This window comes from Carcharhinus amblyrhynchos, chromosome 3 (assembly GCF_965287045.1).
Source record: "Carcharhinus amblyrhynchos chromosome 3, sCarAmb.v2.hapA, whole genome shotgun sequence".
In the NCBI taxonomy this organism is placed as follows: domain Eukaryota; kingdom Metazoa; phylum Chordata; class Chondrichthyes; order Carcharhiniformes; family Carcharhinidae; genus Carcharhinus; species Carcharhinus amblyrhynchos.
This window is the reverse complement of record NC_137326.1, coordinates 69,730,795-70,019,152: the sequence shown is the minus strand read 5'-3', so window position 1 is coordinate 70,019,152 and position 288,358 is coordinate 69,730,795.

Here is a 288,358-nt window from a genome sequence, read left to right as displayed (position 1 = left end):
AGTAGGCACTTTGTTCCTAGGTTTGATTCCAACCATTGTCTTTAGAGTCTAACACATGTCTGATTAATGTCAGTGCTACATCATACATTGACATATCTTATTTATTAACCCTTTATACACAACAAAATTCATCTTGGCTGTTATAGCAAAATGGGTAATAGTAAATCTGTAGCCCGCTTTCCAATCTGTCCATTGAAAACTATTTAACTTCCATTATCTTGTTAGACCAAGACTTCTGCTCCAAAACTCACTAGGAAGGATAAGGACTGTTAAATCTGTTATCCCTCCATTTCTCCCTTCCCCATCAAATTAAGAGACCTTCATCAAATATCTCTCCCTCTCAACTTACCTCAGCCCAGGGCTCCTTTCTTTCTGTCCACTGGCGGTATCTACCCAGAACTCTGACCCGCTGGCTGGCTGCGGCTTCCAGGTATCTGAGTGGCGAGCCCAGATAATACCCAGCCTCCTGCTCGAGTGATTCCTGCACCACCCCTCAACCCCCATCAGTTAATATCAAAGCTGCAGATCCCAACTTCTGACCCAGAGAGGAGAAAGTTCCCACTGAGCCAATCTAACAATAAGATGCTTTCCCCTTTCTTATTTGGTGTTTGATTTTCAGATTGGTGAGTTTTGTTCAGTCACTATGACCTGTTTGCTTTTGGACACCAAAGTGCCTGAAATTAGAGCATATATTACACTCAAAGGCAATTTAACGTGGCCTGGAAGAGAAAGCATTGAAGGATCACACATGAAGAATTATGTACAGAGAGAAATTCGCTGCATTAAATGTTACATAACCCAGAGTCTCTCCAAACAGCACTCTCCTGCATAATGGTCCTTGCTTAAGTTCTTTGCATTACAAACAATTTGGTTCCATCGATACATGTACCATAAATAATTTGCAGGTGTTTTTTTCTTAAACTGGAGTTTTGTGGTTTCCCATTGCTGCGACATTAGCAGGTGGCTCTTCAGCAGTACTTTGCACCATGATAAATGTTGAGTGGTGAAAGGTTGGTAGTCGAGTCGTGTTCGAGTATTCTGATTGTTAATTGAAGCAGTCACAGGTGTCTTCCTGAAACTGCATCTAGTTTGTCAGGAAACCAAGCAGTTGAAACAGGAACACGAGATACAACTGGGCAAATACTTTTCTTTAAATTTTTGTGACCTATTTATTTCATTGGGTTTAGTTAATTAACTTACACTAATCAAAACATTTAAACAAATCCAGTTTATGCACAAGTGATTAGAATTTGGCAGCATGTTACTGTTTCCGTGTGTATTGTAGAAGTGGGTTGATGCTGCGCTAAGACAAAGAGGAGTTTAAGCCTCGTTAAGCATTGGCTGGGAATTTCAACAGGAGGAAAAGTAATGAGGTGCCATGCTCATGGGTTACAGTCAACATAATGCAGGTTTATTTAGGAGATATTGCTTGCCCAAGATGGAATTGCCCCAAAAGCCTTTGAACCCCTCTACTTACGTCACAACAGGTTATCTGACACTTTAGTAGGAGATGCAATTTCTTTAAATACATAACAAGCCTGAACCAGGATGTCTGCACAATGGAAATAAAGAAAAGTGATCCCACTTGTATTGATTCTATAATCATAGCAGAATTTTGTTTGGGACAGATATGCATTGGTCCAAGCAAAATGGACTAATAGCTGGATAGTGTCTGACAGATTAGTTTTACCATAGAATACCTTCAGTGCAGAGTGAGTTTGGGAGTTTGCGCATTCTCCCCGTGCTTGCGTGGGTTTTCTCCGGGTGCTCCGGTTTCCTCCCACACCCCTAAGATGTGCTCTTAGGCTGATTGGTGTAACAAATTGTCCCTAAATTAGTCTCCCCTCAATCTGGTTTCCAATGTGGAATGCCATAAGCAAAGACAAGGGTCATGGGTGGAGAGGGGACTCACAGTGTTGAAATGGCAGCGCAGGCTCGTTGGGCCAAAGGGCCTGTTTCCTGTGCTGTGTTGTTCTCTGTTCTTTGAGGCCATTCAGCTCATTAAGTCTACACTGGGCCAAATTTGAGACCAAACATATAACTGAAGACCTACCTCAGGAGCCTGTGGAAGACCTGAGGTGCTGACCTTCATGGGAATTTCCCAGGATGTTTCAGCCTCTGATAAGCAATTCCTCTGCTCCTTAGGACCCTCTGCAAAAGTCTTTGATGAAGTTAGATTCATTGGACAGTTCCACAGGACAGTTAAAAGCTAATACCTGTGTAACTATACAGTTGAGCCCTGCACCCCCATCAACTCTCACCCATTCAGCCACACACCCTGACAGACTTATTCCCAAACAACATCCGAATCCTCCCCACCCATCTACCCAGGCAGGCCCGACCAGTCCCTGACCTAACCTGAGTCAGACTAGACCTGAGCACCATTCCAAACAGTTGACCAGCCCTCTAACCTGACCTGAAATAACTACCTGTGATCAACATGACTCCCCCTACCCAACCAACCGTTACTTGACTACCCTGCCATATTGATGACCCCTGACCTGACCATACCTTGACCCACATACCACCTAATTATGCTCACCAGCCTCTTACCCACCTCACCCACCAACAACCTTCTCCACGTACTTACCTCCCCATCTCACCCATTATACCCACCTGCAGACTATGCACTTATCTAACTTACACACTTACCTCCTTACCAATCTACTGACCTCACCCACCTACCAACTCACCCACTTCCCATCATACTCACCTGCCTCCTCACTCGCTCACCCGCTCATCCATTCACCAACATTCAGACTGAACATTTAAATTTAGTGCTGTAAAAGATTCAGTGCGCCCTGTCTTCCTCCAACTCCATTCCTGATGGGGGCTCCGCTGCAAAATTCTGTGGAAGGTCCCGGCATAAATGCATAGCAGCAGCAAGCCAGGGAATAATTGAGTGAAGCACTAATCTGAAGACCATTGCCGCTACTCAGAATATCTGGGCCATCATCTCCAACAATGCAGTATCTCCTCAGTATTACTGGAGTGTCAGCTTTGATCTTTGCCCTCAAATCCAGGAGTGAGACTTGAGTTGTTTAAGGGATACTTAGATAGGCACATGAGCAGGATGGAGATGGAGGGATATAGGAGACTGTTTTAAATAAGGATCAAGAGCCTTGGGACATCCCTGGGAATCAATTGATTCCTATGGAGCTTCCAACATATTTTCTGGCTCACTTGTTTTACTTTTGAGCTTCTGGGGATTTCCTTGAATGTTTGCATAAGATGTGCATTTTATTGATGTTTTTCTCTTTTAATCCACAGGTGCTTTGGTCCACCTTGTCTAACAAGGGGCATACATGTGGTGGGTCGTACGAGGGCTGCTCTTGGATGTTTCGAGAGTAGCCTAGTGCTTCACGTCGTTTGTGTACGCTTAAACTGGACCAGATGCTGGGCAACACAACAGCTCAGTGACTATCACTGTTTGCTGTGCAGATACATGGATTTGGGCCAGTGTCTTTGGGAGTTTGCACATTCTCCCCATGCTTGCGTGGGTTTTCTCCGGGTGCTCCAGTTTCCTCCCACACCCCTAAGATGTGCTCTTAGGCTGATTGGTGTAACAAATTGTCCCTAAATTAGCCTCCCGTCAATCTGGTTTCCAATGTGGAGTGCCATAACCGTAGACAAGGGCCATGGGTGGAAGAAGGGACTCACAATGTTGAAATAGCAGTGCAGGCTCTTTGGGACGAAGGACCTGTTTCCCGCGCTGTGTTGTTGTTCTTTGTAACCCAGAACCGCGAGATTTAGAAGGAAGTGTGCTGCTCATTGAGCTGAAGCTGAGGAAATGAATATCTTCTTTTGTTAATAAAGAACCCAACTGATATGTTTATTCTGGATATAAAGATCAAGTTCAGTCCGCTTTATAACACCATTTCCAATAGTTTTGGAAAACATGCCTGACCTATCAAAAGAGGACTCTTGACATATGAATGTACAAATATGCAAATTAGGAGCAGGAATAGTCCATTCAGCACCTCGGGTCTGCTCTGCTATTCAATAAGGTCATAGCTGATCTGATTGTGGCCTCAACTCCACGTTCCACCCATCCTAACAGCCTTGTTAGTCAAGAAGCTGTCTAGCACTGCCTTAAAAAAAATTCAATGACCCTGCCTCCACTGCTGTCTGGGGAAGAGAATTACAAAAACTCACTACCGTCTAAATGAAAAAAATCCTTCTCATCTTCCTCTTAAATCAGAGACTCCTTATTTTTACACTGTGTCCCCTAATTCTAATCTCTCCCACAAGGGGAATCATCCTCTCAGTATCCACCCTGTCAGATCACCTCAGAATCTTATATGCTTCAATAAGATCATCCCTCATTCTTCTAAACTCCATGGAAACAGGCCCAGCGTGTCCAACCTTTCCTCATAAGCCAACCATACCCCCTCTCCCAACCATCCCAGGTGTCAGTCATGTGGAACTCATTCAGCTGCTTCTGACACATTTACATTCTTTCTTAAGTAAGGAGAACAAAGCTGGGCAGTTTCTGAGAGCTTCAATTAGCTGCCCAACCTCATTAAAATCTCACATCAGAAGGTGTGGACTTTGGATGTCCTAAAAAATACTGTCATTGATAAAATCTATAGTTGCCAGGAGCCAGATTGATAAAACTCCATTTAGCTTGACTGAAGTGTTCAAATTTACAAAACTTGCCACTGGTTACAACACACATAAGTGGCCGTCTGAACCATAAACAGATTCATGTTAAAGCTATGAACCAAATTCTTGGTGTATCATATCCATTGAGTTTTACCTGGCTGAGACATGCTGCCATTTCTCAGCTGGAGCACCAGGTCAAGTGTTCCATGGATGCTGCCTGAATCACTGTGGCTTTTGTGTATAAAGGTTAGAGTTAGTAAGGGTTAATATTGCACTGGGGAAACAGCAGTGCCCACAATATGACATAGAGAGTCATATAATGGTAGACTGTGTGTAAAGAGAGTCTTAGAGAAACCAGAATGAAGATAATATCTACTTAGGGCCTTATCTTGGTGACATGAACATTGCTGTATCTTAATATTAAATGGTTTATGTTCAAACACACCAGCCTGTAGAATGCTTTGTGACACACCAAACAACTGTATAACATGATAGCAGCAAGTGAAATATCTCCAAATCCCAAGAAATGAGAAAACAAAGCAGCTGCAGTCTAACATGGAAAATAACATTCCAAAATCAAAGGCACAGCTACAGAGACCACATTGCAGGTGTAGAGATTAAAGGGCAGAAAAAAAATGCACAGCTGTAAAAGAATTCCATCAGGGTGTAATGACTTCAACAAGGCCCATGAGGTGGGCCTCTGGAGTATGAGCTCCCTGATTGAGATGATTCTTGTCTGCCACCTGGTGTGGAGGGGGGTGGGGAAGGTGGAGGACCTGCTCATGAACCTGCTCCTGGGCCTGGCAAAGCTTGCCATCTACAAGTCCAAGCAGTGGGCGACTGAGGGGGTTGCCTGACCTGACTGTCTGCCCCTCTAACATGGCTATATTCGCAGCTGGATGTCCCCGGAGAGGGAACCTCCAGTGTCCGAGGCTACTGTAGATGCCTTCCATGCTTGCTAGAGAACACAGGGACTGGGTATATTATTGACCCCTTCAATGCCCATTTTGATTTGATGTTTTAAGTTTCCTTTCCACTTTGATCTTTGTTTCAGGCAGTTCCCCTTCTTTTTGGGAACTGTCTCTTTTAATTTGTCCCCTCATTAATTTGATTTAGTTTATTTGGTTGGCCAAAAAGATTAGTAATGATTGACTGCCACCAGTGCGGAGGGGGCCGGGGAAGGCGGACCTGCTTCTGGGCCTGGTAAAACTTGCCATAAACAGGTCCAGGAAATGGGCGACCGAAGAGGGTTATCCGACCTAACAGTCTGCCCCTCTCCCGCAGCTATATTCGAGGTTGGGTGCACTGGAGAGGGAACATGCTGTGTCTGAGGGCTCCGTTAATGCCTTCTGTGCATGCTGGACACTGCAGAGACTGGGACGCATTATCAATCCCTTTAGTCACATTTTGATTTGATGTTTTAAGTTTCCTTTCTATCTTGTCCTTTGTTTTGGGTGGTTTCCCTCCTTTTGGAAACTGCCCATTTTAATTTGCCCCTTTGTTGATTTGATTTAGTTTATTTGGTTGACCAAAAAGAACGGTAATGATAGCCTGCCCAATCAGGGAGTCTCACCTGTGTATATAATGGGGAGTGTTAGATCTACGGGCACTCTGGATTCTGACTTTCTTCCTGAAGCACTCCTAGGAGTGGAGTTAAGTTTGTAAATGAAGGGAATCTGGTGAAGGGACACCAGCCCCTGAGGAGTTACTTCAGCGGCAAAAAGGGAAAAAAACAACACTAAGAAACTCCCTCGTTAACAGCTAGCTTTGCTTGGGGTAAGTATCTCTGTTTGGGAAACTGGGTTCTTTTGACCCTACTGTGGAGAACTCGGCTCAATATGTGGAATGCATGCGTTACATTTTTTGGGCTAATGACATTGTGACAGATGAAAAGCAATGGACCATTCTTCTGACTGCTTGTGGGCTGTTGGCATTTGCTGCTTTTGGCAGTTTAACTTTCCTGGAGGCACCAGATACCAAAACCTTCCAAGAATTGATGGACCCAGTGAAGGAATGTTACGATCCTAAGCCACCTCTGATCCTGAGAAGGTATGGGTTTTACTTCGTACTCCGGGAGATGGAGAGACTGTTACGGGTATCCTAACAAGGTTGAAACAATTGGTGGAAGCATGTGGATTTGTGTTGACATTTAATGAGATGCTTAGAGACTGTTTGGTATGCGGGATAAATAATGGCACTATCCAAAAATAATTGTTGGTGGAAGCCCAACTAGAATTCAAATAGGCCCTACAGCTGGCCTTTTTGTTGGAAAATGCTAAGAATGGTGTAAAAGTTGCAAAGTATCCTAATGGAAGTCGACACCAAGCTCTTCCACTGGTTGTTTGATTATAGGACAATCCCAACATGCCACTCTGGGATTAGCACCCACTGAGTTACTCATGGACAGACAAGAAACCCAATGGGAAAGGCATGACAACAGCAGCTGGGAAAGACAATTGGAGGCTGGTGAAAAAGTACTGGCAAAGAATTATGCCAAGGGTCCCACGTGGTTACAAAGATCAGTTGACTCTTGGACAGAGACAATATCCTACAACGTACGTGCGGGTGAGGCCATCCAGAGAAAATATCTGGATCAGGTGTGGGTCTTGAAATCACAGTTCATCCAGGAGTCAACACTGCCCAGTGGGCCGAGAGCCAAAGGAGAACCGCCCCATCTCACCATCGCTTAAAGTTAGGACTCCAGAGTCTGTAATGGACACTGTGGATGAAGCCGCGACTACTCCTTTGCTTCCTGAGGAATGGAGTGATCCAGAACTCTGGCCCTCACATTGTAAGAAACTAGCGCCATTTTATACACCTTGCCCATGCTGGACACTGAGTTGGAGGAACCAGATCTAGCACTAAAATGTCACAAAATGTGCATAAGGGACGTGACCACCAAGGTTCCTTACACCTAAGGGAGGAGGGGTGTAATGACCTCTGAGGCATATGAGGTGGACCTCCTGGAGCACGAGCTCCCTGATTGAGATAATAATTATCTATCCAATCAAGGAGTTTCACCAATGTATATAATGAGGAGTGTCAGGTCTACTGGCACTCCAGATTCCAACTTTGTACCTGCAGCACTCCTAGGAGTGGAGATATTTTTATAAATAAAAGGGAATCTGGTAAAGGGTAACTGGCTTCTGAGGAGTTATTTTGCCGAGTACATGGAAGTCCGTTGCCAAACCTATTCAAATGCAGAGTCAAAGGACCTAGCCAGATCATAAAAATGGTGAGCAAAATTTCAATAAAAGGCCGAAGAGCACAAATCAAGCAGAACATACTTATTGTTTAAGCAGCAGAGCAGAAAGCGTGTTGCAGCCATGTCTGGAGCTAGCACCATGCTGCTTGGCAACCAAACTTGAATGAATGAAAAACAGGAGGCGTTGAATGGAAAAGATATAGATCTTTTCACATTGTGGCTGGATACTGAAGCCATGAGTAGCACAATTACAAAACTGAAACAAGTTCAGACTTCACTGGAGACAACACCTAGTTAGGGGTATACAGGTGTGTGTTAATAATTGACATTTTATGTTCCATCATATACAAGCTTCAGAACTCTTAGTGAGACTCCAATTAATCTTACAACAGTTTTCTTTGAGGCAGTAGAATGTTTGAAGTCATTTCTGTCTAACCTCCTTCTGTAGTCTGATGTATAGAAACCTGACAAGTGGAGTAATGACTGTTCTAGTGTGAGAGAAAACAAACTTCAAGAGGTTTTTCTTCTTTTTTATGAAGTTGACACACAGCCTCTGTTCAATAGACAATGAGGCTCCTGTACATAACTAATAGGCAGTTCATTTCATTAGTAAATTCATCACTTCAAGGTTAACATCTGTTGCTGCTATAACTCAAAACACCTAAACCCAAGCAAAGGTTCCCACCCTGTGACAATCTATTTCACAAAAAATAGTCATTGGAAAAGTAGCCAATGATTTATTTCTGTTATGCACAAGTATCAGCTTGGCTTCATACCCCTCGGTAGATACCTTAATGCAGCTGAGGCAGTGAAAAGTAATGAGATAGCTGTTTATGTATAATACACTGTGCATGCTTCAGGCCAGAATTCTCAAGACTGGGTCTGAGGTATTAATCTTCCAGATTCTGTTTTTTTTTTATCAAAAGGAATTTGCCCACAGCAGCAGTTGCATCAGGCAAAGCATTGTGGCCTAGCAAGGATTGTGTAAATGTTCAAATAACACACCCAAGAATGTGATACTCCCTGTGATTTACACCAATTCATGTAGTACCAGGTGTGCAAACACAACTTGCAACACACAGCCTAAAACCCATGGAACTGGTTTCACATCCAATGCAAGAAATAAACCATGAATTATGAGGTATTATTAAAAAGTCAGATTGAACACTGTTTTCTTGGTACATCCTGATTTTCCTTGTTCTTTGATATATGTGCCTTCAGCTTGCTAAACCGTAAACTCCTTCCTTCCTTCTGTCACTCCGCCTGTCTTAAGTATTAAAACCTATGGGTGGGATTTTCTGCCCCTCACTACCACCCCCCCCCCCCCCCCACCACCATGACCCCACCATGTGGGATGTTTTCCTGTAACAGAGGCAGCTCGCTATTGGCCACCAGCGGGATCTTCCATTCCCATCAATGTTTATGGTTTGTTAACAGGAAGGGATGGAAAATCCCATCTTATGTCTTTGACTTTGGTCACCTGCTAATTTTTTTTACATGCCTTGGTGTCAAGTCTGATCTGATAACCCAAATGTGAAGTGCCTTAGGATGTTTCAACATGTTAAACATGCCATATAAATGCAAGTTGCCATCGTTGCTGTAAGTACTAACAATAAGTGACTTTTTCCATATTTATATTAGTACCTGTGAATCTATATGGTGGATTTTCACTATCTGGGTGAATCAGGCAGAATGGCTTGTACACTCTTTACAGAACTCACCCAATACTTGTCCCATTGAAATCAATCACCCTCAGTGCTAGAGGAAGTTTGTAATGAAGTTCCCCAAGGGTCAGTGGTGGAAAATTTGCTTTTCCTGATATATGTTAATGACATGGGTACAGTTTCAAAGTTTGTGGATGATATGATACCACACTTGAAAGCAGTGTGAACTGTGAGCAGGTTAGTGCAGAACTTCAAAAGGACATAGACAAGTTGTTGGGCAGATAGTGGCAGATGTAGTGAGGGAAATGCATTTTGGAAGGAGAACATGGAGAGGCAAAATAAAATAAGGAGTACAATGCTAACAGGGGTGCAGAATCAGAAGGAGCTGAGTGTATATGTGTATAGAGATTGAAGGTGCCAGGACAGGTTGAGAGCACAGTTAATAAAGCTTACAGTATCCTGGGTTTTAAGAATAAGGTCCTAGGTTACAAGAGCAAGGAGGTTATGTTGCATTTGTATAAGACACTAGTTCGGCCTCAGCTGGAGTATTGCATCCAGTTCTGCATGCCTCACTTTAGGAAGGATGTGAAGGCCTTAAAGAGGATGCTGAAAAGATTCATGTGAGTAGCTACAGTGTTGAGGGACATCAGCTATGAAGATAGATTAGAGAAATTAGGACTGTTTCTTTGGAGAAAAGAAGGCTGAGAGGAGATAGTCAAAGTTATGAAGGATCTGAACAGGCTGGATAGGGAGAAATTGTTTCCACTTGTAAAAGGATTGACAATGAGAGGGCACAGATTTAAAGTAATTGGCAAAAGAAACAAAAGTGATATGAGGACAAAGCTTTTTGGCGCAGCAGTACATTCGGGTTTAGAATATTTTGCCTGAGGGGGTGGAGGTAATTTCAATCGCGGCATTGGAAAGGGAATTGGTCTCTTATCTGACAAAGAAGAATGTGCAGAGTTACAGGGAGAAAGGGGGGATTAGCATTGGGTGGGATGCTCAGTCGGAAAGTTGGTGCAGACATACTGGGCCTTTGGCATTGTAACAATTCTGTGTGATAGCATTAAGCTAATGAAAGTAAGCATCGACCACACTGATAAAATACTGCAAACGCTGGAATCTGAAACAAAAATAGAAAATGCTAGAAAATCTGTGGGCCTGACAGCATCTGTGGAGAGAGAACAGAGCCAACGTTTTGAGTCTGGATGACTCTGTCAGAGCTCTGGATAGTGTCTTCACCCTGTCTGTGATAATACCAAATGTACGGGTTATCCTTTCAAGTTTTCTTTTTGTGCCTTGCTTGCTCGTGATTTTCTAAGGTGATGTTAGTTTTGAGTTTATGCTGCAAAGTTTTCTTGAGACAGCAATGGGGAGACTTACCACACTCAGTCAAATGCTACACTGATGTCAAGGGCAGTCGCTGTCATCTCACCTCTCAGTGGACACCCCCACAGCCTTGTTCCTGAGTGCCTTTTTAATGAGAGAATCCAATCCTCTGGGGACCCCTGAGGTTTGCTTGCTTGTTGTGATCACACATGGGTTAACGCCAGCAGCAATGGGATGAGGTCCTTAAGTATTTAATTGCCCACTTAAGGGCTGCAGTGGGTTGTGGGCACACATGCATCCTCTGACCTGATACAATGCCCCCACGCCATCAAACTTGCCACTTGGAGAACAATTAAGTTTCACTCACTGTGGGGGATCGGACTAGATAGAGAGATGAGAAAGAAAGAACTGAGAAACCCAGCAAGGGACAGAACTACAATGTGACTACTTTCTCTCAGCTGATGGATCAATACCCCACCATATTGAATACGTATGAAATAAGCACTGACAGTAGCAATGGCACACGATGTACCATGGATGAAAGACTTCACAATCCATTGTCATAAATGCTCAATAGTTAGCTGAGTGCATAAACGTCACTCCCTGGTATGAGCTAGAGTTCAGTTGCAATTTCCTTCCGAGCAGAAATGCTGGCTTCTTATCAATGTGCGCCATACTGCCTATCCAAATAAAAACCTATTGTTATAAAGTCAAAATATTGTGGATGGTGGAAATCTGAAATAAAATACAGAAAAAGCTGGAAAAACTCAGCAGATCTGCTAGCATCTGTGGAGAGAGAAACAGTTAATGTTTTGAGTTTGCATGATTCTTCTTCAGAGTTAGAGAGGGAGGCATGAGATGGATTATATTGTACAAAAGGGGGTTGGAGTAACTGGAGCAGAGTAGCTGGTCAGTGACTGGTTTGAGTTTGGAGAGATTGGAACAAAGATGTGAAGGGCACGAGACAAAGAGGGAATGTTAATGGCAATGTGAAGGACTAAAGAAGATGCTGATAGTGGCATAACAGAATATGTTAATAGCAGAACAAAGGTCAGTACTCAGTGGAAGCAAAATAAAGATGAAGCAATAGGTGGCTCAATGGGGGGAGGGGCGGAGGAGGAGAGTTTTGCTCTGGGACAAAAATGTTTTGGATTTAAAAAGAACAGTGAAGATGAAGGAGAAAAGTCATGGTCTAAGGCTGTTGGACTCAATGTTGAGTCTTGACGGCTGTAACATACCTAATCAGAAGATAAGATACTGTTCCTCCAGCTTGGGTTGGGTCTCACTGGAGCATTGCAGCAGGCCAAGGATGGACATGTGGACTTGAGAACAAGGTGCTGAGTTAAAAGAGCAAGTGACAGGAAGGTGGGGGTCATGCTTGCAGACTGAGTGAAGGCATCCTGCAAAGAGGCCACCAGTCTGTATTTAGTCTCCACAATGCAAAGGAGACCACATTGGGAGCAGTGTAGACCAGACTAAATGAGGTGCAAGTGAAATGTTGCTTTGCCTGAAAGGAGTGTTTTACCTTGGGTGGTAAGGAAGTAAAGGGGCAGATATTGCAACCTCTGCAATTGAATGGGAAGGGAATGAGGGATTGGTGGTGATGGAGGAGTAGAACAGGGTGCCACAGAAGGAGCTGTCCCTTGGAATGCTGACCGGACAGGTGAGGGGGAGATGTGTTTAGCAGTGACATCATGCTGGGGTTGGCAGAAATGGCAGAGGATGGTCCTTTGAGTGTGGTGTCTGGTGGGGTGAAAAGTGAGGACAAGGGGGAACCCTGTCACGGTTTTGGGAGGGAAGGGAAGGGGTGACGGCAGAAGTATGGGGAATGGATCAGACATGAGTGTGCCCTGTCAATTACAGTAGGGTGGTAACCATGATTAGAGATAAATAGGTTCTTGATTAATAAGAGGATCAGGGATTATGGGGAAAAGATAGGAGAATGGGGATGAAAAAAATAGCAGCCATGATTGTATGTCAGAGCAGATTCAATGGGCCGAGTGGCCTTATTCTACTCCTATGTCTTATGATTAAGGAAAAATTAGAAATGTTGTTTTCAAAGGTGGCATCTTTGATAAGACGATCAAGGAAGGAAAGGGAAATGTTGGAGATGGACCATGTGAGCGAGAGGACAAGGTGGAAATTGTAAGCAATATCCATAATATTTTCCAGGTCCAGACAAGAGCATGAAGCAACACTGATAACATCATCGATGTAATGAAAAAAATAGTTGTGATAGAGAGTCCTAATACACCACAAAGGAAAGGTAAAGGATGGGACTAAAAAGTCCAGAGAACTCTGGATGTCAAGGGATAACACCTGATCCTCTTACTAATCAAGAAACTATCTCTAATCGAGGTTATCATCCTACAGGGCACACGATTATGTTTGACCCATTCCCCATACCTCTGCCGTCACCCCTTCCCCTCCCTCCCAAAACCGTGACAGGGTCCCCCTTGTCCTCACATTTCACCCCACCAGACAATAAGATCCCTCTTCATGCTTCTAAACTCCAACGAGTACAGACCCAGAGTCCTCAACCGTTCTTCGTACAACAAGCACTTCATTCCAGGGATCATTCTTGTGAGCCTCCTCTGGACCCTTTCCAAGGCCAGCACATCCTTTCTGAAGGCATCAGGACAGATAGATAAGGTGGTTAATAAGGCAAATGCAATATTTGCCTTTATTAACTGAGTCATAGAATTTAAGAGCAGGAAGGTTATGGTGAAACTGCATAAAATGTTCTTTGGGTAACCGTTGGAATACCATGTGCAGTTCTGGTCACCGCACTGTAGGAAGGATGTGATTGACCTGGAAAGGGTGCAGAGGATGGAGCATTTCAGCTTTCAAGAGAGGCTGGTTAGGCTGGGGTCGTTCTCCTTAGATTTAAGGTAAGGAGCAGATTTAGAAGTGATTTGAGGAAAACATGTTTCACCCAGAGGATGATGGGAACCTTGAACTCACTGCCTGCAAGAGGGGTTGGAAAGGGAACCTCACAGCATTTAAGAATTTAGATGAGCTTGAAACAACATAGATAAAACATACAAGGTTATAGACCAGGAAAATGGGATTAGTATAGATGGTTGTTTGATGGCTGATACAGGTGTGATGGGCTGAAGAGTCTTTTTCTGTGCTGAGAAGCTCAAAAACTCCAGAATGCAAAGTCCTCAGGGACTTTGAGGGCGGAACCATCCAGCCTCCAGAGAAAGTGTTGACCATTTCTATACTGATGGTGAGGTCAGCGACGATTTCGGCCCCAGCCGTACACTAATGACCTCTTCTTTCTGTTGCCGGGGCATTTGGGAAGTAGGCCACAGAATCCACAAGCCGGGCCTTCAATTCCTGCCCTGAAATCAGCACAGAGGAGGGATCCACAGAGCCCAATACTGGAGAACCTTCACAGTGCTCACCTGTACCCTCCATCAGAGCAGTGGGACCTGGCTCTCGAGTAGTCTCTGGGTCACAATCTTGTGAGCATCTCACTTCTCCAATCGACATCAGGCAGAAGCAAATTCATCCCAGGGTGCCAGCACTTGGAAGATTGTTGGAGGCCAGGAATCTGTGAACTCCCAGTCAAATGACAATCCTCTAGATTCTGGCATGTTTCAGTTGTAGGAGCTCCAAAGGCTAACTTGGGAAAAATCAGGAAATGATGTTTCATATATTCCTTGCATGGAGGAGTCTCTCTGCCTTAAGCCTGAGGTGATTGTGTCAATACTCCAATGAAACCAGAGTGAAGGCCTTGGTGTAAGACTTTTTGTCCTTCATAGCAAAGGATGATGTAATTTCTGGAGGGGCGAAACTTTCCCACTGCATCAAATTGTCACAAAGTGTACACTAACATTAGTCAGGTAGGAGTACAATGCTCATAGAAGTCATGTATAGATCATGGGATGTCCTCATAGGATCACCTCATCACTATCCATGAATCTAGCAGCAAAGAACACGTCTCGAGATCGCCTGCCTCATCTGGATATTGCCATTGCTTCATGGCTAACATTCTCTTCCTCAAGGACTTCATCCACTTCAATGTCCTCCTCATTGGATGAAATGTGTCACTCTTGCTTCCTGGCTTGCCTGATCCTTGTCAAAATGGATGAAGTGGAGTGCCATCGTGAAGATTGTGTCTGTCACCTCCTGAGTCATAGAACTTTACAGTGCAAAAAGAGGTCATTCAGTCCATTGTGTCTGTACCAGTCATCAAACACCTGTCTATATTAATCTCATTTTCCAGCACTTGGTCTGCAGCCTGGTACACCATTGTTTCAAGTGCTCATCTAAATTCTTAAATGTTGTGAGGGTTCCCATCTCTACCACCCTTTCAAGCAGAATTCCAGATTCCCACCACCCTCTAGGTGAAAATATTTATCCTCAAATCCACTCTTAATCTCCTCCCCCTAGTTTTTCACCCCTCTACTAAGGGGAAAGGTTTTTTCCTATCTACCCTATTTATAGCTCTCTTACTATTATACAGCTCAACGAGGACCCCTTCAGCCTTCTCTGTTCTAAGGAAAACAACCTCAGCCTATACAGCCTCCCTTCATAGGTGAAACACTCCATCCCAGGCAATATCCTGATGAATCCCCTCTGCACCTTCTCGAGTGCAATCACTTCCTTCCTATAGTATGGTGACCAGAACTGCATGGGGGACGTGGGGGTGGGGGAAGTTCAGGCTGCAGTCAGGGCAGCTGACCAAGGAACAATATGATGGTAACACCAGGCTGCTGGGTACAGAGGAGAAAAACACAGTTAATATTTTGGTTCCATATGACACTTCTACAGATCTACAAACATTAACCGTGTTTCTCTCTCCAAAGATGCTGCCAAACCTGTTGAGTCTATCCACAGTTTCTGTATTTATTATAGATAATCTATACAGTGTACAGGAGAGTGTAAATTATCCAGAGTATATATCAGTGCACAGATTGTCTATGCAGTGTACAGGAGAGTACATGTTATCCACACAGTGAACAGGAGAATACAGATTATCCACAGTGCCTGGAGGATATCAATGGTACAAATGGAATAGACACTGACGTTAAAAACAGAAGAACAAAGAACACTACAGCACCGGAACAGCCCCTTTGGCTCACCAAGCCTGTGCCAATATATGGTATCTTTCTAAAGATCTTTTTGCCTCTCCAAGGTCCATATCCCTCTATTTCCTGCCTATTAAATATATGTCAAGGTGCCTCTTAAACATTGCTGTTATATCTGCTCCTACCACCTCCTCTAGCAACACATTCCAGGCACTTGCCACCTTCTGTGTATAAAAAAAAAAGCCTCTTACATCTCCTTTAAACTTTCCCGCTTTTACCTTAAACATGTGTCCCCTTGGAATTGACATTTCTACCCTGGGAAAAAGATTCTGACCTACCCATTCTATCCACGCCTCACATAATTTTGTAAACTTCAGTTTTCTATTCAGCCTCCGAAAATAAATCAAGTTTGTCCAATCTCTCCTCATAGCTAATACCCACCAAACTAGGTAACTTTTTTTGGTGTCCAGATCACCAAAAACCTGTCCTGGTCCCCCCATGCCAACACTACAGTTAAGAAAGTCCACCAATGGCTTTACTTTCTCAGAAGACGAAGGAAATTTGGCATGTCAGCTACGACTCTCTCCAACTTTTACGGATGAACCATAGAAAGCATTCTTTCTGGTTGTATCATGGCTTGGTATGGCTCCTGCTCTGCCAAAGACTGCAAGAAACTATGAAAGGTTGTGAATGTAGCCTAATCCATCACGGAAACCAGCCTCCCATCCATTGACTCTGTCTACACTTCTCGCTGCCTCACATAAGGGGAGGCAATGGCCTAGTGGTATTATCACTGCATTATTAATCCAGAAACTCAGCTAATGTTCTGGGGACCTGGGTTTGAATCCCACCATGGCAGATGGTGGAATTTGAATTCAATAAAAATATCTGGAATTAAGAATCTACTGATGACCATGAAACCATTGCCGATTGTCGGAAAAACCCATCTGGTTCACTAATCTCCTTTAGGGAAGAAAATTTGCTTCCTTACTTGATCTGGTTGACATGGGATTCCAGAGCCACAACAATGTAGTTCACTCACAACTGCAATTCAGGCAATTAGGGATGGGCAATAAATGCTGGCCCAGCCAGCGACGTCCATGTCCCACAAATGAATAAAACAATAAAACAAAATCAGCCAGCATAAACTAAGGACTCACCCGGATATACTCCCTTCCACCTTCTTCCATCAGGAAAAAGAGGTCATGTACCAACTGACCCAAGAACCTGCTGTCATCAGACTTTTGAACGGACCTACCTCTCACTAAGTTGATCTTTCTCTACAACTTGGCTATAAGTGTAACACTACATTCCCTATTCTCTCCTTTCATTCTCTATGAATGGTATGCTTTGTCTGTACAGCATGCAAGAAACAATACTTTTCATCTTTTTACTAATACATGTGATAATAATAAATCAAATCAAATCCTGGTAAACCTTTACCCTCTTCAAAGTCTCCACATCATTCTGGTAGTGAGGCCTCACATAATTTGTCAGATGTGTTGCAAAGATTAGAATCAAATTTGAACACACGGTAGAGATTTTAGTTATCATTTTTACCGGCAATTTAGCTCAAGCCATTTCGAATGTGTTAGTCCCTTTAAGCCTCAGGGCCCCCTTTGGATTAGGCCCAGCAAACTGGAAACTTCTTCCAATTTAAATTGACACATCATTGGTGTAAATTTTTCTCACCCTCATTGAACTGTTTTGATGAACGAAAGGTCGGAATTTAACTGCAACCCTGGCAGATAATTCAGATAATTTAAATAAATGAGTATGTCAGTGTGCTAATGAAGCATCAGCTTGAGCTGTCATATCTCAGCTGATATCTCCAAACACTATGTCATAGAGCAGAAGAGAATGCCGAAATATAATTATATCTGAGCTGGACATATGCATCATTGCTTTTGGTACATTCATAAGATTGTGCTAAAGATAGGCATTACTGCATGGAATACCGGGTTGTACTGTGATGGATATTCTCTTGCATTCATGATCCCATTGCGATCTCCTTTTCAAAAATGTTTTCCTTCAGTGAAATGTCCTTATCCCGTTAAGCTGTGCCTTAATAGAAAATCAAAATGAAAAACTAAAACTAACATCGGCATTTGTTGAGAGCCAAGAAGAGCGTCCTCCAGGTTTGGTCACCAGTTAAGCCATGCAAACAAGGAAATTCTCCAGGCCATCCACAGGATTTGTGGACAACAAACATCCTGCACTAGAGGCTGAGGAATTTTAATCAAGGGCTCGATCTTGCAACCTTGTCTTGCCTGACTTCCGGCGAGGCAAGATGAAAAGATTGGGCAAAAGGCGAAAAACAAGAAATGTGCCTGGTTTCTCGGCTCCCCCAGTTGTACCGGCACTGTTTAGCCAGAGAAATAGGCTTCACGCCCATTCTGGGTATGAAGCCAATTTTAATATTAATAACATTTTTAAATATCATTAATGAGACCCGGATGTTATTGTCTGTGTTCACTTATCTTAACCACTTCGCCAGTCGAAAAATCAGCGGGACATCTGATGTGATGGCCTCACTAGGGGATTGGAGGTATTGAAGCCTCCCCCGAGTGTTGGGGGCAGGACTGAGCAGTGCCCATGAGACAGTGCCAACTTGGCAGTGCCCACCTGGTACCCTGGCATTGCCCATTAGTCACCATAACTGTGCCAGGAGCAGTGTAAAGGGGGTGGGGCCTGAGTGTAGGCAGAACCTGTGGGAGTGGAGGTATGCCAGGGGTAAAAATGGAAGATTCACAAGGTTGGTGATCAGGGAGGGAGGGAAGGGACTCTGCAGGGTGGCAAATGGGGTGTGTGGGAGGGAACTCTACTCTGTCGGGATGGCGATTAATGTGGGAGGGAGCAAAGGAACTCTGCAGGGGTGGTGATTGGAGTAGAAGGAGGCAACTCTATGGATGGGAGCAATCAGTGGGGGGAACTCTTGCAGATCGGGTTGGGGTAGATCCTGATCTCCTAGTATACTAGTAGATTGGTTACCTGCGCAATGGTGTCCCGAGACCTCAGCAGCCAGCTTCCCAGTGAGCTCAGACTCCATCCCCTCCTGTAGATGCGAATTGCATCCAGACACTCTTTTGCACCAAGAGCCATAAGATTGTGACTCACAGCTTGTCCAAACAACCGGCACAATTCTCTCCTGTTTAGCACTAAGTCAGCGAGAGCATGCCCTCCAGCCTAGAAGCCCTGAATGAACCAGTGTTGGATCACCATTACACATGTCAGAGCAGCTTTCTTAAAGGTCAACCCACGGAAAACAATTGGCCTGGATGGGTTATCTGGACGTGCACTCTGATCCTGCGTGCATCAGTTGACAGAGGTATTCACAGACATCTTCAACCTCTCTTTCCAACAATCTGAGGTCCCTATCTGCTTCAAGAAGATGACCACCATACTGGTACCTGTGTTAACAAATTGTCCCTAAATTAGACCTCCCTCAATCTGGCACACATATAATTCTCTAACTTTGCACACTTCTATTGTGGAGTCCAAGAGGCGTAGGCAAAAGTCATAGGTAGAAGAAGGATTGAAAGAAGGTACTCACTGAATGTTAAAATGGCACGAGCTTGTTGGGCCGAAGGGCCTGTTTTCTGTGCTGTGTTGTTCTTTGCTTCAAAAAATTAGTCATGGCACGAATCAATTCCAGTCTCCCGGACTACCTGGATCCACTACAGTTTGCCTACCGCTGCAACAGGTCCATAGCAGATGCCATTTCCCTGCTCTGCACTCAACCCTGGAACACCTAGATAACAAGGACAGCTTTGTGAGACTTCTATTTATTGACTACAGCTCAGCCTTCAACACTATTATTCCCACAAAACTCATCTTCAAACCCCATGGCCTGGGCCGTGGCACCTCTCTCTGCGACTGGATCCTGAACTTCCAAACTCACATATCACAATCAGTAAGGATAGGCAGCAACACCTCCTTCACAGCCATCCTCAACACCGGTGCCCCACAAGGCTGTGTTCTCAGCCCTCTACTATCGTCATTATATACCGATGGCCGTGTGGTCAAATTCCCTCCAATTCAATTTTCAAGTTTGCTGACGACACCACCATAGTGGGTCAGATCTCAGACAATGACAAGTCAGAGTGCAGGAATGAAATAGAGAATCTGGTGAACTGGTGCGGCACCAATAATCTCTCCCTCAATGTCAACAAAACAAAGGGGATTGTCATTGGCTTCTGGAAGCATAAAGGAGAACATGCCCCTGTCTTCATCAATGGGATGAAGTAGACAGGGTCGAGAGCTTCAAGTTTTTAGGTATACAGATCACCAATAACCTGTCTGGGTCCCCCCATGCCAACACTATAGTTAAGAACCAATGTCCCTACTTTCTTAGAAGACTAACGTAATTTAGCATGTCACATATGACTCTCTCCAACTTTTACAGATCATAGGATCATAGAATCGCTACAGTACAGAAGGAAGCCATTTGGCCCATCAAATTTGTACTGATCACAACCAACCCAGGCTCTAGTCCCATTACCCCAAGCATTGACCCTGCTAATCCCCCTGACATGGGTCAATTTAGCATGGTCAATCAACATAACCCGCACATCTTTGGACTGTGGGAGTAAACCTGAGCATCCGGAGGAAACCCACATAAACACAGGGAGTGTGTGTAAACCCCACACTGACAGTGACCTGAGGCCGGAAGTGAACCTGGGACCCTGGCGCTGTGAGGCAGCAGTGCTAACCAATGCACCACCATGCTGCCACTTAGGATGCTTTCTATGGTGCATCTTTCTTGTTATATCACAGCTTGCTATGGCTCCTGCTCTGCCCAAGACCACAAGGAACTACAAAAGGTCATGAATGTAGCCCAATCCATCATGCAAACCACCCTCCCATTCATTGACTCTGTCTACACTCCCTGCTGCCTCAGCAAAGCAGCCAGCATAATTAAGGACCCCACACACCCTGGACATTCTCTCTTCCACCTTCTTCTTTTGTGAAAAAGATACAAAACTCTGAGGTCACGTACCAACTAACTCAAGAAGTTTCTTCCCTGCTGCTGTCAGACTTTTGAATGGACTTAGCTTGCATTAAGTTGATCTTTCTCTAAACACTAGCTATTACTATAAGACTACCTTCTGATCTACCTACTCTCTCGTTTCCTTCTCTTTGAACATTTTTTTTTCTGTGTAACATTCAAGAAACAATACTTTTCACTGTATGTGAATACATGGGACAATAATAAATCAAATCAAACTTCAAATTTTTTCCGTTAAATCACGCTTTCAGAATTTTTTCCATAAGATTGCATCCTGGGGCTCTTGCCTGTGATCACCAAGCAGTGACTGCAAACAGGAACTGTGTAGCCATTGGGTTAGGATTGGATAGGGTAGACTGCGTTGCCCCTTAGTGACTGTCTTGGATCACATACGAAGGGTGGTAACTTGGATGAGGTCTGGACGAACAGGTCTCATTCTGAGAGACATAAGGAAAAAGCATGGGTGCGGATCCTTGAATTGTGTCATTGGCATCCCTTGCAAGCCAACAAGCAAGTCAAGTAAGTAAATTGAAGTAGGGAGAGAATTTTTGGTTGGAACCAGGCTACATGTTCACTATTTCAATTCTTTTTTTTCAAATATCAAACACTTTCCTTTCACTGTAATGCCTACCTTCACCACGTGTAAAAATGAGCCCTGACTATCCCCTAAAAAGCCGCCAGACAAACAGCATGTCATTGGCAAACACCCCAAAACTGGCATGCCATCAGTGATGGTGGGAGGAGACCCTTAAATCAGTATTAATTTGCCACTTAAGGGCCTTAATTGGCCCATGATCAATTGGGCATCCGGCACCCATCCCACCACTGGTAAAATACCTGTGGAAACAGGTAGACAATGGGCACCTTTGCCATGGCAGCTGATTTTACCCACGCCTCCCACCTTCCAGCTTACTCCACCCACTCTGAAATGTCCCACCTGCTGGAAAGTGAGGCCTCTGGTTGGGCTTCTTCATTTCTTGAGAGGGAATTAAAGAGTTTATTTTGTGAATTGCTGTTCTGTGCAAGAATATAGGCTGGAGAATTATAACGGCTGTGTGAGTGCTGTTGCTTCAATACTGGGTACAAATGCTAATGTGGTAACCTCTGAAACTGAATTGAATAAATGTGATTATTTATGGACTGGTGCCAGCAAACCCATTAAGGAAACTGCTGGATAAAATCACAACAGGTTCACCACCAAGTGAATCCGGTCAAAATATTGGAGCTGACTTTTAATGCCCTCTGAAGCACTCTAACAAGTGGCCCACGTGTACAAAACAATTGTGACAAAGATGATTCACCAATACCTTCTCAAGTTAACTAGAAATGGGCAAAAAGTACAACAAGAAACGACCTCAGCAAGAAATAATAAGAATATACTAGCATCATTGGCTGATCATTATTGTGATGATGTGATAGCACTGGAAAGTGTGCAAAGGAGATTTATCAGGGCGTTACCTGGACTAGAGAGTTTTAGTTACGAGGAAAGATTGGATAGACCGGGGTTGTTTTTCTTGCAGCAGAGGAGAAGGATGGGGGACAGATTGAGATGTATAAAATGATGAGGCACACAGAGTAGACAGAAATAAAAGTTTCCCCTTGGTGGAGGGATCAAAGACTAGGGGACATAGATTTAAGATAAGGGCAGAAGATTTAAAAGGGGCTGTGAGGAAAAGGTTTTTCACCCAGGGAGTGGTGGGTGTTTGAAATTCACTGCCTAAAAAAGTGGTGGAGGCAGAGACCCCCATAGGATTTAAGAAGTATTCAGATATGCACTTGCAATGGCAAAATTATGGGCTAAGTGCTGGAAAATGGGTTGATTTGTTTTTCAATTGTGAAAACATGATGTGCTAAAAGGTCTTTACTAGGCTATATATCTCTATCTATGTAGGGTTAAATTCCCTTTGTACACCTGAAGTTGAATCTTCCAGGCTGGTCTATGGACAGGGAAGAGAAGCAAAAGTAAACCTCACCAGTGTGTACTATCCCTTTATCATACCATCCAACCATATTTCTGTTATTGTAAGGTGATGAAGATGATGCCCTTGTACTTGTAGGGGGAGAGGAAGAGAGTAAGGTAAAAAAAATGTCTACAACCAGCTCCACAAGCATCACTGTAACATTCATAGCTCATCACTCCATGTACCTTTCATTTGTTTTCTTGCCACATGCCATGTGTCGGTCAGAATATTCCCTTTTGCTGATAACAAATTGGCTTCTAATCCAAGCAACCCAAGGCATCCTCATTAAAGTCTTTTTAAGATGTGCATAATGTGCTTCAAAAAGAGGAAACCAATAGGCTTTGTCCACATGCACAATTAGTCACAAGTTTTTAATTAACAGAATGCAAATTGGGACCTTCCACAATGTATTTATGTGCTGTACGTAACCTCAAACTGTCACTGTTTTATTGTATAAGAATCAGGGACAAGTGACAAAATGAAAGGTACTGCTGTAGCTCAACATTTGTATTCCACTTTAACTGTAAAGCTACACTTTAGAATAAAGGTAGCAGCTCAGCAGCATTAGGAGACATTGACTATAGCTGAATGCTGATGGTTATTTAATAATGAAATATTCAAATAGCTCATTTAGATAAACAATTACATTTGCATTTTCAAAGCTTAGGATGGCAGCATTAATCTGACTTTTATTATTTTTGAATGAGGGTCTAATAGACCTTCATCCCTCCAGAGGTTACTGGCTTTCAAAGATTTTCCTTAATGCTTTTGGTCAAACACCTCACCTAATGGAGCTCAGCCGAGCTGATTCCAAAGCAGGCAGTGAATCTAATGGAGCAATTGAGATTCTTTATCGACTCTCATTCCATGCCATTCTGCCCAAGTAACAAGGCTCAGACTGTGTGGGACAGTTATGTATATGGAGCTCTACATTATTCTCTGCTTTTAATTGTTATAGAAAACACAAAAACAGGCTTCAAACTCGAGATACATCAAGTACAGATGATCTAAAAAAAACACAACAGCTGTGTTCACAGAAAAAATTACAGCATGCCATCATCCAAACTGTTCATTGAAAAATTGAACATCAACTTTCAAAGCTAGTGTCAATCAGAATATTTGTTTGTTTCTTCATTCTAAATTGCAATCCACAAGAGAGGGATAATTAGGAAGAATATTTATTCAATATCTACAACACGTTTATGGGTATTTTAATATTGAGGAATGCTCACAAAATATAACCTACATTCTGCTGCTTTATACCATAATGGAGACTTGTTCACACAATGAGTTTTTGTGATCTGGAATGCACCATTTGCAAAGGTGGTGGAAGAGGAAAAGGGAAAGCAAGATTTGCATTTATATACCGCCTTTCACAAACTTATTACAGCTAATGAGTTTGTGAAAGCTAATGAAATAATATATTTGAAAGAAATATATTTCAAAAGGCGGTTGAAATATTTCACCGTCATCAGCAGCACTAACTCATTTGGAAAGATGCAGCTTAATACAGGATAATCAGCACGGATTCGTGAGGGGTAAATCTTGCCTCACAAATTTGATTGAATTCTTTGAGGAGGTAACTAAGTGTGTGGATGAAGGTAGAGCAGTTACTGTTGTATACATAGATTTTGGTAAGGCGTCTGATAACGTTCCCCATGGTCAGCTCATGAAGAAGGTAAGGAGGTATGGGATAGAGGGAAATTTGGCCGGTTGGATCAGTAACTGGCTATCTCATAGAAGACAGAGGGTGGTGGTGGAGGGAAAATTTTCAGATTGAAAACCAGTTACCAGCAGTGTACCACAGGGATCAGTGCTGGGTCCTCTGCTATTTGTGATTTTTATCAATGACTTGGAGGAGGGGGCTGAAGAATGGGTCAGTAAATTTGTGATGACACCAAGATTGGTGGAGTAGTGGATGAGATGGAGGGCTGTTGTAGGCTGCTAAGAGACACTGATAGGATGCAGAGCAGGGCTGAAAAGTGGCAGGTGGAATTTAACCCTGATAAGTGCAAGGTGATTCATTTTGGTAGGACAAATTTGATTATAGGGTCAATGGCAGGGTTCTGAGGAGTGTGGAGGAACAGAGATCTTGGAGTTCGTATCCACAAATCTCTGAAGGTTGCCATTCAAGTGGATAGAGCCGTGAAGAAGGCTTATAGTGTGTCAGGGTTTATTAACAGGGGATTTGAGTTTAAGTTATGGGGTTGTGCTGCAACTATACCGGATGTTGGTGAGACCACTTTTGGAATATTGTGTGCAGCTCTGGTTACCTCACTATAAGAAGGATGTGGAAGCATTGAAGGGAGTGCAGAGGAGATTTACCAGGATGCTGCCTGGTTTGGAGGGTAGGTCTTATGAGGAAAGGTTGAGGGAGCTGGTGCTTTTCTCTTTAGAGCGGAGGAGGATGAGAGACAACTTCACAGAGGTTTATAAGATGATGAGGGGGATAGATAGAGTGGACGTGTAGAGACTATTTCCTCGGGTGGATGTAGCTGTTACTAGGGGACATAACTGTAAGGTTCATGGTGGGAGATATAGGAGGGATGTCCAATGTAGGTTCTTTACTCAGAGTGGTTGGAGTGTGGAATGGACTGCCTGCTGTGATAGTGGAGTCGGACACTTTAGGAACTCTCAAGCAGTTATTGGATAGGCACATGGAGCACACCAGAATGATAGGGAGTGAGATAGTTTGATCTTGGTTTCAGACAAATCTTGGCACAACATCGAGGGCCGAAGGGCCTGTACTGTGTTGTACTGTTCTATGTTCTATGATCTTTATGGTTGTTCTATATATTATGATCACTGAATCTCCTATTATGAACATCTGAAGATTACTATTGACCAGAAACTGAACTGGACTAACCATTTAAATACTGTGGCTACAAGAGCAGGTCAGAGGCTGTGAATTTGGTGGAGAATAAATCATTTCCTGGCTCCCCAAAGCATGATCACCATCTATGAAGCACAAATCAGGAGTGTGATGGAATATTGTTCCTATGTTTCACTTGCACGCTCAAAATCCTGGAACTCCCTGTCTAACAACACTGAGTGTACCTACATCACATGGACTATAATAACAGTGCAAGAAGACAACCTGCCACCATATTTTAAGGGCAATTAGGGATGAGCAATGAATGCTAGCCTAGCCAGCAATGCCTGTATTCTGTTAAAGATTTTTTTAACAATTTACAAGGGCCTCAGGCAAAACACAGGTGAGTGAGACTAATGTGGATCTTTCAAAGAACTAGCAGTGGGCTGAATATGCTCCTTCTATGCTGTATAATCTTAATTCCACAATCATTCTGTAACCTGTATACTAAAACAATACTGCTTATGTATGAATTTGAAGTGATTCTCTTATGTATAGTTGTGTTCACAGGGCATCAATGGGATGACGGTTCTGAGTATAGAATGTGTCCAAACTTGCAATTATTTCTATATTTCCTACTTGTTCCCTGTATTAACTTGGGTCACCAAAGAAACAATTCTTGTGTTGAGTCCTTCTTAAAAATTCGCTTATTAAAAATTCAGCATCTTCAGAAGCAACCATTGTTCCTCGCTGATCATCCGCAATGTTTAAACTGCAATTTCAACATTGTTTATTCAACTTGGCTCAGTCAGCCGTCACATTGTAGTTACAGGTTTACCCTTGGGTGTCAATTTACATGCAGTATCTGGAGGGCAGATTTCTCCATTTTTAGACTGTATGCAGTGACAGGCAGCTCAAGTTGCAATTGTCCCACTGGCAAAAATGGCGAGATTCCGCAGCAGATTCTGTGCTTGGAAGTTCCCCTCAGAATTACCTGTGGGCCAGCCTCTGATTCTTCTGCCCACTGTCAGCTTCGAGGTTTGAAAATCCCAGCACCATACTTAAACGCCAGTCCAGCACACTCGTATCAGTCTCCAGCTCACCTGTCTTCAAGAGACGCTCCAACACATCAGGAAGCAAAAGGTGAGTAGCCTCAAGGGGGAAGGCAGCACCTGCTTCACTGCCAGGCCCTGCAAGTCCTTATTCAAGAAGTCCAGGTCCATAGCATGTGCTCTACCCCAGAGATGGCCCAAAGAAGCAAATCAACCTCACTTCACCAGCTGTTGCTCAGGAGGTCAGCATGGCTGGAACTCGCCCACAAAGTGCCACACAGAGCAGGAAACAGATGAATGATATTATCCACTCCACCAAGGTAAGTCCTCTCTTAACTCAAACCCTCAACACAGCAACTTGTACTCAGACACTCTTCATGGATCTCACACATCCATTCACAAAAGACACATCAACACTTACTCTCTCAACAAGGCTTTCACAATATCACATCTATCTTATTGTTCTTGCTGAATGCCAGCCTCACATAGCCATCATCCATCACCACCACACAGGCTCCCTCCTCCCTTCCCCACTCCTTATATAACGTGTTCCTTATCTACAGGCTGCAGATGCCTCCTGTGCCCATCATCATACCTTCTGTAACCCAGTACAGAGCCTGCCATATCCCGGGACATTGACTGTAAGACAGGCCTGCACAACAAGCTGTGCATTTTAATGGTGAAGCATACAATCCTTGCCCCTCCCTGAAGCTGGGGTACATCATGCTGCAATGATTACTTCTGCTGCTCTTCTACACCGTCTCCTTTCTCTGATTTCTGACTGTGAGGTCCACATAGCCCCTGGAATGGTTGTTGTCTGTGATTCCTATCCATTTCACAGAAGGACTGTCTGTATCCTCTAACTCCTGTCTGCCAGTCCCAGAACCTAAATGGGAGCCTTAACAGAGTTTTCATTTCAGAAGAGGATTATGAAAAACAATGACCTTCACAAAGCACTGCAGCTCCGACCTGTTTAGTGTTTGTACGAACCATCCTTAATGTGACACACTAACACTCACCCACCCCATAATCTGCAGTCAGCTTGCATTCCCTTCCAGTGAACAATGCGCTATTGTTTGAGACGCTCTGCTTCTCATACAGCCTTGTCAGGGTCCGGCATCCCTCCCCTCGGATTTCCCTCTGCCTCCAGTGCCCATCTTCTTTATCCACATCCTTGCCCCTTTGCCCTGCTATCATGAGCCCTCCTCCTCCCTCCTTGGATACCCCTCCTTTTATTACTTTGTCTTCGTCAGTCCACTCCAACCCGCAGCCTCACCTCGCACCTCACCCCCGTTGAACTTCAGATCTTTGTTGTGTGTCTGCGTGAGTCCTTCAGCACAGTGCTGTCCAGAGAAACACTGATGTGTGGCACTGCTGAGTTTGAGGGGGAGAGAGTGAGGGAGGTGGAAAGGGGGGGGGGGGGGGGGGCAGAAAGGGGGGAGAGGCCTCTGTGCTCCCCAATCCCCGGCACACTACTGATCTGAGTCAGTGACACAAGAGGATCCATCGGTCCAGCAGCATGGTGCCATCCATGAAGACCAGCTCAGCGTGAAGATGGAGGCAGGAGGTAGGAACTGGTTTTCCTCAGCAGAGCAATATACAGCCCATCAGGAGCAGCACAGCATAATGGCGGACAAGCTTAATATGTTGCAGTCAACATGTGGGAGAATTCCACCTGTGTAATCTCTGCCAGTTCCAAAAATGAAGTATACTGACGAGAAGACTACAGCACACCAAGTAATCTCACAACACCAGGTTAAAGTCCAACAGGTTTATTTGATAACACAAGCTTTCAGAGCGCCGCTCCTTCATCAGGTGAGTGCAGGATTGGTTTCACAAACAGGGCATATATGGACACAAACTCAATTACAAAATAATGGTTGGAATGCGAGTCTTTACAGGTAATCAAATCTTTACAGGGGCAGACAATGTGAACGGAGAGAGGGTTAAGCACAGTTTAAAGAGATGTGTATTGTCTCCAGCCAGAATAGTTAGTGAGATTTTGCAAGTCCAAGTAAGTCGTGGGGGTTACAGATAGTGTGACATGAACCCAAGACCCTGGCTGAGGCCATCATGGTGTGTGCGGAACTTGGCTATCAGTTTCTGCTCAGTGATTCTGCGTTGTGTGTCGTGAAGGCCACCTTGGAGAAAGCTTACCAGAAGATCAGAAGCTGAATGCCCGTGACCACTGAAGTGTTCCCCGGCAGGAAGTGAACACTATTACCTGATCATTGTTGAGCAGTATCCATTCATCCGTTGTCGTAGCATCCGCATGGTCTCCCCAATGTACCATACCTCGGGACATCCTTTCTTGCAATGTATGTACCACCTACCTGGTGGATGGTGTTGTCATGTGAGATGATGGCATCTTGTGTTGATGAACTGGCATGTCTTGCAGAGGTTGCTGTGGCAGGGCTGTGCAGTGTTGTGGCCACTGTTCTCCTGAAGGCTGGGTAGTTTGCTGCATAAGCTGGTCTGTTTGAGGTTGAGCAATTGTTTTTTGGCAAATAGTGGGGCTGTGGGGATAGCAGGAGGAGGGCTTATGATGACATGTTGAAGGCTCCAGAGAAGATGTCATAGCTTCTCCATTCCGAGCAAATACTCCACAATGAAGGGTACTCTGTACGCTGTGTTCCATATTTGTCCCTCCTTTGTCTGCTGGTTTGATGACGATGTTGTGGTTGGTCTTGAGAGCATGGATGGCATTGCGTTGTGCTTGGGTGGCTTTCGGGGATGTCTTGTGAGTGCGGCTGATGAATCTGACATTGATGCACCTCCTGACAACTTGGGCATATATGTCAAGTGGAGGGGAGCGGCCTTCTGGAGGAGTCCAATTCAACTCTTTCCTCTTCGGCTACTGCACTGTGGATCTTTCTGTCGGTTGTTCTGCTTCATTGGCTGTCTCATCGGATTCACTGTTGGCCTCTTGGAGTTTGTGGAAAAACTCCTGGAGCCTCATTTGCCTAATGAATTCCTCTGTGTCCGCGATGAGACAGATGGGGTCCATCTTGCTGGTGGGACAAAAATTGAGACCTCGGCTGGGAACTTTGATTTTGTTTGGTTCAAGTGTGTAATCTGACAAGTCGACAATGGACTTCCCTGCGGTGGTACTGTTTCCTACTGCGGAACTGGGGGAGGATTGGTTGCTGCTGGTGGTGATGCCGAGTTTCTCAAGTTTCCTGTTCTTGGTGTGCGTGTAGATGGTGTAGATCTGTTGTCTCATCTGTTTGGCAGAGTTTCACAGCTGGTTTGCATCCTGAGCACAAGTTGAGAACATGGACTCTGTCTTGGTTTCCAGGTTGCAGCATTTATTGTAGAGCTGGTGTATGAAGTGGTTAAGGAGTGTGAGAGAGGTGTGACAGCGAAGTATCTCAGCATAGTCTGTGTTGTAGGTTGACCTGAGTGGATTCGAGATCTGTAGTCCTTTCCGTACCTGTCTGCTTTCTTGCATCTTTGTAGAAACTCAATGACTGTGTCGATATCTGTGATCTGCTTGGAGATCATCTCCACTTTGTGCTGGCAGTTTGCGGTGTCGGTGGTAACCATGGTAGTGCAGGGTTTGCTTGACAGACGGGCAAATATAGACACAAACTCCAATTACAAGAAAATGGTTAGAGTGTGAGTCTTAACAGGTAATCAAGTCTACAGGTGAAACAAATCCTGCACTGAGCTGATGAAGCATCTGAAAGCTTGTGCTACCAAATAAACCTCTTGGACTTTAACCTGGCATTGTGAGACTACTTACTGTGCCTACCCCAGTCCAACACTGGCAACTCCACATCATGGCTACCACCAACACCACAAACTGCCGGCACAAAGTACAAAGGATCTCCAAGCAGATCACGCATATTGACACAGACATCAGGTTTCAAAAAGAAAGCAGTTAGAGGGATTAGTGGGTATAATGTGTCAGAATATGGGGGTAGGGCCTGGGTGGGATTGTGTTCGGAGCAGACTCGATGGGCCGAAGGGCCTCTTTCTGCACTGTAGGGTTCTATGGTTCTATGATTCAGACAGGTACCGAAAGGACTACAGATCGCCAATCCACTCAGGTCAAACTACAACACAGACTAAGCTGAGAGACTTTGCCATCGCACCTCTCTTTTATGCTCCTTAACCATCTCATACACCAACTCTACAGCAAACTCCGCATCCTGGAAACCAAGATAGAGTCCATATTCTCGACTTGCGCTCAGAATGCAGGCCAGCTGTGAAACTCTGCTAAGCAGATGAGACAATGAAACTACACCATCTATATGCACACCAAGAACAGGAAACTTCAGAAACTCGGCATTATCACCAGCAGTAACCAAGCCTCTTCTGGTACCACAGTAGAAAACAGCACCACCGCAGGGAAGTCCATTGTCAATATGTCGGACTATACACTTGAACCAGACAGAATCAAAGTTCTGTCGAGGGCTCAATTTTTGCCCCAGCAACAAAATGGACCCTATCAGCGGACACAGAGGAATTCATTAGGCCAGTGAGGTTCTGGGAGTTTTTCCACAAACCCCAAGAGGCCAACAGTGAACCCGATCAGACGGCCAATGAACCAGAATAGCTGACAGAGATCTGCAGTGCAGCGACCAAAGAGGAAAGAGTTGAACTGGACTCCTCCGGAAGGCCGCTGCCCTCGACTTGGCATATATGCCAATTGATAGAGGCCAAATGGGCAGGCAGTCTTTGCAAGAGGGTGGAGGATGAGGGGGAATGATGGCAGTCCGTGGGGAGACTGACGGGTGGGGATATGGATCCAAACAAGGTTTACTGAAACACTGACAAATAAGGAGGGTGAATAGGATATCATATAAATGTATGGGAGGGGATGTAAGCTGACACTGGAGTAGGAAAAGAGGGGAGGTGGAATTAATGTACACAAGAGGAAAGGATTACATGGGGAAAGATAAACAGGATGCTGGGAAAGGAGAAAGTGTCATAAGGGCAATGGGGAATTTGGTGAATGTCAACATCTGAGGTGTGAAGCTTATAGTCAAGACTCAGAGTGGAGATGCTACTGGGGCTTAGAGTCAGGAGTCAGAGTTGAGACAGTCATGAGCTGCATGGGCCATGTGGGCTATCCATGGTGCCCACATTGTCCTCTCACTCCAGGGAGTGGCAGGGATAGTGTGCTCAATTAAAATCCTTCACAGCTTGGTAGGCAGAGTGCATTTACAGCTGCTGCCCTTGTCTCTGTCTGTATTTGTACAAAGCAATAGATTTGCTCTCCACCGTTGCACTTACTCTCGAAAGCAGGGAATTCTGCTCTATGGGCCTATACCTTATAGACAGTAGATGAGATCTTGAATGCCAACAGGTTTGAGAGTTTGGTTTGATCACAGATTTTTCAGCTGGTGAATTCCCAAAGCAAAATCCCTTCAGTAATTGCTTCTGATGTCATGAAATATATGTCCAGCTGCTTGGAAGACAAAATAATGAATAACCTGCTAACTTGTGAACAGCACTTCCCAATATCTTTCCTTCTGTTTGTCCTCTTCTTCCACAAGTTTACGTACTATATTCCATTTTTGGTTGACAAAATTGATCTGAGCCTGAGCCTGGAATTCGGCTGAGCCTGATCCTGATTCTGAGTATTGGCTTTAGCTTGAGCCTGAATATAGGCGTGGGCATGGGTTTGTGCCTGAGTATGAGTGTGGGCACGGACCTGAGCCTGTTTCTGAGCATGGGCCTACGACTGAGGCTGAATGTGACTGTAGGTCTGAATCTGAACATGGACCCAAGTCTTGGCCTGATTTTGAGTGTGAGCCTGGGTCTGAATCTGAGTGTAGAACAGAGCCATGGCTTGAATCTGAGCATCGGCCTGAATCTGAACCTGAAACACAGCATGGGCTTGAGCCTGAATCTGAGTGTGGGCCTGAGCCTGGGCTAGAATCTGAGCCTGAATCTGAGTGTGGGCCTGAGCCTGGGCTAGAATCTGAGCCTGAATCTGAGTGTGGGCCTCAGCCTGGGCTAGAATCTGAGCCTGAATCTGAGTGTGGGCCTGAACCCGAATCTGAATCTGGGTGTGGGCCTGAACCCGAATCTGGGTGTGGGCCTGAACCCGAATCTGGGTGTGGGCCTGAACCCGGGCTAGAATCTGGGTGTGGGCCTGAGCCCGGGCTAGAATCTGGAATTAGGCTTGGGCCTAGGACTTGATCTGAGTGTAGGTCTGAATCTGATCCTGGATCTAGATCTAGACTTAGAACATAGAACATAGACAATATTTTTAAATATTTTTAAAAGTTCCCTCATCATTAATCTGAATAGCTCAATAATTGACAAAGGGTAAGTACTCAATTTTGTAACTGGCCGTTCAGCTGCAGAATGAAACTTAACTTGATAATCAATGACTATTCGTCTGCCCTACAAACCACAATTGGCTTCAGTAAATAGGGAATGGACTTGTTCTTTGCTTTTGAAAGGCTTTTTTTTATTGAAGAGAACCATTTTCAAAGAAAATAGGTCTGTTCAAAACAGATATTGAACATTAAACAAAAATGCCTTTTGCACTTCTGAAAGTAACATAGCAAACAGGGATCATGAATTTCTGAACACAGAAATGGGCTTTCTTAACAGATTCAGGCCCAGGCCCAGGTCCACAATCAGGTTCTTTAACAGCAAGCTGAAAAAAATTCTTCCATTTCCTGCTACGTTGTGTAATGACTCAATAACTGAGTAACAACACAATAAGGAAAGTTTGCAACTTATTCAAAATATTTAGGGGACCGAATTTATTTTAAGAACGTTTAAAAAGGATATTGGGTGTGATATTACCTGCCGTTCAAACCACACTCCTGCTGCAATGAGGTCAGAGAATTTGACGGCCAACCAAATTTCCGTTCACTGCAACGCGATGGGAGAATCCCGCCAGCATGAATGGTGGTAAGATTCCAGCCTTTGTGTTTGCACCCAATGTAAAGGGATCAACTTGGATAATAAGAAATATTCGTCCATGTTATATGGTGTCCTTGATCTGGAAGCAGGATCAACAGATAAGAAGTTAAAGAAGTCATACAAAGCAAAGCTGCAGCCACAGAAGTGAGTGACAAACAGAAGAGCTGGAGGGTGAAGATGATAAGCATTCAGATGAAAACACACAGACACCACAAGGAATACACTAAATTTGTGTGAGAGGAAGAAGTAATTCATTCATGGGAAGAGATTAGTTTGTCTTTGGTAGGAGATGAGACAGGAGTCCTGGAGGTACTATATAAGCTGATAAAAAAGGTCCATTCAGAGTGTCCAGAGAGAGTTTATACAGAGTGACACTGATCCATTCAGAGATTGTCTAGAAGGGGGGGTTTATGCAGAGTGACACTGGACCATTCTGAGAGTGTCCAGAGAGCTGGATACAGAATGACACCAGTTCATTCACAGCGTCTAGAGAGAGTTTATACAGAGTAAACTGGTCCATTCTGAGAGTACAACAAAGAAATCTCGCAACACCAGCTTAAAGTCCAACAAGTTTATTTGTAGCAAACACCAATAGCTTTCGGAGTGCTGCTCCTTCGTCAGATGAGTCAGCTGAGCAGCGCTCTGAAAGTTAGTGGCGTTTGCTACCGAATAAACCTGTTGGACTTTAACCTGGTGTTGTGAGGCTTCTTACTGTGTTTACCCCAGTCCAACGCCGGCATCTCCACACCATTCAGAGTATCCAGAGGGAGTCTATACAGAGTGACTCTGGTTCATTCTGAGGTTGTCCAGAAGGGAGTCTATACAGAGTGACTCTGGTTCATTCTGAGTGTGTCCAAAGGGAGTTTACAGAGATTGACTCTGACTCTGATCCATACTGAGAGTCCAGAGAGAGTTTATACAGAGTGACACTGGGACGGTCCATCCTGAGAGTGTGCAGAGGGGGTTGATACAAAGACACTGGTCCATCTGAGATTGTCTAGAGGGAGTTTATACAGAGTGACACTGATCCATTCTTAGAGTGTCCAGAGGGACACTTGCCCATACTGAGATTGTCCAATGAGTTTATACAGAGTAACACTTATCATTCCGAGATTGTCCAAAGAGTTTATACAGTGACACTGCTCCATTCTGAGACTGTCCAGTGAGTTTACAGAGAATGAGACTTCTCCATACTGAGATTGTCCAGAGAGAATTTATATTGAGTGACACTAATCCATTCTGAGATTGTCCAGAGAGAGTTTATACAGAGTGACACTGGTCCATCCTGGGCACTTTCAAACTCAGGCCCTGCCAAAAAGAGGCCTGACAAATTTTACTGAGATTCACAAATTTCACATGATACTTACACCTGTCACCTCATTAAATGCTTTACCTTTTCACCCTTTGGGTTGAATACAATTGTTGCAGCAATGACAAACCTCGATACCCTAAAGGGACAGGGCAATGTGTAATCATTATCACGGATATTAACAGGATCAGTATTGAAGATATGGAAGGTAAGGAAAGTGAATATTATTAAAGTTGATGTGAATGAGTTACAGATTTGCAATTTTGACTCTGTTGAATAGACAGTTGTGTGGTTAAATTTTCCTGACTGGCAGAGTAAACACAGCCCCAGGAAATCCAACTTCACCAGCAATGGCCATCTGATAATCTCACACTCATCATAGCCTCACCTTTATGTCAATGTTCATATTTATCACAATACTAATGCAAGTCAGTTAATTCAGTCATTTCCCATTTTTCACTTAAAGCAGTGTTACAGACAAACTACTCCAGACCAGAGCCTAACATTGGCTTTGCTTGTTGCAACCAGTTAACGTGCTGATGCTTTTAATTAGCGGCAGTTTGTTCATTAATTTTCAGTCACACAGCAGGAACATCAGGACAGTAAAATTTGTCATGCTGCAAGTCAAAAATATGACCATTTAGAATTGGAGATGACTTTGGAAAATCCAGGATGCCTGAACTGAATATAACATTAAGTTGAGACTGATTGACTGAAGGGGGCAATGGAGGTGTGGGAGATGGATATTTAATATCAGATTATTTTCTGTGCTGGTGCTGAATTCCAAATTCAGCTGGGACAGGGGGCGGGGCAGGAAGGGGTTGGAGGGGAGGAGCGATCGTGCCGTGCCAGCCAATGGGTGGGGCGAACTGGTAAGATTGGTAGAGAGAGCTGAGAAATCAGGTCCGTGTCCAATTTCTCACCTCTCATAATCTTATTGGCATCAGATACCCGGCAAGGTCAACCTCATACCTATTTCTGGCGTGAGGCTGAATAAGTTAGTTAAATTTAATTTTAATGTAATTTACATGGCATTAGCGAGCCCGGAATCTGGTCTCACTTGCCTTTGTGACCTTACCATGGAAGGGTCTCTCCAGTGAGAATCACAGCTGGTGCCCACCAACACGGACCAGACATACTGGCCTCATTGGTAGACCCAGAGGTTACTGAGGCCTCCTAGGAGCTCAAGGGCAATGGAGGTATCCCTTGGGCAGTGCCAGCCTGGCACTCTAACATTGGACACCCTGGACCTGCCCACTGGGCAACACCACGGGTGCAAGGCCTGAACAAAAGGGTACAGCCTACTGGAGGCGAGGCCAGATTGGGGGCAGGCTGACCCTGGGGGAGGTGGGGGGTTTAATCTTTCGGGATGGGGAGGCAGGGGTATATCTTTCCGGGGGGGCGGTTGTGATAGACCGCAGGCCTCCAAGGTAGCGGGGGGAAGGTGGTGGGTGAGGGATATCTGCTTTAGGCTACAGAAGCCAGCTGAAACTAACAGAGGCTGTGTGACAAATCTCTCTCCTGCTCAAAGCATAGAGACCTGTGCATGTGCAATGGTGCCCTCTGCTTCAATCAGCTGGCTGTCTGGTAATTTAAGCCCCGCCCCTCCTCCCTACAGGCGGGAAACGGTTTTCAACATTTTTTTATGCACTAAGTGCTTAAGATATCAGATTTGGACTCGCCGAGAAAATGGATTTGATACACTCATGCTCATTTTGGATTTAGGATATTTTTTATAAGACTACCCTTAGGAAGTTCTGCAGTAAATGTGCAACACTGTGTTGGATTTTATTCCAAATACTTCCCCTACCAGGCATGGTGTGGGGCAGGAAGGTATGTAAATATGTCACGGAACTGGTGCACTGCTTTCCCACTTATCCAAACCGATCTCCACAATACAGTGGGCAGAAGGTAAGGCATCCTTCAGGCCACCTATCCTTAGGTCCTCCAGTGGTCAATTATTGCTCATTTGAAGGCCTCGATCCACCTTCATTGCCATAAAACACTCGGCAGGGGCAGGCTGGTCTGAGTCAGGAGGCCGTTTCTGTTAAGCAAATTTATTTGAATATTGGGGGAGACATGAATTGAGGAGTGCCTCTGTGCATCAGGATCCTCTTCCCTGCAAAGATTTACCACCGCCCTCCCCAATCTGTGCCTCGAAGCCTTGCGACTACTGAAATCAGCTTGAGCTGTAGGCCCGTCAGATTGGCTGGTAGCTCCTGAATGCGTGCTCCCCCCCCCCCTCTTTTTTTTTAATGTCAGTCCATTGGAGGCTGGGGGGGGGCTGATCTTTCTCCCGGTGGGGGTGCGGAGGCAGGTGGGGGGTGGGTGGGGGGGGGGGGGGGTAGAGGTTGTGAGACAGGGTGGGGAGAGATTGTGAAGAGGGGTGAGCAGTATGCCTCTCCCCTAAAATGTCGCCCACAGTACATTACATTGCCAGATCTCAGATCGTGGTGCTAGAGAACAAGGAAAGCAGTTAAAAGAACAAAAACATGAAGAAGTGATGCTAAATAGCAAAGCTCAGCAAGCCAGTTTGATTGATGCCTGCCCTATCCTGTGTTTCTTTGCAATGTGTCCGACCCTGGCAATAGTACTCTCTACAGTGCAATACATATTCTAATGGCAACAGCAAAAATGTAAATGAACACTAAGAACAGTCAGAGATATAATTAATCAGAAGCCTTTAGAATATATGTAGTTAAGCCTTTCCTTCGTGTTGGTTTGCACAGCCGCCAATGCTAATATTCTGCATTACCCTCCATGGACACTAGAGGTCATGTTGCACCATTGTCCATGTCTTTCACTCAATTCAGCTTTGATTTCAATGAAGTCACAGCTAAAAACGTGAAAGGTATGTTTTCTAATTAAGTTAAAAATTACCTTTAAAGGATTTAACATTTATTTGAAGTAATTTGGGTTGGTTTACTCACCATGAATAAGAATTGAGGAATATCCATCCAGGCCTCAGCTGAACTGTTGTTGAAAGCCCCAATCTTGGTTTGTGACTCTGGACGCGACAATTCCAACGCTCCCCTGACTGTCCACCAATCTTTCCGTAAAATTCAGCTCTTCGAAAACATTGCTGCCAGCATCTTAACTTGCATCATGCCTGAAGTCTATCAATCAGAGATAGCAATGGTGGATGAAGCGCCTTTGCAGAATAGAAGAGGATCACTTACCCAAAGATGTTGTCTATGATGAGGTATTCAGAGTAAGAAGTCTCACAACACCAGGTTAAAGTCCAACAGGTTTATTTGAAAGTAAACGCCACAAGGTTTCGGAACGCTGTTCCTTCGTCAGGTGAGTGAGGTATTCAGAGCCAGATAACCTGTGCGGCCCTAATAAGACTCCGGTTCGACAGTCCTTACAAGCCTGATATGAACACTCTAAACATCAACTATCACATCGAGGGGTCACTGGCTGGCGGAAGAGGGACATGGCATCACCTTCTGTGGCTGGCTTGTTTCACCATGACAACCAGTGGCAACAGTAGCTTGGTACCGGCATCAACAACATCCAGTAATGACACTTCATGTGCCACACCCGTGTCAGCAACTCTCAAGGATTAGCCTTCACAGCCAGCAGCTCCAAGTATCGGGCAGCACGGTGGCACAGCGGTTAGCACAGATCCTAAATGAATATTTCTCATCAGTATCTCCTGTTGAGAAAAGCATGGATGTTTGGGGAAATAAATAGTGATATCTTGAGTGTACGTATTACAGAGAAGGAAGTGCTGGAACTCTTAAAACACATCAAGATAAATAAATCCTCGGGACCTGATGAAGTGTATCTTCCCAGGACATTGTGTGAGGAGAGGGATGAAATTGCAGGTCCCCGTCAAAGATATTTGGATAGGCACAGGTGAGGTGCCTGAAGATTGGAGTGTGGCAAATGTTTTGCTTTTGTTTAGAAAGGGCTGCAGGGAAAAGACTGGGAACTACAGGCCAGTGAGCCTCACATCTGTGGTGGGTAAATTGTTGGAAAGTATTTTGAGAGACAGGATCTCTCAAAGACACAAGGACAGATCAGGGACAGTCAGCATGGCTTTGTGAGTGGAAAATCATGTCTCATGAATTTGATTGAGTTTTTTTGAAGGGGTAACCAAGAAGGTAGTTGAGAGCAGTGCAGTTGATGTTTTCTACATGGGCTTTAGCAAGACCTTTGACAAGGTAGGGTAGGTTGTTGTATAAGGTTAATCTCACGGGATCCAGGGTGAGGTAGCCAAATGGATACAAAATTGGCTTGATGACAGAAGCTAGAACATGGTTGTAGAGGGTGCCTCAGGGATTGGTGCTGGGGCCACTGTTACTTGTCATTTATATTAATGATTTGGATGAGAATATAGGAGGCATGGTTAGTAAGTTTTCAGATGACACCAAGATTGTTGGCATAGTAGATAGTGAAGAATTTATCTTGGATTGTGATGGTATCTTGATCAATTGGGCCAGTGAGCTGACAAATGGCAGATGGAGTTTAATTTAAATAAATGCGAGGTGATGCATTTTGTTAAATTGAACCAGAGCAGGACTTATTCAGTTAATGATAGGGCATCGGGGAGAGTTCAAGAACAAAGAGATCTAGGAGTACAGGTTCATAGTCTCTTGAAAGTGGAGTCACAGGTGGACAGTAGTGAAGAAGGCATTCAACACGTTTGGTTTCATTGGTCAGAACATTGAATACAGTAGTTGGGACATCTTGTTGAAGTTGTACAAGGCATTGATCACCCTATTAGAGAAAGGATATTATTAAACTGGAAAGAGTGCAGAAGAGATTTATTAGGATGCTACTGGGACTTGATGGTTTGAGTTATAAGGAGAGGTTGGATAGACTGGGACTTCTTTCTCTGGAGCGTGGGAGTCTGAGGGGTGATCTTATAGAAGTCTATAAAATAATGAGATCAGCTAGATAGTCAATATCTTTCCCCAAAGGTAGGGGAGTCTAAAACTAGAAGGCATTGGTTTAAGGTGAGAGGGAGCAATATAAAAGGGTCCAGAGGACAGTTTTTTCACCCAGGGAGTGGTGAGTGTCTGGAACAAGCTGCCAGAGTTCATAGTAGAAGCAGGTACAAGTTTTGTCTTTTAAAAAACATTTTGGCAGTTACATGGATATGATGGATATAGAGGGATATGGGCCATGTGCAGGCAATTGAGGTTAACTTAGGGGTTTAAAAAAAAGCAGCATGGACAAGTTGGGCTGAAGGGCCTGTTTCCATGCTGTAAACCTCAATGACTCGATGACTCAATGCTGCCTCACAGTTCTAGAGGCCTGGGTTCGATTCCCGGCTTGGGTCACTGTCTATGTAGAGTTTGCACATTCTCCCCATGTCTACGTGGGTTTCCTCAGGGTGCTCCAGTTTGCTCCTATAGTCCAAAGATGTGCAGGTTAGGTCGATTGGCCATGCTAAATTGCCCTAAATTGTCACAGGATGTGTAGATTAGAAGGATTAGTGGGGTAAATACATATGGTTACGCAGAAAGGGCCTGGATAGAAATGTTGATGCAGACTCGATGGGCCGAATGGCCTCCTTCTGCTCTGTAGAGATTCTATGATTCTACAGACCTCCCTCAGCCATCTCAAAGGATTGTTTGCTGTATGTCCATCATCTCAAGAGATGGAAGGATGTTAACCCACACACCACCTCTTGATTCCCTTCTGTTCACTGACATACACAGGCATCAAATTTACTCAGTACCTCCAGTTTAACATTCTCATCATTTGTAGTTAAATCCCTTCATGGCATCACTCCTCCCTATCTCAGTAACATTCCTCAGTCTCTTCCCCTCAACTCTCTGTCATTCTGGACTGACCAACCCTCTCCCTTCAGTACAACATTGACACTTGTGCCTTTATTTAGTCATTTAAGTCTCACATTGAAGGACTATATTATCCTGAGAGGTATTGCAGTTGTAATGGCTGTGGTAATTGTTTTAGCATGAGTATGAACACTGGTTTGGTCTCGTTGTAACTGAGTCCAGCTAACTCTCAATCTAATTAAATGCTGGAACTCAACCTTAAGCACAAAGCTCTGATCTCTATTCAGTTCCATTGTTTTGATTCACGTGAAATGGGCCGATGCAATGCAAAAGGTTGAGGAACTTAAGTATCATTTACATCCAATGAAAATGGAGTTTCCTCCCCCTACTGTGCTTGTCAAGTGCACAGAAGTCACAGTCACAAGACTGCTCACACCCCACAGCAGATTCAATGCCAGGTGAGTTTAAACTAATTGCATCTTCTAAGAGGCACTTTATAATGCTATTTTTATACACATAGACCCTAAAATTTTAAATAATTAATTGACTAAGAAAATTAATTTTTCCATCAACGAAATCAGCAACTATATCCATATAGTTTTTTTTAAGTCATTTTTAGTTAAATAAAATTGAATTACTTTTGGATGAGTGCCTGGTTAAAAATGCTTATCGTTGCTGATAAATCTATTTTCAGATACATTAATAAAACTTGTACCAGATTGCCATCATATCAAAACACTGCAAAGGATATTACATCAACAAATGATGCCTAATTGTGCTGGTTCATGGCATATTTTGTGTACATCAATATGCAAATAAGTTTGCGTGAAGCATAACAAAATACTTCTGTCAGACTATTGCAATTTTGAGCACAGTTTGGGCCCAGGATGCTGATTAAGGCCAAGACGCATGCTTCACCCATAGTAAATTTATCTGCAGCACCAATTCAATTCCCGTCCCTTATATCCATCTGACAGGACCAGAGAACAAATCATTACCTTCAACTCCACAATAACATTTAAATAGAGCATTTCACATCACAGGAAATCTCAAATTGTTTTATTAAGCTCCTTTGAACTGGTAGTCACTGTTGTATTAAGTTGTTAAGGGATAGCAGCTTGGTATTAGTCGACAGAAAGAACAGTGTTCTGTGATCCAGTCTCAGTTTCACTGTGGCCTGTGAGCAGAGTACAGTACACACAGCTCAGCTGCTGATCTCTTCAAGCTCTGAATCCACGTATATCTGTTCTCATGTGTCTAGCTTAAATAACTGAACCCACAATGTATTTACACAGTCCGTTATGAGTGTTTGATGCTTTTGTATATGACAAAAATACGCCAGTCATTATTATCATGCGGGATTCGCAAATGCCACTTTATACACGGCAAGCTCCTACAAACAACAATGTGATAATGGCCAAAAAACCTCTGTTTTTGTCATGCTGATTGAGGAATAAATATTGGACAGGATAGTGGGAAGAGCTCCCTTCCTGTTCACAGTACTATGGGATCTTTTATGAACACCTAAAAGAGCAAGTGGGGCCACAGTTTAATATCTCATCTGAAACACAGCACCTCTGACAGTGCAGCAGCCCCTCAGTGCAGCACTGGGAGGTCGGCCTGGATTTCTTTGTGCTCATTCTTTGGTGTGAGACTTGAACCCAACTCCTTCTGACTTGGAAACAAGAGTGCTATCACTAAACCAAGGCTGAGACTTAATTAAGTTTTAATTAAAGAACTGTATCGCCGGATATACATTTGCAATAGCTTGCAGTATCCACTTTGTGTGTCAATAAGGAAGCATGCATCATGAAACTGAAATGAAATGCTGCTGTAATGAGGCCCATTACGTTGGACATTTGGAGTGTAAGCTTTTGATTGAAGCCATAATTGCCTGGCCAATTAGGGAGCCTCACATGTATATAAAAGTTGGAGTATCAGGATTCATACTATCTACCTGAAGCACTCTTGGAGTGAAATTGAGTTTGTAAATAAAGGGAATCAGGCAAAAGGACACTGGACTTTGAGGAGCTATTTCAATCGCCACAGTCCCAGATGACCATAGGCTGCCATCTCCTTTGAGACACAACAATGCAGAGTTGCTGAGAGACTTATAGCCAAGTTCCATATCTTTGACACTGAGGGACAATTTACCATTGCCTATCCACCTAATGAGCACATCTTTAGACTGTGGTAGGAAACCAGAGCACCCAGAGGTGCACAGGGAGAACGTGCGAACTCCGTACAGTCACCCAAGGCTGGAATTGAACCCAGGTCCCTGGAACTGAGGCAGCAGTGCTAACCACTGTGCCACCATGCATGTACTTCTAACATTCTGTTTTTGATGCTTTACTTCATTTATCTTTTCCAATTTCAGTCTTGTGCTCGGCTTTGCCACTTGAGACACTATTTTGTTTTCTCGCTATGGAGCATGCCTTCTTCTCACTCGTTGCCCTAGCTGCTGATTTGATTTCATGGTAGACACTGTGAAGCATTGAGAGAAAAAGATAACAGATGGATTAAATGTATTGGAATTTACAATGAGAGAGCTCACTGCTCACAATGTTTATACACTAGTCAAATCACCACACAATGATTGAAAAGAAAGCTTCATTTTTTTTGTAAAATGTATACAGTCACCTTTGGGATTACAAATACCAAGTATATTGAATAAATAACAGAATGATCATCTTGTGTGTTTATCACATGTAGTCCAGTGCTGATTTTGGTCAGTCCATCAGTTAACATTCAGTACACTGAGATGCTGTAAGATTTTAGAATCCTGACCATTGAGTGGCACAATGGTTAGAACTACTGCCTCACAGCACCACAGACCCAGGTTCAATTCCAGCCTCGGGTGACTGTCTGTGTGGAGTTTGCACGTTCTCTCTGTGTCTGCGTGCGTTTCCCCTGGGTGCTCTGGTTTTCAAAGTTGTGCAAATCCTTTCTGGTGAATGTAAAAGATCCCAGGGTACCATCTTAAAGAAGAGCATGGAAATTCTCCCTTGGATCCTGTCCAATATTCAACCCTCAATCAACATCACTAAACAGCCTATCTGGTTATTATCACATTGCTCAGTGTGTGTTTCCCACATTACAACAGTGACTACATTAAATTGGCTGGGAAGTGTTCTGGGGGGTTCTGAGATTATATCAATGCAGGTTCTTCCATTCTTTTTCTCTTTGTTTCTTCAAAAGTTGCAAGCAATTATCCCTCACTGAACACTTTCCTAGTTTTTAATTCTCACTATACAGCAGACATGTGGCGATGGTCTTGTGCAACCCTGAGAATGTAATGAATTGCCCCATGTTCAAGGGCACAGATTTGAATCCAGGTTGACTATTGGCAGTGCAGTTAACCAAGAAATAAGAATAAATTCAATGTGTGTAAGAGTGGTATGAGTGAACTGCTCTCTCTTGCCATTGCTTAACTGATATATTTAATTAACCAATTATGATGTTCATAGCCTAAAACACAATCTATGTACTCTTCTACCATGTCAGAGATCATGTGAGAACAAGTTAGCTAAATAACTTTATCATCTGTTGTTGCTGGTAAATGCTTTATTGGGTGAGGTGGTCTAATAGGTTATACTTTGGTATTATACATATTTGGTCAAACCTTATTAGTACAAGAATGCTTCTTGAGCACTTTTATGCATATGGGAGATATCTGGTAAAGCCTTGGAAATGTAACAGGAACATTTCTGCCCAACCTGATTTAGTTTCTGCCTAATCCCCTCACGGCATGTATTTCAGACTAGAAATCATTGGATAATGATGCAGAGCAGGAACATTGGCTAATTATATTGTCTCAGCTGGTGCCCTGACTCAACTTAGCAAATTCAGCATTGCTCAGGGCTTGGATCTTCGACCTTAGACCTGGGACGCCATGGTTCTGTTTCACGCTGGATATACTGGATGGCATGGTGGCACAGAGGTTAACACTGCTGCTTCACAGAGCTAGAGACTCGTGTTCAATTCCCAGTTTGTGTCACTGTCTGTGTGGAGTCTGCATGTTCTCCTCATGTCTCCATGGGTTTCTTCAGGTGCTCCAGTTTCCTCCCAAATTCCGTCCTAAAAACACGCTGATTAGGTGCATTGGCCTTGCTAAATTCTCCCTCAGTGTACCCAAACAGGTGTCAGAGTGTGGTGACTAGGGGGTTTTCACAGCAGTGTTCAGCCTGTGTGACACTAATAAATAAACTTAAACTTAAAAATAACTAGGCAATTAGGACACTCAAAGTTTAAATCTAATGCTGGATGAGGAACAATATTGAATATGCTACCAGAAAATGAAATGTGAGCATATCCACATCCCAAATGTTCTACTGAAGTAGCAGATTAGGTGTTGACACCCAACAACCACAGCACTAAATATAGAGCAAGTCAGTCAGCACCTGACAATGTTTGATTAATTCTCAGCTGAGACTTTGTGGTGGACACCGATAGTATATTTCTGGTATTTTATTTTAATTCAGATGTCCAGGATTCCCAATTTTGTCTCTTCATTCAATTATCTCAGACCCTGCAGGAAATAGCACATGTTAAGCTAACAGGGGAAGTGGGCCAGTGGTTTAGATAGAAATTATTGCCACCTTAAATGTTATGCAAATAAGTAATATCTGTTCAAACCTGACTGCAGCCAAAGTTTAATGTATAAAATGTTATTCAATGGCACTCTCCTTTAGTCCTGTGTTAATAGTGTAATATGAAGCACTTATGAAATTGTAAAGCAGCAATTCTAACTGGCAGTGTGTGGACCTTTAGAAACCCCTGAATTTTAAATTCTCAATTCTAGACCCAATAATTCCCATTTTCCCCTCTCAGATGGTCGGTAGATTGCAGTTCTTTTCCCCAGAGAGTAGTGGGGGCCTGGTCGTTGAATTGAACGCAGAGTTAGACAGGTTATGCGCATTAAGTGTTGTGGGGGACAGGTAGGAAAGTGGATTTGAGGCCACAACATGATCAGCCATAATCTTATGCAGTGCCGGAGGAATTAGAGGCGCTAAATGGCCTACACCAGCTCCTAATTCTTATGATCTACTGTTTGTTCCTTTCTTGTTGAAAATTTGTGCAGTTCAGTTGCATTCTCCATAGATTTGTACTTCAAATATGCATATTTGACTCAGCATGATTGTAATGATCTGGATTTTCAGGTATAACAGCAGTTTCAATATTCAATGGAATTCTAGCTGCGACTCAATTCCTGGCGACACTTACCTCTTGTGTTAGGAGTCAGCTCTCAGATAGAGTCAAGGAGCCATTACAGCGTAGGAACTCATTAAGCTCATTGAGTCTAAGCTGGTTCCCAGCAGCAATCCGTTCAGTCCCACTCCTCGGCTCAATTCTACAATTTTACTTTCTTCCATACAATTTCCTTCCAAAATCATTTGTCATCTCTGCTCCACCCCCATCATGGGCAGCGAGTTGTAAGTCATTACCATTCACTGTATAAAAAAAATTTTCCTTATATTCCCCCTGGATTCTTTACGAAAATCTTACCCTTGAGCACAAAATCTAGGTTGCTACATCAGTGCAGTGTTTAGGGAGTGCTTCAATATCATGGGCGCTGACTTTTGCATAAGGCAATAAACTGAGGCCCCATCTGCCCTCTCAGTTGGATATAAATGATCCATTGGCACTATTTGAAGAATAGGGGAGTTCTCCAGTATCCAAGTTGACATTTACCCCATAACTACAACAACTTGTATTCATAAAGTGCCTTTAAGCATAGCAAAATGTCTCCACAGGAGTTCAATAGACAAGGCAATCACTGGAACCCAGATAAATACATCCCATTCTGTGGTCTGATTGCATCACATTCACTAAGGCATGCCATCATACCTACATCGTTACTTAAATCATTTAATTTCACCTCTTAGCTTTCTGGAATGCACAACGCGGCCAGTTTCCAAGAATTGTCCATACACAAACTACTTTTGCACTGCGGTTATCTGACCTTTAAAGATCATTCAAGTTAAATTTATTTTTTGCTGCAGGATTAGTAATAAAATTCTCAATTTTCTTTGGACTTGGAAATGTTTCTACAACATAGCAAGGACCTATAACATCATTCACCAAAATCTTTGTGCAGCTCCTCTTTACCACATCAACATTCATGTTTATTATTCTCAGCTAAACTTATCTTTGCATAACGTGCCATTAAGACACCTTTTTTGTTGATAGCGCAAATAATTTGAAAAGCGATGAGAGTTTAACAGATGTGGGACTGAATTTTACCTTGGGAGTGGGAGAGAAAGGTGACATTAAAGACACCAGCAACAATGACAGTTTTCTCTGCTGTCTGGTTAGGGACATAGAGAAAGCCAGCAAGGAGCGGATCTCACATTGACATCATGCTTCCACCAGAAACCTAGGGGGCGATTCTCCCATTGCGACCTGGGAGATGCGCATGCCAGCCATTTCATGGGATTTGTGCATGTATTCCCGATGCACGCGCATCTCCCAGCGGCAGAAAGCAGTTGCAGCCGGGACCACATTGGAAACCGGCAGGAAGAGAGATAAGGATTTAATTCTTTTTTAAGTGTATTTCAAATTGATTTTACATGTGATTATCAGGCCCAGTACGAAACTTGCCAGGCCTGATAGCATCTTCCACGCCGCCAGGAGTATTTCACTCCACCGGGGTTTAGATAGCTCCCCACATTCAGGGAAGTAGTGAGAGACCCTGCTGGAGCAATCAGGGGCAATCAGGGCCCTCCAAGAGGTCGGGCAACAGGGGGTGGTGCCACCCGGACATGGGCACCCTGGCAGTGCCAGCAAAGTGCCCATGCCCAGGGGCGCCTTGGCACTGTCCACCAGGCATGCCAAGGGTGCAGGGTCTATTGTGGCCAGTAGCCAGTCTGGGCTGGAGAGAGGGCAGCGATCGGGCTGAGCTGGGGAGGTGGTGGTCTGCTGGGGACTCCTGGCCCCTGGGGCGGGGGTGGGTGGGTGCGAGGTGTCACCTCCCATTGGGGCCTGTGGGGGAGGAAAGTCTGCCAGGGTAAGGGGGGAGAATCGCCACTGTTGGTGTCGGGGTGCTAGATATCGGGGGGCTCTGGGATGGAGGGGATTCGGGCCTGGCCTAGGAATTGTTAGGAGGGCTGGGATTGGGCCACTGGGGCGCGGCTGGAGTGGCAGCACTGTGAGGGTCCTGTGTTGGCTAGCGATCGAACTGACCAGCAAACGGGGAGACTTACAGTTCGGGGTTACTACGTATGTGCAGAGTTCCGGAACTGTCAGATTCTGGCATGAATAGGTCCAGTCCTCCCAGGTCTTTAATGATATTCACAATTGTGACCTCTGCATTGTACAGTGTGGGAGATTCGGATCTGAAGTTGCACTGAAAAAGACAGTAGTGATCGAGACCAGTTTTCTCGCCAATGCAGCACTTTTGGGAGAATCGCCCCCCTCACCCCCTAGTTTTTTAAAAATTGGGGCGCACTTGTTAAAGGCTACCCCAGTTCCCAAAATTCATTTCGCCACCGCCACCGCCCCCCCCCCCCCCCCAGGCAATACCTAGGGCAGTGTCCAGGCATTATCCTCTTATGCCCTGAGAAATATACTCACCTGAGCTCTGCTGGGAGGTCCTCCTGCCAGATGTATGCTGTTGGAGACCAATTGTAACTCACATCAGTCTGCCCTCTCATCAACGTGAATGGGTTACCTATCAGGGGTGGGGTCTATTGGGTTGTGGTGATGATGATCAGGTATTGAGGCCTGATAATGATAATCAAATTTATTACAATGGGATTCCCCATGTTGAACAGCAGGATTCCCATTATGTCACTGGAGGGGAGGCGAAGGGCGCAGGAGCGATGTGACACACAATAATCACAGCGAAACTTCCCACTGACATAAAACTTGATTTGGGTCTCTTGTGAGATTTTCCCATCACTAAACCTACCCAAGAAGGACAGAAGTGGGATATCCCAGCCTTATGAAATTTATACAAGGATCATCATTAATCCACTTCAATCTGGGAATATTCCTTCTCCGAGTGCTAACGTTCTCTCTTTGGAATCAGAAAGTGTATCAATTCAATTCCTTGTTCTAGGTAGTCTCAGTGGGTGGAGACGATCTACACATCAGGATGTCACACCCAGTGGGTGTGGGTGTCCCCCATTCCATTCCCTCCCCCTCTCCACTCCAGGACCCTCTCCCCACATCACAGCAACAACCCTAGGAGTTGAAGGAAGTATTTGAAGTGAATTCCATAACCCTTTAAGGGAGCAATCTCAGATCACAAGCACTCCATCAATCTGAGCAAGTGATCTACCTTTCCCTGAAGGAACTATAATACCTTCTTCCAGATAATCTGTTAAATAATGTGGAGATTGCCTCCTCCCTTTCTCTTTATCCCGCTCTCTTCCAAATCTTCCTCTTTCTCCTGATCCTCAATTACTTGCCATATATCCGATGGCAAGATCTGTGTTCTCATGATGGAGAAATCCTGGCAGCATACAGGAAACCACCATGAATCTTGCTTCTCACAATGGTGAATATTGCAGGGACCTGCAGAGTAGTTCAGGCAGAACCATTGTTTAATCACACAAATGATTTACTCTGCCACATTTCCTGTAACAACATGACTTTATTATATTGCTGAACACATGTGCTTGACCTGCACACCAAAGCCACTAGCCGCGTCATCAGCAGCTAACCCTGTGTTGCTCAGTGGCCACCCTTCCATTTGCCATGGTGGCTTAGTGCAGCTGGTTCAGACTACTACAGAATGAGGGTGTTAGAGGGGCTGCCAGGATATTGGGCAAGGACCTGCCGAGCTGGTCACACAACAGCTGAATGTTGGGACTGTGCAATCCCTCTTGGTTGCATTATACGGCAGAGTTGCTATGTGGCACCCACAAAGCCAAGATTTTTGATAGATTCGTAGGCGGAGCCTAGCTTTCAGAGCCACTGCTCCTGTCTGTGGCAACAATTAGAGAAATTCTCTCTGAAAACCCGATATCTCCGCTTACTGAGTGCCTCTTCCTCCTCCCTCTGCAAACAGCTTCTCCTCTCTGCTACCCCCAATCTATCTCTCTCTGATGCTGCAGCCTGGGGTGTCTGTAGTGTAATAGGTTCCTGGAATAGTTATGGTGATGATTAATGTGGAACCATCAGCAGCAGTAAGAGGAATTTACAGAAATAAAATGTAAATAGTTTAAAATATAGTTTAATGGTATTGTTACAAATCTGGTTAAATACTTGAGGGAGGTTTAAGTGCCATGGTATAATAGAACAGTTATGGTAATGAGTGATGAAGACAATGATGCAGCTTGAGCAGTCATGTGGGAAAAGTGACTCTTGGGAAAGAGGATGGAACATTCTGGACACTCTGTAACCTATTTTATATCTGGTGTAAAGTGGGAGATTTGGAATAGATGGTTAGAGCGTGATGCGCAGTGATGCCAATGGTATGGGGTAAATCACTGGCTGTGATATTTGATGGAGGCCCTGTACTTATCGAGTGGCACTTCTCAAGCTTCAAATTACCAAAATTGTCACTCTCTAAAGGAGTGAGATGCCCAAGATCTTTGGGAACTATGGCTAGATGATAACATAATCTTAATAAACTCGTTTAAATTTACTACCAGAGTCTCTCTAGATAATGTGGAACACACATTGAAGAACCAACAGCAATGCATCAGGAAATAAGAAAGGGATTTTCAACTGTAGCCCTCTAGATTCAGAATAGGTGAACACTTGGAGGGAGGGGAGCCCACAATCTAACACCAATCTCTACTAGTTTAACTAACTTTTAGCAATTCCTTCAATAACTCAATATTTCCAACGACTCTGCAACAGCAAGTAGGTCAACAATTAACCTGCATGTTGAGTGATGATACCTTTAAATTGTGCTGCTATATGTTGGAGGCAGGGGGAGTAGGGTGCCTGGTACTGTTGAACGCACGTTCAGTTATGTGTGTTTAAGAGAGGATGTTAATTGGAGTGCAGTGTTAAAAATCTTCAAAGGGAAAATAAATACTGATTTGTTCAAATTGGGAAGACATACAAGGGAGTAAAAAGTTATACCGAGGAGCTTTCAAATCATACACATCAATAATAAGAATCTCTCATGGAATTTATTGCCCATTGGTAATATATTTTTAGAATACTCATTTGTTCATTCCATATTTCTTATGACTGTTATCTTTATCTCTGCACACATATGGAAAGATGACAACAAGTCTTTGCTTCAGGGACAGCCTTTTATTAGGTATCATCATTTTTTGTCTTTGCCTGCTAACCTAATCAACAAAGTAGCCAGTCATCAAATTGTGAACCTCAATTATTTTGAAAGTTGAGTATGTACTGTTTGCCCTTTGGCTGCTAAATGGATCTTTAAAGATTTAAAATGATTGCTAGTTACTCCTTTACCTGGCCTAGAAACATTCATAGGAATCCTTGGTTCCTGCAAAGGAATGCTTTCTGTGCCCATGGTACAAAAGTTATTGTTGTGCACGTGATGATTGAGACACTGTAATTAAATAGTAGATGTCCTCACTTTTGAAATTGTGATAACCTCACTGAGGCCAGTTTTCCATCACTTACACCCTTTATGCACATAGTGATAAAGCACCGTTTCTGTGGATACAGTTCACAGGTCAAGCCCCAGGGTCCTCTGACTGCCAGCCAAAGTAGTAACAGCTAATTTTAAGTTCCCACCGCTGCCACTCTACCGGGCCATGGGAGATTCTTTGACGATCCTCTACGGCTGCGATAATATCCCTCCCGTCACCACAGGTCCATCTCTTCCCCAGCACCCTGTCACCGGAGGGCCTTTTCTGCTGCTTGGCGATTTACCTGGATTTGATTCAAGGCAGGACTGGATTACGGGATGTGAAGCGGTTTGGAGACCTTCATTTCTGAAGGGAGCACCATAAAGCCACTGCCATTGGTTCTTCCTGGGGCCCTACTTCAGTTGTGGAATTGGTCTCTTCCACTTTCATCATGAAATCCATCACCCAGAGGGGCAATAGTAGGGTTAACATCTAGTCATGGCTCAACACTGGCAGTGGCAGTCTCCATGGCAGGTAATGAGGCCTGCACTGCATGGGTTGTCTACTCCAGAGATGGTCCAGGTTTTTCCTGACAACTTGGTCCTGCACTTTTACTTTATATGACACGTGCCCTGTTTCTCCGTTATGATCCCAGCAACCCAACTGAGACCATCCCCAAAGTTCCTTACGTGGACTGTGTGGCATATTTTGAATGTTTTTTCTGATCTTTCAGAATCATGGTACTTCTTCTGGTTCACTTGCTGGGAGTTCTCCCCCCCCCCAAGTTTGGGAACAGTAAGCTTAGTCTTGTCTGAAACCTGCATCCTATTAACAATTCCATTTGGGTGATTCCTGTTGTTGTGTGAGGGGTAGTCCTATGGTCAAATAAAATCACACCAGTTTGGTGTCTAGGGACACTGTGCTGCTTCTTTATGCCAAGCTTAAATATCTGCACTGCCCATTCAACTAACCCATTCAATGGTGAGTGATAGGATGTTAATGTGCTTGATTCCACTAGAAAGCATGAAGGTCTGATACTTATGAAGGCAGTGCCACTGTCAGAAAGAGGGGCCTCCGGTATCCCGAGCTTTCAGAAACTTTGTTGTTCTTTTTAATGGTAGCTTGTTAAGTGTTAGAGCCCATGTGATGTATCTCTGACCATTTGGAGCGTGCATCTATCATAATTAAGAACACGGAACCCATAAAAGGCCAGCAAAGTCTGCATGCATTCACACCCAGGGCCCCCAGGCCATTCCTATGGATGTAGGGAGGCTGAAGTGCAGAGATTCTGATTCTCTTGTCATGACTCACACTATCTAACTAAGTCAGTAATGTCCGCATCAAGGTCAGACCACCATACATAGCTCATGGCTTGTATTTCTATCTTCAGAATCCCAAGGTGGCCACAGTATAATTCCATAAGTATTGGACATCATCCTGGGCGGGCAACAACAACACGAGAAACTCAGAGAATGATGCAATCCTCAACACTGAGCTTGTCTTTCTTCATCAGATAGGGTTTCATTTCCTCTGAGCGCTGTCCTTTGAACCCTCCGTGCAATATTATGTTTAGACAGGACTGGATTGTGTCCAGACCTTGGTTTGCCTTGCAGGTTATCCAAAAGGGTATTAGTAAGCCACAAGTAACAAGGCCCAATACTGTATCCAAGCAGAGGCAATGGGGGGTACTGCCTTGTCTTCTTTAAGAAGTCCCAGCAATCATTTATGATCAGTCACTATGATCATTAACTGTCTGAGTACTGACAGCTGATTTTAAACTCCCGCTGCACCTTTCCTATTGGGCAAGCCTCCACTCACTTAATAGGGGAGCTTACACTCTATAAGGCCCACAGGAGATCTATTGATGATTGCTATAAAGGGAAGGTTGATCCCCTCTGTGTGAATTAATACCTAAATCAAAATAACTACCTGAGATTGTCTCTGTAAAATCAACAAATAACACTTCATTTATGTTACTAACAGTTAACAGGGTAACCAAACTATTTACAAACTGAATAAAACACTATTCTAATAGAATACTGTTTAGATAAATAAAATTCCTATTTATTAACAAAAAAGATATATTCTTTTTTAGTCACTCTCAAAATACAACCAGGTTTTATCTTCCAGAATCTTCTGTCTCCTTGTTTCTATCTGGATTTGCTGTTGGTACACTTTCTATTCAGATGAGGCTTTGAGATAAAAGCTATTAGTTGTGGCAGAGAGAGGACAGTTGCTGTGTCTCTCTGGATCTGAGAGTGGTTTCTTATGTCTCTGATGACATACCAACATCCTCACATTAGGATTGGTTCTCAGGTTACCTAAAACATCAAATTTAAATCTAATTGGCTGCTGTTAGCTAAGTGCCTAGTTTAAATTGATTGGTAAAAATTCAAAAACAGCCTGTTGTCTGGCCTCTTGGTATAATGGCCACGATTCTCCCATCCACGCCCGCCACTTTTTTGGCGGGTCCAGCCAGGAGACGTGCGTCTGCGGCCTTGAATGGGGATTTACTGGAAACCAGCAGGAAGGAGGTAAGTAATTTAAATTTTTAAAAAATCTATTTTAACTATGTAGATTAGTTAATTATCGGGACCTTTCCGGTCCCCATCAAATCTCCCACCCCACCAGGAGTACTTCATTCTGGCGGAGTTCAGACTAGCTCCTCATGAATGGGACACCCTGTTGGAATGAAGGAGGGGGCAATTGGGGACCCTCAGGGCATCGGTTAGTGGGGGGTGGTGCCCCCTAGGCATGGGCACCCTGGCACTGCCCAATGAGTAAACTGCCCATGCCCAGGGGGCACCTTGGCACAGCCAATTGGGCACCAGGCAGTGCCAAGGGGGGGTGGGGCCTATTGTGGGTGGGGCCTGGGTGGGGGGGGGTTCCACTGCTGCTCTGCATTGTGATCGGTCTGGGGTGGAGGGAGAGCAGCGATTGAGGTGGCTGGTCTGCCAGAGGGGCTGACTCCGGGGGGTGGCTGCCTTCAGTGGGGTCTGACCCCGGGTGTGTGTCTGCTGGAGTGAGGGGAGTGGGGGAGCACCACTCCTGAAGGGTGGGGCCTGGGCATCGGGGTACTCCAGGATGAGATGTCAGGACTGGCCTGGGAATTGTTGTGGGGGCTGCAATCAGGGGCTGGAGAGGCAGCTGTGGGGGTCCCAGGCTGGCCAGCGATTGGGCTGGCCAGCGAATGAGAGTTTGACAGTTAGGGGCCGCTGTGCATGCACAGAGCTCCAGAACTATCAAACTCTGGTGCAAATAGGCCCCACCCCCCTGGGTTTTCAATGAGATTCAAGACTGCAATACACAGAGTGCATAGATTCAGGTAAGAATCTGACCTGTCAGAATTGATGCAATCTAGAATAGTTTCCCCACCAATTCAGCACTTTTGGGAGAATCACCCTTAATGTCTCAGTCTGTGTACTGCATATACATATGCAATATTTTTTTAAAAACTCTAACTACAGAAAAAAAACTCTTTAACAGACTATTTTACAAACACTAATTTTGCAACAATGATCCCTCTGTGGCCGTCAAAAACAAAAACTCATTTAAAATGCTAACAAAGCACTTTTGGATTCATTTCTGGAGATACAGTTCTGAAAAAATGCAAAGGCTGAATTTTCCCTTTCCGACAGCGAACCTGTGTCAGGAATGCCACATTTTATATTTACCAGGCAAATCCTGATGGAGACCATCTTTGCCAAGGTGGGAAATACAGTTGGTCATAACCCAATGTGCACATAAAGTGATTAGGGGTGTCGCCATCTAAATGCCTGCTACAAATCCAATTTTCTCCAACATCAGTATTTTCAATGAAGCAGTGGGTTTTTGAAGGTGATAGGAGCCAGGCTAGGTAAGTCAATTCATGCACCCCAGGTTAAATCTCTGTGGAGTCAGGATCCTTCCAATTGGTATGTTTAAAAGGTCTTACCAACTTCAAGTGTCATATTGTAATGGCACATAATGATTTATATACATTTTAACACAGTGAATGATCATCAGACACTGTCTTTGAAGGGTAGATGTGAAGGAAATGTTTCCTCTTGTGCAACAGTCTAGGATCAGAGGCCATAATCTTAGAGTAAAGGGTCACAGAGATGAAGAGGAATTTCTTCTTTCAGAAGATAGTGAATCTGTGAAATTCTTTATCATGGAGGGCTATAGAGGTTGGGTCATTCAGTATGTCCAAGGCTGAGATAGACAGATTTCTAATCAGTAAGGGAATCACGGATTATTGGGATAGTGGAGTTGAGGATTATTGTATCAGATCTGTCATGATCGCATCGAATGGTGGTACAGACTTGATGGGCCGAATGGCCTACTTCTACTCCTATGTCTTATGGTCCAATGGTTAAATGACCCTTAAATTGATCAGCGTTATGTAAGAGTTCACATGCATCAAAATATTTTGTCCGGTATATAAGTCCTTTTTTGCATGCAATAGCATTGAAAATCTGATTTAAAAAGGTCATCAGGACACTATTGTTTGAATTTGACAAAGGTTTAAGGTCTGGTGATCTTTTAGGTTGAAAATAATTGAATTATTGCTAGATGTCCTTTATTGAAGCTCTATTGAACCCTTGTGAAAAATGTAGCCCAATTGGTCAGGCACTTTCAAACATTCAATTATACTGAGTTGTCTGCTTATTCAGCTGTGTGATCTAATGTTATTACAAATGCATAGCTGAGTTCCAAGTCCCACTATTGATTCTAGTTCAGTGATGTTTGATTGACAGCTTTATGAGTTGATATAATACTAAATGTTTTACAGAGGTTTTTAAATGGCTGTTTGCTTTTTTAACAGATTAATGAGAACTTGAGTAAGAGCATTTTTTTCAAAGGGAATTACAATGGTGTGGTGTTTGATTAGCACTTTTATGAGCTTCCAAAAGAGGCATTTTTATCAAGAGGAATTTCAATGGCTGACTATTTTTCCTAATTTTCAGAACATTTCAAAAATTTCCTAGAATTATTATAGGTTCAGTACGGAGTGGGTACTGGGTGAGTGGACATGGAGGGATATGGGGGTATGAAGGGTTTATGGAAGATATGAGGGGGTATGGAGAGGACAGTGAGAGATGGCAGGAGCATGGTGGGCATGGAAGAGTCTTGGTGACTTGGTGAAGTGTTGAGGTGCATCAAGGGGTTAAGGCTAGGTGGCTTAATAACCATGTAGAAGATTGGACCAGTGTTCCAGTGAATAGAGCTGGCTCTTCTAACCTGTGTGACTTGATACCCACCCATCCCTGTTACCATCTCTGGAATGCATTAGGAGAACTTCAGTCCATCCTGATTTTTGGAGACAATAATTCCAGTTGAATTAACTGACTTTCAGAAGTCAGGAAGCAATGTTGGGAAATGGCCTGAATTCCACTTCCCAGCTCGAAGGGAAAAATCCAGCCCAAGATGTAAAGCTTGTAAACGATTTGGTTCAAGCACACTTGGAGTACCAAGAACTGTTCTGGTCCCCATGTTATAATATGGATATATAGGAACTAGGGAAGGTACAAGAAAGAATTGCAAAAACTGAGAGGACACAGCATTTTATAAAGAGTAGACTCATACTCTTTCTATTAGGAAAAAGAAGACTGAAGGGTGAGAACATCGAAACTAGAAGCTGGAATAGGTCACTCAGCCATTCAAGCTTGCTCTGCCATTCATTTTGATCATGGCTGATCCTCAAATTCAATTTCCTGATTCCTCTTCCCCCCCCCCATATCCCTTGATCCCTTTAGCCCTTAGAGCTGTATCTAATTTCTTCTTGAAATCACACAACGTTTTGGCCTCAACTATTTTCTGTGGTAGTGAATTCCATACATTCAGCACCCTCTGGGTGAAGAAATTTCTCTTCACCTCAGTTGTAAAAGGTTTACTGCTTATCCTCAAACTATGACCCCTAGTTCTGGACTTCCCCACCATCGGGAATATTCTTTCTACCCTGTCTAACCCTGTTAGAATTTTATAAGTTTCTATGAGATCTGCTCTCACTCTTCTAAACTCTGGTGAATATAATGTTAACCATTTTAGTCTCTCCGCACATGACAAACCTGCGATCCCAGGAATCAGCTTGGTAAACCTTTTTAAATCATGCAAGATTTTGATAGGGTAGATATAGAGTAGATGTAAAGGTTGTGTGGGAGTTTAAAATGATGGATCATAAATATTAGTTACTGATAAATCACTTAAGGAATTCAGGAAATGCTGATAAATCGAGGCTCTCTAGTTAGAATGTGCAACTTGCTATCAAGTTGAAGTAGTTGAGGCAAATTGCATTGATTATTTAAGGGGAAGCTGTAGGTGTATGAGGGATAAAGATATGGATGGGTATGTTGATAGGATAAGATGAATTTGGGTGGGAGGGGTCTCGTATAAATACCAGCAAAATTATATTGGACTGTTTGTTTCTAGAAATTTTTGAAAATCAAGGTTTGGTTTATAGTAAAATATTCATCCAGCCAAGCACATCAATAACATTAACAAGCCCTTAAAAAACAAAGGAGCTGATTTGTTATTTATTTAAGGCAATATTTTGAGAGTGAAGTATCCTTATAGTTGCAGTTACCACAGGTTGGTTGGTGCTTTCTGCTAAGTTTAAACCAATATTTACTTGAGTGTAGGTTTTGCTAAAATTAGAAAAGCCAAAACATATATAGCACATAGTATTTAGCGGCAGCAATTTTCCCTCTACCTTCCTATCAGATCAGTCACCTTCATATCGTCTCCTCTCCTGCTGCCAGGAAAAATAGGTCAACTATTTCTCAGTCCGTGGCTTGATCTATTCCATTCAGTGTTCCGGCTGCATTACTCAGACAAACCAGTTCACAGTGACGTTGGAGAGATGGAACAGATTTACTCCTGGGCTGTCAGCCTGACCTAGCTCCAAATTTGTGACAGGTTCACTGCTATCATTTTGCCAAATGATTCCTCTGGGAATTTATTTTTGTGCCTGGATATGCATCAGAGCACAAGCAGAATGCAGAACTGTGAAGAAAGGATTCTAGTCCAAAGTCCCTGCAATCTCATATAGTTTATGAGAGTAGATTAAACAATCATCATTGGAAATCTGCTCAAAGGCCCTTAACAGCTCCAGTCAGTTAGTATCAAGTGTCATTTCCCAATCGCTGAGAGTGCACTGGCATACAACAATAACAATTTGTATTTACATAGCACCTTTCACGTAATAATATTGTAAACATCATGAGAGTCTTATCAAACTAAATATGACACCAAACCATAGAGAGAGATTAGGACAGCTAACTAAGAGCTTGGTTCCACAAACTATCTTAAAGGAGTAGAGCAATACAGAGAGATGGAGAGTTTTAGGGAAAATCTGCCAGGCTTTCGGGCCACAGGCTGTGCAAGAATGGCTACCAAGGTTGGAACAAAGGAAATCAGGAATTGGGAAGAGGGAAGAATTGAAGGAGAACAGAGATCTTAAAATATTGTGGGGATGGACTCGGTTATAGCGATGAAAGATATTAAACACCTACCTCAGAGACATGATGTTCAATGAAATGTCAATCTGGAGGCAGGATTGTTGGAGTTTGCGGGATGGCTGCTCAAAATTGCATCCATTTGAAAGTGACCTGCAGGGTAGCTCATTAATGGTAAAAATATGGAGATTCACTGAAAGAATCCTGTTATGTTTAGGTGATTGTATTCAAACCATTTCTGAAATGTTATTCCTTGTGTATTATTCTCCAGCATCTCCCGACATATAGCATCTAGCCTAAAGGCCAATTGTTATTCTACTTCATTGTTGGCGCCAGTAAATCTTCCAATTATTTAAGGGCTTTAGCAGAGGGAGAGAACAATGGATATATCTCAGTTAAATGGCTCAGGTTGCAGGAATTGTGCTCTCTGTGTTTCCAGATAAGATACATGCACACTCACATCTCCCAACTGAAGCAGGACACCTCACTTGGCTGATGATTAATAAATGCAAAGGCTCCTGTTAACCATTAAGTGATACCATTAAGATATGTAAATACGTGACTGGTTGATACTTCTTTTAGAAGCCCATGCCTCACACCGGATCCTGCTGGAAGTGGGAATGGAGGCCAAGCTGATCAGCTACGCCTAACTCCTCCCTCCCCCCTGCTAAGTTACCACTTATTATACCTGAAGATGCTGATGCAACTGTAGAGTATCTTGGGGAAGAGTGTATATGCAAATGCACCACACTGCATGCCTGTCTGAATCTCAAATTGATTCTCAGTGTAATTCTTAACACAATGAAATTTTTTTTTAGTGAATGTTGTTCAATCGCATCTAATGTTGGACACTTAGGGGCCTGATTTTACCATCAAATTGTGCCCATTTTTGGGTATGAAAACTTGGTAAAGTCAGGCGTGAGGTGATGAGCGCAATCCACGCCTGCCTCAGTGCCGGTTGCCCCTTTACCAAGGCCTGAAAATGGCCGTGATCACAACTGCGCCCAAACAGGCCCAACAGTCATTTAAATGCAGTTGTATGCTTTCAAATTGACTTAATGGGCTGCATGCCCAACTTTACTGACATGTCCTTCTTCATCACCGCGTTCGTCAATCCAGAATCGGCACGAAACAGACATGCTTCACAAAAGTCTGATTTGGCACTCCAGTTAGTGAGGAGGTAAGTGCCCAGTGTCCGATGGCTCTCTGCTTGAGATTGGTGGGGCAGGGGAGGTGGGCCCAACAGCTTTCTACTTGAAAGCGGTGGCGGGGGCGAAGGTGGGTCTGAAGGCTTTCTGTTTTAGATTGGTGGGTGGGTGCTGCCACTCTGCCTGTGATCAGTGACGGGGAAGGGGAAATCCACTACCACTCAGCCTGTGATTAGTGAGGAGGAAGTGGGGTCGCTGCCACTCTGCCTGAGATCGGTGAGGGAGAAGAGGTGTTCAGCTGCCACTCCATCTGTGATCAGTGAGAGGAAAGGGGGGGGCTGCTGCCACTCTCCCTGAGATCGGTGAGAGGAATGGGAGAGGGGCCCACAATCGGTCTGGGTGGGCGGGGGGATAAGGGGGCGCCAGAAATGTTGTGGGGGTGGGGCAATACCTGTGGGGTCCGGGGGTGGGGGGGGAACATTTTCCAACCCAGCAGAGCTGCATTCTATCACTTTTTTTTCTGTGCATGCTCGATGGAGACGCTGATCGGAGCTGCAGGATTTTGGGTGTGTTAAGCTCCGCCCACAAGCTTGTGCAGCGCGATTTGGAATTGCTGACATTATTTTCAGTGAGAGTGCATATGGGGCGTCTGGGAATGGGTCTATAGTTTGGATCTGAAATACTCCCAGTTTCAAGTCTGCCCAGCACTTAGAATCAAAATGGTAAAATAGGGCCCTGTGTTTTAATTTTTACCAACATGTGTTACTTGGTTATGATCTGTACTTTGCCCATTGCAAATAATGGCTGGGATGTCCTGTTTGATACAATCTGCCAGTCTTTGGACATACACCAGCCTTTACTGCCCTCCCTTAACTGATGAATCAATATTCCTCTCTATTGAATCCCACCTGGAGGAAGCACTGAGGGTGGCAAGGGTGTAAAATATAATGTGGGTAGGAACTTTAATGTCCATCACCAAAACTGTCTTTGTAACACCATCACAGACCGAGCTGTCCAAGTCCTAAAGAACAAAGCTGCTAGACCGGATCTGTGGCCGGTGGTGAGGGAATCAATAAGAGGGAAAAACATACTCATCCTCACTGACTTGCCAGTTGTAGATGCACTTGTCCATGACAGTATCAACAAAAGTGATCACCAGACATTACTTATGCAGGGAAAGGCCCATCATCACATTGATTATACCCTCTACTGGGTTGTTTGGAACTACAACACAGGACTACATGTATGCTCTTTTAAAAGGTCAGGATGACATGATGGGCTGAAGGCCTCACTTTAGACTAGAAGACTGTATGATTCTACATTCTGAAGCGATCGCACCACTTTTTGTTCTCTTTACTTCTCAGTGCATTGATACATCATTACACCATTGGTATTTCCAGCTTGTGAAAGGGTATTGGTGAGTATTAGGATATATACTTGTCGTCTTGCCCATTCAAGTAGAGAGACATTGCTGAGTTGCTAGGATGTGATCCGATTTGATTTATTATTGTCACATGTACTGGTATACAGTTAAAAGTATTGGCCGCAATTCTCCCATCCCACAGCGCTGATTTTTTAGTGTAGCAGGCCGGGAGATTTAGGCAGCGCCTGATCCGTGGGATCGTGCTGAGCATCTGACCCCTTGCACATCTCCCAGCGCCGGATTTCCGGCACCATTAGCTCTGCGCTGGAAATCAGTGTGGAACTGCATAATATATGGTAATTCTAAATTTAATATAATTTAAATATATTTAGCAGAGCCAGGACGGAGGTCTCCAGGTCCACTAGTCTCTCCCACCCTGCAATGTCCTGGGGGCATCTTGGCCCTGCCCACTGGGCATCAGGCAGTTCCAAGGGGGTGGGCTGAATGGGAGTCGGGACTTGATGGGGAGATCGGTAGGGGTGCAGAGGTCCCACTGCCACTCTGCAGCCAGAATCTTTGGGGGAGGAAGGGGGGGTCCAGCAATCGGGGCAGGCCATCAGGATTTGGGTGGGGGGGGTCAACCTGCCAGGGGGTTGGGAGGGGGGGTTGCAGGGGATCGAGTCTGGGCCCGGATAATGTCTGGGAGACCAGCGATCAGGCCGTTAGGGAGTCAGAGGGCCAGCATTATCGGGGCTGTGGGGCTGGCCAGCAATCGGGAGGCTGGCAGGTAGGAGCCACTGTGCACGCACCGATCTCGGCGCTGACAGATAGTACATGTGTAATGACCTGCTCAGCACTATGTTGCTGGCCTCTCCAGTGGGAATAGACCCCGCCCCCTGATTTTTTATGTGATTTACATTGGGGCATTCTGCAATGCACAGAATGTGGGAGATTCTTCTCTGAACTCCCACTGAAAACCCCAACGTGATTTACTGCAGTTTGCACACAAATTCGACATTTAGAATTTTTTTGGGAGAATTGTCCCCATTGTTTTTTGCACGTTATATAGACAAAGCATACCATTTCAAGAAGACGGTGGGGAGAAGGAAAGGAGGGAGTGCAGAATCTAGCATTATAGTCATAGCTAGGTGTAAAGAAAGTTCATAATATACGGTAGGCCCATTCAAAAGTCTGATGGTAGCATTAAAGAAACTGTTCTTGAGTCAGTTGGTACGTGGCCTCAGGCTTCTGTATCTTTTTCCTGATGGAAAAAGATGGATGAAAGTATGTGCAGCTGTGTGGGGTCCTTGACTATTCTGGCTGCTTTTTTTTGAGGCAGCAGAAAGTATAGATGGAGTCAATAGATGGGAGGCTGGTTTGCATGATGGACTGGGCTTCGTTCACGAGCTTCTGTAGTTTCTTGTGGTCTTGGACAGAACAGGAGCCATACCAAGCTGTGATACAATTAAATGCTTTCTATGGTGCATCTGTAAAAACTGATGAGCGACCTGCCAAATTTCCTTAGCCTCCTGAAAAAGTAGAGGGGTTGGTGGACTTTACTAACTATAGCGTCAGCGTGGAGAGACCAAGATAGGTTGTTGGTGATCTGGACACCTAGGAACTTGAAGTTCTGAAGAATTTCCACTTCATGAGGTAGACAGTGGCATATCCTTCACTGCCTGAAGTTGATGACTATCTCTTTCATTTTACTGACATTGAGGGAGAGATTATTGTCATTGCATCAGTTCACCTGATTCCCTCTTTCCTGTATTCCGTTTCATCATTGTTTGAAATCGGATCCACTACGGTGGTGTCATCGGCAATCTTGAACATCAAGTTGGAGGGGAATTTGGTCATATAGTCATGGGTGTATAAGAAGATTTGTGGGGCACCAGTGTTGGGGATAATCTTGGATTATGACCAAAACAGCAACTTTCCAGAAGTTGATGCTTAAGAATAATCTCATCACTTAAGTTTATTTATTAGTGCCACAAGTAAGCTGACATTAACACCGCAATGAAGTTACTATGAAAATTGAACAAGCATAATGGAACAAAACTGCCACAACAGCAAACACAATCAATGGCATTTATACAGCACCATTAATGTAATAAACCATCGCAAGGTGCTTAACCAGAGCTTATCAGGCAAGAATTGACAAGGAGTTACATAAGTAGACATTAGAATGGGTGATCAAAATCTTTGCTAAAGAGATGGATTTTTAAGGAACTTCTTAAAAGAGGAAAGCAATTTAGAGAGGCAGAGGGGCTTAGAGGTTAATATTCTTCATTCCTAGTGTAACTGAAGGCATGGTCACCAATGGAGGAACAAAGGAATTGGGGGATGGACTGGAGACCAGGTTTGAAGGAATGAAGAGATCTCAGTGGATTGTCAGGCTAGAGAAACCATGACAGATCTGAATGCAAAGATGCAAATTTTGAAACTGATGCAGCACTTCCTCTATTATTCAAAATGCTTGCACTGAGCAATCTTGCCTGACAATCTCCCTCCCACGGTGGACCTTTCCCTCAGATCCAGCTGCCAATTGAAACTCAGTCCTGTAGAAAACTCCCCGGAGCTGGCAGATCATCACATCGTTCACATTGCTGTAGAACATGAAGGGCCTGTCAAATCATCCATACTGCAGCACAAACATTTTACATCTTCTGAACAGCCTTTACAAGCTAAAGCCAGTTTCACTAATCATGTCTTGCATTCAGCTTGCCAAACTATCCCAATGTACACAAAGGCATGGATAAACAGATGCCAAATCAAATAAGAGAGAGAAGGAGTAGGTGACCAAAATCTTGATTGAATCAATAGGGCAATGGAGAGAAAGAAAAATTGATCCCAAAACATATTACACTCAATGAAGTATTTCTGATTTGTCTTCAGTGTTGCACAGTTGGAAGCGTAGTGGTTAAATCACACTCAGTTTTAAACTCGGGATGTACCAGAGATGTAAGCAGCCAAAATGTGAAGAAAATGGGCGAGGAGAACAAATGGAAAGAAGAAAGGAAGGGAAGACATTAATGACAAGGGAATAAGTAGATTTATAAAAAGGTAGTCCAAACAGATGGTTAAATATAAAATGAGAGGAATTTCTATTAAAGATTATTCAAGTGCACAGAGTCTGTAATGAATCAAAACAACAAGAGCCACTATAGTATGCATGCCAATGCAGACAATGACATATACCTTTAAAAAGCTGCATAACAACATGAAATCTACTTTGGAAAGAAGGAACAACCTTGCTGAGTCATAGGGTCAAAGAGGTTTACAGCATGGAAACAGGCCCTTTGGCCCAATTTGTCCGTGCCGCCCTTTCTTTCCCAATTTCTAATCACAATTGCCCGGATTTGGCCCATATCCCTCTATACCCATTGTACCCATGTAACTATCTAAATGCTTTTTAAAAGATAAAATTGTACCTGCCTCTACTACTACCTCTGGCAGCTTGTTCCAGACACTCACCACCTTCTGTGTGAAGAAATTGCTGCTCTGGACACTTTTGTATCCCTCTCCTCTCACTTTAAACCTATGCCCTCTAGTTTTAGACTCCCCTAACTTTGGGAAAAAGTATTGACTATCTATCTTGTCTATGTCCCTCATTATTTTATAGACCTCTAAGGTCACCCCGCAGCCTCCTACACTCCAGAGATAAAGGTCCCAGTCTATTCAGCCTCTCCTTATAAATCAATCTATCAAGTCCTGGTAGCATCCTAGTAAATCTTTTCTGCACTCTTTCTAGTTTAATAATATCCTTTCTATAATAGGATAATCAGAATTATACATACTATTCCAAGAGTGGCCTTACGAATGTCTTGTACAACTTCAACAAGATATCCCAACTCCTGTATTCAGTGTTCTGACTGATGAAACCAAGCATGCTAAATGCCTTCTTCACCACTTTGTTCACCTGTGACTCTACTTTCAAGGAGCTATGAACATGTACCCTTAGATCTCTTTGTTCTGTAACTCTCCCCGATGCCCTACCATTAAGTCCTGCCCTGGTTCAATCTACCAAATTGCATCACCTCGCATTTGTCTAAATTAAACTCCATCTGCCATTCGTCAGCCCATTGGCCTAATTGATCAAGATCCCATTGCAATTGAAGATAGCTTTCTTCACTGTCCGCTATGCCACCAATCTTGGTGTTGTCTGCAAACTTACTGCCCCCTATATCCTCATCCAAATCATTAATATAAATAACAAATAACAGTGGGCCCAGCACTGATCCCTGAGGCACACCGCTGATCACAAGCCTCCGGTTTGAGAAACAACTCTCTACAACCACCCTCTGGCTTCTGTCAAGAAACCAATTTTGTATCCATTTAGCTACCTCACCCTGGATCCGGTGAGATTTAACCTTATGCAACAATCTACCATGTGGTACCTTGTCAAAGGCCTTGCTAAAGTCCATGTAGACAACATCAACTACACTGCCCTCATCTACCTTCTTGGTTACTCCTTCAAAAAACTCTATGAATTTTGTGAGACCTGATTTTCCACTCACAAAGCCTTGCTGACTGTCCCTAATCAGTCCTTGCATCTCTAAATGCTTGTAGATCTTGTCTCTCAAAATACCTTCCAACAATTTACCCACCACAAATACGAGGCTCACTGGCCTCTAATTCCCAGGCTTTTCCCTGCAGCCCTTCTTAAACAAAGGCACAACATTTGCCACGCTCCAATCTTCAGGCACTTCCCCCGTGACTATCAATGCTTCAAATATCTTGGCAAGGTGACCTGCAATTTCCTCCCTAGCCTCCCGCAACACCCTGGAATATACCTCATCAGGTCCCGCAGTTGATGTTAGATGTTCATTATTCCTTGTGATCCCCATTGCAGACATTTGTTACTGTCTGTGACATTGTATCAGTAGGACTTCATGTACGCTTTATGAGTAAGTTTCATAGTCAAGTAATTAATTTCTGAGAGTTTATATTCAGTAAAAGGAATCTGAAAAAGTTATGACCTTCAGAAAGTTCAGAAGCTTATTCTAACACCTGGGCCACTTTTGCCAATGCTGAAGAGGTGAAGGACACATAAGTGGTTGGTAAAAAATGAAAGGATACTCAGAGAGATAACATGAGCCAACACCCCATTTTTTATCTGATAATTTCTAAAGTGAAGTTGATGTTGCATCATGCCTTGTATGTACAGTGACCTGTTCTGTCGTTCTGGCAGTAACTGCTTGGCAGTTATCTGTCAGTCACCATTCACTGGTGCATTCTATAGGGCAATGCCTCTAACAATCAGAGTCCACTTGTCAACCAATCAGCGTTCGCTTCTCGTGTAATATAAAGTCTTTGTTTTCTCCTTATATTGGTATTCTTGTGAAATGTCCTGATAAATGTAAGATCAAAAGCTTCAACGTCATTTTTTTCAGCAATACTCACATCAGGTTTTGTTGGAAGAATGACTGTGGGTGCATCTGTAATATGACGACGCATGTTACATAGTTGAATTGTAAATTATTTACATTGTTCTACATTGGTATGGAGTCTACGTGCAACAGATTATATGGGAGCATTTTGTAGCATACATATTTTACCGATCAATTCCCTCTGACATGCTGTTTGGCACTTCTACCTTAGGGCGATAAAGTCTGTTTGCATTTGTTCCCACATCTCCTCATATCAGAATTAGCACTGACAGTTTATCTTTTCACCCCATCTCTACTGTCAACTGTGAGATGAGTGCTCTCAAATGACAATATGATAATCCTATCAGTTTGGCAGCTGCAGTTATGGACTGTTTTTCGCTGCTTATTAATTTATTCATCAGCTTTCCTTAGGTCTCTGTAAAGCACCATCAGACATTTTCACACATTAGTTGCTTGCCAGAAATTTCTTCCGAATTCTCCAAATAATCGATCGTAACTTCAGATGAGGATCAGTTTATGTCCTACTTACCCTACTTTCTGGAGGTTCTGCTGAGGTAGAGGCAGTAAATCAGGAGCACAAGTTAATTTCTAACAATTGTGTGAGCACCAGTTGTTGGTGTAAAAATGCTGAACACAACGACAGGAATTCTCCTGTTTCACATGTCCCACCATCACTGCCAGCGAGGACAAGGAATTTGGCACTCAGCCAAATCTCTGTTCCTAGCAGTGGGACCGGATAATCCCAGCCATGGGCAAAGTCAGAGAATTCCAACCAATGTTTCTAAGCTAAAGAAGACCTACATTTAACTGGTTGCCCTTTAAAGAACTGTAACATTGCTGGAAATTTCAGCCACATCTTCCAGCCATAGTCTGATAGAAGCTGCATAGACTCTGTAAAAGACCTAGTATAAGAATGGCCTTTGGGTGTTGACCTGATATGTCCTTTTCCCTCTGTGAAAGTCTGTACTTCGGACAATCCACCCTGGTTCTACTGGTTGTATTCTGTTGATGAATACTGATGCATTTTTTTTATTCAGTGGCAAGGAGTAATGGTGTGTGACATGGCTTGGTTCCAGCACTTGATGGAATGTTATGTGTTTAGTAATTTTCGGTCTTTCACATCTCCTCCCTGACTTGTGACTCTCTCTCTTTGGAGAGTATGGGGCTGAAGCAAAACCAGATTGGCACAGGTTCTAACTGGATGAGGTGCGGGTGACAGATTGAAGTGTTAGACAATGCAGATGTGTAAAGTTATGACCATGGAAATGAACTGTGAAGTGGGCAATTGAGCATCTCTGGCTGTCTTTCATACACAGGATGAAACAATGACTAGTTCTCCCTCTCTCCTCACCTGTCACACCCATTCTGTGAAGTACCCCACTCAGCAGATTGCCTGAGAATTAATGAATCCCATCACATCTGCAGCTAGCAATTTGAAGTGTCACACAGGCTTCAGATCTTAGCTTAAAGGGCTATGAGTGTCTTAGAAAGAGCTACTTTGCAGCAACCAGTTTTCATCACACCCCATGCAAAAGCTTCTTTCACCACTTGTCCTCTATATTTAGCCTGTCCCAGGTTCCATCCTCATTTCCCTCCTATTCCCTGTCTATTGCTTGTGTCTCGGTAACATTGATTATGCACATAGAGCCAACTTTTACACCTTCCTTTTTCACCTTCAACCACATAGGTGAAATGTGTAAGCGATTATTTATCACCTAATAAAGTTTTAAAGTTTATTTATTACTGTCACAAGTCGGCTTACATTAACATTGCGATGAAGTTACTGTGACAATTCCCTAGTCGCTACATTCCAGTACTTGTTTGGATACACTGTGGGAGAATTTTACCATGGCCAATGTACCTAACCAGCTTGTCTTGTAGACTGTGTTATGGACCCAGAGGAAACCGATGCAGACATGGGGGAACGTACAAACTCCATGTAGACAGTCATCCAAGCTGGTAATTGAACCGGGTCCCTGGTGCCGTGAGGCAGGGATCCAGTTAGTAAATTATTAATTAACTGTTAAAGATGCATTTCACCCTCAAAAGCTATAAAGCTGCTATTGTTACTCTCTCATCTTCCTTTCACCAAAAACTTCACTTGCCCAAAGCTCTGCCACTATGCCCTATTCACTCATTACCATCACTGACTCCATGTTCAACAACAGGTATAATTCAAAATCCTTACCCCACTCATGACCTATTTTTGTAAACTGCCCTAGCCTATATTCCCTTCTGAATACATCCCTAGAAAGGATAGAATCCATAGATTTATAGAATCCCTACACTGCAGAAGGAGGCCATTTGGCCCATTAAGTCTGCACTAACTCCCCAAAAGAACATCCCACCTTGGCTCTTCTCTCCACTTTATCCCTGTAGCCTTGTGCATTTACCATGGCGAATCCACCTAACCCACACACCTTTGGACTGTGTGAGGAAACCCACACAGACATGGGGAGAATGTGCAAACTCCACACAGTCACCAAGGTCAGAATTGAACTCAGGTCCCTGGCACCGAGAAGCTAACCACTGTGCCTTGGCTCGAACCTTCTTTGTATCTGCCCTTTCAGATGGTAGAGTATTCAGCTACATTGTTGCTGTGTTTGAAATTCTCTCATTGCTCCATCCCAATTTATTTTTAATCCTTGATCACGTCTCAGTCAGCTCTCCTCATCTCTTTGCTATATTTATATTTGCTTTCCTTAACCTAGTTATGAAACGTTTCAGTAAATTTCTCTCTGTTAAATGTGCTACATAAAAGTAAGCTGTAGCAATTTTGCTGATGTTTATTTCCTTTGCCATCCTGCTGTAAATTGTTGCAATGGGCTGTAAAAGATGTTCTTCTTGTCTTTTTGATGTCAGATGTTGATAATAATCAGACTTTAAGCTTATAGAGATCAGAAACTCTTCAGGGGCAATCTTACCAATAATATTCTAAGTATCAAACAAGTGTGAAAACAGGAGGAATTTACACCTTTTTTTTGGGTGACTTGAAAGTTGAATCATGCGACACTCTGACAAAAAAAAGCTGAGAAACTTGAAATTTGCCTGTAGGGGAGGGGGCAAGGCCTAAATCGCCTGAAAACTAGCTGATAGCAGCAGAATGCACAATTGCGCATGTGCAGGTCTATACTCTGAGAGCAGCAGAGATCTGTCACTGCCTCTGCAGCTTTCAGGCAAGCCTAAATCTGACCCCCGATATCCTGGGCCCCGAGGTCGACCGTGAGCCCCTTCACCTGGAAGGATTGCTCACCTCTTCTTCCTGCCCCCTCCCACCCGGCCAGGCCGATTGCACCTTGCCCCCTACACCCCCCCAACAGTCACTGTTCAGAGGCCACCATGTCTGATCCCCATTGATAAGGGACCATATGTGATTCTCACTGGAAAGAACCTTCCCTGGCCAGACCACACAGGCAAATGCGCCCAGACGATTCCATCTCAAGCTCACTAATTACATTTAAATTAGATTTGCAATAAATTTAAATAAATTATTTAGCTTCATGCCAGAATGGGCACAAGGTTGATTGTGCCAGATATCCGGTGCTGGTAAGATTGCAAGAGGTGAGAAATCGAGCACGAACCTGATTTTTTGGCTCTCTTGCAATCTTACCAGCTCATCCCACCCATCAGCCGGCAGAGAACAATAGTAAGATCACCCCTTTTATGTTTAATATTACCATGCTGTCTGATTCAGAAGGAAAAAAACAGATTGAACTGGATCTTAAATTTGTTCAGGAGATGAGGTCTTCACTGACCGTGCCAGCATTTATTGCCCATCCCTAAATTCCCTTGAACTGAATGGCTTGCTAGAGCATTTCAGAGGGAATTTCAGAGTCATTGCTGTGGATCACATTGGTCAGACCAGATAAGGATGGCAAATTTCCTCCCCAAAAGGACTCTAGTGAACCAGAAGGATTTTTATGACATGGACAATAGTTTCATAGTCATCTTTAGACATTTTATTGAATTCAAGTTTCCCTATCTGCCATGGTGGGATTTTTAACTCGGGTCCCCAGAACATTACTCTGGGTCTCTGTATTACTAGTCCAGTGACAATACCACTACACCACCACCTTCCCTAATACACATCATGTCAGTTTCTACTGCAGCTGTGAAATGTATCCTCCCCACCCTCCCCCAGAACACTAATACACGTTAATCCCTATCTAAGTGCTTCCTAGCTATTTACATATATTTACTGATAATATGGAAACATTTAGCAGAATTCTTGTAATATATTAAGCTGAGGATGAGCTGGGCACTTTTCCATTGTTGCAACAGCAAGGCTACAACAATCATGCTCTGATTCCACCAAAAACATTTCCCAGATTTCATTCTTCTCTTTGATATCCAACCCATTGATGGACAATTTTACAGTTTAGTTTCACCAGGACCACGCAGATACAAATTGCCAATTTTTCCCCAATTTTCAGAATATCTTTTGCAATGCCATCCTTATACCTTTCTTGACCACCATCTCTGCCCTTGTAGATCAACAATGTTCCAACTTCTCGGTCTTTGTCTTTTGTCTTCAATTCTCTCAAGGTCCTTGCCCTTTAGCTCTGCAATTCAGCTCAGTTTCTCAGCCATTTCCTTCTACTTTCCATAATTGGTCCACTGCGAATCCCTGTGCCCATCTGTTTGATCAGTGACCAAGCCTTGGGATATCTTGCTCCTTTACTCTGTACTTGTTGTCTAAACATCCTGCACTAACTCCAGCACTCTCCACTTTCAAAAGATTTCTCAAAAATGCTCTGTTAAACATCATCTGGAGGAGCCTCCCTTGGTCTCTTTCCTACTTGTCCTCACATCAGTTTTCAAATGGAAATGCTTTGTCAGGGTGCCATATTTCGTAGAAGTTTTGTAAAAGAATAGAATTTGAAAATATTTAAGTTAAAGTAAATCTTACTGAATAGTGCATTCATCCTAAATACAGTCAAAGCTGTCTCTGCTGTCACTGTGTGGGTATGCCGGCGTTGGACTGGCGTAAACACAGTAAAAAGTCTGACAACACCAGGTTTTAGTCCAACCGATTTATCGATTAAATCGGTTGGACTAAAACCAGGTGTTGTCAGACTTTTTACTGTGTCTGCTGTCACTGACATCCACCACTTGTATCCTGTTAAAGTATTTTATATTATAGCAATAACAGCCTGAAAGCTGGTAGTATATTGTATAAAAGACTCCCTTGTGTGACATTGCCATGTTCCATTTCAGTGATGTTAGAAACAATGAATTGAAGGCATTGTGACAGTGAGATTCAGTTCAAATCAGGAAAACTTTCCAAGAATCTTTCAATTCTGGTTTGAGAAAGATAGAAAAGTGTTGGTTAGTGCAAACATCTTGTACGCCTGATGGGAAGAACACACCTGACCTGATTTGGGAAAAAAATCACTTCAAGACAATAATTCTTCAGCAAATACATTTTGATTGCAGAGAAAATAGAAAATTACGCGCTGGAAGCATTTTATTTTATTTGGAATCAATCAATTTAAAGTAAAATTCTTGCCCGATGTGAGAGTGAAGTGGGATCTCTTGGCGGAGTGCAGGCAATCATTGTGTTACTTCGATAAACTTGGTTCGACTATGGGAGAATTCTTTCTTTTATTTTAACTTTCCACTTTAAAAGATATAAGGGGTACACCCCACCCAGCATGCTCCTGGGCTGACCGTTGCTCCTGTATCAGTGCACTGCCGCTCATGTGGAGATGCTGCTCCATCTTAAAAAAAACCCTTTACAATTTTTACAGTAAATGTACAAATCCAAGCTTAGCTATCATCAGTAGCTTCAAACCTGGCCTCTTTTATTACTTTATTACTTCTTTTGTTCCCAAGGAGGGAGTGTGATTTAGCAGTTCTGCAAAAACTGGACATGTTGCTTCCAACACTTGTTACGACTTATCTGTTGCACGGGGAACATACACGTACATTTATAGCTTAAACTGAAGCTTGATAGGATATTGGAAGAATAAATAGCCTAAGTGGAGGGAGATAATAAAATGCCTGATGATATATCCTCTGAGTTAAATACACCTACAATGGTTTGTGATTAGCCTCTAGCAGTGCAGAAGGAGGCCATGCGGCCCATCAAGTCTAACCTACTCTCTGAAATAGCATCATAACCAAGCCCTCCCCCACAACCGCACACCACTATGGGGCAACTTAGCATGGCCAATCCACCTGACCTGCACATCCTTGAATTGTGGGATGAAACCGGAGCAGCTGGAGGAAATCCATGCAGACTCAGGGAGAACATGCAGATTCTGCACAGACAGTCACCCAAGGCTGGAATCAAACCCGGGTCCCTGATGTTGTGAGGCAGCAGTGTTAACCATTGTGCCACTGTTCTGTGTGTGGAGGAACAGTCTTGGTTGATAAGAAGAGATTGCCAATTTTTTAAAAATCATCACTAATAAAGAACAAAGAACAAAGAACAACCCAGCACGGGAAACAGGCCCTTCGGCCCAACGAGCCCGCACTGCCGCATCACCCTACACCTATTCTACCCTGCATGTCTACGAATGGGACCCTACTCAGTCAGATTCAGGGAAGAAATAGTGTCAATTTGGTAGAAACCGATTAGCCTAAGAGCACATCTTTGGGGTGTGGGAGGAAACCGGAGCGCCCGGAGGAAACCCACGCAACCACAGGGAGAATGCGCAAACTCCCACAGACACAGGCCCAAATCCATGTATCTGCACAGCTAGCAGTGCTAGTCACTGAGCTGTTGTGGATTAACATCAGTGAGCTTTTTAGTAAAGGCCTAGAATCTGAAAGTTTTGTGCAGGATGTCAGCTCGAGAAAGCTCACTCTGGTAGCGAGGAATGCGCAATAATGCCAATAGATATAAATGGATAAGATTTCTGACATTGAGGCTTAGAGTGTAATACAAAATATAATTCTTTTCTAAAATAGAAATGGGGATGGGGAAGAGATGCACACAGGCTGATAGGAGAATAATAAGCATCTTCTACCAAAAGAAATACGTTCAAAAGAGAGGTGAACTCATGGATTGAAATTCTGCTCCTTACGAGAGGTGATGGGTTAAGAATATTCCATGGTTTGCATATTAATCTGCAGTTTCAATAGACTTGATGCAGAATATTCTCCCGCTTCATATGTTCATGTAACATTATCTTAAATGTCAGAATCTTTCTTGATGCAACAGTAGTTAAACTGAAGAGGAAGCTTCAGTCATTTACTGATAGTAATGAACCAGAGGTGATGGAAACAGGAAGCACTTGAGCACTTGAGTATCAAAATATCATTAGGCTAAGCATACGACTGGAGCAATGAAATAGTGATACAGGATAATGAACAGTCAACTGGATAAACAAAGACTGGGCGAACCACAGAGAAAATATTCAATTTTTTAAGATTGGGAATGGAATACTTACTAGAGAATACTCACAGAAACTTAAATGGACCTGAGGAGAGTTTAGATTAAAAAGTAACAGAAAATGTGATACAGGCGAAGGTTTTAAGGTTGAATTGACTGGTTCAGTGGGTCAAACTTAGTGCATTTCTCAATTGTACAGTGTGCAATGCTCTCAAAATATTTCCCCATCTATGCTGATACAACTGATGTTGTTTGAGTAAACAGTGGTAAGCTATTTCCTACATTAGAAACGCACAGTACGAGGGGCCACGGGCTTAGGGTGAGGGGGGAGAGGTATAACACGGATATTAGAGGGAGGTTTTTCACACAGAGGGTAGTGGGGGTACGGAATGCTCTGCCAAACACGGTGGTGGAGGCAGGCATTCTGGAGTTGTTTAAGAGTTACTCAGACAGGCACATGAGTGGGTTGGAGATGGGAGGATATAGGAGATTGTTTTAAATAAGGTTCATTAGCATTGGGACGACCCTGGTAATGTAAAAGGATGTGGAATGATACTAATGTTTTTCTCTTTTAATTCACAGGTTTTAAGTCGGTCCGCCTTGTTGTTCAACGAGGGGCATATATGCGATGGGTTGTACTAGGGCTGCTCTTGAATGTTCGAGAATAGCCTCGGACTTCACGTCGTTAGTGTGCGCTTAAAATGGACCAGATGCTGGGCAACACGACAGCTCAGTGACTATCACTGTTTGCTGTGCAGATACATGGATTTGGGCTAGTGTCTGTGGGAGTTTGCGCATTCTCCCCGTGCTTGTGTGGGTTTTCTCCGGGTGCTCCGATTTCCTCCCACACCCCAAAGATGTGCTATTAGGTTGATTGGAGGTAATAAATTGTCCCTAAATTAGTTTTCCCTTAATGTGGAATGCCATAAGCATAAATAAGGGTCATGGGTGGAGGGGGGACTGGTAATGTTAAAATGGCAGCATCGGCTCGTTGGGCCGAAGGGCCTGTTTCCTGGGCCGTTTTTGTTCTTTGTTCTTTGTATTAGGTAGCATTGTGCCTAAAAAGTTGGGAGCACCCATATTTGGTACCACTGATAATGGGCTTTGGGGGCCATTATGATAGAGATACTCCAATTGCTGTAGGCCATTGGTGGAAAGTAAGTGTAGAGAAATTAGGTCAATGTGCACATTGTTTCCAGTCCTCATTGGAGAAAGGATTGGAGAGTGAGAGAAGTGAGCTATGCAATCAATGTAATGCAGTTCTCAAATGATTTGTGCCTCAACAGCTATCAAAATTGTGTTTTCAAAAGGAGGAGATGGCACCTGATTTTACTAAGGAATGATCTTGAGTGATCTGGTCAATAAGGAGATGGGCTGCTTGATAGGCACCAAGTAAAATAGTGTCAAAACAAAAGAGGACTTATATTTATATAGCACCTTTCATGATCCCGAAGCATTGCATAGCTCAGATCAGATCAGCAAGGATCTTATTGAATGGCTGAGTAGGCTTAAGGGGCCAAGTGGCCTAATTTTGCTTCTGATTTGTTTGTTTATTCAAAGAGTTCTTTACAGCAAATGACGTGCATTTAAATTGTAGTCACCAGTGTAACATAGGAAATGAGACAGGCAAAGGCAGCATGGTGGCAGTGTTAGCACTGCTATCTCACAGTGCCAGTGACCAGGGTTCGATTCCAGGCTTGGGTCACTGTCTGTGTGGAGTTTGCATATTCTCTCCGTGTCTGCGTGGGTTTCCTCCAGGTGCTCCGGTTTCCTCCCACAGTCCAAAGATGTGCAGGTTAGAATGGTTTGGCCATGCTAAATTGGCCCTTAGTGTCAGGGTAACTAGCTAGGGTAAATGCATGTGGATAGGCTTGAATGGGATTGTGATTGGTGCAGACTTGATGGGCTGAATGGCCTCCTTGTGCACCGTAGAAGTTTATGACAATCTATGAATTTGCACACAGCAAGTAAAGGATAAATATTGTTTAGGACATGAGGAAGATGATCACAGCTCCTCTTTGAATAGTGCTTTGGAAACTTTTACATCTACCTGTGAGACACAGACTGGGTCTCTAACACCACATCTGAAAAATAATGCCTCTTACAGTGTAACTCTCTCTCAATACAGGACTGGAATGTCAACTGAGATTTTATGCTCAGTTCTTTGAATTTGGACTTGATCCCATAACCTTCTGACTCAAAGGTGATCAAGAACGCCAATCAAAACTGGTGGAGAAAAGATTGGGGCAAGTTTGCAAAAGTCAAAGGAAGGAAAGAGATCTCTAGAATACTTGGCAATATGCATGGTAAGCTATTCTAATAGCACATTTTCTAGGGTGGCATAATGGCATATTGGCTAGCACTGCTGCCTCACATGCCAAAGACCCAGGTTTAATTTCAGCTTCAGGCCACTGTGCGGAGTTTGCACATTCTCCCCGTGTCTGTGTGGATTTCCTCCGTGTGTTCCAGTTTCCCCTACAGTCCAAAGAGGTGCAGGTTATGTGGACTGGACATACTAAGTTGCCCTTTAGTGTCCCTAGAAGTGTAAGTGAGGGGGAATGAGTGGAGTAAATGCATAGGGTTTCAGGTATAGCGCCTGCTTGGTTGGAGAGTCAACACAGGTTCAATGGGTCAAATGGCCTCCTTCTGCACTGTCAGGATTATATGATTAACCAACAGATTTTTGGACAGCACGTTGGCACAGTGGTTAGCACTGCCTCACAGCACCAGGGACCCAGGTTCAATTCTGGCCTTGGTGACTGTCTATGTGGTGTTTGCATTTTCTCCCCGCATGTGGGTTTCCTTCAGGTGTTCTGGTTTCCTTCCACGGTCCAAAGATGTGCAGGTTAGGTGGAATGACCGTGCTAAATTGACCCTTGGTGTTAGGGAGACTTGTAGGGTAAATGCGTGGAGCTATGATGATAGGGTCTGGGTGAGATTGTTGTTGGTGCAGACTCAATGGGCTGAATAGCCTCCTCCTGCCCTGTAGGGATTCTATGAACACCAATACAAATAATGAAATTAAATTAATTAACATAGACAGAGAGAAGGTTCTGAATAGTCTGGCAGACTTAATCTGAATAAATCTCCAGGGCGAGAAGAAATGTACCCCTGACTGTTGAATGAGGCAAGGGAGGAAATAGCAGGGACACTTGCAATAATTTTCAATTCCTCTTTGGCCACAGGAGAACTGGAAGACAGCCAATGTGGTTGCATTATTCAAGAAGGGAGGAAGGAATGTACCAGGAAACTACAGCCCAGACAGTGTAACATCAGTGGTGGGGAAACTATTGGGAGCAAGTCTGAGAAACAGAATTATTCAGCATTTGGAAAGACAGTGCTTAAACAAGAACAGCCAGTTAAGGGGTGATCACATGTGACAAACATGGTTGAATTTTTCAAGGAGATGGCCAGATGAGTAGATGAAGGCAATGCATTTGACATAGTCTACTCGGACTTCAGCAAGGCTTTTGATAAAGTCCCACATGAGAGACTAACAGAAAGGGTAAGAGCCCATGGGAACAATGGAAATTTGGCAAATTGGATCCAGAATTGGCTGAGTGGTAGGAAACAGAGGGTGATGGTCAAGGGATGTTTTTCAGATTGGAAGCCAATGTCCAGTGGGGTCCCACAGGGATCAGTTTGGAGTGTTTTGGTTTATATAAGAAATTTTAGACTTGAATGTAGGAGGGTTGATTAGTAAATATGCAGATGAGTTGAAAATTGGTAATGTGGTAAGTCGTGAAGAGGAAAGCCTTAGATTACAGGAGAATATAGATGGTCTGGTCAGGCGGCTGATCAGTGGCAAATGGAATTCAATCTGGGTAAATGTAAGGTGATGCACTTGGGCAAGACAAACAAGGCAAGGCAATACATGATGACCAGCAGGATCCTGGGAAACATCAAGGATCAGAGGGACCCTGGTATGCATGTACACCGGTTCATTAATGTGGCAGGACAGGTGGACGAAGCAGTTAAGAAGGTATATAGGATTCTTGTCTTTATTAGCCAAGACATATATATGATGGGCCAAAGGGTCTTCTGTGCTGTATAACTATGATTCTATGACACCAACAGACTTGTTTAAACTGGAAGATCAGCTGGCTGCTCTGACTTGCAACATGTTGACTAAACAACACATATAATGAATAGAAGTTACAAATTGAATTCTCCATCCTCAGTTAGCTACATGGGCAAATTTTTAAAGAGCTTCATGCGTAACAGAATTAAAACCCAATTGATATATTGCAGTGCTATATTCAAGGCCGTCAGAAGAAAGGATACAATTATAATCACACTCCTAATGATAAATCCTTCCTCCCTGTGCATAATTATAAGTGAAAATTATTCCTGAGATGCATAAATCTATCAGCATTCATGTTCCTTAATGATTCATTTCTTGGTAATTAACAATAATTTATCACATCTGAATGCAAGAGGGTATGATGTTTACCACGGCTTAACTCTGTATAAGATTCCTGAGTAAAATTGCCTGTTATCTAATTGCTGTCGATTAAACAAATCAGTTTCTGGCTGTAAATACAACAGTGTTTTATTTTGGCAACAATGGGACAGATGTGTAAAGCTGACTGGATTTGAATGTCTGACAGAAACCCATTAATAATCAAATTCTGATTCTGCAGTTGTTGTCTGATCATTGCCAGTGATGGTTTGCCTGCCTCTCTTGTTTGTTTGGCTGCTTCTCTGAGTGAGGAATTGGTACACCTCCACACTTGGGTTCTGCAATAGTAAACCACTCCTCCACATATATCACTTCTTTCCACTGAAATTCTCTTTCAGAAAAATGTCATTCAGCGTTCCATTTTCAGTTCTCTGTATTCCGTGTAGTAACATTTTGGGGAGAAAATGACACAATGCATGTTTATTGACTTAAACTATTCTATTGCCAGTTGTATGGCATTGGCAGAAATTGCCTGTTAGCTCTTTGAGACAAACTTAACCAATCAGATAACATAAGAATTATTTTGTGTTTTTTTTCAAAGTGCTACAAAGCAAAACACCACGAAGCAAAATTTTGTGTTACACAGTAGTGGTTTGTGTCACTGCAATGTGGGCCTGTGATCTTTTTTAAGGAAAATATTTTTGTCCATTAATATAATTAACCCTGCAAGAGAAGCGTTTAGTCTTGATCGGTTTGCCTGAAGATCTAAGCTGGTTCACTAGGCAGTCTCTCTATATTTCAGGTGTCATGGCTCTCCTCAGGGAGTCAGGTTCATTATCCAACAAGCATTCCATCAGGTTTGCATTGGAGATTGTTGTAAACGTGCTATTTTTCCATCAGCAGAAACAAAGAAGGATCTTTAAACTGCACCTAGGAAAAATGCACCAGAAGGAACTGAAATCAGGAAAAGCTTAAATCAAGTACATTTCTCTGCTGTGTCATTTTAAACAAACTTTTATTCTTGCCACCGCCAGATCTTCTCTCTTTACTCTGAGCTACTTTTGCTTCAGATTTTGTTACCTCCAGCCAACTGTGCAACAGGTCCTCTACGTGCTTTACCTGTCCTCTGACCTATGGCAAGGGGGTTGCAAAAGCTAACCAGGCTCAGCCTGTGAACCATCAGCCTGAACACCAGGCCGATAGAGCTCTGTCATTTCTACAGTCACAAAATCTGAGCCAACGTTTATTTTGAATCTTCAATTTTTCCAGTCAGGTTAAGATTTCCCTCATATTCATCTCTCCATTGATCTAGCATTTGGATGTAGCTTACCAGCCTTTCTCTGCATCTTTCCAAAATCTACCCTTTGATATGTAATGTTTATAGGAAAATTCATCAGTATAGTTGGAGTATCTTACAGAAGTTTTGTTTCTTCTACATGGCCAGGATAAAGTGATGACTCATGATATAGTTTCTTGTGAGCACATCACCCTTTTTCACTGCGTCGGGTTGCACCATAGACTGCACTGCCCTTTCGATCAAAGAACTGGGTTTCGTGGTAACTCAGATTGATGAGATTTCTCTTGAATTGAAAAATATTGAGAGCAAGAGTCATGGCTCCATGAGACTAAACTACAAATCATCATTAACTGCCAGTAAATTGTCTCTCCAACTGATATAGCAGGATGAACTTTTCACAAAGGCATGTAAGAATGCAAATCTTTGGAGCTATTTTTCTGCATTAAAAAGATTAAGGCTCAGATAGTGGAAGACATCTACAAGGTTGAAAGAAGTAGCAGAGGACACAATGTAACAAGAAGTAATGATTCAGTGATACCACACATTGGTTCTAAGCATTTGTAGACTACAACAAGAAGGCTGATGAAGGATGATCCCTCTGTGGTTTGAAAATCTTCGAAAGCTTAAGGCTTATATTGAATAACATTTACTACAAAAGGTACCTTGCCTCTGTAGCTACTATTTTAGCCTCCGAGTCTGAAGGTTGTGAATTCAAGTCCCACCACCAAAGATTTGAGCATGGTATGTTCGGATAACATTTCAGTGCATTACCGAGGGAGTGTCGAATTGTTAGCGGTGCTGTCTTTTGGACAAGATACTAAACCAAAGCAATGCATGCTGTCTCAGGTGGATGTTAAAGATACCATGATCCCACAAATGTGATCGCAAACTATCGCAGTCCGCCTACTCACTCACGATCTTGGCCTTACTTTAATGTATTGACTTCCATTCCTGAAAATCTTTAGTATTGATATTCTCATTTTTTTCTATGTTTAAGTCAGTTCATGGCCTCATTACCTGTGTAACTTCAGCTGAGATATTAAATCAGGACACTAGTTATTTGCTCAAGATCCTACGTTTGTAACTGAAGACGAGCAGGGGGTCACAATTTATCTTCTAACACAGACCACCAAAATCAGATGAATGTATAATTCAATTTATTGCTCTTTGTAAGCTATTACAGTTAGAAACCAGCAGCTTTGTCACAACTGTGACTGCATTTCAAACATAATATTGTGTTATGTTATTCAAGATCAGCAGGACATGGTTGGACTTCTCCCTGTTAAAGTTGATTGGGCTGTGGAAGAAATATGAATGGAATAGAAGATTATTGAATGGATCAGAACAGTGAGGAAGCAGCTAAAGATGTTTGGATCAATGTTGTTGCCTTGAGGATCTACATCAACAATATCTGGGGCAATGAAGATTGGACTTTGAAAAGCACAGCAATCTTCCTTTGTGAAATATCACTTCAGCTGCTGGGAAGATTTTACCTGCAACACTAGTTGAACTCAGTTTTGCTACGATCACATATCTTGACATTGCTTGATGACATATATGGTTAAGTGTGGCCCTGAAGGGGCAGCCAGTCTCACCTCGCTTATGGCATGCGGCTCTTGTGGTCATACCTGGAACAAGGATCCAATGACCCAGAGCTAAGTCATTCTGACTAAACCCAAACTGAGTGCCAGTGAGCAGCCTATTGGCAAGCAGATGTGACTTGGTGACACTGTTGAGGATTTTTGTCATCAGTTTGTTGGTATTTGAGAGGAGAGAAAGAACATGTATTTATGTGGCACAACTTCAGGATAGTTGGTGACATGCATTTGAAATGTTATCATGTATAATGTAGAAAAATACTGCAACTAATGTGCACAAAGCAAGATCCCACAAAAATAATGAGGTGAATGACCAATTAAACTGTCTTTGTGATGTTAGTTGAGGGATTTTCACTTCTCTGAACAGTGTCATGAAGTATATCCCTCTAACTGAGAAGGCTGGTTAAATCCTCATGAATGTATGTTGAAGGCACAGTAGAAGACATTGAATTGCATTTCGATGAAGATGTTTATGCTCACATACTGGGGTCTATGATGGGTGAGGATGGGAGAATAATGGAGTCTTCTACACCCATTAGCTGCCTTGTTAACGTATACCATTCTCAATTGAAGTTGGTAGTGCTACAGAGCTCTCTCCTGATTCATTAGAAATGGGGTCATCTTTTTTCTGTCTCTTGTATGTTATGACCATTTGAACAAACAAATGAGGAGCAGGAGTAAGCTACTTGGCACCTCGATTTAAAAAGATCATGGTTGATCTGATTGTAACTTCAACCCAAATTTCTGCCTACCCTCAATAACCTTTCACCCACTTGTTAGTCGAGAATCTATCCAGTATTTCACAGATGGTTGTTCCTGTGTGATGTTTTAATTTTGTTAATGCCTCATTCTAAGGTATATAGCATCCTGTTTCTAAGATGTCTTTAATGTTCCTCATTTGGGCTCAGCTCTCTCCCTCATGGTGCTGGAGGATTGAGAGAAGTGCCAGGTTATGAGGTTACAGGTTGTGGCGCATTGCAAATCTGCTGCTGCTGATGTCCCACATTAGTTCATGATGTTCAGTTAGGGGTCACTGTTCTGTCCTTTGATTGTTCCACTCAGCGTGGTAGGTGTGCTATGCTATATGATGAACAGTGTCTTCACTATTAGGATGAAACTTTGTTTTCACAAGTACTGTTGATTAATGAGGGTTGAAAGGTTAGCAGGGTAGATAGGAATGTAGGGTTACAAGTAGATCAGCCATTATCTTATTGAATGGTGGAGCAGGCTCCAGGGGCTGAATGGCCTACTGCTGCTCCTAATTTGAATGTCTGTATGTTCATGTTCAATGAGCAATTACCCTCACTGTTGATTTTACCCTTAACAGTCTGCTAGGGAGTGAATCACATATTTGTTACAGATTTTTCACCCTTCTTCTCAGGGAGGGAAGAGCGTTTTGATGATAAGATAGTTCTGTCCTATCAGTTGGTGTGTTTGTGACCATGCGCATGGTCTTTCCTAAGATTTGGCGACAGTAGGTTGGTACATTTATGGTCAAGTAGCTAACTTCCACATTTTAGCTTTCTCATCATGGATAAAGATTCAGACATTTATTTAGGACTCAATCATTTTTGTTACTGGTGACACTACCAAAAACTTTGGGGGATGCTGTGTTTCCCACCCATGGTACATTGATTTCTTTTCATTATTTTAAAGTTTATTTACTAGTGTCACAAGTAGTCTTACATTAACACTGTAAGTAAGTTACTGTGAAAATCCCCAAGTAGCCACACTCCAGCGCCTATCCATGTACACTGAGGGAGAATTTCGCACGACCAATGCACCTAACCAGCACGTCTTCGAGACTGTGGGAGAAACCAGGAGCACAGCGAGAACATGCAGATTCTGCAAAGACAGTGACCCAAGGTGAGAATTGAACTGAGTCACAGCACCAGGTCCCCAAGTTCCCGGGAAATCACTGGTTAGGCCAGCATTAGGCCAAGAGTATGGGGGTGTAGGAGTAGAGTTAAGGGAGAAATCAGGAAGGCAAAATGGGCTCACAACATGAGGCAAAGGAGAATCCGAAGAATTTCAACAAATACATAAAAGGCAAAAGAGTAACAAGGGAGAGAGTAGGGCCTTTTAAGGATCAATGAGGTCATCTATATGCGGATCCACAAGAGATGGGTGAGATCCTAAATGAATATTTCTCATTAATATTTACTATTGAGAAAAGCATGGATGTTGGGGAACTTGGGGAAATAAATAGTGATGTCTTGAGGAGTGTACATATTGCAGAGAAGGAGGTGCTGGAAGTCTTAAAGCGCATCAAGGTAGCTAAATCCTCAGGACCTGATGAAGTGTATCCCAGGACATTGCGGGAGGCTAGGGAGGAAATTGTGGATCCCGTGGCTGAGATATTTGAATCATCGATAGTCACGGGCGAAGTGCCTGAAGACTGAAGAGTGGCAAATGTTGTGCCTTTGTTTAAAAAGGGTTGAAGAGGAAAGCCTGGAAACTACAGGCCAGTGAGCCTTACACCTGTGGAGGGTAAATTGTTGGAAGGTATTTTGAGACACAGGATCTACAGCATTGAGAGACGCAAGGGCTGATAGGGGCCTTCAGCATGGTTTTGTGAGTGGAAAATCATGTCTCACAAATTTGAGTTTTTTGAAGGGGTAACCAAGAAGGTAGATGAGAGCAGTGCAGTTGGTATTGTCTACATGGGCTTTAGCAAGACCTTTGACAAGGTATCGCGTGGTAGGTTGTTGCATAAGGTTAAATCTCATGGGATCCAGGGTGAGGTATCCAAATGGCTTCTTGACAGAGGGTGGTTGTTGAAAGTTGTTTTTCAAACTGGAGGTCTGTGACCAGCGGTGTGCCTCACGGAGTAGTGCTGGGCCCACTGTTACTTGTCACTTATATTAATGATTTGGATGAGAATATAGGAAGCATGGTTAGTAAATTTGCAGATGACACTAAGATTGGTGGCATAGTGGACAGTGAAGACAGTTATCTCCAATTGCAATGGGACCTTGATCAATTGGGCCAGAGAGCTGATGAATGGCAGTTGGGGTTTAATTTAGACAAATGCAAGGTGATACATTTTGGTAGATTGAACCAGGGTAGGACTTCCTCAGTTAATGGTAGGGCATTTGGGAGAGTTACAGAACAAAGAGACGTAGGCGTACAAGTTCATAGCTCCTTGAAAGTGGAGTCACATGTAGATAGAGTGATGAAGAAGGCATTTGCATACATGATTTCATCGGTTAGAACATTGAATACGGGAGTTGGGATGTCTTGTTGAAGTTGTACAAGACATTAGTAAGGCCACACTTGGAATACTGTGTGCCATTCTGGTCACCCTATTATAGAAAAAATACTATTAAACTAGAAAGAGTGCAGAAAAGATTTACTAGGATGCTACCGAGACTTGATGGATTGAGTTAAAAGGGGAGGCTGGATAGATTGGGACTTTTTTCTTTGGAGCATAGGAGGCTGAGGCGTGATCTTATAAAGGTCAACAAAATAATGAGGGGCATAGATCAGCTAGATAGTCAATGTCTTTTCCCAAAGGTAGAGGAGTCTAAAATTAGAGGGCATATGTTTAAGATGAGAGGGGAGAGATACAAAAGTGTCCAGAGGGGCAATTTTTTCAGAGTCGGTGGGTGTCTGTAACAAGTTGCCAGAAGCAGTCGTAGAGGCGGGTACAATTTTATTTTTTTAAAAAGCATTGAGATAGCATGGTTGTGATGGGCATAGGGGGATATGGGCCAAATGCAGGCAATTGGGATTAGCTTAGGGGTTTTAAAAAAAAAAGGCAGCATGGACAAGTTGAGCCGGAGGCCCTGTTTCCATGTTGTAAACCGCTCTGACTCTATTTATTGCCCATCCCTAATTGCCCCTGAGAAGGTGATAATGAGCTGCCTTCTTGAACCGCTGCATTCCATGTGGTGTAGTTACACTCACAGTGCTGTTAGGGAGAGAGTTGCATGATTTTGACTCAAGGAAGGAACAGTGATATATTCGCAAGATTCTGTCTGGCTTGAAGGGGAACGTGCAAGTGATGGTATTTCCATACATCTACTGTCCTTGTTCTTCCAGATGGTAATGGTTGTGGGTTTGGAAAGTGCTGTTGAAGGATTGGTGAGTTGTTGCAGTGCATCTTGTACACACTGCTGCTATTGGGCATCAGTGGTGAAGGGAGTGTATGTTGGAAGTGGTGGATGGGGTGCCAATCAAGCAGAGCTACTTTGTCTTGGATGGTGTCATTGGAGCTGCAGCCATCCAGGCAAATGAAGAGCATGACCATAAGGAATAGGAACTGGAATAAGCCATTCAACCCTTTGAATCTGCTCTATCATTTAATAAAATCATGCCTGATCTAATGCTCACTAAGTTCACTTTCCTGCTTCATCTCAGTAATTTTTAATCCTTCTACTGATTTAAAAACCTATCAATCTCAGTCTTGAAAATATTTGAGGGCTCGGCTTCCTAGAGAAAAAATTAATCCTCAAACCCATCTTAAATGAACATCTCCTTATTCTGTGACTATGCCCTCTGGTCCTACACTCTCGCGCGAGTGGAAACATCTTCCATAGTTTCTGTCTAATCCCCAAAGAATCTTATATGTTTCAATCATATCACCTCCAATTCTTCTGAACTCCAAGGAGTAGACTGGGGACAACTATCACGAGAGGTCACAATCTAAGGGTGAGGGGGGAGAAGTATAATTTGGATACTAGAGGGAGGTTTTTCCACAGAGGGTCGTGGGGGTATGGAACGCGCTACCAAGTAAGGTGGCGGAGGCTGGCACGTTGGACTTGTTTAAGGTTTACTTAGATAGGCACATGAGTGAAACAGAGATGGAGGGTTATAGGAGATGGTTTTAAAAAAGGTCAGAACCTTGGGTCGATACTGGAAATGTAATAGTACATGTTAATGTTTTGTCTCTTTTAATCCACAGGTGTCAGTCCACCTTGTTGTCAAACGAGGGGCATGCACACAGTGGGTCGTGCGTGGGCTGCTCTTGGATGTTTTGAGAGTGGCCTACTACTTCATGTCGTTGTGTGTGCTTAAATCTGGACCAGCAGATGGGCACCACAACAGCTCAGTGACTATCACTGCTAGCTGTGCAGATACATGGATTTGGGCCAGTGTCTATGGGAGTTTGTGCATTCTCCCTGTGGTTGCGTGGGTTTCCTCCGGGTGCTCCGGTTTCCTCCCACACCCCAAAGATGTGCTCTTAGGCTGATTGGTGTACCAAATTGACCCCACACTATTCTCCCCTGAATCTGGCTACAGTAGGGGTACCATTCGCATACACACAGGGCAAGGTAGGTGTAGGAAAATGCTTTGAATTGGCGGCAAGGGCTCACTGGGCCGAAGGGCCTGTTTCCTGTGCTGGGTTGTTCTTTGTTCTTTGTTCTTTGTTGTTCTTGAGTACAGATTCAACCTGTTTAATTTCCCAACCTGTTTAATCTTTCCTCATATGGCAATCCCTCCATACCCGAGATCATCCTAGTAAACCTCCTCTGTACTGCCTCCAATCTTCCCTTAAATAAGGGGATTGAAAATGTACGCAGTATTCTAAATGTAGCCTTCTGTACCTATATGCTGGCTTTCTGGGTTTCATTTACATGGACTACTGCCCCCGCACCGCCACCGCCCCCCCCATCCTTTTGTGCTACAGTGTTTTGCGGTCACTCTCTATTTAAATAATAATCCACTTTCTTGTTCTTTCTTCCAAAATGAACAATCTCACAATTTCCCACACCGAATTCCATTTGCCAATTTTCTGCCAACTCATTTAACCTGCCAACATCGTTCTGTAAATGACTTATATCCTCCTTACAACCTGCCATCTCTCTAACCTTTGTATAATCCACAAATTTGGCCACAGAGCACTCTGTTCCTTCCTCCAAATCATTAGTGTATACCCTGAAGAGCTGCAGTTCCTGCACTGATCTTTGTGGCATTCCTGACTTGCGTCTTGGAGATAGTGGATTGGCTTTGGGGAGTCAGGAGGTGAATTACTTGCAGAATTCCAAGCCCCTGACTTGCATATAGCTACAGTACTATATGGCTGGTCCAGTTCAGTTTATTATTTTTGGTAATGCCATTGAACATCAATAGGCAATGGCTAAATTCTTTCTTCTGTGCCCTCGTGATTGTCAGTACCTTTTCCAAGTAATGTTCAATGTGAAGTTTACTTATTAGTGTCACAAATAGGCTTACACTGCACTGCAATGAAATCCCTGTGAAAATCCCCTGGTCGTCACACTCTAGCACCTTTTTGGATACACTGAGAGAGAATTGAGCATGGCCAATGCCCCTAACCAGTATATCTTTCAGGCTATGGGAGGAAACTGGAGCACCTGGAGGAAACCCATGCAGACACAGGGAGAACATACAGATGCCGTACAGACAGTTACCCAAGCCAGGGTCCCTGGTGCTGTGAGGCAACAGTGCTAACCACTGTGCCAGTGCCACCCCAAAAATCTGGAAAAAGTTGGAAATTGAGGAACGTTTTTACCCTGTGACTTTATCAATAAATAATGAAGACTCTTATGATTAAGCGCACCTGATTAAAGACCACTGTGTCCCCACTTGGATGAATCCATAAATCTGCTGGGATGATAATGGAGAGCTCTAGGATATTGGCCAACAGATGTAGTTCTGTGAGTATGCCTACGTCAGGCACCAATCCCACAAGGTTAATGTGAAGGACTTAATTTGAAGGAGGAACAGGGTTGGATTTATCTGAGTTTTTTTCTGATGTTTAGGTCATTAATTACAAGGCAGTTAGATAGTTTGCAAATCTCGAGTAACATGCCAGGCCATTTCTGAGGAAATTATGCCATTAATGTCCAGGAGTCACATACAATGGGGATGCAGTGGTGATGGTGACAAGCTCTTGACCTGAAGATGTTTGGGAACCAATTGGTTTTTTTGAGTCTGGCAATATGTATATGCAGTGTCCATTTCTTTAAGACAGTACAGCATAAGTGGGACCAATGGGAACTGAGAATGGGTGATCACTCCACAGGATGAAGTCCTCTCTTGGGCTGAATGATCCAGCAAATATGTAGGTAACATCATAAAGATTGGAGCTCCAAGGCAGCCTAGAGCTTCAAACTGCTGTACTAAGTTTTGCTTTTCAATAAATACCTTTTGTCTCAAACAAAACCTGAAATCTCTTAACAATGCCAGAGTCCACAACATAAGAGGAACCTTGGTGATTTTGTTTGCGGATGATAATTCACAGCTCATCAGATTTATGGAGTTCTGTTTCAGAACTTGCCAAAATGTGATTTGACCTGTTGACGTCTCAATCACAAATCCATTAACATAATCACTAGTCCTTAACAGTGTGGGTCAGCAGGATGTCTAGGCAAATTTCATTTGATTTGATTTATTATCATCACATGTGTTGGTATTGATGCAAAACTGAGTAGAGTAATTGTAGATTATGCTACTCAATTGTAGGTATTTGTAAAATTGTAAAATGCTAGGGAAACAGGATCGCATAGTTCCTATTTCTTATGTTCTTATGTTCTTAAAAAGGTGGTATTTTTCTGTGCTTAGAAAGTTTAAAAAAAAACAAATACAGACAGTGTCCAAAATGAAACATTTGTATCAGAAGGCCGAGTGGCAGGATTACCAAGGCAACAGGCTTTCAGGCATTTGAATGATTTGAATTCAGCCTATCAATTTGAATTAGGCACTTTGATACCAAGAACCTATTAATTTTAAATCCAATGGTTTAGGCAACCTAAGACCAACCCTACTCTGGGGGATATTGATATGTCATCACAGGTATAAAAGGAATGGAGCAGTGTGACTGAGGAGGAGAGCAACTGCTACCTGCCACACCTCATAGCTTTTAGCTCAAAATATCATCTAGATGGCAAAGAAGAAAGAAGAATCAACAGGAAAGACCCAGAATATTCTGGAAGACACAAATTGGTTGTAATTTAGAGAATGACAAAATTTCTATTGTTTTGTTAATAAGTGGGAGTTGTATTTATCTGAACAGTATTCCATTAGAATCAAGCTTTATTCAGTTTGTTAATAGTTTAGTTAACCTGTTCACTGTTAGTTAGATAAATAAATTGTTACTTGTAGTCTTTAGAGAGAGTGTCAGGGAATTATTTTGATTTAACCGTTAAAAGTTGCTGATGAGCAATTGTACTAATTCAAACTCACTTTTACAGATTATGAGGTGAGGTACTCCTCTTTGAGTGGTTAGATGTTAGTTCTCAGAAGGAAGATCCACCTCCACTTCATAACAGTATATTGTGAAATGTATTGTTTCTTGTGTGCTGTACAAACAAAGCATACCATTCACAGAGTACATAGGGAAAAAGGGAAGGAGAGAATGCAAAATGTAGTGTTATAGTCATAGCTAGTGTGTAGAGAAAGATCAACGTAATGTAAGGTAAGTCCATGCAAAAGTATGATGCCAGCAGGGAAGAAGCTATTCTTGAGTCCAGTAGTCTGTCTGAGAGTCATGCTTAAGTTTACACCTATTCTTGTTGAACTGTGTGCCATATTGTGGCATTTGCTAAGGTATGTTGAGATACTTTAAGTTCAGGCTGCATGTACACATGGACTGGCATGTGCCAATCATGCAAGATGCTATGGGTGTCAGTATATGAACATGACCTTTGAGGCAATATACTGCCAGCTTCTGAGAGATTGGCATCACAGGACAGTTGATATGGGATCAGACTGACGAGAATCTTGAGCAACCTATTCATCTATCTGGCATACAAAACTGCTCAGTAGTCTTAACCTCCTAGATTCCTTCCAGTTTATCACCTCCTCCCATGGTTGTTACCATGGCACCATTGCCAGGCAGGAATATTTCATCCACATGGGCATCCAAACACATTCAAACCTTCTTTACACATACCCCATGAAGAATGAGGACTACATCACCATCAATACAGGGGAGTGATCACTTGATCAATCTCTCTGTGATGTTGGCTTTTCTGTCCTTTTGTTCTTGAATGTTACTTCTCTCTGCATTATCCCTAGCCTTGCTGCCTTTACAAATTCTGAACATATGCAGAAAGCATCATATCCAACATTGTTTATTGCCGTATCAGTTCACTTTAAGTGGCTGTATGGGAGTAATTTTAACTGTTGGTAAAAGTGTGAAAGAAGTGATATATTTAATCTTTGGTAAATTCCTTTGTGGGTTGTGGGCTCTGGTTCTGGAGTCACATGTAGGCCAGACCTGGTAAGGACAGCAGATTTCCTTCCCTAAGGATATTAGAGAACCAGATGGGTTCTTACGACAATTGATAATAGTTTAGTGGTCATTATCAGATTTTTAATTCCAGACTTTTGAATTCAAATTCCCCAAGGGCATTGCCTGAGATCTGTGGACTGGGTAAGGACGGCAGATTTCCTTCCCTAAAAGGCATTTGTGAATCTGATGGATCTTTACAGCAATTGTTGATGATTTCATGGTCACCATTATTAAAACCGATTTTCATTTTCCAGGTTTGTTAATTCAATTTAAATTCCACCAGCTGGTGTGGGGGGATTTGAACCCATGTTCCTAGAGCATTAGCCTAGGCCTATTGGATTACTACCCCACCACCTCCCTCTCTGCTACACATTAGACGAAGGGAAATGTTAGCCCTGCCAGCAATGCGCACATCTCAAGGATGAACTTGACAAGTGTGAATTAATAGAACTCCATTGTGGAATAATGTCCACTGAACCCTAATCTGTTCCCACATATGCACGAGTCACTGCTTGGCAAACAGGAGTGACTACCTAGCTTGCTCCTTATCCTTTCTTAAAAGAACTCCAATTTAATTGCAGAACAAATTTCTCAATAAATAGCAGCTCCAGCTATGCGTTTTTTTTTATTGAAAGAATGCAGGAAAGGAACAAAAAAACTCATTGACTTTCTCCACCTCTATTCAATCTGTAAGTGCTGTTTGATGTCAAATCTGTAATCACATCAGAGTACAGACTGCATAAATAGAGGGAGCTGTAGAAATAACAATGTTTCAATATTCTGCCAAGAAAAGATGAATTAACTTTTGACACTCATAAAATACCCATTACCAAATCTCAAAGTGCCGTTAAACCTGCCAGCCTGTCCATTAAACATCATCTCAGTCATCAATGAGCTGATTAATATTAATACGTTATGCAAATGAGGGAACAAACTCGCACATATTTTATGCACTGACGATCAGCGTCTAATCGTGGTCTGATTACTTATTCCACCCCCTCCCCCACCACTATCTCAGATCAGTACTGTTTATTTTCGATGGGGCTTGAAAGATAAGCGCTCTGCTGTCTATGAACTCCTGGAGTTCAGCTTCATTACATTGATGGATCTTTGTAATTTCTGCGGCACTGCCAAATAACAAACCAGCAAAACCTTTCAGAATATTAGTGATAGAGTGGATATGAAAAAAAACAAGCATCAAAATGACAAACAGCACAGAGCACCCTGGGCCACCTCACCAAATATATTAAACTAAAAGGCTGAATAAAATAACACAGATCTGTTATTTGGAATTAAGTCACATCGAAAAATAATCTCACCACTATAAATACATGCAGCTTCCCCTTTTTGTTGTGCTCAATTTATAGTTTTTAATTGACAAGCATTGCACTTTATCAGCTAATGTAACGAGGTTATATGCTAATCCTCTAATAGGGATTGTATTCCCACGGTATCTAGTGACTTCTAATGTTGCCTGCTGAGGTTACCTTGATTTGATGGAACTATTCCTTTTTCGTAAAGGTTATTATATTATTAAAGTCGCCATGAGCTTAGCAGTTCGTTAAGCCAGATGCTTCATGGACCGTTTCCGTAAATGGAGGAAAATAAACACATACAGTTTTCAGCTGGGCCAACACAAGAAGTATTTGAATTCAAACAGCACTTTTCTCAACCTCAAATCAATTTGCAGTCAATGAAGTACTTTTGAGGTGTAATCTGTTTCTGTCGATGACAGAACGTCATTTTCAAAAAATTCATTTACGAGATGTGGGTATCGCTGACTAGGCCAGCATTAATTACCCATCCCTAGTTGCCCTTGAGGAGGTAATGATGAGCTGCCTTCTTGAACCGCTGCAGTCCTTGAGGAATAGGTACACTCACAGTGCTGTTAGGGAGGGAGTTACAAGATTTTGACCAAGCAACAATGAAGGAAAAGCAATATGCTTTCAAATTATAATGCCAGGTAGTGGCATTCTCAGACCTTTTCTACCCTTGTCTTTCTAGGTGGTCAGGAGTTTGGAAATTGAAGCCAAGGCATCCTTGGTTTGTCCCGGTAGCGCATCTTGTAGATGGTACACATGGCTGTCACTGTTCATCAGTGGTGGAGGAATTGAATGTTTGAGGAAGGGGTAGCATTCAAGAGGGCTGCTTTTTCTCTGGATGGTGTTGAGCTTCTTAAATGTTATTGGAGCTGCACTCAACCAAGCTAGGAGAGGGTCTTCCATTACATTCCTAACTTATGCCTTATAGGTGGTGGACAGGCTTTGGGAGCCAAGGGGCCCGATTTTACCATTGCGTCATGCCTGTTTTCGGGCGCGGAAACATGGTAAAGTTGGGTGTGAGGCCATTAATATGATCCGCACCCGCGTCCGCACTGATGCCCACTTTACCAAGGCCCAAAAATGGCCGGGATCCAATTCACATTTGCATGCATTTAAATTGAATTAATGAACTGCCCACCGAAATTTATCAGCATTTCCACCTTTACCATCATGTTTGCATGTCCAGATTGGATTATTCATTAATCCATTCCTGCAGTCCAGTTATCCAGTGCTTCCCCAAAGCGGAGAAGCTATGACAACTTCTCCAGAACTGTCAACATATCATTGATGAAGACGAACATCTTGCCAAGGCCATCCCCACACTCCCACTTCTTGCCTTCAAACAACCACACAACCTCAAACAGACCATTGTCCGCAGCAAACTACCCAGCCTTCAGGAGAACAGTGACCACAACACCACACAATCCTGCCACAGCAACCTCTGCAAAACATGCCGGATCATTGACATCATCTAAGATAGACAACTCGGCCAATGTTGACTATCTGATACACTGCAGGAAAGGATGTCCCAAGGCATGGTACATTGGGGAAAACTTGCAGACACTACGACAATGGATGAATGAACACTGCTCGATAATCACCAGGCAAGAGTGTTCTCTTCCTGTTGGGGAATACTTCAGCGGTCACGGGCATTCGGTCTCTGATCTTCGGGTAAGCATTTTCCAAAGCAGCCTTCACAGCGCATAACAATGCAGAGTCGCTGAGCAGAGACTGATAGCCAAGTCCCGCACACATGAGGATGGGCTCAACCGGAATCTTTGGTTCATGTCACACTGTCTGTCACACCCATGACTTGCCTGGGCTTGCAAAATCTCACTAACTATCCTGTCTGGAGACAATACACATCTCTTCAATCTGTTCTTAACCCTCTCTCCACTCATATTGTCTGTACCTTTAAGACTTGATTACTTGTAAAGACTCGCATTGCAACCATTATTTTGTAAATTAAGGTTGTGTCTTTTGACACTTGCCTAGCGAAGGAGCAATGCTCTGAAAGCTAGTGGCTTTTGCTACCAAATAAACCTGTTGGACTTTAACCTGGTGTTGTGAGACTTCTTACAGTGTTTACCCCAGTCCAACGCTGGCATCTCCGCATCATAACAGAATAGGCCATTGGTTTACAATGATGAGAAAAACAAGTTGCATTTTGAAATACAAGTTACAATAGAACCAGAGCATCCTTACAGGGTTGAAAGAAGGTATCTAGTCCATTGAGTCTGCACTGACTGTCCAAAAGGGCTTTCCACCCAGGCCTATTCCTGTAATGCTGCACACTTATCATGGCTAATCCTGGAATTAGTGTTATTGATTGCAAAACCTAAGCAGTTATATGAATTGTGAACAGTGTATCCAGCGCTGATCCTTGTGAGGTCATATATCTGGCATTGGGAAAAGTTAATCTTTTGTCTTTGGCTGAAATCTCCCGTCTCGCCCGCCACAGAAATCATAGCGGGCGAGACAGAATAATTGGTGGACCAGTTAAAGGTCTGTTGAGCTCAGGTGGGAATTTTTGGTCTTTTGGCGAGTTTGGAGAATCCCGCACCCCTTCTCTCCAGCAACTAGTGAGCTTTCCATTCTGCTCCTTGATCCCAGACACTGTATGTTCTAATGTTATTCATTCATGTATTATGTGACTCTATAATACAAGCCTTTTGGAAATGGAGTACTTTTGTCTACTGTCCCTGTAGTTTTTTTCAATGAATTCAATGAGTGCAGTCAAGCTAGACTTTTGCATTCAAAATCCATATTATTTTTTAATTCATTGAACGATGTGAACATTGTTGGCGAGGCCAGTATTTATTACCCATTCCTAACTGCACTTTGAGAAGATGAGGAGTCTTCTTGAACAACTGAAGTCCCTATGATGTAGGTACACCCACGGTGCTGTTAGGAAAGTGAAGGATCGGCGATAGATTTCCAAGTCAGGACGGTGAGTAACTTGGAGGGGAATTTCAAAATGGTGGTGTTCCCATGTATCTGCTGCCCCTGCACTTCTAGATAATAGTGAAAAACCATTTAGTCATTCTAGATGATGCTGCCTTAGGTGCTGCCTAACTGCAGCAATGTGGTTGACTCTCAACTACCCTTGGGCAACTGGGGATGGGCAATAAATGCTGACCAACCAGTGATACACATATCCCACAAACGAATTGAAAAAGAAGTAGTTTCTGCAGCACATCTTTTAGATGGTATACATAGCTGCCACTGTGCATCAGCTGTTGACAGATGTTGACATTTCATAGTTACAGATTTAGCTTCTAGGTATTTTTCTATTTCTTATTTTAATTGGCATGTTTTCCCGACCACCAATAATAAGATAATGGGTCTACAGCTTCTTAGATCAGTTCCGTTGCCCTCCCTAAATTTTGGATAATGTTTCATATCCACCAGTCATCTGCTGCTACACTTTTTGCTATTCTGTCCATTTCACTGTGCAAATTATAAATCACTAACCCAGAGGGTGAGGATTATTGCAGAGAACTGCTGATGGGCTGCTGGCATTATTAGGGCTGGTGCTTCCACATTAGTGTAGAAAATATCACTGACTCCAGAAATAGCAGATTATGGTTGTACAACTGATGAAGTTGACAAGCTACAAGCTGAGCAGATTAGATGTGGGAACATTTTCTTGGCTTCAAGTTTAAAGGTTTAAGAGGTAACATTGTCCAGTTCTTTTCACAAAGGACATTGGAATTAGATTTTAGCCATTAGAAAGGAGAAGCCCATCAGTGCAGCTTGTAAGGCTTGAAGGATTCATTTCAGTGCTGCTCATAGAGACTGCGGAGAGCTATTGGTTTGCAGCGATACTGTTTTGTACTCCCCATTCTAGATGATGGGTAAACATTTATATTTTTGCAGACTTCAATATTTTCATTACAAATCTGTAACATCTACATTTTAGCTGTGAGATTAGAACTGAATTATGTCCAGTGCAATATGCATAGAGGCAGATTGCCTTGCCATGTGCTTCCCAACATTGGTAAGGGAAAATAATGCATTATTTTCATTTTTATTTATTCATGGGATGTCAGTGTTGCTGGCTAGACCAGCATTTATTGTCCGTCCCTCATTATCTTTGAGCAGGTGGTGGTGAGCTGCCTTCTTGAACCGCTGTAATCTATGTTGTGTGGGTACACCCACAGTTGTTGTTAGGGACGGAGCTCAAGGATTTTGTCTCAGTGACAGTGAAGGAATGGCTGATGTATTTCCAAGTTGGGATAGTGCGTGGCTTGGAGGGAAATTACAGGTGGTGGTGCTATGCATCATGTGTCTGCTACACCCATCTGCCTAGGTGGTTGCTGATTTCGAAGGTGTTGTCGGAATTGCTGCAATATATTGTGTACAAGGTATACCCTTGAGCCATGGTACCCCAGCAGTAGTGGAAGTTAAAGAAAAGAAAGATTTGCACTTACATAGCATTTTTCACAACACCGGAAAATTCAACATATTCCACACCTATTGAAGTGAAGTATAGTCGCTGTTGTAATTTAGGTAAACACAGTAAGAAGTCTCACAATGCCAGATTAAAGTCCAACAGGTACATTTGGTAGCAAAATCCACTATCTTTCGGAGTGCTGCCCCTTCATCAGGTGAGTGGAACTTGTATTCATAAACAGGGCATATAAAGATATAAACTCAATTTACAAAATACGTTTGCAATGTGAGTCTTTACAGATAATCAAATCTTAAAAGTACAGACAATACGAGTGGAGAGAGGGTTAAGCACAGGTTAAAGAGATGTATAAAGAGTGAGAATTTGCAAATCCAGGCAAGTCGTGGGGGTTGCAGATAGTGTAACATGAACCCAAGATCCTGGTTGAGACTGCCCTCAAGTGTGCGGAACTTGGCTGTCAGTCTGTGCTCAGCGACTCTGCATTGTTGTGTATCGTGAAGGCCGCCTTGGAGAACACTTACCCGAAGATCAGAGGCCGAATGCCTGTGACCGCTTAAGTGTTCCCCAACAGGAAGAGAGCAGTCTTGCCTGGTGATTGTCGAGCAGTGTTCATTCATCCATTGTCATAGCGTCTGCATGATCTCCCCAACGTACCGTGCCTAGGGACATCCTTTCCTGCAGCGTATTAGGTAGACAACGTTGGCCGAGTTGCAAGGGTATGTACCGTGTACCTGATGGATGGTGTTCTCACGTGGGATGATGGCATCAGTGTCGATGATCCGGCATGTCTTGCAGAGGTTGCAGTGGTAGGGTTGTGTGGTGTCATGGTCACTATTCTCCTGAAGGCTGGGTAGTTTGCTGCAGAAAATGGTCCATGTGAAGTTGTGTAGTTGTTTGAAGTCAAGAAGTGGGGGTATGGGGAAGGCCTTGGTGAGATGTTCATCTTCATCATGACATGTTGAAGACTCCGGAGAAGATGTTGTAGCTTCTCTGCTCTGGGGAAGTACTGGACGATAAAGGGTACTCAGTCCACCGTGTCCCATGTTTGTCTTCTGAGGAGGTCGGTGTGGTTTTCTGCTGTGGAACAGTGGATCGATGAGCCATATCCTATTGTTATGAGGGCATCATTCAGCGTCTTGAGGTATCTGTTTGATCCTTCTCAGCTGAGCAGATCCTGTGTATAGGGAGGGCTTGTCCATAGGGCATAGCTTCGCTGCTGTGAGGGGTTCTCTCTCTCCGGCTCCTCCCTCCTCTAGTAGCTGATAGTGCTCAGTCTGTCGTCTTGTTCTATTCTGCCCTGCAAGACCAAGGGGACTCTTGACAAGATGATACACACTTCCTTTCCCTTGGTGACTGCTGTAAGGTATCTAATAAGGTGGAGTAACACAACACTCAATCTCATGATGGGAAGACCTCGAAGAATTTATGGAATAAATGCTGATAGGATGTTGGTGAAGTTTTGATAAATTCATTTTTGATTTGATTTGATCTGATTTATTATTGTCACATGTATTAACACAGTGAAAAGAATGGTTCTTGTGCTCTATAGAAACAAAGTATACCGTTCATAGAGAAGGAAAACAAGAGAGTGCAGAATGTGGTGTTATAGTCATAGATAGGAATGTAGAGAAAGATCAACTTAATGCAAGGTAGGTCCATACAAAAGTCTGATGGCAGCAGGGAAGAAGCTGTTCTTCAGTCGGTTGGTACGTGACCTCAGATTTTTGTATATTTTTTCCAAAAGAAGAAGGTGGAAGAGAGAATGTCTGGGGTTTGGAGGGGGAGGTTGTTAATTATGCTGGCTGTTTTGCCAAGGCAGCAGGAAGTGTGAACAGTATTGTCTTGGAAAGTTTACATGTTCGTTTTAGAAATCCCTCTGAAATCTCCAGCAATAAATGAACAGTGAGAGGTGATACATCTTTAAAAGCACTTGAAACCCTGAACAAAACAATCAGTTTATCACGTTTAAAAGAGTGTTAGGACAAATGTCATTCACCACCGTTGCCCATCCTCTCTAAGAAGGTTTAACAGGCAATTTAAGCAATAATCTGCCCCTTCATTATTCTCCAGGAAGCTATTCCTAGTATTGGTTTCATTGAAGGTGACATCTTGCACTCAAAGTGGGCTAAACCAAGGTTTCAAATAAAGATAAAAGACAACAGCAAATTACTGTGGATGCTGGAACTCACCGCCACTTCTCTTCCAAGAATGCCTACCCTGAAAAAGTACTGCTCTTCTCTCCAATGGGATTTCTGTTAAGCTTTGATGAGGAGTCATCCAGACTCGAAGATTGACTGACTGTTCTCTCCACAGATGCTGTCAGACCTGCTGAGATTTTCCATCATTTTCTGGTTTTGCTTGAAATGAATATACTGTTTTCATCATTCATAAGTCTCTTTAGCATTTAAAGTATTGATAAGGACCAAATCAGAAACACCAAGGTTTATTATGAAGTTTAACGAGACCACTTTTTTTTATATGTTGGCATTCATATGACAATAAGGAGTTTCACTCCAGGTGTGATTTCATTGACCCCCTAGGAAGTTTTTATCAGACAAACTTTAATGAATGAATTAACTTTTAGCAATTGAAATACTTAAACATGACAGGATACTATTCTTAACTCTTAATCTATCTCTATTAGTCCCAATTTAAATAATATTCCCCTTCTAAACTTAATATTTCTCTTCAAAATCAGTTAGCAAAAGAGTAGATGTGCATATTTTTTACTTCTTAACAGCTCTAGAGCTTTTGAACACCTCTGAAAAGAGAAACAGAGAGACAGACACCTGTCTTTTGAAACACAAACAGCAACCTCCAGAGAGAGAGAGAGAGAGAAAAACATATCTTGCTTTATTTAGGCTGAAGTTGAAACCAACTGTCTTTGTAATCTTTCACATGACTGTATCTTTTGTTAAACAACCTAAATAAACCCTACTCTGAAACTACAGGGCAAAAACCAAAAATAAACATGAGCTCAAATTAAAATAAATAGCCCATTACCTAGACTCAATTATTCTCCTGCATTCTGCCTGGTTCATTGACAGATCTGCATCAGTTAAACTAGAACTGAATTTAAACATAACCCTCACATGATATAAATACATTTCTTAAAGACACAGTATCATCACAATATCTGGGAAACCCATCCCTATTGATTGTAGTGTAGGAATTCAAAGCCAAAGAAAAGTGTTTCTAAGAAGTTTCTAGGCAAACAAGTAAGATTGGGGTAATAATTTGATGTTTTTAATCCATGCAGCAGCTGGGAAAAACCTGCAAGCCCAGGATAATCTGTAACAAAACTCAAATACCTATATACCTTAACCTGAAATTGGAGGACAGGAATTCCAGTACCTAGTACACATTGGCCATTTTTTGCAGGTGCCAGCTGGGAAATGGCCACACATGCTCAGTTCATTTACTTTGTCTCCTTCAGGCCAGGAACTGGTCCGGCAAACCTACGCAGAAGCAAGGGAGGAAAAACAACACAAAAAACAGGTCAGATGACGTTAACAGGAGTGCCAATACCAATGTTACAGTCATAGATAGGGTGTAGAGAAAGATCAACTTAATGCTAGGTAGGTCTATACAAAAGTCTGATGGCAGCAGGGAGGAAGCTGTTCTTGAGTCAGTTGGTACGTGACCTCGTATCTTTTTTCCGACAGAAGAAGGTGGAAGGGAGAATGTCTGCTGTGTGGGGTTCCTTAATTATGCTGGCTTTTGGGAGTGACTTTTGCTAAGAATTTCAAGCTGAGATCTTCAAATATGGAGATGGTCACCCAGCTTGGGTCACTGTCTGTGTGGAGTTTGCACATTCTCCTCGTGTCTGCGTGGGTTTCCTCTGGGTACTCTGGTTTCCTCCCACGCTCCATAGATGTGCAGGTTAGGTTGATTTGCCATGCTAAGAAATTGCTCCTTAGCGTCTAGGGATGTGTAGGTTAGAGGGATTAGTGGGTATATAATATGTAAGGGCATGGGCGTAGGCCTGGGTGGGATTGTGTTTGGTGCAGACTCAATGGGCCGAAGGGCCTCTTTCTGCACTTAAGGGTTCTATGGTCTATGGTCTGTGGTAAACCCTCATGAGAAAAGTGGGTTTCAGTGAGATTGGCTAGTTCACAATGTGACAAACATCTGGGTGAGACATTAAGAACCCATAGAATCTACTTTGGATGCACCTGTCATTTGATTTGATTTGATTTATTGTCACGTGTACTCATATACAATGAAAAGTATTGTTTCTTATAGGTTGGACTAAAACCTGGTGTTGTCAGACTTTTTACTAAGCAGACAAAACATGCCGTACATTGGGAAGGAAAGGAGAAAGTGCAGAATGTAGTATAGATCTATAGAAAGATCAGCTTACTGTGAGGCACATCCATTCAAAAGTCTGATGACAGTAGGGAAGAAGCTGGTTTTGAGTCATAAGAACATAAGAACATAAGAAATAGGAGCAGGAGTAGGCCATCTAGCCCTTTGAGCCTGCCCCGCCATTCAATAAGATCATGGCTGATCTGTTGTGGCTCAGTTCCACATTCCCGCCCTCTCCCCATAACCCTTAATCCCCTCTCTTATCAAAAACCCATCAACCCGCGTCTTAAATATATTTAGCGAGGTAGCCTCCACCACTTCAACGGGCAGAGAATTCCAGAGATTCACCACCCTTTGAGTGAAGAAGTTCCTCCTCAACTCCGTTCTAAACCGCCCCCCCTTTATCTTGAGGCTGTGCCCCCTAGTCCTACTGTCCTTTCTGAGCGGGAAGAGTCTCTCCACCTCTATCCTATCCATCCCATTCATCATCTTATACGTCTCAATGAGATCTCCCCTCATTCTTCTAAACTCTAACGAGTACAAGCCTAGCTTATTCAGCCTCTCCTCATAGCTCAACCCCCTCAACTCCGGCATCAGCCTAGTAAACCTCCTCTGCACTCCCTCCAAGGCCAAAATATCCTTGCGTAAGTACGGCGCCCAAAACTGCACACAGTAATCCAGCTGCAGCCTCACCAATGCCCTATACAGCTGTAGCAAGACCTCCCTACTTTTATATTCAATCCCCCTCGCTATGAAGGCCAGCATCCCATTAGACTTCCTGACCACCTGCTGCACCTGCAAGCTGGGTTTTTGTGACTCATGCACAAGGACCCCAAGGTCCCTATGCACCATCGCATGCTGCAGTTTTTCGCCACGTAAGTAATAATCCTTCCTACCATTATTCCTACCAAAGTGGACCACCTCGCACTTGCCAACATTAAATTCCATTTGCCAGTTCCTGGCCCATTCGCCCAGCCTATCTAGATCCTTCTGCAGACTCTCCACACCCTCCGCACAATTTGCCATTCCACCAATCTTGGTGTCATCAGCAAATTTCGACACCCTACACTCGGTTCCCTCCTCCAGATCATCTATATACATGGTAAATAGCTGAGGCCCCAGCACCGACCCCTGGGGCACTCCACTAGTCACCATCCGCCAATCCGAATAGCACCCATTGACCCCCACTCTCTGCCTCCTATTTGACAACCAATCCTCTATCCACGCTAACACCCTACCCCCAACTCCATGTCCCCTGACCTTCTGCAATAACCTCTTGTGAGGTACCTTGTCAAACGCCTTCTGAAAATCAAGAAAGACCACATCCACCGGCTCTCCTCTATCCACCGCCCTAGACACATCCTCATAGAACTCCAGTAAATTTGTCAGACGCGACTTCCCTTTAACGAAACCGTGCTGCGTCTGCTCTATCAAGCAATTCCCCGCAAGATGCCTCGCTATTTCCTCCTTGATGACGGATTCTAACATCTTACCTACAACAGACGTTAAACTAACCGGCCTATAATTCCCTGCCTTTTGCCTGGCACCCTTCTTAAACAATGGCGTAACATTAGCCGTTTTCCAATCTTCCGGCACTTCCCCGGAATCCAGCGATGTCTGGAAAATAACCACCAAGGCATCCACTATCACCTCCGCCATGTCTTTCAGAACCCTCGGATGCATTCCATCCGGCCCTGGCGACTTGTCCACAATCAGCCCCTCCAGTCTGTCGAGCACCGCCTCTCTAATAACAGTAATGTCATTAAGACCCTCCAGTCCTACCACCTTTCCATCGCTAACACCCGGCAAATTATTCACGTCCTCCTCCGTGAAGACAGAAACAAAAAAGTTATTCAAGACCTTAGCCATATCCCCATCCCCTACCACTAAGTCCCCCCTCTCATCCTCTAAGGGTCCAACGTTCACCCTAGCCAGCCTCTTCCTTTTTATATATTTATAAAAACTCTTGCTATCCTTTTTTATATTAAGCGCTAGCCCAGGTTCATAGTTTCTCCGACCCTTCTTTATCAACTTCTTTGTCAATCTTTGTTGACATTTAAACCTCTCCCAATCCTCTTCTCGCCCACTACTCTTAGCTACTCTAAACGCTTCCGCTTTTAATTTAACACTTTCCTTCACCTCCTTTGTTATCCACGGCTTATTACCTCTCCTCCTACGGTCCTTTTTGACCATCGGAATAAATTTCTGTTGAGCACCAAGAAAGATCTCCTTAAAGATCCTCCACTGTTCCTCAGCAGACCTACCTTCCAACGTGCTCCCCCAGTCAACATTCGCCAATTCTTCTCTCATCCTACCGTACTCCCCTCTGTTCAAACAAAGGACGTGCATCCGGGAACCCACTTTCTCCTCCTCCATCTGCACCAGAAACTCCACCATACAATGATCACTCTCCCCAAGAGGATCCTTCACCACAAGGTCCCTAATTCTACCCGCCTCATTACATAACACCAGATCCAAGATAGCTTGCTCCCTCGTCGGCTCCAACACACACTGTTCAAGGAAACTATCCCGGCAGCATTCCAAGAACTCCTCCTCGAGCCCACCGCGTCCAACATGGGTCGACCAATCAATATGTAGATTGAAATCCTCCATAACTACGGCCGTCCCATTCCTGCACGCCGCACTTATTTGCGCGTTAACAGCCCGCCCCACCTCCAGATCATTATTTGGGGGCCTATAGACAACACCCACCAGCGTCTTCCTCCCTTTGCTGTTCCTAATCTCTACCCACAACGATTCCACTTTCTGCTCCTTGGCTCCAATATCATCCCTTGTTACCACCCTGATGCTATCCTTAATCAGCAGAGCTACGCCCCTCCCTTTTTCCTCCCGCCTATCCTTCCTAAACACTTGATACCCCTGGACATTCAGCTCCCAGTCCCTGTCACCTTGCAGCCACGTCTCTGTAATGGCCACCAGTCAATTGTATGTGTCCTCAAACCTTTGTATCTTTTCCCTAGTGGAAGAAGCTGGAAGAGAGTATGTCCAGGGACATGGGGTACTTGATTATGCTGGCTCCTTTTCCAAGGCAGCGGGAAGTGTAGGTAGCATCAATGGATGGAAGGCTGGTTTAAGTGATGGACTGGGCTTTGTTCACGACCTTTTGTAATTATTGTGGTCTTGGGCAAAGCAGGAGCCATACCAACCTGTGATACAACTGGAAAGAATACGTTCTATGATGCATCTGTAGATAACCTTGTAGTTTGGACAAAGGGAGGATCCAAGCCCCAAACAGCAAAAATTAGAGATGAGTTTCATAGAAATAATGGTGTTAAAGCCTGAACTGTAGTCTATGAATAGGAGTCTGACATGCCAAATTTCCTTAGTCTCCTGAGAAAGTAGAGGCATTGGTGGGCTTTCTTAACTATAGCATCCACATGGAGGGACCAGGACAGGTTGTTGGTGATTTGGACACCCAAAAGCCTGAAGCTCTCGGCAATTTCTACTTTGACCCATTTATGTAGATAGGAGTGTGCCCTCCATTACGCTTCCTGAAGTCAATGACTATCTCCTTCATTTTGTTGACTTGGAGGGAGAGATTATTGTTGCACATCAGTTCACTAGATTCTCAATCTCTTTCCTGTACTGTGTCTTGTCATTGTTTGAGATCCAACCCATAACTGCAGCAGGCGACGGTGCAGAGGGACCTCGGGGTCCTTGTGCATGAGTCGCAAAAACCCAGCTTGCAGGTGCAGCAGGTGGTCAGGAAGGCGAATGGGATGCTGGCCTTCATAGCGAGGGGGATTGAATATAAAAGTAGGGAGGTCTTGCTGCAGCTGTATAGGGCATTGGTGAGGCCGCAGCTGGAGTACCGTGTGCAGTTTTGGGCGCCGCACCTGCGCAAGGATATTTTGGCCTTGGAGGGAGTGCAGAGGAGGTTTACTAGGCTGATACCGGAGTTGAGGGGGTTGAGCTATGAGGAGAGGCTGAATAAACTAGGCTTGTACTCGTTAGAGTTTAGAAGAATGAGGGGAGATCTCATTGAGACGTATAAGATGATGAATGGGATGGATAGGATAGAGGTGGAAAGACTCTTCCCGCTCAAAAAAGACAGTAGGACTAGGGGGCACAGCCTCAAGATAAAGGGGGGGCGGTTCAGAACGGAGTTGAGGAGGAACTTCTTCACTCAAAGGGTGGTGAATCTCTGGAATTCTCTGCCCGTTGAAGTGGTGGAGGCTGCCTCGCTAAATATTTTTAAGAAGCGGGTTGATGGGTTCTTGATAAGAGAGGGGATTAAGGGTTATGGGGAGAGGGCGGGAAAGTGGAACTGAGCCACGACAGATCAGCCATGATCTTATTGAATGGCGGGGCAGGCTCGAAGGGCCAGATGGCCTACTCCTGCTCCTATTTCTTATGTTCTTATGTTCTTATAACAGTGGTGTCATCAGCAAACTTGAAAATTGGGTTGGAGGGGAATTTGGCCATACAATCAGAGGTGTATGAGGAATTTAGTAAGGAGCTGAGGACGCAGCCTTGTGGGGTACGGGTGTTGAGAATGATTGTGGAGGAGGTATTGTTGCCTATCCTTACTGACTGTGGTCTATGGGTTAGCAAGTCTAGGACACAGTTGCAAAGGGAGGATCCAAGCCCCAGGCCACGAAGTTTGGAGATGAGTTTCATAGAAATAATGGTGTTAAAGGCTGAACTGTAGTCTATGAATAGGAGTCTGACTTAAGTGTCCTTGCTTGAGTGTAGGGCCAGGGAGATGGTGTCAGCTGTGATGCTGTTGTGGCAATAGGCGAACTGTCATGGATCCAGGCAGTCTGGGAGGCAGGAATTGATCTGTGCCATAACTAACCTTTCAAAGAGCATCATTATAATGGATGCCAGAGCCACCGGACAATAGTCATTAACCAAAATGCCTAGCTTTTCTTTGGTACTAGGATGATGGTCATTTATTGGGGATCATTCAATCTGTGTCAGAGAGAGAAGTCAGAGATTTTAAGCTCTCTGAGAAGAAAAGCTACAATGCTATTGGCATGTAGTTAACTCAATAATTTGATACAAGAATCAGTAATGTGATCAGTTTGGTAAAGGTGGTACTGGTAGAATGAGTTTGGCCCATTTCTCATTCCCAAGTTAGGTTTACATATGCAGTGTAGCTAAACAAGAGCTGAAAGACCTTAATGTAGGGTTACATGCACTTTGCAAAGTTTGAATTATTTCAAATGTTTATAAGGTGGAACTACTAATGCAGAAGACATCAATCATGAACAGAGAGACTTTGTTTACACAGACACCCTGTGACATAATACAAACCCTTCATCTGAAGTGTGGTGACTCTCAGGTTTATTCACCACCAGTTAACATGTTCCCTCTCAAATGGAAGAGCGGCCTAGGTTCAGCTGGGACTATGGCAAGTTTAGAATGAGTTTAAGGAGCTCAAATGTTTACACTACAGTTGAGCAGTGTGATTTTTGGATCTCTCCAGGAGAGATACAGTTTTGGGTCAGGAGCATTAAGTGAAAAATCAAGACTTCATTCAAAAAAGCTGTGCCAGTCCCAAGCGAGAAACCTTGTGTTAAGCTAGTGGTAAAGTTTCACTGGTTGATGTATTTGTAAGGATATTGCTGAGGTTAAAAAAAAGGAGGGATTTAAATAGTCTTCTTGCATTTATGTTGTGATCTTGCCAACTTTTTTTATCAAGTATAATATAGTTCACTTTTCTTGTTTTAATAAACATATCATTCTTTGTATTATAAGTTCATCAGCAGACTCCTGTGAATTTGTTCAGCAACTTTCTTTCATGGTTTCTAAAAAAAATTTAGTGTCTATCAAGCCAGATTTCACTCTAGGGTTTGACTTGTTCAATATTAACATAAGGTGGGATCTTAACAAGTCAAAGAGGAACTTCATCCCAATTCTTTGTGTTTATAAGTTACAATTTTTTTCATACCCTGAACCTCCGATACAGATTTTGTCCTATTTTTAAGATGAGTCTTTTTTTTCCTCTTAGTGGAGATGAAGGGAGGTAGTAGCATTGTAGTGTTATCACTGGACTAGTAATGTAGAGATCCAGGGTAATGTCCAGGGAGCTGGTTTCGAGTCCCACCATTGCAGGTGGTGGAATTTGAGTTTAATAAAATTCTGGAATTAAAAGTTTAATAATGACCACAAAAATATTATTGATTAAAACCTATCTGGTTCACTTATGCCCTTTAAGGAAGGAAAACTGCTGTCTTTACCCAGTCTGATCTATGTAGCCAGCTATGTGGTTGGCTCTTAAATGCCCTCTGAAATATCCTATCAATCCACTCAGTTCAAGAACAATTATGCCCACATTCCATAAAAGAAATAAAAAGTTTACATGGGTCATAGATGGGTTAAGTCAGGGTTTCCCAAATGTTGAAGCTGTGGAACTCCTAGTGACCTAAGAGGATCGGAGTCCCTAGACAATCTCAAAACATTGATTCCCCTTCGCTGCTGTGAAATAATTGGGAACACAGAAATTAAATGTAAACGAGTCTTTTCTAGCTATGTCTCTGCATATATTAGGAATTAGAAAGAAGCCTACTGTCTCAAATACATTAGCCAGCTACATGGCCCTCTCACATTAACCCCTGGAAGTAGTATCTACATTAGGAGTGGCCAACCTGTTAATAAGTAAAGCTTTCTCTTATTTAAAAAAAAAGAATGCCTTACATTTAGTCATTTTTAATGGGAGCAATGGTGCTAGAAAGCTGATACTTATATTGGACACACACTTGCGTCTCCCTCACTCACACTAAACCTGCTTTCTCATCAACACTTACTCCCCTCTCTCACTCACATACTCCCTCTCTCTCACACACTCCTCCTCTCTCACACACTCACACTCACCCCCTCTCTCACACTCACACTCTCACATTCACCCCTCTATCATGCACTCATCGCTCCCTCTCACACATGCTCCCCCTCCCTCACACACATACTCACTCCCTCTCTCACTTATCCCTCTCTCATGCACTCACACTTCTCTTTCACACACACTACCCCCTCACACACATTCACCATCTCTCACACACACTCACCCCTTTCTTTCACACACACTACTCTCTCTCATACACACTCACCATCTCTCACACACACTCACCATCTCTCACACACACTCACCATCTCTCACACACACTCACCATCTCTCACACACACTCACCATCTCTCATACACTCAACCCTCTCTCACACACACTCACCATCTCTCACACACACTGCCCCTCTCTCACACACATACACTCACCATCTCTCACACACTTATCCCTCTCCCTCACACACTCATTCCTTTCTCACACACGTTCCCCCTCTCACACACATTTCCTCTCTCTCGCACATACTTCCCCCTCTCTCACATACATTCCCCCTCTCTCAGACACACTCCCCCCCTTCTCACACACACACTTCCCCCCTTCTCACACACACACTTCCCCTCTCTCATGCACACTCCTCAGTCACACATACTCCCCCTCTCTCACACACACTGCTCCTTTCTCACACATACCCCCCTCTCTTTCACACACGCTCAGTCATCATCTCTTGTACACTCACCCCTCTCACACACACTCCGCCTCTCTCACACGCATTCCCCCTCTCTCATTCACTTAGCTCTCTCCCAGAATGACCACCCACATTGCTTCTTCCTTGAGGGCATGCTTCTGCTCTCCATGTCGCGCATATGCCACCATTCCAGACAGTTGCTGTCACTTCTTACCATCTCTTTTTGCCACTGATTCCCGCCTCAGCCTCAATCCTGATGGTCACAGGCTTTTCTGCCTAACAACAGCGGGATGGAATAAATCAAATCATCAATTAAAGAAAAACCTCTCAGACCCCAGCATCCAGTGCTCCAAGAAGCCTTGCTGCAATTATTTTTGAAATTAGTTGGTTGCTCCTTTCAAACCAGCATTTGCTGGTCAATCGGCGGCTGCAACTTCCGTGGACCTCATGGAGACCCTTCATGGACTCACTGGGGTCTGTGGACTGTAGGTCAATGGACCCCACTTAAGGAACAGCTGGGTTAAATGAACGGACAAAGATCTAGCAAATGGAGTATAATGTGGGAAAATGTTTTGTTTTATAGGAAGAATAAAAAACAAACATATTATCTCAATGGTGAGAGATTGCAGAGCTGAGAAGAATATAGACATCTTAGTGTATTAATCACGAACGGCCAGTTTACAGATACAGCAAGTAATTACGAAAGCTAATAGAGTGTTATCATTTATTGTGAGGACAGCAAGGTGGTTTTACTTCAGCTATCTATATATTTGTGAGACCACATCTGGAGAAATGTGGGCAGTATTTGTCACTTTATTTGAGGAATGATGTAAATGCATTAGTAGCAGTTCAGAGAAAGTTTTGTAGTCTAATGCTAGGAATAGGTGTCTGGGGTTGTCTGGTGAGGAAACATGGAACATAGAACATAGAACATTACAGCGCAGTACAGGCCCTTCGGCCCTCAATGTTGCGCCGACCAGTGGAACCAATCTAATGACCCTCTAACCTAAACTATTCCAATGTTATCCATATGCCTATCCACTGACCATTTGAATGCCCTTAAAGTTGGCGAGTCCATAACTGCTGCAGGCAGGGCATTCCATGACCTTACTACCCTCTGAGTAAAGAACCTACCTCTGACATCCGTCCTATAATTACCACCCCTTAATTTAAAGCTATGTCCCCTTGTGTTAGCCATCACTATCCGAGGTAAAAGGCTCTCACTGTCCACCCTATCCAATCCTTTGATCATCTTGTATGCCTCAATCAGGTCACCTCGTAACCTTCTTCTCTCCAATGAAAATAACCTCAAGTCCCTCAGTCTTTCCTCATAAGACCTTCCCACCATACCAGGCAACATCCTGGTAAACCTCCTCTGCACCCTTTCCAATGCCTCCACATTCTTCTTATAATGTGGCAACCAGAACTGTACGCAATACTCCAAGTGCGGCCGCACCAGAGTTTTGCACAGTTGTGGCATGACCTCACGGCTCCGAAATTCAATCCCTCTACCAATAAAAGCTAACACACCGTATGCCTTCTTAACAACCTTATCAACCTGGGTGCCAACTTTCAGGGAGCTATGCACATGTACACCGAGATCTCTCTGCTCGCCAACACTATTAAGAGTCCTTCCATTAGCCCTATATTCTGTACTCCTGTTACTCTTACCAAAGTGAATCACCTCACACTTTTCTGTTTTAAACTCCATCTGCCACCTCTTGGCCCAGCTCTGCAGCTTATCTCTGTCCCTCTGCAAACTGTAACATCCATCCTCACTGTCTACAACTCCTCCAACTTTGGTGTCGTCAGCAAATTTACTAATTCATCCTTCCACACCCTCATCTAGGTCATTTATAAAAATGACAAACAGCAGTGGCCCCAAAACAGATCCTTGAGGTACACCACTTGTAACTGAACTCGAGGTTGAATATTTCCCATCAACCACCACCCTCTGTCTTCTATCAGCTAGCCAATGCCTGATCCAAACTGCTAAATCACCTTCCACTGGAGTTTTGAAGAGTAAGACATGACTATACTAAAACCTTTAAGAACCTGAGGAGTCCTTGACAGAGTGAATAGGAGAAGATAATTTTATTGAGTGCAGAGCAGACTCGAAGGGGCAAGTACCTACTCTTGCTCCTAATTCATAAAGATTAAATGGGCTGTGGTTTCCTCATATAAAACTATGATTCCCATGGTGATTGAAAGCTCTCCTCAATTTATTTTTAGTATTCATTCGTGATATGTGGGCCAGCATTTCTTGCCCTAATTTCCCCTAAATTGATTGGCTTGCTAGGCCATTTCAGAGTCAACCAGATTGCTGTGGGTCTGTAATCACATATAGACCAGACCGGGTAACATTGGTAGATTTCATTCTCCAAACGCCTTCTCTAAAGGATATTAGTGAACCAGGGTGGGTGTTTACGACAATGGTTTCACCGTCAACATTAAAGATATGTAGGTTAGGTGCATTGGCCATGATAAATTGACCCTAGTGTCAGGGGGATTAGCAGGGTAAATATGTGGGGTTACAGGGTTACAGGCCTGGGTGGGATTGTGGTTGGTGCAGACTCAATGGGCTGAATGGTCTCTTTCTGAACTGTAGGGATTCTATGATTCTATGGTTAAACTTTTAATTCTGGGTTTTATTGAATTCAGATTTCAACATCTGCTGTGGTGGATTTGAACGTGGGTCCCCAGAGCATTATCCTGGGTCTCTGGATCACTAGTCCAGTGGCAATAACATTGCACCACTGCCCACTGCCTTCCCCCCCCACCCCCCCAGTTTATTTTTATTAACCAAATTCAAAGATACAGCTGCATTCAGAGATAATCGTGGAGTTCACTTAATTTTTAAGTTTATTCTATTTCTAATATATGACAAGCTGCAGGTTGCAGTAGCTGATAGCTAACTGACAGCCTCCATTGCAAATTGCAACATTAACAATGATGTAATAATTCAAATAAGAGATTTAAATTACGTATGCAGTTACCAGATGAAATAAAGCTAGAAACGATCTTCGGTAAATATGAGAATTTCTTTATGGTACTAGGCAGCCTGGAGAAAGGGCAATTACATACATTAGCAATATGAATTATTCATATGGGTCACAACATTAAAGAATAGCTTTGAAGCTAGATAATTTGTTTAAATTTCTGTTTAGGAACATCCCAAATCATGCAATAGACTGGGAGTTTGGAAGTTCTTTTGTTTATCGGTCATCGCTGATGACACGAAGGTTGGTTGTGTTGTGGATGGTCTGGAAGGATGGCAAAAGTTGCAGCAGGACATAGATAGGATGCAGGACTGGGCGGAGAAGTGGCAGATGGACTTCAACGCAGATAAATGTGTAGTCGTCCATTTTGGCAGAACCAACGGGATGAACGAGTACACTATCAAGGGCAGAAGTCTGAGTAGGGTTGAAGAGCAGAAGGATCTTGGGGTCCGGGTCCACAGGACTCTTAAATCGGCCTCGCAGGTGGAGGAGGTGGTCAAGAAGGCGTATGGTGTACTGGCCTTCATTCATCGAGGGATTGAGTTTAGGAGTCGGGAGGTAATGCTGCAACTTTATAAGACCCTTGTCAGGCCTCATTTAGAGTATTGTGCGCAGTTCTGGTCGCCTCACTATAGGAAAGATGTAGAAGCTATTGAGAGGGTACAGAGGAGATTTACAAGGATGTTGCCTGGACTGGGAGGCATGCCTTATGAAGTTAGGTTGAGGGAGCTGGGACTCTTTTCCCTGGAGAGACGAAGGTTGAGAGGTGACCTGATAGAAGTTTACAAAATGTTGAGAGGAATAGATAGGGTGGACTCTCAGAGGCTATTTCCCCAGGTTGAAATGGTTGCTACGAGAGGACACAGATTTAAGGTGCGGGGAGGGAGGTTCAGAAGTGATGTTAGGGGTAAGTTTTTCACTCAGAGGGTGGTGAGTGAATGGAATCGGCTGCCGTCAGTGGTGGTGGAGGCGAACTCGCTGGGGTCTTTTAAAAGACTTCTGGATGAGTATATGGGGTTTAATGAGATTGAGGGTTATAGATAGGTCTGTAGGTTGGTAGGTGTTGATGTGATCGGCACAACTCGTGGGCCGAAGGGCCTGTTTGTGCTGTAGTGTTCTATGTTCTATGTTCTATGTTCTATTTCGTCAGACAACATTTAGCTTCAGTTTTGCTTTTGTACAGATTAAATCTCAGAGAGGAGAGAGCCAGCAGGAGGTGATTGTTTGTCCATCCTGCACATGAAGCAGAGAAAATATTTATGTCACTGTTCACTGCGTGGAATGTGGGAGAGACTGAATTAGACTTTGTGAGGGGGAATAAGCAGCTGGAAGCTTGGCCCAGATTGAAGCTAAAAGTAAAAATCTGCAGTATTCTTCACAAAGCCTCTTGACAGAAAGTTGCCATTTGAGTTAGCTTGGAAATCCCTGAGAAGGCTGTTGAGTGTGTTCAGGTAACCAGAACAAGGGGCTGAGCCATTAAGTCATAAAATTTTTTGACCTGGGAGAATAGCTGGAACACTATAAGCTTGAAACCAATTTCTTCTAGAAAATAAATCCTGTGTCTTCAAAGGGGTCTAAATTTTGGCAAAACAAACTCTTGCTATACAATTGATGCAATGTTAATATAAGTTAACTGACTGATATCATTGTGTGCCTTATTCCACATCACTGTCCATGCAGCCACTTGTTTTTACATTTATAAATGTTAGTATATTCAGGATTGTGCTGCGTTATCATCTTTTTGAAACTGTTGGTCAGCTTTTCTAGTTTTCTAGCATGGCTAATTTTTGCAGATCATTTATTTCCCTTGAATTTTCTCTGGTCGTTTTGGGAGACTCAGGGTACACCTGTCATGCTATTCCCAAACAGGTACTCATCCTGTGTATGTCTGACCACAGAGCGGGCATCATAGTGAGATAAATCCTACTCTCAGCACACACTCACAAACTAGATTGCTTTTTTAAAAAGCACGCTGTGATCAGAAATAGGCATCCTGTAGGTGATTTTTTTTGTCTCTTTCTTACTTATGCTTCAGTTGTGATATTTCATCAGCCTCTCAGTTCACAGCTAATAAAGTAAGGAGAGGCAATCAGTCCATTTAGTTAATTGTATTTACGATGCATTCTAAACAAAGGACAACTTTTAAATTGTCCACTTCTCTTTCCACAGTTAATGGACAGGAAATGAACTCCCTTGTGTGGTTTCCTACCATCTCCTCTGCAATTAATAGCCACTAAGAACGTACCTTCTTTTTCATCCCTTTGTGGTGAAACCTCAGATGGAAAAATCCCAATCAAATATCAACAAGTAGCCCATATCAATCTAACATTAACAAGCTTTTTAAACTAATCCTGAAGTGTTTAATTGCTGATTCTTTTTCTGTGCCTTTTTTCACCTAATTATAATTATTGTTGCATAAGATTTCATGACGAGGAAACCTTGAATCACAACAATGATTTATTGAAGGAAAGTTAAATTATACTCAAACACCCTCAGTACAGATATATGTCAAGTTCCCCTGACTCACAGGCTCACACTGAAGGTTCCCGCCTACCAGGACCTCTGCCTTAACATCTGATAGATGCTAGCTCATGCACTTCCTCTTGATAGGCCTCAGGGGGGTCATGTGACCCACAAACACCTGCTCCCTAAAGGTGCAGACTACCACAATAATCGTCAGTGTTGCTGATATTAAGAACAATATAACCAAAACAGCTTGTAACTTTTAATAGAACCTTAGGAAGTGGAAGAGGTCATTAAGCCTTTGAGCCTGTTCTACCATCCACAATTTGTTCAATCTGTGTATCAGCCCATGTCCAAATGCAGCAAGATCTGGACAACAAGCAGACTTGGACTAAAAAATGGCAAGTAACATTCATGCTACACAAGTGCCAGGTAATGACCATCTCCAACAAGAGTGAACCCAATCATCTCCCACTGACATTTAATGACATTACCATTTCAGAATGCCCCACTTTCAACATCCTGGATGTCACCATTAATCAGGAAGTGAAACTGGACTAGCCACATAAATACTGTGGTGACAAAAGCAGGTCAAAGGCTAAGAATCCTCTGGCAAGTAACTCACAACACTTCCCAAAGCCTGTCCGCCATCTGCAAGGCACAAGTCAAGAGTGTGATGGAATACTCCCCACTTGCCTGGATGAGTGTAGTTCAACAACACTCAAAAAGCTCCACACCATCCAAGACAAAGCAGCCCCATGTGATTTGCACTTCATCCAGCACCTCCAACATATATTCCCTCCACCACCAGTAACAGCAGTGTGCGTCATCTACAATTCACATGTAGGCCAGACCAGGTAAGGACAGCAGATTTCCTTCCCTTAAGGACATGAGTAAATCAGATATGGATGATAGTTTCAAAGTCACTATTATTGTGATTAGCTTTCAATTTCAGACCTAGCTTTAATTAATTAAATATATTAATTAATTGTATTTAATTTTCACCAACTGCTGTGGTGGAATTTGAATACATGTCTTCAGCACATTAGCCTAGGCCTCTGGATTTGTAATCCACGAACATTACCTGTATGCCACCACCTTATTAGTTAGCCAATTAAGGGCCTCAATTATGGCAATGTAAAATTGCCTGCCTTTGTAAAATTATGGGCAAGTTGGAGCTGGTGGAAGGGCACTGGGAAGGCCACCCAAAGAATCTTACAAGCCCCTCTCTCCTTCAAACCCACCATTGGGAGCAGGTAAAACAGTGTATTTAATTTGCTGTACTCAGTGGAATGCGAGCATATTCCGCACAACCTGTCTTAATAATTTCAAACTTTAAACTCCAGTATCATTCTGCTGAATCTGTGTTGCATGCTCGCAAGAGACCCCTTCCTGAGATGTAATGCCCAGCACTAAACACAGTACTCCAGGCGAACCTGATCAAAGCAACAGGCCAATTGGAAAAAGAACTAAGCACACAAGGCATTAATTGCTCTAATCATCACATCATGAAACAGATTGTGAGCACTCTCACAGAGGGGAGGGAAGACAAGTTATCCATTTGTAATCAGCAATGAATGTTAATTCTGTTCAAAAACATGAAATTATGGTCCAGTCTCTGTGAACATTAAAGGTTTATTATCAGCCTGATTAAATGCCTGATTTCTGCGCTGCCCAACGATTATTTCTAGATTTTTGCCAAGAGGGATATGGGACAGTTGTTGAAAGATTCCCCATTGTCCCCTGCCAAGAAGGAAAGTTGGTTTCAAACTGACCACCTTATAAAAAGGCTGCCCTAACTGATAACACACTGCTGGGTGTCTAAATAAGCTGAGGATTCGACTTCCACCTCTCAGTATGAGAAAATCAAACCCTCAAGAGCTGCTGGCCAAGATGTTGCGTACAAAGTGTAAAAAAATAAGCTTTGAAGTAAGCTACCTGAGTCAGACTAGTGTCGTCCATAAGTAGAAGGAAACCGTCCCTGTACAGATTACACTACAAGTCCCTCCACAATATCCCTACAGTGCAGAAGGAGGCCCACTGGGTCTGCACCAACTTTCTGACTGAGCACCCTAACCAGGCCCTTTCCTTACCCTATCCCTGTAACCACGCACACTTAACATGGCTAATCCACCAAACCTACACGTCTTTGGACTATGGGAGGAAACCAGAGCACCTGGAGGAAATGCATACAGACACAAGGAGAATGTACAAACTCCACACAGTCACCCAAGGCTGGAATCAAACACAGGTCCCTGGTGCTGTGAGGTAACAGTGCTAACCACTGTACCTCCGTGCTGCCTTGTTGACTATAAAATGTTTTGTAATGTCCTGAGGATGTGAAAGGTGTTACATTAGGTTAAATCTTTTGCCTTTTTTATGGGATAAGTGAATGAGTTTTATCCCTTTGATCCATGGACATTAGAAAAGTCTAACTAAGCTGTATTTTGATGGTTTGTACCCTGGAATTTATTAACATGGTTGTTTGTTGATGCGTTTTTGCAATCCTAATTCTTTGAGTTTTGCGAGATTAGAATGATTATTGACCGAAATTCTTCAGTCTCCGTGCCCCACCACTGCTGCCAGCGAGAAAGGAGAATTTGGTGCTCGGCCAAATCTCCAATCACATCAGCGGGACTGGAGGACCCCAGCCACGGGAAAGATTGGAAAATTCTGACCACTGTCTTCAACTCACCGCCTCGGTAGTTAGAAGCAAATATTTCTGAAGTGGGCAGGGATGAGAAACAAAGTTTATGGCAGAGTTAGCTTTTATATCATGTGAATCTCTGGCACAAGTGTTTGCAAAATGAGATGAAAAATTATTCCTGTGGACAACATTTGACCTTTTTAATACAAAATCACTGAAGCGCAATTTTCAATTGCACTCTGCATGATGAAGCACAATTATCCATAATTGGGCAGCATTCTTCTTCCTCTAAATATTTATGTAAATTAACCGATAAATACAAATACAATTTTAGAAGTTCATTTTTTTAATCTACCAATTTGAATTGTGGAGCAGATTTTTTTATGAGGCCTAAATGATTGCTTGAGAGGTGATGAGAAAGCCAGGGATAGTTGCACTGGCTACATGCGTTCATCGATATGCCTTTTGACAACGGCAGTCGCAAAGTCTTCTAGAAACATAGGACTGAATATTATCAGCTGAATGGGGGCCTCGAAACTGGGGTGAAATGCTTGTCCCAAGGCTGTATTTGCCGACAACAGGATATGTTTGGTAATTTTATCGCAGGTGACATGTGCATCTGTTATTTCCCCCCACCGCTGACAGTCCAATCACAGTGTTGGCAGCGCTCTGTGCCACCAGTAACTGCTGTTAAGGTATGCAGGGGACCTGGTGCTGGACCACATAACTAAAGAATTTCTTTTTAAAAGTTTATCGAGCTGAGGATCAGAGGAAAAACCCTCCAGGAGCTTGTTGGGGGTCATAGGTGCCGCCATGTTCAAAAGCAAAATCATGCCAAAAATAATGGGAAATGCTATGTAATACATGCTATTATAGCCCAGGATTTTCAAAGATGAACTTTCAGTGATAGTGGATGCATTAGATTTGTTCTTCAAGACTTCCCTGGATTCTAGAACAGTTCTCTATTATTGGAATGGAGCAAAGTTGTGCAATGAAGGAGGAGAGAGCATAGAGAACTATAAGCTACTGAGCTAATGTTCACCAGGAGTATGTGTGAATTGAGACCACAATCAGCTATTGAATGGCAGAGCAGGTTCAAGGTGCTGAATGGCCTATTCCTGCTGCTATTTTGTATGTTCTTATGTATGTCAGTAGCCAACAAAATGCATGAATCTAGTATTGGGACATGATAACTGAACAATTAGAAAATTATAGTATGATTTAGGCAGAGTCAACACAGTTTTATGTAAGGTAAACTTTAGATGCTTAAATATGAGTTAAATATTTCGCTTTATTAGATCAGACATGAACTGCAAAATTCTATGGACAGTGTAGCACTATGATAAATCTTCAAAGCACATTTAAGGAAAGATGACACGCAAGTAGATACACACACAGACACGTACATGCACAGACAAACATTCTCTCTCACACACAGGCACACCCACACACACACTGAGTTAGAGATGTCAGTAAAAAGTCTGACAACACCAGGTTTTAGTCCAACCTATTTATTTGATAATATACTCGCAAGCTTTCGAGGGGACTGCCTCTTACTCTCCATTCACCTGACGAAGAGGCAGTCCCCTTGAAAGCTTGCGAGTATATTATCAAATAAATAGGTTGGACTAAAACCTGGTGTTGTCAGACTTTTTACTGTGTTTACGCCAGTCCAACGCCGGCATACCCATATCATGACTACTTAGAGATGTCAAACAGAGTACAAGCTCTTCATAGTGTATCTAGCAATACACTGCTGTTAGAGGGGTTTAGGATTACCTGGGACTAAAAAGACTGATAAATTCAAACAGGTTAATTTAGAGTGAATATAGTATAGTAAAAGTACAACGTACCTGGACTTACAAAGGCACTGTTTGCCTAGAAACACATAACCACTGTTAGAGAATTTAAACATGTATTTTTGAAAACATATTGTATTCTGCATTAAAGCATATATCTTGGCCAATTGCATACTGCTCTAAAAATGATGGGATATAGCTGAGCAAGAAGAATGCATTCAAGCAGTCCTTGAAAACAATGTAGCTACTGAGAACTCTATTATCAATATGGGCTTTAGAAATTACAAGCTTCCTAAACAGTAGAATGAATGGAATAATTCAATTTTTTTTCTGATAAGGGATTGCTAGGAGACAATGGGAAGGGGTCTTTTGATCTCAATAGACCCATGTAATTGGGGTTGTGAGGAGACCGTGGGCAAGAACTTTTAGATTCTATGGACCATTGAATTCTCATGTGTCAGAGAGTAGAATGCCATTGGCCAAGGTAAATGATTTATGCTAAAATTATTGTCTCATTCCGGCTCTGATGAGAAAAAGAGATGGGCAAATGATTTTTGAAAAGTGTACAATTGTACTATTTAAAAACACTGCAATTTAGAATGATTTGGGCTGCGGCAAATCATTCTCCCATATGTGTGGACCAGGCCTGGGCAACAATAAAGTACATCTTCATCCAGCATTACTGTTTCTGTGACTTCTTTGTATTTGTTGAGCTGTATTTAATAAAGAGAAATCTCTCACATGAAAGCCAACATAATATGAAAAGCTCCTACAGCTTTTAGCTATAAAGATGATCCAGTAATACAATGCTCAAACATGTTCTAATTAAATATTCGTACAATCACCCCAAGAGGGAAACCTCTTTTGATTGTAATTATTTTAAATTCATTCATGGCATATGGGTGTCACTGGCAAGACGAGCATTTATTGCCAATCCCTAATTGCCCTTGAACTGAATAGCTTGCTCAGCCATTTCAGAGGGCAGGTAGAGTCACATGTAGACCAGATCAGGTAAGGATGGCAGATTTCCTTCCTTAAAGGACAGAGGGAACTAAATAGGTTTTACCAGAATGGTTTCATGGTCATGGTCACTGAGTCTAGTTTGTCAGTTCTAGATTTTATTAATTGAATTTAAATCACGCCAGTTGCCAGGTTGGGATTTGATCTCATGCCCACAGTGCATCAGCCTGGATTTTTGGACTACTGGTATAGAGACATTACCATTATGTCACCATCTCCCCCAAAACTATTCTTTGGATGTTGAATTGGACAATCTGACAATGAATGGGGCTCCCTTTAAATAACTAGTTCTGAGCACAGAATGGGAATTCTGTTGAAGATGAGTTGAGTTCGCTCTCTGACCACCAGCATCCTTCTGACAGATTCTTTGGCTTCAGCTTGCTTTCCATGATTGGACGTGCTGTTTCTTTGTTGACTGTGATTCTTCTTCTGACTCCTTGGCAATAGTTCTTGTTCTGACTCCTTGATTGCAGTTGTTCTTAGTTGCTGTCCCCTGGAAGAATCCCAGCACACACCCTTTCATCATGCATACTTCTTTTGTACCTGAACCATTGCCACTGAGTGATTGTCCATCAGGTGATTGATCAGTCTCTCATTGTTTTTTTTAACTGTTGCTATACTAACAGAGGCTCCACTTACATATGGGTCCTCTGGTGAGAACCACTGGCAACCAATTTTAAGTACAGCCAAAACTATCCCAGAGCTCCTGCGTTTTTGTGTTAATTGCATTCCTGACAAACTGGTAATAAAATTTTATTTATTAGTCACAAGTCAGACTTACATTAACATTGCAATGAAGTTACTATTAAATTCCCTAGTCATTACAGTCTGGCACCCGTTCAGGTCAATGCAAGTCTTTCAGAATGTGGGAGGAAACCGGTGCTCTGGAGAAAACCCATGCAGACGCAGGGAGAAAATGCAAACTCCACACAGACAGTGGCCCAAACTGGGAATTGAACCCAGGTCCCTGGTTCTGTGAAGTAGCAGTGTTACCGTGCCACCCTTAGCCACTTACTTTGTTCACATCCAGTTTTACAAGGTTAGTAAATAAGTTGTAGTTTTGATATCACACAGTTTGTCACATACACACTTTGTTCAATGAACATACTGATTTTAATATTCTAGTCCTTCCATTATTGTAAGGATCAATATTTAACCATTTATAATCCATATGAATGATTGGATAAAAGGGACAGAAGCTAACATTCTAGCTTTACTGCTGACACAGGGCGAGGTGGGTCAGTAACTTATGGGAACTGCCCCACCATGGACCACTCCAATGGAAGCCCTGTTCCTGCCACCCAGGTGATGAAGCCATTAGGCAGTGGCAGAAGGCAGTGCCTGGGCACTTTCAGGGCACTGCCCAGTCATGACATCCTCACCTCAGGGCTTCACTCAACTGTGTCCCTTTTGCAAAGGGCCAAAGACAGGTAAAGTGGACAAGAACGTAACAGAGTTAATATGTGGAAAAATTAGACATTATCTGCCTTCAAAGGTTTAATAGAAACAGAGGTTGGAATTTTCTGTTTTTTTAACTAAGTGTTATTTTGGGTGTGAAAAATAATGAGTAGACCTTTGGCTCCACCAATGGCTTTTATCTCTATAGTTTTCAAACCTTAATTGAAAAATGCTGGAGTGGGGTGGGGGGCGCATGCCATTATGTGGGGATGGATTCTTCCACCAGCAACATCAACCTTCTAGAACTGAAGCCGCACCCCCTCCCCCTGCCTCAGACACAGGAAAATTACCTCTCTTCGACACAGGGAACCTGCCCCATTACGGACCACCCCAATTGAAGCCCCGTTCCAGTCACCCAGGTGACTATGCCAGTGGGCAGTGGCAGAGGGCAGTGCCTAGCCACTGCCCAGTCATGACCTTCTCAACTCAGGGCTCCACTCAACTGTGTCCTTTGGCAGGGACCATTTGCCAGGTTCCCCTTTTACAAAATTTCTCTCTGGGGGACAGGGAGTTCAATACAGTGGACAGGTCCGCGATGCAGATGTTAATGTATTTAACTGAGGTTCCCAGCATTGCGTGGTGGGAGCCCTATTATATCATTAGTGGGGGTGGGGACAATTGAGAGGGGAAATCCCACAAAAACCGTTTTGGGACTTCCCTTCGGTTCTCTGCCCCTGCTGCCAATCTAGCCAGCTAAAAATGGGGATGGAAAATTCTGGCCACAGAATGTATTTTAAATGATGAGAGACTGGAAAATGTGAGTATTCCTAGGGGATTGAGTATGCTTGTACATGGATTACAGTAAGTTAACATGAAGCCACAATCATCAATTAGGCAAACAAATGGTATGATAGATTTTGCTGTAAATGGATTGGATTGTAAGTGTAAAGATGTCTTCCTATAATTGCGTAGGGTATTTGAAACTATTTCCTCAGTATTGTGTGCAGTTTTTGTCTCCTTACCAAAGGAAAGATATACTTACTTTAGATGGAGTGCTACAAAACTGACTAAATTTGTTCTTGGGATTGGAAACTTGTTTCTGAGGAGAGATTGAGTATTTTATTCCTGGAGTTTAAAAAAATGAGAGATGAACTTATTAAAACGTTTAAAATCCTTAAGGTATTTGACAAGCCTGAGGCTGAGAGGCTGTTTCACCTGGTTGGAGAGTCCAGTGAGCTGTCTCAAAACAAAGGATCACTCATTTAGGATTGAGCTGAGGAGAAATTTCTTCCCTCAAAGTGTTGTAAATGTCTGATTTCTTATGTCCTTATGTTCTAATCAAACTAATTATTGATGTTTTAGGGGAGAGAAAATCTACAATAACTAATATAGCCAAGGTGATTTCAGCTCCAAGATGCATAGTTAAATCTGAAAGACGTGCTTGTTAGGTGCATTGACCCGAACAGGAGCCAGACTGTGATGACTGGGGGAATTCCACAGTAACTTCATTGCAGTGTTAATGTAAGCCTTACTCATCACTAATAAATAAACTTTAAACTTTTAAGTTAATCTATTAGTCACAAGTAGGCTTACGTTAACACTGCAATGAAGTTACTGTGAAAATCCCCTAGTTACCACACTCCAGCACCTGTTCAGGTACACCGAAGGAGAATTTAACATGGCCAATTGACGTAACGTGCACACCTTTGGCTTGTGGGAGGAAACAGGACCACCCGAAGGAAACCCACACAGAAATGGGGAGAATGTGCAGACTCTGCACTGATAGTGACCCAAGCTGGGAATCGAACCCAGGACCCTGGTGTTGTGAGGCAGCAGTACTAACCACTACACTGTGCCTCCTTTTAATGCCCTTTGAAGTAACAAGAAATGAGGAATAAATTCTGAGTTAACCATATCCCAAAAACAAAAGCACAGTATCTGGCTATTGTTACAAGTTCTATCTTTAGATACAACTTCGATTTTTTTTCTGGAACCCGCTAAAGACAATGAAAACTGTTCAGTCTTCAGCTGCATTCCACTAAGTGGGATGAGAAATACAGAAATTCAAACCCTTGTGGAGTGTAGAGGATCCCATCTCTGGTGGCTTCAAACTATTTTGAGACTGTTGAAATGTTTTCATGATGAGACATCAAAATGCATTTACTGGTCCTGAAACAATAACTGCAGCAGACATAGAGTAGTTGTAAAGCGTTTTCAGAGACTTTGTATTGAGATGGCTTTCATTAAGTACAGTTCATTTAACACAAAGACTTGTGGAGTCAATACTCTGGTTAAAGACATTCTTTCATTTTCCAAGCCTGGTCAACATACGAGGGAGACAGATTTGAGGCATTCCAAATCACTCTGGAATTACATGATTCTCAGTATTACAATTATACAATTTTCAAAAGTCATTTGACCTCCCCTTGCTCAATGTAGCCAGGTATTAGCCAATCATTATTAGTATAGATTATTTGTCTTGGCCAATAACATTTACTCCTGGATGGCACGGGACTGTGTGACCAGTTTGTAAGCTGTAAGAGTTTCTCACAATCTCCTGACACTTTCTCCAGATCTTCTTATCTAGAATAACATACGTCCTATTCATTAGAATTGTCTGGGCCCCCTGGTGTGTCCTTGGTTAGTGAATATCTTATTCATTAGGACTGTCTAGAGATGCTGAAGGAGTTGCTCTTCCCTTCGCTTAGTAACTGCACTGTTCTGAAGAATGTTGATCTTTTTACTTGACTACATCTCATCATGCCTTAGAGAATTGTATCATTAGCCAAGGTATATGCTATTAATACAGAATATGTTTTCAAAATTACATGTCTCAATCCTCTAACATTGGTTACGTATGCCTCTATGTCAACAGTATTTCAGGCACTTTGTAACTGCTCTATATTCTATTCACTCTGATCTAATCTAACAATAGCCAGATACTGTGCTTTTGTTTTTGGGATATGATTAACTCAGAATTTATTCCTCACTTCTTGTTAGTCTTTTGATAGAACCATAGAACAATAGAACATTACAGCACAGGCCTTTGGGCCCTTCTTGGCTGTGCCGAACCATTTTTCTGCCTAGTGCCACTGACCTGCACCTCGACCATATCCCTCCACACCCCTCTCATCCATGTACCTGTCCAAGTTTTTCTTAAATGTTAAAAAGTGAGCCTCCATTTACTACTTCATCTGGCAGCTCATTCTACATTCCCACCACTGTGTGAAGACCCCCCGACCCCAATATTCCCTTTAAATGTTTCCCCCTTCACCCTTAACCCATGTCCTCTAGTTTTTTTTCTCCCCTAGCCTCAGTGGAAAAAGCCTGCTTGCATTCATTCTATCTATACCCATCATAATTTTATACACCTCTATTAAATCTCCCCTCATTCTTCTATGCTCCAGGGAATAAAGTCTTAACCTCTTCAACCTTTCTCTGTAACTCAGTTTCTCAAGTCCCGACAACATCCTTGTAAACCTTCTCTGCACTCTTTCAACCTTATTAATATCCTTCCTGTAATTAGGTGACCAAAACTGCACACAATACTCTAAATTCAGCCTCACTAATGTTTTATACAACCTCACCAAAACATTTCAACTCTTATACTCAATATTTTGATTTATACAGGCTAATGTACCAAAAGCACTCTTTATGATCCTATCTACCTGTGATTGTCTCTTTTAGGGAATTATGTATCTGTATTCCCAAATCCCTCTGTTCTACTGCACTCTTCAGTGCCCTACCATTTACCTTGTATGTTCTACCTTGGTTTGTCCTTCCAAAGTGCAATACCTCACACTTGTCTGCATTAAACTCCATCTGCCATTTTTCAGCCCATTTTTCTAGCTGGTCCAAATCCCTCTGCAAGCTTTGAAAACCTTCCTCACTGTTTACTATACCTCCAATCTTTGTATCATCAGCAAATTTGCTGATCCAATTTACCACATTATCATCCAGATCATTGATGTCGATGACAAACAACAATGGACCTAGCACTGATCCTTGTGGCACACCACTAGTCACAGGCCTCCACTCAGAAGCAATTCTCCACTAGGCTTCTTCCATTGAGCCAATGTCTAATCCAATTTACTACCTCTCTATGTATACCTGGCGACTGAACCTTCCAAACTAACCTCCCATGCGGGACCTTGTCAAAAATCCCAAGTTATCCTAAATTCCCTCTTATGCTAATAGAATTTTTAAGGGATACACAGTTAGCAGAGTACTTTAAGGGACTGCTCACCAAGCAAGAGATCAGAAGATAATACTTTATAAAAACAGACTGCTGAAGGTTTGCCCTCTCTTTCTTTCTCTTGGAAGTAATGTGTCCGGATTTGCAAAGTAGCCATACTGAGAAGAGAAATCTACAGCAGACCAAGACCTTTCGGGAATAAAACATGGAAATCAGCTCCACACAACTACACCCAGGAAGACAACTAAACAGAATGACCGCAATGTGAAATCACCACATTGTGACCAGCCAGTGAGCAGAGAGCAACATACTCCTTTGTTCTATTTTTTTCTCAAACTGTAAAAACTCATTAAGCCTAATTTCTTATTCTGTCCCTGTGTGTGTGTGTGTGTGTGTGTGTGTGTGTACGCATGCCAAGATGAATTTACGCGATGTATGAATGCTGGTTGTGATTTTCCTAGTTTTTTTTAGTTCAGGAAATAGTTTCAATAGCTATCTTGGACCTTGTGCTTGACTAATTATTTGCAATCTGAAAGCATGAATAGTGGAACTCCGATAGTAATGGCAAAATACGTCCTCTGTAAATTCACTAAGAAACTGTGTCATGGTCAGACCCGGAGCAGAAATAAGGGAAATCATTTCATCTTTCCTCACATGTTTGTAACATTATATAAAATCCTGCCACAAATGATATATTCTTCTGTAATTTTCTGTTCAAGGCTGTGCTAGAATGATGGCTATATGCTCAATTGTTAATATTATTCTTTTGTAATATTTAAGAGATTAGTACCTTTAAATAACATAAGGGCGTTTATAAACAATTCTTTAGCTTCATTGATCTGAAGAGAGGAACATTTCATTCTTTGATAATGGCACACAGGAGATTCAGAGCTGTTCTGTTGTGAGTTAATTCACAGCTGGAAGAATCATTTCAAATCCTGGATTTCCTAATTATAGCTATAATATAAATCCATTGCTCAAAATAAGTTATGGTAACAAATTATTGAATACCTGATTGTAATGTTAGGCAGAAATTAATAGGACAACAGTGCCTTCTCATTTGTGATATTAGAAATCATACATTTATAAAGTGATTCTATTGGAAAACCTGGTTTCATTTTGAAGCTCTTACACTCATTGAAGTCTTGAAGCATCTTTATGTTATCCATAAGTAGGAAAACTAATTGATACAAATACTGATGGGGTTAAAGTTCATTTGTTAGTGTCAGAAGTAGGCTTACATTAACACTGCAATGAAATAGAGATAGTCAATTTTAGGATGTCAGCTATGACTTAGTTGCTAACTGTCTAACTTCATAGATGGAAAAACATGTAAAACATTGAAATGACTGATGTTGGTTGAACTGGAGTTCAATTTAAGGCCAGCACCATTCTTTCCCAACTTTTACTCGTTTTCCCTCTCGGTTCTGAGTCTGAACCTTTTAGAGTCAAGTTTCACTCCATAAACTTGAGCATGGCAAGGCTGTTACTTAAGCACAATAATGAAGGGGTGCTAATGCAAATACTGGGGGCGATTCTCCCAAAAAAACTGTTGAATTTGCATGAAAACTGGAGTATATCATGTTTTTTTTCCAGTGGGAGTTCAGAGGAGAATTTCCCACACACACTGCGGAGTGCACCAATGTAAATCACATTAAAAAATCAATGGGCAAAGTCTATTCCCAGTGGAGAGGCCAGCAGCATAACGTTGAGTGGGCCACTGTGCCTGCGCGAAATTGATGCATACAGAGTACCCCGTATTGCTGGCCTCCCGAATGCTGAACAGTACTATTGCTGGCCAGCCCCACAACCTCAGCATTGCTGGCCCTTCCACTCCTCCAGAGGCTGATCATTGGCCCCCCTCCCCCGAACATGTCCGGGCCCAGCCTCAACCCCACCCCTCTCCTGCAGCCCCAATCTCCCACCCCACCCTGAATTCCCCTTCCTCCGTCCACTCACAGTCTCCCTCCCCCCACATTCCCGACCCCTCCCCAAGAAGTTGCCCCTCCACCCTGATGGCCAGTCCCAATCGCTAGCCTCTCTCCCTCCTCCATCAATCTCGACTACAGAATGGAAGCAGGACCCTCCATCCAACTGATTGCCCCCTATCAGGCTCCACCCCATCAGGCCCCATCCCCATTAGGCCCAAATACTGTCCAATGTCAGTGGGCAGTGTCAAGGTACCCCCTTGGGCACTTTGCCCCTTGGGCAGTGTCAGGGTCCCAAGCTGGCGCTGCCAAGTTGCCAATGCCCATGGGGCACCCCTGCCACCTGATCCTCTAGAGGGCCCCAACTGCCCACCCTTCACTCCAGCGGGGTCAGTCTGCCAGCTCCCCGCAGGTGGAGAAACTGAGTGAATTCTCGGTGGAGTGAACCTCTCCTGGTGAGGGGCGAGATGCTAATGGGTCCGGAGACTTCAGTCCCGACCTGCTAATTGTATTTAAAATACATGAAAGTGAAGGGCTGCATATGTAATGCAGCTCTACACCTATTTCCAGCGTGGAGCAGATAGCACTAGAAATCCGGCGGTGGGAGATGCGCTCTGGGCCAGACACTGAACGCAAATTGTACTAATCTAGCCCCACTTAAATCTCATGGCCCGGAAAAATCAGTGCAGCGAGATTGGAGAATCGGGGGCTAGATGGGGGTGGGGGGGGCGGGGTGGGGGGGGGGGGGGGGGTGGTTGCGTGGGGGGGTGGCGGGCAGGGGCAGGGGCGGCGGGGGGGTGGCGGGGAGAGGTAATTTTCCCGTCCTGCCTGCCTTGGGAATAGTAGCGGGCCGGCCATGCAAACGTCCGTTGACCTTGGACAGGATTTTTTGGTTTTGGGGTTTATGCGCCCATTGTCTCACACACACATTCTCACACACATAAAAATGAGAAACAGTTAAGGTCAGGAACATTTACAGATTATGGTTATATTAGTCTCTGATTTATGAACTCCAGTCTCCCACATGGTGAGCCTGCAATTTTTGGAATGGTTTTGATGAGTTGAGGTTAAAGTAAGGATTTTATTTAGTGAAGAGTTCACAACAAGTAATGACATTTCGTATGGTTGAATTTCTATAGAATCCTATAGAATCCCTACAGTGCAAAAAGAGGTGATTCAACCCATTGAGTCTATACCAACTTTCTGAAAGACCATCTTACCTAGGCCCACCCCCAAGCTCTATCCTTGTAACCCCAGACATTTACCACCTAACCTACACATCTTGGAACACTACGGGGCAGTTTAGCATGGACAATCCACCTAACTTGCACATCTTTGGATTGTGGGAGAAAACCAGAGCTCCTAGGGGAGATAGGACACAGGACAGAATCATATCCATGTCCCTGGTGCTTGAGGCAGAAATGGTAATCACTGTGTTACCATGCTGCCCAACTTCTGAGAGGTTGGTTCCCAGCTGAAGTTTAGCTGAACTGATTTGTACTTATGCTGTCTGATGTTTTACAGCTTACTTTGAGTCTGATTCATAACCCGGTTAGCTTAATGGCTTTGGTAGTTTCTATCTGAACCTTTCAATAGACCAAGAATAACATGACTCATAGAACATAAACACTACAGCACAGTACAGGCCCTTCGGCCCTCAATGTTGTGCCGAGCTATGCCCAATCCCAAGATCAAGCTATCCCCTCCCTTTCATTCTGGTCTGCTCCATGTGCCTATCCAATAACCACTTGAGAGTTCCTAAAGTGCCTGATTCCACTATCACAGCAGGCAGTGTATTCCACACTCCAACCACTCTCTGAGTAAAGAATCTACCTCGGACATCCTCTCCTATATTTCCCACCATGAACCTTATAGTTATGCCCCTTAGTAACAGCTATATCCACCCAGGGAAATAGTCTCTGCACGTCCACTCTATCAATCCCTCTCATCATCTTATAAACTCTATTAAGTCGCCTCTCATCCTCCTCCGCTCCAAACAGAAAAGCCCCAGCTCCCTCCACCTTTCCTCACAAGACCTACCCTCCAAACAAGGCAGCATCCTGGTAAATCTCCTCTGCACTCTCTCCAATGCTTCCACATCTTTCTTATCTTCTGAGGTGACCAGAACTGAACACAATACTCCTAATGTGGTCTCACCTACGTCCGGTATAGTTGCAGCATAACCCCATGGCTCTTAAACTCAAACCCCCTGTTAATAAACACTAACACACTATAAGCCTTCTTCATAGCTCTATCCACTTGAGTGGCAACCTTCAGAGATCTGTGGATATGAACCCCAAGATCTCCCTGTTCCTCCACATTCCTTAGAACCCTGCCGTTACCCTGTAATCTGCATTTGTCCTACCAAAATGAATCACCTCAAGCTCTCTGCACTGAGTCTCCACTCCAACTGCTCCTCTGGAAACAATGAGGACTCATCATATGAATTTTCACCAGTTCAAAGTCTCTTCCAAATAAAATGCTGATTCCCACCCTTGAGATACATTCAGTCTAGTTTGGATGGGGAAAACAGTCATAATAGGTTGACAGTGACCATTCACTTCCATCTGTCATGTATTGTGTTTTGACCTTCCATGTTGTCCATCATGGAGGAAAGCATCAGGTAGTGTGTAAATTCTATAGTTTGTTTGTATTTGCCAATCCTTAAACAGAGAGAAGAACAAATTCCCCATATGGTTGTAAATGTCCACATTTAATTAGGTATTCACTTGAGACTTGGTGCTGTCAGTAGCTCTAGGGCTAAGGGTCACATGGTTTGAAACAACCATTTTAAAAGCTTGAATGTATCCAGTTTTTAATGGATGGATAGGATAGAGGTGGAAAGACTCTTCCCGCTCAAAAAAGACAATAGGACTAGGGGGCACAGCGTCAAGATAAAAGGGGGGCGGTTTAGAACGGAGTTGAGGAGGAACTTCTTCACTCAAAGGGTGGTGAATCTCTGGAATTCTCTGCCCGTTGAAGTGGTGGAGGCTGCCTCGCTAAATATTTTTAAGACACGGGTTGATGGGTTTTTGATAGGAGAGGGGATTAAGGGTTATGGGGAGAGGGCGGGAAAGTGGAACTGAGCAGCGACAGATCAGCCATGATCTTATTGAATGGCGGGGCAGGCTCGAACGGCTGGATGGCCTACTCCTGCTCCTATTTCTTATGTTCTTATGTTCTTATGTTCTTAAAAGTATTGACTGAAAGTTCATACTATGATGTCTCTGTACTAGCCATGACAAAATCATTTCACACAAACAATTGGGTGTTTATGCTCCACTCAAGCCTCTTTGAATCCTTCCTCATCTAACTCCATCTGCAAAACCTTCCAATCCAATCTCCTTCAGATTGTCTAGCTTATAAAATCCTAACAGGGTTAGACAGGGTAGATTCAGAAAGAATGTTCCCAACGGTGGGGGAGTCTCGAGCTAGGGGTCGTAGTTTGAGGATAAAGGGTAAACCTTTTAGAGCTGAGATGAGGAATTATTTCTTCACACAGAGGGTGATGAATGCATTGAATTCACCATCAAAGAATGTAGTTGATGCCTAAAAGTTGTCTGATTTCAAGGAGAAATTAGATATAGCTTTCGGGGCTAAAAAGATCAAGGGATACAAGATGATGAGGGGCATAGACAGAGTGGATAGTCAGAAGTGTTTTCCCAGAGTGGAAGAATCAATTATTAGGGGGCATAGATTTAAGGTGCGAGGGGTGAAGTTTAAAGGAGATGTACGAGGCAAGTTTTTTACACAGAGGGTGGTGGGGGCCTGGAAGTCGCTGCTAGGGGAAGTGATGGAAGCAGGTACGATAGTGATTTTTAAGGGGCGTCTGGACAAATACATGAATAGAGTGGGAATGGGGGGATATGGTTGCCAGAAGGGTAGGGGATTTTATTCAGTCAGGCAGCATTGTCGGTGCGGGCTTGGAGGGCCGAAGGATCTGTTCCTGTGTTGTAGTTTTCTTCTTTGTTCTATCACTTGGGGGAAAGGGGGATTCAGGATATTGAATTCGATAATCAGCCGTGATCAAAATAAATAGCAGAGCAGACTCGAAATGCCAAATGACCAACTCCTGTTTCTAGTTTTTATGTTGCTATGTTTTTGCCATTCCTTCAATGTAGTTACACTAGTAACTTCAAACACTTCCTGTGGGAACAAATCCCATATTTTCAATATGCCATGAGTAAAGAAATTTCTTTTGAATTTCCTATCTGATTTCGTGATGACTATATAGTATTGATGAGTTCTAATTCTTTACTTCTCCATTTATTGTGCCGAGTCTTTTGAAAATGTTCATGATTTTAAAGTCCCTCTATTGGACCAACCCTCTGTTTTCTCTGTTCGAGAACCTGACAGGTAAAGCCTTGCAGTTCTGGCGTTATTCTTCTGAGTCCTTTTTGAATCCCTTTTTGTCCTTGCTCTAGTACGGCGACTGGAAGTGAACACTAAGCAAAATATGATCTAACCAATGTTTGACAAAGGCTTAACATTACTTCTGTACAAGTCTGTCCCTCAAGACACCAGCCATAATACTTGGTTTGCTTTTGGAGGTTGTTGCCTGTTTCCTACACAGATGACATAATTTAAGTTGTGTGTGATTTAAGGTATGTTAAATGCACACAAACTCAGCTCTCACAAATAGGAAAGCTGTGTACACACACACACACACACCACACACACACACACACACACACACACACACACACACACACACACACACACACACACACACACACACACACACACACACACACAACCCCCCCCCCCCCCCCCCCTTGCAAAACAACCACCCTGATCAAAAAATATCTTGGATCATTTCAGAGACACTTCCTCATCACTTCCTCATTGCTGCTGATGAATATGGCAGTGTCTGTGCCCACTTTTTGATGTGTATTCAGAGCAATCATCTGTGGTCCTGCATTGGCAAAAGTGGCTGTGATGTTTTGAAGGTGTGATGACAGGTTTCGGAATCAGAGATGACAAAGGGAAAAAGCCTTTACTTCTCCACCACGGCGATGAAGAATTGAACAGTATCTTGCCTGAGCAAAGTGACTGCGACTCAGTTCAAGTGGAATAACAACCTATTTCACACCCAAGAAGAAACAATATATATGAAATAATTCTCTTCCAGTGCAATAAGAAAAAAGCAAGAGACAATTGACCAGCATTGCATGCATTTGGGGCAGCTAGAAACAACTTGTGATTCTGCTGATGTTGAATATATTGAAAGGGATAACAAAACACAAATAATCAAAGGTTGTCTTTCCAGTCAGCTAGGCTGACAAACATTTGAGAAAGATAGAAAGCTGAGAGAGCTGTTGACGTTAGCAAGATCACAATCACTTTCAGAGCTGCTGAAGTTGAAGCTTCATGCTGAAGGAGGTGCCATACACTCCAGCTCAACTCCTGTAAATAATATTTATTGCTCAGGTCCAGGAAATCACCTGGAAAGCAAAAGCAGCAGTATTATAAACAGAACTGCAACTTGTCCAAACAGTGTTTTCACTATGATGATGCTTACCCCCACTAGGCAAAGTGTCCTGACTTGGTTAAAAGTACAAAATCTATGGAAAATCCAACCAGTTAGCTCACATTTGTCACTCATTGGCAAAAACTAACACCAAAACAACCAAAAGGATACCATGTATACATACCACAGCAAAAGGGTGAGAGCAGCTGATGTAGAGGCAGATGACCCTGATTATAATTTTGTGCCCTCTTTTAAACAGAGCAACCAGCCACAGGTGATAGTGTCTGCTGAGGAGTAGATGATCTCACAGATACAGGAGCATCTGTCAAAGTCATGTGAGACAGCACGTTCAACAAATCTCAGGAATGCCCTGGTCACTGCCAACCGATGAGTATAAAAATTTCCCATGTAACAATCAGAAACCAATGAAGGTTTCAGTCTTTTGAAAATACCAATCTCCTTCGAAGCCACCCAGAACAATTGCTATACTTTCAAGACATTCGGAGAATGTTGCCCACTCTCCACATAAGAACAGATGTATACATGGTTGCCATCACATTTGCAATTCCTGCGAATACCTACAAAGGACGAATGCACAAATCAGGAGTCGGAGAAGGCTGTTCGGCTCCTTGGGTTTGTTCTGCCACTCTATAAAATCATGGTTGATCTCATTATGGACTCAGCTCCATGTTCCACCTACCCCACTATCCATTGTCATCCTCGTTAGTCAAGAAAGTATCCAATTCTGCCTTAAATTATTCAATGACTCTGCCTGCACTGCTGTCTTGGGGGAGTTCCAAAGATTCGCAAACTTTAGAGGAAAAAGCCTCTGTACAGCTTTTCTTAATTTGTAACTACCCTTTGTGTTCCTGATAAAGTTCATTGAATAGAATCCATCAAATCCCGACAGTGCAGAAGGAGGACATTAGGTCCATTGAGTTTGCACCAGCTCTCTGAAAGGGCATTCTACCTTGGCTTGCTCCCCTGCCCTAGCTCGATAACCCTGCATTTACCATGGGCAATCACCTAATCCACACATCTTTCGACACTAAGGACAATTTAGTTTGGCTAATCCTCCTAACCTGTACATCTTGGATGCTAAGGGGTAATTTAGTCCACCCTTTGTGACCATGCATGAGTGTGCATCATTACATAAACATACTTGCAAAAAAATGAAGGCAGAATTTGGGGAGACCCAGACCTTTTCCACTGATAATGAAAGAAAACTCTTTCCTTTCCCTGATAAATTATCATTGACAGGTTGTGCCATTGAAAATTCAAAGTTATCTGCCTTGAATTTAATACTTGTAGATAAAAGAGTTTATGTTGAAATCCATCTGATTATCAGCCAGAGAGTGCAGCTTCTACAATCCTAAGAGTAATGTGAGAGTTCTGTATGTTTATTTGCAACAACTGTTAATGAAAATCTTCAACTAGAGAACCAGATCAATCAATCAACCGATGGATTTAACATCTGATTGATTGTTTAATTCAATCAAAATCTTGTTTGTGGAGTAAATTATGGAAAGTGAAAATCTCCAGAGCATGTTCCACTGTTTGTAGTTGTCAAATCTCTGACGGAAAATGTCAAACGTGGCAAGAATGCTCAATTACTTAGGTCGACTCACAGTTTTGGTGAGATTGAATTTGGCCTGTGTCTGTCAATGATACTAGAAACTTGAAGAAGACGTAACTATACCTGAAAAATGTTCAACTTTCTGTTTTTCTAACTCCAATGCTGGACAGTATTCTCAAGCTGAATAAAGACACAAGATCAATGTTCTTCACGTGGAATCAAGAGTTTTTTTGGCATCAAACCAATGTCTGAACACCTGTCTGTGCCGGTGTCAACTGTGGCTTAGAAGCACTCTCACTTGCGATTTGGAAGGTTGATTATGGCACTTGAGTATGAAAATTTATGCTAGAACTCCACGCCAATCCAGTACTGAGGGAGTTCTATAATGATGGAGCTGCCATCATTCAGGTTAGATGTTAAATGGAACTGTTGTCTCTTTTCTCAGGTGAACATAAAGAATCCATTATTCTGAAGACTTAATTACTTACACTTAGAACATACATAGAACATAGAACATTACAGCGCAGAACAGGCCCTTCGGCCCACGATGTTGCGCCGACCAGTTAAAAAAAAACAACAACAATGACCCACTAACCTAAACCAATCCCTTTTCGTCCATAAACCTGTCCACAGACCTCTTAAACGCCCCCAAACTAGGCGCATTTACAACTGCAGCAGGCAGGGCATTCCAATCCCTCATCACCCTCTGGGTAAAGAACCTACCCCTGACATCTGTCCTATAACTACCCCCCCTTAGTTTAAAGCCATGCCCCCTCGTGCTAGATTTTTCCATCAGAGGAAAAAGGCTATCACTATCCACCCTATCTAAACCTCTAATCATCTTATATGTTTCAATAAGATCCCCTCTTAGCCGCCTTCTTTCCAGCGAAAACAACCCCAAATCCCTCAGCCTCTCCTCATAGGACCTCCCCTCCATACCAGGCAACATCCTGGTAAACCTCCTCTGCACCCTCTCCAAAGCCTCCACATCCTTCCTGTAATGTGGGGACCAGAACTGCACACAATACTCCAAGTGCGGCCGCACCAGAGTTGTGTACAGTTGCAACATAACGCTGCGACTCCTAAATTCAATCCCCCTACCAATAAACGCCAAGACACTGTATGCCTTCTTAACAACCTTATCTACTTGATTCCCAACTTTCAGGGATCTATGTACACATACACCTAGATCCCTCTGCTCCTCCACACTATTCAAAGTCTTCCCGTTAGCCCTATACTCAACACATCTGTTATTCCTACCAAAGTGAATTACCTCACATTTCTCTGCATTAAACTCCATCCGCCACCTCTCGGCCCAGCTCTGCAACCTGTCTAAGTCTTCCTGCAAACTATGACACCCTTCCTCACTATCTACCACACCTCCGACTTTGGTGTCATCAGCAAATTTACTGATCCACCCAACTATACCCTCATCCAGATCATTAATAAAAATCACAAACAGCAGTGGCCCCAACACAGATCCCTGAGGCACACCACTTGTAACCGAACTCCATGATGAATATTTACCGTCAACCACTACCCTCTGTCTCCTATCCGCTAGCCAATTCCTAATCCAGTTACCTAGATCACCCCCAATCCCATACATCTGCATTTTGTGCAGAAGCCTACCATGGTGAACCTTATCAAACGCCTTACTAAAATCCATATACACCACGTCCACTGCCTTACCCCCATCCACCTCTTTGGTCACTTTCTCAAAAAACTCAATAAGGTTAGTAAGGCACGACCTACCCGCCACAAAACCATGCTGACTATCTCCAATCAACTCATTACTCTCCAAATAACTATAAATCCTATCCCTAATAATTTTTTCCAAAACCTTGCCAACAACAGAAGTGAGACTCACCGGTCTATAATTCCCGGGGAAGTCTCTGTTCCCCTTCTTAAACAATGGGACAACATTCGCTAACCTCCAATCATCTGGTACTATACCAGAGGCCAACGACGACCTGAAGATCAGAGCCAGAGGCTCTGCAATCACTTCTCTTGCCTCCCAGAGAATCCTGGGGTAAATCCCATCCGGACCAGGGGACTTATCTATTTTCAGACCCTCCAGAATATCCAGCACATCCTCCTTATCAACTGTAACACTGTCAATTCTACTCCCCTGCAACCCAGTGTCCTCCTCAGCTATATCCATGTCCCCCTGCGTGAACACCGAAGAGAAATATTGGTTCAATGCTTCACCAATCTCCTCCGGTTCCACACATAACTTCCCTCTGCCGTCTATAACTGGCCCTAACCTTGCCCTAACCAACCTTCTGTTCTTGACATACCTATAGAACGCCTTAGGATTCTCCTTAACCCTATCAGCCAAAGTCTTCTCATGTCCTCTTTTAGCCCTTCTTAGCTCGCTCTTCAACTCCCTCCTAGCCAATCTAAAGCTCTCTAGTGCACTATCCGAGTGCTCACGTCTCATCCGAACATAAGCCTCCTTTTTCTTTTTAACCAACGAATCAACTTTTTTAGTGCACCACGGTTCCCTAGCCTTACCAATTCCTCCTTGCCTGACAGGGACATACCTATCACAGACTCGCAGTAGCTGCTCCTTGAAAAAACTCCACATTTCGGACGTTCCCAAACCCTGTAATCTCCTAGTCCAACCTATGTTTCCTAATTCTCTCCTAATAGCCTCATAATTACCCTTCCCCCAGCTAAAACCACTGGCCCGAGGTTCATGCCTATCCCTTTCCATCACTAAGGTGAACGTAACCGAATTGTGGTCACTATCACCAAAATGCACACCAACTTCCAAATCCAACACCTGATCTGGCTCATTTCCCAGCACCAAATCCAATATAGCCTCACCTCTAGTTGGCCTATCTACATACTGAGTCAAAAAACCTTCCTGCACACTTTGCACAAAAACTGACCCCTCTAACGAGCTAGAGCTATAACAATTCCAATCAATATTAGTAAAGTTAAAATCCCCCATAACAATTACCCTATTACTTTCACTCCTAACCCGGATCGTCTCCGCAATCCTTTCCTCAACCTCTCTAGAACTTTTAGGAGGTCTATAAAAGGATCCTCTTGTCCCATGTGGGTCAATGGGCAGTAAGACTCCGCCACAAGACTTGCCCCATTGCAGTCTCTTGCTGCAGCTCAGATGGTGTCCAGCTCTGGAAGGTCCTCATTAAGTATACTTCACAAGGTCTTCTTTGGCAAGGCACTTTCTTCTTCTTCCACCTGATGGGTGGAGATCTGGGGGGGCAAAGAATCCTGACAGCCTCAGCCACCTTTCTGTCACAATGACCAGCGGGTGCTTCTGGCCAGTCCTCTGTCACATTTCCTTTTGGTGATTCTCTCTCTATGTGATACACAGGGTCTTGCATAGGTAAACCTGGTGAATGACATCCAACTTATGTGACATCTTTACTGTTCTCTTCCATGTGTCACTGGTATAGATTGCAGTTGGTACTATCACGGAGATGTAAAGTCACAGCTTTGAGGCCATGTTGATGGGATTGGATGCCCAGGCTATGTGGAGCCACTGGAAGACAAATGATGCTTTGCTGATTCTTGAGTGGCCTTCGATCTCTAAATCACTCTCCCTGGAGAGATTACTTTCTAGGTTGGGAACGTGATCAATGTCCTCAATGTTCCGTTCTTGATGATGATGAGGAAACCTTCTAATTGTCCCATCATCGATGCCTCAATTTCCATTGCCGATATGTAGACCAACACTGGAGCCACGATTTTCTAAACTGGTGGTCAAGCCTTGGTGTGCATGCAATTTTTTTTGGCCAGCAAAGGGGATGTCATCTCAAAATCCAGGCCCATCAATGAGTGGTCATGCCAGGGGATACTAAAGTCTGAATCCACATTGTCTTCCTCATGATAACAGGCACCATGGAACCCTTCCAACATTATTATGGGACTATGACAGTCTTCTAAAGAAGTGCCGGGGAATTCTCCCTAGTGCCTTTCCCATTGTTTATTCCTCAATTAACATCATTAAAATTGATGATCTGGTCATTATCACATTGCTGTTCATGGAGGCTTGCTGTATGCAAAGTGGTTGCAGTGTTTCCTACATTACTGCAGTTATTGTACTCCATAAAAGAACTTATTTGGCCATTAAATGGTCCTGATGCCATGAAATGCACTATATAGATGCAAACCTTTCTTTCTTTATTAAAGTTAGTGGACTGGGGTATGCCCTGCACCAGGGAGCAGTCTGTGCTGTAGAAAGGTAAAAACTTAGAAATTCTACCTTTATAACTCATCCTTAATGTTTAGAAAGCCTGAACGCACAATTTCTGGACATTGTTGAGAAGTGGCAGAGATCTGACCATGCAAAATGATGTGGTAGCTCTCAGAATCTGTGCAAAAACATATTAGAATTTCTCCCACCACCACCATTTCAAGTGCTATCTTTTTCCACACACCCATCTGGTCAGGAAAGGGCATCTTATGCCTAGAGTTATCAGTTATTGCCCCTTTTTCTAGTGCAGTGAACTGGTGCAAATGGGATTTCAGTGATAAAAAATGGTCACAAGATGTGAAGTGTCCAGAGTACCATACACTGTTAACTATGACATCCTCCAGCCTGTAATTTGCTATATTGGTAATACTAGCATTCCATTTGCTTAGTTACATAAGAACATAAGAACATAAGAAATAGGAGCAGGAGTAGGCCATCCAGCCCTTTGAGCCTGCCCCGCCATTCAATAAGATCATGGCTGATCTGTCGTGGCTCAGTTCCACTTTCCCGCCCTCTCCCCATAACCCTTAATCCCCTCTCTTATCAAAAACCCATCAACCCGCGTCTTAAAAATATTTAGCGAGGCAGCCTCCACCACCTCAACGGGCAGAGAATTCCAGAGATTCACCACCCTTTGAGTGAAGAAGTTCCTCCTCAACACCGTTCTAAACCACCCCCCCTTTATCTTGAGGCTGTGCCCCCTAGTCCTACTGTCTTTTTTGAGCGGGAAAAGTCTCTCCACCTCTATCCTATCCATCCCATTCATCATCTTATACGTCTCAATGAGATCTCCCCTCATTCTTCTAAACTCTAACGAGTACAAGCCTAGTTTATTCAGCCTCTCCTCATAGCTCAACCCCCTCAACTCCGGTATCAGCCTAGTAAACCTCCTCTGCACTCCCTCCAAGGCCAAAATATCTTTGCGCAGGTGTGGCGCCCAAAACTGCACACAGTACTCCAACTGCGGCCTCACCAATGCCCTATACAGTTGCAGCAAGACCTCCCTACTTTTAGATTCTACTCTGATTGGATATTCTAAGTCTCAATTCGACTGAAATCCTGAAATTGTCTTTTACCTTCAACTCTACACATTTCACCAGAATTGTTCCCTCCATTCACTTGCCAGAAAAGCCAACCAAGTTTCCATTTTGGACACAACTCCAACACACATTGCACCCTACATTCCATGTTGAAAAATGTTTTTCATTTATTGAATCTCCACTCAGTCATCACTGGGTAAAGAATCTGTCACAGGAAGTAGCGTGATCATGTAACATTTTAAAACATGATTTCCTTCAAATAAGACTGTTTTCTTCAATATTTCTTCATATATTTAATAGGAGTAACATAAAGTCAGATTAAAACAGTTGAAAATGGAAGTATTTTAAATTCTAGGGCAGGATTTTATAGCCTCGCCTGTCCTGAAACCATAAAATCCCACTCAAGGTCAACAGACCTTTCCATGGTCCGCCCTTCACCCACGCCGATTCCTGTGGCGGGAGGGGCGGTAAAATTCCAGCCATAGTGTCAATTCATACCTGTGACTGACCTGATTTCAACTGACTGAGAACACTCTGAGGAAATATATATATTTCTAGTATACTAGTGCATTCTTTAGTAATTTCAAAATAACTCTTAGAAGAGCTCTTATCGGAATATATAAGAACCCTGATAGAATAGATACCTGGAGAATGCTTCCTCTTGTTGGGGAGACTAAAATAAGGGACACAGTTTAAAAATAAGAGGTCCCCTTTTTAAGATAGAGAAGATGGGAAACTTTTTCTTCCATTGTTTTGCGATCTCTCTTCTCCAGAAAGTAGTGGAAGATGGCTCTGGAAAGTGGAATTAAAACAGCCAGGTCATCCATGATCTTATTGAATGGTAGAACAGGATTGAAAGACTGGATGGCCTACTCCTGTTCCTAAGTTCCTAATACAAATTTCCACCGCTTTCTATCCTTCAACCAATTTCTTACAATTCCTAGGTATTATTCTGAATCTCTCAGTTCTGTAGAGAGTTACATGGACTCAAAATGTTAATTCTGTTTCTCTGTCTACAGATGTTGACAGACATGGGGAGTCTAACCAGCATTTTCCATTTTTATTTCAGATTTCCAGCATCCTCGATACTTTGCTTTTATTACTATGAATCCCTGCTCAGTTGATCTTAAATATCATTCTTAGCTGCAGAACTGTTTGAGACTTTTCTTTAATTCTGGCTAAGCCACAGTTCAGATTTTCCATAATTCCTTTGACCTAGAATTCCTCTAGAAAATCATGACCTTTTCTAAATCCAAGTTAGACAATGATTACGATCACTATTTATGTCCAATTGTGTGGTTGTTTTGTTTTACTCATATTGACATTAAGTGTCATGAGAGCAGCTTTGCAAAAGCAAGGGCAATTCTAGGCTGATATGATAAGGGTATTCAGTGGAAGGGCTCAATATGTGCAATTGTTTTCCAGTTAAGTGGTGAAGGCAAGAGGCTTCGATTAGATTAATGAATAGCTGTTCAAGGGAACAGGGAAGGGAAGAACTCCAAAAGCCAATGTCAATATCTGCAGTGCCTTTCATGACTTCACAACATCCCAGGACGCTTTAAAGACCACAGAGTTGTTTTGTGAAGTGTAGTGAGGGCAATACTCTGCGCACGGCAAGATGTGACACACAGTAATGAGATAAATTACTAGATATTCTGTTTTCAAAGATATTTCTCAATAAGTATGGGTGGGCTGTATAGTAATTAGAAGGATTGGTGATCACCAGTTAGTGAATGAACTATAATGGTTTATTTACAACACATAAATATAATAGAGTACTTTCACAATGTTAACACTTCCAACTTTAGGATCTACTCAGCTGTCAAAAAGTATGATCTGCACAAAGATCTATACACTTGTTCTCTATTGGGTGACTGAGTCAAATGACCCTCCCATTGGAAGCTCCTTAGAGGAGCCAGCAACTATGTCTCCTCTACGCACACCATTCTTGTAAAGCTGGACTGCAAATATTTACATCACTACAAGTCAAAATCTATAAAGACCTGAATGAGACCATCCAAACCTTAGGAGTGCTTTATCAAAGATTTGCTATTGTGTATACTGCTGTGTATACTGCTGTTTACATCCAGTGAATTCACATAATAAATCTACAATAGAAATCCTATTTTGGCATTCCTTTTAAATCAACAGCTCTCTGTGTTCTTAAAATCACAATGGAATACATCTGTGAATTATTCAACCTCAGGTTTGAATTAATTATAAGTTTTGCAATATTTCATGTATGATAATTTCAGCAGTGGTGACTGAATAGTCACAATGTTGGGTAGCAATTGCCTTTCTGTTCACTAAATCTGTACTGCCCAACAGATACAAGTACAAACCAGAGACTATTGAAGAATCTCTCCTGGGCTGACACATTTAAGTTTAAAGTCTTATTTATTAGTGTCACAAGTAAGCTTACATTAATACTGAAATGAACTTACTGTGAAAATCCCTGAGTAGCCACACTCTGGTGCCTGTTCGGGTACACTGAGGGAGAATTTAGCTTGGCTGAGGCACCTAACCAACACTTCTTTCAGACTGTGAGAGGAAACCGGAACACCCGGTGGAAATCCACACAGACATGGAGAGTATGTGCAAACTCCATATAGCGAGTGACCCAAGGCTGAAATTGAACCCAGGTCCCTGGCGCTGTGAGGCGGCAGTTCTAACCACTGTGCCACCGTGCCACCCTGCCCCTTAGGCAGTCTGATAGTGGTGTTAGTGCTACTTATAGGCCTGGGGGAGCAGGAAGGTTTCTCCTGACCTCTCAAGCAAACCTTTCTTTGTGTTTAGGAGCTCCATAATTTATATAATTTGGACACAGGTGAGGTCCCAGAAGACTGGAGGGTAGCAAATGTGGTACCGCTGTTCAAAAAAGGTAGTAGGGATAACCCTGGAAATTATAGGCCGGTGAGTTTGACATCGGTGGTAGGGAAATTAATGGAAAAAATACTTAGGGGTAGGAAGTATGAGCATTTGGAGCGTTGCGATCTGATTAGGGACACGCAACATGGCTTTGTTAAAGGGAGGTCTTGCCTTACGAATCTTGTGGAATTCTTTGAGGAGGTGACAAAAACGGTTGATGATGGGAGAGCTGTTGATGTCATCTATATGGATTTCAGTAAGGCGATTGACAAAGTCCCTCATGGTAGGCTGGTAGAAAAGGTTAAGGCGCATGGGATACGAGGTCAGGTAGCTAGGTGGATTGAGAACTGGCTGGGCAATAGGAGACAGAGGGTAGTTGTTGAGGGGACCTTTTCGGGCTGGAGGCCAGTGACCAGTGGTGTGCCGCAGGGCTCAGTACTGGGACCTCTCTTTGTAGTATACATAAATGACTTGGAAGAGAGCGTAGGTGGTGTGATCAGCAAGTTTGCTGATGACACCAAGATGGCAGGATTGGCTGGTACTGAAGTGGATTGTCAGGTGATACAACAGGATATAGATAGGTTGGTGCATTGGGCAGATAGGTGGCAGATGGAATTTAATCCTGACAAATGCGAGGTGATGCATTTTGGAAGGAATAATGCAGAGAGGAGCTATGTGATAAAAGGTAGACAGATTAGGAGTATAGAAATACAGAGGGACCTGGGAGTGCAGGTTCACAAATCCATGAAGGTTGCGACACAAGTGGAGAAGGTTGTTAGGAAGGCTTATGGAATGCTAGCCTTTATAGGAGGGGGTATAGAGTATAAAAGCTGTCGTCTAATGCTTCAGTTGTATAGAACGTTGGTTAGACCGCATTTGGAGTACTGCGTCCAGTTCTGGTCACCTTACTACTGGAAGGACGTGGAGTCTCTGGAAAGGGTGCAGAGGAGGTTTACCAGGCTGCTGCCTGGCATGGAGGGGCTGGGTTACGAGGAAAGGTTGGAGAAACTGGGACTATTCTCCTTGGAAAGACAGAGATTGAGGGGGGACATGATAGAGGTATATAAGATACTGAAGGGAATAGATAGAGTCAATAGTGAGAGACTGCTCCCTAGACTGGGTACAAATATGAGAGGACATGATTTAAGGGTGAGGGGGGAGAGGTATAATTTGGATGTGAGAGGAAGGTTCTTTACGCAGAGAGTTGTGGGGGTATGGAACGCGCTACCGAGTAGGGTGGTGGAGGCAGGAATGTTGGACTCGTTTAAGGTTCAGTTAGATAGACACATGAGTGAAACGAGGATGGAGGGTTATGGTAGGGGCTATTAAATAAGGGTTAGAACCTCAGGAGACACCGGAAAAGCAGACTTGTGAGATTAACGTTTTTGTCTTTTTATTCCGCAGGTGGAGGTCCACCTCGTGTCAAACGAGGGGCATGCACACGGTGGGTCGGGCGTGGGCTGCTCTTGGAGGTTCCGGGAGTGGCCTAGTACTTCGTGTCGGTGTGTGTGCTTGATCCTGGACCGGTAGACGGGCGCCGCAACAGCTCGGTGACTAGCACTGCTAGCTGTGCAGACACATGGATTTGGGCCTGTGTCTGTGGGAGTTTGCGCATTCTCCCTGTGGTTGCGTGGGTTTCCTCCGGGCGCTCCGGTTTCCTCCCACACCCCAAAGATGTGCTCTTAGGCTGATTGGTTTTACCAAATTGACACTATTCTCCCCTGAATCTGGCTAAGTTAGGGGTTCCATTTGTAGACACGCAGGGTAGAATAGGTGTAGGGTGATGCGGCGGCGCGGGATCGTTGGGCCGAAGGGCCTGTTTCCCGTGCTGGGTTGTTCTTTGTCCTATAATCACTACAGTGCAGAAGGAGGCCATGCAGTCCATTGAATCTGCACTGACTGTCCAAAACAGCACCTTACCCAGGCCCACACCCTGGCCCTATCCCCAAATTGCGCACACTTACCAACCATCGCCAATCTACCTAATCTGCACATCTTTGGACATTAAGGGGCAATTTAGCATGAATATAGGATTGATCTGATATGTAGAGAGGCATGATGTGGAGATGCTGGCGTTGGGTTGGGGTAAACACAGGTTAAAGTCCAACAAGTTTATTTGATAGCAAACATCATGAGCTTTCGGAATGCTGTTCCTTCGTCAGGAGTGTGGAAAGTTCTGTACTGCCCTTCTCTGATCAGAACTTTCCACTCACCTGGCGAAGGAACAGTGTTCCGAAAGCTTGTGGCGTTTAATATCAAATAAACTTGTTGGACTTTAACCTGGTGTTGTGAGACTTTTTACTATGTAGAGAGGCACACAGACACCAGGTGACTGCAACACCACTGACATTATCACTTGTTTTTAAACCTTTGTTGTAAATCCAAAATAATCCAATTTTTCACCCAATCACTGATTAACACCAAAATTTCAGCATCTAATCATTACTCAGGTAGCACATACACAGGCACCAGCTTGTTTAAGTGCCAGCTTTATCATCTCTTTGACCTTTTCACTATCAGGCCTGCCTAAATAGGGTAGAATGTCTAAGCCATATGTCTCCCAAACAAGAAAACATTACATCCCTAGATCCTGACAGCTGCCCACAATCCAGCTTCTCAGTCGATAATGATCCTTCTTTATGCGTTTACCACATTCCAATTATAGGGCTTAACGTTGCCTAGATACATCCAGTACATTGCTGCATCTGCTTGTGTGTGTCTGCTACCCAATTCCAGTCTGCTGCAAGGTCCTATTAACCATTTATGAGCCTAAATATCTAATACCATGTTGAGTCATAGAATCATAGAAGCCCTACAGTACAGAAAAAGGCCACTCAGCCAATCGAGTCTGCACCAACCACAATCCCACCCAGGCCCTACCCCCACATCTCTACATATTTTATCCACTAATCCCTCTAACCTACGCATCTCAGGACACTAAGGGGCAATTTAGCATCGTCGATCAACCTAACCTGCACATCTTTGGACTGTGGGAGGAAACTGGAGCACTCAGAGGAAACACATGCAGACACGAGGAGAATGTGCAAACAGTGACCCAAGCTGGGAATTGAACCTAAGTCCCTGGAGCTGTGAAGCAGCAGTGCCACCCAGTCACCTGAGAATGCAGGAAAAAGATTTGACCCTTCAAGCCTCAGGGCGGATGGTTGATCTGTAACCTAATGCCACATATTCACTTCTGACTAACAAAAATCTATCAAACTCAGATTTAAAATTAACATTTCATCTAATGAAGGTCGTGCCAAACTTCTCCAACATTTTGGACTGCTTTTGCATTAGCGGCGGGGGCTTACACTGCTTGCCCCAGCTTCCCGTGACGAAAATGTCAGTCTGGCACAGGAAATATGGGAACTCAGCCCCTCACTGTGAGTGAGTTCTATCCTCGGCCAATCTTGATTGGTGGCTTTGGCAGTCTGGGCAACACCAGAGCTCAGTGGTAGGCACTGCTGGGACTGTGAGCAGGCCAAAGATGAAGGCCCCAACTGTCCTGGAATTGGGTAAGTTAGGGTGGAGAAGGTTCAGGTTTCTTAGGGAAAGGTGGCGAGGCATGTGTAGTATGCAGTACAGGTGAAGAGGAAAGAAGGATGGATACAATCTTTTGGGGGGAGGGGGGAATTATACTGCTTTTTTCCCACCCTTTTGAAAATCTTTTTGAAAGAATGGTCTTCTCCCACTTGCTTGCTCATGTAATGGGAAACACTTCAGGGTGGGCAAGGAGTTGATGGGCTCGCCACCTCTCCCTCATATTTTTTGTGTCTGCCCAAGGCAAACTTGGTGTGGGCTGCAAGATCCAGCCCTGTGTGTGCAGAAATGTTTCCTAATTTCACTCTTGAAAAGTCTGTGTCAAGTTTTTTAACTATTCTTCCAATCCCAGACTCTGCAACAAGCAAAAATGTTTTTATCCCCATGTACCTTGTACCTTCCCTGTAATCTTGTCATACAAATCACCTCTTAACCTTCTAAATTCCAGCAAGTACAATTCTAATTTACCCTCTCATAATTTAAAATCCAGGTATCATTCTGTAAATCGACACTGTACTCCCTCAAAGACCAATATATCCTTCTGAAAGTGTAATGCCCAGAACTGCTCAGAGATATTCCAGATGTGGTCTAACTAGGGCTTAGTAAAGCTCAAGCATGATTTCTACCCCTTTGTATTCCAATCCTCTAGCTAGTAAGATAGAATTTTATTAATCTTTTTCTTATTTTATAAACCAGTTCATGACATTTTAACAATCTATGTACCGAGGCCTTCAAGTCTGTTTGGATTCCATTGTTTCTAGCCTTTCATGATTTACTAAGTACCTTTTTGTCTGTTATAGTTCTAAAATGCATGCTACCACATTTGTCTTCATTGCAATCCATTTGTCACGGTTTTCCCTCTTCACTTAATCTATCAATATCTCTTTGTAATTTTAAGTTTACATCTACACTGTTCACAGTGCCACGCATCTTTGTATTATTGGCAGATTTGGATACGTGGATTTTTATCCCAACATTAAAACAATATCATGAAAAGTTGAGGCCTCAACATAGACTCTTGTGGGGATATCATTAATTGGACCTTAGTTCCAGCGGATGAATCCTGATGCTGTCTTGAGTTCCGATCTGGGACCCGAAGTGGCCATGGTTGGATTATGGAGGAGATTGGACTATGAAGAGAGACTAAATAGACTGGGTCTGTACTCACTGGAGTTTAGAAGGATGAGGGGGGATCTCATAGAGACGTATAAGATAATGAAAGGGATGGATAGGGTTGAGGTAGAGAGATTCTTCCTGCTCAGAAAGGACAGCAGGACTAGAGGGCACAGCCTCAAGATAAGGGGGGCGGCAGTTTAGATCAGAGTTGAGGAGGAACTTCTTCACTCAAAGGGTGGTGAATCTCTGGAATTTTCTGCCCGTTGAAGTGGTGGAGGCTACCTCGCTAAATATATTTAAGTCACGGGTATATAGGTTTCTGATAGACAGGGGAATTAAGGGTTATAGGGAGAAAGCGGGAAAGTGGAACTGATCCACTTCAGATCAGCCATGATCTTATTGAATGGCGGGGCAGGCTCAAAGGACTAGATGGCCTACTCCTGCTCCTATTTCTTATGTCCTTATGTTCTTATTTTCAAGGTGGGAACCAAATATTCAGGTCATATCCAGGACACCTATAAAATTTAGGATGGCAGCATCTGTTCTCATGTAACCAGTTTGGTCAATGCTAAGGACTCCTTGTACAAGGATGAGGTTTCCAAGGATTTTGTATGGGACTGACAGGAGAGATTGGACGATAACTCACTGTAATTATGGGGTCTTTTCTGGGGTTTGGCATGGCGATGACCTTTGCTGTCCACCAATTCTTTTGGAGTGGTAAATTTTTGGAATTTATCACCATCATGTAAAACGAGGTCAGACAGATAAGAGCTCCAGCCCAAAACGTTTCAGAAATTCTAGCACAATATTGTCATATCTGCTGCCTTGCCACACTTCAAGCACTGTAGGATCATCCCTGCCCTCAAAGAGGGCAAGGATGACACCTTCTTTGTGTTGCTGATGGTGTTGTCTTAATTCATCCCAGATGATACTTAGGGTATTTTTGTCCAAGGGTGCCTTTACCATGGCAAGTAAGTTGCTCAAAACAGAATTGGGAGTATCTAAGGGGTGGATTTGAGTGGGTGGCTTTTCGGCTACTCCAAGGTGATGGATTAGGCTCCAGCACTTCCTGCTGCAGTGTGTAAAGATTAGTTCTGTTATGCCTTCCTCTGATTTGGCACATCATGCAGCATGGAGGGGCTCACAAGATGGTTTTCTACCTTTGGGTCCACTGATTTCCCATATGCCTGTAGGAGAGAACCATTCCCTTTTGTTATTTCTTCATGGGCTGGGCCAATATTACTGTGGGCATTTGAGAGTCAACCACATTGCTGTGGATCTCATGTCACATGTAGGCCAGAGCACTAAGGATGATAGATTTCCTTCCCTAAAGACATGAGTGAATCAAATGGATCTTGACGACAATCGATGAGGGTTTTGTGATCATTATCAGACTTTTTTTTCAGATTTTTATTGAATTCGCCATCCAGGATTCAGACCCAGGTGCCCAGAGCATTACCCTAGGTCTCTGGATTACTAATCCACCAGCAATACTACCACGCCACTGCCTCTCCTTATGACCCTTGATCTAGGCATGAGATTTAGATGGGTTGGTAATCTTGGGGATTTGTTGTGTAGCCTGCTGTGTAGATGGAACCACAAAAACAGTTGAATGCTTTCTCAACAATGATATTTGGAGTGGGATTTTTGACATACTGCATTTCGAAGGTTCACTACATTTTGTCAGTTGGTTTTCCGGAAATTCCATCGCATCTTCTTGGGACTGTTGATTGTTGGAACACGTAGACCAATATGAGAGCAGAGGACGGTGTTGGCTGTGCAAGAAGTCATCTAAGTCAAGGTTCTGTGTAGGGTGGGGAGTCCCAGTAGGGGAACTGACCCAGCACAGGTCAGGGAGTAATCCTTATTTGATCTGGCTGAATGGAGTTTTCCTTGCTGTTTGGGGTCTTGTACAAGTGCCAAATCATTTCTGAATATCCATTCTGCGAGCGCTTCACTGTCGCTGTCTGGTATTGGGTTTTCCTAGTCTGAATGGTTGCTGTTGAAGACTCCCCATATGGGTGGCTGGATGGGGGAGGGCGGGCAAAACCTGCAGCTCCCAGCTGGTGACTGGGGGCTCGTAGACATTGGCTGTGTGGAACGTATGAACCACTACAGCCTCATTGCCAGATGATTTGCTTGAGCAATGTCAGTTTGGACGTAGGTGTCTCGGCCATGTTTGGCATGAGGATAGTAGCACAGGAGATGGAATAATGGTCTGCTTCTTCTATTCTGATGTGGATTACTGGCAGGCAAATGATATAGGAGGAGTGTAGAGCAGCAAGAACTTTGGTGAGGCTTCATCTGGCTGCCGATAGGCCCTCAAGATTGAAATAGAAATGAGTGGCTCCTTCTGCAGTCTAATCATGGGACAGTTTTTCATTGTTCCTTTTGGCTTTGGGACTTTGACTAGGATTCCTTGTGTGGACTCTTCTCATGAAGCTTGATTCCGAATTTAGTCTCCTGGTAGGATCGTTAGCTTCCCCAGGCAAGCCTGGTTACTGCCAGGAGGTATGAAATGAACGCTAGTCTATTGTTCCCCTCCTGCCACTGTTACATGGGGAAATTTGCAGCACAGTAACATAGTGGTCAGTACTGCTGCCTCCCAGGGATCTGGGTTCAATTCTCAGCTTGGGTCACTGTCTGTGCAGAGTCTGCACTTTCTCCCTGTGTCTGCAGGAGTTTCCTCAAGGTGTTCTGGTTTCATGGAATCCCTACAGTGCAGAAAGAGGCCATTTGACCCATCGAGTCTGCACTGACCACAATCCCACCCAGTCCCTACTCCCGTAGCCCCACATATTTACCCTGCTAGTCCCCTGACACTAGGGTCAATTTAGGTGGATAGGTTTCTGATAGACAGGGGAATTAAGGGTTATGGGGAGAAAGCAGGAAAGTAGAACTGATCCACTTCAGATCAGCCATGATCTTATTGAATGGCGAGGCAGGCTCGAAGGGCTAGATGGCCTACTCCTGTTCCTATTTCATATGTTCTTATGTTCTGATGCTGAAATCAGCAGACGTGTGTGTTGGATTCCAACCCAAAAAGTTCCCGACCCACAAACTGGCCCTACAAAGATAGCATGGGATCAGAAATGAACAGGAAATTCCAAACCCCAGCAGAATATTTTTGTAATTCCCGAACACGCTCCCGTCTCTGTGACAGGCAGAAATTTGGTCCTCTGTCACTTTGTTGTTGATACCCCCACCAGAGGAAGTAGTTTTTCAGTATCTACCCTATCAAATCCTTTTAATGTTTTCAACACTTTAATCAGGTTTCCTGTCAACCTTCTAAGCTCGAGTCGAGATGAGAAGAGTTCATGTGTATTTGTTTTCACAAATAAACTCACTAAACCCTGGGCCTGAATTTTGTGTATCACAGGCAGATGCTCTCTCGACCTGGAAGCGGGTAAAATTAGGTGAGAGTACATCATTTGAGCAAATGTTTGGTTGCCTGGCGTAATTGGCAGTCAGCTGCACACCCACTGATAATTAAACAGTTAATTAAAGAATTAATAGTTCAATTGACTGGAATTCTATGTTGTCTGTGTTATTTTTAGGTCAACGCATGGGCAACATGGGCAGGCAGTCAATTCATTTTTGTCAATGTGCCATCAGAGGGTGGGATAGATAGATGGATGCAGATGCGAAGACATTCTGTTTACAGGAGCTATTGAGAATTTGGTGTGCCCATTTTCCGTGCTTTCTTGTGAAGTCTCATTACACATTTTCTGGATTTTTCAAATGGATGCTGTTTTCTCAGCAAGGAGCATCTTGTCCGAGGGGAGAAGAGGAGCTGAAGAGAGAGAGGGCCAGGTAGACACAAGTATCACTTCAGAGCACTGGCATAGGCACACGGTATCCAGGGCCAGCATGGAAGATAAGGAAGAGAGACTAGCAAGATATGGCATTACCCAGCTGCCAGAACGTATAGACTATGATCCAAATGCTTCGCCATGATAGAGGTCCAGTGCCAGAGAAGGCGCCACCACTCAAGGGAAACCTTCCCTTCCATTTGCCAGGTGATTGTGCCTGAGGTAGCCTCCAACTGGGTTGATGTCCAATACGTGTGGCTCTGAAGATCAATAAGACTTTTACGTCTTTGGATCTTTCCAGGGGTCAGTGCATGATTTTTGTAGAAACTCTCAAGCATATAGGTACTTAGCTGCATCAAGCTGGTGACTGATGCCCTCTCTGCTCATCTGGGTAAGAATCTTCATCCATTTCAGGATGGATCAAGCCAGCCAAGACAAGAGAGCCAGCAGCCTAGCAGCTCTTTCAGGATCCTCCCCAATGCGGGGAACCATTGATTGTACACATGTGGTCATCAAGGTGCTAGCCAGCCAGGCAGGCACTTCTGTCAACAGGAAGAGCATAATTGAGCAAGAGGTCATCGAGAGCACACCCTCCACCCCACCTCCTGGGAGAAATCTGTATCCGAGGTCAGCATCGCAAGTGTCAGAACAGCACTCTCGAAAGTCAACCCATGAAAGCGACTGGCTTGGATGTGGTAGTCATGATACGGAGATGCCAGCATTGGACTGGGATAAACACAGTAAGAAGTCTCACAACACCAGGTTAAAGTCCAACAGGTTTATTTGGTAGTAAACACCACTAGCTTTCAGAGCCTTCTCCTCTGTCAAGTGAGTGGGAGTTCTGTTCACAAACAGGGCATATAAAGACACAAACTCAATTTATAGAATAATGATTAGAATGTGAGTCTTGACAGCTAATCAAGTCATAAAGGTACAAACAATGTGAGTGGAGAGAGTGTTAAGCACAGGTTAAAGAGATGCGTATTGTCTTCAGGCAGGACAGTTAGTGAGATTTTGCAAGTCCAGGCAAGTCGTGGGGGTTACAGATGGTGTGACATGAACCCAAGATCCCGGTTGAGGCCGTCCTCATATGTGCGGAATTTGACTATCAGTCTCTGCTGAAGATATATACTAAACAACTGAAGAGCACCTTCTTCCCTGCTGCCATTGAACTTTTGAATGGACCTACCTTGCATTAAGTTGATCTATCTCTACACCCCTGCTATGACTGTAACACTACATTCTGCACTCTCTCCTTTCCTTCTCTACGTACTGTACGCTTTGTCTGTATAGCAGCAAGAAAGAGTACTTTTCACTAGATAGTAATACATGTGGTAATAATAAATCAAATTAAATCATCAATATCCTGGGGGCGGGGGGGGGCGGTCACCATTGATCAGAAGATTAACTGGGTATAAGATGCTATTGACAGAATTTTACCATCCCGGCCACCACGGGAATCGGAGTGGGCAACGGACGGCCAAGTGATCTCGGGCTGGATTTTACAGTTTTGTGACGAGTGAGGATGTAAAATCCTGCCCTATGAAGGAAGTGAAGATCAAAGGCTGGAAATTCTATGGCAAATGATTCACCTCCCATTTGCCCAAAATCTGTCCAAACTTTAAGGCACAAGACAAATGTGTGATCAAACCTTTCCATTTGCCAGGACAAGTACAACTCCAGCAACATCTAAGGAGTTCAAACACCATCCATGGTAAAATAACCCACTTCATCAGCATTTTATACACCAACTTAAACATTCATGCTTGCCACACTGGCACAATATAGCTGAAGTGTGTGCCATCTACAAGATGCATTGCAATGGCTCACAGTTGGGTGTTGCAGAAATAAAGGGTGGAGTTCATACATTCGCCTTTCTCCTTGACAATGGCTCCCACTGGCGTAAAGATGCAGGCAGCTTCTGCACTGCTCTTGCCTTGCTCCCTTGCTCTCTTCACAGCAGGGCAAAATTGGACATAGGAGATACACAGATAACCTAATGATTACATATAATCATTGTAGTTTTATCTGCAGTCAGTTTCAAGCATACTGCCAGCCTTTGGAATGCTTTAAAAGTGCCCAAGTTCTTTTTTGAAATTAATCTCACTGTTTACTGCAATTTGTTTGGTACCAGCAACCATGGACGTGTTCTTGGATTTCGATGGGAAACCATAGCTTCTCCAGCAAAGGTAGCCAGCTTAATATCACGTTGAAACAAATGAAAAGTTACCAGTCTCGTATTTGCATTGATCAGGACTGTAGCTGCAGGGCTTTTCCTGGGGATAAGCTCAGGTTAACGGCTGCCATCTTTATGGAGGGCAGGTGCGTGTGCCGCCACTGCCATCTTTCTTGGGGGAAACATGCAACAGGGCTAGATTATGGCAGAGCACTGGAACTGGCACAAGGAGGTTCAGGAAATAGCAGTTTGAACTAAATGAAGAAAGGGTTTCTGATGCTCTGTAGAGAACACGACAGCTGTGTACTAATGTGCACCAAACTGTTGGGTTCGCCAAATTAAAGATTAGAATTTGCAATCACAAACGCACAATTAGGTGTCATTAATTAGCTAAGCAATTCCGTGGCGGCTGCCAGGGCTGACATCCCACTGAAGAACAATAGCTCATCTCCATGAGCTGCTAGCCTAACCAGAAGACTCGAAGCTCAGCTGTACCATGGCTAGCACTGGCCATTACCGGTGCTGCACCTGGAGGATGAGGATGCATCGATGGTCTTACTCTCTCAAAGTCATATAAGTGGGGTCTGTGGCCATTGGAGCCAGTCAGCTAAGCCGTGGGATTGGATGGGGAATGAGGAAAAGGCTGGCTGAGGGCAGTTGGTGCCATTGGTTTGTAGCTGACATTGCCACCAAATACCCACACCCCCCCCCTCCATGAACCAGAGAAGTAAAATACCCCCCAGTACCCCAGAACCCTTTGGGCTCTCCTAGTGTGGCAGCAGGTGCCCCAGCTGCTGGTAGGGGGGAGGGCCTGAATTGGGCACTTAAATATCTCATCTGGGCTCTGGACAAGCAGGCCATCTGTCACCTTTTCCACCACTGGCAATGGTAATGGGAAAATGATGGACATTCCACGCACTGCCTTCTCACACCATTTATCTAGACTTCCGACCTCCCAGCCCATCCCCATCCAGCTGGGTACATACCACCTGTTAACTATTTCTCTAACTACAGCTGCTGCCAGACCTGCTGAGCATTTCCTACATGCTCTGTTTTTATTTCAGATTTCCGACATCCGCGGTATTCTGCTTTCTCACTATGTAAAGGTCACGGATGAATTTTTGGACTGACTCATTTCCTACAATAGCTTGCTGTGAAAGTTGACTCTGGACTTGACCATATGATTTCTTTGCAGCATTAGCAGTACAGGAAATGCAATATGTTCCATGTTAAAGATCATTACAGAACAGCTTTCCATCTCATCATTTTCCGTATCTTCGCAGACTTCAATCCTCTTAGAGCAGACATAGAACATAGAACATTACAGCGCAGTACAGGCCCTTCGGCCCTCGATGTTGCGCTGACCAGTGGAACCAATCTAATGACCCTCTAACCTAAACTATTCCAATGTTATCCATATGCCTATCCACTAACCGTTTGAATGCCCTTAAAGTTGGCGAGTCCACAGCAGGGCATTCCACACCCTTACTACCCTCTGAGTAAAGAACCTACCTCTGACATCCGTCCTATAATTATCACCCCTCAATTTAAAGCTATGTCCCCCCCGTGTTATCCATCACCATCCGAGGAAAAAGGCTCTCACTGTCCACCCTATCGAACCCTCTGATCATCTTGTATGCCTCAATTAGGTCAACTCTTAACCTTCTCTCTAATGAAAATAACCTCAAGTCCTTCAGCCTTTCCTCATAAGACCTTCCCACCATACCAGGCAACATCCTGGTAAACCCCCTCTGCACCCTTTCCAACGCCTCCACATCTTTCTTATAATGCAGCGACCAGAACTGTATGCAATACTCCAAGTGCGGCCACACCAGAGTTTTGTACAGTTGCAACATGATCTCACAGCTCTGAAATTCAATCCCTCTACCAATAAAAGCTAACACACCGTACGCCTTCTTAACAACCTTGGTACCACCTTTCAGGGATCTATGCACATGTACACCGAGATCTCTCTGCTCGTCAACATTACCAAGAGTCCTTCCATTAGCCCTATATTCTGTACTCCTGTTACTCTTTCCAAAGTGAATCACCTCACATTTTTCGGCATTAAATTCCATTTGCCACCTCTCAGCCCAGCTCTGCAGCTTATCTATGTCCCTCTGCAAACTGTAGCATCCATCCTCACTGTCTACAACTCCAGCGACTTTGGTTTCATCAGCAAATTTACTAACTCATCCTTCTACACCCTCATCTAGGCCATTTATAAAAATGACAAACAGCAGTGGCCCCAAAACAGATCCTTGAGGTACACCACTTGTAACTGAACTCCAGGTCGAATATTTCCCATCAACCACCACCCTCTGTCTTCTATCAGCTAGCCACTTCCTGATCCAAACTGCTAAATGACTCTCAATCCCATGCATCTGTATTTTCTGCAGTAGCTTACCATGGGGAACCTTATCAAATGCTTTGCTAAAATCCATATACACTAAGTCAACTGCTTTACCCTTATCCACATCTTTGGTCACCTTCTCTAAGAACTCGATAAGGTTTGTGAGGCACGACCTACCCTTCACAAAACCGTGTTGACTATCCCTAATCAATCTATCTCGCTCTAGATTATAAATCTTATCTCTTATAATTCTTTCCAAAACTTTGCCCACAACAGAAGTAAGGCCCACCGGTGTATAATTCCCAGGATGGTGTCTACTCCCCTTCTTGAACAAGGGGACAACATTTGCTATCCTCCAGTCTTCCGGCACTATACCTGTAGCCAATGACGACATGAAGATCAAAGCCAAGGGCTCTGCAATCTCCTCCCAAGCCTCCCAGAGAATCCTAGGGTAAATCCCATCCGGCCCAGCGGACTTATCTATTTTCATACTCTCAAGAATTGCTAACACCTCCTCCTTATGTACCTCAATCCCATCTAATCTAAAAGCCTGTATCTCAGTATTCTCCTCAACTACATTGACTTTTTCCTGCGTGAATACTGATGAAAAATATTCATTGAGTGATTCTCCTATCTCTTCAGGCTCCACGCACAATTTCCCACTACTGTCTCTGACTGGCCCTAATCTTGCCCTAACCAATCTTTTATTCTTGACATACCTGTAGAAAGCTTTAGGGTTCTCCTTGATCCTATCTGCCAAAGTCTTCTCATGTCCTCTTCTAGCTCTTCTTAACTCTCTCTTTAGCTCCTTCCTGGCTAATTTATAACTCTCCAGTGACCTAACTGAGCCTTCACGTCTCATCTTTACATAAGCCTCCTTCTTCCTGTTCACCAGAGATTCAACTTCCTTAGTACACCACGGTTCCCTCGCTCCACCACTTCCTCCCTGCCTGACAGGTACACATTTATCAAGGACTCGCAGTAGCTGCTCCTTGAACAAGCTCCACATTTCAGTTGTTCCCAGTCCCTGCAGTTTCCTACTCCAACCTATGTTTCCTAAATCTCACCGAATCACCTCATAATTACCTTTCCCCCAGCTATAGCTTCTACCCTTCGGTATATACCTACCCCTTTCCATCACCAAGGTAAACGTAACCAAATTGTGGTCACTATCACCAAAGTGCTCACCTGCCTCCAACTCTAATACCTGGTCTGGTTCATTACCCAGTACCAAACCCAATGTGGCCTCGCCTCTTGTTGGCTTATCTACCTTCCTGCACACATTGGACAAAAACTGACCCCTCTAATGTGCTTGAACTATCGATCCAATCGATATTTGTAAAGTTAAAGTCCCCCATAACAACTACCCTGTTACTTTTGTTCCTATCCAGGACATGATTACTGATACATTGAAATCTTTTTTACACACAACACTGCTTTCAGAAAGTGCTGCAATTATTGAGCATAATCCATTTGCCAAACAATATTGTTTTTAAGATCGAGCTATCCTTGATAAATAATATCAAGCTTTCCATTGTAGGCCTGGCTTTGTTGACACTGAAAGATTGACTAAGTGGGCAGTCTGATTGAATTCAGTCTAAAGCATTAATTTTGACCTGATTTTGTTCTGCTTTTGAAATTAGATGCAGTTTCTAAATTTTTCATCAATGAAAGTGCAGCATAACTGAGAGATGTTAAATTTGACACAAGAAGCGAGGGCAATTTTAGCCCCCAAAAATGTATGGTTTGCCTTGTGTTCAAAATCTGAATCTCCACTTCAATTCATCTCCAGCTCTTTTGAGTTTAAACAATATCTAGATACTGCAGCTTTCCCTCAGCACTTCTCTGGTGTATCAGCCTCTTGAGACCTTTGTGCACAAGTTTCCAGAGTATTAATTGAACCCACAAACTTCTAATTCAAGCATAAGTGTTCAACTGACTTAGCTATAGTTAGCACTGCTTTCAATTTATTTCCAACATGCCCCTTTCTGCTTTTAGCAAATTGGATAAGAACAGGTGACCAAGCCACTTGGAAGATCTGGATTGGCAGTTTAATAATGAGACCAACAATCTTATATTGGTGTGTATTTTTCAATCTAACTCTGTCCAGATAAGTTTCCCAGGCATCAGGACAAACAGCAACTTGAGGTAAAGATTGTGGGATGCTTGAAGTACCTGTTTTGCTGTCCAGTACTTCCTTTCACTGTGTTGTATCCATTCAGAAGATACAGTGGGGACCCTCTGCAACACCCGACCCTCTCACCCACTTACTGAACACACTTACCTTCCCCTGGCTTCTCAAAGCACCTGGGATCTTTAAACGTAATTGGTTTCCAGCAGCTAGTGGTGCAAAAAAGGGGATGTGGCTTCACTCTAGAATCACACAATTGTTACAGTGCAGGAGGAAGCTATTCGGCCCATTGTGTCAGCACTGGCTCTCTCAGAGAACAACTCACCAGGTGCTATCTCCCGCCTTCTCCCCATAATCCTGCACATTGTTCCTTTTCAGATAATACTCCAATTCCCTTGAAAGCTTTGATTAAAGCTGCCTCCAACACGCACTTGTACAAATTCAGTCTAACCTCATTGCCCTCAAGAGTTCATTGAACATTCCAGACCTTCACTATATGAAAAGGCTTTCTCTCATCTAGATTTTTCTTCTTTTGCCAATCACTTTAAATTTGTACCCTCTTGTTCTCCATCCTTTTACGAATGGGGACAATTTCTCCCTATCTACTCTATCAGATTCCTGTTGATTTTGAACGTCATTATCAAATCCCCTCTCAGCCTTCTCTTCTCTAAGGAAAACAGTTCAAACTTTGACAATGTAGCTGCATAACTGAAATTCTTCAATTCTGGAAACATTCTCATGATTTTTTTTCTGCAGTCTCTCCAAAGCCTTCAAGTGTTCCCGAAAGTGAGAGGCCCAGGACTGGACACAGCTGAGGCTGACCTGTACTAGTTCAGTATAACATCATTGCTCTCAAAAGCTCATTGACCTTAGTTACATCCCTATCATAAAGGCTAAAATACTGTATTCTTTATTAGCTGTTCTTTCAACTTGTCCCATTACCTTTACATATGTATGCACATTTATATCCAGGTCCCTCTGCAAGACGTGCCAGATCATTGACATGGATGCCAACATCACACGTGAAAACACCACCCACCAGGTACACGATACATACCCATATTGACCTAGCCATCATTGTCTACCTGATACGCTGCAGGAAAAGGTATCCCGAGGCATGATGCATTGGCAAGACTATGCAGACACTACAACAATGGATGGACGGACATCAAGCAACAATCACCAAGCAGGAATGTGTCCTTCCAGTCGGGGAACACTCCTGCAATCAAGGGTATTCAGCTTAAGTTCTTCGGGTTAGCATTCTCCTAGACGACTTTCAAGAGACACAAAAGCGCAGAATGGCTGAGCAGAAACTAATAACCAAGTTCTGCACACGTGAGGACAGCCTCAATCGGGATCTTGGGTTCTTGTCACACTATCTGTAACTCCCCTCATACTCCCTGGGTTTGCAAAATCCTACTAACTGTCCTGGTTTGAGACAATCCACACCTGTTTAACCTGTAATAATCCCTCTCTCCACGGACACTGTTTGTACTTGTAAAGACTTGATTAGATATAAAGACTCACATTCCATACATTCTTCACATTCCAGTTAATAATTATCTTGCAATTGTCTCTCTACCTAAAATGTCATGTTTGTGAACCTACCTAGTCTAGTGGTTCACAACCTTTTCAGTAACATGGAACACTGAAATGAGACAAACTATCTCACAACACATCTATTTCTTTCTCAGTTGAACAATTGCTCATTAACGCCCCACATTGTAGTAGCAAACTGACAGTGGCCAATCACTTACAAGTGGCTGGACCACTCAGTGCCCCACCTCCATGGAGATGAACATTGGTGGCGCTGGGCACACCGGTTGAAAACCACTGCCCTAAAGACTCACTCCCTCCACCACCGATGCACAGTGGCAGCAGCATGTACCATCTGCAAGATGCATTACAGGAACTCACCAAGCTTCCTTCAAAGGTACCTTCCAAAACTGCAACCTCTACCACCCAGATGGACAATGGTGGCAGATATAGGAATACCACCGCCTTGAAACTTCACACTAAGTAATGTGCCATCATGAGTTGGAATTACATAAGTGTCACTTCATTGTCGCTGGGTCAAAATCCTGTAACTCTCATCTGAGTAGCACTGCAGGCATTCCTGAACCACATGTATCACAGTGATTCAAGAAAATGGCTCTCAACCAATTTTCTGGCATAATTAAGGATGGACGATAAATGCTGATTTTACCAACAGTGTTCACGTCCTAAGAATGAATATTAGAAAAAGCAAGAACCACAAAATGATATCCAATCACCTGTCAAGTAGTCTTCATTCAATTATAAATGTAATAGCTCTCCTGAGTGTGCACTCATATATGTTCATGCTGTGCTTTTAGTGAGTACTATGCCAAATACATTTAACGGCTACATCCTCACAGTTCTCCCCATCTGGCTACATGTAATAGTGAAGCTTTTCTTCTCTTTCGTACACGATTAGGGCGACAAGGTAGCACAGTGGTTAGCACTGCTGCTTCACAGCTCCAGGGACCTGGGTTCGATTCCTGGCTTGGGTCGCTATCTGTGTGGAGTTTGCACATTCTCCTTGTGTCTATGTGAGTTCCCTCTGGGTGCTCTGGTTTCCTCCCACAGTCCAAAGATGTGCAAGTTAGGTTGATTGGCCGTACTAATAATTGCCCTTAGTGTCTTGAGATGCCTAAGTTAGAGGGATTAGTGGGTAAGTATGTAGGGGTATAGGGGAAGGGCCTGGGTGGGATTGTGGTCAGTGCAGACTCGATGGGCTGAATGGCCTCTTTCTGTACTGTAGGGTTTCTATGAATTATGATTCAATTGCTGAGTCCCAACAAACAAATCAATTCTTGCATCATTAACATCATGATCTCATGGTAAAACTGAACCGCACTTGCAATCTTGCAAGAATGTTCTGATGTTAGGATTTTTGACAGACATTGAAAATACATGTTTTTCCTGACCTGTCACACTCTGCTCCATCCACAAGAGAACATGCAACTGAAAGGTGTTTTTTCCCTCTCAATGTGGCAGCAAAGTTTACAGCAGACAAGTGGGGAAAGGATTGTTCACTTGTGGGACAGAGATTGCACGTGGTTCCCAGAGTCTAAACAAACTCTAACAGTATAGTCCAAGGCTCAGCCTGGTACCTGAATGACTCAGATTGACAAAAGCAATTTCATTTAATTTCCCCAAGCTTTACGAAGCTTCATAATTTCACACAATCTGTGCAAGACATTCCTTGTGAAAAGAAGATTTTAGTTAATAGGCTGAGCATGGCTATGCAACTCAAGTCGGGGGAGGTAGCAGCTGCAGGGTTTGACATTGCGTGGACTGGAATCTGTGGAGAAGACTGACCCACAACCAATCATTTCTAATGAGCATCTTAACTGCCACTTCTTCATCCCAATTAGCATTGAACAAAGAACACTTTTAAATACATTTTCCCCCAGCACTCCCGTGTTATACTTTGTTTTGGTTCACTGACCTCTCCTCAAATAATTGTTCAATCTGTTAAAGTACATATTAACAGTATGGCACAACAATAAAGAGATGACTTTTTGGGATAATTGACCTTAAGATGAAGACTTTTCACTCCCAGTAATGAGAAAGTTAATAAATAGTTAGACTGAGAAACTGTAATGAATGTATCAGTTTGACTATTGCTGTTCACAAAATCTTTGGACACCTTTGTAAATTTTGGCCTGTGCCTCTGATCCCCTCTAAACCCACAATCCTGAACATTCTGTCTTGTGATGGAATGTCTTTCTTCTGGTTTTGTTACCTCTCCCTCATCTGGTCCTGGTTGCTGGGAATCTGCCCTGAACAGGTTAGCTAGCAAACTGCACTTGAAAGAAAAGGTGGCAGAGGCAGTGGCGGAAATTGAAAAGCAAGGAGACAGTGCAGACTTGAGAGATACATTGCTGCAGCTGAATTTCCTCAGCTGGGGTTCAAATCTGCCCCACAGCCAAGGGCTTGGCACACTTGCAGGCACAGCGGTTGGGAACGACTGATCTAGACCAGATCTACGGGACACAGTTTCAAAGTTTGTCTTGATACGAAACTTAGAATCATTGTGAATTGTGCCAAAATGACATAGGCAAGTTGGTGTAATGGGCAGAGAGATGGCAATAAAGTTCAATGAGCAGAAATGTGAAGGGATTCATTTTGGTAGGAGGAGCAGGAAAGGCAGTATGAAATAAAGGGTACAATTTTGAAGAGTGTGGGGATGACCTTGGCGAAATGTTCATCGTCACAGATGACATGTTGAAGGCTCCGAAGAAGATGTCATAGTCTCTCCACTCCGGGAAAGTACTGGACAACGAAGGTTACTCTGTTGGCTGTGTCCTGTGTTTGTCTTCTGAGGGGGTTGGTGCGTTGTTTTGCTGTGCTATGTATCTGTTGATCGATGAGTTGAGCACCAGATCCCCTTTTTACAAGTGCCATATCCCGTTCCAGCCAATATCTTTCCTGAGAAGAGGGTACTCAGTTTTCCTCCCACAGTCTAAAGATGTGCAAGTTAGGTGGATTGGTCATGCAAATTACCCCTTTGTGTCCCAAGATGTGTAAGTTAGGTAGAAAAGTTATAATAAATGTGTAGATTACAGGAATAGGATGAGTCCACCTCTCTGTATTTCTGACAAGGTCTGTAGATGTGGTTGGTGCCTTTCTAAATGAACCTCCTGAAGTAATATCAGAAAGAATCCCCGAACATATTTAACAGAGATTACTGGAAGGCACCCAAGAATTTGCACATGTTTATTACCGATATCAATTATGTTCAGGAATATATTGAACATAATAATGTCCCGCTTGGCTAAGATCAGTATTGACATGCTGCACTTGGTTGAAGTCATGAGGTTACATTTCAGCTTTATTTGAAGCAATTTTTTAAAGCAGCATCTCGGCCTTTTGGCTAAGATGCATATGAGGTCAAGCCTTGGAGGAGGAGCTACATCTACTTCAATCAGTTTGGATCATGTAGATCAAGCCCAAGACAGGAGGTGAGAGCTTGTCAGCTTGGATCGGGAATATCTCAAATTGTTGGGACTCTGAATTGGATTTGATTTGATTTGAATTGGTTTGGAATACAGTAAACATAAAAAACCTATTAAACCTTTAGACGACATCACCCCCAAGGTTTTCATTTTACTCATTAACATTAATAACTTAAAACAGCTGCCAGTAGTATCACTCACCAACCGTGTCCTAGGCTCTCTTGGAGAATGTGTAGGATAAATGTTCTTTATATTCATCCTTCTATGCATTTAAATCAGTTGATTCCTTTTCCTTGTGTATAGCATAAAGGTGACAAACAGATGTTCTCTCTGTCTTCATTTGTGTATCCTCTTTGTAGGTTGTGCTTCTGGTTGCTCTTTCTCAAAACAATGAGACTCTGTCAGCTTATTTTAAAATTGGTATAACTGTAGTGCGTCCACAATCTTCTGATTGTACAGTTCTATTGTCTGGCAAAAGTATCTGTTGCTTAAGTACATTCAATGATTCCTGTACCCTGAATGAAGTGTTGTGCATTCCCAATGCTTCATTCAAGAATGAAACTAATGAAAAACAAAAGAATGAAGATTAACCTCAAGTTGATACTTCTGTTACTACTGTGGGCTTTTTTTTTCCTCTTTGCATTGTGCTGCCTGTGTACACTCAGCTTTCACATCAGTGTGAGTTTTGAGATCTTCAGTAGTGAAGACAACATTTGGAATATAACTGAATGTCACCATGGGTTCTGTTGTTTTTACTATTTCCAATTGTTTTACCGCCTCTACTACATTAGGAGAAATTACACATGAACATACAAAATAGGAGCAGGAGTAGGCAATTAGCTTCCTTGAGTCTACTCTGCCATTTCATTAGATCATGGCTGATCTGTTTGTTTTTCGAAATCTACATTCCCATCCATCCCCAATAACCTTTGATTACCTTGCTTCTGCTTTTAAAATATGCAGTGTCCCCACCACTACCACCTTCTCAGGCAGAGATCCAAAATTGCACGAGACTCAGAGAAAGAAATTCCCCTCATCTCTGTCCTAAAAGGATGACTCCTAATTTTAAAATAATACTCCCTAGTTCTAGTTAACCACACAAGAGGAGACGTCCTTTCCATGTCCACCTTATTAAGACCATTCAGGATCTTGTAAACTTCAATCAAGACACCCATGACTCTTCTCAACTCCAGTGGAAACTAGCACAGCTTTCCAACCTCTCCTCATAAGACAATCTATTCATTCCAGGTATCAATTCAGTAAACCTTCTGAACTCTTTCCAACACATTTACATCCTTCCTTAAATAAGGAAACCGAAACTGCACACAGTATTTAAGATGCGGCCTCACCAATTCCCTGTTTAGTTGGAGCATAACAACCTTATTTTTATGTTCATTTCCTCTCATTTAAAGGAAAGCATTTCCATTAGCTGATTACTTGGTGTACCTGCATACTAACTAAGTGTCACTTACGTATGAGATATCTAGAACACTCTGCACCTCAGAACTTGGCAGTCATTCTCTGCGAAAGTAATATTCTTCCTGCCAAAGTAAACAACTTCACATTTTCTCACATTATACTCCATCATCCAAATTTTTTGCCCACTCACTCAATCTACCCATATCCATTTCCGGCCCCCTAATGTCCTCATCACAACATACTTTCCTACCTTTCCTTGTGTCATCCTCAAATTTAGCTACCATGTCTTCACTCTCCTATCTAAGTCTTTGATATAAATTGTAAAAAGCTGAGGCCCCAGCATGGGCCCCTTTGGGATTCCAGTTGTCAAATCCTGCCAATCAAACAAGGATGTGGAGATGCCGGCACTGGACAGGGGTAAAACAGTAAGTAGCCTCACAACACCAGGTTAAAATCCAACAGGTTTATTTGGTAGCAAATACTACTAGCTTTCGGGGCTCTGTCCCTTCTTCAGGTGAGTGGAGATTTCTGATCACAAACAGGGCATATAAAGGCACACAGAATACTGATTAGAATGCGACTCTTTACAGCTAAGCAAGTCTTAAAGGTGCAGACAATGTGAGTGGAGATAGCATTAAGCATAGGTTAAGAGATGTGTATGGTCTCCAGACAGGACAGTAAGTGAGATGTTGCAAGCCCAGGCAAGTCATGGGGGTTACAGATAGTGTGACTTGAACCCAAGATCCCGATTGAGGCCGTCCTCATGTGTGTGGAACTTGGCTATCATTCTCTGTTCAGGGACTCTGCGCTATCGTGTGTCATGAAGGCCGCCTCGGTGAATGTTTACCTGAAGATCAGAGGCTGATTCCGATTTGGCTTCCACTCACCTGACGCAAGGGCAGAGCCCCGAAAGCTCGTGGCGTTTGCTACCAAATAAACCTGTTGGACTTTAACCTGGTGTTGTTAGACTTCTTACTACAATCAGGCAAAGACCCATTTATGCATACTCCCCATTTTCTTCCAGCCAGCCAATCTTCATTCCATGCTGATATGTTATCCTCTACAACATGAATTCTTACTTTGCGCAATAGCAGTTGATGAGGCACCTTGTGCAATACCTTCTAGAAATCTAAGTACAGTACATCTACAGACTCCCCTTTATGCACAGTGTATTTCACTCCTTCAAAGAACTCTCATAAGCTGCTTTCTTCTCCCTCCCTGATACTTCCTTGTACATCTGAAGTTTGTGTCAGATCAGTAGCTAGAGTTTTGATTACTTCCACTTCAGCCTCGACATCAGGGTTTGGAGAATCAGCTTTGTGTTCTGCACTTTTCTCACTAGTCTTTGCTAAAGGTTCTGTTCCTGGTTTCTCTTTGTGAAAGTCAATGCCTGCACCAGGTCATTCTATATCACCTGTGTTTTAACCAGAATACTCAGGCAGATTGCTATTCGGGTTACACTCATCAGGAAAGATCTGGTCACATTCAATAATGATATCTTGGCATTTTCCTCATTTTTGCTCTCTTCAAAAATAGGTCTAGAACTTGTATTTCTGGCTGGTCGTTGTCATCTGTGGTGTCCCAATTTACATCTTCACATTTCCATCTTCACCTCAAAGAGTAGCACAAGGATGAGGACCCTTACAAATAGTTTACCACTTCCACCATGAAGTAACATCAGAAAGTGTCCCAGGGTGTGTTTGACAGAGAATACAGGAAATAATACTCAGGAATTTCCATATGTATATTAATAATTTGCAATGATGTACAGGGATAGATAAACATGAGCTTCCTTCTATAGGCCTTGCTCTCTGATTGCTAGAGACACTTGATCTGATATCGCAGACTGATGCATATTAGTTATTAGCATAAAAGCTGTTAACCCTTTACACTACACCTTCTCAATTTTGGTCACTCACAAGCCAGGGACCCTCATGAACGAACGGGTCTGCTTGACCTCTTCGGGGATGCTTTGAGGATATCCCTAAAGTGTTTTCCCTGCCCTCCTGGGAGTCTCCTGCAATGTTGCCTCTAAGCTTTGTGCCAATGAGACTGTGCAACCGATTATGAAATGACGATGGAGTCAGTGAAAGGGGGGAAAAAGAGAGAGAAAGAGAGGGACAGAGACTGTGGGGGTCAGTGAGAGAAAAAGAGAGAGAATGTGGGGGGTCAGTGACGGGGAGTAAAAGAGAGAGAGAGAGGGAGAGAGACTGTGGGGTTCAGTGAGAGAGAGAGACTGCAGAGGTCAGTGAACAATGAAAAAAGACTGTGGGGGTCAGCAAGGGAGAGAAAGAGCCTCTTGTGTCAGTGAGGGAGGAAGAGAGAGAATCTATGGAGGTCAATGAGAGAGAGAGCGAGAGAGAGTGACTGTGAGAATCAGTGATGGAGAGAGAGGGTCTGCAAGAATCAGTGAGGGAGGAAATGGAGATCAAGCTATCAGTGAAGGAGGGATAGTAACTGTAGGGGTCAGTGGAGGAGGGAGAGAGAGAGAGTGTTTCAGTGAGGAAAGGGTGAGAGAGAGAGAGGGAGGGATAATTGGGGTCAATGAGGGAGAGACAATGTGTGGATGATTGAGAGAGGGAGAGGGACTGTGAGGGTCAGCAAGGGAGAGAAAGAGTCTGAGAGTCAGGATGGGGTCAGCGATATGGTGATATGTGCCAGTATACATTATAATGTAAGATGCTCAGCAGAGTGAGGGTTAACTTGCCACTGGAGAATGGCACCATCCAAAGTGTGACATATGTACTCATACGGTCAGAGAACAGTCTAGAATAACACTCCATTAGCAGCTAGCCTACATGGTCGGAGCAACACCATCAAGTCGATACTCAGTAGTTAAAGTCTACCAATAAAGGTGTTTCTGTTTAAACACACAGGCTTCAAGGTCTCTCAATGAGCTATCACCACAGCAGCATACAAAACCCATAGCGGGTTATGATGTTGGAACGGGATTTGATGATAGTCCCATTGTGATCAACAGTGATAATCAATGGCAATAGGAAAGGTGGTAATTAAAGAAATGCAAGAACACAGAACATTGAGTCAATGTATGGAACTCTGAAGCTTAACAAAAGAAATATGCACTTAAGAAGAGATATTGCCAGATCATGAGTAATATAGAATTAAAAAAAATGTGGGGAGTTATAAAATGGATGAGCACCACAGAGAACATTGCAAGACTCCTGGGTCAGGATCCATAAGAAGGTGAGCAAAATGCAGAAAGGTACCTGTGATTACATTGTTGAATAGGTGGCGATCCCAAGAGGTTCACCACTTTGAAGGAGCTGAAAGACAGCAACAGAAAAACCTGTTGGTTTTGAGGTCTTTCATCGACCTCCTTCAGGGATCTTTTAATGCCCACCAGAGGTCTTTCATTGCTCTACTTCTAGGGTCTTTATTTGCACACATTCTGATGGTTACATTGCCCTCCTTCTGGGAGTCTTTCATTGCCCTAGGCAGGCATGGAAGAAAAACCTATAAAAGAAAGCAGGTAGAAAATTGAAAACTTACTGAGTTCGTAAAAAAAAACAGGTGAAGATGGCTGTGAGAAGCTAGCAGCCAGAAGAGCTGAGGCTTCAAATTAAAAAGAAGGAACTTGGATAAAAGTCAAAGAATTTCTGCAATTATAAAAGTTCAATAGCTTAAAAGAAATATTTTGTCTAAGATTAAGTGTAGTATCAACGTGCTGTTCTTGGTTGAAGTCATTAGGTTACATTTCAGCTTCATTTGAAGTAATTTTTTAAAACGGCGTCTTGGCCTTTTGGCTAAGATACAAATGAGATTAAACCTTGGAGGAGGAGCTGTGCCTACTCCAATCAGCTTGGATCATGTAGATCAAACCCAACACAGGAAGTGAGAGCCCTGTCTTGTCAGCTTGGATCGGGAATGTCTCAATGTGTTGAGATTCTGAATTGGACTTCATTTGATTGAATTGAATAAAAATGAAAAAAAAGAGATGGTTGGCACTAGAAAGTAGTGTGGCGGCTTTAAGTTTAAACAAAATAGAAAGGGGCCAGAACACTCTGTACCTTTACTAATATAATTGTTGCAAAATACACCTGCAAAGGGAAGCCAACTGTATCCTCGCAACTACAGCCTGTGTGGAAAAAAATGACTGCATGCAAGAAAGGAACAAAACACTCAAAGTGGCAACGATGAGAAGAAACAAATGGCAATGGAAGGAAAATCAGAAAAGACTCCCCTATCGGACAACTCTCAAAAAAGATCTATAGGTAACAAAGACCTCAGAAAGAAGGCAATAGAAGACCCCAAAAAAGAGGGCAGCAGAAGACCCCAGATAGGAGGCAATGAAAGATCCTAGAATTAGTGCAATGATAGACTGGTAGAAAGAGTACAATGAAAGACCGCAGGGGAAGACCACTGAAAGACCCCAGAAGGAGTGCAATTATCGATCCCTGGAGGGCAATGAAAGACCCCAAAAGGAGGGCAATGAAAGACACCAGAAGGAGGGCAGTGAAAGGCACCAGAATGTGGGTGATTAAAGACCCCAGGAGTAGATCAATGAAAGATGCCAGGTGGGCAATAAAAGACCCCAGAAGGAGGTCAATGAAAGACCTTAAAGAGGAGGCACCAAAAGACAACAAGTTACTCATAATCAGGACAAGAGAATTGCAGAACGGAAACAAGTCAATCCTTCATCAGATACAGACCTAGCCAGCAGTGAAGCCAAAAGAAAGGGCAATATGGTTCCGTTGGAGACAGAAAAAGTAGAGCCTGAAATGAGATCATAAAATGTAAATCCGACACTGAAGTGCAAAGAAAAAGAAGAAGGTCGGAACTGGATGTCTCCGATGTATGGAAACTGTTGAGCTGAATGACAGATTCCGACAAATGCAAAAATAATTAGAGCTCTGGAGAAAACATTAAAGCAATAAGTTGAAATGGCTAACAGCAAACTTGGAGGAAAAAGAAGAAATGCGGCAAAAATGTATAAAATTAAGAGGAAGGAGAAATTAATGAAACAATGGAGAATAACTGAACTCCATGAAAAGCAACTGGAAAATAAGAACAAGTCCAGTGAAGAATGGAATCAAGAGGATAAGAGCTTGAAGAGGAAGATGTTTATCAAAGAAACTAAGCAGTATAGTTCTTATAAAACTGAGACAGAGCAATTGAATTTGGGACTGTCAATTCTGAACAAGCAATCTGAAGGAACTATTCAGAGCCTTCAGAGGGAAGCTTGACAATGGAAAGTTAATTGAAGAGGTAAAACATTGAAATTGACAGCAGACGTACAATGTAGACACAGAAGGAAACTGAGATTACATGCCTGAACAAAGATTACTAAAGTAGTGACACAGAGGGAAAAACACAAGTGCCAATGCGATATAATGGTCAATGACTTGAAACAATTGGAAAGAAAAAAAAAACCAACGTATCTGAAAAAAACCCTATGGAAATTGAGCTATTGTCTGTCAAGGATGAGATCCCAGTTAGAAAACAAGAACTTAAGAAAGTTATTGCGTAAAGGAAAGTTTTTGATCAGCAAACTAAAGCAACAAAGGATATAGTCAAATCTTTGAAAGATGAACTAAAGAAAAGGCATGAAAAACTATCTTCAGATTCCAATAACCTATCAGCAGAAAAGAAACTTTATCACACAAAGTACCAGAAACATCGAGTACTATTAATTCACATGTGACAGACTGAGATGTGTATGAAGTGTCAAGATATAAGATCGTCTGATTTCATAGAGTAAGGAATTAAAATCTAGTCTTGAGATAAGAAGTAAGCATTGTATTCTATTTTCTGTTAGAAAGGAGAAAGGCTTTTGAAAAAGAAAGGGGGATATGATGATATGTGCCTGTATTTATTATAAAGTAAGATAATCAGCAGGGCGAGTGTTAACGTGGGATTGGAGAGTGGCACCACCATGATGTATGTAGTCACATGATCAGAGAACATTTTAGAAAAACACTCTGTCAGCAGCTAGCCTGCATGGTGGGAGCAACACAATGTAAGACCATACTTGGAACTCTAAATAATTAAAGCCTTCCAATAAAGGTGTTTATATTTGAACACACAAACCTCAAGATCTTATCAATGAGCCACTGCCATAGCAGCATAGTGGACTCATATAATGACAAGTCAGGGTGAAAGGAAGAAAGAATGAGGGAGAGAGAGGGACACTTTGGTGTTCAGTAAAGGGGGAGGAGATTTTAGTATTCAGTAAAGGATGGAGAGATGGTGGGGACACTGAGGGAGAACCTTGATGAGTCTTTTCCACCAGTGCTTATCCAAAAGGAGAGCAGGAGCATCCAGCTTCTGGATGCAATATTGGGAATCAATGGGCCTTGCTCCACTGAGCTAGCACAGTATCCTTGAACAGCTGCAGCCCCAGGGTGACATCCGTGTCTGTCATTGGCAGCCAGCTCAATTCTGCCTTTGAAAAAACCAAGCAGCGAAACCAGGCAGCAGACAAAAACATGCTGGCATTTATGACAGAGCATAGCTCCATTAATCTTTTGACCAAGTTAAGTTCAGCACAGTTTCCATAAAAGTAAGTGAATTGTTAATGATTTATAACATTTGAGCATGTTCCAGCACCTTAACGACTAATCAGATTCATGGAGTTCTATTTGGCTTTAAAAATGTCAGAATTAAATGTATTTGTTTATGGATACACACAGAGCTGATGGAAAGATTCCACTGGATCATTTTCAATGCAGTTATTGAATATTAAAACACTTCTTTTTTAATTAATGTGATGTCTATTTCACCAGCGGTAGAAGTGACCGTCTATAGTACTAGATGGAAATCATGGCTGAAATTTTGTAGCCGCTTTGCTTGTGGAATCTTCTGGTCGTGCTGAACCATTGCTGCAGATTTCCTGGCAGTGGGGGTGCATAGAATGGGAAACCAGCCAGCCTCCGCAACTGCGAAACATGCCATTGGGGTGGGGGCATGGAAAATTAGGCCCATGTTACATTTGAAAGAAATATTTTCATTGGCAAAATACAACATCAAAAATGGATGGGATACAGAACTTCTGATTAAAATGTTTCAGGAACATGCAACCCTCTTCTAGCTTCTGATATACTTGTTCTATGGCTATTTATAATTGCATTTCAACTCACTGTAATTAATTGATGCATCATGCTGTCAGCCAATGTATCATTTATTCTTTTTCAATGTGGCTTTCAACCATGTTTAAATATTTCTTTATTCCTGTTATATTAAAAGATGTAGTCCAATTGCGTGGTGACCCTGTATGTGTGTGTGGAGTCCCATGCTGGTACGTGGAACATCGAGGAAAAGAAAACCAAAGCCGAAGATATCTGAAGAATTGTTCTGAACTGTATTATGGGCACAAAGCAGGATGGGTAATTTAGCCATGACACAGCATTGTTTGAGTTTGAAGGGTCCGCAAATTGAATTAAACTATGCAGGAGAATGGGTCACAAACTGTGAGCTAATAGAGCCCTGTTTGCTATAAAGATGTCTGATTGATAACAGTGTAAGAAACAACAAAACAAAGACAAGCTGGCAATGATATCTTAAGAATGACCTTCAAAGAGGGCCTAACCAGGAGGCATCTGGAGAAAAGATGGAGATAAATAACGATGTTATTGAAAAACAATTACATAGTTTAAAAGCAGGGCTTACTTATATATATGGTACAGGCCATATGAAAGAAAGGTATAAGAAAAAAAGCGCACAGGAACATCTTTCTTGCAGTGAATCAATGTGATTTGGTCAATCTCTCAGAAATCAGACATGAAGGATTGGCTCGCAGGGGAATGAAAAATGCAGTATGATCGTAAGCATGCACTACTGCTAAATTGTTTAATAAAAATGCATCACCTATGAACAATTCAATGTCAATCACATGGTCTACTTTGTGTTGGATGGTGTCAAGCTTCTTGAGTGTAGTTGGAGCTGCACTCATCCAGAGAAGTGGAGATTATTCCATCACACTCTTGACTTGTGCCTTGTAGGTGGTGGACAGGTTTGGGGTTAGGAAGTGAGTTACTCGCTGCAGAATTCCGAATCCCTGACCTGATCTGGTAGTCACAGTATTTATATGGCTGGTCCAGTTGAGTTCCTGGTCCAGTTGAGTTTCTGGTCAATGGTAACCCTAGGATGTTGAGAGCGGGGGATTCAGTAATTATAATACCTTTGACTATCAGTGGGAGATGTTCCTTTGCTGGAGATGGTCATTGCCTGGCACTTCTGTGGTGTTAATGTTACTTGCCACTTGTCAGCCCAAACCTGATTTGCTGCGTCTAGACTTGGGCTGCTTCAATATCTGAGGAGTTGAGAATTGTGCTGAACATTGTACAATCATCAGCAAACATTACCACTTCTCATCTTATGATGTAAGGAAAGAGATTGATGAAACAGCTGAAGATGGCTGAGTCTAGGACACTACCCTGAGGAATTCTTACAGGCTTGCCCTATTTCTGAGATGATCACCGCCCCCCCCCTCCCCCTCCCCTGCCCCCACAACCACAGCAATGATTCCTTTGTGCCAGGTATGACTCCAACCAGTGGAGCGTTTTCCCCCCTCTTTCCTAAATTTCTACCTTGCAGTTATACTAGAACAACTTGGCTATGAATGTGACAATTTCCTGAGCACATGTTCTCAGTGCTATTGCTGGAATATTATCAGGGCCCATAGCCTTCGGAGTATCCAATGCCTTCAGCTGTTTCTTGATATCACATGGCACTCAGGTAATACACAACACAAGGTGACACTGCTCACCATTGGCACTTGGAACGTGCGCACGCTTTTGGACAACCCTACAGCAGACAGACCAGAGAGAAGAACAGCCTTTGTTGCCAGAGAGCTTGCGAGATACAACATTGCCATTGCAGCCCTGAGTGGATCTCCTCTTTCCAACGTAGGTCAGTTGGCTAAACTGGAGGTGGATACACTTTTGTCTGGAGCAGTCATGGCAGCGATGCGCGTCATGATGCTGGCGTTGCCGTCAGGAGTCACTTTGTTCGGAAATTTGATAGTCTACCCAAGGGTGTGAATGGCCGGCTTATGACATTACATCTTCTGCTACAGAACAGAAGTCAAGCCACCCTGATCAGTGTCAACACCCCCACAATGAACAACCCGGACGAGATGAAAGACAAGTTCTCCCAAGAACGAGATGCTCTACTATCAGTGGTGAGCAGCACTGACAAGCTGATCTTGCTTGGCGATTTCAATGCAAGAGTAGGGTGTGACTCTGTAATCTGGCAGGGAGACATTGGGAGGCATGGAGTGGGCAAGTATAACAGTAACGGCCTACTCTTACCGAAGACCTGGGCAGCACACGACCTCCTCATCACCAACACAACCTTCCGTCTGCCTACCTGTAAAAAGACCTCTTGGATGCACCCTCACGCTAAGCATTGGCATCTTATTGACTATGTCACTGTCAGGAGAAAAGACAGGCAGGATGTCAGAGTAACAAAGGCCATGTGTGATGCTGACTGCTGGACAGGTCACAGGCTCATTGTCTCCAAAATGAGGCTCCGCATCAGACCCAAGAGGTGACCACAAGGAAGCAAGGTTATGAAAAGAATCAATGTGACCAAGCTAAAGAACCCCAGCATAGCTTCAGCACTGGCTGAAGACTTAGAAATCAAACTTGCTGACCTACACCGAGCAGGCTGTGCTGAGGACGACTGGGAACGCTTCAGGGATGCTGTCCATACATCTGCGCTGAAGATGCTCGGGCCCTCTACCCGCAAGCAGTATGATTAGTTTGATGAAAATGATGAGGAGATACAGGCTCTACTTGTTGAAAAGCACCATCTTCATCGGGCCTGTCAGAACGACCCATCTTCAGCTGCCAAGAAAAATGCTTTTACCACTGCTCGCAGGACAGTCCAGAATAAACTGCATAAAATGCAGGATGCCTGGCTGAGCGCCAAGGCAGATGAAATACAGGGATACGCTGACAGAAACGAGTTGAAACGGTTCTATGAAGCCCTCAACACTCTCTAAGGAACTCAGTCTCTCAGGAGTTCCCCCCTCCTGAGTACAGATGGTACAACTCTCATTACAGAGAAAGATCAGATCCTGCAGAGATGGGCTGATCACTTTGAATCCATCCTCAACCGACCGTCATCTATTAACGATGAGGCAATAGACAGGACTCCCCAGGTTGACATCAACAGCACCATGGATGACCTACTGGTAGTAGCTGAAGCCGCGAAAGCTGCCAGCCTGCGATCCAGTGGCAAAGCCGCAGGGGCAGATGCCATACCCGCACAGATCTATAAAGCTGCTGGTCATGTACTTATCAAGAAGCTCGCTGAGTTGTTCCAGTCCTTTTGGAAGCAAGGATCCATTCTTCAGGAACTTAAAGATGCTTCCATCGTACATCTCTACAAGAGGAAGGGCAATCGTCAAGTATGCAACAACCACTGAGGAATCTCGCTGCTCTCCATCACAGGAAAAACCCTTGCAAGAGCACTGCTAAATCATCTGGTCACTCATCTGGAACTGGGCCTGCTTCCAGAGTCACAATGTGGCTTCCGCAAAGGTCGTGGGACGACTGACATGATTTTTGCTGCGCGTCAACTTCAGGAGAAGAGTCAGGAGCAGAATCGCGAGCTCTATACAATCTTTGTTGACCTTGCGAAAGCCTCCGATACTGTAAACCGACAAGGCCTGTGGAGGATCATGTCAAAGTTCAGCTGCCCCCCAAATTCATTCAGGTGGTACACCAGTTCCATGATGGCAAGATGGCCAGAGTACTGGATGGCGGAGAATCCTCTGAGGCAATCCCAGTCACCAATGGTGTCAAACAGGGCTGTGTGCTCGCACCCACACTGTTCAGCATGATGTTTACTGCCATGCTGAATGATGCCTTCCAGGACAGTGTTGCTGGAATCAGCCTCAAGTACAGAGTGAATGGGAAGCTCTTCAACCTGAGGAGACTTCAAGCTATTACCAAAGTGAAGGAGACTGTTCTGAGAGGTTTCCTCTTTGTCGATGACTGCGCCCTGTATACTGGCTCAGAGCTAGAGATGCCAGTCAGTGTGGACAAATTTTCCACGACTTGTGACAACTTTGGATTCACCATCAACATTAAAAAGACCGAAATCATACACCAGCCTGCTCCTCATGCACCGTACACAGACCCCATAATCACAGTCAAAGGGCAGAAACTACAGGCAGTGGACCAGTTCACTTATCTTGGCAGCACCCTCTCCCAAGCAGTGACTATTGATGCAGAAGTTAACTGCAGAATAGCAAAGGCAAGTTCTGCTTTTGGTAGACTGCGCTCCACCATATGGGAATGTCGAGGAATCAGCCCAGCAACAAAACTGAAGGTCTACAGCACCGCGGTACTCACTACCCTCCTGTGTGCCTGTGAAACGTGGACTGTGTATCTAGGGCATGCAAGACAGCGCAATCATTTCCACGTGACTTGTCTTCGCAGAATATTATGCATCCGATGGCAAGACAAAGTACCAGACACTGAAGTTCTCTCTCGAGCAAGTCTACCATCAGTCCACACACTGCTGATGAGAGCACAGACCCGGTGGGCAGGTCATGTCATCCGTATGTCAGACGAGCGCATACCCAAGCAGCTCCTTTTTGGGGAACTCTCTGCTGAAAGACGCTCACATGGAGGGCAGAAGAAACGTTACAAAGACACACTCAAGGCCTCCCTGAAGTCGCTTGACATAGACACGACCACCTGGGAAACGCTGGCACAAAACCACCCTACCTGGCGCTGCCTCATCCACAAAGGCTGTCAAGTTTACGAAGCAAGGTGTATTGCTGAAGCACAACTTAAGCGTGAGCTGCGCAAGTCCAGAGCTACCAGCACAACAACTACAGTGTCTACACAAGTCTGTCCAATATGTGCCAGGACATTCCATGCCCAAATTAGCCTGATCAGTCATCTTCGGACACATCGCAACCAGCCTCAAAATGACTAATGGTGGTCCTCATCGATGACGATGGACGAACAACGATATCACAAAGATATCACTTCAGAGGGCAGTGGAGTTACATATCAGCCAGGAGATTTCATTCTTTAATGGGTTCTTATGACAATTGACGATGGTTTTGATGGTCGTCATTAGACTTTTAATTCTTTTATATTTAAATTCCATTTAAATGGGATTTGAACTTGGGTTCCCCTGGGCCTCTGGATTACTAGCTCAGTGACAAAACCACTGCCCCACTGTTTTCCCTGGTTATTCAAATCTGTGAAACCTTTAGGAGCACAGGGATCACTGTCGATGAACCATGAGCTTGGTCTCAGGTTTGTAAGTGTAGGAATATCGGAATGCACTCCTAGAGTACAAAGACGTTCCCTGAATTGACAAGTGGAGGACAGTTAATAGCTTGGATGCACTGCTCCAGTAAATTGGCCTGGGCAAAAGGAACAAGTATACTTATAAATTGGGCTGAGGGAGTGCATTTCTGTCAGTCTTTAAGTGGTACAGCTGCTAAATGATCAGTGAGCACATGTGAATGGAATATCAATGAGGTCGGTGATTGATCTGACCACATGTTTCTCCAGAGCAGGTTAGGTTAAAAGCTCCCCTGTGGTGTCTACACTCACTGTGAAGATTGACCATTGACAGGATAGGCTGGGCTGGAGAACTCCGTAAGAAGTCTCACAACACCAGATTAAAGTCCAGCAAGTTTATTTGTAGCAACCACCACTAGCTTTCGGAACTGGCTGCCCCTTGGGTGGGAGTTCTGATCACAGCCAGAACATATAATGACACAAACTTAATTTACATTGGAATGTGAGCCTTTACAGCTAATCAAGTCTTAAAGGTACAGACAATGTGAGTGGAGAGAGCATGAAGCACAGGTTAAAAAGATGCGTATAGTTTCCAGACAGGAAAGTTAGTGAGATTTTGCAAGTCCGGGAAAGTCATGGGGTTACAGATAGTGTGATATGAACCCAAGATCCCAGTTGGGGCCATCCTCATGTGTGCAGAACTTGGTTATCAGTCTCTGCTCAGCGACTCTGCGCAGTTGTGTGTTGTGAAGGCTGCCTTGGAGAACGTTTACCTGAAGATCAAAGGCTGAATGCCCGTGACTGCAGGAAGAGAATCGTCTCGCCTGGTGATTGGCGAGCGGTGTTCATTCATTCGTTGTCGTAGCGTCTACATGGTCTCCCCAATGTACCATGCCTCGGGACATCCTTTCCTGCAGCATATCAGGTGGACAATGTTGGCGGAGTTGCAAGAGTATGTACTGTGTACCTGGTGGATGGTGTGAGATGATGGTATCCGTGTCGATGATCCGGCATGTCTTGCAGAGATTGCTGTGGCAGGGTTGTGTGGTGTTGTGGTCATTGTTCTCCTGAAGGCTGGGTAGTTTCCTATGGACAATGGTCTGTTTGAGCTTGTGCGATTGCTTGAAGGCAAGAAGTGGGGGTGTGGGGATGGCCGTAGTGAGATGTTCGTCTTCATTAATGACATGTTGAAGGCTCTGGAGAAGATGTCAGCATCACACAACCCTTTAACTTTACTTGATTAGCAGTAAAGATCACATTCCAATCATTATTTATGTAAATTGAGTTTGTGTTTTTATATGTGCTGTTTGTGATCAGAACTCCCACCCACCTGACGAAGGAACAGCCAGTTCCAAAAGCTAGTGCCATTTGCTACAAATGAACCTGTTGGACTTTAGCCTGGTATTGTGAAACTTCTTACTGTGTTTACCCCAGTCCAACACCGGCATCTCCACATCATGACTATCTGGAGAGTCCTTCACGCTGCTTGTTGAACCATGCATCCAGCCAGAGATAATTCCAGGGCAGAAATAAAAGCACATAAAGGACATGTCCCCATCACTACAGGACCTGTTTACGATGCAACTGTTTGTTCAAGGTGAAATTGTTCTGAAATTATTTAATTAATGTTCTCTTGTATTCATAAGGAAGGGTCATTATTAATTTGAATTCCAGCTGTCTTTTTAATATTTTTTTTCTGACTGTTTTACTTAATATGAAAGGCAGAGAACATCATTTCACTTTTATCAGTCTTACAAGGTGGGCAAAACTGGCACAGAGATAAAATCACACCACCTCTGCAGTTCAGTATTTTATATGTTAGCTTGTTTTAGGCCTGAAGGTATCTTGTGTGATACTATCCTGTTGTGGATGATTCCAAATACACATTTGAGAAAACTCAAACTCCATATCCAAATATCGCCACATGTTTATTGTCCCACGTGAACATAGGAACTATGAGTAGACCATTCAGCCCCTAAAGCCAGCTCCTCCATTTAATAAGCTCATTGCTGATCTGACAAGGTGTGATGTTGACCCCACTGCTGTGAATTTAGGATTTCTGTTTAAAGGGACCCTGATAGGGGGTTAGAATGATTTTAGGGCACCGCGTTTGGGAAAGTTAGTGAAGACAAAGAAATGGAAGGAATGAATAGGAAGACTGTCCCTTGGTTTTCTGACTTATTCACGGTGGTGATATTGGAGGCAGTGAGAGCCAAAGGGGAAGCATGCTTTCCTCTGAATGGGGCTGAAGAGACCAAGCACTCAAACTAAACCAGCATGGCTGGAAATTGTGGAAGCTGTCAGTAACCGGACTGTGGTATGCATGAAATGAACAGTGTTAGAAGTGGTTTAATGATACTTAGAAAGGTGAGTGTTATTACACCTTCATAGTGTCATCCATTGCTCCCTAACGTTCCTCAGCATCATCCTGGCCAGTGCTCTCTGATCAACTGTTAGATGGTACGCTTTATTAAAAAAAAATACAATTTCCATTGTTTCTTCTGGCCAAATAAAAAAATTAAATTGTAATCCTACGAAAAAAATGAAATACTGCCAGCCAGCTCTGACCTAAAGACTTGGCCAGAATTTTATGACTCCTGGGTGGTGTATCCCACATCCATCCCCAATCCCCAACCCCAGTGGATATAGCAACCTATTTAAATCTGCATTCTGTGTGTTGGGATCGTAATATTCTGCTGCAAGTGAGGGGCCGTAAAATCCTCACCTTGCATTCCGCCCAAGTGGGGTGAAAAGAAATAGACACTCAGGAGGCAATTCTAAAAAGGTTCTAAGTGCTGAATTTGCAAGAAAACTGATGTAAATCATGGAAAATCTCAGCAGGTCTGGCAGCATCTGTAAGGAGAGGAAAGAACTGAAGTTTAGAGTCCAGATGACCCTTTGTCTGTCAAAGCTGACAAAGCTTTGACAAAGGGTCATTTCAATTCGAAATGTCAGCTCTTTTCTCTCCTTACAGATGCTGCCAGACCTGCTGCAATTTTCTAGCATGTTCTCTTTTGATTTCAGATTCCAGCATCTACAGTAACTATACATTATAATGTAACTCATGGTGGTTTTTTCAGTGGGAGTTCACACTCAAATCTCCTACGCTCTGTACAATGCAGAAGTCACAATTGTTACAAGCTTGTATCCCTTAGAGATCCTGGGTTTTGGGTTATTGACATTATTGACAACAGCCACCCACACTCCCAGTGGCGCTGCGAGTAATAAGGAGCTGTCGGACTCTGATTAACTTCCATTTAGGAAGGACTTCCATCCCTGGGATCCTTTCTTCTAGGGATAAGACCACCCGTGTCCAGTTGTGCCTGAATGGCACAGGGCTTCCTGAAAAGAGGTGATGTGGGGTTTTCGCCAGCTCTTCGGTGGGCAGGTGAGACACCGTCCACCAATTCTGTTCCGTTCTCCACTGATATTGCCAGACTTGTCGGGAATTTGTGTCCAGTACTAGTCCTCTTGCAATGCTGGTTGACTGTGGGAAGTTGCAGAGGGATCTGGATATCCTTGTACATGAATCACAAAAGGCTATTATGCAGGTATTGTTAAAGCTAATAGAATGTTATAAGTTATTGTGTGGAAATTGAAAACAAAAATAAGGAAATAATGTTCTAGTTGCTTCAGGGCACCAGTAAGACCACATTTGGAGTCGTGTGTAGAATTTTATTTAAGGAAGGATGTAAATACAGTTCAGAAACAGTTTGCCAATCGAAATGGGTGTGTTGTCAGACTTTGGAAATGTTGGACATTGCCTTGACATCAATAAGATTCTTAAGTTTAGACTTCATGTCAGTTATGGATATAATTTTGGACAACAGTTTGATTCTGCATTTGTAAATTCTTTGAGAAACTCTGTTTGCTGCATCACAGTCCTACCACAATGAGCTACTGGAGAATCAGAATCCAGTGTTGAAATAATCTTTCCTGAAGAATAACAAAGTCGAACATCACTGAACGTTTTAATACCTCACTAAAGAAGACAGCTGATTGTGATCCTCTGATTTATGTGTGTCTTGATAAGGAAAGGAATGAATTGTACTATAGTGTTGATTAATTGAGGGATAGCACACATGGTAAATGGGTTTGCCCCCAGTATTACCCCCACGTGGTGCTTTCCTGGATTTATAGTGAAGTCCTATCCTCTCATGTTTGTGACATCTTCCATTCCCTGTGACAGGACAACGTGAAGTATCTCAGCCAAGTACCTGCACCCTCAGCATTATTAGGGTTTGGAGACAGGCTGCCAGTTTTCCCATTCTCTGGAATGTTCAGAAAGTTGTCAGGAAATTGGGCCCAGATGCTGAAACTGCAATGAATCAGCAAATTGCTGACTAACTGGGGAATGTTTATCACTTCCCCAGATTCAGGATCACACACCAATTTAGAACATAAGAACATAAGAAATAGGAGCAGGAGTAGGCCATCTAGCCCTTCGAGCCTGCCCCGCCATTCAATAAGATCATGGCTGATCTGTCGTGGCTCAGTTCCACATTCCCGCCCTCTCCCCATAACCCTTAATCCCCTTGCCTATCAAAAACCTCTCAACCCGCGTCTTAAATATATTTAGCGAGGCAGCCTCCACCACTTCAACGGGCAGAGAATTCCAGAGATTCACCACCCTTTGAGTGAAGAAGTTCCTCCTCAACTCCGTTCTAAACTGCCCCCCCTTTATCTTGAGGCTGTGCCCCCTAGTCCTACTGTCCTTTCTGAGCGGGAAGAGTCTCTCCACCTCTATCCTATCCATCCCATTCATCATCTTATATGTCTCAATGAGATCTCCCCTCGTTCTTCTAAACTCTAACGAGTACAATTCATGAAGGACACAGAGAAATGCTAACTGCTGTTGAGTTGCTGAACCTTTTGTATATTTGACAGGGATATCTCTGTTGCTATCACACAGTTACTTTACATTATCAAATAAATATTTGATTGTGGCTGTGATTAGTGTATTCTCTCTCAACCATGATTTGCATGTTTCTGATGTGTCTGAAAGTGGAACAGGGTTCATGAGGAGAATGGACAAACCTGTTAACACATTGGGTGAAGCCAGAATGGAGACAAAATACATCACTGCATGTGTCATCCATGGCTCAGCAATTTAAGGGAGGTAATTGTAAAATATTTTGATTGTTTCTGGGTTGTCTACAAGCTGTCTCCTCACCTTCTAAAGGGACATCTAATGGGAGATCTGGAACAATGGAAGCTGCATCGGAAACATCCTGTCATTTGCCTGTCAGTTTATTAACAATGCTGCAGAGTGAAGTGAGTGAAGTGTTTATCTGATCATTAGTAATTGCACATTCCCAACATCAGTGCATGTTCAAAAGAAGGCCCAAATGGTTAGTTGATTAAACACAATTTTGATGGTTTTCAGTTTCTCCACTTCCTTATCTTGGTGGCCAATAGGAAACCCCTAGAGGTGGAATTGGATATAAACTAATACATTCAAGCTTTCAATGACAGTCTCCATTACAAGATATAATTCTCTTGTACTTTGAGGTCCAAAACATCCAATAATAATCACAACATTTTACAATGGATCATCTTACTCGTGTTAATTTTTTCCAAGTAAATGTTCACCAGCTGTAAAGTGATCTCCATTGTCTTTTCTCTCTCATTGTCCTTTATGGATTGGATTCCAATCTTCATATTCTTAAATACAGACTGAAGACCATCAGACGACAAATCTAAAATTAATTATTGTTTGTGAAGTTTCTGCACAGAAGTCATTATCTCAATATTAAGTTAATTTCTCTCTGCAATGTCCATGTTTGGTCTTTCATTGATACTGCTGGTCTCCACATCTAACAACTGTGGATAATTTTTTTTCCAAAAATATACTTTATTCATAAAAATCTCAAATAAACCATTGCAAATCTACATGTCTGAATTGCAAACAGTGCAGAATTAAAACCTTTTACAGTTCTATACAAATTGCAGTCATAACATTTCAAAACTTAAAACTATATACATGCCTCAAAATTTACTGTGTGCCTTTATTGCTCAGATTAACATAAGAACATAAGAAATAGGAGCAGGAGTAGGCCATCTAGCCCTTCGAGCCTGCCCCGCCATTCAATAAGATCATGGCTGATCTGTCGTGGCTCAGTTCCACTTTCCCGCCCTCTCCCCATAACCCTTAATCCCTTCTCTTATCAAAAACCCATCAACCCGCTTCTTAAAAATATTTAGCGAGGCAGCCTCCACCACTTCAACGGGCAGAGAATTCCAGAGATTCACCACCCTTTGAGTGAGGAAGTTCCTCCTCAACTCCGTTCTAAACCGCCCCCCCTTTATCTTGAGGCTGTGCCCCCTAGTCCTACTGTCTTTTTTGAGCGGGAAGAGTCTCTCCACCTCTATCCTATCCATCCCATTCATCATCTTATACGTCTCAATGAGATCTCCCCTCATTCTTCTAAACTCTAACGAGTACAAGCCTAGTTTATTCAGCCTCTCCTCATAGCTCAATCCCCTCAACTCCGGTATCAGCCTAGTAAACCTCCTCTGCACTCCCTCCAGGGCCAAAATATCCTTGCGCAGGTGCGGCGCCCAAAACTGCACACAGTACTCCAGCTGCGGCCTCACCAATGCCCTATACAGCTGCAGCAAGACCTCCCTACTTTTATATTCAATCCCCCTCGCTATGAAGGCCAGCATCCCATTCGCCTTCCTGACCACCTGCTACACCTGCAAGCTGGGTTTTTGCGATTCATGCACAAGGACCCCGAGGTCCCTCTGCACCGTCGCCTGCTGCAGTTTTTCGCCACGTAAGTAATAGTCCTTCCTACCATTCTTCCTACCAAAGTGGACCACCTCACACTTGCCAACATTAAATTCCATTTGCCATTTCCTGGCCCATTCGCCCAGCCTATCTAGATCCTTCTGCAGACTCTCCACACCCTCCGCACAATTTGCCGTTCCCCCAATCTTGGTGTCATCAGCAAATTTCAACACCCTGCACTCGGTTCCCTCCTCCAGATCATCTATATAAATGGTAAATAGCTGAGGCCCCAGCACCGACCCCTGGGGCACTCCACTAGTCACCATCCGCCAATCCGAATAGCACCCATTGACCCCCACTCTCTGCCTCCTATTTGACAACCAATCCTCTATCCACTCTAACACCCTACCCCCAACTCCATGTCCCCTGACCTTCTGCAATAACCTCTTGTGAGGTACCTTGTCAAACGCCTTCTGAAAATCCAGGAAGACCACATCCACCGGCTCTCCTCTATCCACTGCCCTAGACACATCCTCATAGAACTCCAGTAAATTTGTCAGACACGACTTCCCTTTAATGAAACCGTGTTGCGTCCGCCCTATCAAGCAATTCCCTTCAAGATGCCTCGCAATTTCCTGCTTAATGATGGATTCTAACATTTTACCTACCACAGACGTTAAACTAACCGGCCTATAATTCCCCGCCTTTTGCCTGCCACCCTTCTTAAACAACGGCGTAACATTAGCCGTTTTCCAATCTTCCGGCACTTCCCCGGAATCCAGCGACGTCTGGAAAATAACCACCAAGGCATCCACTATCACCTCCGCCATTTCTTTCAGAACCCTCGGATGCATTCCATCCGGTCCTGGGGACTTGTCCACAATCAGCCCCTCCAGTCTGTCACACAGTTACGCAGGTCGAGGGTATTCTGCAGTTCCCGGGCCCTCGGTCTGCCTCCGTTAAAAGGCCTTATAGTGTGGCCTTTCCCCATTGTGTCTTTGCGGTGGCTGCACCAAGCTTCAGCGCGTCCCTCAGCACGTAGTCCTGGACCTTGGAATGTGCCAGTCTGCAACACTCGGTCGAGGACAGTTCTTTCAACTGGAAGGTCAGCAAGTATCGGGTGGACCAAAGTGCGTCCTTCACCGAGTTGATGACCTTCCAGCAGCAGTTGATATTTGTTTCGGTGTCTGTCCCCGGAAACAGCCCGTAGAGCATAGAGTCCTGCGTCACCGAGCTGCTCGGAATGAACCTCAACAAATACAACTGCATCTCACTCCAGACCTTCTTTGCAAAGGTACATTCCACAAGGAGGTGTGCGACCGTCTCGTCAGCCCCGCAGCCGCTTCAAGGGCAGCGTGCGGTGATGTTGAGACCTCGAGCGTGCATAAAGGATCTGACGGGGAGTGCCCTTCTCACCACCAGCCAAACCAGATCTTGGTGCTTGTTTGTGAGTTCTGGTGATGAGGCGTTCTGCCAGATGACACTGACAGTCTGCTCAGGGAACCATCCGACAGGATCCGCCATCTCCTTTTCTCTCAGGGCCCCAAGGACGTTACGTGCTGACCACTGCTTAATCGCCATGAGGTCAAAGGTGTGTTTGTGGAAAAATTTCTCCACAAGGGACAGGTGCTGCGGTACAGTCCAACTACTTGGAGCGTTCCTCGGCAGTGTGGCCAGACCCATCCTTCACAACACTTGGGACAGGTAGAAACTCAAAAAGTAGTAGCACTTGCTGTTAGTGTACTGAGGATCTACGCACAGCTTGATGCAGCCGCACACTAAGGTGGCCATTAGGATGAGGGTGGCGTTGGGAACGTTTTTCCCTCTGTTCTCTGGAGATCTGTGCATCGCTTCCCTCTGGACATGATCCATCTTTGATCTCCAGGTAAACTTGAAGATGGCCTGCGTCACTGCTGCAGCGCAGGATTTGGGGATAGGCCACACCTGCGCCACGTACAACAACATGGATAGCACCTCGCACCGGATCACCAGGTTTTTTCCTGTCATGGAGAGGGAGCGTAGCTCCCACCAGCCCACCTTCTGCCTAGCTTTTGTGATGCGCTCATCCCTGTTTTGGCCCCTACCGCTCCAAACCATATCCCTAACACCTTCAGGTAATCTTCCCTGACGGTGAAGGGGTCAAAGGATTTGCCGGCCCAGTTCCCAAAGAACATGGCCTCACTCTTACCCTGGTTGACTTTGGCTCCCGAGGCCAGCTCGAACTGCTCGCAGACCTGGAGGAGCCTGCGAACAGACGAGGGGTCCGAGCAGAAGACAGCCACGTCATCCATGTACAGGGAGGCTTTGACCTGCGTGCCTCCGCTACCTGGGATTGTCAACCCTTTGATGCCTGGGTCGCTTCTTAGGGCCTCGGCAAAGGGTTCAATGCAACACACAAAAAGGACGGAGGAGAGAGGACAGCCCTGTCTGACTCCAGACCTGATCTGAAAGCTATCTGATTCCCACCCATTGACTGAAACTGCACTACTGACGTCTGTGTAGAGCAGCCGGATCCAATTGCGGATTCCCTCCCCAAAGCCCATTCTGGAGAGCACATCCATCATGTAGCTGTGCGATATTCTGTCAAACGTTTTCTCCTGGTCTAGGCTGATGAGGCACGTATCCACCCACCTGTCCTGCACGTAGGTGATCGTATCCCTGAGTAGCGCGAGGCTGTCAGAGATCTTCCTGCCGGGTATAGCACAGGTTTGATCAGGATGGATCACTGACCCCAGAGCAGACTTGACCCGGTTGGCGATGACTTTGGCCAGGATTTTATAATCCACATTCAGTAGTGAAATGGGTTGCCAATTTCTAATTTCTTTCCTGTCCCCCTTCTGTTTGTAGATGAGGGTGATGATGCCTTTCCTCATGGATTCTAAACTGTGGATAAAATTCACACATACAGTCATCAGTTCCCTGTTACAGTTTGAGGAGGAATATATAGGTACCCTTGGCACCTTCAGACTGAAGTTGTCATTGTCTCTGTTGATTCTGCCTGAACAACTCCCACATGCAGCTCAGGGATTCTGCCTTTCTGATCAGAGTAGAGTCGATATGTGCTACACTGGGATGGGCAACATTGATCATCAGTGTCACTGGTTTTATCCAATTTAACTTTTGTGTAATGCCCTTCTCTTCAAGTTCACAATGGAGGAAGAGTCATATTGGAATCAAACAGTTAACTCTGTCTTTCTCCACAGGTGTTGTCAGACCTGCTAACACTTTCTGTTTTTATTTAAGATTTCCAGCATCCGCAGTATTTTGTTTTTATGTGATTTTTCAAGACAAGTTTTAGTAGAGGTACTGTGCAATTCACATTTTCTCTACACAGCTTAACCAGTGTCAGCACCAATGTAGAAATGTGTGTGTGGCTAGGATTTCAACTATAGTTGACTATAGTTTTTGAAAGTGTCAGTAGGATACCTAGCATAACCATGAGACTGCTTACCACCTCCCAGTGTTCAGTTGTCTTTGATCTCGTCAGCTTCTTCAAAACAAAGTTGGTTCATTCTTGCCCCATTGGATTGTGTAAATGTTTAACGTTGTCCTGTATTATCAATGCCATAGCCATTAGTGAGGCAGAGTATTGTTCTGCTGGCAATCTGATTCTTTTAATGTGCTTGCAACTGAATGTGAGTATGGTTTTATGATTGATACTTCCTAGTTTTTGCAGTGACTATCCTCAATGAACATTCCATTCTGTTAACATAGAACATAGAACACTACAGCACAAACAGGCCTTTCGGCCCACAAGTTGCACCGATCATATCCCTACCTACCAGGCCTATCTATAACCCTCAATCCCATTAAATCCCATGTACTCATCCAGAAGTCTCTGAAAAGACCCCAGCGAGTTCACCTCTACCACCACCGACGGCAGCCGATTCCACTCACTCACCACCCTCTGACTGAAAAACTTACCCCTGATATCTCCTCTGTACCTGCTCCCCAGCACCTTAAACCTGTGTCCTCTCGTAGCGACCATTTCAGCCCTGGGAAATAGCCTCCGAGAATCCACCCTATCTATACCTCTCAACATTTTATAAACCTCTATCAGGTCGCCTCTCAATCTTTGTCTCTCCAGGGAGAAGAGACCTAGCTCCCTCAACCTATCTTCATAAGGCATGCCTCCCAATCCAGGCAACATCCTTGTAAATCTCCTCTGCACCCTTTCAATAGCTTCCACATCCTTCTTGTAGTGAGGCGACCAGAACTGCGCACAGTATTCCAAGTGGGGTCTGACAAGGGTCTTATAAAATTGCAGCATTACCTCCCTGTTGTTGTTGTGTTTCACTGGAATTCAAACACATCTCTCATCCTCTGGAGCCTAGCAACACTTTGAAGGTGAGTTCATGGCGGAAGGTTAGAAAACAAATATAGGCTGATGTCCATGCCTGGAATAATGATCCAAAAAGTGATATTCCGTACTCAGCCATATTCATGTAAAGGTCCTTCCAACTTCACACCCACGACTAAAATTTCTGGCCCTTTTTTTAACCATGTCATTCATGCCACCCTGAGGTCTGCCTCTGTCTGAGCAGCTTCCACTTCTCTCCAAATCCCCCAGTCAGACTCTTCCTAAATAGAGAATGTGCATGCAACCTGTTAATGGCAGTCCCTTAAAATAGATTATAGTAAATTGAATGATGCTGGCAGGATCAGAACCTGCAAGTGATCTCAACCCCTGTTATAAGTCCAAAAGATTCTGTCCATTGCCAAACATGGGACCTTGCTATGCACAAATTGGCTGACACACTTGCCTAGAAGACAACAGTATCTGTATTTCAAAAATACATTATTGGCTGCAAAGCTCTTTGAGACACAGGTCAATAACTCAAATGTATCAGTCCATTATCTTTTACACAATAAAGATGACATCAAATGATTGATCTGTGAGCTTTGCTCCTATTTTACTCCTATTGCAGTACAAGGCAATTTAACATTTCTCTTTTTGTATAGTATGGACTTGTTTCTTTTCTCCAAGGATTTCAGAGAAAGAAAGAGAGAGTCAGGAATATTGATTGAATGTGCATTTTTCCTTCTGGAAGTGTTGCCTTCAGCAATCCTTTATGTTCCTGTGAACTTAAGAACATTTGTCAGTCTGGACTAAATGCTCCTGTCAGTCAATTTATTTGCTGCCTTGTGTAGTCAGCACCAGCCCAGCACAGCTACCTGCCATCCATGGTTTCTTTGACAATCTGCAGCAACACTTACTCTCTCACTCACCCTGGGGCATCTTGAATTTGAGAACAGGTAACTAGCTGTGAAGAATGTTCGTAATACACATAAGCAGGCTGAGTGTCAACATGAAATCCTTTCAGTACACGCCAATGGCAAAAGATAAGAGCGGGAGAGGTTCCTAGTTACCATGTTGTGGAAAATTGTAGTTTCTACCATCACCATTCATAGTTCCAGATTACAACACACATGTAACATTGTACATTGCCACAGCAGCTTGAACTCCCTGAGTGAGTCGTAACACACCAGCCATCAGACTGTAGCTCATTTGTTAAATGGGACAGTGGCTATAGAGAAATGTATAAGATTCAGAGCCGAATTCTTGACTTTTGAGCTCTTTCGTTTTGGCAATACAATTATTAGGCACTAATGTGCTCAGAGAAAATAGCAGTATGAGAGACCCAGATAAGGATGTGCTCTATCATGAGAATGCCCAGCTGATGATCAGAATGATTCAATTAAATGCTGTCTGGTTCATTCTTTAATGTGTTTGCAATCTCTTACAATTGCATTGTCATTTGTCAATAAGGTTGAATGATGCTTTATTCCTGAACTAAATTCCAGTAAAGATGCATGAGGACAATGCTGAGGGATGTCAGGTTTGAGTCAGAGTTACATCAGTTGAATCGAACTGTGATTAAGTTAGAAAGAAATAAGAAGAAAGCCTCGTGACTTTCCAGCAGGATTTACAGGTACACTATCATTACCAAAAGTGAACAAGGGTTTCTATATAAACTTCACCTTAACATTAGATAAATGTGGACTTGCTTCTGATTCTCAGCATTGACTTTACAATCGTTTCCTTGTTGGATGAAGATGATGACTTAGTCAATGAAACAAAATGGCTGAAAGTATTGGCCACCTTTGAAATGTTGCAGGCCGGAAGCTAGCTAGTGAATGATTCACTTCTTCACTTCCTACAGTCTGTCCACCATCTCCAAGGCACAAGTATGACTCTCCATTTGCCTGGATGAGTGCAGCCCCAACAGCGCTCAAGAGTTTCAACTGCATTCAGATTAAAGCATTCTGCTTCATTAGCAAGCTATCTATCAGCTTAAGCAATCACTCACTCCACCATGGGTGACAGCAGTATGTATCATCGACAAGATGCATTATAGCAACTCAGCAAACCCATTTCAACAGCACCTTCCAAACCAATGACTTCTACCAACCAGAAGGGCAAGAGCATCATATGCATAGGACACAACCAGCTACAAGTTCCCTTCCGAGTCACACACCACCTAGGTCAAAGTGTATCACACTCCTTCACTTTGGGTCCCTACAGACTCTCTACCTAGCAACACTATGGGTGTTTCCACACCACATGGTTCAAGAAGGTGGCTCATCACCACCTTCTGAATGGAGAGTCAGTTCACTTAACTTTTGCAATAAATTCTGAACATACCCATCTCCCAGAAGGAATGAAAAAGTAGAGATATTCTTATTCAACAGCACAGGGAATAAAGCTTGTTACAAGCTTTACAAGCACAGGGAATAAAGCTGTTTCCATAGATACAAGCCAAGATTTCTGCTATAATGAAGAAGCTTTCTGTCATTCATGACAAAAATCCTATAATTGGCCGGAAATTCTAAGTCCTGTCTCTGAGCATAGCATTCCCTATTATCCCAGGAAACTGGCTGCAATTGAGCCAAGGACTGCGCTTGGCCAGTTAACAGATGCATGAGAAAAATGCAGCTAGTGACTTAAATGGCCAGTTGCCACTTTGGTGTGTCAGGAGGGTGAAACCTGTAGACCTCAATCTTCTGGTCCCGCACATTCTGGAAATCATCACAGCAGGACATAAATATGATGGACAAGCCAAAGGGCAGTTGACCTTGGACAGAAATTTCTGGTCCCGGGGCTGGGGAGGGGAGGGGAGGGGTGGGGGGGGGGGGGAGGGTGGGGGCACATGTGGAGGAAATCAGAAAATCCTGCCCCCACTGTGCTTATTAGTAAAGACTGGAGAAGGTCTGAAGTTAGTGGATTCATTTGGATAGCCAGGATACATCTTTAGAGAGATAAAGTACCCCTTTGAATATGATCCTGGGACAGGTTGGTTAAGGGGCAGGACCAGGAGAAAAATGAGAAAACAGTGTGTCAGTTCACTTTCCTGACACATCAGCCTCTCAGCAATCTTGCTGGAGATGGGGTCAAACCAGCACCACCTACCCACCTAGCACTGGCAGGAAGAAAATTAGGTAATTAAGCATCAACATGGAGAAAAATTGGGGAAGTTGTCAAGAACTTATCAATCTTCAGTTGAGACCAAAACCTGGCAGATGCTGAAGATGGCCTCCCAGCTGCAGCAACAAGCTATCATATGAGGAGTGTCCCCTTTACAGCTCTGACAGCTATAGCCATTCTTTACTTTGAACTTTTCTGAATTGTCAGAGGGTTAGATGACATGGTCACCCAGAGTTTAGCAATGCTGCCTCACAGCAACAGGGACCCCAGTTTGATTCTGGCTTTGGGTGGCTCTCTGTATCGCTTTTGCATGTTTCCCTGTGTTCTTGGTTCCCCATTATTTCTGGAATGTTTTATGAATCTTTTACTGTGAAGACAGAAGTTTTTTTTTAATGACTTCTCCACTTCCTTTTCTTCCATTATAATTTCATTATATGTTTCTAATAAGCCCAATTTACTTTCCTTAATTTTAACCTTTTTTGAATACCTATTGAATTGCTCATAATCTGTTTTGTGTTCTCATTCCTCAACTCCTTCATTCTCCTGAATTCTAAAATCCTTCCAAATCTCAGTCTTGCTACTCTTTACAGCAACATTGAGTGAACCTTCCCTGAACTTCTTCCATTCATTTATATTCTTTCCTAAACAAGGAGACTAAAATTGTATGCAGTACTCAATATGCAGTCTCACTAATTATAATAAAATACCCCTACTTTTATATTCCATTACTTTTTCAAAAAAGAACAACATTCAAGTTGCCTTCTGAATCACTTGTTGTACCTGAATACAGTGATAGTATATCAGGACTCACAAATCCATCTGTACCACAGAGTTCTGTCATCCTTCTCCATTTAAGTAAGTTCACATTTTCTCACATTGTACTCCATCAGCCAATTTTTTGCCCATTCACTATACATACATACCATACACATATATTTAGAGGCAGGAGCACTGCTGTCTTACAGTGCCAGGAACCCGGGCTCGATTCCAGTCTTGTGTGATTGTCTGTGTGGAGTTTGCACATTCTCCCTGTGTCTGCGTAGGTTCCTCTGGGTTTAGGTGGATTGGCTGTACTAAATTGCCCCATAGTGTCCCCAGGTTAGGGGGCTTAGTGGGACAAATGCATAAGGTTACAGGGATAGAGCAGTGGTGGGCCTGGGTAAGAATCTCTGTTGGGGAGGTGATAGAGACTTGATGGACTGAATAGCCTCCTTCTGCACTGTATGGATTTTACTCCATATTTCTATGCCTTTGCAGACTTCTCACGCACTTCTTAATATTTAGATTTAAGACCCTAGTTTCTGACTTAACTGAAACATTTCAAAACTAAAAGAATCTATCATTATGATCATTGTTCCCTTGAGACTCCTTTAGTAAAAAGTTATTAATTGATACTTAATGTTTCCTTGTTGTTTTCTTGACATATGATCTGGAAAATTACTTTATATATGTTCTATTTGATTTGATTTGATTTATTATTGTCACATGTATTAACATACAGTGAAAAGCATTGTTTCTTCCACACTATTCAGATAAGACATACTGTTCATAGAGAAGGAAATGAGAGAGTACAGAGTGTGGTTACAGTTATAGCTAGGGCGTAGAGAAAGATCAACTTGATGCAAGATAAGTCGATTCAAAAGTCTGACAGCAGCAGGGAAGAAGCTGTTCTTGAGTTGGTCGGTACGTGACCTCAGACTTTTGTCTCTTTTCCCAGAAGGAAGAAGGTGGAAGAAAGAATGTCCAGGGTGCTTGGGATTCTTATTTATGCTGGCTGCTTTGCCGAAGCAGACAAGTGTAGACAGAGTCAAGGGATGGGAGGCTGGTTTATGTGATGGATTGGGCTACATTCATGACCTTTCATAGTTCCTTGCGGTCTTGGGCAGAGCAGGAGCCATACCAAGCTGTGATACAAACAGAAAGAATGCTTTCTGTGGTGTATCTGTAAAAGTTGGTGAGAGTGATAGCTGACATGCCAAATTTCTTAATCTTCTGAGAAAGTAGAGACATTGGTGGGCTTTCTTAACTATAGTGTCAGCATGAAGGGACCAGGACAGGTTGTTGGTGACCTGGACACCTAAAAACTTGAAGCTCTCAACCCTTTCTACTTCATCCCCATTGGTGTAGACAGGGCATGTTTTCCTTTATGCTTCCTGAAGACGATGACAATCTTTTTTATTTTATTGACATTGAGGGAGAGACTATTGTTGCTGCACTAATTGACCAGATTCCCTGTCTCATTCCTGCATTCTGTTTCATCATTGTTTGAGATCCAACCCACTATAGTGGTGGCGTCAATTTGCAAATTGAATTGAAGGGGAATTTGGCCGCATAGTCATAGGTGTATAAGGAGCATAGTAGAGGGCTGAGAACACAGCCTTATGGAGCACCGGTGTTGAGGATGACTGTGGTGGAGTGTTGTTGCCTACCCTTACTGATTGTGGTCTGTGAGTTAGGAAGTTCAGGATCCAGTTGCAGAGGGAGGTGCCGAGGCCTAAGCTGCAGAATTTGGAGATGAGTTTCAGACATTCCACACACTATTACTGTAATATAGGTTTATCCAGTCTATGTGAAGATTACAGTCCATATGATTACTGTATTACCTTTGTTACACATGCCTCTAGTTTTCTAATTTATATTCCACCCTACACTACGGTGTAATATAAACAGGGCCTAGTTTTAAGGCTGATAAAATTGGATATCCTAAATTAAAAAATTGGGCATATTAAAAATCAAACACAGTAAAACCTCAGGCAGGCCAGTTGAACGATACACAAACCTGTCTGGGCCTGACTCATCAACCTCCTATCAAAGGTCATTGCACCCTACTGATACTTAGCAGGAGATCATTGCACCCGATTGAAATACACCAGCCTATTGTAAGAATCCCAGATCGGGCCAGACTTTCTGTCACCACAAGTTCCTGCAGTTGGCTTAATCTGATAACAGGTTACATGGAAGCAACAGCATGGAGATGGACACCTGCGGGCGGACCCTGGTGTCCTGTCAGGCAGACATCAAGAAACCCACCGGATATTGGAACCACCTCCTGGGACCTCACTGGCCAGAAGCCAGAGAAGCTTCTGGAAAGGCAAGCAGGCAGGGGATAAAGGAACATGCTTTCAGACACCAGCAGGGAAGACTCGATGAAGGAGGTGACCCTTGACCATTCGGAAGACTGACTAGAGAAGGAAGGAAGGAAGAAGCTGCCATCGAGACTCACATTTGTGACAACAGACCAGAGGGACTCAGAGAATCGAGCCTACAGTTTTAAGCAAACCACCTTTGCGGGTAGTATACTTAAACCTGGGGTATCCCATTGTTTCATGTGGATAATGTAAGGGTTAGTAGTGTTATTATTAATAAACTTGTTGAACCTTTATTTGTGTTTGTCCTTTGTCTATCTTGCAAATAAGGGCACCGGGGTAAAACCTTAGAGTAAGCAAACTGTTCGAAAGTATCTGAGATTTAAATCACAACAACAGCTACTATTATGGGGTCCCACACAGATAGACTTTCTTTTCTTCACAACTTTATTTTTCTTAAAGAGTTTTGCTTTGCAACTGGACCTAGCTATGATCTAGGTCCCAAGACTGCTTGTCTCCATTTGCTTTACAGAGTACCTGTTTTATTCACCTGCTAGGCTAATCTGTACCTCACAAATTCTCATGCAGCTAAATCCCTATCAGTTTCTTTATTATCCAATTCTTTACTTTTCACTTAATTCCAACTTCCTAACATAGAAACCTAGAAAATAGCAGGAGGATGCCATTTGGCTCTTCGGGCCTGCCCTACCATTCATTATGGCTGATCATCCAACTAGTAGCCTCCCCCCACATCCCTCCATCCCCATATCCTTTGATCCCCTTTACACCACAAGAGCTAAATCTAATTTATTCTTGAAAACAAACAATGTTTTGGCTTCAGCTGCTTTGTGTGGTATTGAATTCCACAGGCTTATCACTCTGGGTGAAGACATTTCACCTCATCTCAGTCCTAAAAGGTTTACCTTTATCCTTATACTGTGACCCTGGGCCTAGCCCTATTAGAATGTTATAGGTTTCTATGAGACCCCCTCTTTCTTCTGAACTCCAGTTAATATAATCCCAAACTGCTTAATCTCTACTTGCATATTCACACAATATTTTGTCCTCAACTCCTTTCTGTGGTAGTAAATTCCATAGCCTTACCACTCTTTGGGTGAAAAAATTTCTCCTCATCTCAGTCCTAAAAGGTTTATTAATTATTTTGGTTTTATAATGAACTAGTTTATCTGGTTTAATTTAGTGAAGTACTGTAGTAGCATGTTAGGGATTAATTTAGAGACAAATGAAAAACGCTCACTAGGTACAGGAGGTAAAATCAAAATGGCACCATCTTTTCTCTGTGAAGAGAATTTTTAATTGGGCCAAATTCTGAATATTAGCACTTGGTGAAAGAAACACCCTGCACAACAGCAAATGCTGTTTACTTATATATAGCTCATTCATAAGTTGTAATGGTTAATATTGCATCCTGCTAGGGTAATTAACACCTAATCAGACAGCCACTTTTAAATGATTAACCGTTAAATGTCACTGACAGGCAGTTTCTGTTAACTAGCTGTCTCTTACAGTGCGCAGATTATTTTGGCAGCTTTTATAATTCTTAGCCAAATCCTAAATGTGAACCAAATTTCATCTTTCAGAATAACAAATGTCCACCAAATTTCCAAATGTAACCTGCTAATAAAGCACTCTTTCACGACCATACTTCTCAAGGGTGTGGCTCATCACTAACGCACGTTTCAAGCTCCACGCAGAAAGCTGAACGCTCCTCACAGGCTGTGCACAATCCGTCTACTTTGTAATGTCATCAGAAAAGTGAGAGATTATGTTACCACCACAGGGATGGACAATAAATATCCATATTTCATGAATAACTGGAAAAAAATCCAGAAGGGGATTTTTAGGAGAGGATCAATCTTAAAGGAAGAAATGAAAACCAACATTAGTTCACCTTTTATTAATAGAGAAATGGATCAAGAGTCTCAACCCTTAATGCAGGACACAACTGAGAATAAAAGCAGAAGATTGAAATGAAGAAATATTCCAAACTTAGAGTTTATTTGTCTGAAGATTGTAAAAGGTAGATTGAAGGATGTAAGGAGCTCCACAGTGAATGAATTATAGTGGGAGATTGCGGGGAATCTGTATCAACACAGTGAGGGGGCAATGAGTGAGGAAATACAGAATTGTTTAAAAAGATCAAACTTCAGGGGAAAGATGATTGTTGTAATAAAATCATTACATTTGTTCAAATATAACTCAGTGTTTTCTCCATCAGGGTGTTAGCTTAATAATCACTGCATTACCATATTAGCTTAATAAACACTGCATTATCATTAACCTTGTGTCAGCAATGCTTATGTATTTAAGGTGGTAGGCATTGGAATCTCAGTTAATGTTTATATCAAAGAAAGTACATCTAAACATGATTTTTTTCTTTGTAAGATTACAAATTATTAAGTGCTACAAATGCTGCATTAATGATGCCAGAAATAAGCATAGCAACTAATGACAGTCGGGTGGGCCACATTTAGTGGGAACATTCCCTTATGAGACTAATTGGCTTAAATTGCTACTGACAAGGATGAGCTGATAAATTCTGTCGAATGATCTCCAACAGGGCATCCCAATTAATGTGTGTCAACTGTACTTATAAGATTACCTGACAGTTATAATGAATTATAATGAATTACCAGTCAGTTAATTAATGGATATTTTACTCATAAACCTTGTTTCTTTCTGTGAGAGCCTAAGTTCCAATATTGGTGATGTCAACAGCCACTCTTATTCAAGAATTTTTTTTTTTGCCCATCCATCTTCTACCAGTTATCTATCTGTCTATATATTTATTTAACATATTTTTCGACAATTTAAACCTCTCATCAACTAAAGGAATTGACTTATAGAAATATTAGCAACAGGAGGGTCAGGCACGATTTTGTTAGATCATGCCTGAATCATACTTAAGAACATAAGAAATAGGAGCAGGAGTAGGCCATCTAGCCCTTCGAGCCTACCCCGCCATTCAATAAGATCATGGCTGATCTGAAGTGGATCAGTTCCACTTTCCTGCTTTCTCCCCATAACACTTAATTCCCTTGTCTATCAGAAACCTACTTCAAATCCATTTACTCATCTTTATTCCATTTTATATGAAAACCTTACATGACACCATGGGGCAACACGATGGTACAGTGGCACTGCTGCCTCACAGTGCCAGGGACCCAGGTTCCATTTCTGGCTTGGGTTACTGTTCTGTGTGGAGTTTGTGCATTCTCCCCATGTCTACTTGGGTTTCCTCCAGGTGCTCTGGTTTCCTCCCACAGTGCAAAGGTGTGCAGGTTAGGTGGATTGGCCATGCTAAGTTGCCCCTTCATGTCAGGGGGACTTGCTCGGGTAAGTGCATGGGATTATAGGGATAGAGTATGTGTGGGATTCTGGTCAGTGAGACTCGATGGGCCGAACGGCCACCTTCTGCACTGTAGGAGTCCACGATTCAATCACAATCTTCAAAGCAAAATCCCTCAGTTTCTGTAGTTTATTGAGAGAGAGGATTCCAGGTGTTCACCATCCTTTGTGTTAAAATTATTTCACTCCCTAACATCATTTTTGATTTGCTCAGCTCTAAATGTAAGATGGTAGGCAAAGAAATCTCATTCAATGCTTACATCAAAGAAAGTACATCCAAACGTGACTTTTTTTTCTTTGTAAGGTTACGAATTGTTAAGTGCTAAAATGCTACACTAGTGATGCAATAAATAGGCATTGCAACTGATGACAGTCGGACAGATCACAATTAGTGGGAACATTCCCTTATGACTCTCGGATTCTCCAACCATAAAAAGTGCCTTCCCCGAGCCAAGTCCTCCGACCTCCGCCTGCATCTGGGATTCTCCAGTCCTGCTGAGGTGAATGGAGATTTGGCTGAGCGTCATTCTCCAGTCGCGCTGGCACTGGTGGCAGGGCATGAATGGCTGGAGTGTTCTGGACCCCATTCCTATGTCTTCAAAACTTTTCAACTTTTTAAAATGATCTTAATCAGATAAATCCCTAAATCGCCTAGACTCAGGGAAATATCAGACAAGCCTGTCAACCTAATTTAATCCTCTAATGCCCCAGTCTAATCCTTGCTGCAGTTTGGTTTCCTGAGTTCTGCTCACCTTTTTCCACAACACATTACCCAGATTTCAGTGTGGAACCAATTATCCAGAAATCTCACTGGGCGGTTGGCCATAGAGAGGAACAGAATCCTCACCTTGTCTTCACTCTAATCAACACACACACAAACAGTTTTCCACCAGGACCCCAATCAGGAATGGGAATTTTGAGCCTTGTTCAACATCTGTCGGCACTGCAATCATCTGTAGTGATCCACCGAGCTCTGAGAAGCAGCTGGACTAACTCAGACTATAGAAAAACCTGGGAGAGTTGTTGATTTCTGAGGTTTAGCAATTCACTGGATAAAAGAGGCTGAAGTCACAAGGGAAGGATTTAATTGCTTTTGGTCAATGAAGTTGTGTTGCAGCCTAGTCAGTTACCAGGTATGCAACGGAGCTAATAAAACTTAGATTTTTCACAATATGTAGATTGGAGAGTAGGAAGACGGTAATAATTCATTTGAGAGATCGGATATTAGACAATGCACTTTTGGGTACAGATTACAGTGCTTTAGATTGCTGCAAACCAGCTGTAATAATCATGTACACTTGACTCATAGAATTCTGTGTCACATATACTCAGAGGTCCATGAGGATCTCTTTTATACCAAATAGTCCATTCAGATCTCAGTTACAGTCCGATGTTTTAATTTGATTTTTAGCCATTGGCAGCACTGTGGCACAATGCACTGCTTCCTCACAGCACCAAGGACTTGTGTTTGATGACTGTCTGTGTGGAGTTTGCATGTTCGCCCCATACCTGCGTGAGTTTCCTCCAGCTACTCCTTCCACAGTCCAAAGGTGAGCAGGTTAGATGGATTAACCGTGATAAATGTATGGTGATGGGGCTGTTTTGAAGAGTTGGTGCAAACTCAATGGGCCTGATTTTATCATCGAGTTGCGCCCATTGTCGGGTGCGAAAACTTGGTAAAGTCGGGCAACAGCCGAGTAGCGCGATCCACACCTACCTCTGCGCTGGTTCCCCCTTTACCAAGGCCCAAAAATGGGTGAGATTGGGAGCATGCCTAAAACGGGCACAATGGCCATTTAAATGCATTTGAATTGAATTAATCGCTGCATACCCAACTTTACCGGCATTTCCTCCTTTACCACCATGTTTGCCAATCCCAAATCAGCGCTCCATCGGCGAGGGTTAATGAGAAGGTAAGTATATAGTGTCTGACGGCTCTCTGTTGCTCAAGGGTGCCCTTTTGTTGTGGCATTTTCTTTCTCAGGTCGGTGGTGGCTCTGCAAGAGTGTGAGGGGGGGTGGTGGGGGGTGCGGGGGTGGGGGGGCTGATGCTTTGCAGGGTCTCCGATGTCCGATTTGCAGCACGGATGTGAATATCACCACTGACCTCTCGCGGAGCTGCTGGGTCCCAGCGCACTCAGCTCACTTCCAGCTGAAAGATGTGCACAAATTGCACTGCTGCAGCCTCTCAACTTTGCAAGGACCTGTGATTGTGGGGAGCATAGGGCTGGGGGAATTGGGAGGGGCTGAGATTGTGGGGAGCATAGGGCTGGGGGAATTGGGAGGGGCTGAGATTGTGGGGAGCATAGGGCTGGGGGAATTGGGAGGGGCTGAGATTGTGGGGAGCATAGGGCTGGGGGAATTGGGAGAGGCTGAGATTGTGGGGAGCATAGGGCTGGGGGAATTGGGAGGGGCTGAGATTGTGGGGAGCATAGGGCTGGGGGAATTGGGAGGGGCTGAGATTGTGGGGAGCATAGGGCTGGGGGAATTGGGAGAGGCTGAGATTGTGGGGAGCATAGGGCTGGGGGAATTGGGAGGGGCTGAGATTGTGGGGAGCATAGGGCTGGGGGAATTGGGAGGGGCTGAGATTGTGGGGAGCATAGGGCTGGGGGAATTGGGAGAGGCTGAGATTGTGGGGAGCATAGGGCTGGGGAAATTGGAGCTGATGTGATCATGGGAACATGTGGCTGGGGTAGCTGTTGATGTGTTAGGGACAAGCAGCGTTCCTTAACCCCTACATGTGTTCCCCTCCACCTCCCGCTCCACCCCCTTCAGAGTGACGAAATGGCTTTTGCAATATAAACAATCGATTTTGCTATATAGCCACAGAGAACATAGAACATAGAACACTACAGCACAAACAGGCCCTTCGGCCCACGAGTTGTGCCGATCACATCAACACCTACCAACCTACAGACCTATCTATAACCCTCAATCTCATAAAACCCCATATACTCATCCAGAAGTCTTTTAAAAGACCCCAGCGAGTTCGCCTCCACCACCACTGACGGCAGCCGATTCCATTCACTCACCACCCTCTGAGTGAAAAACTTACCCCTAACATCACTTCTGAACTTCCCTCCTTGCACCTTAAATCTGTGTCCTCTCGTAGCAACCATTTCAACCCAGGGAAATAGCCTCTGAGAGTCCACCCTATCTATTCCTCTCAACATTTTGTAAACTTCTATCAGGTCGCCTCTCAACCTTCGTCTCTCCAGGGAAAAGAGTCCCAGCTCCCTCAACCTAACTTCATAAGGCATGCCTCCCAGTCCAGGCAACATCCTTGTAAACCTCCTCTGTACCCTCTCAATAGCTTCTACATCTTTCCTATAGTGAGGCGACCAGAACTGCGCACAATACTCTAAATGAGGCCTGACAAGGGTCTTATGAAGGAAAGAGAGAGTGCAGAATTTAGTCTTACAGTCATAGGTAGGTTGTAGAGAAAGATCAACTTAATGCAAGGTAAATCCATTCAAAAGTCTGAAGCAGCAGGGAAGAAGCTGTTCTTGAGTCAGTTGGTATGTGACCCTAGACTTTTGTATCTTTTTCCAGAAGGAAGAAGGTGGGAGAGAGAATGTCCGGGGTGTGTGGGGTCCTTAATTATGTTGGCTGCTTTGCTGAGACATCGGGAAGTGTAGACAGAGTCAATGGATGGAAGGTTGGTTTGCGTGATGGATTCGGCTACGTTCACAATCTTTTGTAGTTTCTTGTGGTCTTGGTCAGAGCAGGAGTCATACCAAGCTGTGACACAACCAGAAAGAATGCTTTCTATGGTGTATCTGTAAAAGAGTCGTAGGAGGAAGAGGAGGAGGAAGAAAAAGAGGAAGAGCACACCAAGGAACACCAACCAGGCGCTGGAGGGCTTGCACCTCAAATGAAGTATGCAAGGGCAGTAAGGGAGGCCCTGAATACTAGGTGGTTCAATCGCTAGGGGTTTGTGTCTGTAGGTTCCATCGCAACCCCCCCAAATTCCTTCTATCTTCTGCAACATTGTCACACGAGAGTGATGGGCCTGGGTACTCTGCGTTAGTGAATTTTTTGGCAGGCATGAGGGTGATGATGACTGTTTAAGCACCGTTATGATCTTGCCCTGGTGCAAACTAGTCTGACTCCTACCTGAGCCCCACACCCACGCTGGCATTTGGGCCCAGGTTTGTGTAGTGGGTAAGGGAGCTGAAATTCCCATATAGAGGCTGCAGTACGGGCCTGGTGTCCAGAAGGCCCCGGGGCGGATGGCATATGGGATTGGAGACAGGAGGGAATCACTCGTGGGGTCTGGGGATCCAATGCCTTCCTTTCCTCAGTGACACAGCATTGAGGGGCCTCCCCAACTGACATCAACATGGCACATCATTCTGGCGATCATCAATGGAAGAGGATTCCTATTTGAGACAAATTAGTCACAAATGGGTGGTGAAAAAACATTTAATTGCAACAAAGGTGTTTAAATCAGACATTCTAACATTAAAATTTGTGAATAGAAAATGTTAAGGTGCTTAAATATCTTTCTAACTAATGCAGTCCTTCACCTGAGCCATCTCAGTGCAACTATAACTTCCTTACCTTACATGGCCTATCACTACATCCCAGTGACTCCCCAGAATGTGCATCAGAGATGGAGGGGGCCAGCTACCTACCTCGCTCCTTTGCCTGTGATGCGTGTTGTAGGTGTCCTCTGGAGGCCCTGGATCTTGAGGGCCCTGGCCTGCTTCCAGGTGTCTGGTTTGTTCCCATGACACCCTCTTCATCCCATTGCCCTCAAGATGCCTCGGTGTCAGGAAGAGTGGAGTGAGAAGTTATAGCCACAGTCTCCTGGCTGGAAGACCCTGGCATGCGCTCGAGCCCTTCCTCCTTCCTCGGGGTTCCTGTGGGCTCTTGGGTCACTGCATTGGATGGCGGTGCTTCTGCAGTGAGCTCCAGAAGCTCACGTGTCACCTGGCACTGCCAGTCCTGGAGGATGACCTGCGTCTGACCCATGGTGGTTGAGCTGTCTGAGATGGCCACTTCTCAATGGCTGCAGCAAATGCTCTCTGAGACTGGGCCAAGCTCTGCAACCCCTCAGCCATGACCCTCTGTGACTGGCCCATGTTCTCAAGGGCTGCTGCCATAGCCCGCTGTGTCTCAGTGCTGCCTGCTGGGTCACCTGCAAGCTCTTGAGCCTCTCAGCCAAGGGCCACAGAACCTTGAGAATCCTGTTCAGTCCCTCAGCTGTGGCCTGCTGGGAGCATGCCACTAGGAGCATGCCACACATGGTGAGGATCCCCTGCCCCAGGCTTTCCACTGCAGATGCCACCCTTGCAGTGTTGGCCTGGGAAGCATGCAAGACAGACAACAACTGATCTACCTGAAAGCTTCAAAACTCCTCCCAACAAGCTCGCAGTTGGTCCACTGTGGCCGTCAGCCCCTCCTGCATTCCCTGGCTCGGTTGCTGCATCTCCAGCAGCTGAGGGAGAAGTGATCTCAGAGGCCTGGCATGTAGCCTGGGCCCAGCTGAGTCCCCTCACTTCCGGCAGGCCCCTGTATGGCAGAGGCCGTGGAGGTTCCTTCCTCCACCCAATGTACATCATCAGATGTGTCGTGCTCACCAGAGAGTGACCCAGACGCCTCACCACCAATTGGACCCACTGATGTGTCAGTATCTGGGATGGTGAGTCGTGAGGTTGCAGCTGAGGCTAAAACGGTGCCAGTCTCAGAGGTCCCTTCACTCATTTCCACCGAGGACCTGTCTGGGCTGTCTGGACCAGGACGAACGGGAGCTGCAGTATGGGCCTGGAGTCCAGAAGGCCCTGGGGTATCCGGCTGAGTCCCTGCCACACAAGACACAAGGTTAAGTGGAAGGGACGGAGGGGAATCTGGGATGCCAAATTCATGATTCACATTTCTGCATTGAACATGGAAAAAAGCACCAAGAAAACTACATCACAGGAACAGGCCCTTTGGCCCTCCAAGCCTGTAGCGACTAGGCTGCCCGTCTGATTTGTTATCCCCAACCCTTCCGGGGACAATATGCCTCTACTCCCATCCCATTCAGATAGCGTTAAAGACGTCCCTTAAAGATCATTATTGTATCTGCATCTGCAACCTTCCCCAACAGTGAGTTCCAGGCACCCACTACCCTTTCTGTGCAAGAAGACATGCCTTTAAACTTTGTCCCTTGCACCCAAAACTCGTGCCCCCGAGAAGTTGCCTCAAAGCGAGTGGTGGAATGACAGCTGCTCACATCTTGAAGGCAGCTCAACTATGCTGTTGGTGACAGCCTACATCTGCCCTTCTCTTGAAAGCTCCAACACCCGCTTCTCAAAGGGGGTGAGGACCCGGAGGTTTGTTTCCCCACCTCCTGTCTTCATCCTCTGGCAGCTGTCCCTGTCTCCTGTGGAGACAGAGGGAGCCATGAAAGAAATGGTGGGGTGACTCCTGCAGAGTTTCAGATGGTGGCCTTGAGAGGGCAAGCGCAGTGGGGCTCTTGGGGGAAAAGGAAGGAGCTGCTTTGGGGTCAGAGGCTAGACACATGCCGGGTGCTGGGGATGGGATGATCTGAGGGAGATCTGGGGAAAGATGCAAGAAGGGGTTCGGCACTCACCCTTGCTGCACGGATGAGGTCATTGACTTTTTCCTGGCACTGCTTCCCGGTTCAGGGTGCCCAGTGCCCTGGCACTGACTGAGGTGGCGACTTCCTCCCAGGCTACATTTCCATCATAGCCTCTGGGTCTGCATCCTCCTGGAGGGAAGAGGGTGTCCCACCTTGCCTAGGCTGCATCTAGCAGCCTCCCGAGATCGTCCTCAGTAAATTGGGGGGCTGGTTGTGCACACATTTTGTGCAGGAATGCCTGCCTGTCTGTCTATTCTTGGGTTTTTAATGGAGATGCCTCTTGTTAGGGCAGATCAGCTGTAGGTAGTTTGGCAGAACATTCCAGCAAGCTCCATGAAGTTTGCTTGTGAACATTGAAGGGAACACAAGTGAACACTTGCAAGCGTGAGGGGCTGGGTGGGGGGGGAGGTTAGTGGATCAGGGCCTCAATAGCTGGGGACAGGGGAGAGAGAGGGAGGTGTTACACAGCCATCGAAGTCCGGGGAAGACGGGGGCCTTGTGCGGGAGGGTCCAGGATGGGGGTGAGGGGGATCACTCTGTCTGATATCTGTAGGTAGACGGGAGAGGGCAGATCTTCCTGCCTGAGATCGGCGGGGGAAAGAGGGGTCATAGAACATAGAACATAGAACATTACAGCGCGGAACAGGCCCTTCGGCCCACAATGTTGCGCCGACCAGTCTTATTTTTAAAAAAAAAACATTGACCCACTAATCTAAACCAATCCCTTTTCGTCCATAAACCTATCCACCAATCTCTTAAACGCCCCCAAACTAGGCGCATTTACAACTGCAGCAGGCAGGGCATTCCAATCCCTCACCACCCTCTGGGTAAAGAACCTACCCCTGACATCCGTCCTATAACTACCCCCCCTTAATTTAAAGCCATGCCCCCTCGTGCTAGATTTCTCCATCCGAGGAAACAGGCTATCACCATCCACCCTATCTAAACCTCTAATCATCTTATATGTTTCTATAAGATCCCCTCTTAGCCGCCTTCTTTCCAGTGAAAACAACCCCAAATCCCTCAGTCTCTCCTCATAGGACCTCCCCTCCATACCAGGCAACATCCTGGTAAACCTCCTCTGCACCCTCTCCAAAGCCTCCACATCCTTCCTGTAATGTGGGGACCAGAACTGCACACAGTACTCCAAGTGCGGCCGCACCAGAGTTGTGTACAGTTGCAACATGACGCTGCGACTCCTAAATTCAATCCCCCTACCAATAAACGCCAAGACACCGTATGCCTTCTTAACAACCTTATCTACTTGATTCCCAACTTTCAGGGATCTATGTACACATACACCTAGATCCCTCTGCTCCTCCACTCTATTCAAAGTCCTCCCGTTAGCCCTATACTCAACACATCTGTTATTCCTACCGAAATGGATTATCTCACACTTCTCCGCATTAAACTCCATCCGCCACCTCGCGGCCCAGCTCTGCAACCTGTCCAAGTCACCCTGCAAACTTCGACACCCTTCCTCACAATCTACCACACCTCCGACTTTGGTGTCATCAGCAAACTTACTAATCCACCCAACTATACCCTCATCCAGATCATTAATAAAGATTACAAACAGCAGTGGCCCCAAAACAGATCCCTGAGGCACACCACTCGTAACCGAACTCCATGATGAATAATTACCATCAACCACCACCCTCTGTCTCCTATCTGCTAACCAATTCCTGATCCAAGTACCTAAATTACCACCAATCCCATACATCTGCATTTTCTGCAGAAGCATACCATGGTATGCTGTCACTCTACTTGAGATCGGTGGGGGGAAGGGGGCTGGGGGGATAAGAGGGTCATTAATATTCTGAGGGAATGGGGTAATGTCTGTGGGGACAAGAGGGAGGCATTAGCTGGCCTGGGAAGGATTGGCAAAGGAGTATTATTCTATCATTCTTTTTTGCGCACGCGCATTTGGCGGTATCGATTGGAGCTGCAGGATTTTGGGCACATTAAGCCCCCCACACTGGCAGTGCAATTCGGAATTGCTGATACTTTTGCAGGCCGAGTGCATATGGGGGGCATCTAAGAATTGGTCTCAAAGACAGATTTGAAACTCCCAGTTTCAAGTCCGTCCAGTACTTAGAATCGAATGATAAAATAGGCCCGATGGGTTGAATGGCCTCTTTCTGCACAGTAGGGTTTCTATGGTCCTATAACCTCACAGGGTAGAAATTGTGTGTATCTAGCAATGGAACTTGTGCAACTACTGGGGGCAATTCTCCCAAATAAATTTCTAAGTGCTGAATTCCCAGAAGAGTTTTTTTTAAGCGGGGTTTTCAAAACGAATCTCCCACAGTCTGCACCCTGCAGAGTGCCTCAGAGAGATTCATGCTGAAAATCAGGGGGCAGGCCCTAGTCCCGCAAGGAGAGGGCAGCAGCATAACACTGAGTGATCTGTTATTGTGGAGATTGGCACATGCGCAGTAGCCCTGCACTGCCGGTCTCCCGATTGCTGGCTAGCCCGAATGTTGGCCAGCAAGCAATCCCTCATTGCTGCCCTGCTGACCCCCCACCCTCCCCGATTGCTGGCATCCCAGGCCTCTCTGGGCCAGCCCCGATGTTCCTCCTCCCTCCTCCGCCAGCCCCATCCCCATAGGCCCCGCCCCTGATGCCCAGCGGGCAGTGCCAATGTGCCCTTGGGCATTGCCACTTTGCTCCTTGGGCTATGCCAGGGGTCCAGGCTGACAATGCCTGGTGGCACCCCTCTTTATCCCTAATCTGCTGGTGGGAGCCTCCATGGCCTCCCTTTATTCTAGTGGGGCCGGGCTACCTGATCCCCATTGCGGGGGAGCTGTTGTAAACTCCACAGGACGGAAGCACTCCCAGAGTGTGTGTAAGAGATTAGTTGGCCTGGAAGCTTCAGTGCTGGGCCTGTTAATGATGGGAAAATGCCAATTTTAATATTGAAATCAGCTCTATGCTGATTTCTGGTGTGTCGCTGACAACACCATAAATCCTGGCTCTGGAGACGCACAGAGGCCATAGTGCCCAGCGAGAGCAGCGCAGCGGGTTGGGAGAATCACCCCCCCAATCTTTTGATTTTATATGCTTTGGAAAGGAATACTCACCACTGAGGTACATTCTATTAATCCTCTATTAGAGTCTGATTGCTTTATAACTTTAGGTTAAAATAATGATCTGATTATTCTTCCATTCCTGTTATGATTGATAATGATCATTCCAGAATCATCAAAAGGTAATCAATACTTTAGAATCTTATAATGAGTTGATGATCTGTAGTTCAATGCTGAATTATGGATGACTTTCATTAAAATTTTCATACTTTGATTATTAATGATCAAATCGCCATGATTTCTAGTTGGCTATTCTTGTCTCCTTTCCATTCACAGCCAACATACTGGAATTATGCCTTGTGAGAGTGGAATGTTGTCACAGAATGATTGAGTGTTAAGATGCAGAAGGAGGCCATTCAGCCCATTGTGTCTGTACTGGCTCTTACATGACTTTACATTCCCCTGTCTTTTCCTTGCATCTCTGCATATTGGATGATTACTTGAATAGAAACAATGCCCTCTTGAATTACTCAGTTGAACCTGCCTGCACCACACTTTCAGGCAGTGCATTCTAGATCCCAACATATCGCATTGCTTCTTTGCAAATCACTTTAAACCTGTGCCCTCTCATTCTCAATCTTTTTACGGGCGGGAATGTGCGTTCTTGTATTCTTGTGCAGTAAGTTGGATTTGAAATAGTTCCCTTCTAATGTCTTGTTGCCCTGGGAACTAGCTGCACATCACAATAAAAATTCCAATTTCACTCATTCACTCAGGGGATTGAGAAAATTATTGAAGTATAATGGATAATTTTCCTTAAGGATGCAAGAGTTGGTCAAGATTGTTTTCAAAGCTCATGGAACCAAATTAAGTCAGAATTAATGACTACAACTTAATTGGAAATGCACTTAATTGAGTTTCATTAATATCTGAATCCTAAATGGCTTGCATTCTTTATACAAATTGTTGCAATACTGTTTAAATGCATTTGGCATTTTCACAACAATTAGTTTCATTTCTGGATATTCACTTGACTGGTTTGTAGAGATTAAGTTAGTCATTAATCGGTCAGAGTGGACATCATCAGCAATGAGTAACACTGACTATGCCAATTGTGCACCTTAAAGAATCCAAAACAGAATTGAACTACTTGGAAAATTCCCAAAGTATAAAACTCTGAACGGCCTAGAATGACTTAAAATCTATAGTCTCATCTCATCTCATATGACAGCTAGAAACTTCTCAGGTCCTACTGCTGCTGCCCTTGAAGTTGTCTCAAATGCCTTTGAGATTATTTGAAGCCAGCTGTCTGCCCATCTTGGTTTTATTTTTGGCAAGTTTTTTGCTCATCAAGGTGTTGAGTGTAAGGGCTGTGGAACAGAAACCAAGTCCCATGTCAGTCCCTCAGCATCAGGCAGTCCCAGCAAAGGGGCAGCAGTCTCAGAAGCTGAGCAGCCATTCAGGCATCACAGTATTCCTTGCTGCTCACATGTGAGAGTTACATTTTCCACACCAGCTATTCTGCAGCATCTGAACAAGTTCTGTTAAACTGGAGGACAGTTTTTAATGCCTCTGCGAGGCTTAGAATCCCCACCTTACTTTTCTTCCCTTTGAACTAAATTGAATCAAAGTTTTATAACAAGAGCTTTGTAACCTTGTATAGATGCACTTTCATAGACTTCATTAGTGAACACAAAAATTATTTGTTAATAAGAAGTGTATAGCAACCAAAGTGGGTCTAGCCAGCTCCCAAAATATCTCTGACTTGGAGCCTCTCTCACTATAGGGTGATTCCACACTCTGAATCCCAATTGTTACAAAAACCATGTGAGCCTTAGTCTGCTGTGTTGCCCTTAAAGCGACTGTAGTATCTTGCAAAGATGGGCAACCACCAAGTAGATGAACAAATGAGTGCTTTATTAAGGTAAGTATCTATTTACAGAGAATGATATAAAGGCTACTGTACTCCATGATCCAACACTTCTAACTGGCAAGGAAAATCCATGCTCATCATTGGTCACATGACCCTCCAATAGATTGTCCCATAAAGAGGTATGCCACCACATCCCTCCTTAAGTTCCCAATTCACATATTTCAATAACGATTGAACTATTTACAATACTATACAAAATGGATCTTAAACACAGTCATTTACAAGGTAAGTTGGTCTGTGGACTTCCTGATCCTTTGGGAATATCGCAATTCACTGCAGGTGCTCTGGCAGTAGAGGTGACTTTGGTTTGAACCTCAATGTATGGACTCTCGACTTGTGAAGGTGCGTCAGTGCAGATAGCTTCTCCAGTTCCCACTGCAACATCAGATGGCCCTTCCTCAAGGTAGCATTACTTTCACTCCGAGTACAGGTACACAATGGGTGGATCGCCCCACTGGTTGTGTGTGTGATTCTCTCTTTTGTAAACGGTGCAGATGTTTCCTCAACCTTTTATCTTGAATAACTGTTTCATGTGACACTGGGCCTGTCCTGTCCATGACATTTCCAGGCATCCAATTGGGACCAGCACCAAAATTCTTTCCAAATGCCAAGTGGTCCACCTTAAATGTCCTCTCCATTTTTGTTGAGTCATGATGCATCTTCTGTGCATTCTGTTTTGCCTCTACTTTACTCCCCAAATCGATGAATGTGAGATCCAATATTATTCTAATACATCTGCCCTTTAGTAACTTGGCAGATGTAACACCTATAGTGATATGAGGTATTATTTTATAGGTGATCAGGAAGTGGGCCAGTTTGGTTTTTAAAGAGACTGATGATTGATTTTTCATGGTGGCTTTGAATGTTTGGCCTTCTCTCTCATCCAAGCCATTTGAGACACGGTGGAAGAGTGCAGTTCGAATATGTTGAACGCTATTGGTTTGCATGAAATGTTGGAACTGATCACTTATGAAAGCAGTCCCATTATCAGATACTAGCATCTTGGGCAACCCATGCAGGCTATTAATAGGATTACCCAGTGCATTTCTTCACCCCCCAACCCCCAATTTTGTTGCACCCACTGTTGCGTGTTAGGGTTGAATGGGTCAAAAAGGAGTAGTTTGACACTCACAGACTGCTAAACATATTTGCTTCAAAAAGGCTTCCACATCAGATCTGCTAACTCAATTCCTGCAGCAGTAAGAAGGCTAATCCTTGTTGCCAAATATAGTATCTTACAAAGATGGACAGCTACCAAGTAGATTAGCGAATGGTTTTTTTGCGGTAAATAACTATGTACAGTGAGAGATATGAAGGCTGCCATACTCCACATTCAGACTTCTAACTGGCAAGGAAAATGCGCGCCCAGGTCCAGAATTTGACCCAATTGGCCGAATCGATCATGTGACCTTCTGAGAACTTGCCCCTTGAAGGGGCATGTTCCACAGGAACAATTACTATAAACATCTGACTTGGATCCAGCTTTAAACAGCCAAGATTAAGATGGGAAACCGATATTCTCGAATAAAACCTCCAAATGGAGACTGCAGACCAGTCTGCAATATTGTGGCGAAAAATTGGTTAGAAGCAAAGCCTGATTCTGAGTAAACAAAAGCTGGGCCTCAGAGGTGCTTGGGTATAGACATCTCTAATTTTTTATTGTGGAAGTCATGAATTTCCTCACTGGCTCCTGGCTGTTTTTTGTCTGCTTTCTGTATAAGTTTCTTTCTTGTAAATAAACTTGTCCATTATTTGAAAGCCAGAGCAACAGTTCTGGACATAGAGGAGAGATGGTGGGTGCAATAGTATTGGCATTGGACTAGTTATCCAGAGGCTAATGCTCTGGGGATATGGGTTCAAATCCCACCATGGTAGCTGGTACAATCGGAATTCAATCTGGAATTGAAAACCAGTCTCAGTAATGTTGACCATGAAACCCATCTGATTTAGTGATGCCTTTAAGAGGAAAAAAATCTGCTATCATATCATGGAATCCCTACAGTATAGAAAAAGGCCATTTGGCCCATCAAGTCTGCACCAACCACAATCCCAACTGGCCCTATCTCCATATCTCTACATATTTACCCACTAATCCCTCTAACCTCAGGATACTAAGGGCAATTTTAGCATGGCCAATCAACCTAACCTGCACATCTTTGGCCTGTGGGAGGAAGCCGGAGCACCCGGAGAAAACCTACGCAGACACGAAAAGAATGTGCAAACTCTACACAGACAGTGATCCAAGCCGGGAATCGAACCCAGGTCTCTGGAGCAGTGAAGGAGTGGTGCTAACCACTGTGCTATCATGCCACCCAAAGTGTGATTTACAGAGTGACCCAGACCAGGTATCCTAACCTGGTCTGGATGACTCTGGATTGACTTTGACATGGCTGCCAACAAGCCACTCAGTTCAGGGACAATTATAGATGAACAACAAAAGTTACCAATGCCACTCAAGCCCTATGAAGGAATAAAGAAGAAGAATTCAATGTTTTATCACTTCTCAACCAAATGATTACTTTCAAACTGACATCACTGATGTGAAATGGGCAGTTCAGCAGCCGACCTGTACACAGCAAAATCCCACAACTTTAAATAAGAACATAAGAAATAGGAGCAGGAGTAGGCCATCTAGCCCCTCGAGCCTGCCCCGCCATTCAATAAGATCATGGCTGATCTGTCGTGGCTCAGTTCCACATTCCCGCCCTCTCCCCATAACCCTTAATCCCCTTGCTTATCAAAAACCCATCAACCCGCGTCTTAAAAATATTTAGCGAGGCAGCCTCCACCACCTCAATGGGCAGAGAATTCCAGAGATTCACCACCCTTTGAGTGAAGAAGTTCCTCCTCAACTCCGTTCTAAACCACCCCCCCTTTATCTTGAGGCTGTGCCCCCTAGTCCTACTGTCCTTTCTGAGTGGGAAGAGCCTCTCCACCTCTATCCTATCCATCCCATTCATCATCTTAAACGTCTCAATGAGATCTCCCCTCATTCTTCTAAACTCCAACGAGTACAAGCCTAGTTTATTCAGCCTCTCCTCATAGCTCAACCCCCTCAACTCCGGTATCAGCCTAGTAAACCTCCTCTGCACTCCCTCCAAGGCCAAAATATCCTTGCATAAGTGCGGCGACCAAAACTACACACAGTACTCCAGCTGCGGCCTCACCAATGCCCTATACAGCTGCAGCAAGACCTCCCTACTTTTATATTCAATCCCCCTCGCTATGAAGGCCAGCATCCCATTCACCTTCCTGACCACCTGCTGCACCTGCAGACTGGGTTTTTGCGACTCATGCACAAGGACCCCGAGGTCCCTCTGCACCGTCGCCTGCTGCAGTTTTTCGCCACGTAAGTAATAGTCCTTCCTACCATTATTCCTACCAAAGTGGACCACCTCGCACTTACCAACATTAAATTCCATTTGCCATTTCCTGGCCCATTTTCCCAGCCTATCTAGATCCTTCTGCAGACTCTCCACACCCTCCGCGCAATTTGCCGTTCCACCAATCAGCAAATTTCGACACCATACTCTCAGTTCCCTCTTCCAGATCATCTATATAAATGGTAAATAGCTGAGGCCCCAGCACCGACCCCTGGGGCACTCCTCTAGTCACCAACCGCCAATCCGAATAGCACCCATTAACCCCCACTCTCTGTCTCCTATTTGACAACCAATCCTCTATCCACGCTAACACCCTACCCCCAACTCCATGCCCCCTTACCTTCTGCAATAACCTCTTGTGAGGTACCTTGTCAAACGCCTTCTGAAAATCAAGAAAGACCGCATCCACTGGCTCTCCTCTATCCACCGCCCTAGACACATCTTCATAGAACTCCAATAAATTTGTCAGACACGACTTCCCCTTAACGAAACCATGCTGCGTCTGCTCTATCAAGCAATTCCCCTCAAGATGCCTCGCTATTTCCTCCTTGATGACGGATTCTAACATTTTACTTACAACAGACGTTAAACTAACCGGTCTATAATTCCCTGCCTTTTGCCTGGCACCCTTCTTAAACAACGGCGTAACATTAGCTGTTTTCCAATCTTCCGGCACTTCCCCGGAATCCAGCGACGTCTGGAAAATAACCACCAAGGCATCCACTATCACCTCCGCCATTTCTTTCAGAACCCTTGGATGCATTCCATCCGGTCCTGGCGACTTGTCCACAATCAGTCCCTCCAGTCTGTTGAGCACCGCCTCTCTAGTAACAGTAATGTCATTGAGACCCTCCAGTCCTACCACCTTTCCATCGCTAACACCTGGCAAATTATTCACGTCTTCCTCCTAAATGACTATATGGTGTTGGTTTTGATGAGGAATTTGTAGAGAGAAGACACTATCCCTCCTGCTACCATTGTTCCAGGAAGATTAATTTTGACCTCTTCAGTCCAGACTTCAACTGATACTGGACTCCTGCAGGTCTCGGGCCAGAGGCAATGTCAGGATAATTTATCCTCATCGCCAGATATAAAGATGCCCTTTCACAGATTTGATTAGCTCCCAAAATGTCACTGCCTCAGAGATTCTCTCACCGTGAGATGATTCCATGCTGTGAGTCCTGATTGGTCACACAGACCATGTGACCCTCTTGCTCTCCAGGTGTTCCTGAGGTGAGTGTCCATGGTGCAAACTCTACTCAGCAGATCTTTAAAAGTGAATGTATGTCACAGGACCACCACTTACAATGACTCAAGCACTTTGTTACAAAAATGAATCTCCTGTGACATAGGATAGTGAAAAGGTGAGAGCTGGAGGGGCAGTGAGTTGACCACCTCAACATTGCAACTGTTTTTGATTACAACCAAACAGATGGGGTTTAAATCCTTGTTCACCCTCATCCCCACTTCCAACATTTTTACAAAGAAGGAGGCAGACTGAGAGAACAAAATCATATCATGCAATCTTACCAAAGAATAAGATATTTCAGAAACCATCAATTTCAACAACAGCAAAAATTTCCCAGGGCTGCTTAGATAGATTTGTCAATTGTAAACCTCCTTCCTTTTCTTTCGATTTAAGGGATTTCAGTGCAATTAGAGTCACACCAGGGCCTGCACAGTTCTTAGTCATTATCAAGTGCCAAATGGAACACCCCGCTTTGCAGTAAGTACATCTGCAATAACATTATTTTATCATCACTCTTGCAAGATTCAGTCATTAATTTTCCACACCAAACTTTGTGTACTGCATCCTCTTATCGGCTGCAAACATCGTTTGTAATCATTAGCAATGCAAACATTTTCATATTCAATTAATAATTCAAAGCAATATATTGAACTGCAGCAGGAACAGAATTGCATACATTACAAGTCTTCTGAGACCGTCAGTTCAACAGACTTAATAACACTTTCCTTTAAACCTTATCCATATTTATCTCCAAAGCAATGTGTAGCCTAGGGATATAAAATCTTTCACTCAGTTTCTTACAAACTAATTTTTAACCATTTTAAATGTCCCTGAAGGTAGAATATGCAGCAACTGGGCAAAGCCATCTTGCACCTTCTTCTGCTGTTTCTTTCATTTCTGTCTTCCTGTTCACATGTACCTCAGACAAATTCTCACAGTGCCGTCAATAGCAAGAAAATATTTAATTTCATTGACTGGAATTAATTTCCCTTCAACATCAAAGATGTTTGTTTTATGTGAACATATCCCAATAGAGTTAAAGGACGTTCTATTTACAAAAAACAATCTTTTTCACTTAGTTAGAATCACAGGACATAATACAAGCTACATCAAAGTGTTATACTGAGGGACTTGAGCACTGAAATATTACAAAACTGAATGGGAGGGTAAGCTGAGAAACTTCTTCATTCTGTGGGATTTTTTTAAAACATGAATTTGAAAGCGCATTTCATAAACAGTTGGAGTTGCATGGTGGCACAGTGGCTAGCACTACTGCCTCACAGTGCCAGGAACCCAGGTTTGATTCCGGCCTTGGGTAACTATGTGGAGTTTGTACCTTCTCCCCATGTCTGCAGGGGTCTATTCTGGGTGATCCGCTTTCCTTCCACAGTCCAAAGAGGTGTGGCTTAGGTTGATTAAAGGGATTAGTGGGGTTAATACATGGGGTTACAGGGATAGAGCCTGGGTGGGATTGTTGTTGGAGTGTTGGTGCAGGTTTCTATGATTTATTAATATTATCCAGCAAGTAACGTGTGGGTATTTGTCAAATGTTTTCCAAATTGTTCAAATTGCTAATACAAGCCCATCCCTTAGGAAGGCTAAATACCAATAGCAGGCATAACATATGAGCAGAGTTCCAGATCTTTGTGTCCTACAATTGGATATTGCATCTCCAAAATTTGATCTGCAGCTGATCAGCAGAACCCCACACCAGAAGTCCTGTTATAGGCTAAACTGAAACCCTAATTCCCAACCACTGGTTCCTGACCCTTCTGCAGTACTTGAAGAGTCAACCACCTCCTGCAATCCTAGTCTTTAATTGACACTTAGAAGGCACACCAGAATAGATGACTAGTCGCGTTCATGTTAAATGGCAGAGCAGGCTCAATGGACTAAAAGGCCGACTCCTGTTCCTATGTTCCTACGTTGTCTGGAAAGCCTGAAATGACAATATAGCTGATCAATTCTCAGCTACATACAATTATTATAGGTATGCCTATTGTGTTGTCAGATTGTACATAAGGCATATATTAAGTTGGATAGGCTACCGCTGAGTTTGCTCACTTTATCTTTGTAGGAACACAAAGGTTAAACGACTGAAAAATAGTAATTAATTCACCTGCACAAACAAGTACCTAAAACAGAATTTAGTATGAAATGTGCTGTATGCTGTACGTGCTGCATTCTTACAGTAAGATATAGGTAATAAAAACCCAAAGACCTGTAATTGTATACGAATATCACGCTGATAACTGATGAAGTCAGATGTAGGTCGATTTTTATTGAACTAATGTCAATGGCATAAATACCTATGACACTAACAGAATGACTCTCATTAAGGAAATTCTGATTTCATAGGGAGCAAAGACCTTGAAATTGTGGAAGGAGACAGCTGGATGATGTTTAACAATCATACGAAATGTTAAACCACTTTGGGAGTCTTAAAGTAGTCAAAAAGGGTATTTGTAAACAGTACATTGGGAAGCTGTCCATGAGGGTTGTCATCACTTTTGACCATGTACAGAGTTAACCATGCAGGGAGTAACTAATCCCTGATCACCTTAGGTTTTGAACACATGCAGAAGGGTATTAGAAGGGTGTACCTTTCCTTCATCCTCACTGTACAGCCAGACATTGGCCAACATGTCAGAAGTTACATCTTTATCTCTGTGTGATTGATCAGCACCCCAAGTGTGAACAGGGATGAAGGCATTGTAACAATTGATCAGAGGGCATGTAGGGCAAGACTCGTAAAATCCCACCTGAGGCCAACAGAGAATTTCTGTCCTGGGAGAGCCTCCCTGATTCCGGGATGGGTGAGGTGGTAAAATTCCGGCCTTAGTCTCCTGGCTGAGTTAAAGCAAAGAGCTGGAGGGGAAGTGCCAGCTGTTTCTGTGGATCAAAGTAAAAAGATTGAGGGGCAAGGTTGAGGATCATGTGAAGATACAGCTTTGTGGATATCACCCAGAAAACTGGGTGTGTAAGAGTTTGATCCCATAGGGAACACTTCCATCAAGTCAGGGAGTTGAGTGGAAGAAACGGTCACCAGGTAAAGGTAAAATATGAACTGAATTTGAAGGATTCAGTTCTATGGGGTATTTGTAAAATGAGTATACAATTAGATTGAAAGGATCAGTTAATGAGTTTTGTTTCTCACTGATGGATCCGGAATGGTATTGAATGCTTGTTCATCATTTATCAGTGTGATATTTGTATCTTTGTTATTTTTAAACAAGAGGCCAAGATCAAGTCAATAGACCTTACGATGATCTGTCAAATCTTCCATCCCACCTGCAAGGATTCCCAGTTCCCACAACTGGCGGGCATGAAAAGTCCTGGCTCAATAAAGTTAGTTCGAAAATGTTATAATCCAATGTTTTTGCTAGCGTCATTATTTATTCTATTCAAGTCTGAATCTTCGTAACAGTTCAAGTGTTACAATAGAAAGGCGTGTGTCAGCACCCAAAGGGAAAGCAGTGTTAGAAAACAATATGGTAATTGTGTGCACTGTAGTAGAATAGACATACCATCATTGCAGTCTGGAGCTGCGCTGTCCTGTTGTCATCCACTACACCACATGGGAATTAAGGCCTAATGCTGTCACATATAGCAACACATCTTTTGACTTCCCATGGAAGATGCAGTTGTGTATTTTATGGTTTTATTGAATCGTTAAAAAAAAATCATGTAGCTCCCAAAAATAATTACAATGTTCTTGTTTCCTTAGAGAGTATAGTAAAACTAAAGAAGTGTTGCTTAATGAAACCAGAAGGCTCGTTTGTGGAAGTATGAAGTACTTTCCTTGCCAGGAAACAATTTCTAACTCTTTCTTTGGATCCTGTAAACATTAATTCATTTGACGATAAGTATCCTGGAGTAATGTATTCCTGGAATGCTTGAGTTATGATTGGAATTGTCACAAGCTTTGTGTTCTCATCAGGTAATGTCTGCAAGGCTTCTTTTGATTCTTATTTTTAATGAAAGATTGTTTTCCCTCTGCATCTTTGTACTTCTCAGATGAGAGGGTTGTACCTTTTAACAATTAATTTCCAATATATTTATTCTCCAGACTTCCAGAAAATCTTTGTGTGTGTGTGTGTGTGTGTGTGTGTGTGTGTGTGGAAAATGAAAGAAGTACCCAGGCCTCTCTTCTGCTCTGCAATGTTTGGTATGATGGCCATTCAATTGTCTTAGCTACATGATCCATGTTGCTGTGATAAAACTGGGCAGTATCAAACACATAGGACATTTATACCTGATCAGGTCCTCAGCCATGCTGTGCAACTCTCAGGAGAGGTCATTGAACAGTTGAAGACAAGCATGAACCACCAACTTGATTTCTCGATCCTGACCCCTGTCGCTGCTGGTGAGAATAGAGAAAGCAAATATGATGCCTATTGGCCAACATTAACCACTTCCTGCTGCTGACAAACACATGAGGCGGGGGATGGGAGGGTTTGGTTGATGCTGTTTGCCCAGAATTTCTCCTTTTCCCTTGTTGAATGCAAAATTCTCCATACTTGCTTGCAATGGGGGCAGGGTATGAATGGCCAGAAAACTCCAGCCATAATTTCATTATGCTTACAAGGAATGCTTGTGGTTATGAAAAACATATTTTTGTTGTATCAAGTTAAATTGAAATTTAACCTTTAATTTGAAATCACATTTGTGAGTCAATTCCTATTTAATTTAAGTTGGTTTTGATTCATATTGAAGTAAATATTAAGAAGAATGAAATCCTCTTGGTAATTTCTTCATTCGGGGGTCATCCAGTAAATTTTGTTATTTTGTTTTACGGTTCCCGCGTGATGATTGTAACAATTTATAAAGAACTTACATCCTTGAAGAAATATTCACTCATGCAATTAAAAACTCCTAATCACTCAACTCCTCACATATTCTATTCCATGGCCCAACTAATTTTATTCTTCCCATGGTCTGAGGTTTAATTAATTCAGTGCGTCTGAATATTTTATTACAAAATCCTACCCTTCAGTGCTTCAAGGTTCAGTGATTCTGAATCAATACCCACAGTTCAGTTTAGCTGCCGCCTCTTCACTTCAATCAGTTGAAGCTCCTAATCCATTAATACCAACAGCCCTACAATCTAAAGATGAAGTACACTGCTTCTGCCCGCTCACCTTTTAAGCTCAAGTTGGTTAAGATATATCGACAAGCTTCGCTTTCATGAGACAATGTTCAAAAGCTTAGTTATGCTCAGGGTCATTTCGTAACCGCTCAGCTTCTAGACACCCACTCAACTGAGGAACAAAACAAGGACATTGCAGTATAATGGGAGGGAAGGGAATAACAAGCAAGGACAGGAGGTTCGTATCAAAGAATCAATGAACACAACATTACAGCTAAGACAAGAATGGGAAAAAAATGAATCAAAATAACACAGAAGAAATAAAGTGTGAAAAAGGGAGTTAAGGAAATTGTATTTCCTCCTGTTATTTCCCCAAACAGTAGCTATCAATCAATTCAACACTGCAAACATTAGGAGTCAGCACTACTGATTGCAGTATTGCTTCCTGGTGGGAAGAGGATCAGAACTCTGTCACAGGGAGCCGTGCTGTCAGAGAGAACATGTAAACAAACTGTTCACTGACGAATGTTTGCTGAAATTGAATATTTCTGACATAATCATAGAACCAAACAGCGTCCGAGAAGGCCATTCAGATTGGTGCAGGCACCATGAAAGAAATATCCAATTAATCCCACTCTCCTGACTTTCCATATAACCCTGTATATTTTCCCTTTCAAAATTTATCTGATATTATGTCAGTGTAATTCTGTATGTGTTGATTTTAATTAAAAAGTCTAATGGAATTCCAATTTGAAATTGGCTGCTGCATTTCCTCTATGACTAAATTATAGAAAATACATCATTGGCTTAAGGTGTTCTTGAGATGCTCAGAAATCATCAATAGGTATTTTCCCATTATAAAATCAGCCTTTGAGAAACAGGGTTGATTTTACAAAAATTTCCAAGTGCTAAATGAGCAAGAAAACCAGAGAGAATGGCACGGGTTTTTTTCAGTGAGCTGCAAGTTGCAATCTTAAGGCACTCAATGCAACAAAGAGCCTTGAAACGATTGTCAAATTGGGTGCAGAGCACTTGGGGTGCTATCGAACAGACATCCTGATCCCCCAGTGATCTGAGCGACCTCCTGCTCCCTCTCTGTGTCAGCCCCTCATCCCTCCCCTGCATTCTCACCTTATGCCAGCCCTTCCAACGCAACCCCTTCCCCCCACTATCAATCACACCCCATCTGCAAAAATCTGACCTGTTGATCCCCATGTCAGCAGAGTTCACCCCTCCTTCCTGCTGATGACCACCCCGAAGGAACTCCACCCCCCCTTGCCACCCGTCTGTTATTGCCCCACCCCCACTCAGGCCTTGGCACTGTCCCTGGCACAGTTATGATACCTGGTGAACAGTGCCAGGGTGCCCAGAGTGCATTTCTAGAGTGCCTAGTGGCAGTGCCAAGGTGCATAGTGGGCACTGCTAGGTTGGAACTGCCCGACGAGCACCAACCAGCCATGCCCCTAACCATCCTAGGGTTTCAATGGGGATTAGGCCTGGTCTCTGCTGATGGTGACTAGCTGTGATTCTCACCACTGTCAAGCTTGACGGTGAGGGGGATGAATGTAAGTGATCCCGGATGACACCTTCTGGGGCTCACTAATGACATATTAATCATGTCATTAATATTTAAATAAAAGGGTGTAAAGCTGATTTTGCCAGCAAAACAGGGAAGATCAGGTGAGGCGAGAAATTGTGTGTAAATCCGATTTTCCGTTTCTCACGTAATCTTACCAAACACTGGAGGGAGGCAGGGATAGTGGGGGTGGGGGCGGGAGGTTGGGGGTGGAAACGAGGTCATAAGATTGCACCACAGTACCCTGAGTTTTGCCATTTAACATCCGATTCAAGAAGTTGAAGAGGAATAAATTGGATAATTATAGGCCAATTTGTCTAATGTTCATTTTGGGTAAAGGCTCAGAATATATCATTTTGAGATCAAACTCATGAACATTTAGGAATGCAGGGGAGTTAAGCTTTGTTTTAGTAAAGGCAAATCATGATTGACGGATTTAGTTCTTCTTAATAAAGTGAATGATTGTATAGATAAAGGTAATGAAGCAGTTACGTTGATCAATTTTCACAAGACTTTTACAAGACTAGACATGGAGGCAATCTTATGGATGTCATTAAAATTATTAAAGAGCTTGTATGCTCATGGCTGATCTGATTCAATGCAAACTGCTGAAGGATGTGGATGAACCATTGATATAAATTATTTCCTGTAAGGTGTGAGTGATGGCAGAGAAAGTCATAAGAATCAGCAAAAGTATTTTGGGATTCTTAAATAGAAATAATGGTCAATTTTTACATGGCAATGGTTGAGTACTCCATATTCAACAGGATATTAAAGCCATAAAAATTCTACAACATAGATTCCAGAGGAAAATATCAGGATTTAAAACTATGAGGAGAGACCTTAATTATTCTGACTGTTGCCATTAGAGTAAAGAAAGCAATGAGGAGAATCATTCAAATCTTTTAAGATGATGAAGGTTTAATCAAATAAGGAAAGATTATTTTCTCTGGTTGAGGATGGGAGGTTAGCAATGTTCCCTTGAGCTGTGCAGAGATTCAGCCATGCAGAAACCCGCAAATCTCTGCACAAGTTGGCTTTTAAGTCACTGAACTTGAATGGCTCCACAGAAAAACTTAAAAGTTGGAATAAATATCTACACACTCTAAAAAAACATTTGCGGTTCCATTGGAGATCAGGAGATTTATTTTAAGCAAGAGTTATTGGGTCATGGAATTATTGTTTATGAAGAATGTTTACTGAAACTATTACATCTTTTAAGGGAATAATAGACAAACTCTTGAAGGCGAGGAAGATGCAAGGTTATGATGACAGAGAGGGATGGAGGGAATAGATTTGTTCAAGGAAAGATCTGGCATTGACCTGACTGGCTGAATGAGCTCCTTCTAAATTGTCACACCAACGTTCACTTCTTGACAGTGGCAGTCTTCCATCCTATGAGATGATGGTTTGCATTGTGGTCAACTTGATGTTAAGAGTCACCTGGTGTTACTCAGACCTCCCGCTATGGCCTGGCAGTCTCTGCCACGTTTGCTGCAGTGGGTGACAGTGGTTTGAAAAGCTGCACGATTCATTGGTCTCTGTTTACTCTGGGCTGTCCTCTTGACCAGCGAGTTTTTTATTTCTGCTCACCTCTTCCAATGCCCATCCAAACTGTTAGCCTCTAAAGGTCCCACCCATCAGTGATCATCTCCCAGTTGTCAGTGTTAGTGGCCATCACCTTCATATCTCACTTTCAGCGGTCTCTGTAGCAGAGGTATGGAGGTCATACTTGGTGGCCAGTTTACTCTACAGCAGTCTTTGTGAATCAGGCCGTTATCCATACAGTGAATATGGCCGTGCCAGTGCATTCGTCACTGGCTTAGCAATGTGTATATGCTGATAGAATTAACAGTTCCAAAACCTCTGAGTGGGTGACCTTGTTCTGCCATGAGATGATAAGGATATGTTTGAGACAGCAAAGATGAAAACAGTTCAGACTTTTCTCCTGTCTAACCTATGTTATGGAGGTCTCACTATTGTAGAGGAATGCACTGAGAGCACAGTCTTGGTGAACTTGCACTTTGGTGTTCTCGGTCAGGTTCTAGTTCTACACTCTATCAGTCGGCTTGGACAGAACAGCTGCAGCTTTTGCGATGGATGTGCTGATTTTGGCATCAAGTGACAGATTGCTGGCAATCATGGAGCCCAGTTATGTGAAGCTTTGAACAAACATCAGAGTCATATGATCAGTGCCGATAGATGATGGTGTGGCAATATTCTGGACTATAACATTTGTCTTCCTGATGCTGATGGTCAAACCACACCCTGTCTTAAGTGTGAGAGAGTCTGCTCCTTTGACGATGCAGATAATTCTCAGTATGGAATGCTAGTGAAGCATTGTTGGCATAGAGCCACTCTCTGAAGAAGACTTGGTGCACCTTTGTCTTAGGTCTCAGGTGAGCGAGGCTGAACAGCTTTCTGCCAGTTCTTGTCTATAATTAGACACTCAGTGGATGATGTGACGGGTCATGACAACAGCAAAGAGAAGAATATACCAAAGTATTTTTGTACCAGATTACATTGGATCTCAAAGTGTTTTGATGTTGCCCCGTCATGCCTTGTCAGTCATACCTTCACCCATAATGTGACGGAAAATAAAATCCCATGTGAATAGCCAGTTCACGCCACAACTTAAATAGATCACCTCTGCTTACATGTTTAAAATGCCTTAGGTAAGATTGATGAAGACAATAAATGGTGGTCTGCTTTGTTTACGGCAGATGGGATTTTCCCACTCTTCTTGCCAATGGGATCTTCCAGTTCTGCCAACAGCATGCCCCTGTTGTGGGTTTCTCGGTGGCGTAGGATGAATTCAATGGGAAATCCCATTAACAGTGGGGGAGGGGGTGCAGAAGATTCTGCCATTGGCTAAGGTTAACCACATCTTGCTGCTGTGAAACGCCATGTTGGGGAGGGGTGTGGTGGCCTGGTTGCAGAAAATCCTGCTCAGCATTTCCCTATTTCTAACCCTAACCCTAATCCTGGTGCACCTTCAACTCTGAGAAGGTCTTCCATTTCTGGAACCAGACTGGGATTTGGGGTACTTGCAATCAGCCAGGATAAGCAGTCTGCCAAGGACAACACAGGCAAATATTTCTCCCACTATGCTGAGCAAAGAGATACTTTGATAGATGTTGCAATCCAGTGCTTGGTGAGTTCAGGTAATAAACCATCTGTATCAGGAATTTTGCACATGGTAAGTGAGTCAATAGCTTCACTAAACCTCTCCACAGTAGGATCATACAGCTCTGATGACAGACAAGCTTTCTATAGTGTCTAGAGCTTCGTTGGTGACAGTGTGCTCTGCAGAATACAACTCAAGGTGGAGTTCCACCATCTCTCTAACCGCTTATTACAGCTGGTGATGACCTTCCCTGCCTTTGTTTTCAATGGAGCTGTTTTCTTTGCCATTGCACCTGTTGCCATTTTGATCCCATAATGGTCCAGCAATCCTTGTGTCGAAGGACATGTGGATATTCTGGCAGAATTGTAACCAGTAGTCATTGGTGCAGCATCTAGCTGTCCGTGGGATTTGACTTTGAGTAGCTCTTAGTGCATTCAGAGTCTTCTCACTTGCATCTCCCTTGTAATTAATGAGAGTGGAACAATTAGCTTCAATGACAAATTCCATCAGGGTGATGTTAACCTTGCACCATTTGGCACTAATCCCTTCTTCTCATTTATTGAGAGTTTTGTATTGTAGATTATGTCTTGAAATGTGTTCGCCTTCACTTCTGCACTCTATGTGGGAATGCAGGAGAGCACCTGGTCAATCAAATCAAGGAATTGTTAGTTTATAATCCGGGCAGGCAGTAGGGCTGAGATTGAGGTGAGAATGGTATTTATGTTCTGAATGAAAAGACTTTAAGGGTTGTATTCTCATCCTTGTGCACATCAGGGAGTGAACTGTATCACTATCAACTCTGTGATAGCTGTGTGCATTCAGAATGCTGCTCAGAGTCGTGCCATATGAACATACATAATAGGAGCAGAAGTGGCCCATTCAACCCCTAGAGCCTGCTCCACCATTCAATAAGATCATGGCTAATCTGTTTGTTCTACATTCCCTATCTACCCTTAATAACCTTTTATTCCCTTGCTTAACAAGAATCTATCTACTCCGCCTTAAAAATATTCAGTGACCTTGCTTCCACCGCCTTCTGAGACAGAGTTCCAAAGACACACAATCCTCTGAGAGAAAAGAATTCTCTGTATCTCTGTCCTAAACGGGCAAACTCTAATTGTAAAACATTGCTCCCGAGTTCCAGACTTAGCCACAAGAGGAAACATCCTTTCCATGTCCATCTTGTTGAGACCACCCAGAGTCTTATATACTTCAATCAAGTCACCCCTCACCCTTCTAAACTCCAGTGAAACAAGCTAAGCCTATCTAAACGTTCCCATAAGACAACCCATTCATTCCAGGTACTAATCTAGTAAACCTCCCCTAAACCATTTTCAATACATCTTGGTGATGATCAGATCCAGCTAGTGCTAATACCCTGATCTTAGATGTCTCCAGGACATCATGTTGCATGCTTTGCTCTGAAAGAAGCTGTTTTGTGCGAAAGCTGCAAGATTCAAGTAGTTTCTGTCCGTTCTCATTGTTCTTTTCCAGGTCTCAAGTCTGAAGCAGGGGAACCATGCTCATTGTATACAAATGTTCTGACACAGGGATTCTGCTGATCGTGGTGACAAGTTCTGCATAGAACTGGTCTTTTACCGCTGCAGTGATTTTCTCTGAACTCATGCCCTGATTGATTTTGGTAATCTGCTCTTGGTGAGACTGGTCTCTTGTAGGGAAGCTATGTTGATATTCGGACTATCAAGTTCCCTATAGATCATGGCTGTCCTGCACATATTATGGATTAGCTGCATGTCATCTCTCAGTCCCATGCACGTGGTCCTGTCATTCGAGCTTGACAATTAAAGAGCTAACATCTCCTCTCTTTCCATTTGTTTAGTTTATTTGCCTGATGCAATGGATTCTGTCTACTTTGTCATGGCCTAATTCCTGAAATCATTTTCTTTTTGTGCTTTTCAAATTGGACAATTACTAAACTGACAAGATGGCTCCAGCTGGCCACATGCTGGATTCTGAAAGTTTCAGGGCTGTCTTCAAAGACTAACACCTCAAATGTCAGAATGTAACATTCCTTGCATTGCATAAACATTTCAGCTAAGCCAATACAATGCCTGGCAGACAGTTGGTGTGCTTCAAACAACTTCAAACATGGACAACCCTTTGCAGGTCCTAATCTCCAATGCAATAATGGGACTAATGGCGTAAGCATTAACTGTTCTAGCGCTTTGATTTCAACAAGGGGGCCTTATTTAACAACACAAAACTAGTATCATATGACCAAGACTTGGGTCACCTTAGTTCCTAATTAGGCAGTCTTTGGACCTTATATTCAGTTACAGTTTAACCTTCAATGTGGACAGAACTCCGGGCATCAGGTGGCAGCAGAAAGAACTCTGACCTTCATCAAATTTGCCAATTGCCAAAATATTGGAACTCACGTCTCCAAGTCTAACTTGCTCTGTGTGTCATTTCCCTTGTTTCTGGAATGATGGAGCATTCTACAATCAGTCAACCTCCCCTGGGGAGAAACCTTTCATTAGATTTCTGATTCTGAACTTTGGGCACATGTAAAATTCTAACCTACCTTTTATTGTGGTTGTGCTCTGAACCCTCTTCCCATTTCCTTTCCCCCATTTATTCTGTGAGTGTGAAAGGAATGGACATTGTAAAACCTCTCCCTCTCGTGTGTGTGTGTGTGTGTGTGTGTGTGTGTGTGTGTGTGTGTGTGTGTGTGTGTGTGTGTGTGTGTGTGTGTGTGTGTGTGTGTGTGTAAAAATAAACTTTTATGCAAGTTATTTGTAAAGAATTGGAACACTCCAAATTTTGTGGTTGGGGAAAATAAATGGGAAAATCAGAATTTAAAAAAACCTTTCTGTTTATGGATGGGTCTGAGCAGGGAAATAAAGATAGTTTAAATTGACCACCCTGCCCACACCCCCCCTCCGCCCCCTGAGTCTGTAAAACCTGCTGAACAAAGCTCCAAACAGCCATTGAAACAGATGAACTAGATCAATGTCTTATTAGTCAGGAGCTGCTGGACTTGAGGTGGGAAATGGCTGACCAGTTGGACACAATGGTGCCTCTCATCACTGGTGACCACCTATAACAGCCATTCTCTACACCAGTAGAGTTGGGGTTAACACTTGTAACTCCATCTCACAGATTATGTTAATGCTCTGCAGAAAAAACTGAAGTATCTTCTCCAGGGAGCAAGCCTGGGAAAAATTTATGGATACCCCGGCTTGCCCAAACATCAGGGCCCCCCTCTCAAACTCCCCAGTTGAGTCCGAAGGAAAGCAAGGCACTATGTTAACACTTGATTGGTTATGGGAATTGCTGGAAAGGTGGCAGAGTAACACATCAGCCCACCTTTAGATTCCAGTCCATATTTTCTGTCAGGGTTTACTCCCTTAGGGGGGGTTACTCTCTTGTGAGGTATCCACAAGGTAATGGGGCTATTCACCCAAAACTGGGAGTTTAGTTCATAAGTGTTAGAATACATTCAGTGGGCCTGCACACTACACCTGGTGGACAAATCTCCCCTAGTTCCTCTAAAGCTTTAGTTTGGCTTGGAACTATTTTGGGATACAGTTTCCCTCTGTTACCATGAAGTGATACAGCTAGGGAGAAACTTACACATTTTGATCTCTTTTTCCCGTTGTTTTCCATTATTGATGATGTAAGTTGAAAATAAGAAAGAAACTAGCATGCAGCAGCAAAATTTATGCTCATTCTATTATAGAAATCATAGAATCCCTACAGAACAGAAAGAAGCCACTCGGTTCATCGAGTCTGCACCGAACACAATCCCACCCAGGCCCTATCCCCATATCCCTACATATTTACCCACTAATCCCTCTAACCTACACGTTTCAGGACACTAAAGGGCAATTTTAGCCTGGCCAATCAACCTAACCCACACATCTTTGGACTGTGGGAGGAAACCGGAGCACCCGGAGGAAACCCATGCAGACACAAGGAGAACATGCAAACTCCACACTGACAGTGACCTAAGCTGGGAATCAAACCTAGGTCCCTGGAGCTGTGAAGCAGCAGTGCTAACCATTGTGCTACCATGCCACCCTGTGTTCACCCATATACTAGACATTTCACAGTGACCTGATGAGTAAAAGACATGTCAAGTTAATCAGCAGCCAGAGTGATGATTATATCCAACAAAATCCTACACTTGCAGGCCTGCCATTCTCCAGGTTTATTTGAGCGGTAGATACAAGATTCTGAAGGCACAAGTGCCTTCAGTGACCTTGCAGCATAAGGTTGGTATGTCCAGTAACAGTGATGGTCAGCTGTGATTGGAACCCTGGCTCCATCTCCCCGGGAAATCATGCATTAATACTGATATCATGCAACAGTATTCAGGTGTCGCATGGGGACAAACCTCCCTCACCATCTCCTTACTAACACCAGCTCCAGAAACCAGGAGAATGGTTCACAATTAAGCCAAAATGAACTAAACGTCAGAAAGGGCAACTGGGAGCACATTCCAATTGATAGATTACTTACAAGACCAAAGCTGCTTAATTTGATTAATGCTTATTAATTGAAAGATTTACTGTATTAACAATGTAATACAATGTAATTGAATGAAAACTATTTGTGGAAGCACAATTTATCTCTTTATTTGAGCAACAAAACTAAAGCATTGCGCCCTTTAAATCTAATTTTGTGGTAAGTTGTATCCAATGGATAGAATAATACTCCAATATTGAATCTTAACAGAACAGATACGAAAAACAAATAAAATGGAGTGATAAGGACTATGAATGTAAGAGGATTGGGTGACCCAGTACTGCAGTAAACATATCCATTGAACTCAATGTGATTGACTCGTGGATTTACTTCAGACTTCCAATATACTGGGAGGGATCTGAACGGCCTCAGAGAAAGATTTCTCAAGTCTCATTTTATATTTGCTTTTAATATTCTCTTGGGTTATTGAGAGGTAGCAATTTGCATTTGTTTGTAATCTGTAAATATTCTACATCAAAGATTTCTGTACTGCGGTGAGCGATTTTATGCTCTGACTGTGTGTGTAAGTTAAATCTCTCATGTCTTATTATTTGGACCAGACGTGGGACACAACGTCAGGGATTCAAGTCAGGCTGGTTTAAAAAAACAGATGCAAATATCCTGTCAACTTCAATCTTAAACACCCCGAGCTGCTCCTGCGAGGCAGTTAATTTAATGCCCTTTGCTGCTGTTTTCTAATTCAAGGTTAGTTCTCACTATGGACCCAGAGGGATTCCACTCAGTCGAGTGAGCCTGCCCTAAACTTCAGCAGGGCTGACAGGAGAGGCAGGAGCCTAGAAATTTGACAGCTAATGTTTTTCAGACACAGAACAGGTGCCTAAGCATTCAATATGATGGACGGGGCATACAAGGCCATTACATAATGGCCTGCCAGGGTAAAGGCAGTTATAGGAGGCATTCATGGCCAGTGACTGATACAGGCAAAGAAGGAGCCATATACGTGTTTGAGCCCCCATTTTGTGAAACTAGGCTGCTCGGAAAGTGAACGAGACCAGTTTGCATTCTGAAAAATCAGGCCTCTATGCGGTCTTATTGGGGAAACTGGAGACAGCCACCAGGAAAGATAGTTATTTAAAATAAATCAGCAATGTCCATTTACCATGCTGAAGCCATGCCATTGAAGTGAGATGAGACAGTTAAGGATCTAATTTGAATATAAAATTTGCAATTTAATGTGCTACGTGGTGACCCTACCTTATGTCGAATCTCCAGAGAAACCTGGTTGGGATTTTTTTTTATCCATTTACAGGATGTGGGCATTTCTGGCTATGTCAGCATTTATTGCACATCCTTAGTTTGAGAAGGTAATGGTGAGCTGCCTTCTTGAACCGCTGCAGTCCTTGAGGTGTCCAGATCTCGCTGTGTTTAGACATGAACTGCTTCAGTATGGTGAGGAACGTTGTACAGTCGTCAGCAAACATCTCCATTTCTGGCCTTATGACTGAAGGAAGGTCATTGATGAAGCAGCCGAAGATAATTGGGCCTGGGACACCATCCTGCGGAACTCCCACTGTAATATCTTGAAGTGGATATGACCCACTTTCAACCACCATAACTATTTTCCTCCGTGCCAGGCCTGACCAGTGAGCTTTCTGAATGATTACCATTGACTGCAGTTTTGTTAGGCCTTCTTGATGCCGCATTTAGTCAAATGCTGCTTTGATATCAAGGACAGTCACTCTCACCTCACCCCAGGTGTTCAGTGGTTTTGTCCATTTTTTAAAAATATATTTTTGTTGAAGACTTTTCATTTTTTTCACAAATAATGCAACAACCTCTCAAAGATTGGTACAGTACAGCAAGACCATTTTCAAGCAATTAGATGTAGAAAAGGACAGTAAAAAGATACAATTGATTCCGATTATTCATTGTATCCAGTGCCTTTCATGTCATGAAAGAATGTGGGGATATCAGGATAACAGAATTCAGCCACCATTGGCTCAGTGGCACACAGCCAAGCTCACAGGGCAATGGTGATAGAGCCACAGATTGTATAGAAAGCAAATCTTTAAAGTAGGAATGCCGTTGCTTCTTCAATCATAAAATACAGGATATTAGCACAGGTAAAGTGGCTGTTCAAGGATTTCCAGGCCATATTTAGGTATGCACTAAAGGGTGCTTCCCCCATCCCCAGCACCTTGGAGGTACCAAAGATACAATATGATGTCATTTCACAGGATATATAGTCCGCCTACAGACTTGTTGAAAAGCACCATCTTCATTGGGCCTGTCAGAACGACCCATCTTCAGCTGCCAAGAAAAATGCTTTTACCAGTGCTCGCAGGACAGTCCAGAATAAATTGCGTAAAATGCAGGATGCCTGGCTGAGCGCCAAGGCAGATGAAATATAAGGATATGCTGACAAAAATGACTTGAAACGGATCTATGAAGTCCTCAACACACTCTATGGACCTCAATCTCTTGGGAGCTCCCCCCTCCTGAGTACAGATGGTACAACTCTCATTACAGAGAAAGATCAGATCCTGCAGAGATGGGCTGATCACTTTGAAACCATCCTCAACCGGCCATCATCTATTAACGATGAGGCAATAGACAGGATTCCCCAGGCTGATATCAACAGCACCATGGATGACCCACCGGTAGTAGCCGAAGTCACGAAAGCTGCCAGCCTGCTCTCCAGTGGTAAAGCGCCAGGGGCAGATGCCATACCCACAGATATCTACAAAACTGCTGGTCCCGTACTTATTGAGAAGCTCACCAAGTTGTTCCAGTCCTTTTGGAAGCAGGGATCCATTCTTCAGGAACTTAAAGATGCTTCCATCATACACCTCTACAAGAGGAAGGGCAATCGGCAAGTATACGACAACCACTGAGGAATCTTGCTGCTCTCCATCACAGGAAAACCCTTGTAAGAGTCCTGCTAAATCATCTGGTCACTCATCTGGAGCTGTGCCTGCTTCCAGAGTCACAGTGTGGCTTCCGCAAAGGTTGTGGGACTACTGACATGATTTTTGCTGTGCACCAACTTCAGGAGAAGAGTCAGGAACAGAATCGCAAGCTCTACACAACCTTTGCTGACCTTGCGAAAGCCTTCGACACTGTCAGCCAACAAGGCCTGTGGAGGATCATGTCAAAGTTCAGCTGTCCCCCCAAATTCATTCAGATGGTACGCCAGTTCCATGATGGCAAGATGGCCAGAGTACTGGATGGCGGAGAATCCTCTGAGGCAATCCCAGTCACCAATGGTGTCAAACAGGGCCGTGTGCTCGCACCCACACTGTTCAGTATGATGTTTACTGCCATGCTGAATGATGCCTTCCAGGACAGTGTTGCTGGAATCAGCCTCAAGTACAGAGTGAATGGGAAGCTCTTCAACCTGAGGAGACTTCAAGCTATTACCAAAGTGAAAGAGACTTATCTAAGAGACTTCCTCTTTGCTGATGACTGCGCCCTGTATACTGTAAGAAGTCTTACAACACCAGGTTAAAGTCTAACCAGTTTATTTGACAGTGTCAAACTATCAAATAAACTGGTTGGACTTTAACCTGGTGTTGTGAGACTTCTTACTGTGTTTAGCCCAGTCCAACACTGGCATCTCTACATCCTGTATGTTGGCTCGGAGCGAGAGATGCCAGTCAGTGTGGACAAATTTTCTACAGCTTGTGACAACTTTGGACTCACCATCAACATTAAAAAGACTGAAGTCACGCACCAGTCGGCTCCTCGTGCACCATACACAGAACCCATAATCACAATCAAAGGACAGAAACTACAGGCAGTGGACCAGTTCACTTATCTTGGCAGCACCCTCTCCCAAGCATCGACTATTGATACAGAAGTTAACTGCAGAATAGCAAAGGCAAGTTCTGCTTTCGGTAGACTGCGCTCCACTGTATGGGAACATTGAGGAATCAGCCCAGAAACAAAACTGAAGGTCTACAGCACCGCGGTACTCACTGCCCTCCTGTATGCCTGTGAAACGTGGACTGTGTATCGAAGGCATGCAAGACAGCTCAATCATTTCCACATGACTTGTCATCGCAGAATATTATGCATCAGATGACAAGAGAAAGTATCAGACACTGAAGTTCTCTCTCGAGCAAGTCTACCCTCAGTCCACACACTGCTGATGAGAGCGCAGACCTGGTGGGCAGGTCATGTCATCCGTATGTCAGACGAGCGCATACCCAAGCAGCTCCTTTTTGGGAAACTTTCTGCTGGAAGACACTCACGTGGAGGACAGAAGAAATGTTTCAAAGACACACTCAAGGCCTCCCTGAAGTCGTTTGACATTGACACGACCACCTGGGAAATGCTGGCACAAAACCACCCTACCTGGAGCTGCCTCATCCACAAAGGCTGTCAAGTTACGAAGCAAGGTGTATGGCTGAAGCACAACTTAAGCGTGAGCTGTGTAAGTCCAGAACCACCAGTGCAACAACTACAGTGTCTACAAAGTCTGTCCAACATGCCCGAATTGGCTTGATCAGTCATCTTTGGACACACGGCAACCAGCCTCAAAATGACTAATGGTGTCGAGGTCCTCATCAATGACGATGGACGAACAACATAGTTCGTCTATATGATAACAGGAGTTAACCAGAGATTTTATAAGCCCAAAGCAACCAAAATACAAAAAGATTACCCAAGCCCACAAGTTCTAGGGAGTGGTTGGGAGGGGTGGTTTCTTCACCCGCTGTGAGGACTCCTAGGGGTCATTGAAGGTATGAAGGTTTCTACCTACTTGTTCTTCATTCTTGTTCTTTGGTCTTAAGGTCATTCCCAGTGCCTTCAGTTGGAGAATTAGAAGTAAGATAATAAGATATAGGAGCAGAATTAGTCCGTTCAGCCCATTGCGTCTGTTCTACCATTCAATCATGCCTGATAAGTTTCTCAACCCCATTCTTCGGCTTTTTCCCTGTAGCTATTGAGCCCCTTACCAATCAAGAACCTATCCACCTCTGTCTTAAAAACACTCAATGAACTGCTGTCCTGAGCCTTCTCTGGCAATGAATTTCATAGATTTACCACACTACGGCTGAAAAAAATTCCTCCTCATCTCGGTTCTAAAGGATCGTCCCTTTATCCTGAGGCTGTGCCCTCGGATCATACTCTCTCCTATCAGTGGAAATATCTTCCCCACATCCACTCTTTCCAGGCCTTTCAATTTTCTGTAAGTTTCAACAAGATCACCCTTCATCCTATTAAACTCCATCAAGTACAGGCCCAGAGTCCTCAACCACTCTTCATACATCAAGCTTTTCATTCCTGAGATCATTCTCGTGAACCAGTTCTGGACCCACTTCAAGGCCAGCACATCCTTCCTTAGATACAGAGCTCAAAGTTACCCACAACACACCAAATATGGTCTGACCAGAGCCTTATAAAGCCTCAGCAGTGCAAATTTGTGTTTGTAGTCTTCTTGAAATAAATACGAACATTGCATTTTCCTTCCTGTCAACTCAACCTGTAAGTTAACCTTAAAAGAATCCTGAACTAGAACTCCCAAGTCCCTTTGCGCTTCTGATTTCCAAGATCTAGCAGTCATGATTGAGCTGCTAAACTTCTAAGTGAGAATATACTCTGGGCTTGCCATGACCTGCTCCATTAAGATAATTTGTGCAAGCGTTGCTTTAGTTTGGATGTAAGTTGACACAGTGAGGCATAAAAGGCAACAAAGCTGGAATTCAAATCAACATGCTGCAGTGAACCAATGTACAAAATCCATCCGTAGCCTAATCTAGGGTAGTCGGAACCTAAGCAAATATCTTCCTCAATGGACCTATGCCGGATTAACACTTGAGAGAATCTATAAGATAGCATTTTTTACACCAGAGGGAACGTATTCTACAAATTTCCCAAGAACGTTCATCGAACCCCTTGTTCAACCTATATTTTTCCAAAATTACCTTCCTTTTAAAATGATCAAATCTCTGACTCTTGATTGAATTTGTACCTCCATGGGGGTATAAAGTTCATATCATGTTTGAATAGAGTTGGAGCAGAAAGGCACAATGGATTCTATTGGACAAGCAGAAACTGGTTCCGCCTCATCCTTTTGGTTCACCATTTTATGACAAGGATGCGAGGGATGAGGAATGTGGCTTTGACCTGATCTTCTACTCACCAACCCTTTCCCTTCAAGCAGGAGCATCTGGCGAGATCCTAGGCGATCATTTGTACCATTAAAAGGAGTAAATGGGTGTCCAACTGAGACTGCAAAAGACCCGAAACCATTTTGAAGTTAGATGATTGATCCGGGACAAGGATGATCATCTTAGGTATGGCTCAAGTTGAATCTGAAGATCCTTCTATGCAATTTCCTCTTCAACCCAGGAAGGGTATTAGAGGTAATCCCATGGAACAGATGCCTCAAAAGCCGTGCCCTGCCCCAACAAACTCCAGGCCACATTTGATAAATGCATCCCATAATTTAGGATTGAGTAAGTTTGTTCAGTTTGGGAACCTGGAAATTCTGCTCTGTTTCACATAAGAGCTTTGGTTCTTCCAATCACTACTACCTCGATATGAGAAACCCACTGACCTTATTGTTCCCCTCCTTTTGTCGTATATTGCACAGAACGAAATTGTGTCATTGCTTAGTCCTATTCTGGTTCTTTTTTTTCTAACAGTCCAACAACAAGGTTAAATATTAGACAAAGAAAGAACGAAACCAGAACCTGAGTTTTCTTCACCCCCTGATGTACCTTCAGCTTCCACAATGCCAAACTCTAACATTCCCTTCCTCCAGCCTTAGGTCACTGTCTGTGTGGAGTTTTCACATTCTCCTCATGTGTGCTTGGGTTTCTTTTGGGTGCTCCGGTTTCCTCCTATCACTTACAGGACTATTACTTACATAGCGAAAAACTGCAGCATGCGACGGTGCAGAGGGACCTCGGGGTCCTTGTGCATGAGTCGCAAAAACCCAGCCTGCAGGTGCAGCAGGTGGGCAGGAAGGCGAATGGGATACTGGCCTTCATAGCGAGGGGGATTGAATATAAAAGTAGGGAGGTCTTGCTGCGGCTGTATAGGGCACTGGTGAGGCCGCAGCTGGAGTACTGTGTGCAGTTTTGGTCGCCGCACTTGCGCAAGGATATTTTGGCCTTGGAGGGAGTGCAGAGGAGGTTTACTAGGCTGATACTGGAGTTGAGGGGGTTGAGCTATGAGGAGAGGCTGAATAAACTAGGCTTGTACTCGTTAGAGTTTAGAAGAATGAGGGGAGATCTCATTGAGACGTATAAGATGATGAATGGGATGGATAGGATAGAGGTGGAGAGGCTCTTCCCGCTCAGAAAGGACAGTAGGACTAGGGGGCACAGCCTCAAGATAAAGGGGGGGCGGTTTAGAACGGAGTTGAGGAGGAACTTCTTCACTCAAAGGGTGGTGAATCTCTGGAATTCTCTGCCTGTTGAAGTGGTGGAGGCTACCTCGCTAAATATATTTAAGACGCGGGTTGATAGGTTTTTGATAGGCAAGGGGATTAAGGGTTATGGAGAGAGGGCGGGAATGTGGAGCTGAGCCACGACAGATCAGCCATGATCTTATTGAATGGCGGGGCAGGCTCGAAGGGCTAGGTGGCCTACTCCTGCTCCTATTTCTTATATTCTTATGTTCTCCCACTTCAAAGATGTGCAGGTTCAGTGGATTGACTGCGATAACTGCACAGGGTTACAGGGATAGGGCGGTTGGGGGGGTGGGGGGTGTGGGGAGTGGGGAGAGGGGTGGTGGGTGTGATTGGTAGGGAGGGGGGTGGTTGCGCCTGAGTCCTGGGTTAGATGCTCTTTTGGAGAGTTGGTGCAAACTTGATGGGCCAAATAGCCTCCTTCTGGGATTCTACAATATATCATTCTACCTCACTCTCCCCATTTTAGGTGCTTTTTAAAACTGACATCTTTAACCAAGTTTTTGGTTACAGGTGCTAATATCTCCTTATTTGACAATCAGTGTTGTTTGGCAGAATTTCACAGCTGGAAAATGCAGCAAACATTCAAATGTCTATTGACTGCGGTGGAACCAGAAAACTGCTGGCAGGAGGGATCAGAAAATCCCATCGTAAAATGTTTTTGTTTTGATAACACACAAGTGAAGCGCCTTTTGATGTTTTATTGCATAAAGGATGCTATATAAATGCAAGTTGCAGTGTTTTCTTGTTGGCAGCATTCAACTGGGAATTTTTCTCCTGACTGTCCCTCTTTGCAACATGAGGAAGTTAGCAATAATCTCTGAGAAGTGGTCCAGTGAAGGGATGCAGCTTAAGAGCAGAACAAACTCATTTTGTTGCTTGGCTACAGTATTGTTGGCAGTATCTTCTTCATAATGGTGGGCTCCCTTTTGGCAGCACAGTAATAACTCCCTCATCCAGGAAATTCTGTTTGAGGTCAGCTTGGGGAGGCAGTGGAAATCGCACCTCAATGAACCCCGGTCCTACGAGGCGAGGAGGGAATTGTTCTGGAGCTTCTCCTGTGCCTGGATAATTGTTCTTCAGCACACGTTAACACTGTCAGGATACATGGCGAGAAAATTAGACAAGAAAAGAACAACTTTTTCTGAAGATCGCACAACTCTCTTACAATTAAGGCTGGTCTTGGGCATTTTTAAACCGGAGAACACCTGAAAAACACATTGCCAATTGAGTAATGAGGGAAAAGAAATCTACATGTATTTTTCCTCTCCTTTTGCTGATATTTTCTAGTTCTTTTTCAAAAATCTACATATGGACAGTAAACCAGATACTCGAAGGATACAAACATGAGTGCAGTGATTACTGCAGGAACAACAACATTATAAACATAATTGGAAAAGCAATCAGAAGAAAACACTCCTACAGGATTACCATGCTGCAAGATTACAGTCAACATCAAAGAGGCAAAATGTTGAAAATAACGTGTGTGCACCACACATGAAAGCAAAATGATTATACAACAACTGTGCGCTTAAGCACCCTTTGGTGTTTGAAGTATTGCCTTTATCCAATTCTTCCTATTAAAACTCTAGGTCAATGTGGAATTAATTGGTCCCTCAGTAAATATTCCTTCTTTCATATTTCAAGTATATCTTTATTGTTTGATTGTATAATTATGTTCAGGTTATATGAAATTAACCTAAATAAGCCCAATAATATTTTGTTGTGCTCTACTGGAGGAAATATTTTGAGCTGCACTGATCTATTTTATATAATTATTACAGGAAAGACAGGAAAGTAACAATGACTTTATACAACAACACACGTTTTTCAGCTGTTTGTCTATCTCTTTCTGCCAGGCATATTGAAAGATGGTTTGGCACAAAAATCAAACTTAAAATAATATTTATTAATAATTTGGTGATGGAAAAACTCAATCTATGACTGATTTTTGACTAGAAGCTATAAGGTAAGAGGGTTATTAAAGTTACCAATGTTAGTGCTCACTTTCCAGAATTACAAATTTTGCAGTTGAGTATCCCACATTTAAACACATCATAGGCACCAGCATATCAGAGTGCAATGGACGTCTCATCCTGGGAGATCAAACTTCCAATTCTTTGGTGCAAACAAATTAAATTAAGTTAAACAAACTGGGGGACAAAATAAAAGGAGCGACCCCTTAAAAAGGAACAGCCCAAAACAAAAACAAATTATAAATGGAACTTAAAATATTAAACCAAAATGTGTGCAGAGGGCAAGGAAGTGATCAGTCTTCTAAAAGCACTAACCTGTCAATCAATCAATCAATCAATCAATCCATCCATCCACCCATCCACCCATCAATCAATCACATTGCTTTGCTTACAGCATGTTACAGAACAAGATAGGTAAATGGAGTTAAGATACAGATTAGTCATGATCTAATTCAATGGCAGAACAGACTCGATGGGCTGAATAGTCTGCTCCTGTTCCTTTGCTCTTACCGTGTCACCAGAGTCTCGCTTAACAGGGTATCAATCTGATACGGGCGCGCTTTTTCATGTTTTTTCCTAACTGCGCATATGCAGTTCAGAGCTCCAATTGGCTGTGCTAAGCCTCACCCACAGCGTGAATGGGACTGGAGATTTTTTTTCAGGCTGAGTGTGTATGGGGGTGCCTGAAAGCAGATTTCCTTGTTGGATCTGCATTACGCCCAGATTCAACACTTAGAATTAAAATGGTAAAAACGGACCCACATAGTTAAGAGTAAATGTTCTGAATGTTTCTAAGTAGGCAAGACTTCTAATGTCGGGTGGACATGTGGCCATAAATATAATCATGGTTCTGTGATATCATAAAGCCATATATTTATGTGTAACTTTTTGGTTCTATTGACATGATGTTTTGCAATGTTCACTCATGGCCTGAAACACTGAGGGCCTGAGGGGATGCATAGACTCAATAACAACTCATCTTCATGTAAAACCTTTAACAAATGTAAATGTTTAAACGCTCTTGACAGAGACATGAGGAAAGAAATGGATGCCAACTGAAAGAAAGTTAAATTAGGAAGAGGCCATTTAAGGAGGATTAGACTAGAATAGGTGGGGATGAAAAAGTTTAACAAAAAAATTAATGAATGGAACCCAGGCAACTGAAAGTGGAACTACCAACAGTAGGCTGGATATACAGGAATTGAAATTAGAGTAATAGAGCATTAGGATAAAGGGATTGTATCTCTACATGTAAGGAGGGTTGAGGCCATGTAGATTTATATATATGTTTAAATCTGACTCAATGGGGGAACTCATGAGTGAAACTTAGCCAATAAAGACAGGGATGAAATGATATGGGTGGCTCTCTTTATAATGAGTTGAAGTTTATGGAGTTTCCAGGCTGGTAGACTAGAGAACAATGGAACAAGAAGAAAAATGCAGCTCCTGGAAATTTGAAACAGACGCAGAAAACACTGGCTAAAGTCATCACGTCAGGCAACATTGAGAAAACACAATTCTTTCACCTTTCCTTAAAGCACCGTAAGGTTCGAGGCTGAAGGAGATGAAGACATGGCTGAACATTTCAACAACAGAGGTAGGAATGCTAATGGATAATGTTGTGAAAGTGGAACCAGGTCTGTGCATTATTCTGTGCAGATAACAATTCATTTCCCTCTTAAATGCTTCAACCGTACCTGTCTCCATCATGCCCTCAAGAACATTTCAGATACCAATCACTCACTGCATGAAAATATTTTTTCTGATGTTTCATAGAAACATAGAAACCCTACAGTACAGAAAGAGGCCATTTGGCCCATCAAGTGTGCACCAACCACAATCCCATCCAGGCTCTACCCCCATATCCCTACATATTTTCCTACTAATCCCTCTAACCTACACATTTCAGGACACTAACAGCAATTTTTAGCACGCCAATCAACCTAACCCGCACATTTTTGGACTGTGGGAGGAAACCGGAGTACCTGGAGGAAACCCACGCAGACACAAAGAGAATGTGCAAACTCCACACGGACAGTGACCCAAGCCAGGAATCGAACCAAGCTTCCTGGAACTGTGAAGCAGCAGTGCTAACCACTGTGCCACCGTGCCATTTCCATTGCTTCTGGTGCCGATCTGTGCCCTCTCATTCCTGATTCTTTCACCAATGGGAACAGTTTTTCTCTATCCACTCTGTCCAGACGTTTCATGATTTTGAATTCCAAATTCTCCTTTCTCACTGGTCAGTGGTAGTGAGGTGTATGAGACTGAAGAATTCATGCCATTCTTATTTTACCTTTGGAGATGTAGGAAGAAATTATAGAGTGAAGTTATGGGTAGGTTTTACGAAGCATGCTTGATGTGATTTATGGACATAATTGCCAGGATTTTCTGGACCTTCTGGTGACAAAATTTCTGGCTGCAGAGGCAGCTCACATTGGCTGCCACTGACGCCTTCCAGTTCCACCAAAGTCAATGGACATTTGTGTTGTATCCTGGCCGCACCGTTGGAGGTCACCTTCAGCAGGTCCAAAAAATCCTGCCACCGGGAAGGGTCAGGAAATTCCAGCCACTGTCTTTAATGGGCGACTATTTGTTAACCAGTCATTTTTTGTTGGTAGCGATTTATTTGGGATAAGATGCTGCCAAAAATATCCACAAGACCTAAGTCTTCTCCTTCACGGAAAACCAGTTGCCTTTTTTTCTTTAAATGTTTAGGTGAAAAGGAAGTTCATACATAACAAATGAATCAATGCACGCAATGATAACAAATGATACATCAGTCTTCTGGGTTTTGTTTCTTCAAAGTTTGGCAAAAACTCTTTCATATATTTCAAGATGAGACACAACCAGGAATGCCTCAAATTTTGAGAAACTCGGTCAAGAATTAAACATTACCAACAAAATGAAGTGAATGACAATGCACAAGTCTAACTTTTGACATGAATGCCACATGAGGTTCATGATCTGAGTCTTTGCTATGGTTCAACAATCAATATCATATGTATAGTTCTAGTGGTGGGCACAGTAAGTGGCTAGATTCAGAATCTCCTGGTGAGGTGAATGGAACTGCAATATCAAGTTGACATACTATGTGTATTAGCACACTATGCAGGCTTGCTAGATATTATTGACTGATGATGGTAAACGTGTCCTCAGAAATGGCAGTAATGGTCATGGAGACCTCCTTCTGACCCTGCTTCGGCAACATTCCTGTGTTACATTACCATCAGGAAGATAACTGTACTTAAAAATACTTAATGCAGGAGGAATTGGTCTTATCAAAAATTTTAAATATTTGAAGTTGTAACATTTCATTTGTGGTATATGGAACAAGTACCCAAAAAAATGAAAAGATGTTGGAAAACAAAATGAATTGAGAGGTGATAGTGTCACTTTAAAGCCTTCCTGATAAGATTGAAAAGCTGAAATCAGCAATCACTTTGGCAAGATAGCTTTCTTCAGTATTTTAATATGTTTACCCTAACATTTCAACTTGGTGTCAGCTACTTAGTTGCTTTGAAATGATCAATCCGCAGCTAGTGATCTTGGAACTGTTACATTATTTATTCTGTGCAATATCCCAGAATGAAAGGAAAAATGGCTGCAAACTAATGAACTAATGATTCCTGACATTAACCACCCACCCCCCCCTCCTCTCTTGACCATTTAAATGATGGAATGCTCTATGTGCAATAAACAGCACATCAGCTATTTACTGCACCATGTGAATTTGCACAGTCATTGGGTATCTCTGTGTTGTAAAAGCTGTGCTACAGAACAATGGTAACATAAATCAGTTGAGATAACCATTCTTAATGTTCTAACGTTAAGGCACATTGCCTGTTACATAAATGTGTAGCTGACATGCGACAACATCATCATCTCTCTGGCTCAATGCAATGAATCAAAACCATGCTTAACCCATCTGCATGGCTAGTCTTACATTTATCTGCCTTTGCTCCACTTCCCTTGATACTTGTAACATCGCAAAAATCTATCTCTGTTTTGAAAATTTCAATCGGTTCTATGTTCACAGCCTTTTGGGGAGAGTATTCCAGGTTTCTACTATCTTTTGTGCGTAGAAGTGCCTCTTGAAAGCAAGCTAATAACAAGCTGCACACCCATTTACTGAAATGCTTTAAAAGTGTTTAACTGAACTATATATCTTGGTGCTGAATTCCGCTGAGCTACTGCTGTTGAAGAAAGGGCATCCATTAAATGCAGCAGTTCCATTCTGAACTAAGTGATTTCTATGTACTTACCTTTGATTTGAATCTCCAATCCAGAACAGCTCTTGTTTATGTCTATTCCATTCAAATCTCCAGTGACTTGATTGACCACAATTATTTGTTCATGGATTATGGGCATTGCTGGCTAGGCCTGTGTATATTGTCCATCTGTAATTGTGCTTAAGGAGGTGAAGGTGTGTCTTCTTGAACTGCTGCATCCATATGGTGTAGGCACACTCACAGTGCTGATAGGGAGGGACTTCCAGGATATTGACCCAGTGACAATGTAGAAACAGCGATATATTTCCAAGCCAGGATGGTAAGGGAAACTTGCATTTGGTGGTGTTTCCATGCGACTGCTGTCCTTATCCTTTAGTTGGGAGAAATCATGGGTTTGGGCAATGCTGTCAGATGAGCTTGCATGAGTTTACATAAGAACATGCAAACATGCAAGATATGAGCAGGAGTAGACCACTTGGCCCCTCCCATCTGCTCTGCCATCCAACAAGAGCAGGGCTGATCTGTTTGTGTTTTGAAGTCCACATTCCTATTTACCCGTAATAACCTTTGATCTCCTCCCCCTTAAAAATATTCAGTGACCTTGCCTCCACTGCTTTCTGAGGCAGAGAGTTCCAAAGTCGCGCAACCCTCTGGCAGGGAAAATTTCTTCTCATCTCTGTCCTAAAAAGATTCCCTAATTTTAAAACAGTGCCCTGCAATGCATTTGTAGATGACACATACTGCTGCTACTGTGCATTGGTGGTGTAGGAATTGAATGTTGAATGTGTGGATGGGGTGCAAGTCAAGCAGACTGTTTCCCTGGATGATGATGTAGAACTTCTTGAATGTGGTTGCAATGAAACTCATCCAGGTAAGTGGAGAGAATTCCATCACACCTCAGACTTGTGCCTTGAAGTGATACAAAGTTACTGGAGGTGAGCTATGTGCTGAAAAGTTCATAGCACGTCACATGTTTTTGTAGACACATCACTTAGCTAGCTGGCCCAATTCCATTCCTAATCAATGGTTATATGCAGGATGTTGATAGTGAGGGAGTTGGCAATGATAATGTCAATGTATGTCAAGGGGAGATGGTTATATACTGTCTTGTTGGAGATGGTCATTGCTTGACGTTTGTGTGTCATAAGAATTCCTTGCCTCTTACCAACCCAAGGCTGAAGGCATTTCATTTCTTGTGGCATGCGGTCATTGACTGATTCATTTTTGAGAAGTTACAGATGGAACTGAACACTGTGCAATTCACAGTAAACATTTGAGATAGTTGAGTGTACATCTCAGTCACTTCTGAACAACAATCATAAACATCTTCTTTTGTACTAAGAAAGACTCCAACAGTGACAAATTTCCCCATGATGCTCATGGATTTCAGTCATCCCAGAGCTCCTTAATGCCATACTCATCAAATGGTGCATTGACACTAAGGGTAGTCACACTTACCCCATCTCCGGCATTCAACTTGTTTATTCATATTTGTCATAGATTAACAAGTGGTCCAGGCAAACATCAAACTGCACGGATTAGTAATCAGGTTATTGCCACCCAGAACAAGTAAACATGATCCTTCATTTGTACTTCATGTTTCCCAATATCAGGCTCTAATTGCATATTACAAATGAGATCTAATCAATGCAGAGTATATCATTAACCTGTTTCCTGGTAACCAATATTTAGATAAATAGTCATGGTATTGAGCTATGTTACAGAAATAATGATAGTAAGAAGTCTCACAACACCAGGTTAAAGTCCAACAGGTTTACTTGGTAGCAAAAGCTACTAGACCTGTTGGACTTTAACCTGGTGTTATGAGACTTCTTACTGTGTTTATCCCAGTCCAACGCCGGCATCTCCACATCAAAACAGAAATAATGATTCATTGAGTGGTTATCTGTGATTTCCATTCCCCACCATCTGTGCTTCCAAATAAGGCTATAATTATTTTGAAAGTTGCACTTCTACCCCATGTATTTCAGTGCCTGAATGCAAAATCTAAAAGCTCCATTCTCACTTAATATGGTGACGGTTACTCGATCCTTCATTCTCATTCCAAAGATTGAAAAAAACAACACACATCTCCTGGGAATGTTGTCCACTCTACACAAACACTATTATCAGAGTCATCCCGCATCAAAAACAATTGCAAGTACACACCACAGCAGAGAACTAGCAGCTGCCACAACAGTTTGTCATTCATTCATATTTTAAAATACTACAACTCACATTGTACTTATGTATTTATTACTTCTTCAGCCAAGGGATTTGGCTACTCGTACATGTGGCCCATTATGACAATAGCTGTATGATAAATGCTTTATACAAACCCATGTAGACACAAAGAGAAAGTAAGGCAGTGTTTGAGGCATCTTGTGCTGCTTGTTAAATAATTGATTACCACTGACCACTAGGGAAGCTGAGGACCCTGAGGGTAATTCTTAGATTCAACAACAAGTGGCCTCCCTGCAGACTTAGAGAATATTGTGCCAGTCTCTTTCCATCCCTTGTTACACACACAAAAGATCCTGTTTAAAATACTGAGCATTCCTCACATGCTGTCAACTTATCAATTATAAAGGCATTGAATTAAACATTATATTTCTACATGCTTCTGGCTGATGAAAGGAAAGGTAAAAATCTGCTGAAGCATAATTTTCACGATTTCAAAGAGGCACACACTCTATGATTTTATTACCCTTACTGAAGCGTTTAGTCAAGAGTGAGGCACTATTTTATATTCAGTTCATTCTTTGCTAATGCATTCTTTGCCTCAGTCCATTTTACCTCTTCCTATCTCTCTCATCTCAATTTAGAAAGCTATTAAAAATACGCTGGGATCCACTCATATGCAAAACTCCCGAATGCACTTATCCATTTATTAATCTGTTACTCTTTTTCTATGTAATTTTTCATATCAGTCGAACATGCAAATTGATTCTGACCATTGTTATCCAACGAGTCAGGTTAAGTCATCACTTTAACCACAGGTGCAAGTGGTGGTGGAAAGTATCTTTTCTCAGGACGGCTGAATTTGCTGCCATGTTCCTGAAATCACAACAATGACTCTGCTTTGATTGGTTCTGTATTGGTGTAAGGGCTACACAAAAGGGTTCATTATTTCTTTATCACCTCCTCTTGCTTGGAATGAGGTATTGCTCTCTGAGGGAGGATTACAATTCCATCTACCTGGCAGAGATAAAAATAAAGGTGATGAACGTACTTCCCCCTTCCCAACCCTTGCCATTGTAAGTCAGACAGTTGGGTGGGAAACTCAGATCTCTCTCTGAGTCAGGTTCCAGACTTATTGTTTGAATAAAACCATGGGACAATGATGTAAAAGAAAAGACTCACTTTTTTTATGATCTCAGGGCATTCCAAAATTCTTCACAGATTTCCCATAGTACTTTTGAAATTCAGTCACGATTACTATATAAGAACCAAGCAGCCGATCTATACACAGCACGCTGCCACAGAAATAGTGCAACAGTGACCCAGATAATCCTGTTGAGTGATATTGATTACGGGATACATTATGGCCAGGAGAAATTTTTTGCACCAAAGAGGTACAATGGGATCATTTATCACCACCTGAGAGAGCAGAAAGACCTTCAGATTAACCTCTCAGCGCCTCCAACTGTCCAGCACAGGACTGGCAGTCTTGATTCAGTGTTCAAGTCTCTAGAGCAAGATTTGACCCCACAACCTTCTGACCTTGGAAGGGAGAGTACTACCACTGAGCCATGACTGAAAAGAAATAATCCATAACCTGTCCCTCTGCATGTTCTCCAGATGTACACTAACTGTTACTTTACATTGAAGCTGCCCTTTAATCAGACCTTCTGTGAACTTCTGCATGTCCATAATGAGTTGTTCACATTAAATATGCTGTGTTTTGCTCTCCTGATAGGGACAGTGAGCTATATATGATCACATCCATTTTGAGCATGGGGATCACGACACATGGCCTGACTACGGCTGTTCTCACTGGGGCAAGCAGTACATTATGTTTATGCTGCTTCTGTATTTGAATGACAATGGCATGCAAGCCAATGGAACCCATGATGCTCGCTGGGTGCATGCTGAACAGGGAGCAGCTAGCCTCCAGAGAAAGTCTCTCCTTTATGGAAGCTGCTCAGCGTGGAAGGAGGCTATTGCTCTTTGTCAATACTGCAACAGCAAGGAAGGAAATGGAGAGCCAGGGACAGAGAATGGGTTTTTTGATTCATGGATGTGACACTGGAGGCTTTAGTCACAGAGCTGCAGGAGGAGAGAAGCCATGTTTCCATGGGGTGGTGGAGGTGGAGGTGAGGGCGCGAGGTGAAGACAGGAGGCCGGCAAGTACCATCCTGGAATGGAAAGAGGGGCAATTTTAACATGGGGTGATCAATGCTCAAGTCTGCCTTGAGATGCTGGCAGCAGTATCACAAGAAGTACAATGAATTCACACTGATGGTCAAGCTGGTGAATGTATTTCCACATTCAAATGGTCATTGGATAGGCATGTGGATAATATTGGAATAGTTTAGGTTAGAGGGGCATTAGATTGGTTCCACTGGTCGGCGCAACATCGAGGGCCGAAGGGCCTGTACTGCGCTGTAATGTTCTATGTTCTATGTATATGATGCTGCTGACCCACCACTCCACCAACCTGTCATACTGCTCAATGCATGTGGCGCCCATCACTAACCCTGCAGTAGTCCTTAACATTCCGGGATTCTCATTAATAGCCCTGTACTTCACCACACTTAATGCTGCTAACATTATGCCCAGCTCCTGCTGCTGCCAAATATCTTCATCAGTTTCGCTATAAAAGCCAATTGAATGAGTCAACAGTGGTTTTCTTTGCGTCTTTGCCATTTTTTTTCCTTTCAGGGCTCCCATATTGCCAGCTCCAGTGGCCTACAAATTTCTCAGCCAGAGAAAATGTTCTTTGCTGTCCATCTTTCTGAATTCTGAAAGAAGCAAGTCTGCAATCTTGTTTGACTGCTGGTATTAGTGAAGGTCACAAGAGTCTATTTATTGACGTGTCTGTAATTTATTAGTGGGATGGTTGATTGGGTGTTTGGAAACAAATGTTTCACCCCAGCGTGAAGTACAGAAAACATCACAATTGCTTTTCAAAGAGAGCTTGATGTAGCTAAGTCAGCGGCACATGTAGCAATGAAAGCAGCCTCTCTACGGGAAAAGAGAATTGAACACAAATTGTGTGAAACGGTTAAATAATTGACGACAAAGAAAGTGAGGTCATGACTCATTGCTGATTCAAAGGAAGTAAGCTCTCAGCCTCAGGCATTGTTGAGAAAGACAGGAATATTTGAAAGGGTGACACTGGAATATCTCCCTCTTATTTCATCCTTACAACTTCAGCTACAAACAGGAAGGGAATTGGTGAGGTCCTGATTATTCATCAGATAGGAATTGAGAAAGACATTTCCACAGTATATCCGAAAGTACCATTTGATTCCAAATATTCCAGTTCTGCCAGTTGGAAAAAGGGATGCAGTGAAGCAGGGGTAGCGTGTGATTCTTTACATCATCGTATTATTAGATGCAATATATTGCTACGTCAGCTATGATTACAATTGGTACTCTGGCCTCTGGGTAAGAAGCTTTCAGGGGCTTGACTTCAAATTAACCTAGATCACAAAATCTCGGTGGACACACTCAGTCCAAGACTGAGGGAGTTCTGAACTGTCAAAGCTACCATTTTTCAGATCAGAAGTCAAATGTGGCCCTGCTAGCTTCTCAGGTGGATGTGAATGAACCCTCAGGGCTGTTTGAGGAAGAGCAGGACAATCGATGTTTGTTCCTCAACCAACATCACCAAAATAGATTATCTGGTCATTATCAAATGGCTATTTATGGAATGTTGTGTGCAAAGTAGCTCCGATGTTTCCTACATCACAAGTGACACTTCATAAATCCTTCACTGGATGTACAGTGCTTTGGGATGTCCTTTAGTCATGAAGCAAACTATATAAATTCAGCTCTTTCTTATTCTTTTCATGATAATAAATTAGGGTAAAGCCTTGAATTCGAAAAGGGCATTCTTAACCTTTTAAAGTTTATTTATTAGAGTCACAAGTATGCTTACATTAACACTGCAATGAAGTCACTGAAAATCCCCAAGTCGCCATTCTCCGGTGCCTGCTTGGGTACACTGAGGGAGAATTTAGCATGGCCAGTGCACCTAACCAGCACATCCTTTGGACTGTGGGAGGAAACCGGATCACCCGGAGGAAACCCACACTGACATGAGGAGAATATGCAGACTCCGCACAGACAATGACCCAAGTCAGGAATCGAAACCAGGTCCCTGGCGCTGTGAGACAGCAGTGCCACCATGCTGCCATTCTGTGGGTGATGTACAACCTGCTCCCAAATGAACCCTTTCAGCCTGCTTGAGGGCAGAGTCTAAAAAATTATCCCACACTCTCAATTAATTCAGCAAAGTTACAGAAATCATCCAGCTAGTCTCAACTGTCCAGGGAGCTGCCATCTTACTGAAAATGATCATCCTGGCCTGAAAAGAAACTAATACATTCAAATCTATTCTTATTCAAATAAATAACTGCTCTCTTTTTAGTTAATGTAGCATTACCTGCTTTAACTGAATGATAATTCCGGAGCTGCCAATAAAACTTTAAACAGTTATCAAGGTATTGCTATTTAGGGGAGAAAATATGTTAAAAATTATTTAGCATAAATTAGGATTAAGAATATCAGTCCATTCACATAATAAAATGAATGATCTGTGTATTTCACTTCACCTTTCTCAGGGATTCTGTATATTTCCACTTGGTGTGGCTTGGTTAGCAGCCTGACTGTTAAGTATTCACCAGTTTGGTGTACATCTTACCTATCTGCTTTATTCCAAAGCAGTGATGAGATGACACCATTTCTATGTCTACAATATCTACAGTGCCTCCAGGACCTCAGCAATCACGAGGTGTTTTACACACATACGGGCCCACATTTTCACTATCAGGTCAGGAGTGTAAAGATGGATAATTCCTGAACTCAAACTTTAAAAGTTGCTGCCTGCAGTTTGGATTTCTGTTCTGAGGGTGGGAGTGGTGGTGGATTGGAAGCTGGTCCTGTGGTTCACAGAATGACATTTCTGTCATAGTTTTATACAACTGAGAGGCTTGCTAAGTCATTTCACTGTAGGGCTGGAGTCACATGTAGGCCAGACCAGCTCATGATTCTAGATTTCCTTCCCTAAAGTATGTTAGTTATCCAGACAGGTTTTTATAATAATCAACGATAGTTTCATACAAAAACAGAATGCGCTGAAAAATATCAGTAAGTCTGACAATATACGTGGACACAGTAAGAAGTCTCACAACACCAGGTTAAAGTCCTGTGGAGACAGAATAGAGATACGTTTCGAGTCTGGATGATCTTCGTCATGGAATGGAGTTAAGATACAGGTCAATTATGATTTAATTGAGTAGTGGAAAAGGATTGAACCTCTTAAACCTATTCCAGATGTCCTTATGCTTCCCCTGCATACATTTTGGCCAAATAGAATTATCTAAGGCGACATGATGCACAGTGGTTGGCACTACTGCCTCAAAGCACCAGGCACCTGGGCTTCATTCCGGCCTTAGATAACTATCTGTGTGGAGTTCATATGTTCTCCCTGTGTCTGCATGGTTTCCATCACGTGCTCTAGTTTCCTCCCATAGTCCAAAGATGTCCAGAATAGGTGTGTTGGCCCCTTTAATGTCCCAAGATGTATAGGTTAAGAGGATTGGTGGGATAAATATGTGGGGTTACGGGGATAGGACCTGGGTAAGATGCTCTGTCAGAGAGTCAGTGCAGACTCAATGAGGAGAATGACCTCATCTGCACTGTAGGGATTCTATGAATCTATGATCTAGATCCCAGGGTAGGGGAGGATAGAAGATGTATTTGGCTCAAGATTCTACAGCCCCTCTCACCCAGCAGGATATTAAAGCTCCGCTGAACTGAATGGAGATTTAAGTGGCTCTCCACATCCATTGGAAGGAGACATGTGCAAGGCTGTAAAATCCTGGCCTGGGTGTAGTTGTAATGCTATTACAAGAGGTATGATCAGAGGCCCTCACACAAACTAAATGAATGGCCAACGCCTCTCCAATTCTGATATAATCCTTTCCGGATTTCAATTATCAGGGGATATTGGACCAAGCGTTGGCTGTGCCCATCTCATTTTGTTCCTTGAGGAACTCTGTAGTGAAAAGTGTGGATATTCTAGTGTTTGTATCAAACACTTTGAGCGTGTTAAGTGACATGTTTGAGATAGTTGGGAAAGGCTTTGCCTGTATCAGATGTCTAGCTCCTTAAGCATCAATTGGTGTGATAAATCCCTAGCCAACCTTGAGAACTCAAAAACAACAACCTACCATTTCCTCCATGGCAATGATCAGGAAATTGTGCCTAAAATGCAATTGCAAATTTTCACTAGTTTCTACTAACCTAATTAACATAGGTTAACAATTAACATAAACTAATTAACATAAGATCAACTGTCAACTCTCCCATCACTCACAATGATCAACCAGTGTAATCAAGCAGATTCAGATCTAATGGGGCTTCAATGTGTCAGAGTGCATTGGTGTAAAATAGTGAAAGGAAAGAGTGAGGTCAAAGATTACATGGTCTGTCATCACAGTAATTAATTTAAATCACGGAGCGCTATGTCTGAACTTTTACCTTCCTGCTGATGTAGAACCAGAAAATGAGCAGACCCTTTGAGTCACATTGATCGGATTTCTCCGGCCTTGTATGCCCAGTTATCACTGCCAGCGAGATTGGAGAATTTGGTGCCCAGCCTAATCTCCAGTCACTGCAGTGGGACTGGAGAATCCCAGCCATGGGCGAGGTCTGAGAATTCTGTCCATTATTTCTGAAGCTGCAGGGCCAGCCTCATTCTATAAATCAACGTTGGTCACTATTGTATCACACGTCAGTGAGACCACACCTAGAGGACTGTACAAAGCTTTGCTTTCCTTCTTTACAGACAGATTTACTTGCATTGGAAACAATTCATACTAATTTTAGCCTAATCTAGACTCTTTCCTGAGATGAAAATATTGTTTTTTGAGGAAAGGTTGAGCAAGTTGGGCCTAAATTCATTGGAGTTTAGAAGAATGAGAGGTGAACTTATTAAAACCTTTAATCTCTTGAGGGGCTTTGACAAGGTGGATGCTGAGAGGTTATTTCCCCTCATGGGAAATTTATTACAAAGGGACACAGTTTCAAAGTAAGTGTTTCCCATTTGGATTAAAATAAGGAGGACCTTCTTCTTTTGGAGTGTTGTTAGTGTTTGAAATACTCTGTCCCAGAGAGCTGTGGGTTGGATCATTGAGTTGATTCAAGGTTGAGCTAGACAGAATTTAGATCTATATTTGATTTGATTTATTATTGTCACATGTATTAGCATACAATGAAAAGTATTGTTTCTTGTGCGCTATACAACAAAGCATACTGTTCATAGAAAAGGAAATGGGAAAGTGTAGGATGTAGTGTAACATTTATACCTAAGGTGTAGAGAAGGATCAAGTTAATGGGAGGTAGCTCCTTTCAAAAGGCTGACGGCAGCAGGGAAGAAGCTGTTCTTGAGTTGGTTGGCACGTGACCTCAGGCGTTTGTATCTTTTTCCCGATGGAAAAGGGTGGAAAAATGTCTGGGGTGGGTAGGGTCCTTAATTATGCTGGTTGTTTTGCCAAGGCTGCAGGAAGTGTAGACAGGGTCAATGGATGGGAGGCTGGTTTCCGTGATGGATTAGGCTACATTCACAACCTTTCGCAGTTTCTTGTGGTCTTGGGCTGAGCACGAACCATACCAAGCTGTGATACAACCAGAAAGAATGCTTTCTATGGTGCATCTGTAAAAGTCGGCAAGAGCTGTGGCTGACATGCCAAATTTCCTTAGTCTCCTGAGAAAGTTGGTTATCTTAACTATAGTGTCTGCATGGAGGGACCAGGACAGGTTGTTGGCGATCTGGGCACCTAAAAACTTGAAGCTCTTGAACCTTTCCACTTCATCCCCATTGATACTGACAGAAGTTAATGACACTCCCTGAAGTTAATGACAATCTCCTTCATTTTGTTGACATTGAGAGAGAGATTATTGTCACCACACCAGTTCACAAGATTCGCTATTTCATTCCTGTACTCTGTCTTGTCATTGTTTGAGATCCGACCCACTATGGTAGTGTCATCAGCAAACTTGAAAATCGAATTGGAGGGGAATTTGGCCACACAGTCATTGGAGTATAAGGAGTATACTCTGGAGCTGAGAACACAACCTTGTGGGGGACCGGTGTTGAGGATGATCATGGAGGAAGTGTTGTATCCTTAATGCATGCGGTCTGTGAGTTAGGAAGTTCAGGATCCTGTCACAGAGGGAGGAGCTGAGACCTAGGTCACGGAATTTGGAGTTGAGTTTCATGGGGATAATGGTGTTGAAGGCTGAGCTGTAGGCAATAAATAATAATCTGACATAGATGTTTTTGTTATCCAGGTGTTCCAGGGTTGAGTGCAAGGCCAGAGCGATGACATCTGTTGTGGACCTGTTGTGGTGGTAGGCAAGTTGTAGTGGATCTAAGCAGTCCGGGAAGCTGGAATTTGTTTGTGCCATGACTAGCCTTTCAAAGCACTTCATAATGATGGATGTCAGAGCTACTGGCCAATAGTCATTAAGTCATGCTGCTTGGTTTTTCTTAGGTATTGGGATGATAGTCATTTTCTTAAAGCAGATAGGGACCTTAGATTTGAAGATGTCTGCAAATACCCCCACCAGCTGATCCATGCAGGATGTGAGTGCTCATCCAGGTACCCCATCCAGGCCAGTCACTTTCTGTGGGTTGACCTTCAAGAAAGCTGCTCTGATATCTGCAATGGTGACCCCAGATACAGGTTCATCCCGGGCTTCCAGGGTGGAGGGCATGCTCTCGCTGACCTCTTGCTAAACAGGCGTGGGATGCATTGAACTCATCCGGGAGGGATGCGTTGGACAATTTTACATGTGTTCATCTTGTAACCTGTTATGTTTTGTAGACCTTGCCATTGCCGGCAGGAGTCAGCGTAGCTAGCCTGGGACTCTAGCTTGGTCCGGTGCTGTCTTTTGGCATCTTTGATGGATCATCCTTAGGTCATATCTGGCTTTCTTGTATAGGTCAGCGTCATCTGACTTGAATGCCTCGGACTTAGACTTCAGCAAGCAGTGGGTTCACCCATTGTTCCTGGTTGGGGAACACACGGATTTGTTTCTTTGGCACACAGTCTTCTAAACACTTACTAATGAAGTCAGTTATTGTCGTGGTGTATTCGCCCAGGCTGGTTGCAGAGTTTTTAAATACTGACCAGAGAATTTGATTTAATTTGATTTGATTTATTATTGTCACTTGCATTAGTATACAGTAAAAAGTATTGTTTGTTGTGCCCTATGCAGATAAAGCATACCGTAGGAGAGGATGCAGAATGTAATGCTACATTCATAGCTAGGGTGTCGTGAAAGATCAACTTAACGAGAGATATGTCCATTCAGAAGTCTGATGGCATCAAGGAAGAGGGAGGCGCCAGGGCACGGAGTCTGAAGATGAGTTTTGTCGGAATAATGGTGTTGAAGGCTGAGCCATAGTCAATAAATAGGAGCCTGACATAGTTGCCTTTGTTATCCAGGTGCTCCAGAATAGAGTGTAGGGCCAGGGAGATGGCTTCTGCTGAGGACCTGTTGCAGTGGTAGGTGAACTGTATTGGACCTAAGTAATCTGGGAGACCATAATTGACTCGTGGAGGCTGAGGGCAGAGAGGTCAGAATGGGAGCTAGAATGAGAATTAAAGTGACAGGCAACCAGCAGCTCGGCATCAAGATTGTGGATTGAACATGGATGTTCCACAAAGCAGACACTCTATCTGCCTTTGGTTTCCCTAATCTTTCCTGTCACTCACCTTATTACAGGCCATGCCCTTTCCTCCTCTCCCTTTATCTCGTCCTCTGTATTTGCTTGAAAGCTCCCTTCTATAGTTCTGACGATAGGGCATTGACCTGAAGCAGTAACTCAGTTTCTCTCTCCGCAGATATTGCCAGGCCTACTGAGTATTTCCAGCATTTTCTGATTTCATCCCTGCAGCTCGTTGCTGGGCTGGTAATCACCTCTCTCAGCATCTCTGTGGCTGAATAAATTACTCAATCACTGAGTGTTCCTTTTCAGTTGAGTTAACAATTCATTGAGCAGTGGAAATAGTCCTTCCTGTGATGGATATGAGCTGCATTTCACAGTCCTCTTTGCACGGAACTTACTATGATGACAACTACTGATTGTCCAAAGAATATGTCACTGCAGAAACAATAGGATTCTTTAGTTTTGACATATGCACAAATTGGCACAGTCAGAAATAACAGTCACCTGGGGGAGTCAGTACAAATTCCCACAAGTTTTCTCAGTGGCTCAGTGAGTTTATACAGAGAAAGGCAGCACCATATAGGCCAGCAAGGTCAGAGCTTTGATCTGCAGTCTGTGCTGTGCTAACTGAGCTGTGGAATAATTCAAGAGGCAGTAACATGCTGTGTTGGGAGAGAATCATTAAGATCTGTGGAAAGAAGGGCTCACTGGGGACTCAGTGGCCTCTTTTATCTTTACTTGTCTTTGCAAGGAGAGAAAAAAGAGAGAACAAAAACAATCACTTTGTTCAACTTAAATAAAACGTGATAGTAATTCAAGTACACAGAGTGTTTAAGTTTTCCCTCATGGAGTAGATCTTTCCATTACCTGAATTCTGATTGCTTCATGTTTGATTTGATGCTGATCTCGAAAATCTATTTTCAAAGGACTGGTTTAAGTAATGCTAAGACTTTGAGAAGCAGCCTGCCTGAGCACATCAGGAGATCCTCTGTGCATTGATGACATGGAGCTGCAGTGCACTGCACCGTGTCTGGGAAGGATAAAATCCAACCTCTGCAATCTGGGATATTCAGGCCAACGTGTGCAAACATAAACTCAGCTCAGGGATTGTATTTAGACCATTAGTAGTTCTAACCCAAAGCACAATTCTAATCTTGCTGTGGTCTCCATGGGCTAACTGTCCTGATTGCAGTCATTGCATTCCCTCACTCTATAATCCATAGATATTGTGTACTGGACACTTGTAAATAATTGCACAAAGATATTTACAGTGAAGTTGTTTTCTTGTGTATAACTGGATCATCTCTGTTCGGGAATTCAGACCAGGAGAACCTTCCACTGTTCATGCTGAAATAAAAAGCAAGCTACTGTGGATGCTGGAAATCTGAAATGAAAACAGAACAGTTCTGGATAGAGGTTGCCTAGCTAGCAAGAAACCCCAGACGGCTGAATTTTGGTGAAGCTGAAGGGCTCCTCACCTCAGCGAAAATTGTGCTGGAGCCCCAATTCTGGAACCTACCCATCCCTACGCACCCCCCAGACTTCAGAATTAATTATTTTCACCAGAGTGTGGAGAGGGGTGCTGTGGGGGGTGGGGGGGTGGGGGGCGGATGGGGCAGGGAGGACAAGCAGAACAGAAATGGGTTTTACTATCCCATTTGGATAGGTAAGGTATCTACTGGGGGAGGTCAGCTACCCCTTGTTAAGGGTAGACATAAGTGTGTGTTCAAAATGGATAACCTCTGTCAAGCTTTCAAGTCATTTAAGTCCCAAGCCCTTAATATTTTTGAAAAAAACATCCAGTGTGCAGTTGAAAAAAATAGATGATTGCTCTTTCACTGTTTGTAGACTCAAGGATTAGTACTACTCCTTGACTGAATAAAGAGGGATACATTATGATGAATTGGGCTTGTAATTTGGGATAAAATCTGTGTCTATATTTGATCCACTTATTTAGTTGGCCGATCTTTCATCACCCTGGATTATCTTGAAGCAGATATATTCAGTGCCTTCCATGTGTTGATTACAGGCCTATCCTGTGCTGAAGACGCTGCTGGAAAATCAATTGTCAATGTCTTGTCTGTAGCTTGCTTACGCCATTTTAAGAAGAATCTTTCTATTGAACCAGGATGACTGGGAGGAATCCCCTGACTCCCCATTAATTGCAATTGCATTTTATGCTGTTCATGTGTTGAAATGGCTAACTTTTATCTAATTACCTAATTTAACTGTTGTGACAATGTGAGATCGTCCCAGCTTCGAAAGGGTTACCATTATATCACATGTTATCAATTATTTGTAATGACTATCTGCTCCCATTGTCTCCTCAGAGTTCCTTTGGAAATAATCGCGATCCTTTACGGATATAGGTAGACTGGAGACTTGGGTGGAGAAATGGCAGATGGAATTTAATTTGGACAAATGTGAGGTAATGCATTTTGGAAAGTTTAATGCAGGAGGGAAATAATATATAATAAATATACATAAATATACTGTATACATAAATATATTGTAAATGCCAGAACACTCAGAAGATTAGCATTCTGAGGAATCTAGGCATATAGGTCCATAGTTCCCATAGAAGGTGGCAACACAAGTGGATAATGTGGTCAAGAAGGCATATGTCATGCTTGTCAGGGCATAGAGTATAAAAACTGACAGGTCATGTTGCAGTTTGGGTGGCATGGCGGCACAGTGGTTCGCACTGCTGCTTCACAGTGCCCGGACCTGGGTTTGATTCCCGCCTTGGGTCATTGTGGCCATTACTTTGATTTAATTTATTGTGGCCACATGTACAGTGAAAAGTATTATCTCTTGTGTGCTGTGCAGACAAAACATACCATTCAAAGAGAAAGAAATGAGAGAGTGCAAAATGTAATGTTACAGTCATAGCTAGAGTGCAGGGAAAGATCAACTTAATGCAAGATAAGTCTATGCAAAAGTGACCTCAGACTTTTGTATCTTTTTCCCTAAGGAAGAAGGTGGAAAAGAGAATGCCTGGGTGCGTAGTGTCCTTAATTATGCTGGCTGCTTTGCCGAGACAGCAGGAAGTGTAGACAGAGTCAGTGGATGGAGGCTGGTTCGCGTGATGGATTGGGCAACATTCAAGACCTTTTGTAGTTCCTTGCGGTTTTGGACAGAACAGGGGCCACACCAAGCTGTGATACAACCAGAAAGAATGCTTTCTATGGTGCATCTGTAAAAGCTAGTGAGAATGGTAGCTAACATGCCAAATTTCCTTAGTCTTCTGAGAAAGTAGAGGCATCAGTGGGCTTTCTTAACTATAATGTTGGCATGGGGGTACCAGAAGAGATTGTTGGTGATCTGGACACCTAAAAACTTGAAGCTCTCGGCCCTTTCTACTTCATTCCTGTTGATATAGACAGGGGCATGTTCTCCTTTATGCTTCTTGAAGTCGTTGACAATCTCCTTCGTTTGTTGACATTGAGGGAGAGATTATTGTTGTCACACAGTTCACCAGATTCATTATCTCATTCCTGTACTCTGCCTCGTCATTGTTTGAGATCCAACCCACTACGTGGTGTCATCAGCGAACTTGAAAATCGAACTGGAGGGAATTTGGCCACACAGTCGTAGGTGTATAAGGAATATAGTAGGGGACTGATAACACAGCCTTGTGGGCATTAGTGTTCAGGATGATCGTGGAGATGGAGTTGTTACCTATCCTTACTGATTGTGATCTGTGAGTTAAGAAGTTCAGGATCCGGTCGCAGAGGGAGGTGCCGAGTCCCAAACCACAGAGTTTGGAATGAGTTTTGTGGGAATAATAGTGTTGAAGGCTGAGCTGTAGTCAACAAATAGGAATCTGACATAGGTGTCCTTGTTATCCAGGTGTTCCAGGGTTTAGTGCAGGGCCAGGGAAAACGGCGTCTGCTGTTGTCCTATTGCGGCAGTAGGCAAACTGTAGTGGATCCAGGTAGACCAGGAAGCTGGAATTGATTCATGCCATGACTAACCTTTCGAAACACTTCATTATGATGGATGTCAGAGCCACTGGCTGATAGTCATTAAGACACGCTGCTTTATTTTTCTTAGGTATCGGGATGATGGTCATCTTCTTGATGCAGATAGGGACCTCAGTTTGTTGTAAAGAGAGGTTGAAGATGTCTGTGAATACCTCCTCCAGCTGATCCGAACAGGATCTGAGTGCGTATCCGGGTACCCCATCCGGGCCAGTCATTTCGTAGGTTGACCTTCAAGAAAGCTGCTCTGACATGTGCAGTAGTGACCCCAGATATATCCCGGGCTTCCAGGGTGGAGAGCATGCTCTCGCTGACCTCTTGCTCAAAACGGGCATAGGGTTCTGCACTGTAGCGTTCTATGGTTCTACCAGAATGTATTGAGGTCATCAGGGAGGGATGTATTGGAGCCGGCAATTTTATATGCCTTCATCTTGTCGCCTGTTGTGTCTTGCAGACCTTGGCACAGTCGGCAGGGGTCAGTTTGGCTAGCCTGGAACTCCAGCTTGGTCCGGTACTGTCTTTTAGCATCTCTGATGGATCTCCTTAGATCGTATCTGGCTTTCTTATATAGGTCAGTGTCGCCTGACTTGAACACCTCAGACCTGGACTTCAACAAGCATAACACTGTTATCCATGGTTTCCAGTTGGGGAACACACAGATTTGCTTCTTGGGCACACAGCCTTCAACGCACTTACTAATGAAGTACTTGGAGACATAGGTTGAAGGTAAAAGGGGGGAAAGTTTAAAGGAGAGGTGAAAGGCAAGTTTTCTACACAGAGGGTGGTAAGTGTCTAGAATGCATTGCCAGAGGAAGTGGTAGAAGCAGCTGCAATAGCAACTTTTCAAAGGCATTTTGATAGATACATAAATAAACGTGGAATACAGATCGTGTAGAGGTAAAAGGTCTTCACGTATCATGGATCAGCACAGCTTGATGAGCCAAGAGGCCTGCTCCTGTGTTGTTCTGTTCTTTGTTCTTCAAATAGTGACCTCTCTCTTCCTGTCCACATATTTTCTTCATTATTTTCATGGGATTCGAACATTGCTAATTGCCCTTGACCTGGCTTGCTAGCCCATTTCATTGCTGTGGGCCTGGAATGTAAGCCAGACCAAGTAAGGATGGAAGATTTCCTTCCCTAAAGAACATCTATGAACCAGATGGGTTTTTACAACAATTGAACGTAGTTGTCACGGTCACCATTACCGACCCTAACTTTATATTCCAGATTTTAGTAATTGAACATAAAGTCCACCAAAGATTGAGTTGTGCCATGGATTACTAGTGCAGTGACATTACCATGTCCTTGCCTTTGCCAAGAGAACTAAAGCCTCCAATTCTACACCAGAAAATGTTCCATTCCTGTTTGTTCCTCAGGTCCATTTTGCTTATCCGTTATGAATTCCAGCACCTACTCAAGCCAAAACGCACCTTGCCTCTAAGTAGTGTTGGTTAGCTTGAACTCATGTTAGCATCTCAAAATGTTCCACTTCTTGCCGAGTTGTGCAGGTGCTCAGTGCTGCTTTGTGCTGACTGCATGCTGTGCAATCATATAAATGAGTGAGCAACATGGAATCTGTATGCTGCTGGCATTGTAATGGATGGGTGAGCTATCCATGCATCTCTGTGCCAATTTACCAGTGCCTCTGCAAGTCTATAGAGGCATTATCCATAAGATAAAGGTGCATGGTGTTACAGGTAATGTATTAGCATGGATAGAGGATTGGTTAATTAACAGAAAGTAGTGTGGGACTAAATGGGTGTTTTTCTGGTTGGTGATCAGTGACTCGTGCTGTGCCTCAGGGATCAGTGTTGGGACCGCAATTATTTACGATTTACATAGATGATTTGGAGTTGGGGACCAAGTGTAGCACATCAAAATTTGCAGATGACATTAAGATGAGTGGTAGAGCAAAGTGTGCAGAGGATGCTGGAAGTCTGCAAAGAGATATAGATAGTCTAAGAGAGTGGGCAAGGGTTTAGCAGATGGAGTACAATGTTGGTAAACGTGAGATCATCCATTTTGGTAGGAATAACAGCAAAATGGACTATTATTTAAATGGTAAAAAATTGCAGCATGCTGCTGTGCAGAGGGATCTGGGTGTCCTTGTGCAGGAACCTCAAGCAGTTGGTTTGCTGGTGCAGCAGGTAATTAAGAAGGCAAATTGAATTTTGTCCTTCATTGCTAGAGGGATGGAGTTTAAAAACAGTGATGTTATGTTGCAGCTGTATCAGGTGCTGGCGAGGTCACATCTAGATACTGTGTACAGTCTCCTTACTTGAGAAAGAATATACTGTTACTGGAGGGGTGCAGAGGAGATTCACTAGGTTGATTCCAGAGTTGAGGGGGTTGGCTTATGAGGGGAGAGACTGAGTAGACTGTGGCTATATTCATTGGAATTCAGAAGAATGAGGGAAAATCATATAGAAACATAAGATTATGAAGGGAGGTTGTTTCCACTGGCGGGTGAAACTAGAACTAAAGGGCATAGCCTCAAAATAAGGGGAAACAGATTTAGGACTGAGTTGGGGAGGAACTTCTTCACACAAAGGGTTGTGAATCTGTGGAAATCCTGTCCATTGAAGCAGTTGAGGCTATCTCATTGAAAGTTTTTAAGGCAAGGATAGATCAATTTTTGAACAGTAAAGGAATTAAGGGCTATGGTGAGTGGGCGGGTAAGTGGAGCTGAGTCCACAAAAAGATCAGTCATGATCTTATTGAATGGCGAAGCAGTCTCAAGGGGCCAGATGCCCTACTCGTGCTCCTAGTTCTTATGTTTTATGTTTTTATTAACAAAGCCCTGTCCATAACCCCCTCTAAAAAAGAACTCAACTAGTTTTGTCTAACATAATCTGCCCTTCTAAAATCCATTTTTTTGATGGACTTCAGTAACACTAACCTTGATGACAGATCCTAATAACTTTCCCAACATGAAATGTTAAACTGCCAGCCTCATGGTCTCTTGGCTCTCTTGAATCTTTAACTCTTTGGAACGTTATGACGAATAGAAATAATCAAGTCCTGGAGATTTGTTGAATTCCCCCATTTTCTCCATTACTATTTTCTTATATTTATTAAATCGGATAATTTCCTTGACAGGTTTTTATGTTCCTTTATATTGTGTTTTGCACTCTTTGGGCACTTTGAGAAAGGGTACAGACTATCCATTTAACTAATCTGCCATTATCTTACACATTATAGCCTCATTATACATTTGTCTTTGAAGAATTCACACTCTTTCCTATGCTTTTTCTTACTGCATATATGAAACATTTACTTGATAGTTCTGATCTCCTTTTCTGTTTCTTTCCACACTCCTTTTTTACACATTTTATTAATTTTTGTGTTTCTCTTTCTTTTTACAGCTCTCCATGTTCACTGAATTTCCTCTATCCTTTCCAACTGTGTTAGCCCTTTTCAGTTTCATACTGTCTCGTACCTCACTTTTTAGCCATCATACTGAACTAATGGAAGTGCTGGCTTTTCACGGTAAGGACTGGTTTATTATTATACCAAAATCTTCTTTGAATGGACTTTACCCATTAATAGCACTGCAGTCTATGTACTTCTTATCCCTTTGAAGTTTGCCTTGTGTAAAACATAAAAACATGGAAGGTGATGATTACATCTCCCTCCTAAACAGACATCAACTTCAATTACATCCCTGTACCATTCACAAGATGCCCTTTGCATTAAATTGTTAATATTGGTAGAATATTCTGGAAGTACTCAGCAGGTCAGGGAGCATTTGTGGAGAGAGAAAAGGAAGTTAATGGAAGGGGGGTGATTTTCCTGCCCTTCCCGCCAGTGGGATCGTGTGATCATGTCAAAGGTGACCCTCCTACAACGAGTTCCCCAGCGACGGAATGGGGACTCACACAAAACACAGTAGACAGCGGAGGGACTGGAAGATCCCTCCAGTGGCCAACTATGGCCTCCACTGCAGGAAAACACGTTGGGAGTGGGCCAAAACATCCCACCCAATATTTCAAGTCTGTCACTCATTATTAAATCTAACATCATCTCATATCTTGGATCTGAAATGTTTTGGTTGCAAATTTGGCCACCATGGTGCTGGCTGTTAGGTATGAAAATAATGATGAAGGATTTGTTCCTGACTACTTCCATGTTGTGAGGGACATATTATGAATGCTGTGCATGTGCTGGAAAAAAGCAGAGTGAGTGAATCAGACCATCAGTATCTGAAGTGGTTTGACACTCGGCCTCTCAGGGGCCTTCTGCAGTACGCAAACAGCTAATAAAGAAAGGCCACCCTGCCTCTAACACCTACTTATGCAATTTAAATGCAGTCTTCTAGCTGAGGGCTTCTGCTTGTTGCTGCAGAGTTTGTGGAAATATTGGGTTCCTAAGGAGATGACTGGAATTCTTCAGTCAGAAGAGAATGGCACTGAACAGTTGGAAGGAATGATGTGAATTTTAAAGGACCTCAAAATCATTGCTTATTCCTAGCCAAGGGGATTATAGTTACAGTTCTTCTTGAACTATAGCGTAAGTAATACTAATAAAACTAACACTAATGAAGTAGAATACTAATGAACTTGCTTAGTTAAAATAGCTACTAATAGACATGCTGAGCTCATGCAATATCAGACCAGTCTATCCCAGCCCCAAATTTGTTCCCAAGGAAATATAAGGGCTCCCTTTGTAGTGAAGTGAAGTGGGAGATATCTGAAGAAATTTATCTCTCTTAGCTTTTTATTATTCTAATTAAATCATTTTCTGGTTCTCTGTGTAACTTATAGGCATATACATGATAATGCTGTTCACATGGAAGTGCCAAACAAAGCTCCCCAGTGCCCAATTCCCCATTCATCTCTTGAGTCTGGTAGCCACTCGTTCCTGTACTAGGCAACAGTGGGTAGTTTAATTAGAATATTGTTTTGTCACCAGCAGCTAAAATCTTAGTCACTAAATGATTAGAAAAGTGAAACAGAGGCCAATATTATCCGTTTTCAGTGCTCATCACACTGGACATCCAAAAAGAACAAATAGGAGTTCCACAGAGCACCTCATCACATTTGCAGGATGCCTGAATGCACTTCACCGTCACTTCCTTGCTTTCTAAGTGCATCCACTGTTTGCGATGTAGGCAAATGTTTCCAGCCAATTTGAGCACAGCAAAATCCCGCAGTCAGCTGCGAGGTAAATGTGCATTCAGACTAAAGAGCGAGGCAGTAACCCATCTGTCTGAAACATTCATTGGAACTGATTTTAACTTTCAGTGTTGAAGAGGGATGGGATGGGCGTTTAGAGCACAGGGCAAGGTGGGTGGGGGGGGCCTGGGGTGTAGTTGATTGACCAGCCACCATGCTCAACTTGTCAACTTTGCTGTCTTAAAAGGAAGTTGGATGTGAGGGAGGAAGGAATAGAAGAATATATTGAAAGGGAAAGAAGAGGCAGAGTATGTGGAGCATAAACATTGGCATGGATCAGGTGGGCTGGCATGTTTCTGTGCCATAAAATTCAACATAATTCCTCACCAGTGAAGTCACTGAATCATAACTTCCTCCAATTAAACACACCAAAGAGTGTCATTAACCTCTGTCACAAAGTCCATGTCCTTGTTACTGTGTCCATTCCCTTCTCCATTCACTGTTTCAGGTTAATCCAGGCTTTTTCTAACTTCAACATTCAAATGACCACAAACTGAGGCTACAATCTCACATCGGCTCAGTCACATCGACCACTTACTCTCACCTCCTTAATATCATTCATCCCCCTCCCTGCCTCAGGCTTTCTGCTGTGTAAAATCCTTACATCTGCCTCTGTCACAGCTAGACTTGACTTTCCAATGCTCTGGCCCCTGATCACCCTTCCTAGGGTTCTAAACCAGGAGGATGATTGACTTTACCATGCAGTGAAGATGACCATCTACCCCCCTGCTCCCTCTCCACATAATATAGCACAGAGCAAGGATTGAACCTGATATCTTGCTGATCTATAAGGCTCAGTAACAACCAGAGCAAAATATGAAGCAGCTGAGCAACTGGGATATACGCCTCCTCTGTGCAGATCTAAACTCCAACATGAGGGGGAGGCAAGTCTCCCAAAGAAAATGCTATAGTAGAGGGGCTCCAGAGCGTAGCCCAGTCTCAGAGGGCCAGGGCTGGGGGATCACAGACCATGGGGCAGACACTTCTGGGCCCCCAGGACTGGCAGAGCCAGGTGATGTTGAGGCTTGTGGAGCTTAGTCCAGCTGCCCTGGCATCCCATGGAGGGTCCCAGGGGCCTCTGTGCACCCTGAGTGAGGAGGAAGGCCTGGAGCCCATATCGGGGCCTCCCACCCAGGAGATTCTGGACGTCCCCAGACTTTCCAAATCCACTCTTCTTCACACCAGTGCACCTCACGGCCAGCTGGATGAACAGGGTGGCACAGAAACATCAGTGTCATCTGGAAGTTTGCCAGGACCCTAAAGGTCTCAGCCACCCAGGGGACGCCCGCCAAGGGCCTCACAGGAAACGGGACGCAGATCACAGCTAGGCACCTTCACCTCCGATGTAAATCCTGGAGAAGCACCAAGATAAAGTAATAAGCCGCACAGGTTTAGAAAGTTGAAGGGTCACTGAGGGGACACAGTGAAAGTCAGCAGTTGTCAGGATTAAGTTTTTGTCAATATTAAGAACACAATTAACTGTTACTTGCCCCTCATAGCTGTGACTAATCTGTCTCTGATTCTTCCACCACAGAGCTGAGTGTACCCCAATCCCATGCATCAAGGTGCACAATGCTGTGCTGCGCTTTTACAGCCCCTCAGTCAAAAGTTATAGACCGCCTGCCCTAGTTTCCACCGGATCCTTATTTAGTCAAACACCAACCTCTGGCATTGCCTCCTACCCCTGGTCGAACCCCTGACACATTGCCCCACGCATTTGTGTTCCAAATCCTTACTGCTATGTGAGCCCAGGTGCCAGTGTGTATTCGGAAAACCGGTAAGGGTCAGACTTGAGTGGCACCAGGAGTAGGATCTTAACGTGCCTTACTGCGAGTCATCATCCCCCTCCAGCCTTCAGCGAAGACTCGCCTACACAGCCAGCTCAGGCCCATTAACCAGCTGTGATGTTTCTCAAGGTCGGAGGGAGAGGTCATCATATTGGCAGCGGGTAGCTGCCCCTCCCCACAGGTGCCAGATGCATGAGCACCTCGCACAGGTGCTGAACCATCTCCTGAGACAAGTGGAGCCGACGACAGCACGTGACCTCCGATAGCCCCTTGAATGATGTTCTGGTCCGATAGCCCCTAGGCCTCTGCTTTCTCCTTCCCCGGCCACCCTTTCGGGAGACTGTTGTCCCATCTCCTGGAACAGCCCCCAGCTCCCTGTCCTCCTGCCACTGGCTGATCCCTATAATCTCCGCCTCCTGACTGCCTCCTCCTTCTCAGCCGCCGCAATGATGACCAGCTCTAGATCAATATGTCCAAAATCCATTAAGCATGTAGGGAGTTAGAGAGAGAGAGATTGATAGATACATGTCATTGCTGCATCCACCTCAGCACCAATCCCCACCTCCCCCATCCCCCATTCGGACCAATACCCCCACTTGTGGATACTGGCAATACAACACAATCAGTGGTGCCATTCATCACCTGATTATGTTGCCTGCCATTGCCATTATGGACACAGCAGGCAGGCGGAGTGTGCAGGCAGAGCCACTGTGCCCCCTTGAGCCATGAGTGCAACTACAGCATCCCCTTCTGGGCATGTGTTGGAGGTCAGGGACAGACCAGGGACATAGCCCTTGGTATTACAAGATGGGTTCCCATTCACTGCCGAGTCCATGCAGTATGAATATGTACATTAACATCAGCCCCCTTGCTTGGAGCTCCAGCTGGCTGAACTGATGTGTACTCAAGCGGCACGTGGTGCACTTTCCCCACCCCTCTCCACCTACCCCCACCTCCCTAAAAACCCCAGCACTCGGTACAGTCCCTCACCACACTCCATAGCCAGAACAATGTAACAGCCCAGTGGCTGCACATAGCAGCCTGACCAGCGCTCAATAAAGGACCCCACCCCACAGAGGCTACATGCAACATTCGTGGGCCTGGATCAGCACTTCCAGCTCTCCAGTGATCTCTCCTGCAATCCAAGGGCTGCAGTTCCATAACAATTACCTTTTTACTCCTGTTCATCACTACCACACCAGGTCCCAACTTTTAGAGAACAGTTGTAAGTCCTGCCAGCATGGTGTCATGATGTGGAGATGCTGGCATTGGACTGGGTTAAGCGCAGTAAGAAGTCTCACAACACCAGGTTAAAGTCCAACAGGTTTATTTGGTAGCAAAAGGCACTAGATTTTGGAGCGCTGCTCCTTTGTCAGGTAAGTGGGAGTTCTGTTCACAAACAGGACATGTAAAGATCCAAACTCAATTTACAAAATAATAGTTGGAATCCGAGTCTTTACAGCTAATCAAGTCTTAATCAAGGCAGTGAGTGGAGTGAGGGTTAAGCACAAGTTAAAGAGATGTGTATTGTCTCCAGCTGGGACAGTTAGATTTTGCAAGCCCAGGCAAGTCGTGGGGGTTACAGATAGTGCGACATGAACCCAAGATCCCAGTTGAGGCCGTCCTCATGTGTGCGGAACTTGGCTATCAGTCTCTGCTCAGTGACTCTGCGTTGTCATGTGTCGTGAAGGCCGCCTTGGAGAATGCTTACGCGAAGTTCAGAGGCCGAATGCCCGTGACTGCTGAAGTTTTCCCCAACAGAAAGGGAACACTCTTGCCTGGTGATTGTCGAGCGGTGTTCATTCATCTGTTGTTGTAGCATCTGCATTGTCTCCCCAGTGTATCATACCTTGAGACAGCCTTTCCTGCAGCGTATCAGGTAGACAACTTTGGTTGATTTGCAGGAGTATGTGCCGTGTACCTGGTGGATGGTGTTCTCACGTGAGATATGGCATCCGTGTCAATGATCTGGCATGTCTTGCAAAGGTTGCTGTGGCAGGGTTGTGCAGCATTGTGGTCACTGTTCTCCTGAAGGTTGGGTAGTTTGCTGCTGACAATGGTCTGTTTGAGGTTGTGCGGTTGATTGAAGGAAAGAAGTGGGGGTGTGGGGATGGCCTTGGTGAGATGTTTGTCTTCATCAATGACATGATGAAGGCTCTGGAGAAGATGTTGTAGCTTCTCCGCTCCGGGGAAGTACTGGACGATGAAGGGTACTTTGTCCGCTGTGTCCCGTGTTTCTCTTCTGAGGAGGTCGGTCGGTTTTTCGCTGTGGCGCATCAGAACTGAGTCGAACATAAGAACATAAGAAACATAAGAACTTAAGAAATAGGAGCAGGAGTAGGCCATCTAGCCCTTCGAGCCTGCCCCGCCATTCAATAAGATCATGGCTGATCTGTCGTGGCTCAGTTCCACATTCCCGCCCTCTCCCCACAACCCTTAATCACCTCTCTTATCAAAATCCCATCAACCCGCGTCTTAAATATATGTAGCGAGGTAGCCTCCACCACTTCAACGGGCAGAGAATTCCAGGGATTCACCACCCTTTGAGTGAAGAAGTTCCTCCTCAACTCCGTTCTAAACCACCCCCCCTTTATCTTGAGGCTGTGCCCCCTAGTCCTACTGTCCTTTCTGAGCGGGAAGAGTCTCTCCACCTCTATCCTATCCATCCCATTCATCATCTTGTATGTCTCAATGAGATCTCCCCTCATTCTTCTAAACTCTAACGAGTACAAGCCTAGTTTATTCAGCCTCTCCTCATTGCTCAACCCCCTCAACTCCGGCATCAGCCTAGTAAACCTCCTCTGCACTCCCTCCAAGGCCAAAATATCCTTGCGTAAGTACGGCGCCCAAAACTGCACACAGTACTCCAGCTGCGGCCTCACTAATGCCCTATACAGCCGCAGCAAGACCTCCCTACTTTTATATTCAATCCCCCTCGCTATGAAGGCCAGCATCCCATTAGCCTTCCTGACCACCTGCTGCACCTGCAAGCTGGGTTTTTGTGACTCGTGCACAAGGACCCCTAGGTTCCTCTGCACCATCGCCTGCTGCAGTTTTTTGCCACGTAAGTAATAATCCTTCCTACCATTATTCCTACCAAAGTGGACCACCTCGCACTTGCCAACATCAAATTCCATTTGCCAGTTCCTGGCCCATTTGCCCAGCTTATCTAGATCCTTCTGTAGACTCTCCACACCCTCCGCGCAATTTGCCGTTCCACCAATCTTGGTGTCATCAGCAAATTTCGACACCATACACTCGGTTCCCTCCTCCAGATCATCTATATAAATGGTAAATAGCTGAGGCCCCAGCACCGACCCCTGGGGCACTCCACTAGTCACTAATCGCCAATCCGAATAGCACCCACTAACCCCCACTCTCTGCCTCCTATTTGACAACCAATCCTCTATCCACGCTAACACCCTACTCCCAACTCCATGTCCCCTGACCTTCTGCAATAACCTCTTGTGAGGTACCTTGTCAAACGCCTTCTGAAAATCAAGAAAGACCACATCCACCGGCTCTCCTCTATCCACCGCCCTAGACACATCCTCATAGAACTCCAGTAAATTTGTCAGACACGACTTCCCCTTAATGAAACCGTGCTGCGTCTGCTCTATCAAGCAATTCCCCTCAAGATGCCTCGCTATTTCCTCCTTGATGACGGATTCTAACATTTTACCTACAACAGACGTTAAACTAACCGGCCTATAATTCCCTGCCTTTTGCCTGGCACCCTTCTTAAACAATGGCGTAACATTAGCCGTTTTCCAATCTTCCGGCACTTCCCCGGAATCCAGCGACGTTTGGAAAATAACCACCAAGGCATCCACTATCACCTCCGCCATTTCTTTCAGAACCCTCGGATGCATTCCATCCGGTCCTGGGGACTTGTCCACAATCGGTCCCTCCAGTCTGTCGAGCACCGCCTCTCTAGTAACAATAATGTCATTGAGACCCTCCAGTCCTACCACCATTCCATCTCTAACACCCGGCAAATTATTCACGTCCTCCTCCGTGAAGACCGAAACAAAGTCGAGCGCCATATCCTGTTCTTATGAGGGCACCTTTTAGTGTCTGGAGGTATCTGTTGCGATCTTTGTCATCTGATCTGATCCTGTGTATATGGAGGGCTTGTGCGTAGGGGATGGCTTCTTTAATGTGTTAATGTGTTAATGAGTGGAAGCTGGAGAAGTGGAGCATTGTGAGATTACCTGTGGACTTATGGTACAGTGAAGTGCTGAGGTGACCGTCCTTGATGGAGATGCGTGATGTCATGCCAGAGAGGGGGAAGACGCGAGTGGGGGTGGAGATTCTAATCGTGCACCCGCTAATTAGATATTGAAGTATGTAAATACATGGTAATGTCCATTATGCTGATTCTCAGGGTGGATCCATCAACGCCAAAAAACCTAGGCTGGGAGACACACGGAGACCCGGACACCCAGCACCAATCACGCGAATCAATCTCCCAACCTGCTGTGCTAAAAAAGCAGCACAGTAGGATGGGAAAATTGCCCCGAAATGTGATCACATTGACTCGACAGGCCAGCTGTTCTATTTTATTTATTTGGTGATATTGTGTAAATTGTGCTGTCACTCATTTATACCCATAACTACTGCACACTGACAGTAAAAGCTAGTGTTGCTTTAAGTAGTTTTATAGTCTGACCCGCCAATATTAAATCTCAGAAAATCCTTATGCATAGTAATTTTACTAGCTTGTCCCACATAAAGTAGTAATATAGCTTTAATTTGATTCTCTCAGGATTCACTTTTGCCCTTTACTCTGCCAATGAGACTGCAAGGGCTATAGGAAAATTTGGTTAATATTTATGAATGCTTGTCAGTTTATTACAAGCAGCGCTATGACACAGATACAATTAATAGCTGTCCAAGCCCACTGATCCCATTTATTGTATACATTATTCATTAAACAATGTTAGAAATTCACTTGCTTAACACTGGAACTTCGACTGTTTGCTGCGTGTAATTATGCCAAGACCAGGCTTTGGAATAAACCCCAGGTACTTTCCAATTACAACGGCAGCCTGCAGCTTCACCACACAGACTTCAAATCATATTTTCTTCTGTTGGATTTTCCTCCAATGAGCAGCCAAATGTATATTTCAAAAGACAAGGCAAAGGAGAAATGTTTGTGTTTATTCAGCCATTAGCTGTTATCCAGTTTGTAGCTTTTAGACATCAGATTTCTCTTTAAGTTTAAGATGCATTCAGCATCTTTATTGGCATTTCTGTGCCAGTCAATGAGTTGGAGATAGGACTGGCCTTACAGCAGGATTTATAGCAGTCTACAGTTAATAAAATATCTTTAATTAGCAACTGGCAAATAGAAAGAGTTGCTACAAACTACAGCAAACAGAATTCATGACCAAAACTACAACAATGACCTCCAATAAAAGTTGAATGATTTCTCCAGCAAGTTACTGTAAGTGCAGAGATTATTTAGTACAAAGTACGTGCATAAAATCAATCCTAGTCACTTGTAGCAGTGATTATGGGTGTGCTTGACAAGACGATTGCCCAATAATCTCCACTCCGTCTGGGATTATGGCTGGGTGTTGCTATATGATAAAGGTACCATAGACCCAGATGACCATTGGCAGTGGCTGATGGTGATTTAACTTGAGGATCACTGCATCTCAGGAAAGGCACAATGTGGAGCAGGCAAGCCCTTTATTAATAATCTCAGCTGGTATGTGAATCGAACCCACACTGTTGGCATTGCTTTGTATCACTAACCAGCTATCCAGCCAACTGAGTGAACCAACCCCCAAAGTATTACGAGTTATAATATATAGTCAAGATGTTAACTAAAGAGCCAGATGTTGAATAATCAATGATTCCATTTATACTCAGTATTGGATTGACATAAACAGCTGATAGATCACCACTGTTATAAGATTTGGAGCTGCAAGTATCACGTCCTTCCTGGGCCATCCCCAAGTAGTTGAGGGAGGGTTGTCTGGAATTTCTGTGCAAGGTTGAAACCTGGGACTTCACCAATTGTAGGGTGTGGAGTGTGTTTCAGTAGAGGCTATAGGATTTCAGATGGTGCACCTATTGAGATCTTATGAGTATGATCTTACTGGCCATTCATGCCATGCTCCCACTGCAGCAAGATTAGAGCACTTGGCACCCAGCCAAATCTCCGTTCACTGCAACGGAATGGGAAAATCCCGCTGACGTGAATGGTGACAACATTCCATCTTATATCTCTGGGAGTGCTTCATTAACTGTCAGCCAATACTGTTCTGTTAGGATGAGGTTTTCCCTGCAGATATCAAGAGGTTCAACATGTGCTAGCACAGTGAACCACTCAAACCATATTGGTCTCAACGTTCTAGAAATAATCCCATGACTTCTTGGAAATGGAATATTTAGCATGTTTATGTGGCAGCTACAGAACCAGGTTGAGCAGCAACATTTTACAGTTGGATACATCAGGGGAAGTGAAGAAGTGTGTAGTGTATTGGCTCTGCTTCCGCTGGTACCTGCCAGATTCTGCATGAGGTTCACTCTAATCTTGACCTTGCCTCCAGTATCTGGAGGTGTTGCTGATAGGTCAACGTGCAGTCAAGAGTGATGCCAATGTATTCTGATGTTGGGTCATGGATGAGATGTTGATCACAGAATTGGACATGATCCTTGACCTTTGAATTGTTCAATTGGAAGGCTAAAATGACAGCATTGGCAGTGTTTTGTCAAAGACTCCACTTTCTGAAGAAAGCTTCCAGATGGGAGTGGCACAGTGCTTAGCACTGCTACCTCACATCACCAAGGACCTGGGTTCAATTTCTGGCTTGGGTCACTGCCTATGTGGAGTTTGCATTTTCTCCCTGTGACTGTGTGCGTTTCCTCTGGGTGCTCCAATTTCCTCCCACAGTCCAAAGATATGCAGGTTAGATGAATTGGCCATGTTAAATTTCCCCTCAGTCTACCCAAACAGGTGCCAAAGTGTGGTGACTAGGGGATTTTCACAGCAACTTCATTGCAGTGTGAATGTAAGCCTACTTGTGACATTAATAAATAAACTTTTAGGAAAAGAACTCACTGGACAAACTCTCTGGGAAATCGGATTAGATGAGGTAGAATGGGAGAAGGTTCATGTAGAGCATAAACAAATGTGGACCTATTGTACCTAAGAGCCTATTTCTGTGATGTAAACACTCTGCATTTCTATGTAATCAGCAGGTTCTATAGATCAGGTTCTCTGAGTGATCACAATTGAGTCTGGTGATGATGCCCTCAAGGAATGTCCATGATGAATAATAATTCTGCTTAGGCACAATTCCGATCTTTTTAGAATTTACAGTCCCTATATTGCAGAAGGAGGCCATTTGGCCCATCGGGTTTACACAAATTCCCTGACAGTGCCTTACCCGGGCCTTCTCCCCCATCTTATGTCCATTTCCTTGCATATTTACCATGGCTAATCCACCTAACCTACACAACTTGGAACACTAAGGGGAAATTTAGTATGGCCAGTCCACCTAACTAACATGTTTTTGGGCTGTGGGAGGAAACTGGAGCACTTGGGGGAAACCCACGCAGACATGGGGAAAACATGCAAACTTCACACAGTGACTGAAGGTCGGAATTAAACCCAGTCCTTGGCACTGTGAGACAGCACTGCTAACCACAGTGCCACTGTTTCTCTTCAAAACATTACTATAATCTTCATACTGTAGAAGTGAAACGTGCAAGTCACTTGCATTTATGAAGAAACATCTCTTATGATTGGTACAAAAGAGTTTGAAATATTGTGTCCAAATGTTAAACAAGAACAAAAGAATGAGTTCAATTTATCTAATGCCTTTCACAATCTCAGGACATCCCTGAGCACTCTCAGCCAATGAAATGCTTTAAATAGTGGTCACATGGCAACCAATACGCACACAGCAAGTTTCTACAAATGTGATAATATGAGATAATCTATTTAAGTGATGTTGGTCGAGGGATAAATATTGACTGAGGCACAAGGGATCTTCAAAAGAGTGCCATGGAATATCACCACATCCAAAAACAGCACCTCCAACAGTACAGCACTGCCACAGTACAGCAGCTGCAGAAACCTGAAAAAAACAGAAAATACTGGAAAAATCAAATATCTATAGCAAGAGAAAGAGAGAGAGACAGAGTTAAAATTTCAAGTAATATGCCTCTTGACAGTCTCTGACATGGGACTTAATCCCACTGCCCCCTTTTTCTCTCTCTTTTAATCAAAACTTTATTCCCAGCTCTTTATGTTCCTGAATTGACTCGAATTCATTTTATTCAGATCTTTACTGTTCCCCTGTTTCTTTCACAGTCCTCAAATTTCATTGGCTAAAGAAATTGGTTTTGTCAATTCAAGCCCAGATACTCCTTTGGGCACAAGGCATTGTTATCTACTTCCACTTACAGCAAGTTACAGTGTAAATTTCATTTCAACTGAAGGATGCACGGTAGCGCAGTGGTTAGCACTGCTGCTTCACGGCTCCAGGGACCTGGGTTCGATTCCCGGCTTAAGTCACTGTCTGTGTGGAGTTTGCACATTCTCCTCGTGTCTGCGTGGGTTTCCCCTGGGTGCTCCGGTTTCCTCCCACAGTCCAAAAATGTGTGGGTTAGGTTGATTGGCCATGCTAAAGTTGCCCCTTAGTGTCCTAAGATGCATAGGTTAGAGGGATTGGAGGGTAAATGTATAGGGATGTCGGGTGGGATTGTGGTCGGTGCAGACTCGATGAGACGAAGGGCCTCTTTCTGCATTGTAGGATTCTATGGTTCTATGCAGGGGAAAGGTCTTGTCAAAGATTTGTGCTGCACAATGCCCCACCTCAGCAAGATTGTAGTGAAACGGCCACTGTAAAGGAAGTGCGAAGGAGGATTTTTTTTAAGTTGGTTTGGTTCATTGGTCGGAAAATCAGTTGCATGTGTCAAACTGAATTCAAGTCCCCCAGAAGCAATCTTTACAAAAACAGATTAGAATGCTTTCCTATAAATTTCTGTGTAATAATAGCAATGAGAATATCATCAGTTATAAAACAAGCTTGAATGAGGTGGATATAGTAATTCTATGAATTAAATATGTGATTAAAATCAAGATTAACTGTGATTAAAATTTTAAATCAAGAGATTAATCAGGATTTTAATTGTAAGTCATTTGACAGCCTTAATCCTCTCTAATAAGTTTGTGTTTTAATATTTCCCAGTCTTCAGACTCCACGCGGTGAGATGCAATTACAGTTTCTAGATTGTTTATGACCACCTCCTCTCTTCTAATTTTTTTCTAGCATTACAGGAGGATGAACAGAAGTAGGCCATTCGGCCCTGTGGCACTACTCTGCTATTCAGTTTGGTCGTAATTGATCCATTCACCTTTGTTTCATGTCCCTTGCGATCCTTCAATCTTGAAAGCTTCAGTTGATTCTGAGCACTCACAGCCTTTTAGGAGAGAATTCCATTTCCTTGGCCTTTTGTGGGATCTAGATCTTACATCAAAATGGCTTTGTTTTTGATTTTAAAATTTCTCCTCATTCCTGATTCTGACTCCATTTAGCCATTGTGGGAGCAGTTTGCCTGGTTTGGTGATTACATGCTTAAAAAAAATTCTGATTCCTCCCCCTCCGTAACAGGCAATAATTTCTAAGGGAGAATTTTTTAATATTCTCTGGGCCTAAGTTGAATTTTACGAATGGCAAGGTAAGAGTTGAGTGACCCAAATAATAGCTCATTAAGGGCCTCTTCCCACCACCACTGATATTTTACTACTGGGGGTTTGGGTGGGGAAGTGGGGTCCCTCGCAATGTTGCGACACTTTCAGTAATGCCATGTATCCAATGGAGGTCCCCTCCTGTTAAAGCAGATAGGGTCCCTGTCTGGGCCTTCCCACACCCCCGATGGTAAAATATCAGTGGTGGTGGGAAGAGGCCCTTAAGTAGCCATTAATTGGGTTATCCAACTCTTACCTTGCATTTTGTAAAATTTCAACTTCGGCCCAGGGAATATAAAAAAAATTCTGCCTTAGAAATAATTTCCTGTAATTGGGGGGGAGGGGCAATCAGAATTTTTTTAAGCGTGTAATCACCAAACCAGGCAACATTCTACTTCTTTGATCGACCTTGATCACTGCTCCTGCCCCAGGGAATCCCAGCGGTCAGTGGAACTGGATAGCTGCTGGCCATCTGATTGACCACTGGCTTTTAGAAGCAGGACATACTGCCTCACAGGACTTTAGGCAGCTAATTGCCCAATGAGAGTAAAATCTAATCATAGCCCCCCAGGCCGATGGAGGTGGACTGACCAAGACTTCCCAGCTACAGGGTGAGGCTCCCAGCTCCACATTAAATTCTGGTCTATATATCTGTCTCATCAAATCATTTTAAAAACTTCAATTAAATCACTCCTCAATCCTCCAAATGTAAAGGAATGCAAGTCTTATTTAGACAACCATCTCTAGAAGTTAACCCTATATGTTCCATAATCTTCCTGGTGAATTTGCTGTCTAACCCCTCTAAGGCTAATGCCTGCTTCCTGAGGTCTGGTGTCCAGAAAATTGCACAGTTACTCCAGATGGGGTCTGTGCAAGGCTCTGTACAACCGAAACATAAGAACATAAGAACATAAGAAATAGGAGCAGGAGTAGGCCATCTAGCCCTTCGAGCCTGCCCCGCCATTCAATAAGATCATGGCTGATCTGTCGTGGTTCAGTTCCACATTCCCGCCCTCTCCCCATAACCCTTAATCCCCTCGCTTATCAAAAACCCATCAACCCGCGTCTTAAAAATATTTAACGAGGTAGCCTCCACCACTTCAACGGGCAGAGAATTCCAGAGATTCACCACCCTTTGAGTGAAGAAGTTCCTCCTCAACTCCGTTCTAAACCGCCCCCCCTTTATCTTGAGGCTGTGCCCCCTAGTCCTACTATCCTTCCTGAGCGGGAAGAGTCTCTCCACCTCTATCCTATCCATCCCATTCATCATCTTATACGTCTCAATGAGATCTCCCCTCATTCTTCTAAACTCTAACGAGTACAAGCCTAGTTTATTCAGCCTCTCCTCATAGCTCAACCCCCTCAACTCCGGTATCAGCCTAGTAAACCTCCTCTGCACTCCCTCCAAGGCCAAAATATCCTTGCGTAAGTACGGCGCCCAAAACTGCACACAGTACTCCAGCTGCGGCCTCACCAATGCCCTATACAGCCGCAGCAAGACCTCCCTACTTTTATATTCAATCCCCCTCGCTATGAAGGCCAGCATCCCATTCACCTTCCTGACCACCTGCTGCACCTGCAAGCTGGGTTTTTGCGACTCACGCACAAGGACCCCAAGGTCCCTCTGCACCGTCGCCTGCTGCAGTTTTTCGCCAAGTAAGTAATAATCCTTCCTACCATTATTCCTACCAAAGTGGACCACCTCGCACTTGCCAACATTAAATTCCATTTGCCAGTTCCTGGCCCATTCTCCCAGCCTATCTAGATCCTTCTGCAGACTCTCCACACCCTCTGCGCAATTTGCCGTTCCACCAATCCTGGTGTCATCGGCAAATTTCGACACCATAAACTCGGTTCCCTCCTCCAGATCATCTATATAAATGGTAAATAGCTGAGGCCCCAGCACCGACCCCTGGGGCACTCCACTAGTCACCAACCGCCAATCTGAATAGTACCCATTGACCCCCACTCTCTGCCTCCTATTTGACAACCAATCCTCTATCCACGCTAACACCCTACCCCCAACTCCGTGTCCCCTAACCTTCTGCAATAACCTCTTGTGCGGTACCTTGTCAAATGCCTTCTGAAAATCAAGAAAGACCACATCCACCGGCTCTCCACTATCCACCGCCCTAGACACATCCTCATAGAACTCCAGTAAATTTGTCAGACACGACTTCCCCTTTCTCCCATCATTATTGCAACTGCAGAACTCTGCAGCAGTGAGCAGAGGCTCATGAATCTGGAACAATTGCTGAAGCTGCATCCTTTTTTGTATTTTATCAGACCACTGCTTTGAGCCTTGTAGATGTGAAAAACAGCATTACTGTTCACTCTTCGATGTGATGATGTATCCAAGGCAACCAGAATAACACTTACTGTAAATGTAAAATTCACAATAGCAAACGGAACCCACAAATATAACAACAGATGCTTGAGGTATATGAACATTCCTCGTGCCTGTGACCTCAACCAGTTCTTTTTAATGCAGCTAATTAAATACAGAAGCCGAACCACTTGGGTTGTTTAAACAGTCACGTTGTTTCGCTTTTCACTTCTATACCTCAGCACAATAAAGTGGAGTGGCAGTAAACTGCACACTGAGCTATGCAGCATCAGAAAACCCCAGTGTCTTTATACCAATGGAAAAATAAATAATTTGCATTTATATAGCACCCGTGACAACCTCAGGATGCCCCAGAGTGATTTACAGCCAATGAATGACAACACGTCAGAAGATCTACCGCTGAGGCTTTTTCATCACTTGACGTGAACAGCACCAGGATTAGTCAACTGATATTCCAGGTTGCAGAAGGAAACCAAGGACTCAGCTCGTGAGAGTGCGTGATGATAGTGGGGAAAACTTTCTATCAGGTTATTTTGAACTACTTCAGTGCAAATTACCTGAACTGGGCAAACCAGGGCAAAAGATATTACATTCAACACAAATAAAGTTTCTACATCTTTTATGCTTGTTTAAAAAAGTTGCTTACCTGGAGAGAGTCTGAGCAGAGATGGAACAGGGTGTGCTTAATTTTGAAAAATTGACATAAAAATTAAGCAAACTGTAACATCACAGGAACGCCATTAATTGATTGATTGGTGAGTAATATATTTCCCTTTCTCTAAAGATATAGAGCTGGGAAATTTAAAAAACAAACCATTTTTTTCTTTTGCTAAGTGGTAAGATAAACAGTTAAGTTAGCGTTCCTCTATTCAACAGAAGAGAACTGAGTCTTTCCTTTAGAAATACTAATTTCTATTATTTAATAGGTAGTAGAATAACAGAGCAGCTCCAAACTCTGAAGTGCACACCCTGTTCCATGTGGGAACTCCTGTTAGGAACGCTTTAACTGCAACCTTCTACTTTAGACCTAACTTATATGTTAATTGTTTAGTATTACACACCAAGATATATAAAGGTGTTACAGGGGGCACAAGGTGTTGGATATGTCTGTGAGTTGTAAAAAAGAATAAAGTGAGTTTGTGAAGAAGCTAGACTTGCATCATCTTTTATTGCTGGACTGCAACTGGGAAGCTTAACAACTCCAGCGTGCTTTTTGTGTGCTGGATAACAGTATGTGCAGAAAATCTTGTCAGTTGTAGCTTTATGTTTTGGAGTTCAAGCAGCGCTTGCCATCACTGCAGCGCATCCATGAGATAGAGAGCTTTGTAGCTAATATGTTTGTAGATGTGGGCTCTCTGCAGCTTAAGAATATCAAAAAGGGAATGGTTAATGAAGAAACAAGCAGGTGGTGAAGGAGTCCCAAAGTGCGGCCCACTCTTCTATAAGAGTAATCAGACTGATTGTTCATCTGGGGATTGCAGTCAGGAATAAGTCTACGGCACCATGGGTGGCTTAACTGTGAAGGGTGAGGTTAGGGTACAAAGAAGACTGGAAGATAAATAGTGGTACAAGATTCTATAGTTAGAGGATCACACAGGCATTTCTAAGGCTACAGATGTGAAGCCAAAATGGTGCCTTGCCTCCATGTACCAGGGTCAAGGATGTCACTAAGTGGCTGCAGAGAACCCTGAGAGGAAGCATGAACAGACAGCAGTTGTGGTTCATACTGGTACCAACAATGTAGGCAGAAAGTGGGATATGATCCTGTAGCCAGAATTTATAGAACTAAGTAGGAAATTAGACAGCAGGAGCTCAAAATTTCTGGATTACTCCTAATACCACATGCAAGTAAATACAGAAATTGAGGGTTAAAGCAAATAAACCTGTGACTGGAAAGATGGTGCAGTACGTACGTCTTTACATTATTGGGACATAGAGACCATTTACCAGGTTACTGTGGGAGTAGAGGGAAGAAATTGCTGGGGCCTTAACAGAGATATGTGCATCCTGACCCAGTTAGGATTTTTAGTTAGGGCATCATAATCAGCACAAGCTTGGAGGGATAAGACCCTATTCCTGTGCTGTACTTTTCTTTACTGTCCTTGATCTTTATTTTTGGTGAATATGGAATCTCTATAGGCTGGACAGATTCCAACTTAATAGTGCTAGGACTGACTTCCTCAAGGGGTGATTTGCTGGTGTTATTGCGGAGAGTTTAAACTAACTTGGCAGGGGTATAGGAGACAGGCAGTAATGCTAGTGAGGATTACCAAGGTGTAAAAACTCCATGGAGGTGAAAGTTCTATCACCAAGTTACTTGATTTACACCATATATCTGTACAACTCCTCGGTTGCACCCAGCTGAATGCAGGCTGGGAGTCTGACACATCTGCTTTAAATAGGGAGCATGAGGCTCCCTGATTTAACCATCAATTTGAACTCATCAGGTAGTTCATATTTCATACAAGCCAACCTCAATAGCCTGGCTGAAGTCATCACACTCCTCCCCCCACAAAGTCCAAGGAGTCCCCTCAGTTTGCTTCCCTCAGGCGTCTTTTCCTCCGCTTGAGTTCTGGGTCAGGATCCTCCAGCTTGGCTTCTGATGTCAGTGGTATGTAATGGTTGGGCACCCGTCTCTTCCATCGCGAATGCCGGAGGTCTGGTTCCTCGTCCATTTCAGGTGGTAGGGGAAATCGCTGTAGCTGTGTCCGTTTCGGACCCTGAGGACCCCATCAAGGGTGTAGGGGAGGCATTACTGGCTTGTCGAGGGGGGACTCTGCTCGTCCCTAGGGCTGCAGGCCAGACTCGGCTCTGGAATGGATGGAGAGCTTGAGGCCCGGACCTGCTCCAGGTGTTTCCTTACCACTGCCTCGTCTACATGTACCCGGTAGGATACTGGTCCTGAGCTGGATTGACTATTCCCATTACCCCGGCAGGTCCGTTTACATAATTTCCGACCTAAACACTCTCCCCCCTTCAAAGTGCCTCTCTCGATGAATGTTGTTATGATCCTTGCATTGGACTTCCTGGTGTCTTTTCACTTTTCCTCCCAAGTTTGGCAACAACAGGCTCAGTCTGGTGCAGGGCTGTCGGCCCATCAGTAACTCTGCTGGCGCAGTTCCCATGGTGCCATGTGGAGTGGTCCTATAGCCAAATAACCACCTTGAAAGTTTCATCTCTAATGAGGCCGCTGGCTGTTTTTTTCAACCTGGCCTTTAACATCTGGACTGCTCTCTCCACTAGCCCATTTGCTGCTGGGTGTAAGGTGCCGTCTTGATGTGCCAGATCCCATTTCATTTAACAAATTTTGTGAACTCTAGGCTGGTGAACACTGAACCACTATTGGAGGCTAATACCTGTGGGATCCCGTGCGTTACAAACGAGGTGCGCAGTTTCTCAACGGTTGCCGTTGTGTTTGCCAAGTTTAGTTTGTAGATGTCTAACCACTTGGAATGGGCATCTATTATCACCAGAAACATGGTGAGCCTGCAAAGTCAACATGGAGTTGAGACCATGGTCTGCCTGGCCACAGCTGCAGCGGGGCTGCCGGTGGTACATTCTGCCCCTGTTGGCACTGCTGGCGTGGTCCTACCAGTTTCGCAATGTCTGCATCCACACGTGGCCACCAGACTTAGCTCCTGGCCAGCATCTTCATTTTTGATACTCCAGGGTGCCCATGGTGTAATTCAGCCAGTATGGCCCAACAGCCCTGCCTTGGGGTAATAACCCATGCTCCCCAAAGCAGTATTCCATCTTCCACCATGATCCCTCCCTCCTGCTCCAGTATGGGTGGAACTGTGGATGGACCGGTCTTTCCAACTGCCCTATTAGCACCAGGTGTTTTACCTTCACCAATACAGGATCTTTCTGCGTCCACTGACGTATATTGTGTGCATCCACTGGGAAGTTTTCCATAAAAAAAGGTCATCACAGTCTTCTCCATTCTGGCTAGCAATGGTGGGGTGTTCAGTAATGGTAGCCGGTTTAAGGCATCAGCATTTGCCACCCTAGTCCCTGGTCAATGCTCCAGTCGATACTGATATGCTGCCAGCAATAATGCCCGATGCTGGATCTGGGCTGATGCTGTCGGCTAATGCTTTGTCTTCCTTCAGTGGGCCCAGCAAAGGTTTATGATCTGTTACGATTGTAAATTTTCGGCTATGTAAATACTGGGGACATTTTTTGACTATGAAGATTACCGCCAGTCCTTCCTTTTCAATCTGGGCATATCTTCACTCTGCCATTGCCAGGGTCCTGGAGGCATCCGCTATTGGCCACTCTTGTCCGCTCTGCCACCTGTGTGCCAGGACTGTGCCAACTCCATATGGGGACACATCACAGATGAGTACCAATTCCTTTTGGGGCCATAATGTACAAATACATTTTTGGATGAGAGTTGCTGTTTAATTTTCTTAAAGGCCCTGTTCTGGTGGGGCCAACATTCCCACGTTTGTCCTTTTTTTTGGCAACTGGTGAAGGAGATTCAGAATGGAGGTCCTTTTCTGTATAAATTTCCCGTAGTATGTTACCAGTCCTAAAAACGACCGTAGCTCCTGGACGGTTGTGTGAACTGGGGTGTCTTTTATCCAGAGGATGTAGGCCCAACTTATCTACTGTGTACCCGAGATAGGTTACTTGTGGTGCTAAAAAGATGCATTTCTCCCTTTTCAGGCGCACTCCTGTTGCTGCAAATCTCCTGAGAACTTTCTCCAGCTTCTGCAGATTTTCCGCCCTTGTTTTACCCATAATGAGGACATCCTTTAGGTAAATGGCAATCTATGATAAAGGACTACGCTCTCCATGGTCCTTTGAAAAATGGCACAAGCTGACAAAACCCCTAAGAGCAATCTTTTTGACTGGAAGAGACCTTTCAGTGTATTTATTGTGGTGAGTTTTTGCAAATCCTCATCCAGCTGTAATGACAGGTATGCGTGGTTCATGTCCACTTTTGTGAATAGGAGTCCTCTGGCCAACTTTGCATATAGGTCCTCAATCTGGGAATTGGGTATTTGTCTAGCTGAGTGTAATAATTTATCGTCTGTTTGAAATCACAGCAAAAGCGCACTGAGCCATCCTGCTTTTAGATAGGAACCATGTGTGCCGCCCAGTGCATGAACTGGACCAATTTTATTACTCCTTCGTGCAGTAATCTTTTGATTTCCCTTAATGCAAAAGGTAATGGTTGGGCTTTGCAAAACTTTGGGACAGCCTCCAGGTCGATGTGCAATTTTGCCTGGACTCCTTTGATTGCTCCTAGGCCTTCCTGATAAACCTTCTGATATTTGCTCAGAGCCTCACTCAGGTGACCATTTTCCAGCTAGAAGATATTTGTCCAATCTAACTGGATCTCTTTTAGCCAATTTTGCCCTAATAGGCTCGGTCCTGAACCTTTCACTACCATTAATTGGAGTCTAACTAATTGCTTCCTATAAGCAACTGTCACATGGGTTGTCCCAACACTTTCAGTGGTTCCCCCCTATAGGCCCTCAGCCTTGCCGAAGTTTTGGTCAGGGCTGAGGGTTGGAGTCCAGTGCTGTCTTATTACACACTATCTCCCCTATGACCGATACGGCTGTGCCTGTGTTGACCTCCATGAAAATTGGACGTCCATTCAGTCTCACTGATAATTTGATGGTTTCTGATTTTGTCATCGCAACACACAATAGTTGTTCCTCGCCAGAGGTAGGGGGAGCTTCCAGGTTGTGCATTCTCACACATTGGCCTACATGATCTTTTCGGCCATTTTGGTTTACGAGACTTGCTTTCCCTCTGAGCATCCTGACACTGGCAACCATAGCAATGTTGTGTCAGGAACATCTGTCACCCTGGGCTTAACCTGACCTTGTCTAGGTGCAGTTCTATAAGCGGCCTTGGGCTTCCTCGTATCTGAATCCTTCCAGAGGGCCGCTATGTAGTGGCCTACCCCGTTGTGATGGTCCCCTAACCCAGTCTCCCTACTGTTGGCTTCTACCTCCATTGGGATATCTTGGAGCTCATGTGCTCTACTTGCTGCTTTTTCTAATGACAAGACCATCTGTAATGCTTGTTTACAGTCCAGCTGGTTCTCTGCCAACAGGCGTTTCTGCATAGTCATATCATTAATTCCGCACACCAATCAGTCTCGGAGCATCTCATTTAGTGTCCCCCCACTCCCCTGAATTCGCAGGCCTCCACCAGACATCTTATCCTTGTTAGAAAACTGGTGATTGACTCCTCTGGTTCTCTAAATGTGGAGTAAATATGGTGCCTCCACAGGATCAGGGGTGGCTTAGGGTCATAATATTCTTGAACTCAGTTTGACAGCTTTTGGAAGGGCTTTGTGTCCAGTGCCTCCAGGAAAATTAAACTGCGCATAATTGAAAAAGCTGTTGGTCCACATGCAGTCAGCAAGATAACCCTTTGCTTCTCATCTGAAGAAATTCCTCATCCTTTCCACATATTGGGCCCAGTCCTGCATGCGGGATCAAAACTGTCCCAACTTCCCAAACAGCGGCATGATTTATCCTCAATATGTGCGGTGATTCAGCAAATTCCTTCAGGTCACTCCTTTTTCCTTGTTGCCATTATAGCAACTCCATGGAAGCGAAAGTCCCATCACAAAGTTACTTTATTTACACCATACACCTGTACACAGCCAGCTCTCCGGTTGCTCCCTGCCGAATGCAGGCTGGAAGTCTGACATGCCTGCTTTAAATAGGGAGCATGAGGCTCCCTGATATAAACATCAGTTATGTCGGGGGAGAGCTGCATCACAAGTGTTCCACACCCTGAGAAGGTCCTAGTAAAAGACAGGCAACACCTGGAAGAATGGTCGGAATAGAACAAAGAACAAAAACAGCCCGGGAAACAGGCCCTTCGGCCCAATGAACCTGCGCCGCCATTTTAACATTACCAGTCCCCCCTCCACCCATGACCCTTATCTATAGTTTATGGCATTCCATATTGAGGGAAAACTAATTTAGGGATAATTTATTACCTCCAATCAGCCTAAGAGCACATCTTTTCGGTGTGGGAGGAAACCGGAGCACCCGGAGAAAACCCACGCAAGCACGGGGAGAATGCACAAACTCCCACAGACACTGGCCCAAATCCATGTATCTGCACAGCAAACAGTGATGGTCACTGAGCTGTCGTGTTGCCCAGTATCTGGTCCAGTTTAAGTGTACACTAACGACATGAAGCACTAGGCTATTCTCAAACATCCAAGAGCAGCCCTTGTACGACCCATCGCGTGTATGCCCCTCATTGGACAACAAGGCGGACCGACTTAAAACCTGTGAATTAAAAGAGAAAAACATTAGTATCATTCCACATCCATATACATTACCAGGGACGTCCCGAGGCTACTGAACCTTATTTAAAACAATCTCCTATATCCCTCCATCTCCAACCCACTCATGTGCCTGCCTAAGTAACTCTTAAACAACTCCAGCATGCCTGCCACCACCACCTTGCTTGGCAGAGCATTCCATACCCCCACTACCCTCTGTGTGAAAATCCTCCCTCTAACATCCGTGTTATACCTTACCCCCCTCACCCTAAGCCCGTGGCCCCTCGTACTGTGTGTTTCTAACATAGGAAAAAGCTTACCACTGTTTACTCTATCTATACCCTTCATAATCTTATATACCTCTATTAGATCTCCCCTCAGTCACCGTCTTTCAAGGGAATACAGCCCCATGAATACATCCCAGATTTATATGCAGGAGCTGCATGTCATAGTTCAGACCATGAAACTGGCGGAAGAAATACGTTGTCAGGGCACACCATTGCGGAGAAGGCTCGATGTACAGGTTTCACTGAAAGGTCTGGAGATGGAAGATCATTACTTGTGTGAAGAGGCACATCAGTCCTTGACTGCTCTTCCTAAGCGGGAGACGCAGAACCTCGGTAGAGACCCAGTGCAGCCGATTGTCCCAGAAGAACCACACGAGGGTTTTCTGCATATTGGTGACAAAGCCAGGCGGAGGGGTCAAAGCGATCAGCCGGTACCACAGCATAGAGCTGAGCAGCTGGTTTATGACAACAAGTCATGCCCTGTAGGACAGCACTGGGACCAGTCCTGTCCAGTGACCCAGTTGAGCGATAACTTTGGCTTCCAACTCCTGCCAGTTTCACCAGCCAGGATTCCTCAGATGGGTAGAGATGGACCCCCAAGTAGAAGAGGTTGGTCCTGCTCCAGGTGAAAGGCCTGAGCTCCTCCGAAAGGGGTCTATCTCTCATGGACCGACCAGGAGTCTGGAACACTTGGCCCATTTGATCCAGGAGGAGGATGCGGCGGAGTACACCGCATGGCATTTTTGCATCCTCCGCAGGTTCATGAACATGAGGAGCAGGTCATCGGCGTAGGCCGACAGGTCCACCCCTACGTCCAGGCCATGCAGAGTCAAACCCGACAACCTCCTCCACAAGAGACACAGGAATGGCTCCACACAAGGAGCAGTCCTGCCATACTCCTCTCCCAAAGTGAAGGGGCGCCATCAGGGACTCATTAACTTTAATGAGACACTCTGCGGCAGAGTACAGTAATTGGATCCGGGCGACAAAAATGCGTCCCGAACCTAAATGCCCGCAGAGTTCTGAGCAGATACTCGTGCCCCAGCCTGTCGAGCACCTTCTCCTGATCTAAAGATAAGAAGATACTCAATAGACCAGCCCATTGGATATGATGGATCAGGTCCCGGACCAGATGGAGGTTGTCGTGGATTGACCTGCCTAGGACTGTGTAGGACTGGTCAGGGTGGGTAATTATAGACCGGTGAGTTTGACATCGGTGGTAGGAAAATTATTGGGAAAAATTCTTAGGGATAGGATGTATGAGCATTTGGAGTGTTGCGATCTGATTAGGGATATGCAACATGGCTTTGTTAGAGGGAGGTCTTGCCTTACGAATCTGGTAGAATTCTTTGAGGAGGTGACAAAAACGGTTGACGATGGGCGAGCCGTTGATGTCATCTATATGGATTTCAGTAAGGCGTTTGACAAAGTCCCTCATGGTAGGCTGGTAGAAAAGGTTAAGGCACATGGGATACGAGGTCGGGTAGCTACGTGGATTGAAAACTGGCTGGGCAATAGGAGACAGAGGGTAGTTGTCGAGGGGACCTTTTCGGGCTGGAGGCCAGTGACCAGTGGTGTGCCGCAGGGCTCGGTACTGGGACCTCTCATCTTTGTAGTATATATAAACGACTTGGAAGAGAGTGTACGTGGTGTGATCAGCAAGTTTGCGGATGATACCAAGATGGCAGGATTGGCGGATACTGAGGTGGAATGTCAGGTGATACAGCAGGATATAGATAGGTTGGTGCATTGGGCAGATAGGTGGCAGATGGAATTTAATCCTGACAAATATGAGGTGATGCATTTTGGAAGGAATAATGCAGAGAGGAGCTACGTGATAAAAGGTAGGCTGATTAGGAGTATAGAAATACAGAGGGACCTGGGAGTGCAGGTTCACAAGTCTATGAAGGTGGTGACACAAGTAGAGAAGGTTGTGAGGAAAGCTTATGGAACGCTAGCCTTTATAGGAAGGGGTATAGAGTATAGAAGCTGCAGTCTAATGCTTCAGTTGTACAGAACGTTGGTTAGACCGCATTTGGAGTACTGCGTCCAGTTCTGGTCACCTTACTACCGGAAGGACGTGGAGACCCTGGAGAGGGTGAGTTACGAGGAAAGGTTGGAGAAACTGGGACTTTTCTCCTTGGAAAGACAGAGATTAAGGGGAGACATGATAGAGGTATGTAAAATACTGAAGGGAATAGATAGAGTCAATAGTGATAGGCTGCTCCCTAGGTTGGGGACAATTACGAGAGGTCATGATTTAAGGGTGAGGGGGGAGAGGTATAATTTGGATGTGAGAGGAAGGTTCTTCACGCAGAGGGTTGTGGGGGTATGGAACGCACTACCGAGTAGGGTGGTGGAGGCAGGAACGTTGGACTCATTTAAGGTTTACTTAGATAGACACATGAGTGAAACGAGGACGGAGGGTTATAGTAGGGGCTATTAAATAGGGTCAGAGCCTCGGGAGACACCGGAAATGCAGACTTGTATGTTAACGTTTTTGTCTTTTTATTCCGCAGGTGGAGGTCCACCTCGTGTCAAACGAGGGGCATGCACACGGTGGGTCGTGCGTGGGCTGCTCTTGGAGGTTCCGGGAGTGGCCTAGTACTTCGTGTCGGTGTGTGTGCTTGATCCTGGACCGGTAGACGGGCGCCGCAACAGCTCAGTGACTAGCACTGCTAGCTGTGCAGATACATGGATTTGGGCCTGTGTCTGTGGGAGTTTGTGCATTCTCCCTGTGGTTGCGTGGGTTTCCTCCGGGCGCTCCGGTTTCCTCCCACACCCCAAAGATGTGCTCTTAGGCTGATTGGTTTTACCAAATTGACACTATTCTCCCCTGAATCTGGCTAAGTTAGGGGTTCCACTCGCATACACGCAGGGCAGGGTAGGCGTAGGAGAATGCGGCGGCGCGGGCTCGTTGGGCTGAAGGGCCTGTTTCCCGTGCTGGGTTGTTCTTTGTTCTTTTGTTCTTATGTGGTTCAGCGTGGAGGCAAGGAGTGAAGCTATCACCCTGGCAAAGGTTTTGTAGTCTGTGCTGAGGAAGGAGACCGGGCACCAGTTCTTTAAAAGCTGAGATTCCCCCTACTTGGACATCAGGGCAACAGTGGTCCTGTGCCATGAAGGGGGCATCTAACTGGCAGCTATGCTCTCCCCCAGGACCCTAACATAGCCATTCCCCAGGACATCACAGAGCACTCTGAAGAACGCCATGGTCAGGCCATCCAGCCCTGGAGCCTTGCCCCATTGGAGGCTGCTGAGGGTGCCGGTCAGTTTGGCCAGGCGTATTGGGGCCTCAAGCCTGCCCGACAAAGAGGCGGAAATCCAAGCCTGAGGAGTTGGAGAAGGAGGTTTACGACCAGGAGGCATGTCTCAGTCAGTCTGACGCAGACCTAGCCCTGCGTCTGGAATATAGGGAGAAAAAGGACGCGCCGCAGGACCCACAACTTGTCAGGTCCCGTGGCGTGTACGTGAGGTCGTGGCTCCAGTTCCAAGTGGACCTAGACCACGGCACCCCTTTCTTCCCACCCCCAGTGTTAGTGGACGAGGGCTTCCTCTTCGGCTTCTCTCTTCTGAGTCCAAGGGTGGCGGCAGCTCAGTCTCCCGCTCTGTCCCGGACACCACAGGTCCGAAGAACCTTCCAGTCCAAGGTCGGGGGCGCCCAGCATCAGAGGTCGGGGCAGGCTGGGGGGGGCCATCCTTGCCACCACCACCCAAGGACCCAAACAGCTGCCATAGTCTTCCAGCAGCCTAAATAGAAACTCCTCCAGGGTGCTAAATTGCCCCGGGTGGAACGGGGCCACGGGGACCCTGCTCCCACCCGATCCCGCGGAGTTCCGCTTGGAGGACTGTGGCAGCACCTGTTTCTTTTTGTGTTATGCTGCCTGCTCCCGTCCTGGGGGAAAGGCACGAAAATGGGTGAGTGCGGAACAGGGGATGGTACAAATTGGGTGAGGCGTGTGGATGCCACTACCTGTGCGCTGGGGGAGAGAGTGTGGTCAGGTTTCCCCTCCCCTGAGGTGTCGCGCCTCTTCTTGAGGGGCAATCCCCTGCCAAGGGATGCCCCTCGCACTCTGCCCCTCTCCTTCCTGCTCCTTCCTTTAGCCTTTCCCTTTGCCCCTCTGGGGGATGTTGTCGTTGCCGGCTCGGGGTTGCGTGCCTCCCCTCCACGCCCGCGATGCCGTGCCCAGTATGGGATGCTGAGATGTGAACGAGCCCGGTAAATGGTTTGGGAGAGGGGGCCGGAGGTGGTGTTTTTCCCCAAGCTGGCTGCTGGGGTGAGTGGGATAGTGGGGATCATGGTTCCGTTCCCCCTCTTCTTCTTCCCCTTTATGCCCTCGGGTCTTCTGGCTGTGTGCAGACTCCCACCCCACCCCCGGCAGCCCAGATGGCAGCAGCTGCCGGTGTGGCCTCCCCTTGCGGGGGTGGGTGCCAGGTAGTACTTGGTTGGGGGAAGAGGGGGCTGCGGTGCCAGATGCAGCTGCCTTGGGTTGGGGGTCAGCGGCCTTGGAGACAGGGCAGTTCTTCTTAATGTGCCCTGCCTTCTTACAGGCATGGCACCCCACGCTGTCCGCAAACCAGAAGACCCTATAGGTGGTTCCCTTGAAGGGGACATTAAATCCCCCCTCGAGGCACTCCTCCCGGGCCAGGTGGACAAACACCTGGCACCAGAAGGGGTACACATGCCTCAAGGCAGGGTCGCGAAGGCCAAGTGGGACTGGTACCACCCCGGACCTGACTTCCCCCACTGGATGGAGGTGGGGGAGGAGGAGCTCCACAGGAATGAAGAGCGGGACGTTCGAGAGTACAACCCGATGGGCTGTGGCCTCTAGCGGGTCCATCGCCAGGAATGTCCTGCCACTGTCAGCCCATTTTCCAGGGCGAGGTGGACCGCCCGCTTGGCCTTCAGAAAGAATACAGCCTTGCCGTTCATCTTCAAGGCCACGACAATGGCTGAGGGGCTGACAATCCCAGCCATTGCCGTCAACGCATGATTGTGTCGGGGTGAGCGTAGCACTTTGCCCTGAGCTGTTTGGTAATTAATCAAAATGGTGGCAGGGCTTTGGGAGCTGTGGGAGCTTAGGTGGACTTGGAAGACACTGCCACCAGCAGTGTTAGTGATCGCCATGTTGTTTAAATGGTTGCTATGCCCACTTTGAGACTGCCCAGATGTATGGCAGGGCGTATCGGTTCTACTTTTTCCATGGGGTGTGCAGGGAAGGTCGTGTGAGGGGCTTCTCTGGTCTTTATGGCAAACATAGAGAGTGGGGTAGAGAGGAAAGAGAGTGAGGATGTGGTGGGTGCAGGGGGTCTCTGCCCTGGTGTTGGGGGGGGGGTCAGAGAGGGAACGAGGGAGGGTGGGGTGAGTCGGGGTCCCGGTGGTCTTTTCCTGGTGTCAGAGAGGGGGCCAGAGGAGCAGAAGGGAGGACTAGAGACAGGGCACTGAGGTGGGCCGGTGCCCCAGCTCAGCAGAGGAGGAGGACGGGGGGGGGGTTAGATGCTGTTGTTGGGGGCAGGAGCAGTGGCTGGGGGGACTTGCAGCCTTCAGCCTTCAGGGCCTAACAATGAAAAATCCAGGGGGTTATCTTCACCGCTCCCCCCCAACTCCTATAAAAGATGTTCTCTGTTCTTCACTCCTCTCCCTTTCAGGCACAGACCATTGATATTTGGGGACACCAGCCCAACAACTCAGTCCTTTGATGGTTTGTTCTTCAGTTGAAAGAGTGTGGTTCTTCCCTCCTGCAGCTGGAAACTCTCTCTCTCCCTCTCCTCTCTCAAGGAGAGAGCACCTTCCAATGGCTGGGTGTTCAGGATAAGGCAATAGCTTTTCTTCTTTCTTTTCTGGTGAATCCTCTGCCATGGCAAAGAGATCCTTCCCCCTAGTTTTTTCTCCTTCCTTGCAATAACAACAACAGTCCTCTTCTGTACACAGACAGCTCTTTAGTTGAGCCCTGCTGAATGCAGACTGGGAGTCTGACATACCTGCTTTA